The sequence below is a fragment of the Paroedura picta genome, chromosome 1, assembly GCF_049243985.1.
Source record: "Paroedura picta isolate Pp20150507F chromosome 1, Ppicta_v3.0, whole genome shotgun sequence".
Classification (NCBI taxonomy): domain Eukaryota; kingdom Metazoa; phylum Chordata; class Lepidosauria; order Squamata; family Gekkonidae; genus Paroedura; species Paroedura picta.
In genome coordinates this window covers 95405377-95628129 of record NC_135369.1, presented here as the reverse complement: position 1 = coordinate 95628129, position 222753 = coordinate 95405377, and the positions used below count along the sequence as shown (strand labels likewise).

General features: G+C 42.4%; 4 protein-coding genes across 12 annotated transcripts; 3 read left to right on the top strand and 1 right to left on the bottom strand.

Annotated features, from left to right (window-relative positions):
- Positions 1-22059: 22059 nt before the first annotated feature.
- Positions 22060-74600, top strand: SNX9 (sorting nexin 9). Of its 4 annotated transcripts, none has more exons than XM_077348762.1 (19): positions 22060-22379; positions 35001-35087; positions 36567-36641; positions 37436-37549; positions 44164-44208; positions 50103-50253; positions 51393-51543; positions 54405-54489; positions 55066-55191; positions 55384-55501; positions 57950-58080; positions 59099-59202; positions 60371-60474; positions 62011-62088; positions 67821-67897; positions 69047-69136; positions 70128-70242; positions 71256-71347; positions 72608-74600. In XM_077348762.1, exons 1-19 carry the CDS (start codon positions 22368-22370, stop codon positions 72653-72655), a joined length of 1803 nt encoding a protein of 600 aa, XP_077204877.1. In that variant the 5' UTR covers positions 22060-22367; the 3' UTR covers positions 72656-74600. The 4 variants fall into 4 exon arrangements, with proteins under 4 accessions (XP_077204877.1, XP_077204869.1, XP_077204884.1 ...); XM_077348754.1 differs by having other exon boundaries at positions 51390-51543; XM_077348769.1 differs by lacking the exon at positions 44164-44208 and having other exon boundaries at positions 22062-22379; positions 51390-51543.
- Positions 74601-88445: 13845 nt separating this feature from the next.
- On the top strand, positions 88446-163556 carry SYNJ2 (synaptojanin 2). 2 transcript variants are annotated; one of them, XM_077348736.1, is made up of 27 exons: positions 88446-89141; positions 96007-96093; positions 111354-111624; positions 113796-114021; positions 130361-130444; positions 130641-130702; positions 131204-131300; positions 132425-132597; positions 134423-134504; positions 134667-134816; positions 134901-135066; positions 136333-136524; positions 138725-138806; positions 141251-141391; positions 142325-142517; positions 144237-144395; positions 145185-145341; positions 147830-147947; positions 148301-148519; positions 149894-149972; positions 152354-152522; positions 153614-153766; positions 154793-154918; positions 156446-156558; positions 158144-158252; positions 160890-161092; positions 162091-163556. In XM_077348736.1, the coding sequence occupies exons 1-27, from the start codon at positions 89021-89023 to the stop codon at positions 162871-162873; spliced, it is 4515 nt and encodes a 1504-aa protein (XP_077204851.1). In that variant the 5' UTR covers positions 88446-89020; the 3' UTR covers positions 162874-163556. The 2 variants fall into 2 exon arrangements, with proteins under 2 accessions (XP_077204851.1, XP_077204860.1); XM_077348745.1 differs by having other exon boundaries at positions 88524-88802.
- A 5986-nt stretch (positions 163557-169542) lies between these two features.
- SERAC1 (serine active site containing 1) lies at positions 169543-203946 on the bottom strand. 5 transcript variants are annotated; one of them, XM_077348693.1, is made up of 18 exons: positions 203842-203946; positions 203279-203356; positions 201086-201177; positions 197731-197767; positions 194871-195007; positions 193832-193921; positions 192828-192959; positions 189666-189787; positions 186453-186581; positions 184838-184951; positions 183781-183943; positions 182493-182643; positions 179147-179288; positions 176375-176475; positions 174639-174736; positions 172826-173008; positions 172538-172681; positions 169543-171301 (listed from the first exon to the last, which is right to left on the bottom strand). In XM_077348693.1, the coding sequence occupies exons 1-18, from the start codon at positions 203847-203849 to the stop codon at positions 171165-171167; spliced, it is 2058 nt and encodes a 685-aa protein (XP_077204808.1). In that variant the 5' UTR covers positions 203850-203946; the 3' UTR covers positions 169543-171164. The 5 variants fall into 5 exon arrangements, with proteins under 5 accessions (XP_077204808.1, XP_077204814.1, XP_077204823.1 ...); XM_077348699.1 differs by lacking the exon at positions 193832-193921; XM_077348708.1 differs by lacking the exons at positions 197731-197767; positions 203842-203946 and having other exon boundaries at positions 203279-203359.
- Positions 203947-203974: 28 nt separating this feature from the next.
- GTF2H5 (general transcription factor IIH subunit 5) lies at positions 203975-215902 on the top strand. The gene is made up of 3 exons (XM_077348682.1): positions 203975-204104; positions 205289-205343; positions 210496-215902. Exons 2-3 carry the CDS (start codon positions 205309-205311, stop codon positions 210674-210676), a joined length of 216 nt encoding a protein of 71 aa, XP_077204797.1. The 5' UTR covers positions 203975-204104; positions 205289-205308; the 3' UTR covers positions 210677-215902.
- The last annotated feature ends 6851 nt before the right edge of the window (positions 215903-222753 follow it).

The following is a 222753-nucleotide window of genomic DNA, read 5'->3' as shown; positions in this document are numbered from 1 at the left end:
AATCTTTTAAATATCTTGAAAGTTCTTTATTGGCATGCTCTATAAACGATCTGCCTACAGATACATAGCTGTGTACAATTCTGTTTACAGAAGAAGTGTTGGTTCTTACATGCCGTTTTTCTCTGCCCGAAGGAGTCTCAAAGCAGCTTATAGTTGCCTTCCCTTTCCTCTCCCCACAGACACATTGTGAGGTAGGTGAGGCTGAGAAAGCCCCGATATTCCTGCTTGGTCAGAACAGTTTTCTCAGTGCTGTGGCGAGCCCAAGGTCACCAAGCTGGCTGCATGTGGGGGAGTGCAGAATCAAACCCGGATCACCAGATTAGAAATCCGCACTCCTAACCACTACACCAAGCTGGTAGGTAGGTATATTGTACAAAAATGAGTCTTTTAACAATCTTGTTCTCTACCCTCCCCGAACCATAGGATATTACACACAAACACATGAAACTGGCTTATTCTGTACCAGACCATTGGTTAATCAAGGACTGGCATCAGCTTTCTACAGTCTTAGTAGAGTATTTCACATCACCGCATACCTGATAATTTTAGCTAGACATGCCAAGAGATTGAACCTGGGACTTTCTCTATGACAAGCAGATGCTCTGCCACTGCGTCACAGCATCTCCATATAAATGTAATAAAAATCTAATTAAGCTAAAGAAAAGCAGGGTTGAGCGGAAATAGATATGAGGAAGTGGGTTAAGCTAGAGTTACTGTGAATGTGGAGAAGTCATCCATGGAACCAACAAAGACAACCAGTTTCTCAGAGAAGGAAAGTAGCTTGCGTGCAAGCAGGCGTTTTATGCAGGGTGCCAAGAAACCCATGCAAGGGAGATGGGCGCTAGGTGTACTATTAAAGGACAATTGTAACCTAGGACTAATCTGCTTTCCCCTAGAACTGTGTGCTTTATGTAATTTTTGTGTTTGTCAAAGAATATAGAAGGGAAGTGATGGGTTTATCCAGAGTGACGAAAAAGCTCAGGGGGGAACTTTCCCAGAATCCAAAACAATAACCTTTATTGCTCTACCAGGGTAGAATCAGAAATGTAAATGTGTCTTGATTACTGTGGATTACAGCAGTGTTCCCCAGCCCCCGGTCCGGCGACTGGTACCGGTCTGTGGATCAGTCGGTACTGGGCCGTGGCTCCTCCTTGTCCTTCTCCCTGGCTGCTGCCTCGGGGGCTGCCCTGCCACTCTGCCACTGGCTCACCTTTGGTGCTCTCCAACGGCTGCGCCTCCCTTTCTGCATGGCACTGCGCAGCTGCTGCTGGCAGTGCCCCCCAGTGGGCCGCGGGAAGTCAGGGACGCCGGCGGGAAAACAAGTGGAGCAGGGGCTGAGGAGGCGGCGACATCCCTCAGCAAAGGACTACCCCTCCCAACGGGCCTCAGTAAAATTGTCAAGCGTTGACCGGTCCCCGGTGATAAAAAGGTTGGGGACCACTGGATTACAGGATGGGAAACTGCTAGGGTAGAGCATGCTTTTAGTGATTGCTAATAGGGCTTTACAAGTATGACAGGGAAGGAGAGATTGTGATTTGATTAGATTAGTAGTACCTTACCTGAGATCCTATTGTCCCAAAGATATCTATCCCTGCTTTGCATGGGGAGAGGAGGCCATTAGTAAGTCTGATCCATCCTGTTTCACTAATCTAATCTGAAGAGTCCAGGAAAGGCCTGGAAACCTTGTGTCTGGCTGGCATCCATATTTTCTGCTTGGGAGCAGACTGTGTATAGATGCATTTGCCGTCTACTCCAAAATCCATTTCCGTTCTCATTAGCACAGGGTTTCCATGACATCAGTATCCATTAGATACCTTGATCAGAAATGGAAAATGAGAGCTAGAATCTTTTTGTCATATTATAGTCTCAAATACTGCCATATAGCTCAGTTGGCTGGGATTTGCCTGGGTTTTGGCTATCTTTTCTCAGGGCCATTTGAGCATTTAGAGAGAGGAAAGAAGACACCTACCTAGCTGATCTAACTGTTATCTACTGTAGTTCTCTCTGCTCAACTGCTGTTCTGGAGGCAAGCAGGGGAAGTGTACTCAAAGGAGTAGGAAGTCTCCCATTGAGCCAATCAGGACACTGGAGGATATAATTTGAAAATCAGGAAGTCTATGCTACATATGCATCTGATGTCCCCTGCAGATCATTCTTCATACCTTGCTCATTCATGAACACGGCAGATCTGGCATATTCCAACAGAGAGGAGGTAAGCTAACTACCATGTAACATCATGCTTAGCCCCATATCTACCATCAATCACAAGTTTTTTGGATGCAATAGAGAAGTTTCTTGTCTCACAAAGGTTCTGAATGCTGTGTCTCAGCTCAGAACAGTTGAAAAAGGGTAAACTCTTCTGCCTCACAAAGAAGGGGTCGTGTGCTACAAAACATTGCTTCATGGACCTCATGTGGATTTTGCATTTGTAGATCCATACCTATAAAGAAAAATACACATTATTTTATCCCGCCACTTCCACGAAGGCTCGTGGCGGCTAACAATAAGCATACCCCACCCATAAAACCCATAAAACAATTTAAAACAGTCAAAAACCAACCAATCAACCGTAAAACCCTCCAGCACTCAGCAGCAAAGCGACCCAATTCTAACCATATCCAGTGTTCAGCCAAGTTATTGAGTAAGGAACAAGCTCCTACCTTCCATCGCTCTAGCCAATGACAGAAGTCACAGCAATAAGAGCTCCTGCTTTGTTTCCTTCCAGTGCATACTAAACTATAAGAAAAATGTACAATATCTGGGCTGCCACACCCTTGCTAGCCAGAGCTATGCTTTTGCTCTTAAGAAACCCTGAGCTCAGGGGAAACAGCAGTCCGTGCCAACTCGTACACTCTGCCTGGATTTTCTGCTTCCTCTGGGACTTCAACTGGCTTTTGATATGTGATTTGAAGGGGAAACATATGCTCAATTGAGTTTTCCATTTAATTCATTTTTTCAGGCACCTGTAAATATCACTGACATTCTTTCTTCCCAGACCTGGAACTTGTGCTTCAACACTAATGGAGTAGATGGAAGAACCAAGTTTTGAAGGAGCAGCAGGAACAGAAGGACACAGCAGCTTGCTTTCTCTTCCTAACGAGATTTGTCTGAGGAGAAATCATTAGCAAATCATAGCCCAAGCAGATCAAAATATGTTTTCTCTGATCCTTCTCCCATTTTTTGGTGATGATTGCCAGGGAAAGACATAAAGCAACTGGTGGATAACAAAATAATTAATGGGCTTGTATTTCTGAATTAGTAAATCATTTTTATGATACACAAATCAGTACTTCTGAAATGTCAATTGCAGTATTCTAGGCTTCTGCTCCATAGTTGTGGGTGATGTGTTGTTGTGGGCAATGGTGAACCAGTTTGAGCAAAGGAAGGAATGAACAGGTGTGGAAATGCATCTGATTGATCCCATTCTCAAGCACAGTTCTGCAGCAGATATTTGGCATACATATCTGTTGCCAAAGATACATATATCTTTGGGATCCATTGAGATTCTGTTCTAAATTAAGGGTAGTAGTTTCTAGACCTGGGCTGACTAGAATTTCCTTAGTTCTAACAATCTTTGTTTTCTGAAGCTGAGCAGTCAACAACTGGTCAATTTTATTTGTCTAGATTTAAATGACATTACTACATACTTCTGCTTTAATGACTGCAGGAAAACTGGGTCACTTAAAGATTGCATTCAAGAAAACAGGAAATATTAGTCACTGTTTTGGATCTCACTGGGCCTTGCATAAATAACCTGCTCCTAAAAAAAGAGTTTTGATTTGGTTTGGGCAGTGAGGTTACTGGAACATGGACTGTTAGACTATTGTGATAAATCTGCATGTATATTTATTATTTTATTTATGCTTTGAGTTATATCCCGCCACTCCCACACAGTGGCTTGTGGCTGGTCACAATCTAAACATCATCATACAAAACCCCATAAAATCCTAAAATCCCAACCCTCATTAAAATTTGATTAAACCCATTCCAAGGGGTGAACAAATTCCCACCTCTACTCACAGACTCATTTAGGTTCAAGGTCAAGAAAGTAGCCCGCCAGGCATTTTTCCACCATTGTCAGGTGAGGCAGCTAGTGCCCTATCTGCCCTATGAGCACCTAGCCATGGTGATCCGTGAGACAATCACCCCCAGAATAGACTTCTGTAATTTGTTCTATGTGGGTCTGCCCTTGTCCCTGACCTGGAATCTTGTATGTTGCTTTTCTCTACCCGAAGGAGTCTCAAAGCGGTTTCGCTTTCCTCTCCCCACAACAGACACCCTGTGAGATGGGTGAGCTATACATCTAACAGCTATATATCTAACAACAAGAATAAAGTATGCTGTGTAAATAAGCAGCACATGCCGTCAATCTCCATTCCATATCAACAACTACATATTTCCAAAAACTAGTAATAATAGTGAAATTAAAGTCAGGGAATCAGGAGGATATGAGACCTTCTATCCCCAATGTAAACTCACAATGTTGTTTGAAAGGTCAGACTACATTGTGAACTCCCATGTGGATATGTAAATCAACATCCTTCCCACTTGGTGTTATTCAGGAAGACAGCTGAAGTACTAGTACTAGTACAGAGTGGTAGTAGCCCTGGTCACTGCTGTGGCTCCTGGTTTGTATAGCACTGGTTATAGCTATACAAATCCATTGACTTTTGGGTGACATCGTGTGGTAACGAGTGATGAGTAGGAGCCATTAGTTACTTCCTACAATTATTTAAGAGTGCTAGATCTTAAGTGCTCTCCCATTTAGCACACATCAGTTTAGCCTGTCACTTTCTCATTGGTAGTCTGCTCATGTCTGCCTTTAGATATTCACTTATAAAGGAGAGCATATAATCTTTAGGAAATAATTAAACTGCATTAGATCTGTCTCCAGTTTCTGCATTAGGTTATTTGGATCCATAATCAGATGTCCCATCACTTTGTTTCATTTAAAAAAATAGCCATAGGGCCATGATTTGTAACAGGATCAGGGCACTGGGATTAGTTCTTACTAACCTTGCACTAAGTTCCAATTGTTCCTCTCCTACATCGTTTCTCATGTTAGATGAATATGGAAAGACCTAGTTATAGATTTCCCATGAAACATGTTGTTTAGCTGGGTCATGAATGTTTGGCTAACAGTGCAAATCTGTGGAGTAAAGCATTAGGTGCTAACAAACCAGGGCAGAGTCTGCACTTACTTTGTTTATTCCGTTGTCAATCCTGTTGAATCCAGATCGCTTTGAACTCAGGTCTTCCTCTCCCCCCCCTCCCCATTGAAACAGGAAAGTCTTCTGCACATGGTTAGGGTAGTTCAGAAAGGGAGGGGGGAGCCAAGCCTCTTTCTTTCTTTTCTTGAAGGGGGGGAGAGGAGCCAAGCAGGGAGCCTCTTTATTTTCTTGGAGGGGGGGGGGGAGAGGATCGAAAAAGGCAGAGAAGGGAGAAAAAATCCAGGACCAACAGAAGTTGAGAGAAATTAGGGGCTTCTCCTTTAAGGCAAGCTTGTCACATGATCAGGTGTGACCTATCAGAGGTTCTCTACCATGGAGCTTGCTTTCCCAATCCGGATTTTAAAAATACTGAGCATTAAAAGCACTCTAAGATATCGCACAATAAAGGTAGGGTCACTCCGGATCAATCCCTCTTGCTGCAGAAGGAAAATTTAAATTGCCCAAAATCCAAACGGGAATCGCATTCTGTGTAGAGGGCAGGGACTGAATCAACCTGGGATTGGAATAAAAGATCCGTGCAGTTTACACCCAGGATGACTGTGCCCCTTGTTGCTGTCACCACTTCACAGTTTGTTAACTTTGCTAAAGGGTTCACTTTCTGAATCATGCACCTATCCTGTGTGGGAGTCACTGCTACAGTCTGTTGAACAAATGGGAATCCAGTACATGGATTCCACACTACATCAGGGTTGTGAGAAATAATGTGAGTGAGAGTATATGAATGTTCTCAACACTCATCTTTTCTTAGAGGAACAGGTTCTACTGCTTAGAGGGTATCATCTCCTCTTGGTGAGGCACCATCCTACATGGGCATGCTTTAAACATACAGTCCTCATTGCAACAATAGCATGTGAATGTTTGGAATTCTATGGCAGGGTATTTGGAAGAAGTTCTGGGAAGACAATTATTATTCATCTGATCTTGATCACCATTGTGTTGGAAGTTTGTTGTTTGTACAGGCTGTTTTTTCTTTACCAAAATTAGGTTTCACCAAGTCTCCATTTGATTGCTGCTTCTTCTAAAAATAAGGGAAGAGAGTGATGTAGCCTATGCAGTCAATATTTGAAATTGTGCCAGCATAGGAGATTTTATTGCAATCTTCTTGCCCAGCATAATTTGCGGATAAGATTTCACTGACAAACATATATACACAGAAGATTAGTAAGATGAAATGCATGTGTGAATAATCAGGTGTCCTTACAGTTCAGAGATATTTTTAGGGATAATTAAAAATACAGCAAAAGCTAAACTCTAACAGCAAACTGTCTCATAAGTGGTTCTCAGATAAATGATTCAGTAGCATGTATCCTGGAGGGGATGAGGCTGAGATATGAATTGTATAATTAAGAGTACATTTAACAGTAGGATGAATATTCATATGCAAAAACCAGGGGACCCTTTTTGAGTATAAGAAATAGTATGTCAGCTGCAATTCTGTTTGCCTCACAAAGGCTACATTTACTGAGTTTAGAAGTCTCTTGGTTTAGCAAGAAAGGAAACAATTTGACAGTAGGGTGAGATATGGGTAAGATAGACATAAGTAGTTTCATCATAAGGTTTTCCATTCTGGTCTAATTTACTGGTTGTTTCCGCAGGCTTTTTCCATGTACAATATAGCAAAGCAGAAATATTAAAAGAGTAATTTGTTCATCTTATTTATAGCCTGCCTTATCTCCATAGGCTTTAGGTGGGTAACACCTTACGTCAAAAAGGACATGGACAAAACTGAGGGGGTTCAGAGGACAGTTATGAGGATGATCTGGGGCCTGGGGACCAAGCCCTATGAGGAAAGGCTGGGGGACTTGGGAATGTTCAGGCTGGAGACGAGGAGGTTGGGAGGGGACATGATTAAGTATTTGAAACATTGTCATTAGACAAAGGCAGGGAGTGGTTCCTTTTGGCAGCAGGGGATAAGACCCACAGTAATGGGTTTAACTACATGTTGAAGGTACCAGCTAGATATCAGGAAAAACTTTCTACAGATTAGTTAAGCAGTGGAATAGGTTGCCTAAGAAGGTGCTGAGCTCCTCTTCATTGGCAGTATTTAAGCAGTAGCTGGACAGATACTTATGGATGCTTTAAAAAAAGGTAAAGGTATCCCCTGTGCAAGCACTGGGTCATGTCTGACCCTTGGGGTGACGCCCTCTAGCGTTTTCATGGCAGACTCAATACGGGGTGGTTTGCCAGTGCCTTCCCCAGTCATTACCGTTTATCCCCCAGCAAGCTGGGCACTCATTTTACCGACCTTGGAAGGATGGAAGGCTGAGTCAACCTTGAGCCGGCTGCTGGGATTGAACTCCCAACCTCATGAGCAGACAGCTTCTGACAGCATGTCGCTGCCTTACCACTCTGCGCCATAAGAGCCTGCTTTAGGCTGATCTATATGGCCCCTTCCAACTCTAGGATTCTATAACAAAGTGCAATTTTACAAAAAAACACGTACATAATATTCAATTCAGAAGATAAAACAATAATGGTAAAGGTATCCCCTGTGCAAGCACTGAGTCATGTCTGACCCTTGAGGTGATGCCCTCCAGCGTTTTCATGGCAGACTCAATGAGCCTTCGGGGAGGGTGGTATATAAATCTAAATAAATAAATAAATAAAATATGGGGTGGTTTGCCAGTGCCTTCCCCAGTCATTACCGTTTTACCCCCCCCCCCCCCAGCAAGCTGGGTACTCATTTTACCGACCTCGGAACAAGACACAGGTTTAAAACACAAATTGGCAAAAATACATGCTCCCCAAAATAAAACCACTTTACACACCTTCCTAAAAGTAGTAAGTGAAGGTGCCTTTTAACCCCATTCTGGTAAATTAGCTCAGAGGAATGCCACAGAAAAAGCCTATAGCTTGACTTTTGGTATAAGATGAAGTGTTCATGCACACGAAAGCTTATATTAAATTTTGTTGGTCTTAAAGGTGCCAGTGGACTCAAACTTTGCTCTTTTGCAGTACAGAAAATCCTAAAATAGAAAAGCTGCATTAGTAAATGCCCTGCGAGTGGGATGTGCAGTGATTCCCTGTATGTATTGAAAAAGTAAGTGATTTGTATGTCTCAGCCATGTAGGTTCTCAGAATTCTAGTGATCACTGCTTCGGACATCTTCTGTCCGATATTCAGACTGGGGAATGAGACACTGCACACTGGACAGGAAGTGAGGGAGGATGTTTTAATTAACCTCTGCCTCCCTGAGAAGCCAAAGGGAAAACCCATCCTTGCAGATGTCCTCCAATCCAGGTGGAGAAGTCACAGTTCTACCTCTTCACTTTTCATCCCTTTAAAATAATAAATAGCATTTGTGTAGTGCTTTCAAATGTTCATAGAAGCCTTGAAACAAACTTCAATACCCCCCAAAGTCTGTATGTTTAAAACGATAGTTCGTGTGAGGCAAACAGTTAACCCACATTTGAACATCACCAGGAACTGAAGCTTGTTTTTCGCATCAGGCCTCACCTCACATTCAAGGGTAGGAAGAAAGAAGAAGGGGATTATGAAGGCATGACAATTTAGCTTTTTGTGACATCAGAATGCAGTAATAATAGTTTTCTAATTGTTTTCACTGCCCTAACGTGTCAAGTTGACATTTACTCTGAACTATACAAAGGGCAATTCCGCACATTTTAAAAAATAGTGTTATGCCAGTGAAATGGCACAACGCTAAAAAATAACGTGCCTCTGGCCATTCCTCACCTTCAGGCTCTCTTGCTTTCCTCTGCCACCTTCTTGCGCTTCTTAGCCCTCTGCATGCCTGCTTGAAATGTTTTTTTTGGGGGGGGGGGACTTTAGAGAGGCATGCTTTGTGTTTAAACTAGGGGGGGGGGTTGCTTGGCTTGCTCCAGACAGTTTGCTTCAAAAAACAAAAAACAAAAAAACATCCCCGGGAGAAGGAAGAGGGAGGAGGGTGCGAGGGCGGACATGGGAGGCTACCGGTTTGCTGCTTGGATGCTGAATGTTGGTGACATCGTGTAAAACACCAAAAGTATGACATCTGCATAAGGTAAGCATTTGACTTTATTTCTTTATTTCTTGCTTGCAGAATGGCCCACACTTTTCCACATAATGCCCAGTGGCCATTCCAAAGTCCTGTTTCATGTAAGTCTAGCTTTTCCTGAGCTCAGCCCCATTTTTGTGGGTGATATTGTTCTCCAGTCACCACCCACACTTCAAATCTTTGTGGTGATTGTCAAAAGAGCTAAAGGCCAAGGCCCTATTTAAGGGTGATAGGTAGGGCAAGACAAAAAAGAAAGGGGGTAAAGTGAGAGCCCAGGTTGCAGTCCAAGAAGGGCAGGCGCTGGCTGCATTGGCCTTAATGGCTGATTCGGACATGAGTGGAGTGCCTCAGGGATCTGTCCTGGGCCTGTGTTGTTCAACATATTTTACCACCCTGAGATATATGGGAGGGCAGTATAAAAATCTAATAGATGGATGGAGGGATGGATTTGGATGAAGGAATAGAGGGGGTGCTTATTAAATTTGCAGATGATACTAAACTGGGAGGGGTAGCAAACATACCAGAGGACAGAATCAGGATACAGGATGATCTTGACAGGCTGGAACACTGGGCTAAAATGAATTAAATGAACTTCAATAGTGAAAAATGTAAAGTTCTGCATTTAGGTAGGAAAAATCAAATGCATCACTATACTAAGGGTGAGATTTGTCTTGGCAGGAGGAATTGCTTAATTCTTGTACTGGTGGATTTCTGGCAACAGTAATTTGCTGAACAATTAAAACCCCAATGCTGGCTAAGGCTTCACACTTCCCGGTGGGTGGGTAAACCAGAGGTCATCCTGACAGATCATATCTGTTCCAGCAATTGTGTCAGTTAGGGGTTAAATACTTGAAGACCTAAATCTTCTACCCCCAAACAAATGAAGTGAAGTGGTATAACCAGATCCTCCAAGGCAGGGGTAGTCAACCTGTGATCCTCCAGATGTTCATGGACTACAATTCTCATGGGAATTGTAGTCCATGAACATCTGGAGGGCCACAGATTGACTACCCCTTTTCAAGGCATGTTTGCAAAGCAGGAAGGGGAAACCTTAGCAGTAATCTCTATTGCTAGATCCCTTAATGTTTGCTCTTCAAGAAGTGCTGCAAGAATTAACTCATTCCAACTCATTGACAGGGACGGCTTTCCCCAGGGACCATTGGCAGTCTTGGTAGATGTCTGGGGCTGCTGGAATCCACTCCAAAATGTGGTGGAAAATTAGCAAACATCACAAAAGTAGCTCTAAATTGCCCAAACTTGGGCACAGCAACAACTTCAAGAGGCCCAGCAAGCTCAGAAACAGCAATGTGATAAAAAGACCTGAGCCCAAGATTTGCAGAAAGTTTCCTGCACTGGGACAGAAGAGAGTAATCCCCGAGTCAGGGGTTTCCTAGTCCCTATGGAAGGGATGGACCAATATGAATGGACTTCGGGTGGGCTAGGCCCAGGCCCAAACTAAATGGCTCAATGTAAATCTACTGAAGAAGTGGAAGGAAAAGGGATAATTATTTATAGTAGCAGAGGAAGTACCAGAGGACCATGGCATCCCCCACTGGAATTGGGGGAAGTCAGATTCCCAGATGGGTAAAGGTAAAGGTATCCCCTGTTCAAGCACTGGGTCATGTCTGACCCTTGGGGTGACACCCTCTAGCGTTTTCATGGCAGACTCAATACGGGGTGGTTTGCCAGTGCCTTCCCCAGTCATTACCGTTTACCCCCCAGCAGCAAGCTGGGTACTCATTTTACCGACCTCGGAAGGATGGAAGGCTGAGTCAACCTTGAGCCGGCTGCTGGGATCAAACTTCCAGCCTCATGGGCAGAGCGTCAGACTGCATGCCTGCTGCCTTATCAGCCTGTGCCACAAGAGGCTCTTTCCCAGAAGGGACATACCTTGTAAGCAGCAGAAGGGCTTGAGTGAGCAATTAGAGAGGCTATGAAGATTGCGTGCTCCGCTCCCTTTCCAGGTTGGATAGTTCTTCTGGATCATGCTACAAAAACTGAGCTTGGGAAGTTAGTTGGAGAGCCCCTCCATCCATTACCTCAAAAACCATAGTGACCCATGCAGAAGGAGATAGAAACAATGCTAATGGCCCAAGTCATGGAACTGTCAACCAGCCCAGGTGTCCCAATGTCTGACGGCTCTATCCGTATATACCTGGACTTCAGGGGTATTAACAATGTATCTCAACTTGACACATATTTGATTCCAAGAGTACCTCAGCTGTTGGAACAAGTGAATGAGACTCAATACTTAACAACTTTGAATATGGCCAAGGGATGCTCAATGGCAAGTTACATAAAGGTGCTACTGGACTCTGACTTTATTGTGCTACTTCAGACCAACACAGCTACTCATTTGAACAGATTCAAAATAGTGCAACTTCTATAATTCCCTCTAAGGGCTCAGAAATTATTGAAGTTTGCTTCATGTCAGCTTTTATTGGTTGCTGTTTTAGAAAACTGCTGATGTATTAATTTACTGAGTCTTAATTTATTTTAATTGTTTTAGTTGTGTTTGTGTGTGTGTGTATAAACAGAATAATTTATTACTTCATTTGATGTTGTTAGCCACTTCAGGCAAATTCTGGAGAGAACAAGATAGGAATCTTTTAAATAAACTTAATATGCACTAAGGATCCTTTATGGAAAGCAATGTTTCCTACACTTGAGCTACCTGAGGCACACATGTATATCTGAACTAAAAGTCAAAACATACTTAACTCATACCCACAGGTAACCCCCCCTCCCGCAATCTGTTTCTTTACAGATCATAGTTATGAGCGTGCATCTTGATGGTATGGAGGCAAGTCTACATAAGTGACATGCTTAGAAATAGCCTCCTTCATGAATGGATAAACCTGCTAAATCTCTGTGGTAGGCGTGATTAATCAATCCTGTCCCACAGATGGGGCAGTATCATTCCTTTTTAGATAAGGTTAATCGGAAGAGTGCAGAGATACCGTCTGTGCAAATTTATCACAGCACACAGTTAGGGAACCTACTGCTGGAGAGGAACAATAGTGACTGCCCACTTAGGGGTGATCACGGGGAACAAGTTAAGAGAGGAAGAAAAGGCTTTTGGAGCTGTAAAACTGACTTGATTAAATCACAACCCGGACATTATTTTGTCTAGACAGTTGGTAACCCTACACTAGTTCAGCTTTGGGGAAAACAAGAAAATATTGACAACTGGTCTGGGGCTGGAGAGAGGTGTGTGTAAATTTATTTTAAAAAAATGTTTCAGAAATGGTGGCTATTGAGAAAAAACAGGATGGTTTGCATGATTCCTCTACTACTTACATAGATAAATAAATTCACACACAAGTCTGCCACAAATTAAAACCAACTGTCTTAAAAGAAACATTTTAAGAACTTCTCTAGGAGTTGGGTGTGCTTCTTACTACCAGTGATGTCAACTAACTGTACACTCGCCAGTTCTGGCAGGACTGATCATGCTGCTGTGAGCTAAAATTGGCCTTTCCTAGGCACTATAGCTTGGAGCTAATCGAGGCCTGGTGTACACAGGAAGGTTCAAGAGTTTATTGTAAACTCAGTGAGATTTCCACAACAGATATTTTCTAGGCTGCCTTTCTGAGGGCAACATACTCAAGGAGATTTACAGATAAAACAGATGAAATTAAATATAATCATAAAAACATTGTAATCAGAGGAATTCACTATAAAAATCAATACATACAAATAAGCCGTGAGTAAAGCCAATATAAATAAGCCACCAGTGTAGAAAGCCCTTCTGGAACAAATTACTTTTTAATGGACATCAGAAATACTATAATGAAAAGGCTGAACAAAGGTCCTGGGGAAGAGAATCCCACAGAATGTCAAGAAGCATTCCTTTGAGAACACAGGTTCCTACAGCAAAGTACCTGCTGCTTGATTTCAGAGCTGAGCCAATACAGATGATCCATTCAACATTTCACACTACAGTCATTAAGGATTTTCAAGGTCAAAAACAGAATTAAACTGAGCCTGGAAACAAATAGAATCAAATGGAAGAGTATGTCCTTGATTAGCAAGTTCCACGTATTCTGGATACTTCATTCTAAACTATATTTAAAGGCAATCTCCTATGCAGCGGTCCCCAACCCCCGGTCCAGGGACCAGGACTGGTCCGTGGATCAGTTGGTACCGGGCCGCGGCTCCTCCTCATCCTTCTCCCTGGCTGCTGCCTTGAGGGCTGCCCTGCCACTCTGCTGCCGGCTCACCTTTGGTGTTCTTCAGCAGCTGCCATGGCTGGAGCTCCCCCTCAGCGTGGCATGGTGCAGCTGCTGCTGGCAGCACCCCCCAGCGGGCAGTGGGAAGTCAGGGGCGCTGGCAGGAAAGCAAGTGGAGTAGGGGCTCAGGCGGCGGTGGTGACATCCCTCAGCAAAAGACTACCACCCCCTGGACCTCAGTAAAATTGTCAAGTGTTGACTGGTCCCCGGTGATAAAAAGGTTGGGGACCACTGTCCTATAGAACATGTTTCAGTAATCCCACAAAGATGTTACTATGAAATGTGAGAAGGTAGCAAGGTCTGCTTCCTCTAGGAATGGCTGCGGTTGACATATCAATTTAATGTGGCACTCCATTACCTGCTTATCGAGGGACAGAGAGGGATTCAGGATAACATGTTTTTTTCCAGAGAGAGAGCAACACCATCTAGAAAAGGCAGCAAATCAGAATGATAGTAAAACTTACTAGATCACGGAAACTCCGTTGACTTTTGACAACTTTCTCCATGATGTTCTGATGGGTAAATTGGAGAACTGAAGATGGGATTTTCAGATAGTTAGGAGGATAGAAAGCTGGTTAGAAAACCACACCCAAAGAGTAGTTCTCAATGTTGTTTCATCAGATTGGAGGGAGGTGAGCAGTGAGGTGCCACTGTGTCCTGTACTTTTTGACATTTTATAAGTGATCTGGATGTGGGGGTGGAGGGACTCTTCTTTAATTTGCAGATGACACAAAAAGTGCAGAATTCTACATCTGGGTCACAAAAATAAGAAGCATCCATACTGGATGGGAGATACACTTCTGGGTACCAGTGTGTGTATGAGATCTTGAGGTACTTGTGGACTGTAAACTAAATATAAGCAGACATCGTGATGCAGCAGTAAAAAAGGTGAATGCAGGCTTGGGTTGTATCAACAGAGGCATCGCATCAAAATCCCAGGTCTGCTAACTAACTCATTGGTCAGATCACACTTGGAGTATTGTATGCAATTCTGGAGGCCTCACTTCAAAAAGGACATGGACATAATTGAGAGAGTACAGAGGAGTGTGATGAGATAATCCAGGGCCTGGGGACCAAGCTCTGATGACAGCAGACCTAGCCACAATGATCCATGCAATGGTTACCTCTAGACTAGACTGCTGTAACTCACTCTATGCAGAGCTACCCTATATCTGATCCAGATGCTCCAGCTGGTCCAAAATGACTTCTCACTGGAACCAGGCAAAGAGAACATATGCGTGTATACCATACATAGTATATTCTAATATTATCTCAAAAAATGTATAGTCAGTTCCCATTGCTTGTTAGTCCTAACCTAAGTTACTGCTGTTTTTCTTAAATTTACAAAAAAATGGAGAAAAAAAAGGAAACAGCTGGCTAGCAGAGTAATCATTAATCTATATAAAAACACAATCCATTCTTATCTTGAAATATACGTGCTCAATTCCCATCGCTTAAATTATAAAGAAAAAAAAGACAATCAACTAACCAAATAATTATTGATACATATGAAAGTATAGTTTGCCATCCACTTTTAACATACATATTCAGTTCCCATCACATATTAATCCTAATCTAGAAGTTATTACCATCTTAACAAAGTAATTGTTGATACATATGAGAGTATAATCTGTTATAAGAATATATTCTATTATTGTCTTAGGTAGTATAAAGTCAGTTCCCTTCATATATTGGCCCTGACCTAAGAGTTACTGCTGCTGTCTTTCCCACAGGAAGCCAAGTGGATGCTCCACTGTTCATCACATTCTTCAGGTGGTCGCAGAAAATGAAATTGTGTTCTTTTCCATGATATATCTGCTTGCAGGTCTCGAAGTATTTGTGTTTCTTGATCCACCCTACTCAGCAGTGTCACCTGATGGTTCCTGTATAGAGTATTTCTGGTCGCCTTTCTGTCAGGGCCAAAAAAGTCTCTTGCTTGATTCCGCCTTTGAATAGGCTCTGTATACTTTATCAATCTGGATCTCTTTCTCCTGTATGTAGTGTTCCAGGCTTTTCCCAAGTTCTTCTGGGACGTCTTTAATTTTAGTGCTCCTAGCTTGTGGTTCTGCTTCCAATGTTGTCTCCCACTTCTGTTGTCTGGCATCTGGATTTTGGTGTGTTGCCAGCTGATTTGTGTTTTCATCAGCTGTTTTCTTCAAACCGTCGATTCTATCTGAGAGCTCTTTCCTGGTATCTTGAATTTCATTTTCAATCTTTTTAACTGCTTTCAGTATCTCTAAGTTGCTTTTGTTTAACAAATAAAACATCTGTGCATTTGTTAGATTGACAGCCTGTAATCCGGGGAGATAAACTCCCTAAAGGATTGGAAACGGCCCCAAGAGTTCCCTAGGACTTCCTGGGTAGAAAGGTGAGGTGGGGTTTGCGTACCCCTCCTCTTTTCTGCCAATTGCTTCCACACTTGGCCCCTGTCAGGCTTCAGTGATTGCAATGCAATCCTCTCAGGACGACATCTTGGCCACACCTCAATTTCTCTCAACTTCTGTCGGTCCTGGATTTTTTCTCCCTTCTCTGCCTTTTTTGATCCTCTCCCCCCCCTTCAAGAAAAGAAAGAGGCATGGCTTCCCCCTCCCCTTCTGAACTACCCTAACCACGTGCAGAACACTTTCCTGTTTCAATCCCAATCTCTTTCTCCTGACTGTAACATGTACTGACCCAATCAATGTGAGACTTATTAGTGTAAGTAAAGACATTTAAGATGGATGGGTTTAGCAGAATGTGAAAGGCCTTGTAAACTGACCTTGCAGAAAGGCACAGGGAGCAGAAAGCCAAGCTACTGCTGCTGTTTACTGTACTTTGCCTTTCCTGAGCTCCTAGTGGCTACAGTGCAAGAGTGCAATCAAAATAAAATAAATCCAGATGCATACTGAATGCAACATGAAGCTGGCTTCAGGGACCTCAAGCTGACTTGGGCCCCAAGAATTGTGACACCCCTGTCTCCTATCTTAGTGGCCCTGTCAGCAATTGTCAGGAGGAGTATACCAGTTGTAGGTTGGTTGCCGGATGCATATGTTACCTTTCTCCTTCCATTGATGACTAGCTGTCTGGGGGATGGTCACATAGCAATGGGCTGTGGACTCACAATACTTCCCTTCTGGACTCATAGATGTTGTGGAGCATGCAGCAAACAATTATCATATTTGTCATAGCATCCTTTTCTAGGACCAAGGTTTTAAGGACCTTCCACCATTTCAACTGCCAAAACACCATTTCCACAGTGATTTTCCATTGGTTAAGGTTGCAATGCCTTTCCATGAGCATGCTAAGAGCAGGAAACAGGGTCATCAGCATGACTGCAGTGCATAAGCCTGGGCCCTGATAAGCACAGACTTCATAGAGACTATGCAGACCACTTCAGGGTGCCTGAAGATGAAGATCTTGAAATCAGTTTGACAGCCATGGGAAGATGGTTGTGTTGAGGATACAGCCAGGCACCCCAGCATGCCTGTCTGTGAACCAGCCGATGTTTGCTACAAGTAGAATGATCATCTGTATGCAATGAATGAAGCCAGAAGCCACCAGTCTGACCTTGTTAGCAAGGTGACTGGTGGGGGGGGGGGAGATTAACATGGGGAAAATCTGGGGGCAAGGGGATAAGGGGATAAATGCCATATCCCTTAGTGCATCCGTGCTTATTTAATTTGGACAATGCTCCTCAATCATACTTGTTTTTACTAAGAGAAACATTGGGAGCTCCCAGTGGTCCTAAACAAGAAGCCTCTGTAGTGGGTCTGCAGTAGCGACAGCATTGCCATCCGTGTGGCCACTCAGGTTGCATGCTTTATTTGCTGCAGTTTTAGGCCAGAACAAATCGAAATTATTTGTCTTTAAACTGCCCACAATATACTAGATTGCTACAGAAATCAAAGAACCAAGTGTCTTTCCATACCCTCATGGTTACAATCTAATAAGAGTGAAGAACAACTTGGTCTTAAAAGAGGCTTCAAGAAGTTTAGTATATCTTGTAATCATGGGGAGGGGGAGGAAATGACTTCTCTGGGATAATGTAACTCACAAATGCAGGATGCCATCCATCTTGTCAGAGCAAGTGACAGTCAATTTCCTTCATTGGTGTGTGAAAAGGAAATACATTTTTTTCCCTCTCTGGATTTTATTCCTTCCCTGACCTTCATTTGAAAAAAATTGTAACACAGGCTGTTTTGCAATCTGTCAGTTTCAAAGTCTGTAAGGCAAACAACCTCTGCAAATAATTAATCTGAAATTGAAAGTGCTATGGACAGTTCTACAGCTGAATCCTTATAAACGTTAATAAAATGTGGGCACAATCACAAAAACAGTTTGCATCTGAACCAGGCAAAATCCTTAGGGTGGAAACTGAGGTGGGCTTGGGGAGGGGAATGATGTCAACAGTCCACCATGCAAAGCAGCAATCTTCAGAGAAAATGATCTATGTGATTTAGAAATCACTTGTAACTTTGGGAGATCTCCAGGCACCACCAGGAGATTGCCAATCCTAGCATGACCAGATAATTTTTTTTCCAGGGTCGGAAATGCCTGCCTGGGCAAGGGAAAACTTGGAAAGATAGGAATCCTTGTGCAATCCTTGTACTGGATACAGGCCTTTATCTGGGAACTTGTAGTGGTTCTTGGCTAGGGATGCCAGCCTCCATGTGGGGCCTGGTGATTCCCTGGAATTATAGCTCACCTCCAGTTTACAGAGATCAGTTGCCCTGGAGAAAATGGCTGCCTTAGAGGGTAGACGCTATGGCATTGTATCCCATTGAGGTTCCTTTCCTCCCTAGGCTCCATCCCCATATCTCAGGAGTTCCCCAACCTGGATCTAGCAATTCTGTACCATCCCCTGCTGGGACCCTGATGCCAGGGAAGGGCCCTCTCCTCCCCACACCTCATCTCTAACTACACCTGAGCTTCCCAAGGGCTTACTCTGGCCTCAGGCACCTGGCCACCACTGGGCCAAAATTCCAGGCCATGATGACAGCCAGGAGTGAGGCCAGGGTTGGCCCCATTGCCACCCTTACTCCCCAGAGTTAAAACAAAACAACCGCCAGAAGACCCTTCCCCCAACCAAACGCATGGACTCATCTCGCTCAACTCCAGCTGCCATCAACGTACGGTGGCTGAGGAAAGGCTTTTCGGTGATTGGAATTGATAAATTAACTGGTTTAACATCATTTTGAAATGGAAATTGGAATGAACTATGGCAGAGATGGGTCCCTTTTGTTGGAAACTAAAATGATTACTGAACTGCTCTCAAGTGGAGGAGCACCTTTGTTTCTCCTTCATACTGTATGGTTTTATTATTAATTAATAATACACTCTGCAAAACTGGGGACATGTAAGACTTATCTGCAATTTTCAAAAAGCCAACATTAGCTGAGAGATCTCAGGTTCTCAGAATTAGAAATTAAATTTTCATTTTGAAAGTCAATTTCTGTCTGGGCTTTTTACAACAAAGAACTGAATATCACAGTTATTAATACAAACAAGTAGAGGTGCTAGGTGAGTTTATCAGTTAATTTAAATGCCTCTGTATAACTGCTGTCATTTTCAATCTGTACAAGAATATGCAAAAGAGCAATTCATTAAAACACAGGCCATAATTTAGGTCTTTTGCAAGCAGAATGGAATGTAATCAGACCTAGAAACACCTTCTTAGTTATGAAAGAGGAAGAGGCCTTGTTTTGTACTGTAACTGCCCTTGCTGATCAGCTAAATTTATACTGGGGAAACTTATTGCTTAGAAGAAAATACCATAAGCCTAAAGCTTCTTTCAGGGAAAGCTTTAAATAGAATTAAATGAGTAATTAGGACTCTGAAATGATGAATTCTTACCAATAAGGAAAGTGTTCATCATATCATAGATCCATCTACTCAGAGCTTAGTATAATAAGATCACAAAACAAAGATGGCACTTATTTATTTCACAGGGAAAAATCTGTAATTTAATTTCCAAGCAACATACAAACAGAGGACGGGGCTGCAAAAGATGAAAGTCCTGTGCTTTTCTCATATTAATCTGATGCCTCTAAAACTCTTGTATACCTCCTCTCCACAAAAAATGTACCTGAGTTGGCTTAGAATATAATAAAACCATTTGTAACAATAAATCTACTCTAAAATTAAATAATCCACATTACTATAAAAATTCAGCTAATAATCAGCAACGCAGACATCATTATTAAACCATAGTGAGAAAGATAAATAACAAATAAAGAGAAAAAATAATCAAAACAATCAGTAAAAAGCTAAGTGAATTTTTAAACAGTACTGGCATGGTGATGAAACATATTCAAAGATGATATCAGGCACAAGAAAGGAAGGTCATTCTGAAGCCAAAGGACCCTATTGTGTAATGACTACCCACCTGGCTTCTAAAGGCAGGAGAACACAAAGAACTTATGATGAGTGTAAAATTCTAGTGAGATCATATGGAGCAGATGATCCTAGGACTTTATACTTTAGGGCAGTGGTCCCCAACCTTTTTATCACCGGGGACCGGTCAATGCTGGAAAATATTACTGAGGCCCGGGGGGGGGAGGAGGTAGTCTTTTGCCGAAGGATGTTGCCACCGCCACCTGAGCCCCTGCTCCACTTGCTTTCCTGCCAGCCCCCCTGACTTCCCGCCGCCCACTGGGGGGTGCTGCCTGCAGCAGCTGCGCAGTGCCACGCCGAGGGGGTGCCCCAACCATGGTGGCTGTTGGAGAGCACCAAAGGTGAACCGGCTGCAGAGTGGCAGGGCAGCCCCCAAGGCAGCAGCTGGGAAGGAGGACGAGGAGGAGCCGCAGCCCGGTACCAACTGATCCACGGACCGGTGCCAGTCCCCGGACCGGGGGTTGGGGACCACTGCTTTAGGGCATTTCTACACAGTGGTCAAAATGACGAGACACCTGTGACCTACAATAGCTTGATATTAAATCATGCTATTTCTCCCCTCCACACTTCAAAGCCTTCTGGACGCATATTCCCCTTCACATATGCTGTGCAAACGGCAAACGAGAGAGTGACACACTATTTCACTCACTGCTCCTCAGCCTGTTAATTAACAGAGCCAACCAATTGGTAGTTTGTTGGTCTTGATCCCCTTTTTTTAAGCTGAGACTTATGTGTAGCAATGCAGATTCAATTCTATAAAAACACATTACTATGTTATTTAAAGCCTCCCCCCCCAAAAAAAATTGGCCAGCAAGTGGAGGGCATGGTGAGGGAGGGAGATCCCCTCCCCCCATCATTTAAAATGGCTGAAAGGCTCCTAGTGAGCTCCCAACCACCCCCCCTAGCCACCCCACCCATCGATCCAGGCAAATAAATGGGTGTTTCATACACACCATCAACCCTGCTCCACCTCCTTTGCTGAGCAGGAAATGGAGGGGGGAGGGCGGGACATTGCAGAGCTGACTATTGCACATTTCACCCTCCAAATATTCCTCCTGCTGGTTGTCCACCAATGGATCACGCTTTTTAGGGTAATGAATCCACTTTTTGGGATTCCCAATGCCGTGCTTTAAAATGGATTAGCAAGCCAGCTACTGCCCAGATGCTGGATGTAGGTGACGTCATGTGGAGGGGCTGGAATATGCTGCCTACATTTGGAAAAACATTGCACTGCATTTATCACAGGCAGAAATACCCTTAGATTTTCTTTCTCTTTCCCTGCTCTGTATCAGTCTGATTTTACTTAGCGGTGGTGGAAAGTGCCATCAAGTCACAGCTGACTTATGGCAAACCCATAAGGTTTTCAAGACAACAGAGTCTCAATGATGGTATGTCATTGCCTGCCTCTGTGTAGCAACCTTGGATGTCTTTGGTGGTTTCCCATTCAAATAATAGGATCTGACTAGATTAGGCCAGCCTGGGCCATCCAGATCAGGGTCTGATTTTTCTTAAACTAAAACTGTTCTATACAAATCTTTATATTTTTCTGTATAATAATAATTCATTATAAAAGACCATTTTGCAGTGATGCAAGCTTTCAATTTAGACAGAGCTCTTCAGTAAATACAACAAGCAAAAAAAACATTTAAATGTCAATATGGGTCTGGGTTGGTTCTGCGGACATAAAGCAGATATGTGTTGCTCCAATATGTTCTCTTGGAAACAGGGTGTTGATTCTAACTCTTTCTCAGGTTACTATACCATCTTCAATACTAGCACAAATGACCGAATTTATAAGGCTACTTTTGCACTCTGGCTGGAAAGGTCCAAGGGGTATGGCCCTATTCTGGTTTTAATCTTTCTTCAAGAGCAGGTCCTGGAAGGTGAATTTCTTACCAAATTTTTCTCTCAGGGTGCTTGAAGTAAGACGGGAGCAGCCACTTCCTTACCGGTTACTCGATAGTTGCTTGCGCTTAGCTTACTTTCTCCTCTGAGGAGAACAGTGAATAAATTAAAACTTAATGCTGTCAAAATTAAGACTGATGTTGTTTGCAAATAAGGTTGGTACAAGAATGGGAACCTTTGCCCGTTCTGCAAAGTACCCGCCTCGGGTACTCCGGGACGTCTCCTAGAGAGGAAACATCCCGTCCTTTTGCTTTCCTTGCCTGGGTTTCGGGACGCCCTCCTGGGTGAAACTCCGCCCCTGGATATGGGCGAGCGAACGAGGAAGAGGCAAAAGGAAAAGGAAGGCGGGGGAAGGAAGCGTGGGGGGTTGTGCAGCCCGGACTCTGCCTGGTTGTGGGTTCAGGAGCTGCCGTCCCGTCTTCTCACTGCCTGCCTGAGGCACGCGAAGGGGACAGGAAGGAGCGGCGGGAGGGAAGGAAGGACGGAGGGAGGGAAGGGGGAAAGGGAGCCACCGCCGCCGCCGCCAACCTCCTCCTCCTCCAGCCTCAGCGTCGCGGCCCAGTAGGAGGGACCCAGAGGAACCAGCCAGGGCCCATTCCCGGCTAGGGGGAGGCTCGCTGCCACAGCCCAGCCATGGCCACCAAGGTGAGGAGAAAGCGCCGCCGCCGCCCTCCTGCTCCACGGCGCCGCCGAGCCCCCTGTGCCCTGCCCGATACGGTCGTCTTCGGAGTCGGGGGGCGACGCCGGGCGGGGGTCGTTGAGGGACCTCCTCGCGCACGCATATGTGGGGGGCGCCTCGTTGTTTCGACTGGGGGGCGGCTGGTCGTTTTGGCGGGATTCCGCCCGCCCACCGGCTTCTTTTTAGGGGGGGTGGGGGGGTGGGTTTTCCATTGGTGACTCGAGAGAAGGCGTGTCGAGGGGGGGGAGTGTTTGAGGGATATTGTCACCCAGCGGAGACAGCTTTGTGTCTTCATGTTGTTGTGTTTTGTGTCCTCTCTTTCCCTTCATACAGGCAACACAGTGCGCTGGCTGTTAGTGATTTAGGCCTTAGCCACACTCCGTCTTTGGGCCAGCAAGTGGAGGAAAGGGCTGAAGATAATCTTGGAACTTTAAGCTTTTAGCTAAAGAGGCTCTTCCTACTTATTCGATGTTCATTAACTCCTGCTAAATGGCCAGTGGTATAATTGGGAGATCAAAGGTGGCGCTTCCTCCCCTTCTGCCACAAGTCGCCTTTCTGTGCGCTCCAGTTTCTCTTGTCACCCCTGCCCCAGACACTTGTTGGTTGCATGCATGTTTTCTACATAATAGTTCAGTGCAGTTTGCCTGTGCCTGTTTTATCTAGAACTTGGAAGCTGTTATCTAAGCTCTGGTACTGGATGGCACAAGGGTGGTAGTTTATATTGCATTTGGTATTCTGAAAAAATATCAGAAGGGACACTCAGATGTGGTGACAGGTATCTAACAAAATATAGTCGTTAAATGTTGTAATAAAACATTTTAAAAACGTTTTTATGGGGAGAGATCCCAAAGGAGCACCTGGGAGTAAGCACAATTACTGAGTAGGAACTTTAGAATATGGATGCTTTATATGCGTCTTATAGGGAAGGGTGGTTCATAAATCCCATAATAATAATAATAAAAAGAAAGTCAACAAAGCACTTGTTATTCTGTAAATACTTGTAGCTTGTAGTTACTTCATGATGCCCTTAGCCTTGATTCTGCGGCCAGTGATGAAAAACTGGTCACTTGTGGGTGTATTTTTAATACATTGTCTTTTTTCGTTTCTTTCATCTAACCACATACATTAGTTTGAATCACCAGTGTGTGTTTACAGCTAGTAGTTCCAGCCCACACATGACTGTACATTAAGCATGTGGCCTACCTGTTTTTAAAGGACATATTCATATGACTAATCAGTCAATTTTTAAGTGTGCCTTTTGAAATTACATTATAAAGGCATACTTTATGCTTGCTTTCAAGCATCTCATTGCTGCATAAATCAAGCTTACAAGTCTCCTTTTAAAGCTAAAGTTGAATTCTTAGATTTCTTTAGTCTTTAACAAATAGTCAGTTGATTGTTCTATGAAGTATCAGTTCATGATATCCCTATTGCCATTTATCACAAAGCACTATAACTTGCAAGAGTTTTATAATCCTTTTTGATTTGATTGTTATCCTGGTACATATTCCTCCAGTTTTATATATGAGTGACTGAAACGAAAAGGCGATGTGTCATTTAGGTTAATTAACTCATATTGTAGTTTAGATAGATGGGTCCTGAGTGGTTCCTACTTCTGTACTTCCATTTCAGTTGGTCAGGCAGAATGTTTTCTGTAATGTGACTCTTTCTGGTAGTGGTGTGATATACAACTTCAAAGAGGTCTTCAGTCAAGTTCTTTATAGTTTATCATTTATTTTCATGATTCAGCATTTCAGTAAGAAAAGGGAAATATGTCTTTGTTTCAAAATGATTACTCAAAATGCATAATTGCTGAATAGTACTCTTATCTCACTCATGACTATAGATAGCTTTTTCCCCTATGACATGTCTTTTTGTATATAAGAAGTAATAATGAAACTTCTTAAATATTCTGTTTATGATACAGGATTGAGGTTCCTTTGCTCTTTTCCACTTTTGTTATATGGAAATATTCTGTACTACATGGCTAGTTTGGAATGCACAAGTTTTGTATTTCAAAAACCAATATCCTTGTGGAAATTGGAGCAGTTTGAAGAGTACAGTCCAAACTTGGAAGTAGTTTTCTTTATATAAAAAAGCCAAGGTTGCATGTTGACCTGCAGTTAAGTGTTTTTTGTTTCTATTATATAAGTTGCATTTCATCCTATACATGCTTGAAGTGACATATAGAATGTACTGCAAAAACAGAACTAACAAGCCAAAAGTTATAAAGGCAGGAAAAGGTTTTGTAGGTGGGGGTATGCGTTTGATATGATTTATTGGGTGAATGGGTCTTAGACATGAGAGTGAAGATGAGAGCAGAAAAAAGATTTTGCTCAGTGTTGTGGACAGTGAACACATGCTTGATTGTGGTACTCAGCAGTTAAGGAAAATGAAGAACAAAGTGATGGAGAAATAAACAGTGGTGCAATGGGAAGAAAATGTTATTCCAAATGTTATTGCATGCTTTGCATTGAGCTTCCCTAGGGGGATCTGTGAAATACACTATTTTATATTCCACTGAACCCCCTGAGGAAGCTCAGTGAGAAACACAAGGATTACTAACATAGTGGTGGAAAGTGCTGTTAAATCACATCTGATTTTTGGCAGCCTTGTAGGATTATCAAGGCAAGAGACTTATAGAGGTGGTTTGCCATTCCCTGCCTCTGCGTCATGACCCAAATATTCCTTGGAAGTCTCCCATCCAAATACTTAGCCAGCCTAGCAACCCTGCTTAGCTTTCAAGATTTGTCAAGATCAGGCTAGAATGGGCCATGCAGGTCAGGGCTGGTTATTAACATATATTGGAATAAAATTTTCATCTCACTGCACCATTGTTTTTCTTTTCCTCTTTACTTATGTTGGATAGTTGCTGCTAGATCTGTGGAAAAGGCACAAAAAGTCTAGTTAGTTTAGAAAAGAAGCCAAAGTTTCAAAAGTTTGAGCCTTTATTTCACTTTATATGGGTTCAGTGCTTTTTGAGATTAGGATGACCTGTTCATCAAATATTTGATTTATTACACAAATAATGTGCATAGATAATTTCATTTAGCTTTTCATAGGTGTTTTGTGAAGGAACATCTTAATGCTTCCATTGATTAACAAGAATATAAACTGTTCTGTGGTAGCATATAAGTAGATAGCTATGTTACTCACATTTAGGAGCTTTCTAGTATTCACTTATTGGCAGCAACCTGTTTTGATGTGAAACAACATTTCTGAACTTTTTAAATACCATGATACACTGTGAATTTCTTTCTGCCATTCGTTATAAAGCTTCAAACTATGAAGTTTTCCACTTAAACAGCAAGAGAAGCATGGTCCAATTGTTGCTTATTTGGAATAGGCCACTGTGCTATAATAAAAGAAAATGAAGGGTCATTGTTTCAGTGCCAGAAAAAATGCGGCTTCCTTTGATAAACATCAAGCCTTGTGGCATCTTTTATTTAACTTTCCAGAGGCAAATGATAAATTGCTCTATCTACAAAATTGCACTGTGGTTGTTTTTGAAAAAGTTTTTGTGATATTAATAATAATATCTTTCCAGTTGGGAAATTAATGTGTAATAAAAGTTTCTTATTTTTTGCTTATTGTTTGCATTACTAATTATTAAATGTGAAATAATAGATTGCAGTTACCTAATTTGACCCTTGCATTTTTAAAACATTAACACTTTTTAGAAATAGCATTTTTATAAGCTGGTGTAAGCTCTTAAATCCATACATAAGCTGTGGCCTAAAAGATGGCATTCTCGACTTAAATAGTATATATTAGATGAACTAACAGTATTCCATATATTTACAAAAAAGATTTAAAATTCTTTGCATAACATTTAAATTACGTTTTCACCATCTTTCTTCAAAAGAGAGAGGCATATGTCACTGCCCATTCTAGCCTGCCACAGTGACCCTTTGAAGTAGGTTAATCTGTGTAACTGGCCTAAGGAAGCCAGAAATCCATTTACCATATTGTAGTTCCTACAAAACTTGCTAAAATCACATCGCCCTGCAATTAGTGATCTCAGCTCTCAACACTAACATTTAATAATTTTGTATTTAATGTAGTATAAATTAGTAAATGGAAAACGCTTTGTATGCTCAGTCAAATTTAAAGCATTGTTGTTATGGAAGTCCATGTTCTTATCACTCTATTGCTGGTGGGGGAGTAGAGCCTCAGTGACTGTGCTTTTTCTAAACTAATCCTGCAGGTTATATTGGAATTGACATTTGAACTTGGGTTTTCCAGTCCATACTCATGCATCATCTCTGTCATGATTACGTCACCTATTTTCTCATGAAACATTCTAATGATGTAATTAGAGTGCCATTAAGTCACAGCTGACTTATGGTGACTCTGTGGGGTTTTCAAAGCAAAAGACGTTCAGAGGAGCCCTGCCTCTGCATTGTGACCCTAGACTTCCTTGGTAGTCTCCCATCCAAATACTAGCCAGGGTCAACCCTGCTTAGCTTCTAATATATGACAAGTTCAGTTAGCCTGAACTATCCATGTCAGGGATTTGTTGTTATCCCCCCCCCCCATACATTTTTTCCCCACACATGAGAATTAGGCCTGATCCTAGCTTACAGCAAACAGTCCTTTGAAGATGTGCTTGTATGCACACTGAGAGGCAGGTGTATAAGAGGGAATTTATTTGGATTTTAAAGTTTGTCTAGTTCTTTTCCCTCTGCACCAGACAGCCGCCAACAAGTGACCCTTCTCCAGGGGACAAATCACTGGACATATGGCCCCCAGACAGAAGGGTGGGGAATGGATGCTTCGTTTGTATGATTAAGCCACCAACACTTTGGGGACTTTGCCGTGAAAGAGGCTTTGGTTATGACAATAGTTCAGCCTGTTTGAAGAGTCTGAGCCCTTTCTGAATCAGCAGCTAAGAAGCTGGCAAATAACTCACTCCAACACACAGGGCCCTCTCTGGAATCTGTCAGCTGGTGCCTGGTAACCCTGCCCATACTCATCCATTCACAAAACCAGCCCAGCAAAGAATAGCACCATGATGCATGCTGGTTAACTTTGACCCAGTGACCCGCTCTCTCATCCTTACCTTTCTGATAGTATTGTTTTTCTTATACAACTTTGTAGGATTTGTAGGATTGCCATCATGTTTCTTGCTCTGGTATTAGCAATACTGAGGGTCACAGAGAGGCACCATGCATTTAAAAAATATAACAAAAACACAATAGTATATTTAATGCACAAGTAATCTGAATGGAAATCAGGAGCACAAAAGTAGTTTTTATTGGCATGAAAGTGATAGTTTTGACCAACAAATCAATCACATTATGGGTATAAGAGGATCTACAATGTGCCTGCTAAGGACACCACTATAGAAGCTCCAGATCATGAAGGCAGAATGAGTCCCAACAGCTGAGGAATTCTATATTCCTGCTCCAAGTACAAGGAAAAGAGGAGTGGAATACCTTTACTGCCAATACTGTAAGCCATCTTATTTGCCATATTCCTTTAAAAGCAGTACAGTTGATAAGTTAAGCAGAGAAGCTTTCCCAAACTTAAGTTAATTACCTCTTTCCCTCAGTCTAAACTCCAATACTGGTTGTACTCTTTCCTTCTCCTTGTTTCATTGCATGCAGGCTACCTGGGATGCATCTGTGCAGCAGATCATAGTGAGCATGAACTGAGATTGCGAGCAGATAAAACCACTGCATGGAAGCAATTCCTATAGTTATAACAATAGTTACCTTGGTCCGCTTGTGCAAACTGCAGTGAAGATGGTGTGCTTGTTTTGATGGATGTACTGAGTTGCATGTTAGCTTCTTGATGAAAATAAATTATTTCTGCATTGCAGCAGTTGGAGAGCATCACACAGAGAAGATTTTTCTAATGTTGAGCCATTCTTTTTCAGTTTTTTTTTCTAAGCATGTAACTATTGTTACTGAGATTTTTCTAGTTAGTTTTAACTGATATTTTTTTAGTATTATGCTTGTTTGATGTTTGATTGTATGTGTTTTGTTGTAACATGCCAACCATAGAATCATAGAGTTGGAAGGGACCTCATGGGTTATCTAGTCCAACCCCCAGCACCATGCAGGACTCCCACAACCCCATTGCTCATCCACTGTAACCTGCCATCCCCTTGAGCCTTCACAGAATCAGCCTCTCTGTCAGATGGCTATCCAGCCTGTTTAAAAATTTCCAGAGATGGAGAACCCACCACCTCCCGAGGAAGCCTGTTCCACTGAGAAACCGCTATAACTGTCAGGAACTTCTTCCGGATGTTGAGACGGAACTTCTTTTTAATTAATTTCATCCCATTGGAACCAGCAGCAGGCCCTCATGTATCCACAGATGATAGCAAATGCAAAATAAATAAATAAGTAAAGGCTGCAGGCAGTTTACTAGGCCAAGGGACAGAGCCAAGTAGAGGCCTGCTGCTCTGGTGTCCCATAAGAGTTGAAGGCAGTGAGGAAAACAATAATAATTTCCTGCGACATAAGCACATGACTTTCATTACAATTCTGTTTTGTTTTAATCAGATGTTGGAATTACTGTAGTATTTTGGAAGCCAGCTTGCTGTAGTGGTTAAGAGCAATGGATTCTGGAGAGCTGGGTTTGAGTCTTCATATGGAGCCAACTGGGAACCTTGGGCCAGCCACAGTCCTGCTCTCTCAGCCCCACCTACATGACACAATGTCAGTTGAGGGAAGAGGAAGAGAAGGCGATTGTAAGCTGCATTGAGACTATCACATTTATGTCAGTAACACTATGGGGCATGAGGACCTCCCTTTCTTCTCCTCCCAGTATCTTGACATGGAAGATTCCTATCTGTCCATCAAGGAAGTATGATTAAAAATGTTCTAGGCTTCCTGGCTCCTGGGTCGAGTCACCCACTTTCCTCAGTTTGTTTCCTTTCTCATTAAGAAGAGCATGTTTTTGTGGGAGCTGCTCAGCAAGGTTTCTACAACTCAATGGAAGGCACCTAATACTCCTATTTTGATAATTTCATAACTACTCATTTTTGTGTACTACAGTTCCTCCTTTGGCCAACTCCTTGCCCCCCTTCTGAGGGCAGAGTGACTGAGGTAATGGACAATGCAGAGTACTTCAACAAAGCCTCAGATGGCTTCATTCCTAAGGAGGACAGGACCTCTTTGCCCCAAAACAGGAGGAAGGGACTTCTCCCTGGTGCGGTCAGGCAGAAGAGTGGTCAACAGTGGACAAGCAGAGGTGGCAAGAAGAGCATGCTGCACAATTCAGGTAGGAAGATCCCCTGTGCCAGTAAAGATAGCGTATACTTGGGCTCAGCACTCATGACCTCAGTGGAGCAGCCAGGGAAATGAGCATCAACGCAGAACAAGGTAGGGATGCCTCCTCTCCTTCTAAGAGATATCAGGTTGGTTTTGCCATGCAATGTTAGAGGAAGTCTGGTCCCTGTAACAGCAGGATGCACCTTCCCTATGAGGAAGCTGGAAAATATATCATTCAAAGTAATCTTCTTGATCGCATTCCCCAACCTTACATGTGGAAATGGGGAGGATTCCTCAGACAGGGGGCAGAGTGCAGGCCACTGTTGATGAAAGTAAAGGAACTATCTTATGGTTCTTATTCCATGGGCTGGTAACAGAGGCTGGACTCCCTTTCACCTTCTACAATTTGGGAAATTTAATCTGAGTGTGTGGTTGTGCCTTTCAAGTAGGGCAACAGAGTGTTGTATTTTCTGATTTGCATTCAGTGTTGTGCTTGTGTTTGTGAAACACTACTTCAGATATCTCTAGTAAAAGTTGATTGTGGCATTTTCTTTCTGGATGTACCGTGAAGTCCACATGATAATTCTCTTTCCATCGTTTCTCAGTTTTCATCATGTTGTTAGGCTTCAACTTATTATTTATTAACTTACATATTGCTGCGCTACTTTTGGAGCATAGTTTTAGTCTGTGAAATTGTAATGCTAACATTCTTGTGTTACCAGCATCATCATAATTTCCATAAATGGCTAGGAGAGTTGCTATAGTTCCTGGGCAAGGGCATTTTGCACGAAGGGAGTACGTCTGCTCTGGCCTTAATTGACACCGCAGATCTCTTCCTTTCAGTTTTTAAAGAAACTCCTGCGGTATAATCTAGGACAGATCAGAGCTTTTTAATTTTTCAAAGCTAAGAATTTCCTGCCTTGCAAATAAAGCAGTTTATAACTTAACAGTCAACATTCAATATTTGACAACTCAGTTTTTACTGCAGTGTGGGTCCATTTTTCTGCTGTGGGTGCAGTTGATGGTGGGAGGGACCCCTGGGCTCTGGTTGATGATTTGTTTCACTTGCCTTGGCCAGAAGCCTGGTGGAAGAGTTCCTTTTTGCAGGCCCTGCAGAATCACTTTAGGTCTGGTAGGGCCGTGATGTAATTTGGAAGTTCATTCCACCAGGTGGGAGCCAGTAGAGCGTAGTGCTCTTTGGGAAGCGTAGGTAGAAAGGCAGTTTCTCAAATACTCAGGGCCCAAACCGTGTATGAGCTTGAAGTAATTACCAGAACCTTAATCCTGATCCAGTAGTCAACTGGTAGCCAGTGCAGCTGTTGGAGTGTGGGCCAGATGTTGGCCCTCCAAGGTGTTCCTGTTAGAACCTTCTGATAACAGCAAAAAATGCACAAGTATAATTTATTTTTTGTAACTGAACTTCTCTACTGAGTTGAGTATACAAAGATACATCTGCATGTCATTCATTTCTGGTGCAAAAAAAATCTCACGGCTCTTTTAAATTTAGTATCCATTTATTTCTATCTGGACACAACTCCCCGTAAATGTACCAACTTTTCGTTATCATTATGACCGCATTTTCCTAATATCAGTTCTTAGGAGGAGATTGCACATAGCTTCAGTGAAATATTTCCTGATAACAGATTTCACAAATACTGATGTTGGCTCTTTGGAAGTCAACCCACTGTCTCCTTAGTTTGATTTTGCAGTGATATTTGGAAAGCCAATGCAGTCTGTCTAAGAAGTTTGATACAATCTTACATCAAAAGGAGGAACCCATTTTGGATGGCTTAAAAAGTATTCTTTAACTTCACTATGTTTGAAACATATCTTACAAAAGATGTTTTCAGTAACAAGCTGTTTCTTCCAGATAATATGGATTTATTTTCCACAATCAGTGAGAGATGTTACAAATTATGTAAACATATTCAGTTTGGGAGATTCCCCTCCCCCTTTGCAGGAGATTTGGCCAAGTGCAATAAAAGTTTTCTGAGGAGCTTTCTTTCTGCTCAGCAATTCTTTTTCCCAGAATGGCATCCTTGTTTGTCTGGAACATGCAAGCAGATTTCCTGACAGTGATCAGACCAGTCTTATAGGCTAGAAATGAATTTCTTGGCGCATTGTGTGTGCATATCCATACATATTTATATCTGTAACTTCTGTACCTTTGATATTCATTCATCCTTTTCATGAGTGCTAAAAATCCTGATAACCTAAATTGACTATTTAAAACTTGCAACTGAACTGTTCTTATCATGTATTGTACTGTTTGTGGCAGTTTGGATTTGAATTTGGCTAAACATTTGTTTACAAGTACAATATTTTCTGAGAGAAATTTGTAAACATACCTCATTGGAGTGAAATGTGCAAAAGCTGGGATACTGTTCAAATAAAAACAAAACAGGAATCCAGTGGTATGTTAAGGACTAACACCTGCTTGGTGTAATGGTTAGGAGTGCGGATTTCTAATCTGGTGAGCCAGGTTGGATTTCGCACTCCCCCACATGCAACCAGCTGGGTGACCTTGGGCTGGCCACAGCACTGATAAAGCTGTTCTGACTGAGCGGTAATATCAGGGCACTCTCAGCCTCACTTGCCTCACAGGGTGTCTGTTGTGGGGAGAGGAAAGGGAAGGCGACTGTAGGCTGCTTTGAGACTCCTTCGGGTAAAGAAAAGTGGCATATAAAAATAAACTCTCCTATTGTAGCATAAGTTGGTTCACAAATGTTTATGCTGAAATAAATTATTAGTACATTCTGCAGGATGCCTATTTGATTTTGTTGCTATGGACTAAGGCAGCTAGCCATCAGAAATCTTCTGGTATAGATTTAATGTAAAGTAGGAAGTTAGGGATGTGTGGGGTAAGTCATATTGAAGGAAAGGAGAAAATAACTGAAATATTGATGGAGAGAGGTCCCCGTAACTAGGTATGCTAGTTGTATATTCACATATTTCCAACACCTTTCAACTTATTGTAGGAAACCAATTTGGCTTTTCAAAATAGGTTATAAATTAGCAGCAAACAAAAATATGACTCACTATTCAGGTTATAATTTTCAAATATGTAAATTGAATGTCTTAGTGAAATTTCTATTGATGTTAATTCATACTGTACAGCTTAGTTACCATTGTGTGAAGTCCTAAGAGTTTTGTCCCTGTTATTTGCTTATGTGACTTAATTGGCCCACAGAGAAAGAAGAGATCTTGCCGGCTCCTTGGGACTTAAGCAGATTGTGGATCTGAGTGTGTTGTTCATTCTGAGTGTATCTGTTCTACTGTAGATTGACTTTATGCCAAACACTAAAGTACATCTTCCAAGCACAATTAGGCTTCATTGGCTTTTTACATCCATGCTCCTGAATCTTTAAGAGCAGCTGAGATGTAGAAATTTTGCAGGTGAACTTTTGCCATTGCATCATAAGTATGAGAAGCTTCACCTGTGAAATGATGGCCTTTCTGGTTGCATATAAAGGGTTAGGTGCACAGCTGGCAGTTTTAGCACATTAACTCAGTGGCCTGTGCACATACAACTGGCTCTAAGTACAACATGGCAGTGTACTTGTTTCCCATGCACTGTTAGACACTATATCTAAATGAAACTTTTATGTACAGAAATAGTTTGTATCTGTTTATTAGATGCTTCAACCAGCCATAGAACAGCTATTACTGTCATGTCCTATTTATGAGACTCTAGAGGCACATCTTTTCTTTTGTCCTCCGGTGATGGTTGTTGTTGTTTTTTACGTGAAATGGTAGCTAGGGTGAAGGAAATCTCTTCAGAACTTCATTTCATTTTACAAGTACAATTTGTTACCTAAACTTGTTTTTAAGGAAGACTGCTTGGATTTTGATTAAGAGAGATCTAAACATGCTGGAAATGTGGGCAAATGGGAACAAGATACAATTCAATAAAGAGAAGTGTAGAGTTCTACATTTGGGTCATAAAAATAAGACACATGCATACTGGATGGGAGATACATTTATGGGTAGCAGTGTGTGTGAATGAGATCTTGGGGTTCTTGTGGACTAAGCTAAATATGAGCAAACAGTGTGATGTAGCAGTAAAGAAGGCAAATGCAGTCTTGGGCTGTATCAACAGAGGCAGCACCTCAAAATCACAAGGTGTCATAGTCCCACTGTATACCACATTGGTCAGACGCCACCTAGAGTACTGTGTACAGTTCTGGGGGCCTCACTTCAAAAAGGATGTGGACAAAATTGAGAAAGTTCAGAAGAGAACAATGAGGATGATCTGGGGACCAAGGCCTATGAGGAAAGGCTGAGCAGTTTAGGAATGTTCAGCCTGGAGAAGTGAAGATTAAGAGGGGACATTGTTGCTGTCTTTAAATATTTGAAAGGTTATCACTTAGAGGAGGGCAGGGAGTGGTTCCTGTTGACAGCAGAGGATAATATCCACAATAATGGCTTTAAACTGCATGTAGAATGGTACTGGCTAGATATCAGGAAAAAAATGTTCACAGTCAGAGTAGTTTAGCAATGGAATAGACTGCCTAAGTAGGTGGTGAGCTCCCTCTCACTGGCAGTCTTTAAGCAGCAGCTGGACTTTGCATGGATGCTTTAGGCCAGTGGTCCCCAACCTTTTTATCACCGGGGAACACTCAACACTTGACAATTTTACTGAGGCCCGGTTGGGGGGGGGTAGTTTACTCCTCTACTCTCAACCACTGCCCTAACGCTCTCTGATCGCTATGGCAATGTTTAAACATCCCTTCAAAATAAGATACAGACACGCCACAACAATGAACATAAGGAACATTTTATTTTCATGGAAATTTTAACTCATGACAATGGCAAATCAATGGGAACCCTGAGCTTGTTTCTCTGCAACAAGATAGTCCCATCTGGGAGTGATGGGAGACAATGACATCCGAATTGTGTTGTAAAGGGGCGGGAGGGGGGGGAGTAGGCGTCCTTCGCGGCCCACCTCCAATTAGTTGACGGACCACATGTGGTCTGCAGCCCACAGGTTGGGGATCGCTACTTTAGGCTAATCCTGCATTGAGCAGGAGGTTGGACTAGATGGCCTGTGTGGCCCTTTCCAGATCTATGAGTCTTAAGTGATAACTGCTTTTAACTTTATAAGAAAATTTCAGGATAATAAGGACCAGTTCTTAAGAGCTGTTTCACTTCTGGATGTTATATAAAATATTGTTTAAATTGGATTTTCTAAATGCTGATCTGTATGGAATGTCACCAGTTCTTTTCTGTGATTTATCTCTGCTTATTTATTATCATATTTATTATCATATATTTTGAACTAGATTTCATGCTAATGTTCTACTATGGATTTTGAAGAACTAAACCCAGAGTGTTATCGCTAGTATTGTTTTTATATATTTACAGGCACGGGTTATATATGATTTTGCTGCTGAACCAGGAAACAATGAATTAACTGTTAGTGAAGGAGAAATCATCACAATTACCAATCCGGTAAGATTCATTTGGTGGGAATCAGGGTTCTGTGCACTAAAACGATTCCTACAATTTTGATGAAGAATAATAGTTGTTGCTGAAGTTGAAAGTCTTGATGTACTGGCTTGCACGTAAAAGGAAGCTGCAAAGATAGTTGATCATTTCAACATCTTCGTTTCTAGGGAAATGTATGTAATTCTGTAGGTCTTAGCTGATAATTGATCTGTTCCTCAAAGTTACTACTATATTTTGACAAGTTAAGATATAAAGAAGCATCAGTTTGGAACTTGTATCAATTAGGAACAAATGTTATTTAATTCACTAGGCCTTCTGAATGTGCATGAAATTTGATTGACAGAATTGTTTATTTTACCTCCTTATTGCCAGCCCTGAACATAGAACACCCATGAGCTGCACTCCACAAATGTAGGGAAGGAGAAATCCCCCCTCCAGTCCCTGCTTCCTCTTGCTGCCTCTTTCTTACACTTCCTGATGACTTTTGCCCTCACCCTCATTAAGCCTTCTCCTGCTGTCTTTGTTTCCTAGCTGTCACCACAACTGTCACTTGCTATCTCGCCTTTTCTTTTATTTATTAAGTTAAAACATTTCTGTCCTCTTTGTTTCTCCATAGACTCAACGGTGGTAAACAACATAATCACCTTCTTCCTTGCTCACTGCCACTATTGGCACCTCTGGTTTGTTTCCTTTCTCACTCCCTGCACTGCTGTCTGCCTTGCCCTTCCATTAACACCATTGCTGCCTCCATCACCTGTTTGTGGAGGTTGCTAAGTAACCCTCAAAATGGCAGCCAAGATCTTTCAGATTAGCATCAAAAGATCTCACTTTTTCCTCCTGTAAGCTTGCATTCAAAGCCCTATCAACTTTTTTCCCATTTAATTTTTTTCACAAAATTGGGAGTTCTCTCAGATTAACTGAACATCAACCCCCGCCCCCCCATCTGTACATGCTGTCAGAGTACAGAATTAGGGACATTGAAATTTGAAAAAAGAGTGTTCTGTGTGTTTAATGTTTTAATTACAGAATAGTCATAGTCTGCAATGACAAAGCATCTAAAATATAGAAGAATTTTATGAGTGTTTACTTGTAAATAATTCCTACAATGATAATGGGACTTATTCTCACATAAGCATGCACAGGTTTGTAGAATTAAATGCTTTAGACTTCATAGAGCTTGTATGGTATAGTGGATGCTGTATTAGACTTAAACAGGGAAGACCTTGGGTTAAATTCTCCGCAATGAAGTTTCTACTTGATGTATCTCTTTCTCTAGCTTCATGAGTCTGTTATCCCAATTTATTCTCATAGGTCCACGTATGTCATGCTTGGTTGTTTCAGGAAGGATGAAATAAAAAATGTGGTACTGATCACATAATAAGAACTACGTATATTAAGAAGAACAGAAAAACTATGTTTTTCTTAAGAATATAACTTGCAACTTTATAATTTAATTATATCTTTGTTTTCTTACTGTTATAGGATGTTGGTGGAGGTTGGCTAGAAGGGAAAAATAGCCAAGGAGATCGAGGACTAGTTCCAACAGATTATGTTGAAGTAAGATAATGACAAAACAGTATGCATACAGAAAGTAACTGCTATATATTTCATACAGAGGTGACTTTTTATTGTTGGATGCCTCATGTGCCATTTATTCTGTATTGTTTTTACATTTTTCCTTTCAATAAGGCCACAGTAGACTGAAAATTAACGCTTACTTTTATGCACAACCCCCCCAAAGGATATAAAAAAAATGAGTTTTGGTGCAGTTCTGTCTTAGGCATGGTGCTAGAGTGTGGAGGGAACTCAGAGGTGGTAATGGAACTGTTTCTATACCCATCATGAACCACCACCTGATAGCAGCTTGTTAGGCCACTGTAGGGAATGGGAGATCTGCTTCTACCCTTTCCTCTTAGAGCCTTGTTCACCAGTCTCATCTCCGCTCCCCCACCTAATCATATTTAAGAAATTATATTTATTCCTTGACTGAGCAAAGAAGGAAGGATGTAGAAGGTTAAAATAGGGCTCCCATTGTAATGTGACTTGCTGATTGTGTACATGCCATGGAAGAAGGGAAGGACACAAGGCTCTGGAAAGCTTAATGGGTCCTTCTGTACATGAGTTCTATACTAGTAGCAAGATTGGGTTGCACTCATAGAGTATAAATCACATGTTAAATGAAAAGGCCTCACTTTCGGAGGGTATTACAGTTTGTGTGAATTGTGCTACTTCACAAATATAACTACACTATCTGGGAACGTTATAATGTCTATCCACAGTTCAAAGTGTTATTCAGAGAAATTTATTTTGTTTTAGAAGAGTCTTTAAAAGATGCTTTTTTTTTTTTTTAGATTCTACATGAAGGTGCCAAAGATGGAATATCAGTAGCTGACCAAGCCTTTTTTGACCGTCTCTCCTCAACTACTGCACAGATTAACTCACAGGTTGCGAAAAGCAGTAGCCAAGTAGGAGTCTTTTTTATTTGATGTAGAGCATGTTTTTAATTCCTTAAGCATGGTGAATTGAATATTGTAGAATAAGCTCTTACCTTGTGTTAACAAACAAGGAACAAACAATTGCTGATGTTCTGTAATCCGTTGAATTATTTATTGTCCATAGTACATGATGGTGGAAATAGGCAGAGGACTGCTCCACTATCTCTAGAAGTTTTGTTATGTACAGTGGTCTGCTTAATCTTTTCTAATGTAACAGACTCTTCCCCCCCACACACACACATACACAACACATACAGCAGTTGGTGTGCACAAGCATGATGCGTTTGTGTATGCAGCTTACATTTAAACTGTTGACAGGCTTATCCTCCATGTATTTCTTAATCCGGTTAAAAAAATCCAAGCCTGTGGCTCTCACCATATCTTCTTGCAGTCAGTTCTATTTTATTTATGAGTAGGATTGCCATCTCCCAGAATTATGACTGAGCTCCACAGTCTAGAGAAGAATTACCCTGGAGAAAATGGCTGCTTTGGATGGTGACCACTATGGCATTATAACCCACCAAGCTCCTTCACCTCCACAAAGTCTTAGGGTGTATTGAATAAATGGCCAGTAACTTTGGTTGTCCAGGATTCTTATTCTACGAGAGGGAGGGAGAAAAATGCATTTACAGTCTCAATATCTAATTATATCAACTTCTCCCATTAGCTATCTTTTTTTCTAAACTAAAATGGCTCATTCTCTATAACCTTTCCTTTAACATGGTGTTCAGCTCCTTAGGTATTTTGATTATCTTTATTCATACCTTTTCTAGCTACCACATTCTGGAGATGAACTGTAATCATGATTCCGTATGGCATTTTTTTTTCTGTTTGGCCTTCTGTCATCCTTAATAATGTGGTGCCATCTGCAAGCTTGGTCACTTAACCTCCGTCTTGTAGATTATTTATGAATGACTTTAGTAGCACCAATGTCAGTATTGATCTTTGAGACTGTACCACTTACCTGCCTCCAATGCAGAAACTGTTGGTTTATTCCTGCTTTCTGCTTCCTGTTTTTTTAACTAGTTACTAATCCATAAGAGATTTTATTCTCTTATCCATGCTAATCTTCGTAAGGAATTTCTGGTAAGGGACTTTGTCAAAAACATTTTGGATTTTCCAAGTAAACGTACTTAGGATCTCCTCTAACTATATGTTTAACACTAAAAAAAGAATCAAAGCAATTGAGGCAGAACATTCCTTTAAAGATTTCCTGGTTGTTTGTGGGCATAGTGGTTAGTTCTAGATTTAATAGTGCTTTCTGTCAATTTATCTGAGATAGGTGCCGGGCTAGTAGATGTGTAATTTCCTTATTCCCACTCATTGTTTCTTTACAATTATTGTATGTCTGTATTTTCTAATTCAGTACTAAGGGCACACATTTTAATGACTTATTTTTGCTAGGTCAGCAATTGCACAATTGTTTTCTTAGGAACTCTGATATGTGCTATTCAGTGGTCATTTGACCTTAGAAAAACTTTTCTTGTCAGTACTTTTGAGTTGTTTCGTTAGATTCTCTTCCTGGAAAAAAACTGACTCAGAATTAGACAACTATTCAGCTTCAGTGAAGTACAGTGCAAATTATTTAGCTTTTTTGCAATATCTTTATCTTTCAGCAATCTTTTTCATCACTATCATCTTCTGATTGTGTCGTAGTTAAATTCTTCTTCTGATTTTTTTTTGCCATTTTTGCCATTGTGGTAATATCTATATACTATTAGCTACCCATGGCCACCATCTGTGAATCTCTGAATCCATGAGCCAATTGAGGCTAAATATATTTTTCTGTACATTTGGGGCACTCATGAGGTTTGCAGAAAAATCTGAAAGCAATAAATAAATGGGGTATTTTTTAAAATCCCTCAAAAAGTGAAGTGCATTTGTGCAGAGATTGCTCTTTCCTTACCTGTGTGGTAGAGCCTGGAATCTCATATATTCTAATAGTGAAGTTGGCCCAACCTGAAAATATTTTAATTTGGTGATTGGAGCTGTGAACAGAGAAGAGAGATCTTCCTACAAATCAGAAAAATGCCCCAGGTTTGCAGAAAAATCTGAAACCTTAAAAAAAATAACATGGGTGGAGGAGTTTAAATCCAGAATGATTAAATGAACACCTATAGCTTTACAAAACAGAAGCACTCAGTGGCAATTGCTAGACAACCACAGCATTCTTGGCTTAATTTCGGTCAATGAAAGGCAAGGAGAGGATGCAGGGCCCTTTTTAGGTCTGTTTTGATGTTTGAGGGAGGATTCATTGGGGCCAGGACTGGCAATAGTCAATGGATGACCTGTATGACTTATCTAGGCCTGTTTGCTGTTCTTCAATAGTAGTCACAGTATTAAAGACAGTGTGGTATAGTAGTTAGAGTCTGGAAGACCAAGGTTTAAATCATCAGTCTACCATAGAAGCACACTATGTTGTGACTATCACATGCTTTCAGCCTGACCCACTTCACAGAGTTACGAGGATCAAAAGGAGGAGAATTATGTAAGCTGCTTTGGTCTTCACTGTGGAGAAAGGGTATAAATGAAATAAGTATAGCTGAAGATGAGAGGCAGATAAAAGACAAGGTACGGAAAGGAGAGATGGTATAGAGATTACCAGGAGGAAAGAAAGTTTATTTTGAGTTGCTAAATAACCTGAAAGTCCTGGAGACCTTTTACTCCCTTCAAGTTTATTTTAACTATTCCCCTAATTTTTAACATTTTCTTTTTTTTTAATCAAATATGAATATATTGCACTTTCTGAGTAACTGTTGGTATTACATGTTGCTGTTGTTAAACTGTGGTCATTGTTTTGTAGATTGTTCAACAGCATTTACATCCCATATCACCATCATTCACTATTCAGTGTACATTGCTAGCTACAGATACTCTCCATGGTAAGCTGTTTGAAAGCACAAACGTTTTGTCTTAGAAAAATTGTCTTCATCCCCCCCCCCTTCAGATATGGGATTTAATAGATCAGACCCTCTAAGCCAGGGTTTCCTAACCAGGGGTCCATGAAAACTCCGAAGGGGGTCTGTGGCCTTTCTCCTCCTGCCGTAATAGATTCAGCCACAAGCTAGGGAACCGAGCACTTCCATTGCTTCTCCTTCCACCTTCCGAGCATGAGTGAATTCTCTCATGGTTTCTGTGCCAGGGAGTGGGCAAAGCCTGCGTGCCTACTCCTGTCTCAAACCACTTCCTGTCTCTCATCCCCTCAGTCCTCCTTGACCCTGCCTGTTAATGCAGGTGGTGAGGTCACTTCTGATGATATGTCCCTTCCAGGGCACATGGCAGGGGGGTGTGGCCAGTTGATATCACTTCCGGGACACCTTGAAGCCTGAAAAATTATTTCAAGGGCTCCTGTATGGTCAAAAGGTTCAAAAAGGGTGCTCTAAGTAGTAACCATGTGAATTCAGGTGAAGAGGGGTGCTAGACTAGGCCAGTGAGGAGTAGATTAAGAATGCTAGAGGCAAGAAACACCTTCTGTGCATTAGAAAGGTGGAGGGAGCCAGGAGTTATAACCATGGAGGAATCCTCTCTACTGTGGAGTGGTCTTGTTTTGCCATCCTTCTGCTCCTGTCAGTTTGTATATAGAGACCATGAGTTTGGCAATTTTGCTTTCTAGCCATGTACTCTAGTAGGATACCTTCCCAAAAACATCAGGTAACTATGGTATCCCTATATGGGTTTATAACACGTAGATGGGACTCTAGACTAAAGACTACTGTTTTAAAATGTGTGTCCAGACAATAATAGCATGGTTGGTCACCCATGATTACAACACTTTCTCCTTTGGCTGCTTCTAACTATTTTCTTTAAAATACCCTAAGAATCTTGGTCACAGGGGCAACAGTATATCCCCAGTATTGAATTATGAGATTATTTTTAGAGTAGTAATTCTGAACTTGAAGAGGTCTGTTTTTACAAATGTGATGGTGGAAAGCACTGCCATCTTGCAGCCATGACAAGAGACTGTAGTAGTTTGTCACTGTCTGTTGCTGGACTACCCAGAGCCAAAATTGGGCTAGCCTGGGTTGTCCAGATCATGGTTTTATAAATATACTAGATAAAAAGCTCATTTTATGTTAAAATAAAATGGGCGCTAGATAGCTTTCCCCCCCCCCCGGCGACTCACAAAGGCTGCAGCGTGGCCGGGGACGGGGTGGGACGGGTCGGCGATGCCACAGAAGCCTGCCTGCAGGACTCTCACGGACTGGGGCAGGCTGACGCGGGGCGGGGGGTTGAGTTTGTCCAGTGGGCCAACTTGTGTCTGCTGTCGCGGGTCGTGGACGGCCGGTGGATCACGTCCGGCTTCGAGGTGGGCAGGTATGTGGTGTGGCACTGCGGCGGGCGAGGCGCGGTCCTGGGGCGGCAGGTCAGGCGCAGCGGAGGTGGCGCAGCTGCTCTGCGGGGGTGTCCCCAGCCTAATGGCGGCAGGAAGGCATTCATTGGGGCTTTGGGGGCATCATCGAGGAGGTGAGAGTGACGGCGGCAGGGCATGGGGCTGTGGGCGGCAGGCTCCGGGGCGCGCTGCTGTGCAGCAGCGCAGCTTGGTGCCGTTGTAGTAGGCCACAGCACCCTTTTGGAGGCGCGAAGTCAGTGGCTGGGGCGGTGGCGAAGTCCGTTGGAAGTGGGGCATCGTGGGCAGGAGGCTTGGCGCGGTGGCGGCAGCGGGGAATTCCGAGGAAAGGTGGGCAAGCGGCCGGCAGGAAGTGGGGGGTGGGGATGGTAAGGGCGCGGGCGTGGGGTGGCGAGGATGTCCGTAGTGGATTGGGTTGGGAAGGGCGGGGGCCGTGGCGGGCGGGTGCGGAAGGTCGGGGTGGGGGTGGGAAGGGCTGGGGTGGTGATTGGAGCTCCGGCAGGTGGTGGGCGGAGGGGAAGTTCTTCCCCCAGAGGGCAGGGCCGTGGGGCAAGGCTCCTGCCCGGCACCCACCAGCCCTTACTGCTTTATTTAGTCCGCGGCGCCGCAGGCAGTTTAGATAACTTATCAAAATATCAACTTATCAAGATAGATAACTTATCAAAATATTTATCAAAGGAAGTTTAGTGGGCCCGACAAATTGCTTGTTTAAAAATAGTGATTCTGGTTGTGTGGATCAGCATGGCTGGCAGTATATAATGAATTGTATAATTAGAGTTTGTGTATAGCTAAGACTAGGATGGTAGTTTTTCTGCACAAAAATTGGTTTGTACTCCATGTGATGTCACAAACCTCCTCTTTACGGCTCATAACATCACGACTGTAGAAATGACTGTTTTTATGCCAACCAGACCTCTGTGTGGCTTGATGTATCAGTAAATTATAATTTCTGGCAAGAAACACTTGTGAAGGACCCTCTGTAGATATAGTTGAGCAAAACAGAACAGCTGAACTGAACTGTGTGAAGAATTAATAATTCAGATGAATTGGTCTTTATCATACTTTACAAAGGCCTGAATAACTGTATTGTCCCTTCTGGACCACAGGAGGAGGCCACTCTGTGAATGTTGCATGTTGGGTGTTTTGCTGCCTTGGCATTTTCTAAGTATATTGAATCGTCCAATTAATATATTTCTGGGACACCTCTGTCCTAGTTCTAATTGCAGATTAGAGGATAGATCATGCAAACATTTATTCTGAGGACTCTGGTGCACAGTCCTCTGGATTCCAAAATTCCCTTTATTTTATTACAATATTCAGTTTCCTCCTAAGTGGGAGCCCAGGGTGGCTTACAGCATCATTTTCCCATCCGCCATTTTATTCTAAAAACCATGCTGCTATCAATCTGAGAAAGTGAGCTTCCCAGTGAGCTTCCATGGTGGAGTGGGGATTTGAACCTGGATCTCCCAGATCCAACACAGTTAACCATTTCACTCTTATTTATTTTATTTATTTATTAGATTTTATACCGCCCTCCCATACGGCTCAGTGAGGTTTTATTCCCAATTTTCTCTTGCCAACAGTTAAAGCCCCTTCTATTCCTTAATCCTAAATTTTAAAATTTTTCTTTGCAAATGCACTTTCAGCATTCACCATATCACCTAGCCATCATTCTTTGCTATTCAGTGTTCCCCCCTTTATTGCCAACTACATATTGTTTATCCATACTTTGTATCTTGAATTAGATTTATTTCTATCCTTTTGCCTTCCTGATCCTTACTTTTCTTTGTATCCTCCCACCTGTTCTCATGTTGTACTATGTCAGCCCACAGCTGACTTCCTTTGTTGCCATCTTTTTGAGCTTTGGGTACCTTGCCAAGATACTCCTGCTATCATTTGAGTAAGCTATGGGGTTTTAGTCCCTGCCTTAATGAATTCTCTTTCCTTACAGAAAACTGACTGAACATTGTGTAGCTATTAAGAAATCCAGAATTGCTTGCTTGTCACCGTGTGTCATTCAGGTTCTGTTTCCTAGGCCTTAGACTACTTGACTAAGCCCTTAACTGAGCCCTTTTGCCTGTTCTGCTGCTCTCTATGGACTGAGCAGCTCTGCCAGTGACCTTTCTGTGAGATTAAGGCAGTCCAGTCAATCATTATCTGTGGCTACATGATCACCACCATAAAATCACTGGTTGTGTTATCCTGTGTAGATAATAATCTATATTGTATCTTTCAGCATGTTCAGACCTTCACAGCAACAAAGCCTTTTAACAGTCCAGAGGTCAGGAGCAAGATTTTTTTCTTTCCCTTCTTGGTGGCAGTGCACAAAGGTCTCCCACTGGCACTGGGAAACACTTTTGAGCTTGGCACTTGTGGGAGGGTAGTTTACTCGTTAATTGAGGGAAGTGCCCCGTTTTAATTTTTTATTTTATTTGTTACATTTATATACCACCCTCCCTTGCGGCGCAGGGCAGTTTACAATGAAATATTTGTGGTACCGCACAAAGAAAGAATCATAAATTCATAACAATTATAACACTAGAACTTACAACATTTTAAACTATAAATCTTTATAACTTTAAAACTCTTCAGTCGAGTGACTGTTACCTGTACAGCTGTTGTTCAGTTCTTTCTTGGAGTGTTTCTGGATTGGGAGTTGCACTGTGTCTGTGGGGTGCGGTTGGTGGTGGGAGGGGCCTCTGGGCTCTAGTTGGTGGTTGTTTCATTGGCCTTGACCAAAGGCTTGGTGGAAGAGTTCCATTTTACAAGCCCTGTGGAATTGTTTTAGTTCTCACAAGGGCCCTGGTCTCTTCAGGGAGCTCATTCCATCAATTGGGGGGACAAGTCCAAAAAAACTCTGGCTCTGTGCAAGGCCAGCTTGTTGGTGTTTGTAGAGTGTAGCACTCTTTAGGGGGCATAGGTGGAGATGCAGTCTCTCAGGTACTCAGGGCCCAGGCCATGTATGGCCTTGGAGGTGATTTTCAGAACCTTAAGCCTGATCTGATTTTCAACTGGTAACCATTGCAGCTGTTGGAGCGAAGGCCGGATGTGAGCCCTCCAAGATATTTCTGTAAGAACACTGTCTGCTGCATTCTGCACCAGTTGTAGCTTCCAGATAAGGGCAGGCCCACGTAGAGCAAGTTGCAGAAATCCAGCCTAGAGGTGACCGTTGCTTGGAGCACTGTGGCTAGGTGTTCTGGAGCCAGGCAGGGTTGCTAGTAGCTTAGCTTGGTGCAGCTGGAAGAATGCTCACCATGCTATTCTTGTGACCTGTTCCCCCACGGGGAGGGAGGTATCAAAGATTGTGCCCAGGTTCCTAGCATGCTACTAGTAGTTGCATCCCATCCAGGTAAGGCAGTTGCACTTTCTTTCCAGGTTCCTTCCTACCAAACCACAGGACTTCAGTCCCTCACGACTTCCAGGTATCCAACTAATGAGTCTGGGGGTGAATCAGGGTGGGCATCCCTCAGGAGGAAGGGCTGGTGCAAGGATTTTCAGAATTTGTAACAAGCTCTAAACTGTGTCTGTTTTCATGAAAGAGACATTGTGTAGCGATGCATCATAATTGGTTTTTTCACCTGTCTGAGTGTGAAAGGTGAACATTCTTTTCATGACTAGAAACTGAAACACAGTAATACAGAAGAAGCAGTGGTTTGACGTATATTTTAATTGATTTTATTTTTAGAATACTAATAGAGCAACAGAAATTTTCATTGTTAGATAGCAAACAATATTGGAGTAGATTGAGACTAGTTTTTGCATGGTGGGAAGCTCAAATTTCCGTTAATCCAAGCAGCTTTCATAACTGGGGTAGGACTGTGAGAGCACAGAAAAGTGCAAGGTTGCCTTTACCTTAATAAATGTTATAGAGATGAATACTAATGGGAAGAGTTATTGGACAAAAATATTTAAAAGTTTTCAAATACTGGCTGAGATCCAGAGCTTTGGCATGCCTAGTGGAATTTTTGATTGTAAACAGGATTCTCATTCCGGATTGTAAACTGCCTTTCATCTTCCAAAAGAACTACTGTATGTGCCGGTGTATAAAACGACTGGGCGTATAAGACGACCCCCCAACATTTCCACTCAAAATATAGAGTTTGTTACATTACATTACGGTACTATGGGCCACTATGGGCAGCTATGTTTATCCCAACTGAAGTCACCCGGCGTATAGGACGACCCCCCCACTTGGAGGCATGTTTTTCAGGGGGGGAAAGTAGTCTTATACACCAGCAAATACTGTATATCATGTGGCCAAAAAAAGTGTTTATGAAGACCCGTGGGTGTACCCAAATAGTTCTGTCCTATTTTGGATCCTGGACATAAGGAGTTAACAAACAGAAAATATGATAACCACTAGAAGTTAAGCCCACTGTACGCTAAATACAGTGGGCCCTAGGAGCCTCTACCCCCGTCCCCCTCACAGTTGTGTGCCTGGGCTCACCTGTTGGGCTGCTGCCGACAGAGCAGGAGGCATGCACAGAGGAGGAGGAGGAGGAGGAAACCCTGAGCAGGCGGCTTTGCGGAAGCTGGGAAAGGTCGATGGGGCACGCAGGCAACCTAGGGCCGGGCTCCTGGGCCGCAGACAACATGGATGGGCGCTTCCTCCCCCCTGATCATCCCCCCACCCCTACCTGTTTCCAGCATGCATTGCACGGGGATGCAATGCATGCTGGGGCTGGTAGTCCAGCCACCGCCGGAGCGCAGCAGGCGCTAGTGGAAAGCTGTGGCGAGATGGAGGAGCTTGAGTTGGCGATCCTCCAGGTTCCTATTGCGGCGGCTGCTTGCTGGTTGGGGAGGGCGGAGCGGGAGAACGTCGGAGGTCAGCGGGAACGGCTTCTGCCGGGTCGGGCGCTCCCCCGCCGCGGCGGGGGAGCGCCCTGCCGGCAGAAGCCGGGAGAAGGTGGGAGGAGGACGGGAGCGGCTTCTGCCGGGTCGGGCGCTCCCCCGCCGCTGCGGGGGAGCGCCCGGGCCGGCAGAAGCCTGGAGAAGGTGGGAGGAGGACGGGAGCGGCTTCTGCCGGTTCGGGCGCTCCCCCGCCGCTGCGGGGGAGCGCCCGGGCCGGCAGAAGCCTGGAGAAGGTGGGAGGAGGACGGGAGCGGCTTCTGCCGGGTCGGGCGCTCCCCCGCCGCTGCGGGGGAGCGCCCGGGCCGGCAGAAGCCTGGAGAAGGTGGGAGGAGGACGGGAGCGGCTTCTGCCGGTTCGGGCGCTCCCCCGCCGCTGCGGGGGAGCGCCCGGGCCGGCAGAAGCCTGGAGAAGGTGGGAGGAGGACGGGAGCGGCTTCTGCCGGGTCGGGCGCTCCCCCGCCGCTGCGGGGGAGCGCCCGGGCCGGCAGAAGCCTGGAGAAGGTGGGAGGAGGACGGGAGCGGCTTCTGCCGGGTCGGGCGCTCCCCCGCCGCTGCGGGGGAGCGCCCGGGCCGGCAGAAGCCTGGAGAAGGTCGGAGGCGTCTGGGGGTTCTGCGGGGCCGGGCGCTCCTTCGCTGCTGGCCCGTCCCTGTCCCCATCCAACTGCTGGGTGCGACTGCTGGGGACTGAAGCGACTGCTGGGGGCTCCCTCAGGCGGCGGCCTGACGCGGTGAGAGGCGCTTCGCGCCTCTCGCCGCGTCGGGCCGGGAGCAACTGTGAGCCGCGCTGCGCGCGGCTCACAGTTCCTGGGGCTGGGAATCGGAGGGACCAATCGGCAGGCGCTTCGCGCCTGCCGATTGGTCCCTCCGATTGTCTGTCATGAGGAAGGGTCCAATCTGGACCCTTCCTCATCCCGGACTCATCCCGCCCCAGAACCCCTTACTGTTTTATTTAGTCCGTGGCGCCCGCGGCGCCACGGGCGGTTTACAGATTTGCCCCCTGAGATTCCACCTGAGAATCCAGAAGAACATCCTGGCTGCACCTTTCCACTCTTTGTAGGCAAAATTGACCGTGCTCTTGAGATCTATTAGACTCTTTAAAATTCTCATCTACCCACATTCATACATTCATTCAGTGGTTGAATCACTGCTCCTAAATATGCTGAAATCAAAAATTCCTGTATAATGAATTACTGTACCAACAGCCGCATGTTTGTTTGTTTTAAATCCACTGAAGACAAAATGGATCTTGCAGAACTCAGGTTCAGTCCCATGGTGCAGAACAGGAGCAGACAGGAGCAGATTTCCCCCTTTTTGTTGTCATAAAGGAAAGCTATGAAGAGGGGGGAGGTCAAGTGTTTTTATTTTTCTGGCCAGGTCATATTTGGAATCCACATGCTTTACATTTTTCCCATTTGACTGAAGTTCTTTCCATTTGAGTCATAGTGATCCAGTTCTAAGTGGTATATTTGAGAGTACATTTTTCCAGTTCTGTTAACTGTTGTTGTTGCGAAGTCGTGTCCGACCCATCGCGAACCCATGGACAATGATCCTCCAGGCCTTCCTGTCCTCTACCATTCCCCGGAGTCCATTTAAGTTTGCACCGACTACTTCAGTGACTCCATACAGCCAACTCATTCTCTGTTGTCCCCTTCTTCTTTTGCCCTCAGTCACTCCCAGTATTAGGCTCATCTCCAGAGAGTCCTTCCTTCTCATGAGGTGGCCAAAATATTTGAGTTTCATCTTCAGGATCTGGCCTTCTAAGGGGCAGTCAGGGCTGATCTCCTCTAGGACTGACCGGTTCACCTTGCAGTCCAAGGGACTCGCAAGGGTCTTCTCCAGCACCAGAGTTCAAAAACCTCAATTCTTTGACGCTCGGCCATCCTTATAGTTCAACTTTCACAGCCATACATTGCAACTGGAAATACCATAGCCTTGACTAAACACACCTTTGTTGGCAGGGTGATGTCTCTGCTTTTTAGGATGCCGTCTAAATTTTCCATAGCTTTCCTCCCCAGGAGCAAGCGTCTTTTAATTTCTTTGCTGCAGTCCCCATCTGCAGTGATCTTGGAGCCCAGGAAAATAAAATCTGTCACTATCTCCATTCCCCATCTATTTTCCAGGAATTGAGAGGGCTGGATGCCATGATCTTCGTTTTCTTGATGTTGAGTTTCAAGCCAACTTTTGCACTCTCCTCCTTCACCCGCATCAACAGGCTCTTTAGTTCCTCTTCACTTTCTGATATTAGAATGGTATCATCTGCATATCTAAGGTTGTTGATATTTCTCTCAGCAATATTAATCTCAATTAGTGACTCCTCTATCCCCGCCTTTCTCATGATGTGTTCCGCATACAAGTTAAATAGGCAAGGCGACAGTATATAGCCTTGCCGAACTCCTCAGTGGTCACTCTCTGTTGTTTTAGTACAGTTGATGCTTAAGCCTTTTGAACCTATTTGTGGAGGAACTCATCCCATGAACACCAAATATCGTGCTTGGAATGAATTATGCACATAAAAATTCTGTAACTATTTAGGCGCTATTCATTTGGTCCTGCATTTGAATTGTTGGAAGGCAGATGTGTTTATAAATATCTGTTATATTCCATTTAACATAACTATGTTCAGTTACGTGTATAGATACATTGCATATTTTAACTTGCAAGTCTCTCCCTAGGCATATATTTTAAAATAATTTAGTCTGGTACCTTTTCAGTTAGAATATACTCTGCAACTGAGAGATATGTGCCCACTAGACGTAACCCTATATATATATTCGTACCTTAGGACTATAGTTGCTCTGTGTCTTTCCATCTTTAACAATGAAAGATATATTATTTCTAGCTTGGGTAGAACTCTGACATTTGGTATATGTGCAACATTTCACATTTTGTTAGCAGAAAAGTTTTTTAAACTGCTGCCTATCAAAACCTGGAATGTGACATCTACCTCATTGTAGTTAAGTATTGTGTGCTCTTGTGGCAGGGTGTTAATGTGGGAATTTTCCCCCTTAACAGAATTTAACCAAGCTCTGATCAACGGGGATGTATTTCTGTATTGGCAGCTGGGAAATATATCCTTTAACTCAGGGGTAGTCAACCTGCGGTTTTCCAGAAGTGCATTGACTACAATTCCCATGAGCCCCTGTGAGCATTTGCTGGCAGAGGCTCATGGAAATTGTAGTCCATGAACATCTGGAGGACCACAGATTGACTACCCCTGCTTTAACTGATCTGCAATTCTTCTTCCTCAGCTGGAACAGCGAACAGGTATATATGATGTCTAAAACTATGGGTGTTCTCTTCTTTCCCCACTCTCCTGATAACATAGGCTAGCAGTGCAAATGACCCCTGGTCAAACTGGGACAATGCAACAACTGGCGATGGCTGGGCAGTGAAACCTGAAACTAGGCCAAAAAACAGTTCTTCCAACAACTGGGATCCAGCAGCATTTGGTCATCCACAGGCTTATCAAGGTCCAGGTCAGCTAAATGTTTCTGTAACTGTTGAGAATGGAGGTGGAGGAACCAGTAGGACATAATTTAAGAAAATGAGTTTGATACATTTCATAATTCTGCTAAAATCACCAGTAGATTCTTAATTGACTGGCATTCTACCACCTCCGCCCAGCCAAACTACTAGTGCCCTACCTGGCCCCGGAACACCTAGCCACAGTGATCCATGCGACGGTCACCTCTAGACTGGACTCTTGTAACTCACTCTACGCAGGCCTGCCCTTAGCCATGACCTGGAAACTACAGGTGGTTCAAAATGCAGCGGCCAGGATCCTCACAGCAACACGGTGAAGGTCCCACATACGGCCCATTCTCCACCAACTGCAATGGTTGCCAGTTGAATTCTGGATCAGACTAAAGGTTCTGGTAATTACCAGTGTACCTGAGGGATCACCTGCACGTCTATGCCCCCAAAAGAGTTCTGCGCTCCACTGCCACTAACCAGCTAAGGATCCCTGGCCCTAAAGAAGTCCGCCTGGTCTCAATCAGGGCCAGAGCATTCTCTGTTCTGGCCCCCACCTCGTGGAATGAGTTCCCGGAGGAGATCAGGGCCCTGACAGAGCTTAAACAGTTCCGCAGGGCCTGCAAAAAGGAGCTCTTCCGCTGGGAATTTGGTTGAGACCAGATGTAATCAACAGCGACTAAAAGGCCCCTGCTCCCCCGCCCGCCCCCTCCTCAGAATTCCACCAATATGCTCTGGACCTGTTTGTATTGTTGCACTGTTGTATTGTCTATATTGTTTATACTGTTACATTGTTATATGGTTACAACCATTAGTTATTATTGTAAAGTTATTCACATGTTTATAGACTGTTTTATGTATTGTTGTTTGTTCTTATGTAAACCGCCCTGAGCCTCCAGGGAGGGCGGTATAGATATATAATAAATAAATAAATAAAATTACATTCCATTAGTAATGCACATTACATTTATAAAAGCCAGATATTCGCTGATGCGACCCTTATTTGTTTCTGCTTGTGTTTCTTCTCTGTCTTCAGGTAATACATCTGTGTGTGAATATTGTATTAGGGCATGGTTAGGGTCTATTGGATGCCTTCTGAAGTGTTTTTAAAATAATATACACAAAGTGCTTTCTCCTTTAGCAGCTGCTGATGATGATGACTGGGATGATGACTGGGATGACCCTAAGTCTACACCTGCTTCCTACCTTAGTTACAAAGACACAGAGACTTCAGACCCAGCAGGGCTTCAGCGTGGGAATAGTCGCGGAGCTGCTATGAAAATACCACTTAACAAGTAAAGCTCACAGCACTTGGTGGGGAGTGGGTGGCGAATAGAGATGGTGGAGGAAATTGTGAAAACAGTTTTGATTTGAATGGGAGACTGTTGTGGTCACAGTATATAGGCCCATAGTCCTATAAAGCAGTTGTCCCCAACCCCCGGTCTGTGGATCAGTCGGGACCGGTCCACGGATGCTCCTTGTCCAACTCCCCGACTGCTGCCTCGGGGGCTGCCCTGGCACTCTGTCTCCGATTCACCTTTTGTGCTCTCCAGTGGTCGCCATGGCTGGGGCTCCCCCTTGGCGTGGCACTGCACAGCTGCTGTTGGCAGCACCCCCCAGGGGGCGGCAGGAAGTCAGGGGCGCCAGCGGGAAAGCAAGCAGAGAAAGGGGCTCAGGCGGCGGCAGCGATGTCCCTTGGCAAAATATCTAGATGAGGGGGGTGGAGGGACTACTCATCAAGTTTGCAGATGACACTAAATTGGGAGGACTGGCAAATACTCCAGAAGATAGAGACAGAGTTCAACGAGATCTGAACACAATGGAAAAATGGGCAAATGAGAACAAGATGCAATTTAATAGAGATAAGTGTAAAGTTCTGCATCTGGGTCAGAAAAATGAAAAACATGCCTACTGGATGGGGGATACGCTTCTAGGTAACACTGTGTGTGAACGAGACCTTGGGGTACTTGTGAATTGTAAACTAAACATGAGGAGGCAGTGTGATGCAGCGGTAAAAAAGGCAAATGCCATTTTGGGCTGTATCAACAGGGGCATCACATCAAAATCACAAGATGTCATAGTCCCATTGTATGTGGCACTGGTCAGACCACACCTGGAGTACTGTGTGCAGTTCTGGAGGCCTCACTTCAAGAAGGACGTAGATAAAATTGAAAGGGTATAGAGGAGAGCGACGAGGATGATCTGGGGCCAAGGGACCAAGCACTAGCGACGAGGATGATCTGGGGCCAAGGGACTAAGCACTATGAACTTAGGTTGAGGGACTTGGGAATGTTCAGCCTGGAGAAAAGGAGGTTGAGAGGGGACATGATATCCCTCTTTAAGTATTTGAAAGGTTGTCATTTGGAAGAGGGCAGGATGCTGTTCCCGTTGGCTGCAGAGGAAAGGACATGCAGTAATGGGTTTAAACTGCAAGCACAACGATATAGGCTAGATATCTGGGAAAAAATGTTCACAGTCAGAGTAGTTCAGCAGTGGAATAGGCTGCCTAAGGAGGTGGTGAGCTCCCCCTCACTGGCAGTCTTCAAGCAAAGGTTGGATGCACACTTTTCTTGGATGCTTTGGGCTGATCCTGCGTTGAGCAGGGGGTTGGACTAGATGGCCTGTACGGCCCCTTCCAACTCTATGATTCTATGATTCTACCCTCCTCCCCCGGGCCTCAGTAAAATTGTCAAGCATTGACTAGTCCCCGGTGATAAAAAGGTTGGGGACCACTGAGCATGCAGTTGGTTTGTTATGAAAATAACAGCTATTCAGTTATCTTTTGGCAGAAGAAAAAAAGTAGATAAATGAGTCTTTCTTCCAAACTCCAGTCTAAAAAAATGAATTCCAAATGTACATGCACATGTAATCTCGGATGTGATAACTTCATCTTTTGCTTTGAAAAGCCTATGTGATTGTCATAATCTGATAGTACTTTGTGAACACAATTTTCCATGGGAAGAACACAAGCTAAAATTGGTATGCCTCTAGAATAATACTGGAGGCTATAGATCGTTTTAGTGGTTTCATTGTATAGCTTGCTAATATTTTTTCTGGTGGGCTTCTGTTAGGTGCTGGCTTTAAAAAAAGGAAAAAGACAGTGTGGGTAGAGAAATATGTGACCAGTTCAGCTTGCCCTGTGGTAACTTGCACATTTCTCTCCACCCCCCTTTTTCTTTTCGCTCCCAGCAACAGCCTTCATTAATCCAGTTATCCAGCACTGCACTAAGAGCTACTTTTTTAATTCTAGAAAGTCAAAATAATTTGCAGTGTGATCAAATGGTATATGTGGGTGCAGTAGTACAGTGGTCCCCAACCTTTCCGAGGCTGGGGACCGGCAGGGCATCGGGCCGCGCCCCCGCAGACCGCGCCCGTGCGGGCCGCGCCCGCGGGCCGTGCCCACGCCGCGCCCGCGAGCCGCGCCCGGGCCGCACCCGCGGATCGGGCCGCACCCGAGCCGCGCCCGCGGGCCGCGCCCGCGGGCCGCGCCCGCGGGCCGCGCCCGCAGGCCGCACCCGCGGATCGGGCCGAGCGGGCATGGCCCGCACAGGCGCGGCCCGGCCCGGCCCTGATTCCCTCTCCCCGCCTCCCGCAGTAAGAAGCTTCCCGGGCCGCAAGCTTGCGGCCTGGGAAGTTTTTTACTGCGGGGGGGGGCGGGGAGAGGGAGCCGCGGCCCGGTGCCATGGCCTTTGCGGCCCGGCAGCGGGCCGCGGCCCGCAGGTTGGGGACCACTGCAGTAGTAGACAGCAAGGCTTCTGAGATGATAATCCTCTTTGGTGAATGCAAAAGATGCATTAATAAGGGGTCTGGAATTTGACTGTGGCACAGACTTCAGGAAACTGTAGCTTTCAGTTTATCAACTGACAGAGGAGAATTCAGAGGCTTTTTGGATGATGTTATTGTGGCAGTTGGTACTAACTGTTCCTCTGCACTCTTTGTTCTGATTGGCTTAGTTTGTCCAATGAGAGCTGTAAGCGCAGTTTCATGTGTTGCTAATGTAAATGTTAGGCTGCAACTAGATCATTTTGGCATTATTAGCTTCATTATTGCTTCATTGAGCTTGTCAAACACTGTGCCTTTGAGATATGGCTGGCAGTTCTGAGGCTGATAGAGGTCCTCTGAAAAAAGGATTCAATCAATTTATCTTTTTGATCAGATTTCCTGGATTTGCAAAACCTGGAGTGGAACAGTATCTGTTGGCAAAGCAGCTAGTAAAACCCAAAGAGAAAATTCCTATAATTGTAAGTTGTATTTTTAAACGTTTGTAGTAGCTGCTTGAGACATTGGTATAGGTGCTTTAATAAAATTCACACTTGGGTTTTGTGGTAAACGCTTAGGGTAAGCACTGTTTGAATATAAGATCCACTGGGTCTTGTGCATGCCATGTAACCTGATCATTGGCTCAAATGGGGCCTGTGACATCTCAGTCAAACATATACTAGACACAATTAACACCTTTAACTGTGATCATGGCCAAAGGTCCTTACAGCACAATGGGGGCACTTTCAGTTTTATTTATTTTGCTTCCTCACTTGTCCCTTCTTTTGTCTTTTACCCTGGCTGTATGATATTCTGTCAGTTAAAATTAATTTACAGACTTTTAATTACAGTAGATTTATAAATGAAAATTAGTATCCACTAAGGATCCTAAATGCTATGAGTTCCATTTGGCTGCAAAGTCATGGGAAACTTGTCAGTTGTTGACACTTACAAATATTAATAATTTGCAGATTTGTATTAATCTAGGTAAGATATTATTTGTTTAACCCTTGTGTAGCATGTTTACAGTTCATAATTTTGTGTGTGTGTTTCCACAGATTGGAGATTATGGCCCAATGTGGGTTTATCCTACCTCTACGTTTGACTGTGTTGTGGCTGATCCAAAAAAAGGTTCTAAAATGTACGGTCTCAAGAGCTACATAGAGTATCAGCTTACATGTACAGTAAGTACATACTGAACTTTTGCCATCAGGTGATGTCTCAGATATTTTGTTTATTGACGCATAAACCTATGTGGATTAGAATAGATTTTATGAGAATCCATTGAACAATTAAATAGCTATAATATTGGTATCAGTCAGTAAATATATGTTAGAGAACTCATAAAGAAGATGTTTTTCTGCCTGTTTTTACAGAACACTAATCGATCAGTCAACCACAGATATAAACACTTTGACTGGCTATACGAGCGTCTTTTGATTAAGTTTGGATCAGCCATTCCAATTCCATCTCTTCCAGACAAACAAGTTACAGGTAATTATTGTTAAAGAATTTTTCTTGGAAGGTATAATCTAGCGGTTTTTTTTGTTAATTTGTGAATTAGTAAAAGAGGCCTTTTTGGAAATTATAATATTTAAAACATATTTGACACTTGCCATATTATTACCTTTTAATAACTTGGATTAGCAGGAGAGGGGTAAAAATTGAGATAAAAGAAACTTCAAAGTGTTATTGATTTGTTCAAAGTAAATTAATATAGTGCAGGCTTTTACTTTTTCTCTTATGGCACATTTCCTGAAAAGCAGGCATTTTAATATTTGTTTATAAATCATTGTGGTCATTAAGTAAAGGACAGAATTCAAGCTGATCTTTTCATTGATTTCATTGTGTATTTGGCTAGGCTTTTTAGTGTAATTGCTACCATTTTTTCAAGAATTGTGACACTGCAAGTTGGAACTGCTTTTTTTTTTTTAGTTTGAGTATAGCTCACCATATAATGTTCAAGCACTATGTTGTGGGAATTTTTAGACACTCTTACAGGGATAGAGACTGTTCTAATTAATTGGCACCTCTTTCCAATTGCTCCACCACACCACCCCCTCAAACCATGATCTTCTAAGCAGTCAGGCATGCAGCCAACCACATGGCTCTGTGTACTGCTAAAATTGCAACAGCGTCCTGTATGAGAAGAAAACTGAGCATTGATGCACATACTGGGATGAATGCCGAGGAAACTGAAAAGTGAGGAAGTGATTTGATTATTCCTCAGCTAGCTTCGGGTTTAGAATTCTATCAGTATTTTCTTTACAGACTTTATGAGCTTAGAAGAAAACAGGATGTGGATTAATGAACCTTTTGAGCATTATACATTGGTGATGAGAAAATGTAAAGAAAATTATATCTCCATGTTATGCTTGTTTAAAATTTAATGTCATTTCTCATATAATATGAAGAAATGTCTGTATTAGTAAAGTAGTATTTGCAAGGGGCTATTCAGCGCCTCAATACAACAATACTGCCTGGAGTGTTGCAAGTGTATCAAGCAAATGATTACAGGCAGCCACAGGAAATGGTTACAACAATATCGGTGAAAGAAAAAACTCTTTGGCATGGTTGGCAAAACCAAACAAAAAATTCGAAGGTGCATATAGAATTTGCCGACAAGGTTCCGGTATTGTATACTTTGTTTCACCTTCACTTTTCCACAGCATATTACATCTGAAAGGATATGAAATGTAAAAAATAAAGAAAATACTAAGTCACTATAACCTATAAAAGAATAACTCCCCGTGCATTTAATACCGTCCAAATACTTACCAGCACAGGCGAAAATTGTAGCTCTCGACTAGTATGGTAACCTGCATTGCATGGATCCAGTCTGTTGCATTAGGTGGATCCACAAGCCACCCTAGTAAAATACATCTTTGCTAATAGTCCCCAGATGGATGGAGTAAGAGTTAAGCGTAAACAGCTGAAGTCAATCACCTTAGCTTTGGCTGCAGTCAAGCTGTCAAACCAGTTGTCATTAGATCATCTGACAGTAGTCAAAATACAAGTTTTAGATCTTCTTTAACAGGTCTCCAAAAGCAAAAAGGTATAGCAAAATGAAATATTTATATCTAAGAAGCAGACATCACAGTAATATACCATTTACAAAAAAACAGCTTAAATCAATCTCTGCATTAAGTGCTTGGGGCAGCAAAGTTCCAAGATGATGAATTAAAGATGCTTTTTTACATAAAAGTAGTTTGGTCACATCTTGTCTTGATGGATACAATGTTGAGGTTGAAACATATAGATAATGAAAAACTTCAAGTCATCTGCTTTATGTCCTGCCTCTGAAGTGAGGAACGATTGGAAAACACCGGTCCAAAATTAGACATGGACATTTGGACTCTCTTCTTGACTTCAGCTGTTCATATCATATTGAGTCCAAGGGTCAAAGAAATGGGACATTTAATAACCACTCAGATTTTCAAAGTCTGGGACCACTCGAAAGAGCTGAAGTGTAGCATTAGAATTCATATAACACATTAAGCAGTTCAGAAACTACATAATTTTTCTCCTTAACAATAAGCCATACACAGCAATATAGACAGCAGTCCCTAATCATTTATCAAAGCAAGTTTGTAAAATTATTTTGTACAATGCAGTCCTATTACCTACAGAGAAAAGCCATTTTCTGAAGTTAAATTTAATTTTAAAGCATTCAGTAGTATGACTTTGTAAATTCATAAATGCACTTCTGTTCACTTTCAGATATTTTTGAAGCTAAACTTTTTGCAACTAAAGTAACTCCCAAAGATAGAAAAGATTACTGGTGATTGATACAGCATTATTGTAGAGCACCATGCTTGTGGCAGAAGATTATTTCCCAAATTAGTCTGTACATTAAAAAGCAGCTTTTATATTAAAATCATAACTATGTTTGTCTTGATTGGGAAAAATAGGTATTACATATGAAAACAACTTGTGTTGCAGGGCGTTTTGAGGAAGAATTCATTAAAATGCGTATGGAGAGGCTACAAGCTTGGATGACCAGGATGTGTCGTCATCCAGTTATTTCTGAAAGTGAAGTTTTTCAGCAGTTCCTTAATTTCCGTGATGAAAAGGTAAGCCAAATTAATTAATTTATTTTAAAATCCACATGGGCATTGTGGTGGAAATACAGAGTAATTTGGCAGTGTCTAGGAATAATTTAATTTTTTTCTACAAAAGAAGAGCTTTTTTTTTATACCCCACTTTTCATTACCTGAAGAAGTCCCAAAGCAGCTTCCTTTTCTCACAACAGACGCCCTGTGAGGTAGGTTGGGCTGAGAGAACTGCTCTACAAGAACAGCTCTAGTGGAAGCGTGACTAGCTCATGGTCACCCAGCTTGGCTACATGTAGAATCAAACCTGGTTCCTCAGAGTAGAGTCTAGTGCTCTTTAACCACCACACCACAATGGCTCTCCCACTATACCATGCTAGATTTTCATTCCAAATAGTAATACATACTCTACTTTATGAGCAGTCTTTGGTTGCATAGTTTAAAATAAGCATGGCATTAGTATTCCATCACCTTCATCTGCCTTGCAAAGGTTGAATTGTTGCTAGAAGAGCTTTCCTACCATGGTAAAACTAATTTGTTAAGACTGGAATGCAGATTGCAAAATAATGTATGTTGAGCTAATTGTGGAATAGATACTGCTGAGAGGACAAAATAGAGGATTGGAGAAACATGACTGCCTCCCTGAGGTTCTGGGGGGGGGGGGACATGATTAATATGCTGTAAGTGAACCAGTTGCAAGGCCTTGATCCAGATTGCTCCTTGAGGTGCTTCTGAGGACTTACAATCTTTTTTTCAACTTACATTCCCCAATATCTCTTCAGAATCCATTGTGAAATTTCAAAGGCAGCAGGTGTGCAACAAGGAACCTTCTGCCTGGGCAGCTTTTCCTTATGCCTGAAAAATGTCAAGTTAACTGCATGGTACTCTTCAGTCATGATTGATTGTTGATCTGCACAAAGATCTTTTTAATTTGCTGTACAAGCAAATTGGAAATTAACATGATGCTCAGAGTAGTAGATGTTAATAATTTCCTGCAAAAATATGTTTCCTTTGTTGTCATCCTTTATTTTTGTCCTAGGAATGGAAAACGGGTAAAAGGAAAGCAGAGAAAGATGAGATTGTTGGTGTTATGGTCTTTTCTACTATGGAACCAGAAGCTCCTGACTTGGATATGATAGAAATGTAAGGTGTTAGATTCTTCCCCTTCAATAATTGATTGCAAAAATGCTGTCACCTTTTGAAAAGGCATGAATGTTAAAATCATAGTCTTGCATAAATAGACATTTTAAGTTATATCCAAAGCCTCCTACACTACTTAATGAAATGTGTAGACATTGGAGAGTTACACTAGCAAGCTAGTTGCTGTAAAACTCAGCTGAGATACACTCAAACATAAGATCTTTTTTACAATTAAAAGGGGCTAGTGTAGGTGTAACACTGCTGACATATATTTGCACTTGCTGGACAGAGAAGTTGATTACCGGTTAAATATTTTTGGGCTTTCATCAATATTGCCTGAAATCTCTTAACTGTGGGTAAGATATCCAGGAGTTGTATACATGTTTGCCTACTTTGGTTCCTTTCTTTTCATTGAAATTCTCTTGTCATCTCCAGTAACTGGCCATTGTTAAGCATTATATTTGCTTAATGGATTTAATCAGGGTTAACACAGCTAGTCTCTTCTTTTCCAGAGGTTGCAAACCATTTTCAGAGTTTTATTTCCCAGTGGTCTGAGGCTGGCAGGGAGCATTCATGAGAGAGAAGAGAGGGGCTGGGGGAGATAGCATGAAGTTCTGCAGACAGTTCCTTTTCTCGCATCCATAATTTAAGCCAGCATTCTCTGTAAAAGTTCATTCAACAGTTCCATAGGTCTTCATGGCATGTAGGAATTCAAGTGATCAAACTTTATAATATGAGGCTATTAAAATTATTCTTAAATTTGAAGAATTACATTCTGCTGCTTTGCATCTATAAAGATTTGTTTCATTAAATACACCTTTCATTTAAAATTGAAATATGTGATTTTTCCCCCTTTTGCAATATGTGTATTAAATTCAAAGATGTTAGCTGGTTTTATGTTGAGATATATTGTAATTGACAAAACCATTTGAACTTAAGCCAGTGTGCTGTTGCACCACACCGTTAGATGTTTTGCCAAGACAGTTTTGCCAATATTCTAGCTGTAAAAGAAAAGTGAATTACACAGAGGAGGTGGTACAAATATATGGTCTGCTTCCTATTCTAGGAAATGGGCAAAAATCCTCCCAGTCACAGTTATAAAATAAAGCTCACCATAGGAGATGATGAAAATACATTGTCTGAAATTGTGATTATGATGATTATTATACAGTGAACAGAAATGCGATGCAGTTGGTAGGTTCACAAAAGCCATGGATGATGGCGTTAAGGAGCTGCTGACAGTTGGGCATGAACATTGGAAGCGTTGTACAGGACGTAAGTGTTCCAGTGAATCTTTCCATGTCTTTACCAATGGACTTGTAAAAATTAAAATAAAATCCATATCCTGATTTTTCTTTAACAAAAACATTCAATCACTCATGTACTTATGTTGATATAAAATCTAAAATTCCTAAATCCTGTTTAAATTACTTTTTGTTTGCTCTTCATAGATGTTTGTAAGTTCTGGTTCTGGCTATCTTCCCTTTGATGGGAGTTAATAACTGATGCGTTGTTGCTCTTTTGTCAAGATTCTTGAATGTGGCCCAGAGTGTCCCATGTGTTGTACTGAAAACACTGAGGCAAATGGTTGGTTCTGCCATTTGTGATAGAAAGGAGTTCACTTAAATTGAACTTCCCCTTACCCTAGCAGACCCCTTGATGTCACGAAAAGACTCTTTTTTTAGGTTTAGGAGTAGCAGAGTTCCAGAACAAAATACCATCCAAAACGGGGTGGGGGAACTGCTCTAAGAGGGGCAGGATCTCTATTTTGGGTGGCGAAATACTTCTATTTTCCTCCTTCTTGCTTCAAACTCCCATGCCCATGGTGTTTTGTTCAGGTGTCTTTTCTGCCAGAAAAGGCTCCTTGTGCTGTTGGAAAGCTGTGTGCTTACTGTCCACAGTTTCTCCACAACTGGTATTTTCAGCAAATATGGTCTCTGACACCAATAACAGATTCTGAGATTGTTTAACTGCTCTGTACAAATAAAATGCTATTCCTGAAGTCTAAATTAAGTGATCAAGGCCAATAAATCAATGCCGCTGAAATAAGAGTTAGGTATACCTAGGTAGAATATAAAGGTACTGAAGAGACAGAGAAAAGACATTTTTTTTGGAAGGAGCTTTGGCTCAGTGGTAGAATATGTGCCTTCTATGCAGAAGGTCCTAGGTTCGATCCCTAACATATTCAGCTGAAATGATCAAGCAGCAGTAGAGAGTACTGACTTTGATTAGATTAGATTTTTACAATAAGGCAGCTTCATGTGTGTTAAAGCAGTGGTCCCCAACCTTTTTATCACCGGGGACCACTCAACGCTTGACAATTTTTCTGAGGCCCAGTGGGGGGAGTAGTTTACTCCTCTACTCTCAACCACTGCCCTAACGCTCTCTGATCGCTATGGGAATGTTTAAGCATCCCTTCAAAATAAGATACAGACATGCCACAACAATGAACATAAGGAACATTTTATTTTCATGGAAATTTTAACTCATGATAATGACAAATCAATGGGAACCCTGAGCTTGTTTCTCTGCAACGAGATAGTCCCATCTGGGAGTGATGGGAGACAATGACACCCGAAGTGTGTTGTAAAGGGCCGGGGGGGGGATGAAGTAAAGGGCCGGGGGTGGGGGGGAGAAGGCGTCCTTCGTGGCCCACCTCCAATTAGTCGATGGACCACATGTGGTCCACGGCCCACAGGTTGGGGATCGCTATGTTAAAGGACTATAAGAATGAAAATACGACTCATATTTGCAGTCATTCACTGTATCATTGCTGGCTTTATATAAAGTTCAAACCTGTTTTTCTTTCAGCATTACCCAAGGAATATCAGAAAATAGGAAAAGCTTTACAGAGTTTAGCACTGGTCTTCAGTACCAGTGGTTATCAAGGTATTTTTGTTGTAGCATTTTGATTTTTTTCCTTCCAAAATGTCTTGTGACATGCTTCTAGTACTAGAACTTCATTAAATTGTGTGTGTGTGTGTGTGTGTACACACACCATTTGTACCAAGTCATCTGTGATCCTTCCCCAACACAGTTCAGTTTGCATTAAACATATATAGCTAGGCAAAAACATTAGAAATCTTAAAGAAGCAATGGTTTTAATTTTATGTCCACTTAGTTCTGACCTCCCTTTGCTTGGATCAAAATTTAATCATATGGCACTAACAGACTGGCTATTTTAGCCTGTTATTGGAGTCAGTCATAAACTTGTAACTATTTCTTTGTGTGTACATATCGTAGAAAATTCATTAATCAACTTATAGAAGAATTATTAGTAAAGCCATTTGTGTACGCAAAAGTATTGGTACTATCTACTGGGTTTGGTGTGGGTTTTGCCAGGAAAACTGCTCATACACAAACATACATATCATCACAAATGGTTGCATACCTCTCACCATTCCCAGAGACCCCAGATATCTAATCACCAGTGGCTTGAGCAAGGAAGAATCTTTCCTATGCTACCACCATGGCTGCAAATGCTCCCAAAGCCACTTTGGAGCCCGCAGGGGTTTGTGAGAGCATCTCAACACACCTTCCCTCTGTCCTGCTGCGTGGCTTCTAGAGTTGGAGCTGGTGGGGGTGGCAAGCTACGTTGATGGTTGGGAGGCCTGGTCTGCCTCCTCCAATCTCCACTTGCCCAGCTTGGGCTGTGGGACCTAAAGTTATATCCACCTCCATGTAAAACAATCCTACTCTTCGCCTTCCCATCTCCAGTGTGGGCTTGAAAGCTAGATCATGGTCTCATTGCTTCTGTTTTCCTGCCCCCTTTCCGGCTGAGGCTTCCTTCATAGCATGCTTAAAGGGTAGAGTGTGTGTGGAATCCTGAGGAAGAGCTGCAACTGGACCTGAGTGGCCCCAATCTAAGCTAGGTCCCCTTCAGTGTAATAGAGGCAGCCATGCAGGTGCTGCTCTGAAGGACAGGAGATGGAAGTTGAGACCAGCACCTCCATGACGCCCTCTGAAAAGAAAGGCTGCTCCAGCAGCTCCTCCACAGAAGCCCCTCAGGCCAGTTTTCTTATTAGAATCATAGAATCATAGAGTTGGAAGGGGCCATACAGGCCATCTAGTCTAACCCCCTGCTCAACGCAGGATCAACCCTAAGCATCCTAAAGCATCCAAGAAAAGTGTGTATCCAATCTTTGCTTGAAGACTGCCAGTGAGGGGGAGCTCACCACCACCGCCTATTCCACTGCTGAACTACTCTGACTGTGAAATTTTTTTTCCTGATATCTAGCCTATATCGTTGTACTTGAAGTTTAAACCCATTACTGCGTGTCCTCTCCTCTGCAGCCAACAGAAACAGCATCCTGCCCTCCTCCAAGTGACAACCTTTCAAATAAAGAGGGCTATCATGTCCCCTCTCAACCTCCTTTTCTCCAGGCTGAACATTCCCAAGTCCCTCAACCTATTTTCATAGGGCTTGGTCCCTTGGCCCCAGATCATCCTCGTCGCTCTCCTCTGTACCATTTCAATTTTATCTACATCCTTCTTGAAGTGAGGCCTCCAGAACTGCACACAGTACTCCAAGTGTGGTCTGACCAGTGCCGTATACAATCGGACTATGACATCTTGTGATTTTGATGTGATGCCTCTGTTGATACAGCCCAAAATGGCATTTGCCTTTTTTACCGCTGCATCACACTGCCTGCTCATGTTTAGTTTACAATCCACAAGTACCCCAAGGTCTCGTTCACACACAGTGTTACCTAGAAGCGTATCCCCCATCCAGTAGGCATGCTTTTCATTTTTCTGACACAGATGCAGAACTTTACACTTATCTTTATTAAATTGCATCTTGTTCTCATTGCCCATTACCCCGCTACTCACCTCTCTCCAGTCTGATGAAACACCATTGACAACAACTCTTTGAGTGCGGTTCTCTAACCAATTCCCTATCCACCTGACTATCTGAAAATCCAGATTGCAGTCCTTCAATTTATCCATCAGAACATCATGGGGAACCTTGTCAAAAGCTTTACTAAAATCCAAGTAAATGACATCAACCGAATTTCCCCGATCCAGCAAACCTGTTACTTGGTCAAAAAAGGAAACCAGGTTGGTCTGGCAGGACCTGTTGGAGACAAATCCATGCTGACTTCCTTGGATCACCAAATTGTCCTCCAGATGTTTGCAGATCGCTCCCTTTAATATCTGCTCCATTATCTTCCCCACAACAGAGGTCAGACTCACTGGTCTGTAGTTTCCCGGGTCATCCTTCCTCCCTTTTTTGAAGATCGGAATAACATTTGCTCTCTTCCAGTCCTCTGGGACATCTCCAGTCCTTAAAGAGGTTCCGAAGATGATGGACAAGGGCAGTGCAAGTTCTCTGGAAAGTTCTTTGAGTACTCTCCGGTGCATTTGATCCGGACCAGGGGATTTGAACTCATCCAGTGCAGCTAAATGCCTCTCGACAACCTCTCTATCCATGTTAACCTGCCACCCAGACACTGTCCTTTGGCTATGGCCATCTCTAGATGTGCCTAAACACTTTGACCTGTGGGAAAAAACAGATGTAAAATAGGCACTAAGCCTTTCTGCTTTCTCTGCATCTTCCATTAGTTTGTCCATCCGCACCCAACAGTGGGCCTATTGCCTCCTTTACTTTACGTTTGCTCCTCACATAACTGAAAAATCTTTTCTTGTTACAATGGGCTTCCCTGGCCAATCTTAGCTCACTCTCAGCTTTGGCCTTTCTTATGATTGATCTACAGTGTCTAGTAACCTGTAGGTACTCTTCTTTAGAGCTCTGTCCTTCCCTCCATTTCCTGAACATTTTCCTTTTCTTTCTTAGTTCCTCTTGAAGTTCTCTGTTCATCCAAATAGGCTTCTTAGAGCTCCTGCAGTGTTTTCGTCTTTCTGGGATAGTCATTGATTGAGCATGCAATAGCTCCTGTTTGAGTAGCGCCCACCCTTCACATGCTTCCTTCCCTTCCAGCATTCTCGTCCATGGTATGACACTCATCATGTCTCTGAGTTTATTAAAGTTTGCCCTACGAAAATCCAACATCCGCGTCTGGCTACAAGCTTCCTTGGCTCCCCATCTCAAAAGGAATTCTATGAGGACATGGTCACTTCCCCCTAGGGTCCCCACCTCCTTCACCTCATCCACCAACTCTTGCCTGTTGGTCAGTATTAAGTCCAGTATGGCTGAACCTCTTGTGGGTTCATCTACCATTTGATAAATGAAATTGTCAGCCAGGCAGGTCAGAAACTTGCATGACTGAGGACGCTTCACAGAGTTTGTTTCCCAGCACACATCTAGGAAATTGAAGTCACCCATGATGACAAGGTCCTGCCGCTTGGATATTTTCTCAAGCTGCTCACAAAGTGCAGCATCCACATCCTCTCATTGGTCAGGCGGTCGGTAGCAGACACCAACCACCACACTGTTTGTTTTCCCCTCTCTTATTTTCACCCAGATGCTTTCACTGTAGATATGCTCTCCTTCACTAGAATTTCCTGACAGGTAAGCTCTTTCCTCACATACAGTGCCACTCCTCCACCTCTTCGATCTATTCTGTTTTTTCTGAACAGTTCATATCCATCCACCATTACATTCCAGTCATGAGAATCATTCCACCAAGTTTCTGTGATGCCTACTTGATCATACCTTTCCATCAGCATGAGAAGTTCCAGCTCTTCCTTTTTATTGCCCGTGCTTCGGGCGTTAGTATAAAGACATCTGAATCCTTTTACTTTTGGTTCCCTATGAGCTGGCCTTGCCGGTTGGGCTGCCTCCGATCGTTTTCCTTCCATACGCTCCCTATGTTGATCGTCTCCTTCCCCTAGTGGCTTTAGTTTAAAGCTCTCCTGATGAATCTCCCCAGGTTCCTGCCAAACACATTCTTCCCCAGTTTCGATAAGTGCAGTCCATCAGGTGCTAGTAGGCCTTCCTCAAGAAAGCCTATCCCATGGTCCCAGAAACCAAATCTCTCCTGCCGGCACCAACTACGCAGCCAGTGATTCACCTCCATTATCTTCCTCTCCCGACGCATTCCTCTTCCCTTGACAGGCAAGATTGAAGAGAATACCACTTGTGCCCCCATTTGATTGAGCTTCCGCCCCAGATCTTGATAGTCTTTTTTAATAGGAGCAATGGTATTCAGGGACATGTCATTCATTCCCACATGGACCATCACAAATGGGTAGCGATCCGTAGATTTGAGGAGTTTGGGCAGCCGTTCTGAAACATCTTTAATTTTCGCCCCTGGCAAGCAACACACCTCTCGGGTTAGGGGGTCGGGCCCAGCCACATGGCGATCCATTCCTCTTAGCAGGGAGTCTCCAATTACCAGTACTCTCCTTTTTTTTCCTTCTCAACTCCATTTCCTTCTGTCCCCGTGGCCTCTTCCCTTTGTCTTGGACTTTGTTTTGGTACCTCTTCCCTTGTTGACCCTTGCACCTCCTCTGCAAGGGCCTGAAATCTATTCTGGAGCTCCAAAGGCCCCGAGAACTGTCTCGGTCTTTGCCGTTGAGTCTTTTTCCGAACTGTCTGCAGAGGCTCCCTATTGTGGTCAATCTCCTTATCCTCTTCAGGACTAGTTGTATTGTCTTTATTCCGAGTTGCAGGGCTCTGGTCTATGAACTCCTCCCCTTCCTTACTTTGGGTCAGAGTAATAATTCTGTTTTCTAATCCCCTAATCTTTTCCTCCAAAAGTCTTACCAGCTTACACTTGGGGCAGCTGTAGTCCATCTTGTCTTCTGGGAGGAAGGCAATCATGTAACACTCACTGCAGATGATGGGATGAGTGTCCTGGAGGTCCATTGTAATGTCTAGGCAGTGGAAGTACTAGGGAAATATAATCTACTGATATGATCTACTGATTCTAATTGCTCGGCCAAGAACCCCAAACTAAGAGCCACAGGCCAAGAGCCCTTTGTCTCTCGCGCCTCTGGCGAGGAGCAGCCCTTTTTAATCCTCCCAACAATTACCCATCAATCACCTCACCCAGGCAGCACAATAGCCTCACCTGGTCAGCAGCACCTCTCCCCAGTAGCTCTCTCCACAGGCTCTCAGTTGTCTGAGCTCTCCAGGTAAAGCCAGGGAAAGGGAATTGATGTTTCGTGGCTCGTCCCTTATCTTCACTCAGTTCAGTTGGCGGAACTTTGCTTGGGTGCAGGAGGGATGGATGTGGTGGCAGCTGGCCAGAGCCAGCACTGAGTCAAGGTGGAGAAGCTCCATATAGCAACAGCAGCATGGGTGGATAGAGCCCTGTTGGTGGGGAGAGGGCATCACTGTGTGGGAGAAAGGGCTTGTGGTGGGGAATGGGCTGCAGGGAGATGGTGAGTGCAAGAAGGTGAACCACGGAAGCAAGAGCTGCTATTGGCCCTGAGGGAGGGATATTCTACAGTTAGGAAAAAGGGAGTCTGGTTTCATCAGCAGTTGCTGGGCCCATCTCCCATACTGCCTTTTTCCTATTGGTGGAATATCATCCACTTAGGGCCAATCACCTCCTGTTTTAAGCAGTGAGTTGTTGGGATCCATAAGATGCTTTTTATTATATGCAAACAACAACAAAAAATAAAAATGTAGGTATTGAAGGAAACCCTATTATTAAACTTTTATTTAGAATCATTCATTTTAATTTTAAGAAATTGTGTTGAATTATTCTTTTTAGGAGAGTCTGACCTCAATGAAGCAATAACAGAGGCTGGAAAAACATATGAAGAAATTGCCAGCCTTGTGGCAGAACAGGTAACTGTTGTTATAATAAAGTGGCAGTAGTATGTGCGAAAAAGATCTAGGAGTCTTAGTAGACCATACATTCAGCAGTGTGACACAGTGGCTAAAAAGGCAAATGGGATTTTGGGCTGTATCAAATGGAGTATCGTGTCCAGATCACGGGTGGTGATGGTATCGCTTTGCTCTGGTTTGGCCTCACTTGGAGTACTGTGCTCAGTTTTGGGCACCCCAGTTGAAGAGGGATGTTGACAAACTGGAATGCGTCCAGAGGAGGGCAACAAAGATGGTGAGGGGTTTGGAGACCAAGACATATGAAGAAAGGTTGGGGGAGCTTGGTCTGTTTAGCCTAGAGAGGAGATGACTGAGAGGGGATCTGATAACCATTTTCAAGTATTTAAAAGGGTGGAGCAGAATTATTCTCTCTTGCCCCAGAGGATGGACCAGAAAGAAGGGGATGAAATTAATTAAAAAGAAATTCCATCTAAACATCCAGAAGAAGTTCCTGACAGAGTGGTTTCTCAGTGGAACAGGCTTCTTCGGGAGGTGGTGGGTTCTCCATCTTTGGAAATTTTTAAACAGGCTGGATAACCATCTGACGGAGAGGCTAATTCTGTAAAGGCAAAGGGGTGGCAGGTTAGAGTAGATGAGCAATTGGGATGTGAGTGTCCTGCATAGTGCAGGGGGTTGGACTAGATGACCCATGAGGTTCCTTCCAACTCTATTATTCTATGCTTCTATGATTCTGTGAAAATACTTGGAACGATTATAGGGCTGCTAAAAATTTAGCAGCCTATCACCCCAAGGCCATATGAACACAAGTAAACTGCATGCCAGTCTCTAGCTGTATGCAAAATTGTGTGTGTGTGAGAATGGGTACTGTCCACATAGTTCCCTATTCTAATCTCACAGCTGGAGCTGTAGTTTTGTAGCCATTTTCAGCAAAGCTGAGTCCCACTGTGATTGCAGTGGAAGATGGAGAGTGGGTGACAGATTCAGTTCTTTCTGTCATGTTCTCTTTTCCCTCTCGTCTCCACCAACCAGCTGATGAGCAGGGTAAACAATGACGTGCAAGCCTCACCCAATTGGAGCTAGTATGAAACAGCTTAATGAAATCTTTTTGTTCGTTCGTGTGTGTGTGTGTGTGTGCTGTTTTTTAATTAGCCAAAGAAAGATCTTCATTTTCTGATGGAGACCAATCATGAATATAAAGGATTTCTTGGCTGCTTCCCAGACATCATAGGTGCTCACAAGGTAAGGTGTTGAGGCTTTTGCTTTAAAGTAGTAGTGGTGTAAGAGATGAATGCTACATGTTGTTAAGTTAGATGCAGACTAAGCTTCAAAATCTTTTTTATAACCTTCTGTGATGTGATAAAGTGAAGTCTGGAGGCGGTTTTCACAAATTGAAACTAATCAATTTAAAGATGACTAGTTTCCCAAGTCATATCTTTAAATGTATTAGATACTAGGGTTGAGCATTTTAACTGGTCAAAAATAGAATATGTTTACTCAAATATTGGTCACACTATTAAATCTCTAATTAGAAGTACATGACTTGTGCAGATAGCTGATGTATCTTATTTGGATTCAAATGATAAATTGACAACATTTGACAGGCTGAAAGACCAAGACTGACTGGATAGTATCCTGAAGCAGTAGTAAAAAAGTCAGAAGGGCTGCACTTTTATATGTGGAGAGCCAGACACAGTACCTGTGCTATAAATATTTTTCAAAAAATTCAGGACCTGACCTCTGTGATCATCTCCTGAAGTCCTGCTTTCTGAGAGTAGGTGGATGGCAACCAGGGAAAGGGGACCTTCATAGTCATAGCACCAACACTCTGGATGTTTCCTCTAGAGACTCACTTGCCCCCCCCCCCCAAGACTCTTCTTTCATCTGCCATTCCATCCCTAACTCTTTAGGTTTAAATTGTTTATAAATGTTTTTGTATCTGTATTTTAACTTGCTTTTAATTCTGTGTTTTTGTTTGATGCTAGTGGTTTTAAGATAGGTTTTTATTATGTATTGTACTGTTAAGTATCTTGGTAGCCCTGATGGCACTAAGATGGAGCATAATCTTCGTAAATAAGTAAATAAATATGTAAAACTCTTCATTTGGATACATTTCAAGGCAACCTGCTGCAATTGTTGAAGGGTGAAGGGTGCTTGCTTTGTTTGTGCATGGAAGTGCCATAGGCATGTGAGCCTTTTCAGCAATGCTTTGTGTGGTATTTTGTCTTAACAGGGAGCCATAGAAAAAGTGAAAGAAAGTGATAAGCTAGTTGCTACCAGTAAAATTACACCACAGGACAAGCAAAATATGCTGAAACGCATAAGCACCATGTCTTTTGCGATGCAAGGTAAAGTTGTCGACTTTCAGTGGCCGCTGTTGGGAAAGAGAATTAGTAAGATTGCTGTAAGAAATTATACAAGTAATTTAAGGTGTGACAATGAGGACGATAGACATATTGAAGATATCAATAGTTGCTGGGTTTTCATCTAGAATATAATTAGAACGGCCCAAGTTAGTGGGGCAGGCAGGGCTGCCTATTTGTCCCTTTTTGTTCTGAGCTAAAGATCATGCTAAGCCACTCTGTATACGTAATATTGTTTTACTTTCATGGATACCACCTACTCTCAGAAAGATGTCATAGTCCCATTGTATACGGCACTGGTCAGATCACACCTGGAGTACTGTGTGCAGTTCTGGAGACCTCACTTCAAGAAGGACGTAGATAAAATTGAAAGGGTACAGAGGAGAGCGAAGAAGATGATCTGGGGCCAAGGGACCAAGCCCTATGAAGATAGGTTGAGGGACTTGGGAATGTTCAGCCTGGAGAAAAGGAGGTTGAGAGGGGATATGATAGCCCTCTTTAAGTATTTGAAAGGTTGTCACTTGGAGGAGGGCAGGATGCTGTTTCTGTTGGCTGCAGAGGAGAGGACACGCAGTAATGGGTTTAAACTACAAGTATAACGATATAGGCTGTAGTATTAAAACTGGATTTACTTTGGATATTCAGAACGGAATTTTGTGATCCCATGTTGTTCAGCTTCATACAACTGTCATTTGCCCACTACATGTATAAAGTAGATTTTGGGCTTCATTTTGGCTGCCGGAAAGCATATCAGTGTAGTACACTGTACCAAGCTTCTGTCAGAGACATACTATTTACCTCATCTCCACCTGAACCCCTAAAAAATTCCTGTGCCATGCAGTGCAATAGAGCAAAATAGGTATGGATTGGCAAGCACACCTCAGTCGCATATGAATTCTGATAGCACGTGAATCCTGTGTTTGGATTCCTAAGTAATAACTATTGATTCCTCATTGAAATCAAACTGCACTAATGCATGTCCTGGCTCTGATTTACAGCTGAGATGAATCACTTTCACAGTAACCGGATTTATGATTACAATAGCGTGATTCGCTTATATCTGGAGCAGCAGGCACAGTTCTATGAAACGGTAAGCCACCATCTATATGGGCCTATATGCCAGCCATTCAATGATTTATTCTTCTAACGAAACATCAGGGCACACATTATCCTTTGTGCTCAGATTTTATGTCACATGCTTGAAATGCTCCCCGCCCCAGAAAAGAGCGTGAACAGTCGGCTGTTAGAGACCACTGGGTTGAATGAACAGTAATAGAAACGAAAGAAGATGATGTGAACAGTAAAGGCTTGAACTTTGGCTGTGATTATTTCAGAAACAATTCCCAGTAAGCTATTAATATGTAGACTTGTGAAGAAATAGTTTTCTTTTGTATAAAATGCCACTTGGCACTACTAGTCTTTGCTGTGCTACGTACTTCACATGACAAGGCTACGCAGCTGCCACTTGCTTTTAGCCTGCGTTGCACAAAGAGTTGTACTTGGCAGGTCGATAGAAATTCTTTCAGTCCCTTTGGAAAAGAATAGCATTTGAGCTGTGTGCAGTTATTCCACATATTTATAATTTCATATTTACAATATCACATGTGTGTGTTTACCATGGAAGTAAAAAATGAATATACCATGTGGAGCTACACAGATGCAGATAAAAAGGCCCCCTGTGGAGCATTTACATTTTGTGTGTGTTTGTGTGTGTGCATGTAGGACTTCCTAAATTGCAAGAACCTAGAATAAATTTGGTTAGTGTTAAAGGGTACTTCTTGATTTCTGTTTTCCTTTGCATATATCTTCTCAGAGATCATAAGCAAAGCTTTAAAAATGAACCAGTGTGTGCATGGGTACAGAAATAAACAACTTGAAGGATAGTAATTAAGACTTCTAGCTGTGCTAGCAGTTGTAATTGGGCAGCTTTTCAGTGATGCATGTATAAAGGATTGCCATCTTAGTTGTAAAGCAATTATCTATGTGACTTCCACTGTAGCTGTGGGTCTAACTACTAGTTCATACATAAGCTACTTTTTGAAAAGCACTGTGAGCTGTGAAAATCACCGGTGGCCTCTTGTTGGAGAATATACAGAACAAGGTGACAGCCATTACAAGCATAAGCATAGACTTCACTTGAGGGAGTGAAAATATTTTATGAACACTAAATAAATAAATGTGGAAAATAAATTCTGAATGGCTGGACATCATCCAGTGTTTCCTTACATTTTCCATTTTTAAACATTTAAGTCATTAATTGTTTAGCATTCTTTCCTGTGCTGAAAACTGGGTGATTCTAATTGTGCAGTGTGGCTGTGTTTTTCAAGACTGGTATTTGTTTCTGTTTCAGATAGCAGAAAAGCTGAGGCAGGCACTCAGTCGTTTTCCAGTAATGTAAATACAGAAAAGAATAATGAAGAACAACTCCAAAGTGCTTTTCTGAAAAGGGGGGGAGGTGAATTTTTAAAAAAATCTTTGCCATCTTTGCCATCCAAAAAAGCCTTTGTAAAATATGAGATGCAAAAAAGTGAAAACTTCAGGTGTATACTTTGTTAGCCTAAATGCCTTGGATATTTATGTCTATTTTTATCTTGAATGCTTTCCCAAATTATCAGTTACCTAAGCAAAACTAAAAAGTTATTTACATATTAGGAATTGAAATCGTCAAGAGGTTTGTTGGAAAGGGCTACAAAGCTTCATATTCTCAAATGTTTCATTCATGGACCCCTGGATAGTCCTTAAGAAAAACAAAGATTCAGAATAGGAGACTAAATTCTGATCTCCTTATCCTGTAGCTTTGTGGCATCTCAGTAGATTGTTTTATTAAATATGTGGTATAAAGAGCAAAGATTTATCTCTTCTTTGGTATTGCTATGGTATAGTTTCTGTAATAACACTGCTGACACACACTTTCTCCAAATGTCTTTCAATATGCTGGGTTTTTTGTAACACAAATGCCTCAAACTTGAAGGCTAGAATATTTTCTTTCCTGGCTATAAGAAGAGAGTTTAACCTAGAGAAATCCAAACATATGGAAGATATTGTTCCATCTCTTCATGAACATGCACTTGTGCTGCTTCCAAATGGAAACCAGTTCTATGCATTTGAGAGTCTTTCTTCCCTTAATCTTCAACATGCACTATAGCATTAATGACCAGTTCCATCACATGATGGGAAATCCCCAAATCACTGCTGCCTTTTTGGTCCTCACATGATTGCATGATATGCAATCCTTTGCTTTTAATCCTAAAATAGCTAAGTCTACTTTTCAGAGGAAAACTGAAAACCGTCTTTCAGTTGTTGAACACAAAGTGAACTAGGGTTGTGTGCTTTGGCTGCCGAAGTAACATTGGATGCCAAAGCAGCCAGCACGGCAGCACCTGCATACGCCGACTGGCACACTGACACCACCCCTCCCCTCCTGTGTCGTGGTACTGGCTGCTTCGGGCTCGAATGGCTGCTTTGGCGGCCGAAACACACAACCCCAAGAACTGTGGAAGGGTGTAAAAACATCCGGGGGGGGGGGATGCTGACAATAGGCTTGTCATGGCCTGATCTATAGGAAAGTCAGCTAAATTGAACTGAAATAGGAGCATTGCCACAAATAGGACCTTAGTGCTAAATGCATTGTTTACTAGAATAAATTCATGTGAAGGAGAGCAAATATATTGTTTTACCCATCAGTCCATTCTAACTGATGGGTGCATTCTGCAAGTTCTGTTAATTTTTATGGCTCTGTCATTTATTTGTTGTAATATTTTAGGATAACAGAATCTGGATTTGCAGCGGTAATATGAAGTCCTAAAAAATACCGGCATTCCCAGAATGTAAATGTCATATGCATCAGAAGGGCTCTGTCATATTTTTTATATATGTCTACATGCTTTTCTTAATTTAGCCTGTCTTCCAAAATTCCGTAAAGTGTTACAATACAGCCATTGAAATATATGTACAAATTGTAAAGAATGTATAAATGTTTTCTGCCAAATGTAGTATGATCTATCTTGCATGTAGAAGCAATTTATGAAATTGTTGGAAAGTGTATTGTACATTTTAAAGCACTTTTTCACAGCACATTTTTTTCAGCATTTGTATATTCACTTTTTGTGTCAAAATCTTTGTAACTGGTTTTTCAAGGATCCCTTTTTACCAAAATTTGCATTAATCCCAATGCCCTTGAAGTTGCAGAATTAGCATCTGTAGCGGACAAACTATCTGGTAATTAAAAGGAGGTGTGGCTTCATTGTGGAAAAGCCATGTGTGTGGCAAGATCACTTAACAAGCAGATCTGTAACTTTACAGCAAATTAAGTCCTTAAATTGATAATAAATATTTATACTTAAGTGCTTTTATTTTGAAGGATCATACATTTATTTTCAGGTAAAGTTTGGTCTTTGCAAATATGTCTTGTTGTCTTATGTTGTCATTACTTTTTTAAGGAAAGAAAAAAGAACATTCTTTCAGAAAAAGGTTTATTGTCAATAATACCCAGTTCCAAGGAGCTCAGGTGTCACTACAAGCATTACAACTGTGAAAGCAGGAATGGCGCTAGGTTTAAATGGGTGAATGAGGAAAGTCCATTCAGTTGCTGAGGTTTAGCAAAACTAGGGAAAGCGGCTTCTGTCATTTCCTTGTTCTGTGGCAGAGCACAGTCCAGCCCATCGTTTTACACTATGGTTCTTCAAAAATTATAGAATTATGGGCACGTTGGAACAGTTTCATTCCAACAACTTGCCATGCGTAGGCACCTCTGTGCTTTGCATTCTAATAGCCACACTTCATGAAGGTTGAAGGTTGTATATGAATCCATCCTCAGTACTCTCATACAAGGACACATACTGAATTAATTGCATCTATTTTACATAAGCAACTAAAATTGCCCCAGAGCTGGAGATGGCAGGCTTTGAGGAGGGGGAGGCAGACCCTTGCTTTTCCTCTTCCCCAAAACAAGCTCCACGTCTGGGCAAGCTCTGGCCCGCCCAGCGGAGCAGGAAGGGATGGGACTAATGAGCGAAGCTTTGGCTGAAGCAATCGCTTTAGCCGAGCTTACACTGATCCAAGACTGGTTCTTCCGAAGCGCTCTAGATTTTTCTGTTAGTCCACATCCCTAATACAAGCAATCCTGCCAATCCACCCAGATCCAGCTATTGCTGGAGATCATTTGTCAGGGCAACCAGCACCATTTCCACCCCATGGCCAGGTGGCAAGCCTGACTGGAATGGATCCAAGGCTGAAGCTTCATCTACACAACTTAACATGTAATGTTAATATGTTTTGTTTCATCTATGACCACAACATGTATTATGATGGAAAGGACACGATGCATTTCATTGGAAATAGACATAACAAGCATATTCTGTATTAGATATATGTGAATCATGCCTTTTTGTCAAAGTGCTTAGATATCAAGATAAGAACTGAATGCAGTATCACGACTAATTTAATATTGCCACCATACATATGTTTTGTTTTGAATTTAATTGGCACAGAGAGACTATTTGTGTTTAGTAAGAATTGTTTCCCAACCACCAAGTTTAAATGACATATAGTTGATGCAAAGAAGTAATGAACACAAATATTGGTTGTTGAATATTAATCATTTCTGTGGTTTGGGAGGGTGACATACATCAATGACAGAATAAAGAAACTTGCATTTGTTATCTGCAGAGTCACAGCTAGAGGCATGCTAGGATCCCATTCTTCGTGTTCCATAGTAACCAGAGTTGGAACTTTGGCTCAGCTTCTCATCTGAAAGGGCATCTGCTGCAGCAGGTGCACACCCTTGAATACATTGCATGTAGTGTATTTGCTGAGGCTGAACCAGGATACTTTTTCAGTCAACTGGCTGAAGCTACTGAATTGTTAATTCTGATGCTGCAAAAGATGGTTGCTATCTGAGCCTGAGTGTGTGTGTTAACGGTGACCTATTTCTCACCCTCTTTAGTTGAAAGAATGAGAGTACACATTAAGAAAAGAATAAAAGTATTCCACATTCCAGAACAAATGCTTTCCCCCTAAAGAATCTATAAAAACAAATTCCCCAGTCATTCATAATTTTCTTTTATCTGCATGATGGTATTTCACATAAATTATTTTAAGATTAAGGAAGCAATACTAGTATGGGAGCAAAAAGCACAGAACATGATACTATCACTAAACAAATTGACCTTTCTCTGTTTCTGAATATACAGTGTCCTGCTGGCCACTAGTAAAATAAAAAAAATAGTAAAAGAAATTACTGGGATAATATACTTAGATAATTCACAAAAGCTTCTTGCATATTGCATTTTCTTAAAGACATGGTGTGAATATTACATTAAAATGTAATGTTCAGGCATGGAACTTAAACTGTGAAGACTACTGGGTTCCCCTTTGCCAGCTATAGTTTGATATTTGAGCTTGATCAACATGATTTAATCCAGGCGTAGTCAAACTGCGGCCCTCCAGATGTCCATGGACTACAATTCCCAGGAGCTTCTGGGAATTGTAGTCCATGGACATCTGGAGGGCCGCAGGTTGACTACCCCTGATTTAATAGATTCAGCTTGACCTTTAACCAATACTGTTTATCTTGTGCATAGATTATCATTGCCCCATAAATACTACTGTCAGTTGTGCTAGACCTTTGTATGTTTGATTGTATACAACAATGCTTTAAAAGTAAAAGCGGGACCTATATAGAATAAATATACTTATAAAGAAGGAAAACAAGTATGAGATCACCTACTGAAAATGGAAGCTGTAGGACATATTAATTCATGATTTGATTTGTATTATGTCCTTCTTGCACTAGCTGTCACAGGGCAGTGAACATCAGAAAGTGTGTAATATCAGAATAAAACAATACATAAACCTCATAAAACAAGCTAAAATTAATTTCAAAGTTAAGATATTATTGCCTGCTGCCAGTGTTTTTGGCCCTGGATAACTGGGCAACTAAGCCAAGAGGGATCAGGGAAGGGTGGGGAGGGGAGGGGGGATGAGAGAAGGGAGGCCTTGTTTGATGTATGGTTTTAATATATGGTTCTGGTTGGCCTCTATCATAGGCTTGGCAGAAGAGCTCTGTCTTGCAGAGCTTGGAAAGTTCCGACAGAGCCCTGATGTTTTTGGGGAGCTCATTCCACCAGGCAGCAGCCAGGGCCAAAAAGGCCCTGGCCCTGGTTGAGGCCAAAAGTATTTCTTTGGGGCCAGGGATCCTCAGTAGGTTGGTGATTGTAATTCCCTCTGGGGAAAGTATTCAGAAACATGGTCCCACAGATACACAGGGCTCAGACCTTGTAAGGTCTTAAAGGTGAGTACCAAAAACTTGAACCAGATCTGGAACTTAATTGTGTGGGTTTAAGCTGGAGTGGACATGAGAACCTGGCCACTTGGTTACAGCCAGAATAATTTTTGCTCAAGATTGGAAAAAAGAAACTTGTCTGAGTATTCAAAAGTGAATCAGAAAAATTATAGGAACTTTTGCTCAAAAATGCAGTAACTGCATTTAATTCAGAATGCAGAATTCATGAAATCTCTTCAGGATGCTCTTATTTAGCACAACTGAAAACAAAAAAATGAGAGGGGAAAATAAACTTAACCCAAATCAAACTTAATTAAGTACAAAAAAAGGTTAAGAAAATATAAATGTATAGGTCCAATAATGTTTCTGGTCAAATTAAAAAAATATTGACAATTGCATAAATATTAACAGATTAAAAACAGATATTGGCATTCCCAATATCCTCTTATCACTGACAATGTACAGTGACATGTAAAAGTAACAAATATTGATCCAACTGGGCTTCCTAACATTACAACAGGGCTCCTGCATAATAATACATCATAAAACAACCAAGATGAAGTGATTCTAAAAAATACCAAAGAAAAAGATATTGATGAAAAACCTCATTCTTGAGAGTACACAGCCTTGGTCACACACAAATTCCTATAGCAATGATTCAATTGTGTACTTTTCTCAGTTAACCAGAAGAATTAAGTACAGCCAACAGCCGAGACACAGGACAAGATGGCCCAAAGGAGGTGCAGTGCTCAACTGGCTGCACTCAAACCCATTCCAGAGCCAGGTGGCAAGAATAATTCTTTGCAGAATCCTAGCTAAAGCACAGTGCAGTTACATGAGTTCAACATCTGCCAGCAGGGCAACTAAGGCTGTTTACTTCTCAACCTACTTAAGGCTGTGGCTTGAGAAGGCTGCCTTGCTGGATCATGAGGTCCACTAGGTGGCAAGCCTGTGTTCTTGTTCCTGTTGATGTGCTCTAGCCTTGCTACCTAGACTTGAGGGCATTGCTGCTCAGGAGACCTGACTGGGCTGGCCTGCAGAGCTTAGGACATATATATATATACTATATGCCTGCTGTTTGTCTTCTATACCCCATCTCCAATGATTTGATGAGGATCTGGAAGACTATACTCAGCTGTGGAGTGGTACAGCACTTGAGAGATACAGGAGTGCCAGCTTGACTTTAGGTCAACCTCAGGTTCATAGGCCCTCCTGTTTACTTCTAAATATGACACAAACATCAGCTGATTCTGTCATTTGAGCCATCTGTAATGTAGGCTGATTAGTCATAGAACAAATTGCCTCTTATGCTGCATTCACACTAGTGTTCTTAGTGGATTAATTCATTCTTTTTTAAAATTTAATTCTGACCGCACAAAGACACGTGGGACCCGGCCAGCTACTGACCAGTTGCGCATCTAGCGTTCCTGGGGAAGGTAGTTGAAAGGGCAATGGCAGATCAGCTCCTGGCGTTCCTGGAGGAAACCTCAGTACTTGATCCATACCAGTCTGGCTTCCATCCTGGCCACGGGGTGGAGACGATGTTGGTCGCCATGACGGATTACCTCCGTTGCCAGCTGGATTGAGGTGGCTCTGCTGTGTTGGTTCTGTTAGATCCGTTGGCCACATCTGATGTGGTTGACCATGAACTGCTGAGCATGTCACCTCGCCAGGACAGAGATAAAGGGCACAGCCTTGCACTGGATATGCTCTTTCCTCCTAAACCGGATCCAGAGGGTAGCATTGGGGGATAGAATCATAGAATCATAGAGTTAGAAGGGGCCATACAGGCCATCTAGTCCAACCCCCTGCTCAATGCAGGATCAGCCCAAAGCATCCTAAAGCATGAGCTATCGAGTCCATTTAGGCTCCCTTGTGGAGTACCTCAGGGCTTGGTGATCTCCCCCACGGTTTTCAACATCTTTATGCACCCTCTGGTCCAGCTGGTGTGGAGCTACGGCTCTGGGTGTCACCAGTATGTGGATGACACCCAGCTGTATCTCCTGATGGACCGCCACCCAGACTCCCCTCCGGAAACATTTGCCAGATGTTTGGAAGCCGTGGCTGGGTGGCTTGAGCAGAGCTGCCAGAAACTCAACCTCACCAAAATGGATGTCCTGTGGTTTGGTAGTAAGGGGGCAGAACTCAGGAAGCATGCTTACCCACCTTGGCAGGGACGCAACTAGTCATCACGTCCCAAGCCAGGAATTTGGGGGTGATCTTAGACACCTCATTAACTTTGGAGGCTCAGGTCAAAAAAGTAGCTGGCCAGGCATTTTTCCATCTGTGCCAGGCTTGGCTACTAGTGCCTTACCTGTCACCTGAACACCTACCCACGGTGATCCACGCAAGAGTCACTTCCAGAATAGATTTCTGTAACTCGCTCTCTGGGTCGGACCCGGAAATTACAGCTGGTGCAAAATGCAGCTGCATTGGTTACCAATTGATACCCAGATCAGGTTCAAGGTTTTGGTAACCTTTAAGGCCCTGCATGGTCTGGGACCCACATACTTGAGGGACCACCTCACACCCTATGCCCCCTGCAGGGTCTTACACTCTGAGGGTACAAATTTGCTGGTCATACCTGGCCACTGGGAAGCGTGGCTGGCCTTGACCAGGGCCAAGGCCTTTTTGGTCCTGGCCCCCACCTGATGGAATGAGCTGCAGGACCTGCAGGATTTACCAGCTTTCCGCAGGGCTTGTAAAACGGAGTTCTTCTGCCAAGTTTATAGTTGAGGCCGGCACTTCAAGGGAAGAGCTGGACCCCCCAGGGCTACTCTTGGCGGTGAAGTGAGCATCTGGAGCATCTGCCCTCTGGGATATAAGTGGGTTATGTAGCTTAGTTCCTCTGCCACTTGGGGTTGTATTGGATTCTTCTTTAGGCTTTTGAACTTTTAATGTATTATGGGTTTTATTGGGGATTCTATTTGTAACCCGCTATGAGCCTTATGAGAGTGATGGGCTAGAAATCTAACAATAAGAACAACATTTTTAGCGATTATTTCAAATGCAAGGGCTGTCTGGTCATGTTTATTATTAGAACACTCTTATCAGCCCTTTGTGCTTTCTTTGGTATTTTTAATCAATACAGAATTCCAAGGTTTGATGAAGCTGAGTAAAATGGGACTGATACTAGCTGGTATCCCATAGCATGAACGTCTGGGCTCTACTCTGGATTATCTAGTTTTAAGTAGAAGGACTTTTTAACAATATAATTACACATTTTGTATTAAATTGCATTTCTATGTTTGTTGATCAGTATTTATTTATTCTTTCATTCATTCACCTTTATTGGCATACCAGACCTGTATTTAAATATATTGCATAGTTGCATAATATATTGCATAGGCTTTTGGGGGGAGTTATGTTTGCAGACTGTATACTCCACCCCTCTTTAGTATTGTATCCATGTGGTTTTCAAGCTGATGGCACATGGAAAACACACATATATCATTAATTACAAACAGGCCAGTCTGGAGAGTTTTTTTTAAAAAAATCTGGTTGTCCAATAACTCAACTCTAGCTGCCTAACTAAATATGGTTCAGCTAAAACTTGCTCATCTACACATAGTTTTGGGATGAAAAGAGCTGAGCTGTAAAACAGCTGCTAAAAATAGCTGTAATAGGAAAAGTTTCACACATCATTGTGGTGTCTGCTTCTGCTGAGACTCTACTCTTATAAGAAATGATTTTAAAAATTACAGATCTGAGAAAAGAACTAAGGTCTAAACAGGAGATTAATTTTTGCGGTTTGCCATAGAGTTGTAGCTTATTTACAGCAACCTCATGAGGCTTTCAAGACAAGAGACATTCAGAGGTGGTTTGCCATTGCTCGCCTTTGTGTAGTAACCTTAAATTTCCTTGATGATTTTCCATCCAAGTACTAAGCAGAGTTGACCAGGTTTCCTAGAGCTGACAAGAGCTAGCCCAGGTAAGGGGGGAGAAATCTTCCTGTGCTTGCAGGGAGCTCAAAGCAGTGTTTTAGCATCACAACTTTGTGAGATGAGTGACGATTGTTAGGGGATGCGGACTTCAGAAGGACATACACATAATCAGGGAACTACTAACTTACAAGGAAGTTCAAAACAAATGTCTCTACATTAAGGTGTCTCTACATTACTATGTCTCTACATTAAAGTGACCAGATGTCCCGCTTTTGGCGGGACAGTCCCGCCTTTGGGGGCATTTTCCCCATGTCCTGCGGCGTTTTCAAGATGTCCCACTGCGTTCTCGATTTAAAAAATTTTTTTTGTTAATTAAAAAAATTTTTTTTTAATTTTTCTTCTGCTCAGGCAGCCAGGAAGACAGGCCAGGCTCAGGAGGCCCCCACGCAGGCCCGGGCTCCAGGGCAGGGCTTGCATGGCGCCGCCATTCCCACCGGCTGGTGGCGGCCGTGGGGCCCTGGAGGGCAGTGGCAACGCCTCATGCATTAGGGGGAGGGCCCGACTACTGCTGCCGCCGCCGCGAGCAACCAGCTTGCTCTCGCTCCATCTCAGTGGCGCAGTAAGTCGGGGAGGGAGGAGGAGGGAGGGAGAGCCCGCCTGCTAGCGCCACCGCCGCTGCTGCCGCTGCCCTTCTGAGGCCAGTTGGGGGGAGGGGGGGAGGGGCCCGAGTGCTGCGGTGGCAGCGGCGCATCCTGCCATTTCTCCCCTGAAATCTGGTCACATTACTCTACATGAATGCACAGAGTATGGGAAACAAGCAGGAGGAACTACTAGTCCTAGTAGAGGAAGGGGACTATGACCTAATGAAGGGGACTATGACCTAATAGGAATCACAGAAACTTGGTGGGATAATACTCACAATTGGAGTACTAGAATTCAGGGGAACAATCTAATCAAAGGGGACAGACAAGTATATAAGGTGGGTAGCAATATATGTTAAGAATCTGTATATCTGTACTGTGTGCAGTTCTGGAGGCCTCACTTCAAGAAGGACGTAGATAAAATTGAAAGGGTACAGAGGAGAGCGACGAAGATGATCTGGGGCCAAGGGACCAAACCCTATGAAGATAGGTTGAGGGACTTGGGAATGTTCAGCCTGGAGAAAAGGAGGTTGAAATGGGACATGATAACCCTCTTTAAGTATTTGAAAGGTTGTCATTTGGAGGAGGGCAGGATTTCTGTTGGCTGCAGAGGAGAGGACACGCAGTAATGGGTTTAAACTACAAGTACAACGATAAAGTCTAGATATCAGGAAAAAATTTTTCACAGTCAGAGTAGTTCAGCAGTGGAATAGGCTGCCTAAGGAGGTGGTGGGCTCCCCCTCACTGGCAGTCTTCAAGCAAAGGTTGGATACACACTTTTCTTGGATGCTTTAAGATGCTTAGGGCTGATCCTGCGTTGAGCAGGGGGTTGGACTAGATGGCCTGTATGGCCCCTTCCAACTCTATGATTCTATGATTCTATGATACTTGTGAGGAAATACAGGTACCTAAGCATGAAAGTTCAGTTGAGTGTATTTTGTGGAGGTCTCCTATAGACCACCAAACCAGTCGGAGGTCACCAGTTTGGTGGTAGTTCTTCCTTAGGGAGGGCCCATCTAATCTTCCAACTGCCCTGACAGTCATATACCTGGTGGAAGAGCTCCGTCTTACAGGCCCTGCCAAACACCACAAACGTCTGCTGTGGACATAGTTTATCTGGATTTCAACAAAGCTTTTGACAAGGTTCTGTATGATGTTCTTGTTGACAAGTTGGTAAATTCGATATGGATCCTAATTCTGTCAGATGGATTGATAACTGGTTGACAGATCGTACCCAAAGGGTACTTGTTAATGGTTCAGCATCCTCTCAGAGAAGAGTGACAAGTAGAGTGCCCCAGGGATCTGTCCTGGGGCCTGTGTTGTTCAATATAAATTATTTGGATGAGGGAGTAGATGGGGTACTAATTAAATTTGCAGATGATACTACACTGGGATGGGTAGCAAACACAACAGAAGACAGAATCAGGATACATGAGGATCTTGATAGGCTCGAGAAGCAGGCTAAACTAAATAAAATGAAATTCCATAGGGACAAATGTAAAGTTCTGCATTTAGGTAGGAAAACTATATACACCAATATAGGATGGGGGAGACTTGTCTTGGCAGTAGTATGTACAAAAAGGATCTTAGTAGACCATACATTGAACATGAATCAGCAGTCTCACTTGGCTAAAAAGGCGAATGGGATTTTGGCCTGTATCATACGGAGTATCATGTCCAGACAGTGCTCTGCTCTGGTTCGGCCTTACTTGGAGTACTGTGTTCAGCTTTGGGCAACTTAGTTAAAGAGGGATGTAGATAAACGAGCGTGTCCAGACGAGGGCAACAAAGATGGTGAGGGGTTTGGAGACCAAGACTTATGAGGAAAGTTTGGGGAGCTTGGTCTGTTTAGCCTAGAGAAGAGATGACTGAGAGGGGATCTGATAACCATCCTCAAGTATTTAAAAGGCAGCCATATAGATGATGGAGCAGAGTTGTTCTCTCTTGTTCCAGAGGATGGACCAGAACCTATGGGATGAAATTAATTCAAAGGAAATTCTGTCTAAACATCACGGGGTCATAGAGTTCACTTTGGACACTAGGATAAAATAGGCTAGTTTCTGTTTAGAAAACCCACAAACCCAGGCTTCACTATCAGGACTTTATGATAGATTGCATGACTTTTCAAAGCAGCAGTTTCATGGGGAACACAAGGAGAGGAGTTCAGTTTGGAATTTTCAGCCTTGATATACTAGTCTGTCTGAGTTCCGGCTATGGGAACGGCAACCTTGAGCTGTGTCTGTGCTGCAGCGATTGGCTGATGTAGTTACAAGGAGAGTTACAAGGCCACCAAATGGGAGAAAAGACATCCCAACAACATTGCCAACCCCTGCTGCATTCCAGCGATGTTGCGGAGTGGCTCCTGGCATGGCTGGCTGGGCATACAGAAGGGAACATCACTCCTAGTGGCTCTCTTGCCATTCTGTCCAAGTGACTGAGGGGATCCCCTGCTCCCATATTCGCTGATGCTTTTTCCTGAAGGTGACACAGCCTACAACCGAGCCCAGCAACACCAACACACATGGTGATTAAGTGGCCAATTGGCTAGAGGCCCACATTTTCAGTGGCATAGCTGTTTACATCAGCACTCCACCAGTGTGCAACTGTAGTGCAGCTGTGCAACTGTGAGCACACACTGCAGCACTGCTTGTGACCTCTTCAAATGTAAATGCCCCTTATACTGGCGTAGTCCAGAATTATGCTGCCATAGGGGTCAGTCAGCTCCCTATTCTGAACACCCCCACCCCAGGAACACTCTGTAAATTTAGCGATGTAATTCTGTTTGTAGGAGCAAAGAGTGGGCATTAAAAGTGGATATGAGCATAATTCAGATAAATGTATCATACTGCCCACATTATGCATTATGTGATATGTGTAATGGGGATACACATGCATTTGCTTTCTGTCTTCTATATGTACAGCACCTCTAGTCAGTTAGCATTTGAACTAGTCCTAAATCTGTCCCATGAGCAATCAGGATGTGAGTGTCCTGCATAGTGCAGGGGGTTGGTACCCATGAGGTACCTTCCAACTCTATGATTCTAAGTCCCATACAATATAATACTAATGCTGTGCATACCCACATCTTTTCCCTTGTTTGAAAAAAAAAATCTGCTAGTAGACATGGATTGAGGAAAATTCCCATCCTGCTATTCTATATCTTAAAGTCTTTTGGTTTAGAACGAATAAACACACACTGCAGGCCACATGTGAAGCTGCCAAATTTTGGGTCCGATTACTGGCCTTACTAGCCAGTACTTATTCCAATTAGCAGCATCTCTTCAAGGCCTCAGGTATATCTCTCAGCACCTTTACAGGGAAATATATATATTCTCATAAGAGGTATGAGGGAGTGAATGTGGTGCCTTCTACCTGTCAAAAGTATTATGATTTGTGTTCTGTTTTCTTTTTATTATGGAATCCAAGTCAGCATATATGAGTTCCCAAGAAGTCTTCTACCCAGGGACCAACAACACAAAATCCTGCATGGCTTCAGCAAGCTTGCTCTATCACACGCCCTCTACTATGCCCTGAAAAGATGCACATTACACTATCACTCTTCCCCTGTTCTGCCTGTCATGTCTAGGTTGGACTTCTATAGTTCAGAGGCAGATATGACATATCTTGCTTGTTAGTGTGTGTCTGTGAACAGGCAAAGATAATAGTATTGTTTACAACTCACTGTAAGCAACATTTAAAACACCATTCAAACAGACCAAGCCCTCCTCCAGTAAGAACAGTTTCAAGAAAGTCGGAATGACAGAAGCAGAAAGGGTGGAACCTGCATCTTGGGAAATGTCTTGAAACCGCCCTGATCCACAAGGAAGCGTGGTATATAAATGTAACAAAATCTGGATTCTCCAGCCCTCCTGGACCACGTACTTCTCTGTTCACTCTTTTATTAATCCATTGCAGCTTGCTTTGAAACTTGCTTGGTCAGTGGGTACGTTGTTTTAAAGCTTAACTAAAATGCAAATTTTGTCAAGCAAGACTTTTTCTGTAATCATCTATTTAGCTCAACACATATTCTCAAATTCATAGTAATTTATGTAAGATACGAGAAACTAAGCCCGCTGTAGTGCGAATACAGCAGGCGCTAGGAAGGCGTCCTGGGGCCGGACCCGAGGCCTGGTGTAGTGGCCCGGGCGGTCGCGGCCTACCTGGGTCCGTGGGGCAAGCGGCTCTGGTGTCAGCAGCCGCGCAGCGAGCCGGAGAGGTTGTGGGTGTGTCCGGGTGGGGTGGCTGGTCGCGGCGGCCTGTTGCGGGGGCAGGTCTGCGGCTCCGTGAGGGCGTGGCGGCAGCGTGTGGCAACATGCGAGGCGTCGTGGGTGCGGCTGGATCGATGAAAGGAGCGTTGGTGGCAGCAGCAAGTGGCGGTGCGGCCTGCTCCCGGGCCGCTCCCGGCCGTGCGAGCCGGTTGCGAGGCAGGCTATTGCTGGGGACGGTGGCAAGCGGCGGCGCTGGGACGGCCGCGCTCGGGAGGCCCTCCGGGGCGCGGAGGCAGGCGGCGATAAGCGGCAGCAAAGGGCAGCGTGGAGGAGGCAAGTAGCGTGTCCGGGAGGCGAGTGGCGGCACGGGCCGCTCCTGGCCGTGCGGGCTGGCGGCGAGGCAGGCTATTGCTGGGGACAGCAGCATGCAGCCGCGCTGGGATGGGGGCGCTCGGGAGGCCCTCCGGGGCGCAGGGGCAGGCGCCAATCAGCGGCGGCAAAGGGCAGTCGCTGGGCGGGGAAGCAGTTTTCCCTGACTCCAGTGGTGTGGGGCGAGCCTCCTCCCTGGTGGCCATCCGGCCGCTCGGGAGGACTGCACAGTTGGAGGTGCGGCGTTCGGGAGACGGGCCAAGTGTCGAATATGGAGGCGCGCTTTGCGCGCCTCCCAATTTGACACTTGGCCCTGGAGTGCTGCTCCTCCGAGTTTTTATCCCGGAGAGAGCCCGCCCTAACTCCTCCCCACAAGCCCTTACTGCTTTATTTAGTCCACGGCGCCCATGGCGCCGCGGGTGGTTTAAAGATTTCTCTAACCACATGACATTCAAGGCTAGGTCACACTTAAGGGTAGGGCTGAGTAGTGTTCTGCAGGTTCTGTATGTGCGTTAGAGAAAGCAATATGGAGTTTGAAGGTAGTTTCTCCAGGCTGAATGTATACATAAACAGATGCTACAAAAGCATTAAAATCTTCATTGATCATTCAAAAGTAATATGTAGCAGCACAATCCTGAACAGAATTGTACCCCTAAGTCCACTGATTTAACTGATTTAGACAGGCTTATTTAAAATTGTACTGTAAAAACTACAGCACTGTCCTTGAAATTCTTCTCCATTTAGGGAAATACAGAGCACAAAGACCACACCTTTACAAACAGTTGTAGAATTGTTGGGTTCAAATGGGTAGCTGTGTTGGTCTGAAATAGCACAATAGAATCAGAGTCCAGTAGCACCTTTAAGCCCAACAAAGATTTATTCAGAGCGTGAGCTTTCGAGTGCGAGCACTCTTCCTCAGACTAAGAACTCCTTACATGACCATGGGAATATATAGTAAAAATTAATACTGTTACATTAGTAAACTGTGTCACACATCCAAATACAGCCAATGATAATTCTTTGCCAAAACAGCCAATCAATCGTTGGGGTGTGACAAAGGCAGAAGGAAATGGTATCACTGATGCCAGTGTTCCTGAGGGACAGATATGTATGTTTGTGTGTGATTCTATGAGACATATACAGAAAAGCATTTATTAAATCACTGCAATATAATTATGACAGCTTTGCTAAATGGGTACCTTTAACCAGTTTGATGAAGAAATGAAAGGCTATCATGGGAGATTCAGTTCTACTTAAGGGTTGTCATTTCAGACAGGGTTGCCAGAAGGCCTGGAAAAAAAATATATCCTGACCCTTTAACAGACGTTTAATATGTGGCAATGTGCAGTTTTAGATTTTCAGAGCAGAGAGGTAAATAACATGGCCCTTTCAATTCAAAATCACATACCTAAGACTTTCTAGAACCTTCTGAGCATATATGAGGCTTTTGCATGTGGCACTGCATCCACACAGAACCGTCATACGCATCACAAAAGTCAACACTAGATTAGAAAGGCAAAACAGCTGGTTAGACAACCGAAAACTGAGACAGGAAGTGAGAAGGAATGCGGGGGGCGGGGAGGAGATGGCCATTCTTGCTGATAGCCTGTCCAGCTGCCCTCTCTCCCCCCCCCCCCCCCGGCCTTTGAATCTTCCGTCTCCCTGTCGTGAACCTCACGATTTAGGCGCTCTCTAGCTGCACGCCTGCGTTGGGCGGCAGATAGCTTTTCTCTGGGGGAAGGTCTTGCAACGCCTTGAGGGAGCCAAGCGGGGTGGAGCCTGCCATCGTTCTCACCTGTCCCTCGCGCAGGAGGTGGAGACTTGGAGGAACTTGAACTCGGCCAGAAAGTTTACGCAGGAAGGAGGGGGATGCGGAGGGGGCCGGAGCCGTCTGCGGGAGACGGGGAGGGATTTTCCAACAAGGAAACAGAAAGTCCGGAAATCGATAAAGAAGTTGCACCGGGAGACATTTCCAAAGACTTTCGTCCTCCGGACCAATATTATTTCCCGTTCTGCTTTGAATTTTGGCACTAGGATTCGGAACAACCAGCAGCGGACTGACCTCATAAAATGCTAAGGAGCCGGCTGAGTACCGTCCTCTTCTTCCTTTCCACACGGGAGACAAACATCTGCAGTGGGGTGGGGAGCTAAATCAGACGAGGTTTGCTTTTCGGCGCCGTAACCCGGCCCTTCTCCAACTTTTTTTTGGGGGGGTGGGATGGGGAGGAGACTTGCTGCCCCCTTCTTCCTTTGAACCCAACTTCTGGCAGCTGGGGCGGAGCGTGTTCCCCTCACGGCCCAGCCTCTTTGAGTGCCTTAGAGCTTGGAGGGCGGGAGGCGCTGCTGAAAGACGTCTTTTCCTCATGGAGAGCAGCCTCCATGGCTCTGAGCAAAGGGCTGAGGCTGCTGTGGAAGCAGGAGCCCACGCCGAGCGCCCTGCTGGAAGCACGCGGCCGCCAAGATTGCCTCTTGTTGGAAGCCGGCACCGTAGCCACGCTCAGTAAGTGCCTCTTCTTCAGGGAGGGGAGGGAGATTCCGCCCGCACCTATCCGTGAGTAAGGATGCCTCAGAGGCACTTCGATTATTACTCTTGATGATGATGATGATAGGGGCGGCGTACTGGCCTATTGGTTCGACGGAAGTAATAAAAAGTGGCGGGAACTGCGCTCTTTTAATTGCACCACGTGGCACCAGTTTTTTTTAATTAAAAGTGACTGTAGGCCCCGCCTCCTTATTTCCCGTGAAGAACTCAACTGTAGTAAAAGTAACTTTGTGTGGTGGATCAGTTGCTGTCAGGATTCTCACAGTTTCATCTTTCTCCTCTGTTTTGGCAGACTTGATAGCACAGATTGGGTAATGATACGGGGTTGGTGGGCTCTATTCAACCTGGCAGATCAGACGTTGGCAGGTCTGTAGTGGAGAAAATCAGGCTACATTCAGCTACATTCTCCCGTGAACTTTGATTTGGTTAGGTGACCTTAGGAAGGCTTTATGCTTATATGGCTTGCTCAGTTGTCTCACTTTTAACCTGACCAGCATAAAGCTTCTGCATTCAAAGGCAGTATTCCTCAGAATATTACATGATAAGTCTGAGCTAAAGGTGGTTTTACAGGTTCATCCACCTGCTTCTCCTCCTATACATTTAACATAACATGTAACTGACATACAGGTCTAAATTGGAACACATGTAAGCCTGGTAAGGGATAATCCTCACCCATCATCACAAATGAAAATAAAAGGTTGTGCATTATAGGCCTGTTTCTTTTGGTCTCTACATGCGTATAATTGTTTTATGTTATGTCCAGAATATATGATAGGAGATTGGGGCTAATGAAGGCAGACACAGTATTGACTCTTTGTTTTTTTTTTCTGCATATGAATAAGATAAACCTCCAGAGTTTGTTGAGTACTTGCACAACTTGTTGTGAGTTCAAGGCCAGGTAGTCAAATTAGATTAACGGGTTAGAATCTCCTTTTTAAAAAGATGCTCCTGCCAGTTGCTTTTGAGGATCTATCAGGAGGGGTCTGTTCTCACATTCTTCTTCATTGTTTTAAATTGTTGCTATGCAAGAGGACAAAGGCAGGTTTGATGTCTGTACTTTTCTTTCTGTAATGATAAAACATGGAAGGAAAAGATGAAACTCATTCCTCCCCCCTCCAAATGTCAGGTAGCTTGCATTTTAGCTTTAAAAAACTGTAAGGGATCCTAATTATGGGTTTCCCAAATCACATCTGTTGTGACCTTTAAACATAGTAGATATACAGTTCCTTCTTTGAATTTCTGTGTTCATTGAATTAAGGGATCTCTTACTGCATTTAGTCTAAAGTAAACCAAATTTTATTCAGTGGAATGTAATCCCAGCAAAGTTTTCTTACAATTGAGCTCCTGAACTATTGTGGGGTGGGGGGCGATCACTCAGAAAGACAAACCAGGCTGAACTTCTCCAGGTTGAAAAGGCAGCCCATGGTAGCCTTGAACTCTGGAAACTAGAAGCATGAAGGCAAAGGGAGGAAGCAGGACCAAACATGTTTTGTTTACTTATTTAATTCATTTATGCATCACTTTGTGGGAACCCAAAGAGGCTTACAACATTCTCCCCTTCTACATCTTATTCTCCCAACAACTCTGTAAGGTTGGTTACTGGCCCAAGGTCACCCAGTAAGCTTCTCTGGCAAAATGATCCTGGGCCTAGTCTGACACTCTAACCACGGTACCATACTCCACTTCTGTGTCTCTAAGAAGGACACTCAAGGATGAAAGGTGTCTGTCAAAATTAAGACTAGCTATAGACTATAAATTGATTATTTACCACTTGAAATAGATAATTATGAAATCATTGCAAGGTGAACTATCTCCAGTTTAATAAGTTATTCATATTTGAACAACTTTTGTGTTGTACTTTATTTGAAGAAAAAAATAATCATTAACAATAACTATTTAAATTGTTTTATTTAACTAACATTATGTAGCATATATATTCTTGTATTTGTTTAAACATCCCTGAAGATCTCAAGATTTCTCCAATCTTCTAAAAAAATTTCACTGCTTACCCCTCCCTCCTCCCATTTAGCTCAACATCTCCTCCTTATCCAGACCTGCTCTACGCCAAACAATTCATTGAAATTCTTGAAACTTAGCACTTAAGAGATAAGGGGTTGATACTGTGTGCAAAGATTTGCAGAGGACCAAAATGAACTGAGGTCTCTTAACTCTGCATGTTTACTTTATAACATTTTTGCTGTGAAGATGAGGCGTGTCATCTCTGCAGACACAAATGCACAATTTTGAGAACTGTAAAACCAAGTATCTGTGATATTCTAAGTAGAAAAATTGCCCAAAATAATCCTGGAGAAACCTCTGGGAGAGCCTGACATTGTGAACTTACCAAAAGTTTTAAACATTGAAGAAGTAGTAGAGTTGAAGTACCCCACTTTTCACTACCTGAAGCAGCTTATGAATACCTTTCCCTTCCTTTCCCCAAAGCAAACACTATGTGAGGTAGGTGGGGCTGACAGAGCTCTAACAGCACTGCTCAGCAAGAACAGCCCTAAGAGAACTGTGACTGGCCCAAAGTCTTCCAGTCTCAAGCTGGCTGCCTATGGAAGAGTTGGGAAATCAAACCCACTTCTCCAGGTTTGAATCCACCGCTCTTAACCACTACACTACAAAGGTGTATTGCATGAATATACAGTTTCATGCTACATAATTAAAAAAACAGTCCATATTCCAGGATGAATAACCTTTGGACTATAATATGCCTTAAATAGAAAACTATCTTTAGACTGATTTTTTTAAAGTCAAAAAGCATTCTATTTAAAAATAACTTTTAAAAATCATTGTTTTTTATCCACCCTTGGAACAGCCATCCTCAGGCTAGTCATGCCCCTAGGAAGATGCTGGTGGTTAGGAATAGTGGTTGCTGCCACTTCCAGCCTTAACACCAGCCCTTTGCACTCAGGTACCCCAACAGACAGGTTGGAGAAGTTCTGACAGCTGTTGGGCTGTCAGCCGCCCTGTTGGCCTCTGCCTGTGCTGCACCAAGTCCTGAAGAACCTGTAATCAATAAAGCTGTGGCCTGATTCTTCCCAGCACAGTATGTCTGTGTCATCCTTCTTCCCCACCCTGGGTTGGTCCCCACTCCAGGCACAAAGGGCTGTGCCGTTAGATCCCAATTGTGACAGTCTGCACAGACACCAGTAGAAGAGAAGGTGACTCAATGAACTTTAATCTGACCCCATAAAAAGGCACATACTCACAGGGTGGAGAGAGACAGGGATTTAGGAAGGATTCAGGCAATAAGTTGCTCCTCCACATTTCTCACAATTTATTTGGGACAATGTGACTGTAAGGTAACGGTAGTGATATGTAATGGAAATTTGAGTTTAACTGCCTGGTCTTGGGATGAGATAGCTGCCAGCGCAGCAATTCACTGGCAGGAATGTTTCACACTTGGATGGAGACAGATGGGGCCAGCAGCAAGTGGTATGGTGGGAGCCATTGATCACTGACAGACAGTTTTATTTCTCCTATGTTTTTGTTAACTACAGCTGAATTCAAGGGGATTGGCTGTTTTGGCAAAGAATAATCCTATGGCTGTATCTGGATGTGTGACACAGTTTAGTAATTTAACAGAGTTATGTTTTGCTTTATATTGCCATTGTCATGGAAGTTCATAGTCTGAGGAAGAGTGCTCGCCCTCGAAAGCTCACACCTTAAATAAATCTTTGTTGGTCTTAAAGGTGCCACTGGAATCTGATTTTATTGTGCTCCTTCAGGAAGTGAGTCTCATATTCAGAAGACCATAGTTCTCAGGAGCATCATGCATTAGATTCAGTGTAACTATGCACACCAAAATTCTCAACATTAACTGTAATGATATATGACAGCTATAGATTTTTTAAAAAACTACGTGTTATTTTTCATTTCCACATGATCTTTCAAATATTCACTGAGCTCCCTTGTTGCTCTTTTCTAAGGCTTTAAGTAAGTGTATTAGGATAAAAAGATATAAACATATACCTAAAAGATATGTCCACTGTAGAAACTGACATGCTGCTTTTTGTACACTGGTTCAAGCAAAGGAATGTGCTCTGTGATTCCATCTTCTTTTCTCCTACAAGGCATGATTTACATAGCAAAGTTCACAAATAACTTGCATTCCTCAGACATTGACATTTCAAGTGTCAAGTCATTTGTTTTACTGTTTGCATTTTTTTTACTGGGATATCTTGCCATCTTTATTCCTTTTGCCTAATGAAATTGTAGAAGCCCCAATCAAGTAGTTTCAGTGTGTGTACAACATAGACACCTGTATAGACATGGAGCTCTAATTGGGGAGTGACCTTATTCTCAGAATTCTATGAGTCAATGAATCCTTTTGTCACAATGGGAATTCTCAATTGTAAACTTCCTGCCATTAGTTCTGCCTTGAAGCATTTTGGGTAATGCCTGTTTGCACTAATGTGTGTAAGTTTATAGCTTTGATGCACCATTGCACTTCCAAGGGCATCATTATTCTTTTGGTTTCTCCTATATGCATTTTGATTTGACCAGAAGACTTAATCTCTCTCTCTCACACACACACACACACCCTTCTGCTAGAGTAGTGCACTAGAACAGACTGTGTGTTCTTGTAAGAGAAGATTAATACTCCAATCCTATGCAAACTTATAAGTTTCACTAATGTTGTGACATTCTATAGCAGTGGTCCCCAACCTTTTTATCACCGGGGACCACTCAATGCCTTTTACTGAGGCCTGGTGTGTGTGGGGGGGGGTAGTTTACTCCTCTACTCTCAACCACTGCCCTAACGCTCTCTGATCGGTGTGGCACTGCACAGCTGCTGCTGGCAATGCCCCACAGTTGGCAGCAGGAAGTCAGGGGTGCCGGCAGGAAAGCAAGCGGAGCAGGGGCTTAGGCAGCGACGTCTCTCGGCAAAAGACTACTCCCCCCGGGCCTCAGTAAAATTGTCAAAGCATTGATTAGTCCCCAGTGATAAAAAGGTTGGGGACCACTGATAGAGAGGGATAATTTTATAGTGCCATGAGGTCCTTCAACAGATTTGCAGAATGGACAGGGGTGATTACATTTGTGTTGGGATGGTGAACAGATCTCTTGTACCACTTGTCGGAATCTCTGATACTAGTTTGTTGACCTCCTTGCCACTTACAGTGGTGGAGGAACAAAATGGAACAAGAGAAAGGAAAGAGGGAATCCCCCTATCCTACTGCATAAGATTCCACCTTTAGCATGCCATGAGTGAGTGCAGTTTTTTAGCCTTTATCTTAACTCCTGAAGGAACAGCATTCAATGAGACATTAGAACACAATTAGGCTTTATAAGTAAAATAAGGTTTACTTGCTCGTATTTACATAAACATATATAATGCTCACTGATCTGACCTTTTCTCAGATCAGGGATACAGAAACTCAGCAAGTTACAAGATAGTCTTTACATGCTGCTTGCAAAAAAGAGAATCTGCGACAGAGCACAGAAGCAATGTGACTGAGCACAAAAGGCTCAGCTTCTCTCCTATTGAAGAGAAGAAATGGGCGGTTCCCACCTGGAACAAAACCTTCTTGAGGTTCTCAGAGGCTAGACCAGTTCAAACTGGTTTCTTGGCAGAGTCTACAATTCTTGAGCTGCAGCCAGGCGTCTCTCTTGAGCTTATGACCAGGACCTTGCAGTGTAGAAACATCAGCCCTAATTAATTAATTAATTCATTCATTCATTCATTGGATTTATAACCCACAGCTCTTGAAAGTTGGCTCGTGACGGGTAACAGAAAAGAGAATCCATGCAATAAAATTCAATAAACCCCCCGTTAAAACCCCATCACAATACACAAAATTGTAATTGATGGCAAAAATCCCATGGCCCTCCTAAACAGGAAGGCCCTTCAGAGGGCAGCATGAGGGAAGTAAGATGTTCGGTACTAGATATTCAGGCATTAATGCCAAGGGAGACCCATATCTCCTGCTCTAGCACTAGCCCCAACCATAAACCTGGCGGAAGAGCTCTGTTTTGCAGGCCCTATGGAAAGCAGTAAGCTCTCCAAGGGCCCACAGCTCCTCCGGGAGCTCATTCTACCAGATAGGGCCCAGATTGTATTAACCTTTAATTTCCTGGATTTGATTCTCTGCTCTTCCACATGCAGCCAACTGAGTGACCTTGGGCCATCGGCAATTCTCTCAGAGCTCTCTCAGCCTTATCTACCACACAGGGTATCTGTTGTGGGGAAAGGAAGGATAGGTGCTTGCAAGCCACTTTGAGACTCCTTCCGGTAATAAGAAGCAGGGTACAAAAAACCAACTCTTCTTTATCCAGCAGGGCTCTTTTTATGTTCTTACCATTTATTCTTTGTCTTCATATGCATCTTGCCACATATTTAAGTTACCACTTATTTTGTTGTTAAAATAGTGACTTTCAGAATTTCAGAAAAAGTTCACACCTGAACTCCAAACATTTCTTAAACAAGACAGCATTACACCAGCCAACATCATACGCTGTTAGTAATATTTGATACCAGTTCAAGACCCACTAGAAATCTTATATCTACATAATGAGAAAACAGTTATAGTCCGAGATCATGTTACTGCAATAATCCTTGTGTAATGACCCTTTCCTTTTTTCCCTTCCAGATGTCATTGTCTCAGACATAGCTAACAATCTTCAAACCCAATTTTATACACTGTGATAGCCCTGGATTTTACCACCGTACCCAAGGATACCAGATGTCTTCCTTGGTTCTGGGTATAGTGAAAATTGGGAGTGCTGTAGCATTTTTTAAAGCCCGTTTCGTATACTTGGATAGTATTTTCCCCAAGTCTTGTTATTTATGCATTTTATTATATGATTTCCCCAGCTGCTGAAGAGAAAGAAGAAATTAAAGGGCAATATGAAAAGCTCATGGACGGGTATGGATGCTTAGGGCAGCTTCAGTTAAAATCTGGTAAGTATGTGGTTGAAAGAATATCATTGTTGGATATATAAATGATCTATGCATCCATCTTGCATAACTGAGAATATTTTCTGACTCATCATTTGTATATTGATTGTAAAAGTTGGAAATTTTGAGGTTTCATTGTAGTACAAGAAATTGTTCAGCAATAGAAGTTTTAAAGGTTTCTTTATTAAACTTTCCATTGTTTAATAATACCTTCTGAACTTGAAAACAAATTATATTTCTTTTAGAAATCCAGTGTTAATTGTACAAACTGTATTCCCAACCACAAACACCCTTCAGTGGGATTTGCTTCTCGTGAATGTGCTAAGAGAGCTCACTGTTGGGTCTCATTCCCCACACCTAGGAGTCTACTTCTCTGTTACTGGTTTTTATTTTATTTTTTGTATTTGTCAGGGAGATATTTCCAATCAGTGAAACCTCTCAAATTGTATCACTGGAGCAACAGGAAAAATGATATTCAACTGAACTTTGCCCTGACAAGTAGCTATTAAAAAGACAGCGGTAGGGCTGTCACTTTTATATGGATAAAGGCTCTGTACCTTTGACAGCTGCATACCAATGGAAACACAACAGGTGATGCTTTTTCTGCCCTGAAGGTGGGAGAAGCTGCACCTGTTTTATTATTGCCTGTCTTGCAGCTGTTAAAAGCCTGTAAAAATATGACAGCGCTAGTGAACGAACCCCTGTTTTCATGCTCAGCAGCACTAACTAATAGTATTTCCCCCGTTTTAATTCATTTTGAAATGGTTTTTCATTGTTAACTTCAATTACCAGTGTTCTCTAATTAGTTTTGATCACCTTCTGTTTTGAGTTTCTTGAACATAGAATTTCCAGTACCGCAAGCCACAGCTCCTTCCTTAGATTTCATATTGCAGCAATCTGTATGCACTAGGGTTGCTAAATCTTTGCTAGGATATGGCACCTTCAAGGTTACTGGAGCTGGGTACTGTCACTGCAGTTCCTTTCCTCTGTTCTTCCCCTTAAACCTCTACTCCTTACTACAGGCAATAGAGGAAGGCTGGGTGAGGAAGCCAGTGCCACCACTGAGTTAAATGGTTCAGAAGCTGCTTTGCCTTTTGGTCCTTTGGAGACATGAAATGTCTCTTTTGAAGACTTGGAAACTCTGATTTGGACACACTGAAAGTCACCTATTTAGAGGACATGGGGTTGATGCAATGTTTGGTGGACTTTATTACGGGCAACCGAGCAGAAGATTTTGTTTCTTCTATACAACAAGAGGAATGTTGGGGTCTCTAGTGGAAAACAAGCAAATATAGGTATTTATTTATAATCTGCATTTCTCACAGAGACTCAAAACAGATTACCTACAGTAAGAAAACAATCAATATGAGGCATATAATAAGAAAGGTACTAAGATTAAAATTGCAGAAATATAAATAAACACAGTGTATTTGACATAATACAAAGTGTAGTTACAACGTAGAAAAGTGGTATTACAGCACTATGAAACTTACAGCAAAAGAGATGATCCATCCTGTCCACAGTCCCTTTTTCATTTTAAAAAGCACCTTCTTGATTATGGTTAAGAGTTCTGAGTGTATACATCAGCCTATGGCTAGTACATATCATCATGGCTGCCTAGTGTTTTCAGAGTGTTTTGATTTTCATTGGTTAATTTCTTGATTGAAAAGGAGGTTGGCCCTTTTTAATTGTTGTATATTTCGTCCAGTACATAACCTCTGGCTGATTCTCTGTATATAACTTTGAGAGAATTTAGCTTACTACTTGCTTCTTTTTGCTCCAAGCGCCATTTATTTCACTGATTGAAAAAGTCTTTGAAATAAATAGGTTCTCTGGGAGAGCAGAAAGCCATAAGAGCAAACCAAGTTTGTTTGTTTGTTTTGGATGACTGATGATAAAGAATGAACATAGGATTGGCCATAATACTCTAAACCCACCACTCGGCAGAGAACCTTACGGAATATGTATTAGTCATAGTATATAGTCTAGACATGCTTAAATCCAAATATTTGTCCTTGCTAGCCTATAAAACAGTAAAAAATGGAGCACAAGTTAGCCAACAGGAGTTAATCAAGCAGGAAACATTATATAATTCAGAGCTGGAAAAAGTTAGTGTCATTTGTTTATCATACTAGCCTCTCACCACTGGAGACCAGCTGTTTGTGGTGGCTTGTAAATAGGTAGGTAATTGAACTCTTCAGTAACGGATGGACTGAACCTACAACTTTTAGTAGGAATGTTTCTCCTATTAGTGATTGTATTTAAACTAAACTGGCTTGCAAATGTTTAGGTAATAAATATTTTAATTATTTGGAGTCAGACAGTATTGAAAAAGTAGAAATATTAAAAGAACTGTGTGGGTTGCCCTTCTGTTTCTGCACACAATTCAAAGTGCTTTTTCAGACTTCAGACATAGATATCTCCTGAACCAGTCTGTCAACCCACTGAAATCTTCTGGAAAGGTTTATCTTTGTGCTGTTTTAATATGTTTGTAAGCCATTTTGAACAGGATCATAATATTTTAAATAATAAAAATAAAGAAGAAGAAGGGTTAGTTCTTACATGCCACTTTTTCTCTACCTGAAGGAGGCTCAAAGCGGCTTAAATCGCCTTCCCTTTCCTCTCCCCACAACAGACACACTGTGGGGTGGGTGAGGCTGAGAGAGCCCTGATATTACGGCTCGGTCAGAACAGCTTTATCAGTGCTGTGGCGAGCCCAAGGTCACCCACAGCTGGCTGCATGTGGGGGAGCGCAGAATTGAACCCGGCATGCCAGATTAGAAGTCCACACTCCTAACCACTACACCAAACTGGCCCTGAAGTAAACCTTCCTGATCCCTATTACAATACAATGATACAAGATTTTTCCAATTTTCTGTATTTGCACTAGAAGGCAGTTAGGTTTTGTGAAGTTGATCAACCAGGTTAATGTTTCTCAAAGGCCAAAGCATTCCCTTAGTCGGACAACTCAGTCAGAATGACTCACTAGGTCCCTGTATTTTCTTTTGTTAGGAGGGGCTGAAGCAGAACTAAGGGCAGTGTGTGTTCTTCTGAGCATTGCCTCCAATGTGCTACACATTAGTCACTACAGATTTTCAAGTTGAATTCTAATCTGTATTTATATTGGTGTATAACAGAGAGCATAGCAACAAGAATGCGTAACAAGTAAGATGCATCTAAATAGCCTGATTAGTGTAAATGTATAGAAATCACTTTGCAGGCAAAAGGTGAATTGAGTGTTTGTGGTATTTGTTTTAAATGTTCAGTTTAGGACAATTTCTGTAACAGTGTGTTATGGAATACATCTATGTCCATGGATGTGAATGTTCCTACAGTATATGGAACATTGATGGTGGTCACTGACCAAAGTCAGAGAAGACTTGATTCAAATAATGGTATAATATCTGAGGATGCCACCTGCTCTTTAACTAGTTTAGGATTTGGCTACAGAAAGAAGAAGGCATTTGTAACAAGGACCCTGAGAGAGTGAGAAATGCTGTAGTGATAACTTTACCCATAAAAAAGAATAAAGGATAATAGTAGGGCTAGTGAATGTGGGAAAGGCTTAATCGAGAAGTCTGTGCATCTCTGGGATAGTCTTCTCAGCCTAGTACGCAGACCTAGGATAAATACATGGATGCACACATTTTGAAATAATTTGCTTGTTTTAAATGTTTTGGTGTATTACATAAGCTATAACAATTACTCGGCAACTCCAGAACTTGAATCAAGAACCATATAGACTGTGATCATGAGCACTTACATATACACTAAATATTTTCAATCTACTTTCAATGCACTTTGCAACTGGATTTTACCGTGTGAAATGGCAAATGGTCACTAAAGTGGATTGAAATGGCCTTATTTATCATATTTACAGGGCCTCAGAGCTCAGTTCAGGAAATAGGGATACAAAACTTCTTGATTGGCGAAGTCTGGTGTAAATACCGGGGCCTGGTATTCTATTTTTGTTCAGGTATCCGAGCAGGATCTTCTGCTTTGGGTTCTCATTTCCTTAACTGAGTTCAGGGAAGATATTACAGGTCTAGCTGTTCCCCTATCCCTATCCCTCGCTTGTGGCACTGATCTTTGTCTGGATTTACCTACAGCAGTGTCCAACAGTGAATGGTAGGCAATTCCACCCCACTTTCTCTCTCAATAAGAGCTTCTACCACTAGTTTGCTGTTCAGTGGTGGAAAATAGTTGATTGTATATAACTAGACAGTTTCAGAAAGGGAACATTGAAGGAGTCTTCAGGACCTCCATATCCAGTAAAGCACATTGTACACCTGGACTGTAAGAGCCATTTTTACTGTCTTTAATGACAGGAATGTTGAAAATAGCACAACAGGTTGTATTGAAGTAGGGAGAAGACTAGTGAGCCTGTTTTTCATGAGGTGCCTATATCATGCTTCATGAAGCAGCCTCACAGAACAAGTTAGCAAGGTGAAAGGAAAAAACAAAACAAAACTAGACCCATGTCCCTTCTCTGAGCCCACTCAGCAAATCTGTGAGATTTGCCTCTACATTGGAAATTGTCTGAGTTGCTAGTGTCACTTGATCTTTGTGATTAAGCTTGCTGGCGGGTGAACGGTAATGACTGGGGAAGGCACTGACAAACCACCCCATATTGAGTCTGCCATGAAAACGCTAGAGGGGGTCACCCCAAGGGTCAGACATGACCCAGTGCTTGTACAGGGGATACCTTTACATAGAATATAGAATATCTTTGTCATACCTTGCTTTTATTCTGAGTTAGTTTGGTAGATGTTCTATAATATAGCACTTGTTGGTTAGTGTCTTTGAATCTGAGTAACTCTAGATTCAGATTGAAAATTCTTAAAGAAGATTACATATTTTGTTGGGAGGTTAAAAGTATTACTGAAAACTCTTTTCTAGTGTGAAAGCTCCTCCACGGACCTGTTGGCCTGTGACTCTGAAATGTAATTTAGCTTGAATTGAAAAAGATTTCAGTGTATGTTCAAAAAGTTTCCTTTTATTGGTTGCTTTTTACTCTCATAGCAGATGTTTAAACACATTAGTAGCCTTTCATTCTTCTTGCTTATTTGAATTATATTCTTACCTAAGAGATCTTATTTCTGTAAAACATGGCTGGACTTTTCAGAGATGTAAAAAAATAGTATTTTGAACAATGAGTATTATTCAATGCAACAGAATATTTAAAGCATTAAAAATATATATAGTAAAGAAAATGCAAAACTTTGCAAGAGTTTAAGTTGTGCGAATAGTGATCAAAGGGGCCCTCTGGAAAAAATCTTTGGGAACCATGTGATTTAGTTTTTGTTTCTTTTCTTACCCAACGTATCCAATTATCCATTATAAGAATGGGCCTTGCAAGACAGTAGTCAAAAGATCAGACGCTGTTGTCTCAAAATACTCAAATGACTGTATTTGCTAGAACTGTGCACTGTAGCTGCAGGTGAAGAATGTGATCCCCTAACTTTGTTTGCAGAATATGTGGTCTGGTATTGTCATTTTAAAGTGGCACTCTATATATGTGGGCTGGGCAGGTGCATGACGGGGTAGGGAGTGGGAAGGGAAGGGTTCCCCGGGTGGCTGTGTACACAGCTCTGCTTCTCAACCCTATCCTACACAATCACACCACTTCTGTTTCAGGGGTTTCACATGGTAAAAAAGTTGAGAAAGGCTGGTCTAAACCTTTACACTGCCTAGTGAAATTAAGAAGTCAGCATCCATAAATTCAGTTTAAATTCTGGGGGGGGGGGGGGGGAGACTGTGGAAGCCAGGAAGCTTTGAGGAAGTCTCTGCACTGGCACGAGAATGTGGGGTTAGCAGGTGAAGACATGGAGCACAAAGGCCCTTTCTTTATTGAAAACAAGCACTAATGGTTTAGAAGCTAAAGCAATTAAAAAGCAATAAAACAGTAAAAGCAATATCCAGACCCTCCTTGAAAATGAAAATAAATATGGACTGGGTGTATTTTTTAAAACATTGAATTTATTTTCCAGAATTACAAAAAATTAAAACCATATCCTTAAGCTAGAAATAAGAAATCCTGAATAAGCTCGAACTAGTTAATAGCAGTGGTGACCACTGTCAATTCACTTCTTCAACAGACTCATCATGGAATGTGACAGAATATAAAAGGTTAAATGATTAGAGATTGTCCTTTCATTATTTTGTCATGTTTATATTTTCTCTGTCTTTGGCTTGAAACATTTTACCTCAATGTGTTTCCATTGGAATTGTAAATTTCCCTTATGTTATGTAGGAGAAATTTATTCTAAATGACCAAAAACAACTGTTTGGGGTTTCTATTAATGCAATATGTTTTTCACAGTCATTTAAACAGCAATACCAGCTGCATTGATATACTTGCAAATTAGGAGATGCATAATGTGATTTGGATTATGGCATAAATATTCTAAATGAGATAACCAGTGGAGAGCTCAGAGTGCCTTCATTGTCTAGAATTAAATTTGCATTTTCTTCCCTTCCTCACAGATTTTTGCAGGCCCTTCTTTTAAAGATCTTCTCTGAATATTGTTTTCACCGCTTTAGTTTCCCTCTTCATTTCTATTCCAGCACTGATCATTTCCTGTGCTATTCTTCATAGGTTTGCAATCTACTCTGCAAAAAGCAGTACCATAGTTACTTCATAGTTATTTCAGCATGCTGACTGAAGTAGAAGGCTGTGGAAGAAGAGAAGGGCTACAGAGTGCTAGCCTACTGGTTTTTATAGCAGTTGACTGGCAAAGCAGAAAGTAGAAAAACTGATGGCAAAATAAAAGTTGATACTTTTCTTATCTTAGAACATAAGAGGACATGAGAGAAGCCATTCTGGATCAGGCCAATGGCCCAACCAGTCCAACACTCTGTGTCACACAGTGGGCCAAACCCAGGTGCCATCAGGAGGTCTAGCAGTGGGGCCAGAAGTCTAGAAGCCTTTTCACTCTTGCTCCCCAAGCACCAAGAAATGCAGAGCATTATTGTCCCAGATCAATCTATACCTTGTGGCTAAAGCCTGCTGTGAGACTGACCTGGAAATTGCAGCTGGTACATAATGCAGCTGCTAAGGTCCTCATTGGAATATCTTGGAGGGGTCACATTCAGCCAGCCCTAAGGCAACTGCATTAGCTGCCAGTTGTGTTTCAGATGAAGTTCAAGATTTTGGTATTGGCCTTCAAGGCCTTAAGTGCTCTGGGCCCTACATATCTGGTCATGTCAACTTGCTCTTCCCCTGCCAAAATGGCCAGTGGGCCTTGAGGGGTTGGGAAGGGAAGGGACCCTGGGTGAGCATGTATATAGCTGTGCTTCCCAATTTTATTCTACATGATCACTCCACTTCTAGGGTTTCTTGAAGCCTGAAGAATGTTTCAGGGGGTTCTCAACTGTAAAAAAAAAAAAAGTTGAGAAAGGCTGTTCTGCTATGAAAACCTAATTTATATTCACTCTCTGTTTTCTGTTAATTAACCAGTTTTTGATCCCATGATTGCTGAGTTTGCTTTGATGAGGAACTTTATCAAAAGCTTTCTGGAAGTCTACATGTTCAAAGAATTCCAAAAGTTTAGTAAGACAAAATTTTTCCCTTACAGAATCCATGCTGACTCTTCCTCAGTAGCCTTTGTCCTTCAATGTGCCTACTAATTCTGTCTTTAATAACGGATTCCACTAACTTACCTAGTATCAAGGTTAGACTTCCTAGCCTGTAATTTCCTGGGTCTCCTCTGGTACCTTTTAAAAGATGATGTTAGCCGCCTTCCAGTCCTTGGGAATGGAGGCAGGTTTTAGTGATAGATTGCATTCTTTTGTCAGGAGCTCCAGAAGTTCCCATTTGAGTTCTTTCAGAACCTGGGCCTGGTGATTTGTCTGTTTTTAATTCGTCCATTAGTCATAGGACCTCCTCTCTTATCACCTCAATCAGACTCAGGTCTTTCAACACCCCTCCTGAAATCTCCCATAGACCCATTATCCATGGGGATTTTAGCGCGCGTTCGGGGTGGAATGGCGGCGACTAAAATCACCGGCTGCAACCGGCCGCAGATTCGGTGCACGGCGCCGAAAAAGTTGCGTTAGCAGAACGCGGACGAAAGCGCAGCTTCCCGGGCGACCAGGGCGCAACCGGAGACGGCGCCGAGTTGACCGCGTGCATAATCGGGGAGGCCGGAGGGTCGGAAGCAGCGCGACCGCTCAAGCGGCTGCCGGAACGAATGGCGGCGCAGGCCGGGGGGAACCCAAGGGAACATGGAAAGGCGGCCGGAGAGCTCACAGTGGAGGGGGGCGAGGGGATCGCCGCGGCTAAGGATGGCAGAGAGGCCGGCCACCCACCTCCCACCCATTCCCAAACACACACCTCAACCACAAACGAGAATGGAGGCGAGGTCTCTAAGAAAATACCAAAACTTTATAAAACAGTGTGAATGAACAAAGGACAAATATACAATACAAAGCTTAAAGTAGGGGAAACAATATAAAGGGGAAACCTATGGGGCAGAGGAACTGGGGCAGCAAAGAAGGGGAGAGGCGAACTGGGAGTAAACTAAGGGGAAGGGGAAACATGCTCCCTCCCCCTCCGTGCCTGACAAACCCGGCAGGGCTACGCCTGCGCAGGCTGCTTCTGTCCTTCCTGGCCTCCGACTCCGACGCTCACCAACACAGCGGCGCGCTCGCCTCGCTTCCCCTTGGCTCCGCATCGATGCCTTGACACCCGCCGCTCCGGGTTTTGCCGCCGCCGCGCCCCATCCCGTGCATAACTGGTTTGCATCGCGTCTTCCCCCTCCGCGTTTTCCATGTGACCCGAAATCGTCTTTTCGGCGGCCATGCATAATGGGCCATAGTGAAGACAGAGGCAAAAAATGCATTCAGCTTCTCTGTCATTTCCATGTCATCGTTTAGCTACTTTTAACTACTTGAGCATCCAATGGCACCCCTGCCTCCCTGGCTGGTACTCTGCATCTAATGAACTTAAGGAAAAAATTATTTTTGGTCTTTATACTTTTTGCAATATGAGACTCCTGTGTGTAGTAAAAAGCAGGGTACAAAAAACAGTTTTTCTCTTCCTCACAGTCCCTTTTTGTTTGGCTGATCACTGACTTGCATTTTAGTTGCCAAAGCTTTTATTTACCTCCCTTGGATAAGCCTTCCTCTGTTTAAATGAATCCTTTTACTTGTTGCATTACATTGTTTGTTAACTATCTAGGCATTTTTTCATATCTATTGGTATCTTTTCTAACCTGCAGTATACATTGTATCTGAGCTTCCAGTAATGTAGTTTTAAATCATCTCGAAGCTTCTTGAATGGATTTGACTCTCCTTAGTTTCTTTCTCAAAAGCACTCTCATTTGTGAGAAGTTAACACTTTCTAAACTTAAATGTGGCTACATTGGTATTTTGGGGGCAATTTCCTGTGTATATAAATGCCAAATTTAATATCTTTATGGTCACTGTTCCCAACTGGTGCTATCATATTTACATCTCTCAGTAGGTCTTGAGTGTTACTTAGGATGAAGTCCAGGATCACCTCCCCCTGTAGGTTCTGTGACCTTTCCTCCATGGCACAATCATTGCAAGTATCTTGAAACCCAATCTATGTCTCCTCTTGAACACTTATTGACCCTATCAGTGCATGAATAGTTAAAATAATCTATTATGACAGTCATTTCATCTAGCTGCTTTCCTTAATTCTTTTGCTATTTTTAAATTATTCTCAAACCTTTGATCTGGTGAGCAATAACAAACATCCATAATTAAGAGAGCCAGTTTGGTGTAGTGGTTAGGAGTGCGGACTTCTAATCTGGTATGCCAGGTTCGATTCTGCGCTCCCCCACATGCAACCAGCTGGGTGACCTTGGGCTCGCCACGGCACTGATAAAACTGTTTTGACCGGGCAGTGATATCAGTGCTCTCTCAGCCTCACCCACCCCACAGGGTGTCTGTTGTGGGGAGAGGAATGGGAAGGCGACTGTAAGCCGCTTTGAGCCTCCTTCGGGTAGGGAAAAGCGGCATATAAGAACCAACTCTTCTTCTTCTTCTTCTCCTTCTTCTCCTTCTTCTCCTTCTCCTTCTTCTCCTTCTTCTCCTTCTCCCTTCTCCCTTCTCCCTTCTCCTTCTGTGCACTATTTCCACCCATAGTGTTTCTGTAAGCAAATCTGTTTTTCTTTACAGTTTTATTGGACTATACACCCTCTCTGAAATACAGGGCCACTACTACTGACCTTTTCTTCCCTATCCTTCTGATATAATTTATATCTGGGAATTACTGTATCCCAGTGAGTATCCCCTTCCCAACAAATTTGTGAAATGCTCACAATGTATATGTTCTCCTTTGACCCTAAGCCAGGCTTTTTGAACCAGGATTTTGTTAAACCCTAGGGTTTCTTGATAGCCCTGGAAGGGTTTCCCAAATGGGTGGGAATTAATTTTAAAATATTTTTAAAACATTTAGTGGGTGGTATGACCTTATATGGTCATACCATATATGGTCATGACTACCAAACCATCCCTTCCCAAAATGGCCAATATTGGGCCTGGACGAGGTGGGAAGGGGAGCGGCCCTTGGTGGGCATCTACACAGCTATGCTTCCTAACCATATTCTGCAGAGTTGTACCACTTCTGGGGTTTGTCAAAGTCTGAAGAATGTTTCAGGGGTTTCTCAAAGGATAAAAAGTTGAGAAAGGCTACACTAAGCATCCCAGCCTATTTAGACTATGTGTAATATCTGCTACCTTTGCACCATGCAGGCAAATCATCATGTGGTTGGTATATGGGTTTGTGATCCATCCATCTACATGCCTAAGGATCAAATCATCAAGAGCCCCTCTCTCTTAGACTACAGATGCCTGTTTGCCAGCTTTTTCATCATAGTGCCCCATTTGCACTCAGTGCAATACATTGGATATCCCCCTGCTGATATTCTACCTTTATAACTGCTTATTTATAAAGGTACTCACCCTTTTAGGGAGGAGTAGAGCTTAGTGCCATGGTTTATTGCTCTGCTGTTGAACTTTTACATCTGCTAAACTCACCTGTTTATTCCCTTGTTGCAGATACTTTGTCACTAGAGCTGGGCCTGTTACCTCACAGAGCTGGGGCCTAAATAAATGGCTTAGGTGAAACCTCCACACACCTGTGGAGCCAATCACACTGCTTGGGAGCTAACCAATAAAGGAGAATGTTAGCAAGCACATAACATGAGGTTCTATGACATAGGACAAGTAAAGGAGGGTTTTTATGAGAAATGTGATCCTGAATGTGCCTATGTGGGAAGGGAATCCTTCCCACTAAGACTGGCCATGCCTTCTTGACCTGCAGCTTGGCATGCATGAAAACGGAGGCAAGAGGAACAGTGCTTTTGCTCTCTGTTAATGTACACTGGAAACAGGCCCTTCCAAAAGATAGCAAATACTTGGTTTATAGGGATCCAGCAGATTGGCATGTATAATGCTCCTGAGGGTCATAATCCATACATTGAAGAACATCTTGCAAGAGAAGCTGTTTTCTCCCCTTAGAAGTGAAATTGACTAGACCACTGCTTAGGTTATATTGTCAACTCACATACAGTCTGCTGTGTTACCCATAAATAAACTTCCTGGCTACTATAACAGGTTTAATGTAATGTAATGTTTTGCCTCTCGTGCTTGGTTAAATAGTGTGAAAAAATTATAGGGGAACCTAGGGCCTCTTTGGTCAAACAAGAAATGACTGGACGTGGTCAAACAAGAAATGACAAGACTGAACATCGACATTTTAGGAATCAGTGAACTAAAATGGACAGGAATGGGTGAATTTAATTCAGATGACTATCAGGTATACTACTGTGGACAAGAATCTCGCAGAAGAAATGGAGTAGCCTTCATAATCAATAAGAGAGTAGGAAAAGCAGTCTTGGGATACAATCCCCAAAATGACAGAATGATCTCAGTTCGAATCCAAGGCAAGCCATTCAACATCACAGTGATCCAGGTCTATGCCCCAACCACTGCTGCTGAAGAGGATGAAGTTGATCAGTTCTATGAAGCCCTACAACACCTTCTAGAAGCAACGCCAAAAAATTATGTGCTTATCATCATGGGGGATTGGAATGCTAAAGTAGGAAGCCAAAAGATAACCGGGATAACAGGCAAGTTTGGCCTTGGAGTACAAAATGAAGCAGGGCACAGGCTGGTAGAATTTAGTCAAGAGAATACAATGGTCATAGCAAACACTCTTTTCCAACAACCCAAGAGACGACTCTACACATGGACATCACCAGACGGTCAACACAGAAATCAGATTGACTATGTGCTCTGCAGCCAAAGATGGAAAAGTTCTATCCAGTCAATAAAAACAAGACCAGGAGCTGATTGTGGTTCAGATCATGAGCTTCTTGTTGCAAAATTTAGGCTTAAATTGAAGAAAGTAGGGAAAAGCACTAGGCCACTCAGGTATGAACTAAATCATATCCCCGACGAATACACAGTAGAGGTGACAAATAGATTTAAGGAATTAGATCTGATAGACAGAGTGCCTGAAGAACTATGGACGGAGGTTCGCAACATTGTACAAGAGGTAGCAACTAAAACCATCCCAAAGAAAAAGAAATGCAAGAAATCAAAATGGCTGTCTGAGGAAGCTTTACAAATAGCTAAGGAGAGAAGGGAAGTGAAAGGCAAGGGAGAAAGAGAAAGATACACCCAATTGAATGCAGAATTCCAGAGAAAAGCTAGAAGAGATAAGAATGCCTTCTTAAATGAACAGTGCAAACAAATAGAAGAAAACAATAGAATGGGGAGGACCAGAGATCTTTTCAAGAAAATTGGAGATATGAAGAGAACGTTTCATGCAAAGTTGGGTATGATAAGGGACCAAAATGGTAGGGACCTCACAGAAGCAGAAGAGAATAAACAAAGGTGGCAAAATTATACAGAACAATTATACAAGAGCGAGCTTAACATCCCTGATGACCACAGTGGGGTAGTTACTGACCTGGAGCCAGACATCCTGGAATGTGAAGTCAAATGGGCCTTAGGAAGTCTGAGCAACAATAAAGCTAGTGGTGGTGACAGCATTCCAGTTGAACTATTCACAATCTTAAAGGACGATGCAGTAAAAGTGCTACACTCAATATGCCAGCAAATATGGAAAACTCAACAATGGCCACAGGATTGGAAAAGGTGAGTTTACATTCCAATCCCAAAGAAGGGCAATGCCAAAGAATGTTCAAACTACCGCACCATTGCACTAATTTCTCATGCTAGCAAAGTTATGCTCAAAATCCTACAAGCTAGGCTCCACCAATATGTGGACCAAGAACTTCCAGAAGTACAGGCAGGATTTCGAAGAGGCAGAGGAACTAGAGATCAAATTGCCAACATACGCTGGATCATGGAGAAAGCTAGGGAGTATCAGAAGAACGTCTACTTCTGCTTCATTGACTATGCTAAAGCCTTTGATTGTGTGGAGCACAACAAATTGTGGCAAGTTCTTAAAGAGATGGGAATACCAGAGCATCTTATTTGTCTCTTGAGAAATTTGTATGCAGGTTAAGAAGCAACAGTGAGAACTGAACATGGAATCACTGACTGGTTCAAAATTGAGAAAGGAGTTCGGCAAGGCTATATACTGTCGCCTTGCCTATTTAACTTGTATGCAGAGCACATCATGAGAAATGCGGGATTAGAGGAGTCACAAATTGGGATCAAGATTACAGGGAGAAATATCAACAACCTCAGATTTGCAGATGATACCACTCTAATGGCAGAAAGTGAAGAGGAACTAAAGAGCCTGTTGATGCGGGTGAAGGAGGAGAGTGCAAAAGTTGGCTTGAAACTCAACATCAAGAAAACAAAGATCTGACAAATTTTATTTTCCTGGGCTCCAAGATCACTGCAGATGGGGACTGCAGCAAAGAAATTAAAAGACGCTTGCTCCTGGGGAGGAAAGCTATGGCAGATCTAGACAGCATCCTAAAAAGCAGAGACATCACCCTGCCAACAAAAGTGCGTTTAGTCAAGGCTATGGTCTTCCCAGTTGCAATGTATGGCTGCGAAAGTTGGACCATAAGGAAGGCCGAGCGTCAAAGAATTGAGGCTTTTGAACTCTGGTGCTGGAGAAGACTCTTGCGAGTCCCTTGGACTGCAAGGCGAACAAACCGGTCAGTCCTAGAGGAGATCAACCCTGACTGCTCTTTAGAAGGCCAGATCCTGAAGATGAAACTCAAATACTTTGGCCACCTCATGAGAAGGAAGGACTCCCTGGAGAAGAGCCTAATGCTGGGAGCGATCAAGGGCAAAAGAAGAAGGGGACGACAGAGAATGAGGTGGCTGGATGGAGTCACTGAAGCAGTAGGTGCAAACTTAAATGGACTCCGGGGAATGATAGAGGACAGGAAGGCCTGGAGGATCATTGTCCATGGGGTCGCGATGGGTCGGACATGACTTCGCACATAACAACAACAACAAGGGCCTCTTTAACGAGGTGTGCTGTCTTTTTTTCCTTCTGGTTTATAGTGATAACTCCAAGGTTAGTTGTGGGCTGCTTAAGTTGTATCCAAGGACATATCTTGGGCAAAACAGCAGGTGCAGACACATTCTTACCGTTAATGTAGTAATGGGGGTAGGAAGGGGATTTTTGCTCCCCCATGTTGTGGTGGTTTTAAGTCTTTTAATGAGAGTTTTAAGACACTGTAACCCACCACGAGCCATTTGGGAGTGGTGGGAAATAAATTGAAATAATAATAATAATGTTCTAATTCACAGTATATCAAGATTTCTGAGATTTAGGAATTAAAGCACTATGGCAGCAGGCGTCATAGTAGCTAAAGTTTCAGACTGCAATCTTGGTGAACCATGCTGGGTGACCTCATGCCTGTCATGAACGTTCAGTCTAACCTACCTCACAGGGTTATTATGAGGATAAAATGGAAGAGAGAAGAATGTTGTAAGCCACTCTTGGTCCACACTGTGGAGAAAAGTGGGGTGTAAATGAAGTAAATATTACTGCTCCTACCCATGCATTCTAGTAGGTTAAATTCATAATTCTTTGAGATGAAAAACATTTATTGTCCCAACATAACTTTCTTTCTTGTCTACAGTGAGTATCATTCAGCTGCAGCGGTTCAGCTGTGTGGTACATGGACTTCACCCCCCACCACCACCATTTTTAGTAAACAAGTAACATTAACAAGGCCTTCTTTGTTGTTTTATGAAAGACAAAATGTAAATGGCTGCAAGAGACTTACTGGCTCCTTTTATAGTAGTAGTTTATACTCCTATGTAACTGTAACGTCCTTGTCACTTTCTAGGCAGCACCCCTCTGCGTTTTCTGGTCCTCGTGACAGGCTGTACATCAGTGGGGAAAATCCTTGATGGTGAAGTTTTCAAAATCACAGCAACAGAATTTTGCCCTCTCCAGGAAGGAACTAAGGAAGAGGATCGTGTTGTTGCCTTGAAGAAAATTCTGAATTCTGGAATGTTCTATTTCTCTTGGCCAAATGCAGGATCAAACTTTGATCTCACTGTCAGAGCTCAAAAACAGGGTGATAACAACTATGGAACTGGAAACTCATTCTTCTGGTTAGTAATGCATGTTTCATACTAGTTTTGGGCAATCTTAGCAATCAGCCCTAAATTCTGAATCCTTAGGTATTTCTGCCACTTGCGCAGGTCAGACATGAAGGTTGGTGATCCATCATAGAATCATAGAGTTGGAAAGGACCTCCAGGGTCATCTGGAGAGACAGAGCATAAATGGAGATCTGGCATTTGTGAAAGGGAACACATCATCATATTTATAAAGTGCAGGTGATAATCCCATGCATAAATGAGAGTAAGATCCAGATTCTCAGTAGGAAATGGGGTTTAGCTGCTTATTTATGTAACAATAACCAGAACTGTAAGGCTTGTTTCACATAGGGCCCAAGTGTATAGATTTTACATGTAGCTGAGTATGGGAGTATTTTCAGCCTCTCATGCATTCCCATGTTATAGATGGAACTTAAAATGTGAACAAGCATATGTGAGTTTGAGACTATGAATCAGGCTTATGTTAGACATTTATTACGAGAAAATTGAGACTTTGCAAAAAATTCTGACCATTTGTATATTATGATTGTGTGTTATTTTTTTTACTGAGAAGTCCAATACAGTTTATTTAAACTATCTTAAATAATAGATGTGAAATGGTGCATAATGTATGCAGTATACTTATATAACGTACTCAGCAGAGATACACCTGAAACTGCTGCTTTGGTGAATTATGCTCCTCTCTTTTAGTCCTCTGGAGATAAGTATCAGTTGCAAGGCAAAGTGAGAAATGATTGAACCAGGGCAGTGGTGCAGATCTTTGTTAATGTAAGCTGATGTAAATAATTTATTGAAGCAGTTTTCAAATGCTCTGACGTCAAGTTGCTTTGATAAAGCAGTTCTTTGACATTCAAATGGACAATGTTGTACTTTGGTGTTTTGAAGTGCTTTCAACTTGCTAAAAGCTTTTAAAGTTATTTATCTATTGTGCTCTTTCTATAATCAAAGGTGGGTTATAGAACCACTTATTTTTATGGAAAGCATCTTGATGATATTTAATAAAGATAATTTTTCTTAACTTTGTTATCCTACATTCAGTTGGAACTATTCATCAAAAATGTAAGTTCCACTGACTTCAGGGGCAGATTTAAATGCATATACAAATCTCCCTTGGAAATCAGTGGGGCACAATGTCATGGACAGCATGTACCATCAGCATCAAGATGTAACATAAAGGGACATACATTGTTTGCAAAAATAAGATCAGCACAGAATGCACTTTCCCAGAAAACCATAGGGTTGCATGTGAGGCTGTGATAGTATTTATTCTAAACTTGTATTTCCTTTATTCAAGAAGATAGGACTCAGTATAACGCTAAAATATTAAAAACAGACAAATCAGTTAATTAATATCACCAAATAATGTGGTTTTGAAGCAGAACACCTACATTCATGTGGGTACACAAAACTACGAATTACATTTTTGCAAATAGTAGTATTTCACATGGCCATTTTAATATGTTTAAAAATACAAATGATAATTATATTATTTATTTTATTTTTATAACCACCCCTCTTGGCATAGCCATCTTGGGGCACTTTACATCAATTTTGAGAAATAATCAGTGATTATTTGTTAATATGATCTCTGAAGAATAAAACTACTAATATAATTTGATATGCATAATTCGTATCCCACTATCCTGAACTCAACCTGCCAGCCAAATGCTGGTCACTAGGAGCTTGACAAACCTCATATTTTTTTTGCCTCCAGGGGACTGCAAAAACAGGGATTATCATTAACAAAATGGCTGTGGGTGGAATTTAGATGGGGATATCACCTTACACAGTTTCACTGCAGAATAAAGGTGTTAACTCATATCATTCCTGTAGAGAATTTTATTCTTGGATTTGTTTGCAAAAGGGGATTGCGTGACTGAGAACATTGGAATCTAAACTGTAAATGTTCAGGTTATGGCTCATGTTATTTAATCAAACTATTCAAAATTGTCTGCATGAGTTTCTCTTACCACAGAATAATCATTCCCAGAGTTTATCTTCTTGATATTGTTGGCTTTCTGGCAGGTTCTAGAAAAGCTGAAGTGAAAAGCAAGTCTGGAAAAATCCCAATATCTGTTTGATTAGGACTTAAGAAATTTAGAGTCTTTCTTAGGAGATTAATGTCTGGCATATGTAGTGAATGTGCATTGTTGAATCTTGCAGGAACCAGTTGTTGCATGTGCCCTTTAAACATTACCAGGTGAATTGCTCCGATTGGCTTTTAAAAGTAATCTGTGGTGTGGTGGACATTCGCACTGTTTATGCCTCTCACAAGAAGGCAAAAGCCTGTCTCGTCTCCCGGATCAGCTGTGAACGAGCCGGTGCCCGGTTTCACATACGTGGAGTAAATGATGATGGGCACGTGTCTAACTTTGTTGAGACGGAGCAGGTAAGTAGTTGAGATGGCTCCCATGTCTCTAAATAATGTATAGCTTTTAGTGCAGACTGAGAGGAGGAGGGCTATGCTTTCCAGTTGCAAGAGAAGAGGAAAAAGCCCTAGTAAGTGCTTTGAGGAAGTACTAACATCCCACAGCATATTCAGAAGTTTTGTCTCTTTTGGCTATTACAAATTTCTTCACAGTAGCAGACCCACAATTAATATCCTCACATATATCCCCCATAAGCATTTATTTAACAACTTTGTGTTTTCTGTGGGAGAAAGAATGATTTTCAGAATTAAATCCCATTGAAAAGGAATACAGAGTGATATGAGCTGAGTATTATTTACCCCTGGATGGATGATGCAAGCTGTGCCATGTATACCAGAATTTCCTACTGTATGTGCGGTAATCTAGACTTTGTGGTATGGTAGGTATGACTGGATGAGACTCTCTAAAATCCTGTCGCCAGCCATATAGAAAGCTATAACTACATCTATTTAGATAGATGGATGGATGATAGATAGATATTCCAACATATATTTTATAGCATTTATATTTAAACGTTTATAACGATATGGGGAAAGGCAATATATTTAAACTGCAAGGGTTTTTATTTGAAAAATTTCATCCCTCATTTTTATAGTTTTGTGCCCTTACTGTCTTTTGTGCTGTTCCTTCTGCTTTAGAAGAAGGCGAAATAATAGAGTTTTTTGTCATCAGGTATGTAATGTTTGTCATCATGATAAAAGAACTATAGCTGTTTCTCTGTGCCTAAGTTCTTAAATAAAAGGATAGAAAACAAGGACAAAAGTATAAATCCCATTCCCCGTCACATTCTTGAGTGACCAGAGTTGCTTTCTGGCTAACATTATTAATGATCCTGATTTTTATGAACAATCCTGATTTTTTTCTTACTTGGGAATACAGTTTCACTTTACAATGTACCTCAAAAGAAGAAACCGTGTTACTTGTCTTATTTCACTGATGATTTAAAACACTTTGTAGTTGCACAAGGCTACTCATATATCATGGGTAAATGGCAAGTAGTCGTTAAAAAAGAGGAATAGGAGCTCTTTAATTACCTACTCCAGGACATTTTTCAGTGTATTAATAGGACCAAAATGATGTCAGTGTGTTATCTTGCCATATTTCAAACTGTGTTCTATAAATTGTTTGCTCTTGGCACATTCATTCTGAGTCCCAATTGACAGAGCTGAGAATGTGATTGAGGAACCTATAAGAGCTGCCATTTGTAAGGACAACCTTTGCCAATTTCAATGAAATATTATTCATGGATATTTTGCCATCTTATGTCCAACTGTTTATTCATGGATTAGCTGTTTTTCTTATTGCTGATGCTTCTATTAACAGTTGAACAGTTCCACGGGTCCTGCAAAAAGGGGTTCCTCCACTAGGCATTTGGTTGAGGTTGATCTGAACCACCACTTGTCTGTTCATGGCTCCAGTATGTAGATTTAAGTATCCACAAAAGAGGCAGTGTTGAAAATTGTACATATTGATGGTCGATCTGGGAGAGAAAATTTCATTAGTTAGATTGTGATGCCACTGGAATCTCCTTAATTAAATAGGAAGGCACTAGGGACATGGAGGCATTGTGCCAAGAGCACCTTCATTGAGCTGAAAGGCTTTTAATAAATTTCTAAAATTTTCCAGTGCTTTAACAGATCAGTATCTCTAAGCTTCATGATGCCAGTGAGTATCTCTCTGAGACTGTCATAGTGCCATCATCACTGTAAGGCAATTAGACTGAGTGTCTCCAGTCTTGCCTGTTCTTCTGCCATTACATTTCTTTTATTCTGTACATGAACCGTTTCCTGGATTGGATACATTGGAAGATAGAAACTAGTCACAGAACCTGGAGGGGGGGGGAGTAGTAGAGGAAGTTCAACAAAATGGAGGATATGTAGTTGTCAGAGACCCACCACATTTTTGCAAGGATAATTTGATTCCCTTGTTCCCAACCTGGGATTCTGGAACAAATCTCCTTCTGATAATTTGACTCCATGGTGGGGAGGGTGGCAATTCTGGTCTGGAAGGCTTTCTTCTACAGGGCTTTCCTGGCACCATCGATCATTGGTGTGGAGTATGTTGGAGTGAAGTAGGGATCAGTGGAGAGCTTGGCTATCTGGGTGGTTTACCGACCGCCCAACACTCCTCCAGGTAGCCTGCTGAATCTCCTGGAGGCAGTGACGGCTTGGGCGCTACAGTAACCCAGTTTTTTAATTCTGGGGGACTTCAGCGTCCATGCCAATTTGCCCACCTCTGGCATAGGTTTGGACCTGATGCTGACCATGACAGCATTGGGGTTCTCACAGTTTGTTACTGGCTCTACCCATCAGGCCAGCCACACACTCGATTTGATCTTTGGTGCTAGGATGAAGGTGGAATGCATGACTGTTGACCTTGTCCCGTGGTCTGACCACAACGCCCTGAAGATCCAGCTTAGACTACCACCCCCTACCTGGGTGGGTGACAGGCATATTTTAGCCCGCCCACAGAAACTTCTAGATCCGATTGGATTCCTGAATGCTCTCTGGGATCCAATGCCTCCTGGCGACTCATTGGCCATGTTAGTGGAGAACTGGCAATCCCACTTAACTGCGGCCATTAACAAGATCACTCCCAAGCACCATCTCCACCCTCGCTTCAAGCTAGCTCCCTGGTATACTGGGGAGCTAAGGGAGAGGAAGAGGGATGTGAGACAGCTAGAGCGAGTATGGCAGAAAACTCACAGCAAACCAGCAGGAACATGCTTATGAGGGAATATGAGATGGCAGTTAGGGCAGCAAAATGCAAGTTTTACGCCACCTCTGTCGCATCCACAAACTTTCACCTGGCCAGTTAATTAGGGTAGTTCGATCTTTGATCCCCTTCCAGAAAAGGGTACCAAAATAGTAGATAATTGGTTCTTGGCTGTGAGGCATTAGCAAGCTTTTTTGCAGATAAAGTCTTGTTGCTCCGCCAGGACCTTCCCGCCACCTTTAATACAGAGAGGGAACTAGAGGCCTGCTGGCTGCTGAAGGAAGATGTGTCTGATGGTTTTAGACGGCTCTTGGGAACATATATGGACAAGTTGTTGGGGTCAGTAAGGGTGACCACCTACCCCCTTGATCCCTGTCTTGGTTACTCAAAATGAGTAAGCTGCCGACGCCTGTGCCTCCCCTCCCGATGCCTGTGCCTCCCCTCCCGGGCTGCGGCGCTGGCTGCTTCGGGTGCGAATGGCCGCTTCGGACGCCGAAGCACCCAACCCTAATGGGAAGTGCATCTACTCATCTTTGCGAGGTCTCAGCTTAATATCTCGCCCATGGCAAGGAATCTGAGAGTGATTCTGGATGCCTCTCTGTCAATGGAGGCACAGGTCACTGGAGTAGCATGCACAGCATTTTACTATCTTTGCCAAGCGTAGCTACTAATGTCCTACCTGTCCCCAGACTGTTTGGCCACAGTGATCCATGTGACGGTCACCTCTAGATTGGCATACGCCAATCAAGAAGGTGATGCAAAATGTGATTCTCAGTGACAAGCAAGAGTCCCCACTCCCATCTGACATTGCGGAGAGTAGTTAAGTCAGACTGCTTTGAAATTCAGAGGTGCAATCTCAAGCTTTTCATCTGAGCTTGGGAGCAGCTGAATAGTGGTAAGAGTTTGATATGTTGTTCTCCTTGTGTTATCCTTTAACACTTAGATCTTAACATCAGGAGACACCTATTGCTTTAAATTTATGACCCGGCCAGTTGCTAATTTTTAAACTGTCAGGTTGGTTGATACAAAAGTGCCTAGTTCCCTTGACAATAGGAATACTTCCTAAAAGGAATCCTCTTCATAGGAATTATTTCGATATTTAAATAACATCTATATAAAAAGATTGCTCTCTGTTGCCCAACATTATTTATAATTATACTCAATCAGATTGATTCCTAAAGCAGCTTTCAACTAAAACTCATCACAATTTACCTGGATATTTAACATACGATGGCTGGGAAATGAAACAGTATCTTCTGGAGGCAGGTTGGGGAAAGATGCATCATTACTGCAACTCTGAAAATGAGGAATAATTGGATGTTACATTTATATCGCTGCTGAATATTATGCTGACAAATAATGTTTCTATAGTTACTGACTTGAGGAAGGAGACAGGAAAGGATAACCAACATTTCTTTATTTTCATCATGGAAGGTTGCACATAAGCAACGCACTGCAGTGTGTGAACGCGTGTACAGTTTGGGACTGTGGCCGATGAAAGCCTACCCACCACCACCAGTACCAGTATACAGTGAAAGAAAACAGGCTGGTAGAACAGTTGCTGTCTATGTTTCCAGTGGCTGAGAAATAAATTCCCTTGTGGGGATATTTGTTTCTTAGTTTGGTAGAACAGCAGCTAGCATAGCTACGCATGGTAACTTTAGTTGCCAGAGGTGTTGATTGCATGGAATCCATTTCTATTGAAAACTGCCTTTTAACTAAATGCATTTTAATGGTTAGAAAAGCATAATCTAGAACTGGAAACATATCCCTAAAGAATATATCGTATATTAGATTGTTTTGATGAAGAAAGCAGCATGTGAAAACATTCTAGGAGTACTTGACATATGGTTTGCAGGTGGCGTGTAGTTTGCAAGGCATGTTACCATTTCTCAAACATTCTTCATAACACTGTGAGGATTGCAACATGTTTTTCCTCTTTTTTAGTTATGTTGCTAACCATCGTGTGCACAAAAACATGTGCAAGCATGATTACTTCAATGTGTGCCAATACTAAAATAAACTGCAAGTCAAAAAGACCATTTAAAAATAATTTTAAGACAATTTGGGAATTGTGGGTAAAACAAAGAAAAACTGGGCTTATGATTGTCAACGTTACTGGGCTTGGTTCTTATTTTCTGGTATAAAACAGCCAGAATACAATTAATATACTGCAGGGTCTGTTGCCAGATGGTAAGACCTCATACAGACAATAGTTCTTAATCAAGTTTCACAAAAGTTTATGTAAAGAGACCATGTGATCATAAAGTCCAACTTCCTTGGGTTTGAACTAAGAGAATTATGTGTGCTTTCTATCAGTGTCTTTCTTACCTGATTGAATTCATCTAAACACTTGCCTAACTCCTCTTTAAAACTTTCTTGATGGAGGTTCTAAATTGTCCTTGGCATTCTGTCCAAAATTACTTGCTAATGTTCAGCCTACATCTTTTTAGTGGCAGCTTGAGTTAATACTCCCATTATCCTGAGTGGGTCAGGAAGGCTCCCAGTCTCCCAGTTTTCCACAAATGGTGCAAAACGGAATTATTCAACTTGGCTTTTATCCACAGGCAGTAGGGAAGCACCATACAAAATGATTCACAAAGCTTTTTGGACAAATTATTAGGGACTGTGGTCTATAATACTTGGATAGTTTGCTGTAAACAAAATCCAACTGTTTAATTTTGTACTGTTTCATGTGACATATTCACACTTACATGTCACTTCTCTGGTAGGTTTTACAATCCAAATTCTATTTCTGTTTATTGAATATCCCATACTGTTAATTGTATTGACTCACTGTATAATCTCCCTTGAATCCCAAGGAGACAGGTGGACCACAAATAATTTAAATCATGCAGCTGATGGTATGACACAATTCTGTCATGAAAATCGATTTTGCATCATAAACATCTGTTTCAAACAGCATAAATATTGCCTATACACTTGGACCTCACCAAATGGACTACACGGGAACTAAATTGACTATATCTTATGCAGCTGATGATGGTCCAGTTCACTCTTTGCTGTCAAAACAAAACTCTGCAACATGAAGAGAACATCAGGGTTAAGGAAGTTCTATGTAAATAAAAGTTTGCTCACATTTGCATTGGAAGTGAAAAATTGATTTCAACTATTTGACACAATAGCAAAGATGCCTGATAAACTGTGGCAGGAAATCCAGTCAACTGTTGTTGAAACAGCATTTAAACACATACCGCACAGGAAGCCAGAAAAAAAGAACAAAAAGGCTCCCAGCTGAAACCTATAAGAATAGCCAAATGTAGAAAAGTAGCAAAAGCTGAAGGCAAAAGTGAGGAAGCAAGAAAATTAAATACAGATTTTCAAAGGTCAGCAAGAATTGACAGTGAAGCTCACTGGAATCAAATGCAAGCAGTTAGAAGATTACAAAAAAGGACACACCAGTAAAGAGATTCTGAATGCCATTTTCTGCTCTCAAAAGCTTTATCAGAGATAAACAAGGGAAGCAACTGATTGACCAACAGAGCATCAAGAACAGGTGGCAGGAATACACAGAAGAACTGTACATATGCAGGATGGAAGTTTAGCTCTTTTCAAAATGAAAAAGAAATCGAAATGGAACTTGAACCAGCCATTCTTTAGGAGGAAGTTGAAAACGCCTTGAGTCAGTTGCCAAACAACAAGGCCCCAGGCATTGACATCATACATATGGAACAAACATATGTTTGTTCATAAGGGAAAACAAACAGTGTGGTGGTTGGTGTCTGCTACCGACCACCTGACCAACGAGAGGATGTGGATGCTGCACTTTGTGAGCAGCTTGAGAAAATATCCAAGCGGCAGGACCTTGTCATCATGGGTGACTTCAATTTCCCAGATGTGTGCTGGGAAACAAAACAAACTGGGAAACAAAATAATGGAGGTGAATCACTGGCTGCGTAGTTGGTGCCGGCAGGAGAGATTTGGTTTCTGGGACCATGGGATAGGCTTTCTTGAGGAAGGCCTACTAGCACCTGATGGACTGCACTTATCGAAACTGGGGAAGAATGTGTTTGGCAGGAACCTGGGGAGATTCATCAGGAGAGCTTTAAACTAAAGCCACTAGGGGAAGGAGATGATCAACATAGGGAGTGTATGGAAGGAAAACGATCGGAGGCAGCCCAACCGGCAAGGCCAGCTCATAGGGAACCAAAAGTAAAAGGATTCAGATGTCTTTATACTAACGCCCGAAGCATGGGCAATAAAAAGGAAGAGCTGGAACTTCTCATGCTGACGGAAAGGTATGATCAAGTAGGCATCACAGAAACTTGGTGGAATGATTCTCATGACTGGAATGTAATGGTGGATGGATATGAACTGTTCAGAAAAAACAGAATAGATCGAAGAGGTGGAGGAGTGGCACTGTATGTGAGGAAAGGGCTTACCTGTCAGGAAATTCTAGTGAAGGAGAGCATATTTACAGTGAAAGCATCTGGGTGAAAATAAGAGAGGGGAAAACAAACAGTGTGGTGGTTGGTGTCTGCTACCGACCGCCTGACCAATGAGAGGATGTGGATGCTGCACTTTGTGAGCAGCTTGAGAAAATATCCAAGCGGCAGGACCTTGTCATCATGGGTGACTTCAATTTCCTAGATGTGTGCTGGGAAACAAACTCTGTGAAGCGTCCTCAGTCATGCAAGTTTCTGACCTGCCTGGCTGACAATTTCATTTATCAAATGGTAGATGAACCCACAAGAGGTTCAGCCATACTGGACTTAATACTGACCAACAGGCAAGAGTTGGTGGATGAGGTGAAGGAGGTGGTGACCCTAGGGGGAAGTGACCATGTCCTCATAGAATTCCTTTTGAGATGGGGAGCCAAGGAAGCTTGTAGCCAGACGCGGATGTTGGATTTTCGTAGGGCAAACTTTAATAAACTCAGAGACATGATGAGTGTCATACCATGGACGAGAATGCTGGAAGGGAAGGGAGCATGTGAAGGGTGGGCGCTACTCAAACAGGAGCTATTGCATGCTCAATCAATGACTATCCCAGAAAGACGAAAACACTGCAGGAGCTCTAAGAAGCCTATTTGGATGAACAGAGAACTTCAAGAGGAACTAAGAAAGAAAAGGAAAATGTTCAGGAAATGGAGGGAAGGACAGAGCTCTAAAGAAGAGTACCTACAGGTTACTAGGCACTGTAGATCAATCATCAGAAAGGCCAAAGCTGAGAGTGAGCCAAGATTGGCCAGGGAAGCCCATTGTAACAAGAAAAGATTTTTCAGTTATGTGAGGAGCAAACGTAAAGTAAAGGAGGCAATAGGCCCACTGTTGGGTGCGGATGGACAAACTAACGGAAGATGCAGAGAAAGCAGAAAGGCTTAGCGCCTATTTTACATCTGTTTTTTCCCACAGGTCAAAGTGTTTAGGCACATCTAGAGATGGCCATAGCCAAAGGACAGTGTCTGGGTGGCAGGTCAACATGGATAGAGAGGTTGTCGAGAGGCATTTAGCTGCACTGGATGAGTTCAAATCCCCTGGTCCAGTTGAAATGCACCCGAGAGTACTCAAAGAACTTTCCAGAGAACTTGCACTGCCCTTGTCCATCATCTTCGGAACCTCTTTAAGGACTGGAGATGTCCCAGAGGACTGGAAGAGAGCAAATGTTATTCCGATCTTCAAAAAAGGGAGGAAGGATGACCCGGGAAACTACAGACCAGTGAGTCTGACCTCTGTTGTGGGGAAGATAATGGAGCAGATATTAAAGGGAGCGATCTGCAAACATCTGGAGGACAATTTGGTGATCCAAGGAAGTCAGCATGGATTTGTCTCCAACAGGTTCTGCCAGACCAACCTGGTTTCCTTTTTTGACCAAGTAACAGGTTTGCTGGATCGGGGAAATTCGGTTGATGTCATTTACTTGGATTTTAGTAAAGCTTTTGACAAAGTTCCCCATGATGTTCTGATGGTTAAGTTGAAGGACTGCAATCTGGATTTTCAGATAGTTAGGTGGATAGGGAATTGGTTAGAGAACCGCACTCAAAGAGTTGTTGTCAATGGTGTTTCATCAGAGGTGAGTAGCGGGGTACCTCAGGGCTCGGTGCTCGGCCCGGTACTTTTTAACATATTTATTAATGATCTAGATGAGGGGGTGGAGGGACTACTCATCAAGTTTGCAGATGACACCAGTTCAACGAGATCTGAACACAATGGAAAAATGGGCAAATGAGAACAAGATGCAATTTAATAAAGATAAGTGTAACGTTCTGCATCTGGGTCAGAAAAATGAAAAGCATGCCTACTGGATGGGGGATACGCTTCTAGGTAGCACTGTGTGTGAACGAGACCTCGAGGTACTTGTGGACTGTAAACTAAACATGAGCAGGCAGTGTGATGCAGCGGTAAAAAAGGTAAATGCTATTTTGGGCTGTATCAACAGGGGCATCACATCAAAATCACAAGATGTCATAGTCCCATTGTATACGGCACTGGTCAGACCACACCTGGAGTACTGTGTGCAGTCCTGGAGGCCTCACTTCAAGAAGGACGTAGATAAAATTGAAAGGGTACAGAGGAGAGCGACGAAGATGATCTGGGTCCAAGGGACCAAGCCCTATGAAGATAGGTTGAGGGACTTGGGAATGTTCAGCCTGGATAAAAGGAGGTTGAGAGGGGACATGATAGCCTTCTTTAAGTATTTGAAAGGTTGTCACTTGGAGGAGGGCAGGATGCTGTTTCTGCTGGCTGCAGAGGAGAGGACACTCAGTAATGGGTTTAAACTTCAAGTACAACGATATAGGCTAGATATCAGGAAAAAGTTTTTCACAGTCAGAGTAGTTCAGCAGTGGAATAGGCTGCCTAAGGAGGTGGTGAGCTCCCCCTCACTGGAAGTGTTCAAGCAAAGGGTTGGATACACACTTTTCTTGGATGCTTTAGGATGCTTAGGGCTGATCCTGCGTTGAGCAGGGGGTTGGACTAGATGGCTTGTATCGCCCCTTCCAACTCTATGATTCTATGATTCTATAACTGCTGAGATGTGTACCAATCAAATTACACCTTTGTGACAGAAAATCCGGGAAACTAATAACTGTCCAGAAGAGTAGAAACAATGTGTTCATCACACTACCAAAAAATGCTTACTCAAAAATTTTTTCCAATTACCATAAAATAGCTCTCATTTCTCATGCTAGTAAGATCCTGCTCAAAATCATACAACAACACATAGCAACAACTATTGAAATAAAATTAACAGAAGTTCAAGCTGGTTTTTGATGGGGGCATAGCAAACCTGCACTGGATTTTGGGAAAGTCAACTGAATATCAGAAAGATGTCTACATATGCTTTATTGACTACAAAAAAACCTTTTGATTGTATGGATCACAATAAACTGTGGGAAACACTGCAAACTTTGGGGGTACCAGTGCATTTGATCAAACTGATCAAAATGTCATAATCCCGCTGAACAGGTCAAAGAATATATGGTTATATGGAATCAAAACTTTGGCTATAATATACAATTAAAGAAATGAGAAAACATGGAAATGAGGGATTAAATTTACACTTGGTATGGCTCTGAAAGAAAATTTCTTCAAGTTGATGTACAGATGGTATTTGACATTTGTGACTTTAAGTAAAATCCATAAGGGAATGACAATTATTTGCTGGAAGTGTAAAGAAATTCCAGGTACTTTTTTCCATCTTTGGTGGTCTTGTGGCAAAGCTGAAAAATTCTGGGTACAAATATATGATGGAATGCAGAATATTCTAAATCTAAGGGCCATTCCGCACTCGTCCAAAATAGCACAATGGTTACAAATTGAAATCGCTACTGTTTTGCTGATATGCACAACGCCGTTGACAATCTGCAACACTCCTGAAACTGATCCACAAAAAGCACTTCGTTGTAGAGCTTTCAGGGAAATCCCAAAAAGTGGATTCACCCTCCGGAAAGCGCTACACTCTTGCAACCAATCTGCAACACTAGCGGGAAATTTCTGTGCGTTACCATTGTTGCGGTTTCTGCAAAGTCCCACCCCCTAGCTCTCTCCTCTGATCTTCCGGCGAAGCGATTGCCATTTTTTTTTCTCCGAGCGAGCGGAGATCAACGCACTGGCAAGCCTTTGTTTACCCAGCGAGGCTTCCCTGGCTGCAGAGCTGTTTTAAGTCACCAAGAATGAAACAACACACAGCCCCGTTTGCTGGTTTATTTTCCCTTTATTTTTCACTGTATTTTCGGCTGAAAATTGCGCCCATGCCGGGGGGGGGGGTTAATTTTTTTTTTCACTCGGGGGGAGCGTGGCAACGATGAAACGGCAGCTCAGAAACCACCTGCTAGCTAGACGGGTCTCTCCATTGCAACGAATCAACACAGATTCGTTGCAACGTGTTTTTGGAAAGGGACTTTTTGGGATCATGATAACGGCCGCCCATTGGCTGCTTGACGGCCAGGGGCAGGACGAGCACGGCAATATCGCTTCCTGGCTAGCGATTTTTGCCGAGACCAGAAACCTGTGGGAAACTATAGAAACGCAACTGAATTCCACTACAAAGCCAGGTATGCATAACAACGAATTCCACAATTTAAAGTGGTGTTTTTTCGTCCTGCAACCAATTTGCCACATAGATCCTGGTGTGGAATGGCCTTAAGATTCCACTTTAAACCAGAGGTTTTCTTATTAGGATTAATGGAAGGACAATCAATATAGAATATTGTTCCAATATATGATAACAGCAGCAAGGATTGTTGTTTGCTAGGAAGTGGAAAGATCACAAATATCAACGCTAAAGGCCTGGCTACTTAAATTAAAGAGAACTTGATGAGATGACAAAATTTACTACCTTACTGAAAGAAAACTCAGAAGCCCTCTTTATACAAGATTGGAAGCTCCTATAGGAGCTTTTGTGACAGAGATACAAAAATGATTTACTAACTGAAGGCTTTGCCAGTTAAGTTTAAAAAGTTTAACAATATAATATAAATGTATTAAAGCACTGTATTACTAGAAGATGGAGGAGAAAATGGAAAATAATTATGGTATAATACTCTTGCAGAAAATGACTTTCACTGCTATTATTTTGTCTTGTGTTGTTGTTGTTTTTTGGGGGGGTTTCCAAGTTTTTTTTATTTTTATTAATTAAAATCTTTAATAAAAATAATTTTTAAAAAGAAGAGGAAGTTAAGATTACTCCTTAGAGTATGTTAAAGGTTGTCAGAGAAGGACAGTGGTTCCTGCAGGCAGCAGAGGATTGGAGTCACAGTAGTGGGTTTAAATTGCACGTAGAACAGTATGGTCTAGATATCAGGAAAAAATATTCAGTCAGAGTAGTTCATTGGTGGAATTGACTGCCTAAGGAGGTGGTGAAATCCCGTTTGTTGGCGGTCTTTAAGCAGCGGCTGGACAGATACTTATTCTAGATGCTTTAGGCTGATCCTGCATTGAGTAGGGGGTTGGACTAGATGGCCCCTTCCAACTCTATGAGTCTATAATTGTGGGGTGGGAAAAGCTGTACCTTATGAAATTGCCTTTCATACACCTCTTGGGAAGGTACAAGGGCCCAGTTGTATCTGGTCAACCAGTGAAATAGCAGACAGGAATATTTAATATGTGAACTTAGGAGGCAGCATGGAACGCAACTCAGCTGTGCTAGCAAAAATTTGGCCTCTGGCTAAAAAGCACCACCCCAAAATGCTAAGTTGGGAGCTGATCCAGTGCTGAGCTAAGCAGGCCTTTTGTCTGTTGAAATATGAAGGAAGATGTTTGAGGTAATAGAAGCTATTGAAAGTTACCCTCTTAATCCCCACCCAACATTTGTACACACATTTCCCTTGCCCACAGGGATTGTATTTATCCTGAGAGTTAAAACGGAACTCCCCTTCAGTGTGGCAGAAATCCCATTTGGTTTAGAATCAAGAGAGCCCAGGAGGAAAATCTCTTTTGCTTTCTTAGGAGACCAGTGGGTAATCAGAGATGAAGTAATAACTTGGCTGCTTATAATTCAGTGGAAAAAATTATTTCCATTTGCTTTATAATGTCATGCTGGCTCTGCTCTTTCATGAATAAATGGAACCCCAGGATTCTGGAAACCAAGGGAAAGCTTGCTGACCCTTTTACATTGCATTAGTTCTGACATTTCCCCCCCTCATTTATGAGAGAAAGAAACAATTAGCTTTATCTCCAGGCAGCTCTTTTATGTATAAATGGAATTTCTTTGTCTCCCACTGAGTTAGCCTTCTGGCATTTCAGCTTTGCTGTGAGTCATATTCTTCTTTTTTCCCTTTTTGGTGGGCCGACTCAGCTGTAGTGACTCATTCGCTGCAAAGACAAACAAAACAAGCCAGTCAGTCTTTCTTCTTCTTCTTTTTAAACTGAAGCCAGCAGTTAGCCTCTTAACTTATTTGGTCTGACCTCTTTACCAGAAAGACAAAACCAGCAGTAGGTAAAGCAGCAAAAACATAGTATGGTGGGGAGAATGACAGCCTACTACTCCTTTTGGTGCAGCAGATCCTTTGACAGAGACATTTAAAATGCCTCCCTATATGACCAGAAAGAATCCCTTGTCTGCATTCTGTCAGGTACTAAACAGGAGACAAGTTTTCTCCCTGGGATTTCCCCCCAGAGAAATGATAATTTTATACAGCTTTCTTTTCATCTTTTCCTTATGTAATTCTCCCCCCCCCTCCCTTATGATAGAAATGCAAGTTGCCTTTAGTCATCTGCATTCAGAAAAACTTGATCCAGAAAAATTGTTTTCTCAGCATTATGGTATACAGGTTATTCTACTATAAACCACTCTGAGTCTCTCAAGATATCTGAATAAATAAAGTAGTACTAATAGTAATAGTAGTAGTAGTTGTTGTCATCGTAAAGTGACTAGGATGTAGAAATCCAGGTTCAAATCCTAACTCTTGCCATGGAAGTTTGCTGGGTGACCTTTGGATGGTCATATACTCTCAAGTCTAATTTACCTCACAAGGTTGTTGTGAGGATAAAAATGGAGGAGAGAAGAATGAAAAAACATTGTCCTGACAGACACTCAGAGGGTATGTAGGACACATACCAGCTCTGGAGCGACTTTATCAGAGCCACCCTGCTGCCCTCCCTCCCAAACACACACAGAGACTTACTTCCCTACCCCCCTACCCCTCCTTACCTTCTCCTCTGCTGCTTCTTTGGCCCCTGCAGTTCGCGCAAGCAGCTGCCCAGGCCCCAGTGCATTCACTGCCTCGGCCCCCGTTGGTCATGCAGTGGCTGCCTAGGCCCCAGTGCCTGCATGGCCAGTGGCTGGGCCCTCCATCTTCTGGCACATTCATTGGTGGGACGACAGATGTCACGTCCATCTGCATTTCTGTTTGACAAGGAGCACCAGAACATATGTCCCACATCAATAAGCTGCTTTGGGTCCACATGGAGTGAAAGGCAGGATATAAAGTATTTTAAAAAAACCCACATGTATTTAAAAGTATTAAATGCACAAATCTATATTAGGTTTTTTAATTTTAGGATTCCTATAAAACACATTGGTGGCTTCAGTTAAGCCACTTGCCCCATCAAGGCTGGGCCAGAAACTGATACTCTACATCCTGTATGTGTAGCTCACTCATGATATAAACTGACTGACTGAGTTTATTGTTTAGTGTTTAGGGAGAAAAAAATTAAATAGATAACATTTGCAGGGTTTTATGATTTTATTCTATGTTTTTGGGGTTTTATCTACATATTTGCCCTAAGCTGCCCCAAAACCATTCTGGATTAGCTGCCAGGAAGAGCTGATTAGAGTAAAGATTAAGGTGACCAGATTTTAACGTTGGTAAAGCGAGACACCATTAACCGGGGGGGGGGGTTCTTGATTAAAAATTTGGTCTATATGGAGCAACGCAAAAATATTATTGTAATATATATAATTTTAATTTCAACATAAGTACAATTTGCCAGATGCCCCCAGATGTCCTCCAAAAGTGGGACAATCTGGTCATCTTAGTCGAGATGCATAAGTAACTGAGTGATAGCTAAGATTAGATTTAAGCAGTTGGTAAAACCTGTGAATTGCAGAGTATTAGTATATATTTAATAAGAAAGTTAACAAACAGAGATAAGAACTGAGTTGAGTCCAATGGCACCATTAAAACCAGCAAATTTTAATTCTGTCCATAAGCAAGAACTGAGTGATTTAGTGTGTGTAGTGAGATTAGAACCTGTTATCTCTGTTAAATCCTGGGAATTATGTTGTCCTGAGAATTGTAATAACTTGTAATTCAGCAGTTTCAACTATGCGTGTTAACTGTTATTAAATGTATGCTAATACTACCAACTGTTTTAATCCAAGCTTATCGGTACATATTGCTCAGTTACTTATGCATCTTGGCTCTAATTAGCACTGCCTAATTACCCCCCCCCCAAAAAAAATAATGTAATGGTTGAATTAGTCTTGGTGAAGTGTATCTGAAGAAGGATGCACACACATGAAAGCTTATACCCAGAACTCTGTTGGTATTAAAGATGCCACAGGACTCAAACTTTGTTCTGTTGTTTCAGACCTGCATGGCTACGCACCTGAATCTAGGCTGCACAGTTTTGTGTCTACCTTTTGTTTTCAGGATACAAGTGTTGGAGAACCATGCATTCTTTGTGTTTCAAATATATTTACAGTGATGGCGGTTGCAAAATAGGTTTTTCTACGTATGTTAACAAAATAAACCAAGAGAGGTTAGGCCCACGAGCAGAAAAGTGGGAAAGGAAGAGAAAGCAGGTAGACACTGTTATTAATCTCATCTCAACTCAACTCATCTCATATCAGTAGTAAACCTCAGATGTTATATCACAGAGCACTTTTGAAGTCCTAATGTGTGGTCGGTAGAGGGAATCTACCCGGCTGATTTTAACCATCACTTGTCACGAGCTGATGAAATCTCCAATATGAGGGCGTGTATGAACATGTGTATATAGTCCTGAGGAAGAGTTTCATTTGTAACCTTAGGTCCCTTTACCTGAATAGTCACACAAAAGAGGGATTTTCAAATGGTGAAGCTTCTCTTAAAAGGTAAAGGTATCCCCTGTGCAAGCACCGAGTCATGTCTGACCCTTGGGGTGACGCCCCCCAGCGTTTTCATGGCAGACTCAATACGGGGTGGTTTGCCAGTGCCTTCCCCAGTCATTACCATTTACCCCCCAGCAAGCTAGGTATTCATTTTACCGACCTCGGAAGGATGGAAGGCTGAGTCAACCTTGAGCCGGCTACTGGGATTGAACTCCCAGCCTCATGGGCAGAGCTTCAGACCACATGACTGCTGCCTTAACCACTCTGCGCCACAAGAGGCTCTATGAAGCTTTTCTTATCACAGTCTAAAGGGATTTGGAAAGGTAGACTTGAAGAAATTCCCTAATCTACATAATTTTACATATACAGATTTATAATGATTGGCCAGATTCAGTCTTATGAGAAGTGTCTTGTATGTTTTGCGTGCATAGCCATGCATTCAAGGATGCTTTACAATCAAGTAAAACTGATGTCTAATCTGACCTTTCAAACTATTAATGGGATTACAAAATTGGCAACTTATGGCACTAATAAATTGCATGAATTGCCTTAATAATATGACGATAAATATTTTTTTTGTTTTTGCAGACAATTTATTTGGACAATGATGTCTCTTCCTTTGTTCAAATCAGAGGTTCAGTTCCATTGTTCTGGGAGCAACCTGGACTTCAGGTATAAATAATATAAATCACTAAGGTCTTATTTGGTGTGTGTTCACTTGTCAATGTTAATTTAAATATTTCTGAGTCACACATATGGGCACTTGTGTGGTTACAAAATGATAATAAATGAATACTTTATATGAAAAAGGGAGACCTCTAGTGATCCATGATAAAGCATTGCTTCCTTTTTCTTATTATGTACGTAGGTTGGCTCCCATCATCTGAAACTTACAAGAGGGCTGGAAGCTAATGCCCCTGCTTTTGACAAGTAGGTTTAATAACAATGTTGCTGATTACTTAAATTTAAAAAAAAGCAAATGGGAGAGTGGGTGGAAGAACTGCCTTCTTTCAAGAGCATGTATTGATGTAAGGAGGGTATCTTGAACATTCCACATGCAGAGCATGACTGAAAGAGAACATTGGTTGTTCAGAATGGCCCAAACTAGCCATTCGCATTGGAGCTAAGCAAGGTTGGTGTTGGTTATTATTTGGGCAGGAGACCTCCACACTATGCAGAAGCAAGCAATGGCAAATCACCTCTTCCAGTTTCTTGCTTTGATTACCACATGAGGGGTCACTGTAAGTCAAATGTGACTTGATGGTACTTTCCATCGCCCCCAAGGTTGTTTCAGAAAGAGGTGTTGTGGGAGGGGGGTGTTCTTACAAGGTAACTACCAATCTTTATTGCATGCATTATTGGGGGAGGGGGGAAATTCTAATTTGTGTCTAACATTTATTAAACCAAAGCATCCTGTTGCTGCTTTTGCAGGCATATGATGCTTCTAAAGGAGCAGTATGGCAAGCAAGTGATTGTTAATCTGTTAAGAAGCAAAGGAGGAGAGGAAGTCCTCAACAGGGCTTTCAAGGTAAAAGCAAAGAGCAGCCATCATTTTTGCTGACTTCCTCTGTGCTCAGGAACCAACTTCTCATGAAAAGAACAAATCTCTTCATATCAGATTACAGGCCTGATAACGTAATCATGCTTCCTCTAATTAGGCTTCTTAAGAAACTGTGAAATTTTATACATAGGTCCAGACTTGTAGGAATGCCCTGTTCTTGTCCCATCTTCACAATTGTCACCACAGTGTCAGCAGTAAATACAATTTTGTAAGGAAGGATCCTTCTTTAGTAGTAGAGTAGAAGGCAGAGCTGGACTATACTCCATGGTGTTTTAAACATATTAAAACCAATTAGCAGTGTACTTCTGAATTTCTGCCCTTATTGGCAACAAAAATAAGAATTTTAGCATTGCTTCCCATTAAATATTTTCACAATTCCTATGTAATGTTAGCAAGCTGCAGAATTGTTACAATGCTTTGAACAGTAGTGGTAGTTTAATGTGATGCTCTCATCAAGTATGCTACCAAGTGCAGCTGACTGTAAACAGACACTGAAACGTGGGCAGTTACCAAAGGAACGCATCTGACAGCAGTAACGTAGCTGGGAAGCGTGCCTCTTACCCAGTTACTTATAGACCTTGCACAGCCTTTGCTAAAGTGTCTGCTTGAATTAATTTTGAAACTTGGCCATTTGAACTTTGAAAAAGGAGCCTGACAATACTATTGTCACAATAGCTTGCTGCAAGCATTGATTGTTCCTCTTCAAAGTTTCTGTACATGATTCATCTTGCTGTGCCAATTTGTCAGCTTTACAGGAATGATCTGCATCCACTTCCACACTCTCTTGACTGGCTTTACTTTGTAATCATTCTCTTATTTGAAAAAACAAGGTGGGGGGAAAGATTAAAGAGATTTACTTATTCCTTAAATTTCTATTCCGCTTTGTCTCAGATGACTCAGTGTGCATTACAACGATACAATCTAAAATCAGAATAAGACTGTCTATCCAACAAATCTATTTTCAGTGGATTTTCAGACTGGCTGCATTTAATCATAAATGTTTTGCTAGCAATTAATGGCATATTGCCACATATGTTTCTTCAGATAAAAGATGTAAGAGAATTTTTCTTTCTTTTCTTCCTTGCAATTAGAGGTTGCTATGGGCATCCTCTCATGCAGCAGACACACCTATGATTAATTTTGATTGCCACCAGTATGCAAAAGGTGGGAAAGCAGAGAAGCTGGCGAATTTGCTGGGGCCCCAACTAAGATTGCACTGGGAGGAAATGGGTGTTTTCACAAACAGAGAGAATGTGGCTCCCCGGTGAGTGTGGCAGTCCCTTTTTGTTGAACTTGTGCTTTGTTTTCCTGCATAAAGTTTCTTACATTCCAACCATATTGATGGATCATGGTTGTGCTGGTTTGTTTGCAAACCAGTCAGTACTTTGAGGATGTTTGAGATGGGAAATGTTCACTTTAACATGTGGGATGACTAATTGAAAATAATCAGTAATCTAAGGGTAGACAGAATGTTGTACTTGATCAAAAGACCTTGTTTAGATGGGTTGAACTTTAAACTCTTTCAGTAGTCCCAGGTAAGTCTCACCTTGCCCAAATGGCAGAATAATCTCTCTGTATGTGTATTTTTATGTACTCTAGTTATTACATACTCTAGTAATCACTGTAGTACTTTTGCAGCTTGAAGCTATGTGTGTTCAGTGTAAGTCATTCTTATTTTTATGGGACTCTTTCTTAAGAAAAGATGCACAGGATTGACTAACAACTGGGTTACTAAAATTGAATCCAATTTTAAGACCAACAAAGATTTGTTCAATGTCAAGGTTAGTAGCTTTTGAGTGCATGCACTCTTTCTCAGACAAAATGGAACAAGGATCAAGTTTCAGGACAAAATAACAAACTGAGCACCGCTTGTCACTTGTGGGCATGCCTCCATGCTTGGGTGGAGACGGATGGGGCAAGTAACTAGTCTCTTTTAATTATTTCTTTCCACAACTGGGAAAGTGTCTGCCATTAATTACTAACCTTCACTTTTTAATTTCTTCAATGTTTTTGTGAATTACAACTGAGCTCAAAAGGACTGATTAGCTGTTTTAGCAAAGAGTTATCATTAGACTGAGAAATTGTTTATGAAAGAGTGAATCTGAGTAGGTTTGTCAGTAGGCTTATTGAGTAAACATTATAAACCATATTGCATATTAAGAAGCATTATAGACGTTGGCCCCAATCCATCTTCAGGCAGCTTATTGTATAACATCAGATAGTACTGAATGAGAACACACACTCCATTGCATGCAGCCAGATCAGAGTCCCACACTGGATATGCACAGGCAGAAGGCTGGTTCTATGTGTCTGTTTGTGTTGCTAGACGGGGAAAAGGAAACTAACAAATTATGGGATTTTATGTGATTTTACTTTGATTTTATATTTTATTGTGAACTGCCATGAGACCTTCTGGCGAACGGAGGTATATAAATCCAATTATAAATAAACAAGAGCCTCTTGTGGCGCAGAGCGGTAAGGCAGCCGTCTGAAAGCTTTGCCCATGAGGCTGGGAGTTCAATCCCAGCAGCCGGCTCAAGGTTGACTCAGCCTTCCATCCTTCCGAGGTCGGTAAAATGAGTACCCAGCTTGCTGGGGGGTAAACGGTAATGACTGGGGAAGGCACTGGCAAACCACCCCGTATTGAGTCTGCCATGAAAACGCTAGAGGGCGTCACCCCAAGGGTCAGACATGACTCGGTGCTTGCACAGGGGATACCTTTACCTTTACCTTATAAATAAACAAACAAACAAACAATCCAGCCTTTACATATTTGTTTCTCTGCCTCTTTTATTCTTATTTATTTATTTATCTATTTATTTTAGATTTTTATATCGCCTTTCCATGTGGCTCTGGGCGGTTTACATATAACATCATATAACATATAATATGATTACATAGAACATTGCAACAAATATAACAAATATTTATATAACAATACATAACAAATGTAGCAATAAGAAATATAACAATCATAACATGTCAACCAGAACAAAAAACACCTCTGAACAGACAAGGAAAAAATTACTTCATTTGTGGGGTGATTTCTGAGACTTAGTGCTTTTATTTCTTTGATTTGGTTTTTGAAGTCTGCAGATGGGCACCTTGCGAACAAATTGTCTGGATTGTCTAGATCGAACAAATGCGGTTCAGTCTTTCATAGCACTTCAGGTGAGTGATCCATTTGATATTATGCATGAGCACCTTTTCATCATACCACATATTATGGGTCTTATGAGCTTATTACTTTGCCCCAAATGTCTAAATCGGGAGTTAGCAACAAGTTGTAAAGGGGGGTCTTTTCCTCCTTTGTCCTTTCTCGTTCTAATCCAGGTTCTGCTCACTCAGCTTGAGAGTCTGGGATTGAATTCCAAACCTATAGTGGAACGTTTTGCAGAATCTTATAAGGCAATGTGGACCCTTAATGGACACAACCTCAGTAGGGTTTTTACAGGCAGCCGTGCTTTGGAAGGAAAAGCAAAGGTAAAGGAGAATGTGAAACCCACTTATTTTCTGGAAGTTCTTTCTGCAGATGGAACTTTTAGTGATCGTCCTTTTGTTATACAGGTGGGGAAACTCAAGGATGGTGCGCGTTCAGTGTCACGGACTATCCAATCAAATTTTTTTGATGGTGTAAAACAGGAAGCCATTGATTTACTGCTTACTGGGGACTTTTACACTGATGAGTGTGCAGATAAAGAGAGGATGCTCATGGATAACAGTGCATTGTTGGGTAAGGAAGATGCAGAAGTTTGCATGCTGACAGTCCCAGAAGGATCTTTTTGCAAAACACTTTTAAGGGCAGTGTTATACACACAATCTAAATATATTTTGATGTCGTTCCAGAATGTTATATGCTTTTGTCTGTGCAGTTGGCCTTTATTCTTGAGCTTTGCAGTCAAAGTGCTCACACCCCCACCCTTTAAGTGGCACATGTTTTGTTATCCATGATTTTGTAGGCTTAGCAAGCATCTTCCTACTCATTTCTTGCCTGTCTGTCACAAGGAACACAATAAGATTAATGGAGTTTCAGCACTGTCTTTTTGCCTGTGCTGCGCCCGCCCCTGCTCAGAAGCTCATGGGTAGAACTGAACAATATGGGGAAAAGATGGATGCCGCTGAAAACAGAAGCCTGACCTGTCTCTTTCTCCCTTTCCCTGACATCAGTGAGCTTAGAAGAGTATAACTCTGTTTAGGATGGCACTACAAAGTCAAGTAAAAGAATATTGGAAGTTTCCACCCCCATTTCACTGACAAGTCACGAGTAAGGCTCCATGAAATGGAGCACAAGCAGGGCACTGTCAAGTGATATTGCATCACACGTTTGTCTGGGGAGGTAGAAGGAAAAGGCATTTAGTGGCCTCTGTATGTTCTCTGCAGCTCTGATTTGCTCCTTGGTGTTTGGAGCAGCAGCATTGTTGCTTCTAGCAGGGGCTTATCAGCACAACTGCCCACTAGGCACCTACAATTGATGTTCATCTTGGGTAAATTCAAGCCTTATTCTGGCCGACCATGATGGGAAACATTGGACCTCTCCTCTTCTCCCCTCTTCTGAGAATCACACACAAGATACTTATCCAATAGGACCCCCCCCCCCTTCCATAACACTAATTCTGTCACTGGAATCATCCATATACTTTGTATGATACAGGCTATGATTTTATAGGATAATGATCTTTCACAACACCTGCTCCCCCCACTCTCTCTTTCTCATAATATGCAACCAAATAAAACTGTCTATTCCGAGTTAGCAAAATTAATGAGCGTGGTATTCTCAGAAGCTGGCCACCACTCTGCATATATGCCTGCTCATGAATTGTGACCAGTGAGGGAAGATGTGTGACTTTAAAGGTCATATAAGTGAGTATGGGTTGCAGTGTAGTCTGGATTATTTTGCCCTGATTTCAACACATTATGATAATTTGGGGTCCACACACATGATTTATGTTGGTGCTTCTATTTCACGGCAGAAAATCTCCCTCCTCCTTTTCTCTCTCAGTGACACCCTGCATTTTGAAAGCCATGTCAGAGCGGCAGTTTGAATTCACAAACTTCAAGCGATTTCGTGTTGCTATGGGGACATGGAATGTAAATGGAGGCAAACAATTTAAGAGCCATATCCTTGGTACGAGTGAATTAACAGACTGGTTACTGGATTCCCCTAAGCTCTCTGGAGTTTCAGAATTTCAGGGTAAGGGAAAAGTACTGGATATGCACTATCCTTTATATGTTGTCATCGTCTTATATTCTAATAGTGAAGTCAGCCAAATCTTGGGTAATTAAATCTGGGGCCTGGAGCTGTGATTGCGCAAGACAGAAAAATGTGAAATCTAAAAAAAAAAAACAACTTTGAGTCCACTGGCACTTTTAAGAACAACAAAGTTTTATTCGATGTATAAGATTTCCTATGCATGCACACTTTGTCAGATAGGGGGAGGGAAAGAAGGAAGGAAAACTGAAGATGGGGCAGATAAAGGTAGGTAGGTGTGTGGACGGAAATGAGAGAAGGAAGCAGGAAAAGGGAAAATGGCTTTGGTAGCTTTCAGAAAAGGGAAGGAGGTTATAGTGAGCGGGGGGGGATGAGAAATGCCCCCCACAAGTTCTTGTGTGTCCCCCATTTGTGTGTGTATATATATGTGTGTGTGCATATTTCTCAACTGCTCAGACTGACTGACTCTAACACGGGGATATCAAAATTGTTAGCTGGAGGCACATCACCTAGAAACCTAATAATGTGCAACCTAATGTCCAAGACACTTATTCCTTTAAAAGTATGAAAATGAGCCATCTGTGTAGGTCTCACTTAAAATGATAGACCCCAATACCAGAATGATGATTAAAGTACTTCCACATGAAATAATCACTCCAGTCTTGTCCACCTACACTGGTCTCCAGTTTACTTCTGTACTCGATCCAGGGTGCTGGTATTGACCTTTAAAGTCCTGTATGGCCTGGGAATGATATACCTTAAAGACCACCTTCTCCCATTCAAACCTACCTGATCAATCCAGTCATTCTTGGAGTCCCTGCTTTGGTTGCCCCCACCAACTGAAGCTAGATGGGTGTTGACTTGAGAAATTGCCTTATGCACCATGGCACAAAAACTTTAGAACTCCTTCTCCAGGGAAATTCATCTCTCTTTCCATTGGTATCTTTTACCAGCAGCTGAAAAATGTTAATTTAATCTGGCATATCTCCAGTAATGGTTATCAGCCCTTCCTTCTAGTGTTAATTTATAGCATCAGAAACATAAAATTCAATCAAATATTTATATTGTTGGCTGTATTTTGTTTAAATATTTTAGTTATTATATGGTTTTAATTTAAACTTATATTTAACTGTATTTTAATGCCTAAGTGTTTTTATGTTCACCACCTTGTGGACCCTGATAGGGTGGGGAAAGTGGCATAATCTTTTAAACTAAATACAGAATGAACCAGAAAGTAAACAATTAGTACATGTACAGCTTTAAAGCATCCTGATTTATTGAAAGAAGGATATTTTTTACTTATAAAAGTCAAAATCTAAGCAACACATATTGTAATCCTAAGCAGTGCTACACCCTTCAGTGGGCTCAAAGGGACTGTAAACTCTGCTCATGAAAGCACTGAAGAATTGCTGTGTAATAGCAGGAAGTATTACAGACAAATCAAGCCAAATATTAATTGAGATAAAATGTAACTTGTTGTTGAATCATCCTGGAGAGGGAAAGAGAGGCTTCTAGTAATATTGAGAATTGCACAGAACTAGTATTCTGTAGTGGTTAGAATATCAGACTAGAACTGCGGTAATCCTTGTTCAAACCTTCACTCAGCCATTCATTGTGAGACTAGTTCAAGGTGACTTGCTCTAACCTAGTTGTGATAGTAACGTGGAAGAAGATAGAACCACAGATGCTGCCTTGAGCTCCTTGGAGGAAGGGTGGGAGAAAACAATAAATAAATAACTATTCCAAGATATGGGCTTCAGTATGCATGCACACTACTTTCAGATGCTTTGGAAAAAAACTGTGTGCCCATGAAAGCTTATACCTTGAATTAAAAAAAAAAGTTGAGTTTTGTTCTGCTGCTTCAGACTAATGTGGCGCCCACCTAAATAAATATCTTTGTTTGCAGAATGTAAGCAGTCACTGGTGGTCTTTAAGCAACAGCTGGACAGATACTTACACCATGGATGCTTTAGGCTGATCCTGCGTTGAGCAGGGGGCTGGACTAGATGCCCTGAATGGTCCCTTCAAACTTTATGATTCTAAGCTTTGTTTAACTTGTACATTTTATACATAGAACCAAACCATGAAGGTTGAAATAATTTTACCGCATTCTTGGTTTTATATTCATAAATGATTAGACAATGGATAAAATCAGTTGATATGTTGCCGTTTGTTCCCATAGATGACCATTGTCCTGCTGACATATTTGCTGTGGGATTTGAAGAGATGGTGGAATTGAATGCTGGAAATATTGTGAATGCAAGGTATGTCCAATTGAAGCTGCATCCTTGCCATAATCCACTGACACTGCTGTGTATAATTTGCCCAACAATGTATGAATAACAAACATTAAGATCTTTTCACACATGGATTCTCATCACACATTGACTTGTACACAGAATGAATTGTACATACGAACAGACCATCAGTGGTCAACTGCTGCATATGAAGTTTTCCCATCACCTACCATCACCAATTCAAACATGATATGTTTCAGCAGACATAGTTCGCATAGAGGGTTGAGAGTTCTCAAGTAATTATGATGTTCATTCCTGTGTGAGCCAGCCTAGTCTGGTAAAAAGTGGTGGTGGTGGTGGTGGTGGTGGTAGTTGGGGTGTTTCAAGTGCTGTGAATTACTGTGATTTCATAATTTGTAAGACTATATATGTGCACTGACGGAGTGAAATGAAAATTTTCTTTTTCTGGAATCTCTACTGGAATGTAAACAGTTATTGTCTAACAAGTATTGGGGAATATATAGGGATACTGGACCTGGAACTCATGTTTTGCTGGTGGGTTTGTAGAATTAACACTTGGGTATTCACTATTCAAACACTATTACTATGTTTCAATGTATATGGAGTGATGTTTTGTCTATATTGATTTGGATTGGGTCAGAAATGCAGTTGGTTCAAAGGCTTGGAGAGACAATGTCCTATCAATGACAGTTAATAATTAATTCTTTAAAAATCCTGTATAAGAATAATCAGTTTTCTTGGTATGGCCTATTTATTATATATTTATGTACAGTATTTATATGCATACCTTTCTCCCAAGCATCTCAGGACCGCAGGTGGGAAAACAATTTTACAACATGATCAATTTTATTAAAACAACAGATACAAAAAAACATTAAAATATTAAAAACAAGGACCAAAATAGGTATTATAATTTTGGTGTGTTTTAAATCCTGACAACTGCTGTGCTCATGGAAACACATTTGAAAGGAATATTCAAAGCAGGATTGGGGAGGAAGTCTTTACCTCTTTCCTTTCTTGCTGTTTTTCTTTCTCTCCTCCTCCCCCCAGTGTATTTGAAGTGGTTAACTTGTATCTGGAACCCTATGGGGTGGGGGAGAATCACTTGGGAGTGTTTTGAATTGGGAAAATGGCAGGAAAGGTAAACAGTGCCCTCTTCCTTTTCCTACTGATTCTCTGTTTTCATCTTCTATCAAAGCTAGGAGGGTGGTTTATTAACAAATAGGTCTAAGCTTTTAAAACATTGGCCCTAAATCAGGTAGTTATCTGGAATTAACAGTTTTTATGTAGGAAAATGTAATTCTGATAGATTGAGCTCAAAAAGCCTTACAGGTAACTAGATACATATTAATTAGGCTTAGTGAAGGGTTAGAATTGCTTTGCAAGCAAACCTTTGCATCTTTCTTCCTGGCTGGGAGAATGGCAGTTAACAGTGTCATCTTAAGCAGGTCTATTCAGAACCCTGCTTAGATCTATTCAGTGGGGCTTTACTCCCACTGTTAATGATCCAGTTTTTTGCCATTTTCTACAGATCTGGCAAATCCATTCCCCAATCTGGTGTTAACTGCAATGCAGTCTCTGCTAGCGTTTCCAGCCCAAGGTTCCTGACAAAATGGTGCTGTGCAATGCCGCATATCTGGAAATGCCATCACCATACTGTGTGATGCTCAAGGATTTCTCCAAAACTCACAAAAATTCTTAGAGCATCATATGATGTGACAATGTTGCTTCCCAGTTTCTAACTGGACTTGACATCACAGCATTACATGACACCATTCCCATCCATGTTCTTCCTGCCACTTTATTGAACATTGGGCGGGGGGGGGGCAGGGAGCCTTGCAGGGATTCTCCCACTGGCATTGTGCATCTGGCAGTCCTGGCAGCTGCCCATGTCATTGGATTTTTAAAACCTTTTTTCAGATGCACAGAAATTGCTTTTAAATTAGCAGTTCTCATGTCTCTGGGAGAATTCTAAGACCATCACTTGCAGTGTATATATCTTGGAAGCCTCAGATAGACCGTTTATGCACTGGGAACTTCACTGCCCCAGCTCCTGTGCAGGAGCACAAATTGGGGGCAGATGAGGTGCACCAGTCCAAATGCTCCCCCATGTGGGTACAGGAAGAGGTGGGGCAACCTGCCACGACTAAAATTCCAGCCTGCAGCCCGGCACGAAACCTCCAGTGCATAAACTGTCATAAACATGCAAAAGATAATGTTTCCACATTTTCATATATTTATTGCAATATTTACAATGTTTATATCTTCATGTAACACTGGTGTTTCCATAGCAAATGTAGTGGCATAACATGTGATGTGATCTCTGATTCTTTTCTGCAGCTTACCATCCACATAAATAACCCCACAAGTACTGCCTGCCTGCTGCTGTAGACACAGCTGAATTAAAACTTGGTGTTTTTTTGGGGGGGTGTTCATTGTATTTGTTGCAGCACAACTAATAGGAAGATGTGGGGAGAACAACTTCAGAAAGCTCTTTCCAGAACACATCGATACATCCTGTTGACATCGGCACAGCTTGTTGGTGTTTGCCTTTTGATCTTTGTACGACCTTATCATGTTCCCTTCATCAGGTATAATAGTGTTTCTGTATTTACAAATAGAATTATAGAATTAGAAGGTACCTTCATGGATGTCTAGTCCACCCCCCTGCAGAATGCAAGAACTCAAAACAACTACCCGCCCAACCACTGTGACCCCAAATCCCTGGTCAGTCTGGCCTGGAAGATATTTGTTTGTTTGTTTGTTTATTGGAGGCTCAAGGTGGTTTACATAAAATGTAGGAAACAATACAAGAAACAATCCATAACATTAATACTATTAACACTGATAATCGTAACAATGGTAACAGTGCAAACAGGTCCAGGAGCACAATGCATTGATGGATTTCTGGGAGGGGGAGGGAGCAGGGGCCCTGCAGGCTCTGCGGGACTGTTTTAGCTCCATCAGGGCCCTGATCTCCTCTGGAAGCTCATTCTACCAGGTGGGGGCCTGGAGAGAGAAATTGATGCCCTGGACATGACATTGGGAGCAAATATAGGCCATCTCCTGAAATTTAAACTTTTTCAGAATCATTAGAAATTTGATCTCGTTCAATGACAGAAATTAGAGGAATGTGAGTCCCTCCTGCGTGTGGAGCCTCGAAAGAAGATATGTTAGTAGCTCACATGTACTGTAACATCACATGCAGACACCATTCATCTACAATCCGTCATAGGGTGCAAAGCTATCAAACACAGATCTATTAATTTCCAATAATTATGCTTGGCGAATTGTTCCCTTATCATTAAATCCTGCTTGAATTATTCATTCCCCTGAGTGGTGCTCTTCTTACAAGGCCATTGCAATGAATTCCCTGCTGAACTTTCATTTCAGTATAGCTTCCTCACAATCATTCCCAGAGCACTGCACCAGGGGAGTCCTGCATATTTTGCAAGCCCAGCATTGATTTGCCTCTTTACATTCCTGTAAGGAGACTATTTTTGGTGTTCTCTCTTTCTGTCTAGAGATGTTGCAGTGGACACAGTGAAGACAGGAATGGGAGGGAAGGCTGGGAATAAAGGAGCCGTTGCCATCCGCTTCCAGATTCACAGCACCAGCTTATGCTTCATATGCAGTCACTTGACAGCCGGGCAGTCTCAGGTGAAAGAACGAAATGAGGACTATAAAGAGATCACACAAAAACTGAACTTCCCAATGGTAAGGCTTTTGAAAGGATTGTATGATGGCTGCAGAAACTTTGATTCGAGGTGTAATAGTTAACCTGAACTTTTCTTTGAAAAGGTTGCAGGAAGCTTTGTTGGTCCAGTCATGTAAGGACCAACTTGTACACAGTTCTGTGAGAGCTGGTCTAATAAGAATCATTGCCCAATTTTGATTTTTTTTCTCTTAAGGTCAACAAGACTAAACATTCTTTGATAGCAATATCTTTTTTTGAAGAAGAGTTTTTTTATACCCTACTTTTTACTACCTGAAGGGGTTTCAAAGCAGCTTACAATTGCCTTCCTCTCCCCTGGTCTTGCCTGTTGAAGGGAAATATTGGCCCTGGTCTTGTAAAGACATCATAGTATGACTATATACGCTATATTGGCTTTGTGACCTGGGACGCTCCTACCTACAAACTTTCTCCACCTGTATGGGCCTGTATTGCATCCCCAGTTGTCAGTGTGGGATTTTTTCGTTGTTCCATAACTTAGAACTCTAAGTACTGCTTCTGGCTGAGTGGGGTGTTTTTGCTGGCTGTTCCTTTTCTGTGGAATGTCTTCCCTTAGAAAGGCTGAGAAACATCCCAGCCATGCAGAGATCTCAGAAACACTGCAAACCAGAGTTTTTTCCAGTGTGTTCTTAATGACCTTTAGTTAAAGGCCACTTAGTTGATGGGTAGTAAGGAAGGCTGGTTTTTGTATTTTTCTTCTTTTCCCCCACTGTTTAAAATATGATGTGGCTTTAACGATGTTTTGAGCACCATAAATCAGAAATTAAAGAGGGATATAAATATATTTTAAATAAATAACATGTTTTAAATTTATGTCTGTTTTTGCAATGAAGTAATTTAATGAGAAGAAATGGCAGTGGTCTGGAAACAGGAGCTTGATGCTTGAGAATAGAGTGACCTTTGTTACAGCTGGCAGTATTTTTATGCATTCCTGCTAAAATTGTGTCCCTGCAGTGTTATGGAAGGTGCTTTTAACTTGCATGTATTCCTCTGCTTTTATATTAATAGTAGCACATATTTTTCCAGAAGACAATATCTATTAATTAATCTATTAACAGATTTATTAATCTATTAATTAAAATAGAATTTCCGTCTGCCCTTGAGTTATCTTGGATATATGAATCAATGATTATCTAAGGTCAGGAATTCCCAACCAGGTGTCCGTGGAACCCTGTGGGTCCATGGGAGCTCTGTAGGGGGTCCCTGACCTTTCCCCTCCTGTCTTAATAGACTCGGCCACAATCTAAGGAACACTGCTCACCTGTCCCTGAGTATGAGTGAGTTCTCATGGTTTCTATGCCTGAGAGGGGGTTGAGCCTGCATACCTACTCCTGCGTTAAACCACCTCCTGTCTCTCTCCCCACCCTGACCTCCTTGAGCCTGTCTATTAATGCAAGTGGTGATGTCACTTCTGGGGGTGTGGCTGGGAGGCATGGCCAGCTGACATCACTTCTGGGGTTCCTTAAAGCCTGCAAGGTTATTTAGGGGCTCTTCCAAAAGCAAAAGGTTGAAAAAGGCTGTGTTAGGTTACCACATCAGATAGTATTTCTAAATTAGATATAAAATGGTGGATTGTATTTATTTAATTAGTCTGTGCAGTCTGTTCTTGCACTGGATGATGAAATTTCAAGTAGTTCTCAAAGATACAATGAAGCCTATTGCTTAGCATGTGTCTGAAATGCAGTTCTGTCTCTTCTAAACAGGGAAGAAATATGTTTTCCCATGACTATGTATTCTGGTGTGGCGACTTTAACTATCGCATTGATCTGACTTATGAAGAAGTATTTTATTTTCTCAAGCGACAAGACTGGAAGACTCTCTTGGAATTTGATCAGTTGCAGCAGCAGAAATCCAGTGGGAAAGTAAGGGTAGTAGTGCTGTTTGCTGTTACTTTCAAACGGGCATGTGTCCAGAAGACCTCATTTAAATTGAAGGAATGTCTTTTCAGAACGAATAATCCAGATGCCCATGTGCACAAGTAGATGTTTGTTAGTGTTAAAATGTATAGCCAGTCTTTCTCTTGAAGTACAGCTCAGATCAGATTAATATGAATGAACACGATAAAATATAAGGAAACTTTAAAGGGTGCCTCTAACAGTCCTTTGCTTGAAAGCAAAAGCCACATTTTAAATATGGCATTTAAACATTAATTATTCATTTTTCAACCAATGCTACCTTGCCCTCCTGACAAATAGTACTGTGAAGATGGCTACCATAAAACCTAACCATAATCTAAAAATGGCAACATTAATGAAAACAGCACAAATGGTCCTGACTATCAGTCAACCAAATAACAGTAATAAAAGTGGCAGTGCAATATCCAAACAAGTAGAAAATGAACACCACACAATCTAACAACAAAAAGATTATAATCATCATCTATGAAAGCCAGTGAACACAGATTCAGCAGTAAAACGCAATAAAAGAAACTGAATCCCACCAACTCGTTGTGGCTTGTCTGTCTGAATAGCTCACAGAAGTTAAGTCTCAGCAAAAGCTGGCTGGCTGACGGCAACCTCAGGCACATGCAGTGTGTCATTAGTGGGCCAGGGCTGGTCTCTATGTTTTTATCCATTGCAAAGGTGTTCTAATAAGCAGAGTGAATTGCTGTCACTAGGACACGTTATCATTATTTTTTATTTGTTTCATAGATTTTTAAGGATTTTCATGAAGGAACTATTAATTTTGGTCCGACATATAAATATGATGTTGGTTCTGAAGCTTATGATACAAGTGATAAATGTAGAACACCAGCCTGGACTGACAGAGTACTTTGGTGGAGGAAGAAGCTTCCTAGTGATAAAACAGGTTGGTAAGATCTTTGTTTTTTCAATAGAACAAAACTATAAGTAATAACAATTCCAGGGGAAGAGAGATGTTTATTGGCTCAGTTCTGACCACTCGTGGGACCAGAAGTTGTGGATAGAACTAGCTATTATGCTTGACCTAAGGCTCAAATGGGGGACTCAAGGTAGAGTTCTAGATCCTCTCTGTTTATTCCATGTTCACTTCTATTATAAGTCATTGAGTTGTGCTTTTTGTATTTTGTATTGCTGGTTGCCGCAGACTGGAGTGGAGAAGCTGGGGGAATAACTGCTATGTGATTAAGCGTTACAAGAAGAGATGGGAGAACTGTTTTCAGGGGCAGTGTGTGCTAAGCATCATGGTTTGTTCTGCCCTGATTCTTTTGGTGATGAATAGTGCTGCTTTTGGAGAACCACTGTGAGGACCAGCCAACACATTGGCAGGGCTGATTGAGACCAAAGAAATGACAGTGAGAAATTTTATCTCCTCCTGTCCCAGATCTGGGACCTCACTCCAAATCCCCACCTGCTTTTACTGTTAAAGTATACTTTGGGAGCCTGATCAGAGACTCCCCAGTATTACATGCAGTTTGACTGTGCAGCCTTGAGTGGGAGAAACTGAAGTTCAACTCACCTAAGAAAGATCACATAGTAACCACAGGCTGATCACTAACTCTCAGCTGTTCTAGCTTCACAGAGTTGTTATGAAATGAATATGCTTCTCTGAGCTTCTTAGAGAAAGGGCAGGATGCTGATACTTGCCTGTTGTGGTGTTCATGTGCAAACTGTAAGGCTTTTGAGAGGGTTCCCCATGATGTTTCGAGTACTGGAGTACTGCAGACAGGATTTTCAGAGGTTAGGTGGATAGAGAACTGGTTAGAAAACCACACGCAAAGAGTAATTGTCTCAGCGGTATTTCATCAGAGTGGAGGGAGGTGAGCAGTGCCACATGGCTCGGTACTTGGTCCAGGACTTTTCAACATTTTTATCAGTGATCTGGATGAGGAGATGGAGATACTCCTCATTAAATTTGCAGATGACACCAAACTGGGAAGAGTAGCAAACATTCCATAAGATATAGAATTTAATGAGATCTGAACATTCTGGGAAAGTGGGCCAATGAGAACAAGATTCAATTCAATGATAAGTGCAGAGTTCTACATCTGGGTCACAAAAATGAGAAGCATGCATACTGGATGGGAGATACATTTCTGGGTAGCAGTGTGTGTGAATGAGATCTTGGGGTACTTGTGGACTGTAAGCTAGATATGAGCAGACAGGGTGATGTGGTGGTAAAGAAGGCTAATACAGTCTTGGGCTGTATCAACAGAGGCATCATACCAAAATGGCAAGATGTCATTGTCCCACTTTATACCACATTAGTCAAACTACACCTAAAGTACTCTGTGCAGTTCTGTCAGCCTCACTTCAAAAAGGACATGGACAAAATTGAGAGGGTGCAGTGGAGGGATGATCTGGGGCTTGGGACTGTTCAGCCTGGAGAAGAGAAGGTTGGAAAAAAGCATGATTGCTGTCTTTAAATATTTGCAAGGAAGAGGGCATGGTGCGGTTCCTGTTGGCAGCAGATGAAAGGACCCACAGCAATGGCTTTAAATTATGTGTAGAACAGTACTGGCTAGATATCGTCGGGAGGAATTTCACATTCAGATTTGTTCCGCAGTGGAAACGGCTGCCTGAGCAGGTGGTGAGCTCCCCCTCACAGGCAGTCTTAAAGCAGCAGCTGGACAGATACTTTTCAAGGATGCTTTAGGCAGATCCTGCATTGAGCAGAGGGTGGGACTACATGACCTGCATGGCCCCTTCCAACTATATGATTCTAAACTCCTCTGTGGCTACCAAAGTTGATTCATACAGGGTTCTGTCCCATCAAATTCACTATTATCATTAGCTCCATATACGCATCCTTACATATAGAGTTAACCTGATGTTTAAGCAAACTGAGCAGTCTCTGTTTACTCAAGGAGATTTGTGTGCAAATTGGAGCCTTGAGGGGTTTTGCATCACAGTGAGAGTCTAGAGATTCTAGCACGGGAATTATCCATCATTCTGTGTCTAATTGGCCTCAGAGTATTCTTCTTGTACTTGCACTAGATTTACTCATCTGTTTAAATAAGTGCCAGTTCAGCAACTCCTGTTCCCACTAATCTTGATTAAATAATCCACAGAAAGCCTGTTCTTACATTTGTTAACAGAATGGGAAAGCCCTCTCAGTTCCCCACAGGGAACCAATATTTGGAATAGTCCTGTTTGAATCGTTACATAAAACTACAGTCATTATTTTATCATAATTGCCTCACATTTTATTGCCTTAATAAGAGCATCATACATTATAAAACATACTAGTAGGTTGTGTTCTTCCTGACTTTTCAGCATCGCATTATGTAAGCCATTAGGCAAGCAAAATGAATGACACAATATTTTGCCTTGACTGTTATCGATTTTGAATCTAAACTTTATTTTTTTATATAAAGCTGGAGAGATCAGTCTGCTAGACACTGATTTTAATGCTGAAACCAAGATCAAGCCTATTTGGTCCCCTGGTGCCTTGATGTATTATGGAAGAGCTGAGCTCCAGGCAAGCGATCACAGGTAACATCATCTAAAGTGGAGCATGCTCTTTCTGAAGCAGTGGTGATGTTGTTATATTGGCTTATCCCCACCGTTTTCAGCATTGTTGCACCACAGCGGAGGATAGTATACCACCATAGCTTGCTGGTAGGACATCTGCTTTGGTTGTAGAAAGTTCCAACACAGAGCTTTCCAAACGAAGGAATGAAAATTATGTGGATCTGAGTGATTTTTAAATATCTCAAACAGTGCATGTAATTTTTAATGGCATGTCAGCATATTCTCCCCCTCACTTATTATAGATCTCCCCTACAACCATGACCATCTTGTCTCTTATCTCTCCTTGACAACATCTTTCTTTGCATGAAATGTAGGCCTGTTTTAGCTATTGTGGAAGTGGAAGTCCAAGAAGTTGACGCAGCTGCCCGAGAGCCTGTTTTCCATGAAGTATCTTCCTTCCAAGGACCTCTGGATGCCACCGTAGTGGTGACTTTGCTGACTCCATCCCCTGAGGAGAGAGATGAATTTCCTGAGGATTTGCGCACCGAACTTATGCAGATATTTGAGAGTTATGGCACTGTTGTGCTTGTTAGGTAAGGACTGAGATGGCCTAAGAGAGGTAGAAATGTCCTCTGAGCTGTTCATAAACTGGTCAGATTGCTCTGAAGTAGCACCCTGATGTAGAAAATCAAAGTGCCTGTCATTTTAAGAACGTACAAATATATCTTCTGTACTGAATATATTTATGAATTCTTAGTATTGAATGCATTTATCCCTAATCCAGATTTGGGCATTCAAAAACTCCCTTGTACAAAGCTCTGACAGGCTCAGATGCAATTTCACCCCATCTGTTGTATACATACAGATTTCTGTGGATGCCAGTAGTTCAATAATATCTAGATTCTTTTTGTAATTATAGTCATTTATCTTCTGTGCATCTGACATGCACAAGGCAACTAACTTGATTCCTCCCAGAATTCTTCCACCTCCAAGTTCTTTACTCATGAACTTGTCATCAGACTCTAGCTCAGTTCCATGTGTCATCAACACCAAACCTTAAAATGTGTTAAAGTGGAAATAATCTATGAATTGTTGCTAAGCTGTCCTTTACAACTTCATCCTAGATATTCTAAGCCCTTTTACAGTGCTTGCTTTGGCGTCCAGCAATCCTTGTATTCAGTTTAAGATACAGGCTAAACAACCACATTAGGATTTCAGCCTTCCTGTATTCTAAGAATGTGGGGAGATTCTATTGATGAAAGGCACAAGGAAATGCATTTTCATTTGTCATCTCTTTTTAAAAGCACAAGTGCTCCAAAAATATTGCTGAATTTTAAAGAGGTTACATAACTGGCATTTGCTTACATAAAACAGGGTATCTGAATTAGTGAGCATTGACTCATGAATGCTGCCACAAATTTTGTCAGTCTTTAAGGTGCTAGTGGACTCTTTTTTAATAAAACAGCTGGTCAGCAGATGGGAGGAAACTGAGGGTGGCTTTGAACATGATGCAAGTGATGGCAAACACTTGGGATACGTCTTTTGGTGCATTCTGTGGGTATCAGAGTAGTGAATTGAGCATCTTGCCATCAGTGATACATGTAAGCCGTATTCTCATATGGAATGCATGGTATGGTATGCATAGGGTCATGGAAGAAATGTGCTTGTTCCTAATTTGGTTGTTAACACAAGGAGCATTAAAAAAGAGGTCTGCTCTGTCATGCTTCTTCTCACAATTTCTGCGTAATGGCCAAATATGCTCTCCTTAAAGAAAGCATGCTGTGGTTATAATTTATTTCAATGCATCCTTTATTGAGACCACCACAGATAGCATAATTATTGATCCTGAATTATGATGAGAAACATGAATACCATCTGTCTAAAAACATTACAAGGCAATTATGCAATGTGCAAAGATATAGAAAATAATTGATTTACTATTTCTTCTTTGCCTCTGTTCTCATTAGGATCATTGGAGGTCAAATGCTGGTAACTTTTTCAGAAAGCAGGTCTGCTCTCCATGTTCTTGATGTAGATGGTGTCAAGGTAAAAAAATAAACCACTGTACTCATTTAGATACCAGAGTCATGGATAATGCTTAACATATTAGCCAGATTTTCATAGAAACTTTTCCTTTTACCATTCAAATTGATTTTACTGAATGCCCAATCTTTTCACAGTCATCATTCCAGATATAGAGATGACATTTCTTTGTACCTGAGCTTGTAGCTTTCTGGTTGACCAATATTTTTGTCCCAAAGTACATGTTACAATTAATTACATGCAGGGTTTGTCTGGGTTCTCCCTGAGTTGATTCTGATAATCCAGAACCAGGAGTGCCAACAGGCCAAGAAGAGCCTTCCGGGGAGGGGGCTGGGATGCTGAAAGCCTAGCTTGGAATGGTAAGTGTGGAGAACCAGGCTTGATTCCTCACTCCACCACATGCAAACAGCTGCGTGGCCTTGGGCTAGACACAGTCATGTGAGAGCTGTTCTCACAGAGCAGTTTCTCTCAGAGTTCTCGGCCTCACCCACCTCACAGAGTGTTTGTTGTGGGGAGAGGAAGGGAAGGCAGTTGTAAGCCATTTTGAGATGCCTTTGGGTAATGAAAAGTGGGATATAAAAACCAATTCTTCTTCTGTGCCACAGTCCTGATAAAAATCTGGGTACTTGGGGAAAAGTTCCCCTGCTCTTGATGGTGATTCAGGTCAAGGGAACTTAAATCAAAATATGTACTTTGGGCCTCAGTGTCAGCTGTATAGAGTTGATCCAAAAATTACCAGCTGATAGACATGACTGCTCAAAAACCCAAGGACTGCTGTGACAATTTAAAGGTTGATATGTTTATTGAGACTTGAGCATGAGCCTAATAAGCATGAGCCTATTTCACAGATCTTCATGCTGCAATAAGGAAATGAATCTTTAATGTGGTAAAGGTAAAGGTAAAGGTATCCCCTGTGCAAGCACCGAGTCATGTCTGACCCTTGGGGTGACGCCCTCCAGCGTTTTCATGGCAGACTCAATACGGGGTGGTTTGCCAGTGCCTTCCCCAGTCATTACCGTTTACCCCCCAGCAAGCTGGGTACTCATTTTACCAACCTCGGAAGGATGGAAGGCTGAGTCAACCTTGAGCTGGCTGCTGGGATTGAACTCCCAGCCTTATGGGCAAAGCTCTCAGACGGCTGCCTTACCACTCTGCGCCACAAGAGGCTCTAATGTGGTACAGAGAGCAAAAAGAGCAAGTTTTATAGAAGCTTCCAGTATACAACCCCCTTTCTTGAAAAGCCACAGCTAATGATCGGGGGAGTCTCCAGAAAACATTTCATGCAGCACAAGGAGCTGCAGCAGCAGGTATAATGGCTGAACTTTACACGCATAGACATATGCATGCTTGTATGAGCTTTTACTCTGCTTCACTCAATGAGGTGAATAAATTTAGTGGACTTCTCTGCAGTTGTGGAGACTATCTCTCAACCTTCTGCAGGAACTACAGGGGGCTGTTTGGAAGGCTGATTACAAAATCCAGCTAGATCAGGTTTTGCTGCTGAATCAGCCCCTCCCCACAGAATGTTCATCGGATTTATTCCTTATTAACACCTCCCCAAAACCAATTTTCTAAGTGCTCCTTAAAAGGCATCACAATTAGCCTTACAGAAGTCTCTTTTTAAGTGCCAGAATTTCTTCTCACAGAAAACATCCTAAGCACCAAAATAATTTCATAGAGACAGAAAATGTCCTGTAAGTGCTAATGAGCTTTTTGGATCACAATGACAAACTCTTATTTCAGTTAGTACTTAGAAATAATATTGTGTTTTAAGAAGCCATTTTGGCATTTAGAGGTGATTTTGGTTGGGGAAAGCAGCCTGAGTAGCCTTGAGTAACCCAGTCTTGATAGATCTTGGAAGCTATGAAGGGTTGGCCTTGGCTAGTACTTGTGTGGAAGACCATCAGTGCAGATAATGGTTGCTATGGAGAGACAAGCAGTTGCAAATTATCTCTGCTTATCTCTTGTTCTGAAAGCCCTGGGGTGGCTATGAGTCAGTTGTGACGTGACAGTATACATTTATTATTATTTTGACTGGAGAATGGGCAGCTGGGCTCCCCACACGTAGTACTGCTGTTCCGTCCAGTCTCGAACCCCTCATGGTTGCTTTTAAGGAAAAATTAAAATGAGTCTCCCACATTATGTGTATCCTTTAGATGCAGTTATGATATCTTAGCAATGGATTCAAAGCATGATAAATACTTAACTGCAGCACCAGGAAACCAAGTGTTCTAGTTACTCTCTATAGGGTATTTAATTGGTGGCTCTTTTATCTTTTTGCTGAACAGGTTGTCATCTTGCATTCTGTTGATCTCTGGACCTCATTTATGCAGAATAATGTGATTAACTAAGGGAAATGTAATACATTCTTTCTCATGATACAGATTAAAAACAAGACAGTGAAGATCTGGCCTAAAACCAAAGACTGGCTGAAGGGTCTTCAGGAGGAAATTGCTAGAAAACGAGACAGCATTGCTCCTATGTCACCCACCGCAAACTCCTGCCTACTAGAGGAAAATTTTGATTTCTCAAGTTTAGATTATGAATCAGAAGGTGTGTGTGTGTGTGTGTGTGTGTGTGTGTGTGTGCGACAAACTGTGGATTAACTTTCAGCTTTCAATTCCTGGTCAGGTGCTCCCTCTGTATTGTTCCCAAAATATCAATAAGATTTTATTATATTCCATAATTTTAAATTACTAAACTCTATATGGCTTCAGATTATATCATATGTATTTGAAACAAAGGCTTTACCCTGTACTTCCTATATTGGGACTTGCTGTCGTAGGCAGAGCCCATTAGGTACATAAATTAGGGTCCACTAACTAATTCAGTTCCTCATGTTGAACGGAAGCTGCTGGATTTTGGAAGGAGCTTTTTGAGCAGCATGGTGGGAAGGCAGAAGGAGGATGAGGGAAGCTCTGAAGCATGTGTGGGAGCTCTGTGCTTCACTGTTTTGTATATCAGATCCCAAGCAGCTGCTAATAGTTTTAGCTGTGCTCTTTTGGTAATATTAACTTAGGTTGAAGATGTCATAGTCCCATTGTATACGGCACTGGTCAGACCACACCTGGAGTACTGTGTGCAGTTCTGGAAGCCTCACTTCAAGAAGGACATAGATAAAATTGAAAGGGTACAGAGGAGAGTGACGAGGATGATCTGGGGCCAAGGGACCAAGCCCTATGAAGATAGGTTGAGGGACTTGGGAATGTTCAGCCTGGATAAAAGGAGGTTGAGAGGGGACATGATAGCCCTCTTTAAGTATTTGAAAGGTTGTCACTTGGAGGAGGGCAGGATGCTGTTCCCATTGGCTGCAGAGGAAAGGACACGCATGGGTTTAAACTACAAGTACAACGATATAGGCTAGATATCAGGAAAAAAAATTCACAGAGTAGTTCAGCAGTGGAATAGTCTGCCTAGGCTGCTGGTGAGCTCCCCCTCACTGGCAGTCTTCAAGCAAAGGTTGGATACACAGTTTTCTTGGATGCTTTGGGCTGATCCTGCGTTGAGCAGGGGGTTGGACTAGATGGCCTGTATGGCCCCTTCCAACTCTATGATTCTATGAAGGAATGTTTGTCAAAAGGAAAAAGATAAAGAATGTATTATTTGATTCCTGTCATACACCACTGTCATATCTTCTGGTTTAGGTGATATTCTAGATGATGAAGATGACTATTTAGACGACATTGCATTAGCAGTGGAAGATTTGCTGGTTGGGCCTGAATATTTGATGATGCCATCCATGGCCCATGCAAACAAATCTCCTCAGCTTGCTGGAAGAAAGCAGCAATCATACAAAGGTAAGCTTCATAGCTACTTAAAAAGAAAGCAGACACATTGAAGCTATAGCTATAACAATGGCCCATTCGCAGCACAGGCTTTTAGGATATATTTTGGTATACAAAACATCTCTATATAGAATGCATTAAGCCTAGATGTTCCATACGTACAAGTGTGTGTACCCTTGTATTCTATAAATTTATCTTATTAATAATCCCATTGTCTTGTTCTATATAAATAGTTGAAACATGCTCTTTGTCATTGTTGTCTACATGTAACACAAGGCTTTTGTTAATTTGTAATCACAATCTGACTTTTAACGTGCTTTGAAATCCATTTAAAAGTTCCAGCTTGATCATAGTTCATTTTTTATTTTTGGATTCATAGAATCACCCCTCTTGGCACAACCATCTCATCATAACATCTAACTCCAACCTTCATGTCTGGGAGCTGTACTGTAAACTTAACTGGCTAGTGGGCACACTGAAAATGCCCCGGTTTGCACTGTGTACTGCATGGCTTATGCAGAGGGCTTATACATAATTTCCTCAGTTTTTGTACCCTGGATTTTCCCTGTGATTGGTGGCATTCCCATATTAGGAATGACAGTGATCAATAACTGGAGATGAAAAGCTGGTGATTGACAGGAGAAAGTATCTTAATGTATGTCACTGAAAGCTGCAGTGTAGGATTGCCAACAAGGGGAAAGTGGAGATTTCCTGGAATTACAACTGATCTCCATATGCCAGAGAAGGAAATGGCTGCTTTGGAGGGTGGAGGATTTGGCATTATACCCCAAGGAGGTCCCTCCCTCCTTGAACCCCCCACTCTCCATGCCTCCTGCCAAATCTCCAGGAATGTCCTAACCTAAAGTTAGCGGCCGCATTGGAGAAGCTTCTTCTTGAGGCAAGCACATGCTTTTGTGACACATTGTATTCATTTCCTAGCTTCCTTTCTTTTGCTGATAAATTTCTAACTTTTGTGTTCTGCTTTTCATTCTGTCTTGTTTTCTCCTCCATTTGTAATTATTTTGTCATATTCCCTAGATGATGCTGACCTGGCTGAGCTAAAACAAGAGCTGGAAGGAAGTGGAGAATTTCGTCATCGTTCCCCAAGCAGGTCCTTTTCTGTCCCTGGTAGGCCACAGCCACCTCAACGACCACCTCCTCCAGGTGAGAGTCCATGTTTGGTATAACAATGGGTCACCAACTGAGGGTTGAGGAACTTCAGGAGATTTGGGAGGGGAGTGAACTAAGCAGGGATGTTATGCCATAGAGTTCATCCTCGTAAGGTACTACAAGCTCCAGGGGAATTGTAATTCTGGGAGACCTCCAGCCCCCACCAGGAGGCTGATCTCTCTATTTAATTTGCCTTCTCTGGTCTGAAAACCGATCTATGGGAGGCCTTTAGATTGTGGCTCCAAATACATTTACATATAAAGAGGCAGGACTATGTGAACTTAGAGTAAAAGTAATAAACATTTTGTGCTGAAAAAAGCTGGATTGTCTTCCTCTACAAATTTCAGGCACCGAGAATATTTACAGAATTTTCTTAGTGTATGATTCATTCTGCAACTTCTAGTCATGGGGGAGGAACAGAAGCCATGCACAGCACAGAAGCCTGAGCCCATTCAGCCATCTTTACAATTTCTGGAATGTTAGCAGGCATTGCCTACTGAAGCCTGTTTTTTCAGCAGTGAGGCCTAGATGCTTAAATCTTAGTTTCTCATGAGAGTGGCAACTGTACCCAGTGCTGCATTCTCTACTACTGTGGAATCCCAAAACAGACGTGGCCCTGAAAGTGTTCTGCCAAAGCCAGTGGGATTTCCATCTACATATATTTAGATAAGATGAAGCCATTAGTTAGGTAAACCCTCTTTGGTCTTGGCCATTTTGGACAGATGTAGGCTACAATCCTGTGTATGCTTCCCTGTGAACAAATTATGTTGAATTGTATAGAATTAACTTCTACGTAAACACACACAAGATCAGACTGCTAGTCACCTCTTTGGTTTTGGCATCAGTCATCTACCAATGGATTCTTACTTAGTCCATGATTTTATAACAGTGGCTACCATTCAGTGGAAAGATCCTGGCAACTGTTCTACAGTAGTTTGTCTACTTAGTTAAAATGTAATGAAGCTTTCCCGGGCATTTTTTTGGGGAAAACTGTATTTATTTAACTCATAAATGTACTCCGTTTAATCAAGTTAAAGGGCACATGTTTTTAAAAGCTCCCCCCCCCAGTTGACAGATAAGATTGCATAAATCCTCATGTCTCCACAATCACTTTAGGATTTAATACGTTGTGGGGGGGGGGGGAAATTCAGCAGTACTTAATCAACAGCATTTAGTGCAAATGTTTGAATAGTGTAAGTTGTGCACCCACAGACTAAGAAATAAGGTTGCTCACCTGTCATCCCACTTATGAGAAATAGTTGGGCACGCTAGCTGTGTTTCCCTCGCAGCCACCTGTACCAAATTCTGGTAAGCGGAGGGAGGCAGGGTTGGCAGAGGCAAAGCTGTATGGTGCAAGCAGGATGCTTTTTCCATTTGTCTGCTCTTATTGGAGTTCCCACCCTCCACCCCCATGCAGGTACCACAAAAGTTGGCAATGCTGCCATATCGGACTGTAAGACTCGCACTTTTATCGTACATACTTGCATGTGTGTGACAACAATTCCTTTTCTCCTCCTGCAGCTGGATTGTCTGTTAAAAAATCCACATCAGATGGTTCTATCAGTTCAGGAAGCTACTCCCTGTCTTCCATCTTGCACACAGCAAAGCTCCTTCCAGGGGCACCACAACAACCAGTGAGTAGTTCAGCATAAAGATGGCACAGACTTTAAATCCCATAAATAAATAAAATAAGTAAATAATCTTTCAGAGAATGTAAGTGAAAAAGTTAAGTGTGCCAAAATGTCACCCATACAAAGTTAGGTTTATATAACTCCTATAAATGGAAAAGATGTGCATAATGGCTGTTCCCTAGTCTCTCCCTCCTGAAAACTGTCTGCTGAAGGCTAGGAGATTCTCCTGAACCAAATGTCATGTGGGGGGGGGGGTTTGCAGGAAAAAGGCAAAATCACACCCTTGCTGTTGTCCAGGTAAAGCAACCTTAGCAGCTAGGTTTGCTTCCATTGTGTGGAACAGAGGGAAGCACACTTTCTCTGGAAGACAATGACTGAAGTACTATATATATAAATTATAAAATAACTAGTAATTAAGTCCACTGTAAAAATAATACAGCATGCGCTAGCCGTTCCCAACCACCCTAGCAGCGCTGCCCGGGTGGCTGGGAAGGGCTGGGCCCCCCTGAACACCCCCCCCCCAGGGTGAAGCCGTTCCCAGGCGGCCGGGAGCGCGATCGCCGCCTCTCCAAGCCAGCGATCACACTTCCCGGCGCCTGGGAAGGCTTTTTCCTCCCCCCCCCAGGCGAAAGACCTTCCCAGGGGCCGGGGAAGGCTTTTTCCTCCCTCTCCCCCAGGCGAAAGGCCTTCACAGGCGCCGGGGAAGGTGTGTCCCCCCCGGGCCAGGCTACGGGGGGCTGCGGGCCTACCTGCCCTCTTGGCAGCCAACAAAGGAATGGCCGCCGTGGGGCAAAGGTTTGGCCTGGTGGGGGGTTGGGCAGGTTAGGAGGCACTTCATGCCTCCCAACTGGTCCGTGCTGGGGCAAGGAGCCAATCAGCTTTGCGCCTCCCAATTGGGCCCTCTGCTTGTCAGTTCGGGGGAAGGGGCCAGTGGGCACCCTTCCTCATCCCGGACAAGGCCCGCCCTCAGGGCCCTTACAGCTTTATTTTATCCACTCCGCAGGAACGCTTAAAGATACTACTGGCACTACCCCAGAAAGGAAAACTATCCACAAGCAACTTTTTCACGTGCTAATTCTTAAAACATGGAAAGCAATGTTTATCATTCCTCTGTTTCATCGCTACCTGTGTCTAGCAATAAGCTACTTACCTTTCTTAAACCGATACTGCTGGTGATACTCTCAAAGTAGCGTATGAGAATATCAAAAACCAGACCCAAAACGTGTTCTAAAACTTATCCTCCAAGAATCATGATCAGTGCATGTAGAGAGAAATCAGTTGTCCCGCACCTAGAGGAAAAGTGTGCTCCTAAAGGCAGCTTTCATAATTTTTCGAATGGCAGGAGCCAGGTGACCAGACTTCTTTAGGCCTAGCGTTTCAGAAGTATGGAGCCACAGTAGAGAAGACTACAAACACAGATGCCACCTGAGAAGCCTTGGTTCATGATAAGTAGCAGAAAGCCTGTGGGAAATTAATCTTACTAATCTCTGTGTACCTTGCTTTTAGAGAGTGGCAGGACATTATGCTTGTTGTGTATTTTACTTTTGTTTGAGCTCACTTTCTGTTTTTCCTTTTTTATTCTTGTAAGCCAAAATCACGGACTGGAATTAGTAAGCCCTATAACGTCAAGCAGATCAAAACTACCACCCCGCAGGAGGCTGAGGAGGCAATTCGGTGCCTGATGCAAGCAAAAGGCGGTAAACTGAGCCGAACTTTCTGCTTAGAAATTTGACATCCGTTCCTAAGGGCAGCACACAGAACAAATGCCTCTTTCTCATCACCCTTTAATGTTGCTAATCTTGTGTCCTGCAAGCTAATGGGAAGCAAATCATCACATGGGAAGCAAATCATCAGATTATAGAACAGGAGTCCTTGTGTTTGTTTTATACTGAAATAGTTCACACAACTATGCCAAAGGGAGTTCATTGAAATAGCATTCTTAAATTATAGAAATAATAATAGTCTTAAGTGAAAACAGTTTCCTGTAACTAAATGGTCTGCTTTTTTGTGAAACTGATCTAAATGTACCTCTGTGACTTTTTCAAACTGTGGTCTACCAGTAGTTTGCAGTGTTTTCGATTGCAAGAAATGAGAATAATTCTTCATACATTTTGATGCATTTGGACTGTGTGTTGGGGGGCGGGGGTACTGTTTAGATTGTAGATTCTTTCCAGTCACTAAGGCAGTTGTAGGTTAATAAAAGTACTGCCATTCAGGGCCAGGTTTTATACTGCAGTTTACAATGATGAGTCCAGGCGGAAGTGTACAAGTCACTTACTACATGGTTCACTTGCCTTTAATGGGGAGTCTCTAGCTGCATATGACTGCCATCGCTCTGTGGAGCTTCTATATACAGAGGTAACTCCACAGCGTTAAATGGTTTGTATAAATTTGAAATTTGCCATTGACAGAGCTCTATAGGGATAGACCTGATCAGTGCTTGGATGGGAAACCGATAAGCACCATATATAAACCACTCATGAGTTTTCTGCGGGAACTTTCAACATTCCGCAGGGCCTGCAAGACGGAGCTCTTCCGCCAGGCTTTTGGTTGAGGCCGGGTAGCAATGAAGATCTGCCCCCCCTCACGAAGCGGCGGTTGCATATGTCAGCAGCTCCCCTCCACTTCCCTTTTAGTGGGGGTAGAGATCAGGTTACTTATTGAACCTTGCTGCCACTCTTGGCCGCTATAACTATGTTGTTAAGGATTAGTTGTGGGTTCATGCTTTTATGATATTGTTTTAATGGGATTCTTTTATGTAACCCGCCTCGAGCCTCCGGGGGGAGGCGGGATATTATTATTATTATTATTATTAATAATAATAATAATAAAAATAAAAATAATAATAAAAGAGAGCAACATGCATAACGTAACTAATGAATATAGCGAGTAGTTACCATCTGTCTGGAAGTGCCACTGTATGACAGCCTTTAAGGTGAGCTTCCAGGTGGCAGATATAAAGAAGTGTGGTGCTCTTTTGAAAGAAAAAGCAATCCACAGTAGTTATAGTACAAGAATCTCTGTTTTCCCATAGCCTCCAGGGTATTTGTCTTGTAGTGATAGCTGAGCTCCAAAAAGGTGGGTTGGAAGTAGTTAATTCACAGCCAGTCAGCTGCTAGGCTGCTGTGCCCAGGCCAAGCTGCAGAAGCCCAGATAAAACTCAAGACTTCTGAAAGAATCCAGGATGCTTTAGTTCTCTGACCTTCACATAAACAGCTAGCCTGGCTTAGTTACTTGATGGCTGAGAAGCTGGGTGCATATTGGACCACGCCAGAAGATCACACTTCCCATGGTCACTCACTGCTGGACAAGTGCAGAGAAAATAATGTCATAAGTAGCAAGAACCATAACTAGAGATGAATTGTCAAACAAGGAGTTGTGCCCCTGAAGCAGATGGGTTTTTTTATTTGTTTGTTTTGTTTTTATACTTCAATTTATATACCGTCACTCATGGCAATTGCCATCTCGTGGCGATGTCCATGAACTACAATGTCCATGGACTACAATTGTAGTTCATGGACATCTGGAAGGCTGCAGTTTGACTACCCCTGCTTTAGGAGGCTGAGTTTGCTGTGTTCCTCATCAGTACTGAGCCACAGTAGTAGGACTCACAAGGAGAGTAAGTCATTTGTATTGTCACCCTCGTTTTCAGGGCAAGGCTGATTTATTTTTTTCTATAGGAATCTAATGTTACATTTTGCCTCTTGACTCTTCTTGAAGAAAATGAGAGAAGGCAAATGTATTTTAGATTTTTTTTCCTGTTTGCTTAATTAGGATTTTAAAATCCTGTAGTATTTTTGTTGAAAAATCTTACCATTGATAGATATTTTTAGCCAAGATGGCACCTACCACCTTTAGTCACAAGAGATGGTAACATTGTTTAGAATGAGAGAATTTGAGAAACGATGCATATGCTAGATGGATTCCCAAAGGCAGGGGTCTTCAACCCCTGGTCCGCGGCCCGGTACCGGGCTGCTAAGGCCATGGTACCGGGCCGCCAGCGGCCGCACCTGCCTTCCCCCCCCCCGCAGCGAGAGGGGGGGAAGAGGCAGGCGCGGCCGCTGGTACGCCAGGGACGCAAACGCGCACACACGGAGCCGCCGCGCATGCGTGTTTGCGCCCCCTACTGGTGAAAACGCGCACGTGCGGCTGTTCTGCACATGCGTGTTAGCGCCACCTAGTGGTGAAACCGCGCATGCGTGACAACTGCGCGTGCACGTTTACGTGCAGCTGCTGTGGCCAGGCCGCCGGCTCTCTCCCACCCTCGGAGGCGGTCCCCGACTACAAGAAGGTTGGGGACCGCTACCCAAAGGCACTTCTTTTTTTCATTGCAGGGACACCAGAGGAAGCCCTGGCACTGGCTCCTGTACGAACACAGGTTGTCATGAAACCGGAAACCTTCCCCAGTGCTACAAAGTCAGCACCACTTCACAATCTGCAGTCAACCCCAGTGTTTGTTCCTCATAGGCCTCCACCCAAAGTTCCCATGGCTAAGAAGCCACTACCCTCGCAGAGGATGGGAGGGAAGCTTGGGCATGTAAGTTTCTCTTACTTAGCAGGATACCCGGAGTCCCTAAATATAGGCGATTAACATCCAGATGGCCTTTTCCCCCAACCTGCTTACGCAGTAGAAAGCTATCAGATAAATGTGAAATTTGCAGGCTGTTAATGCGACATTCTCACTGAGGTGAGTAATTCGGTATTGAGTCTTTTTCTCTTTTTAAGAGCTCTGAGTGCTACATTTGCTGTAGCAAGTATGTAGAAAGGGAGCAAAACCTTAATGCAAGAGAATGCACATCAGGCTTCTACTAAGGTTTATACAGCAGTTCCACATTATGTCAAACAAACTTTTCCTGTGGCAGCAGGTAATGGAACACTGAAGGGAGCTTCTTTTATTTTAAATCCCTGTTGTCTTTAAAAATATACCCCAGACTTCCATCTTTCCATTTGCATTTGCTTCAAAGAGGAGTTATGCAAGGAAATTCAACTTCTGTGCCAAGGAGATGCAAGTTTTGTGCTTGGGATTATGCAGACTAAGGGGATTTAAACTGCATGACTATGTTCTGAAACCATATTTGAATTTTTGTGGCACCTTCAAGGATTTTTTGCAGCAGGTGTTATGGGGGCTAGAAGAGAGATATGGATACACAAGGGAAACACGGGGGGGGGGGAGAGACATGGATCTAGGGAGCAGGCGTAAATAACTATGCAAAGCAAATGGTTCTGTTCTCAAAAGTTTAGAAAGCTTTTTGCACGTTTGAAACAGATCTTTTTACTACTGTAGCTTACAAATGTGCTTATCTTTGAAAAAAATGAAAGTGAAGGGTTTTTTTTTAAAGGAATCTCAAAGAATACTAAATTTGATGTGGCATGTGCAGAATGATAGGAGGCTAGCAACTCACACAATAACATGCTGACTGTATTTGGCCAGGCTTGAAGCAAATTTTCACTGTGAGTTTCTTGCTCATTTTCCTGTCCTTAGCAAGGTCCTCAGGGAATTAGCAGTTGACTGAGATTTTGTCATCTTGTTCTCAGCCCCACTCTCCAGAAGAGCCGTTGGAATGGTCTGAGGGTCCCTTCTCCTTCACGCTGCCACAATCCTGCCTTGAATCAAGACCCATTACCAGTCCTACAAGAGCAGCCCCTGTTCCTAAGCCGAGAACCATGTACCTGGGCAAAACTCCTGAGAGGAGGAGCAACGAAGGGCCGCCGGGCCTGCATCCATCAGAGGACAGTTCCCTTTTTCCTCCTCAGAATTCTACCTCTGCCCCGAGAGTTCCACCCAGAAGAAAAAAGTCTGCTCCCCCTGATTTTCACCTCCAGGTTCTCCAGAGCAGTGACAGCTTGTTCCTGAAGGGTTTAACATTCAATTCCAACAACAACAACAACCCGTCAGGATATGGTTCTGAAACACAGGATTCTAGCACCCTACCTCTTTGTCCCAATGAGTCATGCTTTCCTACAGCAGCCCTCATTGCCAGCTCAGTTGACAATGGTTCTAAGCTCTTGAGGCCAACTGCTTTGCAGCTGGATGCTGGCCTGCAGGCTCCTCTTCTCCTGAACAGCCAGCAGCCTGAGCAGCTCTCAAACCACGATTTTCTTACAGGAAGCCCCTGTGTGTTAAGCTTTGACGAAGACTTTGACCCTTATCAGTCAATAGCTTCACCACTGGCTATCAGCCCAACACATGCTCTAAAAGATCAGCAGCTCTCCAGTCCAACAGATTTTAGTCACTGGGTTAGATTTGGTGAGGATGGCAACAGCAATAATACATCTCAAGATCTCACTGAATTGCTTGCCTTCAAGCAAGAGACCTGAGTCACTGGCTCCAGTTTACAGCTTTGAGCCTAATCTTTTTTCTCTTCCTCTGCTTATCCTCCCCAGAACACAGGAAGGAACTGTTACTGGTACTCCCCAATTTCTTCTGAAGAAATATGGAAAATATGTAGGGGCTTAAGGATTCCCCCTTAATATTTGCATCTAAAATCTAATTATTTTTTAGCTCATTGTCTACCAGGTGTTCTCTATTAAATGATGTGATCACTTAATTACTTAACTGAAGGGGAAATGCAATGATCAGTTGTATTTTTATGTTTTTAAATTTGATTCTATTACAACCTTCATACTTGATAACTTCTGTGCTCTATGGGAAAGTCAGTTTTAATGGGCTTGGTCTGGTTACCATCTTTTATTTTACCAAGATCTGAAAAGGAGAGAAAATATTGGGCTGATGGACAGCAGCAGGTGAAAAGGTGGAGTTGATGGTGATGGTTCCTAAGATGCCACAATGAAGCTTGAGTAATGATGCAGCTAACAGGAAGAACATGGTGTTTTTGAAGACAAGGTCTGTCATAATGTATTAGTTGCAGAACTGAATCACTTTTAATGAAGTGCATAGTGATTCTTTCTGCTGGTCTTAATATTACAAAAGCCTATAGCACGTATTTTGAAGTATCCTTTTTATACTGAGATTGTAAATAATAAATTTCTTTTATAAGAAACAGGACGTGGATTATTTCTTTTAACATCATCACTAAAGAGGTCACAATTAGAAGTGTGCAAGAATATTTTATTATTTTGGGGGATTTGGGTATATTGGACCCCCAAAATAGCACTATTTGTTTCTCAGTATTCCCAAGTTCCAATACTGGTATGGTAATCAGGTTCAGTAATATTTGGGGATCCTGAATTTTGGAAGGTCCATTGTTGTTGTTGTTGTTGTTATGTGCGAAGTCGTGTCCGACCCATCGCGACCCCATGGACAATGATCCTCCAGGCCTTCCTGTCCTCTACCATTCCCCGGAGTCCATTCAAGTTTGCACCTACTGCTTCAGTGACTCCATCCAGCCACCTCATTTTCTGTTGTCCCCTTCTTCTTTTGCCCTCGATCTCTCCCAGCATTAGGCTCTTCTCCAGGGAGTCCTTCCTTCTCATGAGGTGGCCAAAATATTTGAGTTTCATCTTCAGGATCTGGCCTTCTAAAGAGGGCTGATCTCCTCTAGGACTGACTGGTTTGTTCGCCTTGCAGTCCAAGGGACTCGCAAGAGTCTTCTCCAGCACCAGAGTTCAAAAGCCTCAATTCTTTGACGCTCGGCCTTCCTTATGGTCCAACTTTCGCAGCCATACATTGCAACTGGGAAGACCATAGCCTTGACTAAACGCACTTTTGTTGGCAGGGTGATGTCTCTGCTTTTTAGGATGCTGTCTAGATTTGCCATAGCTTTCCTCCCCAGGAGCAAGCGTCTTTTAATTTCTTTGCTGCAGTCCCCATCTGCAGTGATCTTGGAGCCCAGGAAAATAAAATCTGTCACTATCTCCATTTCTTCCCCTTCTATTTGCCAGGAATTGAGAGGGTCGGATGCCATGATCTTTGTTTTCTTGATGTTGAGTTTCAAGCCAACTTTGGCACTCTCCTCCTTCACCCGCATCAACAGGCTCTTTAGTTCCTCTTCAGGTCCATTATCCCCTATTAAAGTTAATGACAAATCTGTCCAGAGGTATAGTCAATGGTCGGGGGTGGGGGGGGGGGGAAGGTTGGAGTAGAAACACCAAATTTGCTTCGTAGCTGTTGGGTTCTCCAGTGTGGTGTTGTGGTTGCAAGCGGTAGCTTCTAATCTGGCAAACTGGGTTTGATTCCTGCTCCCCTCACTTGCAGCCAGCTGGGTGACCTTGGCCTCATCACAGTTCTGTTAAAGCTGTTCTCACAGAGCAGTAACATCAGGGTTTTCTCAGCCCCACCTACTTCACAGGGTATCTGTTGTGGGGAGAGGAAGGGAAGGCGATTGTAAGCTGCTTTGAGACTTCTTGGGGCAGTCAGAAGCAGGTTTAAAAAACAGCTCATCTTCTCAAAAGAACCCCCACGTTTCAAAAATTCTATGAACACTCAAAGAAAGTGCCCCATCCTCCCTTGTTTCCAGTGGCAGGGAAATAGCAAGATGATATAAGCTCAGCAAGAGAATTTCTGCAGTAGAAAGTGAAGTGTGTGTGTGTGTGTGGGGGGGGGGCATTTCTGCAAAGCCAGTAGCAGAACCAGTGCCACTGTGACAATACCAAAACTCAACAGGACTAAAGTCAAATCTGAGAATCTCTGAAACAGAAACTGTTTGCAGGGGCGGAAGAAGGGGGCACATTTCTGCAAGGATGGAAGAACCAGTGTAACATTCTAGCAGCTAGCAGCAGAAACCGATGCCCCATGGTGGGAAATGTCACCCTTCCAAAACTGATTTCAAGCGCAGAATCGAGGGCATGGGGAATTGCAAGGAAAACAGTGCAATAGTGCCCCAGCAGCACAACCCAGTGTCAATGTGGCAGCAGTGCAAACGCAACATACCTACCCAATGTCACACCAGAAAATCCCAGTAGGTTTTGTTTTTCTTTAAGGCACAAGGGCAGTAGAGGCCTCAAAAGTGTGGGGTGTGCAGGCACTTTTGCTAGCCCACCTGAACTAAGGCCAGCCCAATGCACAGAAACCTAGTAATGTTTTGTTTTCCAAACCCAAAGAAAACTTGTACTCCATTATACGCCACGAGTCCTGTTGAGCTGTCCACCCTGATCCTAATCTCTCAGCAAGAGCACCACATACCAACCATTGCTGCCTCGGTGGGAGGAGCCTTAACCCAGGTGCTGCAGCTGCCCCTCTTCACCCCTCCTATTCTTGCCAAGAAGAACACTTGGTTTAAATTCAAACGCCTCCATCATGGTGCTTCTGCAGCTTCTGCTGGTTTCTGTTTGGCACACAAGTCTCACTATCCTACTGTACCCTGTCATCTCCATCAAGATGAAGAATAGTTTTTATGCTGCTATTTTAATTTTAGCATGCAATATTGGTCCGGAGAGGCTGGGGTCTTGGGGAGTGACTTTGAGCACATCAACATCACCCTGTGCTGCCAACTCGCACCAAGGGTCCTGTAGAGGTATTTTGGCGCAGGTGGATTCAGAATGGCAGTGGCCAATCCTGAGAGTGAATGGCCCTGTGACTTCTTTCTAGTCTCATTTTCATTTTGAGAAGAGCTTTTCGCCTCCAACCTCTCAGCACAGATTGAGAGAGGATGCAGGAACAACCATGTGCTCACTTCAGTCATCCACAGAGTCCAGGGCTGGGCAACCAAACAGTGCAACTTGACCTTCAGGAAAACCAGCTACTCAACTGTCTGGGAGAGCAAGAATCAGTGATGTGAACTGACATTGTCACCTGCATCAGAAAAAACTGTTCACTCAGGCTAAGGTTCATACAATAATGCAGAAAATGTGGGAGTTGAATTTTCCTATGAAGCCCGAATATATGCTACTAAATTTACTACCGCAATGCCTCCCAACACACACAAGAAGTTTATTCTTCTATATGACGACGGCGGCAAGATTAGTGCTGGCTAGAAAATGGAAAACGCATGAGCTACCGTCAATAGAAGACTGGCTGAGCAAATTGGCAGATCTCGCCAAGATGGCTAAATTGACATTAATGGTCAATGGAAAATCAGAAGAAGCCTTTCAGGAACAATGGGGTCCTTATCTGAACTATCTAAAAAAGCAAATCAGAGGGGAAAGGAGCGGGTTCTAATATGCTTAGATTCTAAACAATTGCTTCACTAATGTTTATTATATGTATCTATGCTATTTCTATCTTTTTTGGAAATATATATATATATATATATATATATAAAAAGAAAAAAACTGTTCACTCTGCAAACTCAACGGAAAGCACGCAAGGAACCTCTGGAGCCTGACCATGACAGAGAGATCCAGCCAGTTTGCCTCCTTCAAGGCCTTCTTGTTCAGTGGACCAGTGGCTCTGCAAGATACTCCCTCATGATTGCAGCTGCTAGGTGCTATCATGTGCTTACTGCTCCCAGAGGGGCCAAGTATCCACCTGATGGGTACCAACTCACAGGTCATCATCATAGCTGCTGTGGGGATGTTACCTAATGAGGGAAGTGGCAGAGGAACAGCAGCAGAGCTGCTTTTACTCCCCTCTTCTTCAGACCCTGATAAAGAGATTAAAATAAGAAAGTGAAAAGATGGGGGAAATACTTAAATATCAAAAAGACCAAGATTATGGCAACTACTGGCAGTAGCAACAAAGTCAGAAATTACAGCTGGTACAAAATGTAGCTGCAAGGATCCTCACTGGGACATCCAACATATTCAGCCTGTTTCTGGATCAAGTTTAAGGTATTGGTTTTAACTTTTAAGGTTATACACGGCCTGGGTCCTATCTATCTGCGGGACTGTTTATCTGTTTATGCCCCCTACAGAGCTCTTCGCTCTGTGGGCATGAATCTACTGGTTGTCTTGGGGCTCCGGGACATTCCCTTGGCCTCAACCCAGGCCAGGGCTAGGTTTTGACCCTGGCCCCAACCTGGTGGAATGAGCTCCCGGAAGAGCTAAGGGCCTTGTTGGAACTGTCATCTTTCCAGAGGGCCTGCAAGATGGAGCTCTTCTGCCAGGAATACAGTTGAGGCCAGGGCTGTGTCCCGGTGTTATCATCTGAGGACCTCCAACTGAGACCATCAGCTAGGCTGTCACTCCCAGTTTCTTGACCCACACGCTGAACGGAGGGGGAAGGTTGATTTTTATTGTTTGCCATCTTGTTTTTATTGTTAGCTATTATATTGTTATATTTTTAAGGGTATTGTTTGGGGATTTTATTGTGTTTTATTGACTACTGAAAACTGCTGCGAGACATTTGTGAGTGGCGGTATACAAATATAATTATAAATAAAGGGCCTAAGAACTTCTGCAGTCAGAGAGATGGTCAACAACTCTTCTTGGGTGAGCTGGCTCTCCTCTCACATGCTCCCAGTCTCAGAGATCAGGCCAGTCAGGGCTCTCTTTGGCTCCACTAAACACTCAAGCATGGCACACATGGAGTTCCAGTGACTGTGATCGCCCTGCAGCTCAGCATGGTCCATTGCCTAGTATAACTTTACCCACTGACACGCTGGACTGGAAAACCTTTTAATGAGCTTTCATTTTAGTTGCAGTGAAAAGAATTCAAAGGGGGAATGTGTCCAAAGCTCCTGTGCAAAGAATTAAGGATTACACAGGGTTTTATACATCTACTTCATGTCTACCACACAGGGCTGGATCAGATGCCTGGATGAATTCAATGCTACTTCAGTGTCATCTCCAGGACCACAACCTGAAAATCTCCTGGCCAACCCTGGAGCTCCTGGGTCAACACTCAGCAGGAATCAAACTCAAGATCAGCAGCTGAAGCCAAAGCCAGCACACACTCTCCAAGCCTCTCTTAGTAATGGAGTCTAGCTTAGCCAGGCCCTTTCTATTATGTTCTTTGCCCACACACAGAAGAATCTCAAGAACATATTCCCCCCAACCCAAAACCTGTTTCGCCAAATTGCCCCATTCCTTCCCTGCTCCCTCATGTCCCCTGTAAAAGTAGGGATGTTACTTTGTTGGACTTCACATTGAAGCCAACAACCAGCAATGCAACATCACTTGCAGAAGCACTGCAATGACTGGCCCTAGCTAAGGTGCTTTTGCCATTTGGCTGCAGAGATGCCTCTTCCCCCTCCCTCCGGTTGCCCTGGAATCTAGAGCAAAAGGTGGCAGAGAGCCCTAGAACTGAAAGCACTCACCAAATGTTGGGCAAGAACAGGTGATGATGATGTCATCTGTTCAGTTGTGTCCGACCCTAAAGTTTTCGCCACACATTTCTATCAATGACCACCTCTTTCAGTTGGTTTATGGTCATCCCTGTATTGGCTTTGATCGTGTTGAGCCTTGGGCGACCACATTTCCTTTTGCCGCTGCCCATGCCGAGGATTAATGATATCTCCAACGAGTTTGATCGCATGATGTGTCCAGAGTAAGTGAGCTTTAGCTGTAATATCTTGCCTTCTGATGACATAGTTTGCTCCTCTCTAAAACTATCTTGTTGGTAACTTTGGCTGTCCACGGTATTCGCAGCATCCATCTCCAACTCCATAATTCCAAAGCATCTATTCTCATCCTGTCTTCTTTCTTCAGAGTCCAGCTTTTGCATCCATAGCTTGTTATGGGGAAGACAATGGCATCAACTAGCCGGCACTTTGTATTAAGGCTTATATCCTTACTCTTCCATATTCGTTTCATGCTTAACATTGCGTTCTGGCCCAGTGTTATTTGCAATTTGATTTCACGGCTGCATCCACCATTTCAAGTGATCATAGGGCCAAGAAAGATGAAATCATCAATACATTCAATGTTCTCATTGTCAATCATGACTTTGGTACTACTGCCAGTAGTTGTCATGATCTTGGTCTTTTTGATATACATCCCTCTTTGGAAGAATTTTCATAGAGAAATGTTCTCCTGACTACTTTCACTCTTTCATTTCTTTGTCTGATGTTCAGCATCAGCACAAGTGAAAGGTAGGTTAGTAGAAATAATACTCTTGCCTCCTATTGAATAACTAACCCTTCTGTCTTCGAATAATCAAAGTATCACTGGATATTTGCAGCTGGATTTCAACATGAAATACAAATGGGCTAAAAAATGTTAAACAGTTTATTGCTAGTGCTAATATTGTCTGCAACAAAAGATAATTTAACAGCTTTATGGCAGCTTATTTGCATGATAATAAAATCATAGAAGGAAGGCCCATTTAAGTGGACTTATAAATGGCAAATAACAGTTGTTTTTATTACTCCATTTGAATAAGTGTAGTATCTTGCCTTTTCCATTATCGCCTAGAGGTGGCTGACTGGTGAGCAGCCTCATAAAAACAAAATCCTTCCAGTGGCACCCTCCCCCCTCTGTGGAATCTATTTCAGCTCATGTCACTCAGTTTTAACAATCAAAGTCGCACCAAGACACCCAATCCAATTCTATCGCTGTACAGTTTTATAAAACGAAGTGCAAGAAATACAGAGTACCCTTCTTAAAAAAGATTTTTACACTAACTTACACAATAACCATCAGGAAGGGGGGAGGACCAAATGTATACCTGTGCAGAACTTCGTAACCTTGTCTCATCGAGGCACACTAACCCAACCACAGCTGAGGTCTCGCTCACGTGACCATGACCAACACTTGCCAAATCACATTGCACATATTAATCCATTTTTAAGCCCTCTGTTGTTACCAAACAATTGTTACTGCATTTAGTAGTTCCTCCCACATTAAGACTTTTCCAGTTCCATATTGCACTGTTCAGCTCACTATTGCATAAATAGTATTACAATATAAACCAGAGTGGAGTTTGTAAACTTACATGCTTCACAGGGTTATGTGACAGTTTCATCAACTTTAGGCATAAATGTAACATTTTGAAACAAAGGAATACAGTAGCAAGTTACAGATAAACTTTTGTCCACAAAAAACTGTTAATTTTTTAAATTTCACTTTTGATATCTTTTGTGTTCCTGTTAAAACAGACTGGCTCAATGTAGATATTATGCAAACCAGGTCTAAGGAAACTATTATTTGGTGTAATGTCTGAACAGAAAAACCATGGTGTTCAGTCAGCCAGCTGTCCATGGAAAAAGGTTTATACTAACTTTGGTTTGACATGACATTAGATATAACAAACCAGAGTTCTGTTTTTTTGTTTTTCTTGAGGTCATAAAGACAAAAACATTTTTTTAACTATCATATCCTTAGTTGTTTGATTTGAAGCTGAAAACTTGTTTAGTACTATCCATAGCTTGAAGTGATGCCTGGAGCATAATTTTGGTCACATGCTCCATTCTAGTGTGTTAGATCCATACAGCGTATATGCGAGCGAAGTTTCATCCCATGCTCACCTTCAAACAACTACCTGTGGTTGGCAGAAATTGTTACAAGAAGAGCATGATGTTTCCTATTGGCCAGCTTATTGGCAAGTTTTAAAAGATTTTTTCCCCTCTACTACATTCCCAGGTAAGTAAACACAAGAGCATGGAAGACAAGAAAAAGCTACAATGACTTTCTCTTTGACATGTGTGGCACTGGGCATTGATGCATTTTCATTTTATAAGCATACTCCAAACACCTGCAGTTATGAGATGTTCAAGACTGAATAAAACCCATTTCTGTACCTCTGTACTCCTACAAGCACAGCTTCAGCACAGATGTCTGTGGGAATTACATGAGACATTGCAAAGAAATAAGCCAGGTGTTGTAGTAATTCATCAGTTTCTCAGCTCTTGTGTTAAAGTTTCTTGAATAAACTTCAGGGTGTGCTGGTAGAGGAATGAGTCCTTGTTCTTTGGCTTGCAGATATTCAGGTGGCTAACTTCTACTGGAATGAGTTCTCCTATGCCTAGATCTGAAAAATAAAAATGCAGCAACATTAAATACAAAGGAAACGAATCACACTGTGCATTAACACCCATCCTGTGATCTTGAGGGAGATGTGCAATCTACATTTGCTATCTGGAGTCCTGGATATGGTTAAAAAAAAAAAAAAAGGAGTCCTGGATATGGTAAAAAAACTGTGTTGGCCCAGTTAAGGGTTAAACACATCCCTTTATGTCCTGGCCGAAACATGCAACTGTGTTTCTGAGCCAGTTTTTAGGTTGTGCATGTCTGTAAGATATTTTCCGTAAAAATATAAAACGCTGGAACTTTTATAGTAAAGCAATCCATAACTTATGGATTAAAAGTTTACTGAGCAGACTAATATAGGAATTTTTAATGAGCAAGAAAGGAGGGAGTTAAGGTTGAGGGAGGGGGTCAAAGCAAAACAAAGCACCCAGCTCGGGACTGAATCCTTGCTACACCAGGTATTAATCAAAAAGTCAGCCATCTGAGGTAAGAGCATTTGTAAACTGGGTTCCAAAAACGATTATTTTGGTAGCAGTAACCAGGGTAGGCCAAGGTACTGGGTTTAAATTAAAGCCCCAAAACTCAAATAACACCACAGATGTATAATTAATAAAACAAATGTGCAAAAAGTGGACAAATATAAGAGCAGTGAAAAGCAAGGAAGAAAATAATAAAATCAAGGTAGCTACCCTAAAATTGTTAAACCAGGCTTTTTGGTTCTCTGACCCAGATGCTACCTGATCAAACTGAAACACAGAGCTCAGGTAAACTTTCAAAGTCCAGGAGCAGGTCCAGAAGGGTCTGACCCAAAGGAGGTACAAATTAGAAAACCAAGCAACTCCCTGCCCCCCCCCCCCCGTCACAACCCAGGATTCGCAAGTGCAAATCTCTCTCCTGGCCTCTTGTCTTGAAGCTCCTGGACCCTATGAACTCATCTGCTTGACTCCATCCTGTTTCTTCTCTTGACACTGCAAGTCATTGATTTTAGTCAGAGAGAACCTCTTTTAAAATTTTACTAGGCCTTAAGTCCTGAACTAAAGTTTTGAAAAGCCATGAAACATCTAGAGAGAAAGGCCAGTTTCCACGCCAGCCCCAAAGAGAGCCAATCAATTTTCCATCTGAAATTCTGGTTTTTCATAATATTTTCTCTGTCAGTTTTGGAGTGTTTATCCCACAGAACTCAGTTGGCTCTCTTGCTTCACCAGTTCATTTGTAAAGATTGTTGAGGGCATCCAACCTGCAGATTCCACTGGAACCACATGTAAGCTCAGCATTCTGCCAACTCGTGTTGGTAACGTTTCTGCAAAACTTAATACAGGAAGCTTCTTGTCCTTTGCAAATGAAAGAAAGTCATCATTCAGGGACTTAAGCGCAGGAGAATCTGCAGGAAAAAGAAAGTTAAAGACATATTATGATTATATAAGTTGTAATTATGCCACATAGCTTGGTAAAGGTTTCTATATATATATATGTTATATAGTTGTTATATATATATAACAACTAAATAACTGCCTAAAAGGTATACCTTTGCTGAGTTCCTTAACTTCCACAGAAGGAAACAACAGGAATCTAACATTTATTGAATATTCAGCCAACCGGGATCCATGATGAGGTACACTATAAAATACAATTCCTCGGGTGTTGTTTACAATGGAATCCATTTCAGGGTCCTTGGAAGCATCCAACAGCATCTTCTTGACTAGAAGACCTGATAAGAAATATATTTTTAAAATAAAGTTGAATTGATGCAAGAAAAATACTCAAAACAATGTAACCTCTTCCTTTGTCTATGAAATGTTCACTTAATTTTAAAAATAGCTATAGGATTAAAAATAGGATTATATTTGATCATGGAAGGTAGATTATACTATTGCTATTCTAACTTTTAATCTAAAAAGTTTTTTTCTTTTAACAAAATTCACTGCCTCAAAAGGCTTTTGTGTCCTAAAGGATTGGTCAAAATTAACACATGTACTTTTTGTCATTCTAACGAGAGAAAGGGGACATTAAGATGAAATGCTATCTGCTTTAAAATAAAATAATTTCTATCAATGATCAGAAAATGTGATACTATGTCTGCAAACATAAACAAGTAAAATAATTAAAAAATTAACAACCTATCCAATAAAACAAAATGGAGGGAAATCCAGCATCTAAAAAACCAAAGATTATCCCTTTCTTTCCCTGAGCTTTCATTAAATACCATGACAAATAAACCATCACTGGGAATACTTGGCCAGATATTACATCCGAAATGAAGAAGAGTTGGTTTTTATACCCTGGTTCTCACAGGGAATCAAAACTAGCTCTCCAGATTAGCGTCCACTGCTCTTAACTACTACATCTCTATGGAACCGAGAACAAAGAAGCAACTGTCCTTCATATGGAAAGCTTTAAAACCTAAGAGTGGCCAAAGTTGCCCAAGGTAGTTGAAAGAGGCAGCTAGTATGAAGGAAGTTGAGTATTACTCAAAATCTTGAGAATGATTTGATGAAAACAAAATGCAGTATGCTCTGATTGCCTTTCAACACTGAGAAGAGGTACCATAACAGAAAGGTACAAACAGGTAACCTTTTATAAAGAGACTGCTTGACTATGTTGGCTATCAGCTGCAGACTTGCAAATATAGGGTGGCATGGCGGATATGTGCAAAAACCACGGAGCAGCTGTTGCTTGTGTACTACTGATTGGCCACTATGAAAAACAGGACTCCTGATTAGATGGACATCTGGCCTCATCCAGTCAGGTTCTTCTGATGTCTTTATGCCAACACAGCCTTCCACAGGTGCAGACCAGGACTTCAGTCTCCCACTGAAAATTCTTCAAATGGCACAGCAAAAGCTCAGAGGTCAAGACCAGCATTCATTCAGAGGTCAAAAGTCAGCTTGGTGTAGTGGTTAGGAGTGCAGGCTTCTTATCTGGCGAGCCAGGTTTGAATCTGTACTCCCCCACATGCAGCCAGCTGGGTGACCTTGGGCTCCCCACGGCACTGATAAAACTCTTCTGACTGAGCAGTAATATCAGGGCTCTCTCAGCCTCACAGGATGTCTGTCATGGGGAGAGGAAAGGGAAGGTGACTGTAAGCCGCTTTGAGACTTTTCCAGGTAGAGAAAAGTGGCATATAAGAACTGACTCTTCTTCTTCGTTCATATGAACATCAGCTCATAATGCCTATGATGACTCTAATGAAACATATAATAATCAGTTTTCCATTGCAAATACATGGGTTTCACCTTAACCTCTTCAATACCAATTTAACAGTCCTGAAAATATTTGTTTTTTAAATAATAATAATAACAACTACTTATTCGAATTTTTAAAGGACTCAATGGACTTGCCCCCCATGCTGTGTGACATCCATATAAGAGGCCTGTCTCCAATACCAGCAGCTCGTAATTTCTTGAGAAGCTCAGAACTCCTGTAGGCAATCGACTCCCTGCAAGGAATGAGGGGAAAAGTAAGCAGAGGATAACAAATATAAGGAAAGCAAACTGGATTCTGAGGAATCCTGGGATTCTTGGAGGGAAAAAACAGTAACGGTGGACAAGCCTATATGAAAGGCAGCTTAAACCAACACAACTTGTTTTCCTTCTGCAGTATGCAGCCAGAAAGAAGTATCGGACATGTAAGAATCACAGAGTTGGAAGGCACCTCCAGGGTCATCTAGTCTCTCACACATTGTGCAATGGGACATGGGCCAGGGCCCAAAATTAACTAAACATTTCCCTAACACATATCCCAGAATCCTTTGCTCTGCACAAGGTTTCCAAGAAAGGTGCACAGGCTTTACTTGTCAATGTGCAAAGAATATTCTGAGGATGGAATGTTTCAGATCAGTGCAGTAAGTCTAATTAATGCTTAGGCAGCAATTACTTTGATGCAGTCCACTAATAATGTGTATCCGGATAGCAGCTAGCTGTTTGATATCCATTCTAGTTGGTATGGATACTAAAGTGATCCCACATGCACTCAAGCTGCTTACAACCCATTCCAGTCGATGAGAAGTAAGCCACAGGACAGCATGCAGGCCTGTAGTCACAGTTCACATACATAAAAATCTGCCTTTTCCCTGTTAAAACGTCAAGACAGTTTAGGAACTTGTTTCTTGTTTTACCACTCAACAAAGGTTCTACAAGTCATCACTGCAGATGACCTTCTTTAAAAGCCAGAATGCCTACAAATAGCTACAAACTTTTCTGTATTGCTCATGAATCTGTTCTCCTAAACTGAAGTCAACATGAGTCCAAACTAGAGCCCCATCCCGCCCAGAATTTACCATCTGAAGACAAACCGTTTCATAGTGCTTCATGGTAGAGAAAAGGGAACAGCCATAGCAGGTGGCAGAGCAATTGTTTGCATGCAAAAGAATGCAGACTGAAGACATGGCCACTGGTAATTTTTTTTTAAAATGGGGGAAAATACTCAGGAGGTAAGGCCAGAAAAAGTCCCCTTCTTCAGACTCTGGAGATCTGCTTCCATCCATCTAGAGCAATAAAGCAGTTTAAGTTCTGAAGGTTGGTACTGATCAATCCTGAGAATGCTCTCTTAAATTTCAGAACAAACAATGTGATTAATTTGCATATACAAAATGGTATTGTTTACAATATTTCTTAACTTTCATCTTGAAAGTCATCTGACAATATGAGATCCTTCACACAAAAAGAAATACAATTCAGATAGCTATTACTATTTATCATATGGCAGAGTTACCCACAGGAAGAATACTATAATAATAAAATATGAAACCAAATTGATACAATGGGTATGCAGACTGATTGGGCAATCCCCCACTCAACTGTAGCTGAGGAGAGTTCAAAAAGCTCCATCACATCTCCCTGGAAAGCATGATGCTCACATTCCTGCTAAAGAGAGGGAAAAGTTTGGCAGGCTGCAACATAACCACATTTGTGACCTGGTATTTTGCCCTGTTTAAACAACAGGTCTGCACAATGGCCAAAGCCCATTTGTATTCTATTCGCTATCTACTTTGTGTGGCAAGTCAAATGCCGTGGGCCTCTTGTTGGTGTTTATCAGGTTAATTTCCTCCTCAAGTTGTGCATTTTCTATTTGTTACCTGTAGCTCTCCACTGGACATTTTGCTTTCCAGTCACTCAGGTGGGTGTCATACTCCACAGATATAATTCTAAGCGTAGGACAGTCAGATGCTAACCATGTCTAAATGTAGAAGACATTAAAAAGGGGGGGGGGGAGTGAAGTTCCAGGCATTAAAATAAGGATTAGCAACTTATTTTCAAAGCAGATCCTGATTTAGAACAATAAAATACAGTTTCAGAACAAGTAGTTTTCAAACCGCCCTGAGCCTCCGGGGAGGGCGGTATAGAAGTATGATAATAAATAAATAAATAAACAAACAAACAAACTGATTCCTTCTAAAAGAATTTGCTGGACATTTGTCCCCAGCACTCAAGAGAAATCCAGTAATTCAGCATAAGCATGTGAGGTGCCTCAATTAAAGCTAAGACCAATGGGGGCATTTTCACTTCTCTGGGTTGTATCCCTGTTCTCTGTGTCTACCACTGAAGCAGAGCTGATATATCCTAGTCTGCTAGCATGACTCCGAATTTAGCAGGTGATGTTGTCCAGGACATAAATACAGTGGCTCCATTCAGACACATCAACAAATGCTTCCATGCTCTCATGTTCCTCCTTACATCTTCCCCTCTCTCCACACATGAAGCATGATTGAAAAGTTCCTGCTCTAGGATATCTTCAATCAATTTCCAATTTGCTGCACCATGTGAATGCAGGTGCCTGAGCAAACTGAAACATGTCTTCATCCCACAGAGACTCTAATCCAGCATTTGTAGGGAAGAAGAAAACTTATTTGCATAGGAACCTGCAACCAGACAACATGGCAAACTTAATCGGGAAATAACGTTTCCCACACCAGGAAGTTTTTTATCATACTCTGTGAATGGGAGGGAATGAGGTCAGGGAAGAAGCATGTAATTATGAAAATAGTCTATCTTCATACTCACCAGAGGTTCATTGAGACATGTGAATGAAGCTGGTGATGAACAGAATACCTGCTTTGTTGTACGACAGCTAAAAGTTACTAAAGCCCTGCTAGAAGAAATGTAGAAGAAAAACTGGGTTTTATATCCTGTGTCTCCCTACCTAAGGGAGTCTCACAGTGGGTTACAATTGCCTTCCCTTTCTCTCCCCACCAACAGACACCCAGTGAGGTAGGTGGGTCTGAGAGAAATGTGACTGGCCCTAGGTCACCCAGTTGGCTCACTCCACAAAGGAGAAGAAACCTGGCAAGACCTTTGCCTCATGTTCTCTGTATCTCTTTCCAAGAGTAGATTCAAATGAGTAGCCATGTTGGTCTGAAATAGCACAATAAAATCAGAGTCCAGTGGCATCTTTAAGACCAACAAAGATTCAAGGTGTGAGTTTTTGAGTGCAAGCACCCTTCGATCTTCTTACATGACAGGGAATATATAGCAAAAATCCAAGAGTGTGAGATTTCTTACAGCCAAAGCATGCAGACATTAATTTTAAACTCCTTTCCCCTACAGAACCAATTCCCATTGGTGGGCCTACCCATGGTTAATGGATGGATTATTGCACTGAGCTCTACTTTGGAAAGCTGCAGCTATATGGCTGATTAGGATCAGCTATTAGAAACATATGACCCCAATATGACAGCAATTACACTGGATACCAATCCACTCCTAAGACAAATTCAAGGTGTTTGTTTTTGATCTTTAAAGCCCTACATGTCTTGGGGACAAAGCACCTGAAAGACAAACTTTATCCACATGTTTCTGCCCAAGAATTCAAATCACAGAGAGAAGCTCTCCTGACTGTTCCATCAACCAAAGCTCATTTGATAGGTACATATCAAATGTGTGATGGCCTTTTCCATGGCAGCCCAACAATTATGGAACAGCTTTGCCATGGAGGTGTGCCTGGCCTTCACACTTTCCATCTTTGGAAAGCAGATGGAGGCAAGTTTTATTTAGAACCACAATTGATACGGTTATTAACAGTCCTAAATTCTGATTTTAAATGTTGGTTTATATGTACATGTATTCTGTTTTATGTATTTTACTACTTCGTGCCTCCCGATGAGTCCGGCCGCCGGCAAGGGAGCAACTGTTAAAGCCTGGTTTAACAATTTTAGGGTAGCTACCTTGATTTTATTATTTTCTTCCTTGCTTTTCACTGCTCTTATATTTGCCCACTTTTTGCACATTTGTTTTATTAATTATACATCTGTGGTGTTATTTGAGTTTTGGGGCTTTAATTTAAACCCAGTACCTTGGCCTACCCTGGTTACTGCTACCAAAATAATCGTTTTTGGAACCCAGTTTACAAATGCTCTTACCTCAGATGGCTGACTTTTTGATTAATACCTGGAGTGTGGACTTCTAATCTGGCATGCCAGGTTCATTTCTGCACTCCCCCACATGAAACCAGCTGGGTGACCTTGGGCTCACCACAGCACTGATAAAACTGCTCTGACTGGGCAGTGATATCAGGGCTCTCTCAGCCTCGCCTACCCCACAGGGTGTCTGTTGTGGGGAGAGGAATGGCAAGGTGACTGTAAACCGCTTTGAGCCTCCTTCGGGTAGGGAAAAGCGGCATATAAGAACCAACTCCTTCTTCTTCTTTTCATAAGAAGTTCAGAGCTTCACTGATGGGTATTATTCTATTTTTTTAATCCTCATAACAATCCTCTAAAGTAGGCTAGGCTAAAATACTTATTTTTATTGGGAAATGTAAATGCCGCCTCTCCAGAGACCAGTTTGAGGTGGCATGGTGACCTTCTAGATAAAGCACAAGTCCAGCTCATAACCATTTATGGTTGGCTCCACACCTTTGGCCAGCATTCACTATAGTCATCTTCTGCATCCAGTTCTTTCTCCTCTGCAGACTGCTCAATATCTTGCTGCCGCCAAGTTTTGAATGCTGCCCCCAAAAGACCATGAACGAAAAGGACATCAGCTTTGATGGGCTGACTGAGAATGAAGAGGAGTTATAAAAGAGAAAGATACAGATTATAAAATACATATTCAAAAATTGCCCTCTTAAATTTAAATCTTTATGCTAAATCAAACCACCAACCCATATTTTCTTCTTCATTGCTAAGTGTCTGTCACAATGCTGCGTTGACAGCTAAAGGCATAACTGGCAGAAACAGTGTTACAGTCTTGAACAGCCCAGCAACCACTTCTTTCTCTACCTAGTTTTCTGATCTCACTCCCTCACACTTCACAGGGAAGAGTTCCTACTGATCTTATGAAATGTCCTTATAGTTCCTTCTGTCATTAGCCCCTTCTTGCTTCAGCCCTGTCTCTCTAGTCATTTTCCTCACATCATCTACCCTCCAGGTTTCTCCTTCAGAACTTGTTCTGTACTCCACCATCAGTCTCCTAACCTCCAGTCATCCATTAGTCTTCCTGCATTGCAGAACTCTTTCCAGTGTTCTGACTGCTTCCATTTCTTTTTTTTTTAATTCCATCCATACTAACAACTTTATCTTCCTTGATAGAACCAGGACTGCATACTGTTTAATTCTCTGAGCAACTGAACATACAAGTTTAGCCAAACTGTGTCAAAGGCTTCATGACCACAAGGATACCACCATACAACTGGTGATGAGACTCACAACAAAAAGTTAGATTTTTTTCCTTGGTATTTTCTCATGTTTCTGTATTTTTTTTTTTCCTTTTTGAAATTACATTATGCAATCTGTATTCTGCAGTGGACAGTGTGATTTTTAAAGATTTTAAATAATTTGTGTTTTTCATTTAATGTTTTTTCCTTACAGACATATGATACATGATGCATGCACAAACACTAATCCTATATTATGTGCATTCATTTTCAGAAAGAACATTTAAAGAAAATGGTTACATTAAAAATGTTTACATTAAAATATTAAATGTTTACACAAATATTTTCCCATAAATATATTGTATTTATAAGTGACATTTTAGAATATTTGCTTGCTGTCTCTATGTTTGCAAGTACTTGTCTATTTTTTATTGTAGTACATTCTTTGGTTTGGTATATACTAAGTTCAGTGATAATGCTGATAACAGATTTCTCAATAGGAGTAAGTGGTAATTTATATTTACTATGGACTATTGTTCTTCCTTTTAATGATGTAGCTGATATTCCAGCCCAAGATACTACAATGCATTTTCTTCCATGCCATAATAACAGAAAAAATAATGTTTGTTTTTCCACACCTTTCTGGTGTGTCCAAACAGTATACTTAAGGGTGGGGGCTGTGTACATTGTATCACCAGGATTTCCTCATTTATTAGAACTTGTTCTGGTATAACTTCTGGTTTCATGGACAGACTAATACGTATTTTAGCTTCCTGATCTACTACTTTTATTTGTAGACAATTTATATATTCTTGGATTGGTAACCCTGTTTGTCGTTTGTTAATCCATGTGTATTTAAAATTGTATTTACTTCCAAAAGACCAAAATTACAATATTTTGGATGAAGATGTATTCTGAACACATGTTCACAAATGTTTTGAGTTTTTCCATAGCCGAGCTGTAATACTTCGATGATGAAATACACTGAAGTATGCAAATGTGTATCTTAGTTGTCAAAGCATCAGAATCTTGCTGCTGCTTCAATGGCCTTTCCCACTTTCCTCTGCCAAAAGTTCTCTTCTTCTTACAGTTTACAAATAAAGGTGATAGGTTTTATGTCCAATATTTTGCAGCCTCCTTCATATATATGGGCCTCTCCTCCTGATTCTTATACTTGATGGAATAAAACCAACACTGGATCACAAGACATTCTGTACTTCAGAATCTCACATTACTTCACAGATATGCCAACGTTTATTTATTTATTTTTGCCATGAAACATTCCCACTGTATACGACAGCCCATATTTTCAAAACACCACCAATGAAAATTAAAACCTGGAATTGTGATTTGAGATGTTCATCTATATACCTAAGATGTATACATAAGATTCAATCTATTTCCCCTAATTTCTAAATTTACTGATTCCCCCAGTTTTGTAGATAACTCCCATCTTTTCCTGGGTGACCCCCTTTTACAGAATTTTTTAAATCCACTTTGGTGGGGGTATTTAGAATAAGATCTCTAAATCAGTCATAATCTGGAATCCATCAAGTTTGACATTAAATAGTGCATTCCACACATACACTTCTGTTTAAACTGTTGCCCTCTCTCCCAATAGCAATGATGTGCCACAGAGGCCAGCAGGAAGAATGCAAGTTAGGTCTAGTCACAAGCTACTTATCTCGATAGGGCTTAAGCATGTGGCTAAGATTTTAATCCCATTAAACTAGGCTTAGTCACTCCTAAACTTTCTCTGGATTTGAGCCAGTGACTAAATTGACAGATTGTAGTGTCTGCCTCTACAGTACAAAATATTTTTATTCCAGTGTGTAGAGGAAATGCATGGTACAATGGACTAAGAAGATCAATGGAGCAACTGGACGGATGCACAGCCGCTTTCACTACAGATAATTCCTTTGAGGTATCTTACACATATGTAGGACTATCAGTTTCTCAACAGCTGACTAGCAGGTGAACATGTGATCAGACTACTTTGAAGGGAAGTGAGATCAAACCAAAGTTCCATCCGTGATGGTGAATCTGTGACTGTGAATTCACACCTACCAGTCTTCAAGTGAGGTAGGAAGGTACCTAATGGACCAACCTGGGAGAAAAGGATCAGCAAGGAAGCTCACCAGTGGGACAGTAGCGAAGAAATTGAAGCATTCACCTAGGCTCTGGATCAGGGCTAGGCTAACAAGCAGCCAGGAAATCAGGCCAGCCAAAGCTAGCATGGAGCCTTTGGTATAAAGGCAGGGGAAGGAGTCCTACAGCCTTCTAGGTGAAGAAGGCAATCTCAGCCCATGGGCAGAGCCATGAAAGGTGTTCTGTGTAGCAGAGGAAAAGGCCCAGCAGAGGAAGCAAAGCAGGATGTTATGTTTGGCCTGAAAGAGCCTTGTTACCTGACCTGTTCTGTGAATTAAAGACAGCTGCTACTGCACTTGGCAGCCACAGTTTGTTTACTGCAGCCAAGAACAAAGATAACAGACAAATCTTCACACATCCGAACACACTTGTCCAGCCTCTTTTGGCTCTCAATGTTCACAATGAGAAGCAGCCTGAGAGCAGTCTGGCAGGGAAAATATGAGCCTCTCCATCCTTACCTGCTCCGACATTGTGGATGTAGAAGATAAACTCCATCTGGATATTTCTCATGTATTGTTTCCCTGTCTAGGTTGGCCAAGGCTCTTGCTGCATGTGAGGAATCCATGATACGCTGAGACTTCATGATTTCAGCTAGTACTGAAACCCAACCTAGGGATGAATCAAATTAAGCACCTAATATGAAATGAAATATATATGAACTTGAAAACAAAACATGCTCCTGTATATTATGAGAGAAATACGCATACAGTACTTTATGAAGAGTCTTCTACTACAGTTCTAAGCTGGATGGATCACAGCTCTTTAGCACTTTGTTTTGCAAACTGGGCTCAGCTGCCAGGACTGATGTACTGAAGGAACACAATTATGCTTTTCATAGGCATGCATGGAGGAGTTGAGGGTATCAGGAAGAACAATTAGACTTGTCAGGGAAGTATTTTGGGAGAAGCCAAGTCTTTCCAAAAGAGACAGGGGTTGGAGCTAGCGCAAAATTTCCACTTGTGACAGAGAGGAAGCAGAAAAGTAAGAAAAAGACTTGCACTAAATCAAACTTCCTGTAATCCCACTAGCATTTTCACTTGTGCCAGATATTGTGCAACCAATTTCTGGGCACTATAATATACAGGAACAAATGTGCTAGGTGTTGCGCAAGCAGAAGGGAGAGAAGTCTGTGCATCACTGGACCCAAGCCAGGCTCTACCTGAAAGAGAACTGTGATTCACAGTCTGAGGTTACAATAATTTGAACTTATCCAAGAAAAAAACTAGTATATACCGGAGATTAGTTAATCCAAGCCTTTTCCCAAACATGCTACTTTTCTGTGTGGAGGGAGAATATTTTGTTTTTGATGAAGCAACATTCGGATAGAAGTGCTATTCCCAACTTGAAGTAGTACATTTTCAGGAAAATATACTTTACCTTTTCAGTTGGCTGACAGTATAAACTGGGCCAATCAGCAGTAAAAAGACTACTCTCCTCCAATTGGTAAACTGCCCTTGTCCATAGTAATTTCCATGCACTAAGATGTATTTACAATCCTAACAATTATTTCTTTTCAGCCACCTATTTACTCTATTTACACCTGGTGGAATATCTTAGCTCTTCTCAGAACGACACGCCTAGGAATGTTCGAATTTTAGCTTATTGAATAATGTGCAGACTAAAAGCCTTAAATGTCTGATTACAAACCCTAAAACATGATTTGAAGACAAGGCAGAGGACTCCCTATTCCTTACCATTATTCCCCCAATTGTATCAATAGCAGAAGCCAATAAGCTTTCCGATTACCTGCATGAAATATAGATGGATGAAGTCGTTCATCTAGTGCCATGTTTCCAATTATATGAATTATGCTCCTTTGTATTTTTGCAGAATCTTTACGAAGCTGGTATAATTTTTGTAGCAGTTGAAGCCCACCATTTGATTCAATTTTATCACAATGAGTAGGAATCTACAATTATACAAAAAGTACAGAAAATGTATAATGTGGCTACATCCAAACTGTTGAAGATCTACTGCAAAATTATACAAAACAAAAAAATGCAAGTTGGAATGAAACACACTCCAACAAATTCAAATTCTTAAACAGTACATAACATCCCTTTCCATCTTTCCATTGCTTGTATGTAATTTCAAGTACAGCTATAGCTGTTATGTATGTACATGCATGTACCAGATGAAGTCCTGCGTAGCTTGGGACTGGGGCATCTGAAGGACATGGTTTCTTTCTCCCATATGTTCCTGCTCAGGAATTATGATTGCAAGATGCCCTCCTGACCATCCCACCAACTAAAGATGCTCCTTTGGTGGGTACCTGAGAGAAGGCCTTTTCCAGGGCAGCCCCACCACTATGGAACAGTTTGGTCAGGAAGGTGTGGCAGGCTTTCTCATGGTCAATCTTCAGGAGGCAGCCAAAGATCGCTTTTTGATTTAGATATTATTACTGGTAGTCAAATTTGGAGTTTTTAAATTGTTACTTTTAAGGGGTTTAAAATTGTTGTTCTTGTAATGTTTTTGTAATGTTTTATTTATCTTGTAAGCCACCTTGAGTTCTGCAAGGGATAAAGGCAGCTAATAAATGTTTTAAACAATAAAATAAATAATTAAAAATAATTAATTAAATGCATGATTTCTGATTCACATCAGCTTATATTGGAATAGATTTTGTTTAAGTCTTTAAGGTACCAACCATCGGACTTCTGTTTTATTTATTCTGAATAGTCCATGAGTAGGTTTTATGTTCCATTCCAATTCATACTTTTAAGGTACAGACAATTTCTATAATGGTTTCTGTGGAGTGGAAATTTATTTGCAGAAGTTTAACACGAGTTATCTGTTGAGTTACCTTGGAATGTTGAACTAAAGCCTGCAAGCAAAAGAGTTCTACGGTGTCAGCAGGGGCCGCACTGAGACTTTCACAATAAGGCAGACCATTTCCACCAAAACACCATAAGCCCCCCTAGAAATAAACGAATCAGAAATCAATTTCAAAATATAGCCTTTAAAAAAAAAGAGTTAGACTTAATAGGTGTCATCCTAGAAACTCTGACAAGGGGAAATGGAGATGATCAGACTTGCACATCTACTCAGATGTGTTGCAACTGCCTATATCTTTCTGTTCACAAAAGTCAGAATTAGGTAGCAAGACACTTCTTTCCAACAGATAAAGAGAAAAGCATCACAGCAGCAGTGACTGGAGGAAGGGCTTTCTTATTCTTGCCAGGAAAAATGCCAGCAGCAACAATCAGATTCACAAAGGATTTAATTTCTATTATCAACAAAGGTTATGACCAAGTTACTGATCAGGATATTGACATGCAGAATGGGAGGTAACCTAATCTATGGCTGAAAAAAAATATAGAGACAATCTCCAATCTGAACATGTGTAGGTTTTTAGTGGATTTGGGAAGGGGGAGTGAGCCAAGGGTTCTCAAAATTAAACTTCCACTAAAATAGGCTTGCTAATCAGGACTTCCAAGAAGATTCCACAGCAACCTGACTTTCAAAAATGTCTCTTTAAAATTCAAACTACAGCCTTACTGGGCTTTTAAATACAGGACCTCTGAACTTCCAGCAGTTTGTTTTTTAATCATTCTTAGAACCATAGAGTTGGAAGGGGCCACACAGGCCATCATATTTCAGGTGATGGAATTAGCTGTAAAAGCTGGCCAATATAATAACATTCCATTTGCTGAAAGGTTTTGCCCTAGGTGGGTCTGGCAATATCAAAGATGTCAATCATAACAGGCTTTCCTGCCCTTCTATGGAGGCACAGGTCATGATCATAGCTCAAAAACATGATTCACTGACCTTTGCAGTACTAATGGTTATATCTGCTATTGGATACAGACACATTTGTAACATATAAAACTGTGCTGTATGTGAGGCTTGTGCCACTATGGATTGATCTCAGTTCAGAATTATATACTGAATTGCTTAAGTGGTGAGCTGACAAGAATGCTTCACAGATATAACAATTTTATATTGCTAGACTGTAATGCTATAAGCAATAATTAACTGATGGATTGAGGGTTCCCTTGTTCCAAAAATTACATTGCAGGGAAATATTAAAATACTCAAAATTGTTTAATTGTCTATTAAAAAAAATTAATCACTGACTTTTATATTTCACTATATCTACTTCAAGGAACAAGAATTTGTGTACAATAGAAAATGGTTACTTGAGGGAGAGAAATCCAAGGAGCTTGTACACTTGGAATTAAGCAAATATTTGATCAGAAACTAAATCTGCAAACCAACATCGCTCTTGCAGAATACAGCAGCCATAAGGCAGAAAAGGTTTTTAATATTCCCTCAGGTTATTTCAATAACAGGGCTCAGGAAATAAAGGTTTTTATTAAACATTCTGGCTTCTGCCTTCATCAGCAACTCAGAGCTTATGTGGCATGTTACACCTTATCATTTCATTTCTGACAATCCACTGAGATTTCAGGACACACCTTTTGTGCAGCAATGGTCTGACTGCTCTCCCTTAAAGCCAAAGATGTGAAATACTGTACACAGTTGTCAAAATCTGTCTGAGGTAAGGCTGCCAACAGCATTCGAAGTTCCTCTTCCAAACAGCACATCTGCAGTAAACAAAGACACTTCTATCAACATATCATCTGATACCAGAGAGCACAAAATCATGGAGAAAAACTGGACCATGTGAAAGAATAGATGCTACACAGTCGGGAGTGATGGACATCAAAAAGGCTTCAGTGGTGCTTTTGTGATGTGAACTGGCTAGCTGTCATTCATGACACTGATCTTGAGCAGTAGTGCCCTATGGGTGACATGACTCATGTGAAGCTTAGAGATTGCCTCCTTATGTCCTATCAGAATCTTATGAAGATGCACAGAATGGGTGCCTTAGTAACTTTACACTACAGCAAACATGCCTCTGAACTGAGCCTTGTAGTTTGAGGATGAACATTTCTTTAGATTTTCCTGTCAGCTGCTGGACCAGGGATTTGCCATATCTCCCCTTGGTACTCTCAGGTAAGCTCTGCTCCCCCTTGCCAGGAAAAAAAAAAGTCCTCACCCTGCAACTTTCTTAGCATTACTGGATTCAATATAATCCATGCTGCCCCTGCCAATCTAGAAGATTAGTCTGTTATATATAGTGATGCTGCCAAAGTCTGAACACAACAGTTAATAATCTGAATTTCCCCAGGCTGCAGTACTCATTTTTATTACTAGGCAAGCTCACTTGTCCTGAAAGTATTACGCTATTCACAGCTAAAAATAAAGTGGACTTCAGGCTTATGTACCACTTCTGTGCCCATGCAGTTGACGTTTATCAGACCAGGCAGCAGAGGCCAACAGTTACTGTTGTTAATTATTTCAGTCCGTTACTCAGATCTGTTTAAACCACAATACAGGCAGGACCAAAGAACTCAACCAGGTGACTCTGTTCATGATGAGCAGCTCATTTAAACTGGGTTTTCAGTTGCCAGATGTGCGATATTAGCATGACAAAATTAGGTAACCTTGATAGAGGGGGCTGCAAGTTTGAACAGGACCTTGATGCCCCCCACCCCCCACAATGCTTTAATATTCATGTTGAGGCAATCTGGTTAGGCTGTCCTAAGAATTTTAATGGCCAGCATTACAACTACTGCCCTATCATAGATTATACTGGACCCAACTCATGAAAAGGGATCACCTATCTAATAGCCATGCAGTAGTAACTGTGCCCTTGTTTAATGATACTTAAATTTGGGGGCAGGGTAATATACTTCCCCCAAATAGAGGAGCATCATATGTACATGTGCAAACAATGCTTCTCTGTTGGAACTACAGCTGGGGTTGTGAGGAGAAGCTGCCACCACTATGAACATGGAAAGGCTAAGGTGAGACTGGAGGAAACCAAACCTGGGGTCAAGTGGGCTGGGGTGGAGCCACTGCCATTTAGGTGGTGAAACTAGGGTTGGGTTGGACACGGGGGAGCCACCTTTGCTAAGGAGAAGCCACCTCTATGCTGCAGTTGGGATTGGAAGGGCTAGGTTGGGAGCCACACCATTGCCAAGGCAGTGAAGTTGGGTGGGATGGTGGGAGCTGCCTCCATTATCACTATAGCTAGGTTCAGGAGGGCTGGAGGGAGTTACTGCTGCTGTTAAGGCAACAAAGCTGGGGTCAGGTAGAATAGAGGAAAGTTGTCTCTGTTGTCACTATAGTTGGGATCAGAAGGGTTGTGGGAAGCTGTTGCTGTTTAGGTAGTGAGTCTGTAGTCAAGTGGGATGGGAGGAACTACCTCTGTGCAGCTGGGGTTAGGTGGGATGAGCGGAGCATCCTCTTACAATTTCTGTGGGTCCCTAACTATACCCAAATTTGCTTTTCTGCACTGTACAAATTTCTGGTGACGTGGCAAAAGGGGTTGGAGTAGACTTTGCCTTTGACCTGAACACATGGACTGATTGTTACCTAATGAAGGCATGTGTCATACCCACACTGGCTGCGCCATTGGAGCTGGCGCAAGGGGGCAATGGTCCAGTGGTGCCACGCAACCTGCTCCCAGTGCCACTGGGAGAAGGGGTTCTGGATTTACCTGATGAGGAGCAGCCTGGACACAGCCAGTGGGCCACCCAGCCATACTATGTCAACCCCCTGGATAAAGCAGTCACCAGTCCAGAAGACTCAGCAGAGAAGCAGCACAGGAAGGCTCTGGCCAAAGCTCTTGCGAGCCCTGATGGCAACATTGGAGGAGACTATCTACCCTGACAGTTGTCAGACAATCAGCACACTTGCAAGCTCACTGTCAGGGTAGATGGGGCCCAGCTGCGCCAGCTGCCTCGGATGATTAGAACCAGCTGCAAGCCAACTGGCTTCTGTCTATATTAGAAGGACCTTGAGACAAGGTCCTTTGTAGGGTCAATGCATGTGTTACCCTGCCTGTCTCCTGAGAATGCCTGTTCCGGTTCACCCACAGCAAAGCTCTGCTACTGTGGCTCTTGGCTCTTCAACCTCTGGCTTGCCTGACATTCCTGCTCTGGCTCTTCAACTCTTTGTCTTGGGTTCAACTTTGTTCCTGATTCCAGTTTGTGTTTTGCCTTTGTCCTGCTCTGATTTTGACTACATCTTGGTTTGACTTTGCTTCCTGCCCCACATTCCTGTGAACTCTGTTTCTCCCAGCTCCTGACCTCTCGGACCGGATTTTGGGGCAAGTTCTCTGCTCCAGCACAACCACCCAGCCGTGCAGGTGCAGGCCGGCAGGGCAGCACAGCATGGGTGGTTCTTGCAGGTGTAGTGGAGAGGTTAAAATGGTCTGCTCTTAGAAATTTGTGTAGTCAGCTGGTTAAAGGTGTGTGTCAAGACTCCATTTCTTTATTAACATTATTCAATATTTATATTAAACTTTTAAGTAAGACTATCTGAAAATCTGGGGTTCAGTGTCATTAACATGCACCTCACTCCTGTTCATTTCACACTTCATCTTGTTCTTGTTCACAGATCACAGCCCTGACCACCGACAACTCAAAAAACTGAATAACGACCATCTACAATTAAGCTCTGGTGCAGATAGATTTCAAAATGCCTGTCCACATGGTTGAGGATTCCAGCCAGCTATTATGTTATGGTAGCTGTCATGTCAGCTTTTGGGCTTCAAGGCTCAATACCTGTTCTCAAAAGAAGGTGTTGGCGAAAGAAAGTCTGAATTTTATTGTACTTACATTTTTTGACTTTGGTAAAGGAGGTGGTGGCAGGAAAAATCGCAGGTCAACATCTTTACATCGTGCTAAACCAATTGCAGTTCTCTGATCACTAGCCTGTGCAACAGCCCTATACTGATAATCTGTATAAAAACAAACATTGGAGGAGGACTCCTTTAAAAATTTGGTTTGTCTCAGCTTTGTAAGACTTCTACATAAAATACACATTGGCAACTAAAATATGGCTGAAGAGAACAAGGCAAGGAAAGGAAGAACCTTCCTAATCCTCAATCTGGAAATGGTGGTATGCCACACAGAATAAAAGAGATGGCAAATAGTTATGATATTTAAAAAAACACCCATTTTCCAGGACAAGAAAAGTGAGGGAAAAAATCCACCTGAAACACTAACAGTAAATTACAGTGTTTGCAAGGTACTTGATTAAATAGGAAAATTATGACTAGGATCTATTATGCATCTACATATTACTTCCAGTTTTTGCTGAAGTCGAGTTTGTGGGGCTTTACTTCAAATGCTGTATGTGTACTCTGCACTTAAAAATTATTAGAAGATTTTTGTACTGCCTATTCCAGCACCCAGCTCCAGGCAAATGGATACAAAGTAATATAGTAATATACAAAGTAATACACAAAGTAATATACAAAGTAAAATTTTAATTAAATTGAATAAAAAATTAAAACAGTTAAAACAGCAGTAAAACTACTTCTAATTAAACTATCAAAGTATTAAAATGTCCAGTGCTAGCAGTCTGATGTTTATAGCTCCTGCCATCTGGATCAAAATCAGACAGTGGTCTGGATCTCCCAGGTGGTGAATGGTGGGGGCCTGTTAAAAGTTTCATATTTCATCAGCCCCAACCAAAAGCCTGACGGAAGAGCTCTGTCTCACAGATCCTGCAGAACTGCGACATCTCCAACAGGGCCTGGATGTATTCCGGGAGCTCATTCCACCGGGTAGCGGACAAGATGGAGAATGTCCTGGCCATGGTTGAGGTAAGAGGTATCTCCTTCAGACGAGGAACCACAAGTTGGTTAGTATTAGCAGAGCGCAGTGCTCTTCTGGGGGGGGGGGGCATAGATAGAAAGGCAGTCCCTGTGGTGTGGTGTGGTTGGTCTCTCCTTATTGGTCATTTTGCACTGGGTGTATTTTTTAAAACAGGAACCAGTGATACTTCATGCTGTATTTACTTTTGCATTGCCATCTTAGCAGAATGTAAATGGTTCTTCCCCCTTCATTGGTGAACAAGTCTCAGTATTGATTTTTTGGGGTTTTCTTTAAAAGTGGCCATGAGTCTGGCAATATGAGTTTATCATTAGTCTTGGATTGTGGGGGAAAAGATTACAGGCATTTCTTTAGCTAAAGTCTCTAGCAACACTGAAGCATATGTAGCCAAAGAATTGCAGGGCAACGCTACCTCTAGCAAAACATCTTAAGCTTTCCCTGTCAATTATTTTTTCCCCCTCAGTAATCCAAAACTAGCAATAAACTCAAGTCACTTGACTCATCCTGTTTTTAAAACCCCCACAAAAATTTAAATGTAAGTAATAGAGAGGCTTGCACACAAATAAAGGGGGGAGGGAGGATGGCAGATGGTGCCTAATGGGAGAAACAACCTAAGTACAAGTGGTTGAGTAGCCTTTGATGGGCAGGAAAAAGGTGTCTGAGGGCATATGTATGCTTTTGAATTACCTTTGGTTAGAAGGATAAAAAGTGGCACAAAACCACTCTCAGAAAACCCGGGGAAACATTGACTACAAAGCAAACTGAGCGCTGAAGGGAGGAAAATAAAGGCAGAAAGGAAAAAAAAATATCCTGTTGGACATGCACAGTAAAAGTGAGGGAAAACAGCCTTGCATAAAAGGCCTAGAACTGAGCTGAATTTTTGTGAATTCTGGTAGTTCTGCCAAAATTTACATATTCAGTTAAAAAAAACCTTAAGCTGAAAAGTTAAGTGGTTTAAAAAATAATTCAGAGTCTCTGCGTTTGTGCGAAAGTCTATAAGGGTTGATCTGAAAGGCTTTTAAGGGAGTGTGCAAGTCCTCAGCTGACAAAGTTCAGAGCAGGGAAACTCTTGCACTTCGGAAGAAAACAAGCTGTGCAAACCCTGAGTTTGTCAGACCAAGTTTAGGGAAGCCTCAGTCTTCACCTTAACAGAATTAAAGCTTCAGCAGAATCCCTTGGTAAGCATACTCATCTGACTAACAGCAGGGATAAGAATGGGGCTAGGGCTGGAGGAACTTTTGAAGGAGCAGACTCTGCCTTGAGAGATGTGTGCACCAGTCAAAGAACAGCACCGTTCCCCAGTTTAGTACAGTGTTTCGAGTGTCAGGAAAAGATCCGTCAGGGCCAGATTTGAATCCTCACTCTGCTGTGGAAGCCTGCTGGATGATGCCCTTGTATCGGGCCACACACTCTCAGCCTCATCTATCTTTTATGACTGTTGTGAGGAGAACATGGAGGAGAAAGCAATGTAAAGTACCTCCAGATCCCACTGGGGAGAAAGACAAAGTATAATAGTAAATAAACTCAGCCTTTATGGATGTTTCAATGCTTCTTCCTATTATCAGGGACTTGGATAAAATTACAAGTGGACTGTTGAAAACATACCCCCCAAAAGTGCTGTCAACAATAATGAAAGCAAAAATATTATTGAAAAGATTTTCATTTCAACTCCTGAGTTATACTTTGTCCTAAGGAGGGTTGCACCCACAGCACCATCGGGTTTTTTTTAAGGTTTTAAGAAGACAAAGACCTACAGAAAGAAAGAAGAAACAAACAGAAAGGTGGAAATAAGGGGAAAGGCTCAGGAGACACAGTTCCACAGTTGGGCGCTTTAACTGCCGAGTCCAATAGCTCCTTAAAAACTAATAAAAATTGTGGCAAGGTACGAGTTTTCATGAATCAGATACTAGATATAAATATACACACAAATAAATTGAGCAAACACTGAAAAATATTCAGGTCTAATCTACCGGGAACCTCTTCTAGACCTACCATGTTGAAACTAATTTGCACCTGAGCTGCTCAGAGAGGATTGCACAGGAGAACATCTCTAAAGACTGTACTGCTACTCTGTTTCATCAGAGGATTATTTCTTTTCACCACAGAACATGTGAATTAGTGGTCACAACTAACACACAAGTAAATGCCCTGAAGCATTACCTCGCCAGAAATGATTGGATGCCAGATCCTGCACAGCTTGCATTCGAACCATTTTGTCTTCTGACTGGCTTCTTTTCAGAAGGAGCCACAGGGCACTCTCATACTCTTCTGCATCAAATGGACTGACAGAATCTTAAACAAAAAAAAACAAGCAAGCATCATATTCAAGTTATTACAGTGCATCTCTCTGGGCCTTTGCCTGTTTCCTTGTTTATCTATATGGCTCTTACTTGTGGCTCTTTACTTAGCTCTAAGAGCCTGCCAGCCAACCTATCACCCTCTCTGCTTATGAAACCATTCTGTCCTGATGAAAAAGAAGACATTAGGATCCAGAGCTAGTTTTTAAACTAGAGATCCACAGCTTCTTTGATTACATAGGCTATTGAGGCATCCTTAACACTATTTCACTCACTTATATATTTGGGAAACAGCTTCCTGGGAGGAGACTGTCCAGGGCCCTGTCCATCCAGGTCCACCCTGATTGGCCCTCCCTCTCCAGCTCCCACCCTCCCTCCTTGCCTGCTATAAGTCTCATGGCTGCGGCCTCCAAGGAGAGAGGTTGCGACAGGGCTTTGCAGCCCGCATGTATGCTCCTGCTGGCAGGGAGTTGGGGGGGGGGCGATTTTGCAGCCTCCCTGCAGGCTGCAAAGTCGGAGGGGGGCCTTTCCACTCCCTTTAGCCCGCTTTGTAGGCCAAAGGGAACTGCGGCCACCCTCTCACACCCTCCTGCCTGCCGCCCCTTTCAAAGCCCCTTTTTAAAACGGGCTTTGATACTAGTAGTTCCATAATCAGGTAATTAATTTGTTTTAGAGTAAAGAAGGCAGACAAAGTGGGCCATGGTTATGAAGCAAGGTAGCAAAAAGAATGTCTTTGCCATCTCTTATGCGAATTTCTCAGGATGTCTCACTAAACATTGCCATGAAGTGCTAGGTTGGGATGGATCTCTGTTCTAATCCAACTTGAAACATTTGTTCTTAAAACTGAAAATACTAAATAAAGCCTACCTTGAAAGGGCCATCGAAAAATTTTAGCATTTGTTTCTAGTATTTTCCTTGCTGCTCTGTGAAGTTCCTTTCTCACTTGATACGTAATCCCTATTAAAACATTGCACATTTAATTTCAGTCACATTATGCATGCTTTTAAGAGAACAAAGACCTACAGAAAGAAAGAGGAAACAAACAGAAAGGGGGAAAGGCTCAGGAGGTAGCTAAAGTAGGTTCCACATTGTAGGCTATGATCAAAGGGGAAAGTTCACTGCTTTAAAGGCATTGTAAAAAACCGTGCAGACTTTTTGCTGCACAAAGAACTACTATCTGTATCCTTTTTCATTCTTCAGCCTCACCTTTCCTATACAAATATATTTATTCTCCGGATTCTGACAGTGACCCTACCTGCCAGTCAGCAAAAGCACATTACTGCCAACAGTTTCGTTGAATGTTATATTCTCTGCTTACTGCTATTACTGTTGTTGTTATTGACATACTGCTATTGATACATAGCTATTATTATTATTATTATTGAAATAGTCACTGAGTTTGATGTATTGTTCTTGTTTACATTCTAAGTGAACTGCCCTGAGCCTTAGAGGAGGGTGGTATATAAATGTAATAAATAAATAACTAAATAATATTAACCATTAGTGGCTCTAATATTTTGGTAGAGCCACAAAGGGCGGAACAGTGTCTGGGATACATCCGGGTGTCCAGTCACCTCCTCCAGCTCATGGGCCAATCCGGGCACACCCAGATTGGCCCAGCCCATGGAGCACCTGTCCCCCGGAGCCGGCCACGAGGCGAGCTCACAACCAGGCACTCCCTGGCCAAGGAGGGGAGCAGACCGCACTGCCCTGCTCAGCCCGACACTCCGCCCACCCACCAGCTAATGCAGCTGACCAGCTGAACAGGTAGGGCGATAGCACGAACATCATGGGCTCCTCCTGCTAGCACCCGTTGCATCCCTGGATGCAATGGGCTTTAGGACTAGTAAATAAATAAAGCTTCATAGCTGCTTTTTCAATTGAATAAGTAATCCATCTATCTTACCCTGATATTCATCTGGATCCAAAGAAGCAGTTTGCAAATAAATGTAAGACTTCAGTTTTTCTTGCTGCACTACTTGGGTATCAAACGAGAGTAACTTCCTTAAAGTAAGAAGTTCGTATGCAGCAAAGACACAGCCACTATAAAAATAAAGATATTGGTGCAAACGTTATTACACAAATATGGAGCCTACTTTCTAGAAGTAAAAAATTAGACCCAAATATGTATATAGTTATCTGAGAACATCTGAAAAGGTTTGTTCTTAGAGCATAAGACAAATTAAATCAAATTTACGGGAAGGAAGATAAACTGGCTTAAGCTCCTATTATTAAGAATTTTTTTTTACTCAAGATCCTATTGTTAAGAGTGTTACACATTCAAAGGAAGATGTCTGTTATATTGTATTTTTTCATGATAGATCCAGTGTAAACTGCCCTGAGCCACAAGGGTGGTATATAAATATAATAAATAAATAAATGCCCTTACAGTACAATCCCAAGCAGAGTTATATCCCTCTTAGCCCATGGATAATCTTATACTGAGTTATACTTTCCTAACCCAACGGACTTGAGGGGGTGCAACTCTGTTTAGAATTGCATGGTTACTCATCATTAAAACTGTACATGGTTCTCTCACAAACATTTAGCATGCTAAATAACACTATTTTGGTTCTTGTTGCTTGTTTACTATATTTTCCCACTGATAGCAACAGCTCAGTGTGTGTTCTCTGAATCACAGCTTTGGCCAACACTTGAAGCTAATATTTTGACGGTCAAAAGCTGTTGATTGTCTCCTCTTTCAAGAGAAAAAATTAAATTATCAAATGTATTTCTAAATTATTTAATTTTTTTAACAAATCACTGGGTGCAAAAGCATACATAAATCCATTCATTTGCAATTTATGTCACAAATGTGAAATTATAGTACTTAGAATTTAATAAATGCAACCCATGGTAACTTTTTCTTTGAAAATAAATAATTTACTGGGTTAACTTGGGAATCAATACTGTTCAGGTTGACATGGTTTATTTAGTGATATAGACTAAGGGCCACATGCCACATCAATCACATTGGGAAAAAAAAGATTTAACCTTAAAGTACTTAGCAGCCAGCTGTCAACTACGTGCACTATAATGACAAAGCACTTTTACCATAAACAGTATCATGGCATCAGTTTTGAAAGCAAGGCAAACTGACACTCAGTTTGGGCAGAGCAAGGCAAAATAGAACTACTGCATGGAGGCTTTCCCTGTATTAAAGATGTAACTGCATAATTACGCACAGCCATGCACATGCTGAAGAGAGAAGAGACCAAATAAGCTGTATCCTAAAGATATTCCAGAGACCAGACTCTTGTAAAACTTATGAGTAAGAACTTCAGTTGCAGTGTGAACTTTGCCAGTGCAAAACCAGGGTATATGGCAAGTGTTTTTCAATACTCTGAGTTTACCCTTACATCTGAAAAGGTTTATTCTTAAGAGCATAAAACAGTGAGAATAAGCTGCCCTCAACAGAGCTTGCATTGCTTCATGAATCATTGTTCTAAGCATTCCTCCTGATTGAGATGAGAACACTCCACAGCAACAACTCATAGACCATCTATGCACTGGAGGTTTCATGCCAGGCTGCAGGCTGGAGTTTTAGATGTGGCAGGTTGCCCCACCTCTTCCTGCACTCACATGGGGAAGCATTTGGCCCGGTGCACCTCATCCGCCCACGATTTGTGTTCCTGCATGGAAGCTGGGGCAGTGAAGTTCCCAGTGCATAAACGGTCATACAGAAACACAACAGGCAACTTCTGCTGAAGGCCAGTCATTCTGTTGTATGATCCAGTCTGATTCACACAGGATAAATAAATTATAAACACATTATGTGTTTCCAAAGGAGGGTCAACTAGAAGAATCCGAGGCCAGAGCAGTGTACTCAGTAAACAGACAGCCAACACCACTTCTGTGAATGAATTCTTTGGAATCACACAAGTCTTTTATTTATTTAGGGCAGCACACTCACAGATCTTGCGCCACCCACTAATGTGCCTTGATACAGAGTTTTAAAATTACTAATATATATAAATTGCAATGTAAATTTTAAAATGTGGAAGAATAAATCCCTAGCCAGCAATGAAGACATGGAAGAATCAGCCACCAAAGCCTATCTCATTTCCCTTTCTCTGTTCCCAAAGCTGAGCATCAGGGCCTTTGGAAACAGCATCAGTTGCATGTAGCAACTAAACAGAGAGGCAAAGGAATAGTTGCAAGAATGGATGCATTTCTGTAACAGCACATGCCACATTACATCAACACTGTGCCACTGTCTTATGCTTGGATGGGCAACACGCAGCTTGTACACTCTAGAAATGACCTACTTTGATTTCCTTTTAAGAAGTTTGATGCTGGAAAGGTGAAAAAATTGCTAAAGGATTAGAAAGAAAGCAGAGAGCCAAAAAGGAGCTGTTTTAAATGTTTATGATTTCTAAAGAAACATATTTCTAGGAATGGTTCCTCTGCCTTACATCAGACACGGCTAGTTTCCAAATAATAAATGTAGAATTTAATATTCAATGCCATATCTCAAATATATATAGTCATATGTTTATGTATATTTCTAAAGTGGCCTTTGGTGCTGCGAAGAGGCAGAGACTTAAATGCTCTGAATGACAGTTGAAATACGAAGACCTCCCACATTTCCAGCGCATTCCTAAGTAAAATTACGTCCTCAGCTGAAAGAAGCCAGTGGGCTTACAGGAGTGGGCTTGTGGTTAGGAATGTGTTACAAAAAGCTCTTTGGCAGTATTTTTTTTTAAACATCACCAAACTTTACTTAATGATATAAACTACATTGACATTTACTAGGTAGGACTTACCCTAAAATAAGTGAGCCAGTTACCTTTGCAATTTTCCCTTAAAAATGAAAAGATCAGTGTTATATAAATTATGTTTGCAAAATGGCAAGTTTTAATATACAAAAAATAGTATTTCATAGAAATGATGATTTCAAAATAAATAGTACAGCATTAAAACTGCATTTTTAAATGTGAGGCTAAATTCCATCGAGCCTTAGAAAACATATAGCTGAGTATCATGATGTACCAATACAATCTCATGCATACTTGCTTGGAAATAACCCACTGAATTCAGTGGAACCTATTCTCAAAAAAACATGGATAAGATTGGGATGCAGATGACAGAAGCTCCTTTATTTTTCTATACATATAGGCTCCTCTCACTACCACATGATAATTTTAAACTCCCTTATCATTGCTATCCTATCTCCCAGTTTTAAAGGGGTTTCACCATTGTAAGCCATGTTCACTTAAACACCATTACTCAACACTGTTCTTCCAGGTGTTCATGATTCGACAGTATGTGACAGAATGGCCAGCTTGTCCATTACTTTTAGTGTTTTCAGCAGAGAATAATACTGAATGCCTTCAGGGACGAGGCTGCAAGAACATCTTATCGCACGCTTATGAGGGCAGATGAGATGGCAGTGAAAGTGGCAAAACGTGATTTTTTTGCCATGGGAATTGGACCCGCGAGACCCAACCAGTTGCGCACTTATCATTCCTGGGAAAAATAGTTGAAAGGGCAGCAGTGGGCCAGCTCCTGGCATTCCTGGAGGAAACTTCGTCGATCGATCCATATCAGTCTGGGTTTCGTCCTGGCCACGAGGTGGAGACGGTGCTGGTCGCCTTATTGGATGATCTCCATTGCCAGTTGGATCGAGGCAGGTCAGCCATGCTAGTTCTATTAGATCTGTCAGCTGCATTTGACGTGGTTGACCATTAACTGCTGGCTCACCACCTTGCCAGGACGGGGATACGGGGCACAGCCTTGCGCTGGATATGCTCCTTTCTCCATAACCAAATACAGAGGGTAGCAGTGGGGGATGAGTTGTTGCGCCCTTATTGGCTCCCTTGTAGGATCCCTCAGGGCGCGGTTATCTCCCCCATGCTTTTTTAACATCTTTATGCACCCTCTGGCCCAACTGGTGCGGAGGTTTGGGCTGGGTTGCCATCAGTGGGCTGATGACGCCCAGCTCTATCTCCTCATGGATGGCCGCCCGGACTCCCCTGCGGATCCATTCGCCAGATGCTTGGAAGCCGTTGCTGAATGGCTCGAGCAGAGATGCCTGAAACTCAACCCCTCCAAGATGGTCCTGTGGCTGGGGGGGAAGGGGTCAGACCAGGAAGCACGCTTACCCACCCTGGCAGGGACACAACTTAAGACCATGCCCCAGGCCAGGTATCTGTGAGTGATCATTGATGCCTCATTAACTCTGGAGGCACAGGTCAAACATGTAGCCAGCCAGGCATTTTTCCATCTTTGCCAGGCTCAAATACTAGCACCCTATATGTCCTCTGAACACCTGGCCACAGTGATCCATGCAACAGTCACCTCCAGAATAGATTTCTGTAACTTGCTCTCCGCTGGCCTGCCCTTGGGTTTGATCCGGAAATTACAACTGATCCAAAATGCAGCTGCTAGGGTCCTCACAGGAACGTCGTGGAGGGCCCATATCCAGCCTCTGCTGAGGCAGCTGCACTGGTTGCCAGTAGCCATCCGGTTCAAGGCTTTGGTTTTGACCTTTAAGGCCATACGCAGTTTGGGACCCGCATATCTGAGGGACCGACTGTCACCTTATGCCCCCCGCAGGGCCTTGCACTCTGCGGGTTCTAATCTATTGGGCATTCCCGACCCCAGGGAAGCACACCTAGCCTCAGCCAGGGCCAGGGCCTTTTCAGTCCTAGTCCCAACCTGGTGGAATGAGCTCCCGGAGGAGCTGTGGGAGCTTTCAGCATTCCACAACGATCATGGCCCGCTATAGAAGCGGAGGCTTGCGAGTTCCATCAGTCCCCTCCTCACCCTTCTCTCCCCCCCCCCCGATTGCTGGAGATGTTAGGGATGGGACAATGTTTCCGCCGTATCTTTATTTTATACTGTTGATATTGTTGTTTTTTATGGTTTTATGTCAAGGGTTTTAATGGGATTCTTTAGATTATATCTGACATTTGTAACCTGCCATGAGCCTTTGGAGAGTGATGGGAAATAAATCACAAAATAAATAAATAAAATAAAAATTCTAGTTAGTTTAGCATTCACCAATCATGGCTTGCGATTCACCACATTATTACATAATGCCTATAAAGAAATGACAAGGTTGCTAGAAGAAAACAGAAGGTTATTAAGATCAATGAAGCATTTCAACATATACAATAAAAATAATAATTCACATACACAAGTGGGTTGCAAGGAAATGCAGTCAGTAATAATCCTAACTGCATGAGTATATCTTGTTTCAACAGAAAAGAAAAATCACTGTGAAAATGGAACTATCTGAATGTGGTTAATAGGTCAACCACATACTGCCTTTCAAAATCTGTAAAGAAAAGTAAAGCAATATTTTTCCCCATTAAAGGAACATTTCCTTGCAACCTTGTAAAACGCTCCATCATGGGTATGTAGCATGAAGGTATGTCTCTGTTTCTAGCACCCAAATTGCTTGTCCTCTGACCAGCTGGAATGCCACCCACACTGAACAAAACTGCATATCATGCCTACAGGAAAAACTGGTCCCAATTGAGCAGAAAGTGCCTTCCTAATGTCCCTGTCATTGGGTTGCATCCTGCCATGCAATAGTGGAAAAGAAATTTTACTTAACACAGTTCTGTTCTGCAAGACATTAAACAAGAGCTACTGTAAGATATAGTACTGATTTTTCATTTCCAGTTAGTGTGGCTGGGTATAAAAATCATGAGGCTATTTGATGCTGCCATTACTGATCAACTGTGGGGTGTAATATGATTTAACTGAAATATGTAATTATGAAAGGTGAAGGTGTGTTGAAATGACTTGTGCAAGTGGAAATGCGAGAAATGCAGGTGCTACTTGCAAGGACTTCCTTGCATTCTACTCACACAAGAGGAAATGTTCCGTGTGATCGAGCCTTTGATATTTACAGTACTGAACTCCACAATGAGTGCTTGGGCACTGTTAATCCCAAACCTTTAAAATCCCTAAGAATCAGGAGACAGGGCATACACTAGGCAACTCTAGAGTGAGGTCAAAAAGCACCTTAAGCAAATATTACTTTAGACTATACTACTTAAAATGCAACATTTCTACACCAGTTAACAGGCCACTTGTTAATGATCTCTCCATGAAACAAATCAACAAAATAATAAATGGTTAGACAAGGAATCATAAAAGTACACTTACTGATATCTCTCCATGATTTGTCTGTATGGGCAGTTGACCGATAAGTTCCTATCTTTCTACAGCAAACCCCACAATAAGAAGCCAGTGACATTCTGTAGAAGCATAAAATAATCATTTATAGCACTGCTTTTAAACACTTTTCTCTTGCATGCCAGTCCCATAATCCAGCTGTTCAGGATTGCTCCAGACACTGCAAAGATAGTACACATTCAGAGGGTAGCCATGTTGGTCTACAGTTGAATGGCTAGATTCATGTCCAGTAGCACTTCAGGCATCAACAAGATATTTGAGCTTTTGAGAGTCCAAATTCCCTTTGTCAGATAGTATTCTTCAAGGAACATTTGAACTCTGTCATGGATGCCCCAGGATTCTATAGATCAGTGGTCCCCAACCCCCGGTCCGGAGACCGGGACCGGTCCGTGGATCAGTCGGTACCGGGCCGCAGCTCCTCCTTGTCCTCCTCGCCAACTGCTGCCTCAGGGGCTGCCCTGCTACTCTGCAGCTGGCTCACCTTTGGTGCTCTCCAGCGGCCGCCATGGCTGGAGCACCCCCTCAGCGTGGTGCTGCGCAGCTGCTGCTGGCAGCGCCCCCCAGTGGGCAGCGGGAAGTTAGGGGTGCCGTCAGGAAAGCAAGTGGAACAGGGGCTCAACAAAAAACTACCCCCCCCCCGGGCCTCAGTAAAATTATCAAGTGTTGACTGGTCCCCGGTGATAAAAAGGTTGGGGACCACTGCTATAGATCATTGTGACTTGAAATATAGTTTACATGGGTGGATCATAGCAAAACTACAGTTTCTTTTTGATAGCTTGAAGGAATTATGCTATTTCCAGAAAACTGATCCTGCAGAATTGGAGGCATTCTTACACCTAAGAATTAATCACAATTGGTGGAGTCTGCTGCTTGTGCTTCTACTGATCCTGAAACTCTCTTACGTTTTGACTGGAAAGCGGAAAAACCCACAGAGGTGACATGCAGATACAAGTATGTACAGACTCCTCTAGGAGTGGGCATTTGTCCATATGGAGGATCCTATCATACTGAATGTAGAGGCTGACTGGAAGAAAATAAGGCCAGGTGTAGCATATTGTATAGAGATGTATCAGGCAAATCACAGTGTATTTACATCTGAACTCAAAAAGCCTTTGATCGGTTCTCTCCTATCACAGAGTTTGGGAATCAAGGAGCTAGAATAGGTGACACGACTATTTGAAAGCCATTTTGTTTTTGGTAGCAGCACGATTTAAGAATAAGATAAAGAGCCTCTTGTGGCGCAGAGTGGTAAGGCAGCAGACATGCAGTCTGAAAGCTCTGCACATGAGACTGGGAGTTCAATCCCAGCAGCCGGCTCAAGGTTAACTCAGCCTTCCATCCTTCCCAGGTCGGTAAAATGAGTACCCAACTTGCTGGGGAGTAAACGGTAATGGCTGGGGAAGGCACTGGCAAACCACCCCGTATTGAGTCTGCCATGAAAACACTAGAGGGCATCACCCCAAGGGTCAGACATGACCCAGTGCTTGTACAGGGGATACCTTTACCTTTACTTTACAGAATTACAAAGCTGAAATTTCTCCCATCAAAAAGGATAAAGATTTGCTATTTCATGGCTGAATTGAGAAACAGCCATATTCACAGATCAGCAACCCTTTGTTTACTTCAATCCAGAATTTTTTACTTGCACAACTGAAATTTCTAAACCAGTTTATTTTGAGGCAGTTTATTTGACTGGGTTTACTTCAAGAATGCAATATATGCTCTTGATCCTATTAATGCTTTCTCGGAAGTCCTAAACTTAGTGGGACTTATACTAATTAGAACCCTTTGCCCATTTATCTGAGAGGAAGCCCCATTGGTATGGTGAAATTTATTCTTAAATGGAACTTTCTTCCAGATAAACACGCAAAGTGTTGTATACAAGTGGAAGAGAGCCATTTGTATACTCTAGCCAATGTTACAATTTTCCTATGAGTTAGATCAAGAAGGCTATCAGTTCTTCTCCAGCCGTCTTGCAGGTGTCAATGGAGCCTTCTTGCTCTTTGACCCTAACCTGTGTTCATTTTTCAGTCTTCTTAAAGAATGAGCCGATATTAATGTAGTAATAGAAGCAAAAATAAAAGGGTGTATGTATGCCAATAATGACAGTATCCTCCCTTGAAAATTCTGTTTCTTTAAGGCACCTGTGAATAAAATACTTACTCCAAGTGTGAAAACGCAGAGGGAGGACAGATGTGCGGAACAACTTTGCCCAAACTGATTCCAGTCCTTCTGGATTGGCTGCCAAAAAAAAAAAAAAATCAGGAGTAATTCAAGAATGTAGAAAAACCCACTGTAATGTATGTGTTGACTGATTGTAATTTCTTTTGGTGACTTGGACAAACGTATTCAGAAGCCAGATTTTTTACTCAGTTTAGAATGAATTCTTGTACGCAATCCATTCCCATGCCTGCTTCACAGACCTCAAATAATTCCAGAGTTTTAGAGACGTTAGTCAGCTCACTGAAAAAATAAGCATGAGAAGTCTAGCAATACCTTCTTAGCCCTTCAGATGACACCACGCATATTCAAAACGACAGCCTTGCCTCTGCAGTAAAGTATGCTCTGCAAATTATTAATCCCAGGCAGTAAGATCCAGACCACTATAACACTGACGTTACAGTGCTTGCATGTAACCTTCCACAGCACAACGACTTCTTTGACACAAACTTATTTTGGATTGACCTCCCCCCTACGGGCCACCCACCTCCTCCCCCTGCCCCTACCTGTCCATCTTTGGTCCCCGTCCCAGCTCTCAACGACGACACCGCCTCCACTCTGGCGCGACGCCAACCCCGCCAACTACCTCCCTATCCCCAACTACGCACGCGCGTCTCCCGGGCTTCAGCCAATCCGGTAGCGGAATAAACGGCGCGTGCCCTGTTGGAAGAGCTGCCTTGGCCTCGGCGTTCCGGCTGCGCCCGCTGCTTCCGGGGACTGGGGAAAAGCGGCGGAGCCTTTTCGTCGTCAAGGCGACGTCGTTCTTCAGGTGAAGGGGCCGGCTGGTGTCGCTCTCAGTTGGGGAGATTAACCTGTTGGGGCTTCTGGCGGTTTTCTTCCTCTCCCCCCGCCCCCCTCTTACCTTCCTCCCCAAATTACACGCAGCCTGCAGCGCCTTTTGCGCTAGTATAGGGAGCCTGATTTGTCATTGCAGCCTGAAGGATGAAAATAAATCAGGTCGATAAGACCTGGATTCCAGCCTTGTCAATATTCTTGTATTAGTTAGAGAAATGTATGTGTTAATACTCTCTCTTGAGCTGTTTTCTGTCTTGGCTTTTAGCAATGTGGCTGTTCAATTGTAGTCTTATATATCCAAAGCAACGAAGAGTCCCAGTGGCACCTTCATACCTTACAGCATATGCTTATGCACCTAAGTACACTTACCAGAGAGAAACATATTTCAGCTCATCCCATCATTATGCCCACATGGCGATCTTTATCCTGTAAGAGTACCCACAATGCTATGTATATTCAGCACTCAGTATGGTTCATGTGTATTATGTTCCAGTGTTTACAAACTCCTTATAAAAAGAAACCAGTATTATTATTACAGGGACATTTCGTGGGTCTGTGACTCACGGGGCAGTATTTGCTTTGCATGCAAAAAGCTCCAAGTTTGATAGCTGACCACTCCAGTTAGAGAATGCCATGACCATTCCTTTATACAAGCCATATTTCTTCATGAAGAGGGAACTGCTTTATACCAAATTTGACCATGAGCATCTAGATTGTTATGAGCCTCTTGTGGCGCAGAGTGGTAAGGCAGCCGTCTGAAAGCTTTGCCCATGAGGCTGGGAGTTCGATCCCAGCAGCCGGCTCAAGGTTGACTCAGCCTTCCATCCTTCCGAGGTCGGTAAAATGAGTACCCAGCTTGCTGGGGGGTAAATGGTAATGACTGGGGAAGGCACTGGCAAGCCACCCCGTATTGAGTCTGCCATGAAAACGCTGGAGGGTGTCACCCCAAAGGTCAGACATGACTCGATGCTTGCACAGGGGATACCTTTACCTTTACCTTTATCTAGATTGTTGTGTTGGGTATTGGCTCTCCAGGAGTTTGGGCTGAGGAAGGTCTTTACTGACACCTGTACTCAGAGCCACATTCACGCCTGCTAAAACTATGTTATGATTTGAAGGGTAAGTGTTTAATTTTTCTATCTCTCTTATGTATCTTAGGGCTTGATATTATTGCAAAGATGGTGAATGTCTTGAAAGGAATACTTATAGAATGGTAAGTAAAACTGCTTTCTTAAATGTGAAACATGCTTTATGTAACCTTCCCTGGTGCCCTCCAAGTGTTTTTAGAAAGCAAGTGTTTGGACAGGCCACTGGAAATTTGATTGGCCATGCAGATTTTTTAAAAAGCCAAACATTCATTTTGGTAATAAAGTACTATGTGACTAAAGATAATTTATGACAGCCATGTTGTGGCTGGCTTTGCCCATTACACTGTCAGAATTCCAAAGGTGACTGCAGGCCCAAGCAGGTTAGAGATCCCTTTTGTTGTTAGGTGCGAAGTCGTGTCCGACCCATCGCGATCCCATGGACAATGATCCTCCAGGCCTTCCTGTCCTCTACCATTCCTCAAAGTCCATTTAAGATTGCACCGACTGCTTCAGTGACTCCATCCAGCCACCTCATTCTCTGTTGTCCCCTTCTTCTTTTGCTTTCAATCACTCCCAGCATTAGGCTCTTCTCCAGGGAGTCCTTCTTTCTCATGAGGTGGCCAAAGTATTTGAGTTTCATCTTCAGGATCTGGCCTTCTAAGGAGCAGTCAGGGCTGATCTCCTCTAGGACTGACCGGTTTGTTTGCCTTTCAGTCCAAGGGACTCACAAGAGTCTTCTCCAGGACCAGAGTCGAAAAGCCTCAATTCTTTGACGGTTGGCCTTCCTTATGGTCCAACTTTCACAGCCATAGATTGCAACTGGGAATACCATAGTCTTGACTAAATGCACTTTTCTTGGCAGGGTGATGTCTCTGCTTTTTAGGATGCTGTCTAGATTTGCCATAGCTTTCCTCCCCAGGAGCAAGTGTCTTTTAATTTCTTTGCTGCAGTCCTCATCTGCAGTTCCTCTTCACTTTCTGCCATTAGAGTGGTATCATCTGTGTATCTGAGGTTGTTGATATTTCTCCCTGCAATCTTGATCCCAATTTGTGACTCCCCTAACCCCGCCTTTCTCATGATGTGCTCCGCATACAAGTTAAATAGGCAAGGCGACAATCTAGAGACCCCTAGAATAGGCCAAATGGTAGTTTTACTACTGTAGATAACAGAAAAGTTATCATAGGAGGTCAGAATCAAAGTTTTGATACTGTTGAGAGACAGAAGAAATGGTTGAAGACAGGAATTAAATGTTAAGTAGATGTCTTTGGGCAGCACAAGTCTTGGACTTGGATATCTGATTCTGCATACGGTTTGATGTATGATCTTGGCTGAGTATACTATGTCCTGGTTGAAAGGGATTAATGGCCAGGTTATATATATGTAACCTGAATTTTTTTGTCCTGGGAAGGAGGCCTAGATCTTGCACTACCAAACAGCCTATCAGACACATGGTATGAAAATATGAGGTGTCTTCAAAAAGTTTCTGCACTTTTATATTTTTGCTGGAAACACTGAGGGGAGGAAGAGGAGTAATTGGTCGTGTCTGAGAGTGTCCTGTGACTAGTCTGTCTGGCAAGCTGGCTGACTTTGCAGTTCAGTATAAGAGTTGTCACGCTGTAGTGATGGCTGTGAAACTTATAAATTCCACCAAAGAGGAACAGTGTTGTGTCAAGTGCTTTTGTGGGCAGAAGGTGTGCCTGGGGTGCAAATTCATCTCTGCATGTGTGCTCAGTCTGGAGATAAAGTTCTTTCTCATAGAATTGTCTATGAGTGGGTTGAAATGTTTGAAAATGGCTGTACTAGTGTAATGGATGCAGGGGGCTCTTGATGTCCACAAACAGCATATGACAAAACACTGTTCCTCTTTAGTGGAATTTATAAGTTTCACAGCCATCTTCACCACAACGTGACATCTAAACTGCAAGGTCAGCTAGCTTGCCAGACAGATAGTCACAGGACACTCTCAGACATGACCAATTACTCCTCCTCCTGTCCTCACTGTTTCCAGCGAAAATATAAAAGTGCAGAAACTTTTTGAAGACACCTTGTAATATAGAGGGAATGGGAAGTAGAGAAGTTCTAATTGTACTTTAAAGTGTAAGCTGCTTTAAGGATTTAAGATTAAAAAGTGAATATTGAAAGTATGTAAAATGACAATCATGTTTTCTGTAGCATAAATGAACTGTGTTACAGTATGCTATAATATTCCATTGTAACTTTATTCCATTTATTCCATAAATATAATCTGTTGGTATTTTGCATGCAAGATAACATTTTCATGGCATCTGATGTTCAGTTTAGAGGGTAGCTGCAGTAGAAGAGAGAATTCAGTTTCAATTTACACACCAGGCTTGGAGGGGGTTGAAAGGGGAGAGTCCCCAGTCAAAAATCCGTGTTGATTCATGCTTGTTGCATGTGGTAGCAACTGGAGTCCAAAGAGCAGCGGATGCCTGCCCCAGACCTGTTCCCAGCCAGCACAGTCAGCTGCTGGGCTGTTTCTGGCGGGTGGGGACAGGGGATGGAGTGCGATGTTACATCCAATGGGGGTGTCTAGTTGATGTCACTTCTTGTGACATGTGACTTCCAGGGGTGTGGCAGGGAGAAGTGGCATGCTGACATCACTTCCGGGGTTTCTAGAAGCCTGAAGAATGTTTCAGAGGTTTCTCAATGGTATGAAGGTTGAGAAAGCTTGTTACAGACCCACAAGATTTTCAGTGCAGACCCTTTTGAGAATCAGAATTACACAACTTTGACTCTTAAAAGCTTGATACCTTAAAAATTATGTTTGTCTCTAGGGTGCTTCTGGACTCAAACCTATTACTGAAAGTGAAAACAGTTTGTATTTGGGACCCAATTTAATAGGAAAAATTTCTCTATATATATACGAATCAGTTCAAGAAAAAAAGATAGTATTAGTGCTTGTTCTATGAAGTGGGAGACGTTTGTGGAACCACAACTTCTTTCCCAAACTATTCTTTCAGCTTTTCCAAAATCTGCTTAACAACTTTTCTGGTATTATCTGAACATCAATTACAAACAGGAATGATGTGCCACTAGGCTAAAATATAGCTGAATCCCTGTTTGCTGGTATAGCCTGAAGTAGTTGTATGTAATCTGCTATTTTCTTTTTTTCATAGTTGTTTGTACTCTCATAAGTTCTTCATGATTTGTTGATGGGATATCAGCAAAACTAGAATTCCTAACATCTCTGTATAGTGCTTTATTGGCCTAACTATATTTCTTATCAAATCAACCGAATGTATTTTAGTTTAGTTTTTTTTATCATTAAGAATTCATGCTGGCTAAGGATATTTTAAAGAGATCTAATAGTTTTCGCCTCACATGAAGCTAATCGACATTAAACACTGTGCCTCCATTCTGTTTTGGAAGTGTGAATCCCATTTTAATCTGTGGAGACAGTTAGAAGAAGAAGAGTTGTTTTTTATACCCTGCTTTTCTCTACCAGAAGGAATCTCAAAGCAGTTTACAATTGCCTTTCCTTCTTCTTCCAACAACAGGTACCCTGTGAGGTAGGCAGGGCTGAGAGAGCCTTGATGTTACTGCTTTGTGAGAGCAGCACTATCAGGGCAGTGATGAACCTAAAGTCACCCAGCTAACTGCATGTGGAGGAGCAGGGAATCAAACCTGGCTCACCAGATTAGAAGATGCTGCTCTTAACCAAGCTGGCTCTCTATGTAAATACAGCTTTGAGTTCTCTCTAAAACACCTGCCTCATGGCCACCCACAAAATTTTGAGAATTAAGTGCTGCAGGCATTATGATAATGTACAGAACTGCCTCCCAAAGAATATAAATGTGTGCCTGTTAAAGAGAGCAAAATTGGATAATGAAGAAAGTAAGAAAGTTGATTTGAAATATGGTGTTAGAGGAGAGTTTTACAGACATCACAGACTGCCAAAAGACGCATAAGTGGATTCTATATCATATCAAGCCTGTACTCTCCCTAGAACCTAAAATGACTAAACTGAGGATATTGTACTTTGGTCACATTATGAGAAGATATGAGTCACTGGAAAACATCATAATGCTAGGAAAGGCAGCAGGACAAGAGGAAGCCCCAACATGAGATGGATTGCCTCAAAGAAACTACAGCCCTGAGTTTGCATAGGGCATTTGGAATAGTACTGCCATAAGCTGGAAGTGACTTAATGGCATTTAACACATGCAAGGACAGCAACAGCAATGACAGGGTCTCCTCATCTGCCCAGCAACTCTATTTGTCTATTGCATTTCTGTGTCACCTTTCCTTGCTGCATAAAACGGTTTATAGTAAAATAGTAAGTGAAAGCTTTCTAGAAGAGCAGCACAGTAAGGTAAAGGTAAAGGTAAAGGTATCCCCCGTGCAAGCACTGGGTCATGTCTGACCCTTGGGGTGACGCCCTCCAGCGTTTTCAAGGCAGACTCAATACGGGGTGGTTTGCCAGTGCCTTCCCCAGTCATTACCGTTTACCCCCCAGCAAGCTGGGTACTCATTTTACCAACCTCGGAAGGATGGAAGGCTGAGTCAACCTTGACCCAGTTGCTGGGATTGAACTCCCAGCCTCATGGACAGAGCTTTCAGACTGCATGTCTGCTGCCTTACCACTCTGCGCCACAAGAGACTCTTATGAGCAGCACAGTAATCCTTAACATGCCCGCGGCGCCGCGGGCACCGCGGACTAAATAATTCGCTAAGCCCTCAGGCGGAGGGCTTTGTCCGTGATGAGGAAGGGGCCGGATTGGCCCCTTCCTCCTGACAGACCATCGGCCGGGCCAATTGGCAGGCGCAAAGTGCCTGCCGATTGGCCCGGCCGATTCCTAACCTGCCGCGGCTCGCAGTTGCTTCCTTGAGGGCGGCCTGATGCGTCGGGAGGCGCGAAGCGCCTCCGATGCGTCAGGCCGCCGGCAAGGGAGCCCCTGGCAGCCGCGCATTGCGCGGCTGCTGGGGCTTCAGCCCGCCCGCAAAGGGAACCCCTGGCAGCCGCGCTCTGCGCGGCTGCCAGGGGCTCCCTGCCCAACGGCCTGATGCTGCAAGAGGCGCAAAGCGCCTCTCGCAGCGTCAGCCCACTGACAAACGGAGCCCTGGCAGCCGCGCTCCGCGCGAATGCCAAGGGCTCCATGATCTAGCGCCCGCTGCATTTAGCTGCAGCGGGCTTGATTGCTAGTACATTAATATAACCAAATTCCATTAGAATCAGGGAGAAGCCAGGTTAAACAATGCAGTCTTAATTCACAGATGTCCTATGATGTGACCATAATTTTATTTGTATCATTGCAGTGACCCAGCAATGAAGCAGTTCCTGCTGTACTTGGATGAGTCCAATGCCCTGGGGAAGAAGTTTATCATACAAGACTTGGATGAAACACATGTCTTTGTGTTAGCTGAGATGGTTAACTGCCTTCAGGAAAAAGTGGGAGAGTTAATGGACCAAAACTCTTTCCCCATTACGCAAAAATAGACAGTGGAACTGGGATCATCTTCATCAAACTGGAGTCAGTAGATGTGCATTTTTCTGTCACTGGTGTGGAGAGATTTGCATAGACACAGTCACTGTAATAATTGAACTCTGTATTTAAATTAAATTTTCATGAATTGTTTCCAGGGTGGAAGGTACTGGCCATGTGTGTAAATGGCGCCTTTGATGGCAGCCAGTGGGCCCCAGGAGTGCAGTCCACAGTTCTCTTCAGATCCAACAAACAAGAGTTCTAGGCACTGGAATAAAACTGAAGTTAGCCTTTATTGAAGAAAATCAGGATACATCAAGAGAGATCATACACAAGCAAACACTGTCAAAAACAGTTTTGCCCCAGAAAGAACAATTATACCCTCACCTCCATGCCCCTCAGTCACCATAATTCTAGCGGGAATCTCCGTTCCCACAATAAGCCTGTTTGATCCTTAAAAGTGTGGAATTAGTGGATGGGCTGTCTAGGCAGTGGGCAGGTGTGAAGGCCAAACCAGAGGAAATGTTTACATTAAGACCCGGAAACAACCAGAGCATACTGTTTTGAGTTTGTTTTCTGTCAAGGGGGAAATTGCAGTTTTCTCTGTTACTCTTTTTTGTAGTTGTCTATTTGCATTTTCACATTTTGATTTAGTGTATAGTGCTGGCATAATAAAATACAATCACAGGACTACCTGCTAATTAATTGACAAACCCTGCAAATAAATTTTAAAAGCCCGACAAAAAGGTTCTAGTTTGAGTCCTTTCAGTACTTCCTTTAGTAAGCTGTTCCATAAGACAAGTAGCTATTTGTTTCAGAGTTTGGGGAAACGCTCCCTCAAACAAAGATGCTTAATTATCCTGGCCAATACCTTTTTTATAGCCTTTTAACCATGATGTGGCAAGAATTAATTTGCAAGTGGTAGCCTTCACAACTCCAGTCCAGTGGTCAGCATTGGTTAGGAAGAACAATTAAAATTATTTGAGTGCATAAGGGAGATGGTGGCTGATACAGGATCTGTGTCTGAACTGGCATCTCAGGCAGGCCAGATTAGATAACTTCAGCAGCAAAGAACCATGGAAGTGCATTGCAGAAATCCACATACGTTATGTTTCCTTTGCCTGAAGATCAATTCTAGAGGCTGAAGGATTACACATCATCCTGAAAAGCTTTATTGGACAAGATTCTGGTGATGCAATAATGGCAGTGGAGAAATCCTTTACTGCCACTCCATGTGGCCTGACTCCGATTGCATCCTCTGCCAATGTCACTCTAGCTGTGTCTCAATCAATTTAATATCTTTTAATGACAATATACCAAAGAACTAGTGATCTACAAAATGAGGAAAAACATCACCAAGGAACAATTTTGTCAGCTGTCCCCTAAAGTCCCTTCTCATTCCAGGTCACTAAGGAACAAACAGCACTACCATTCTGTCTCCCAAAGTCCTTCAGTTTCCAGGCTCTCTTGAGATTCTAGGTTAACTTCAGTGGCTTACCAGCATTGTAATAACCAAGCCAACCATGACTTAATTAGCTAATTATCTGATTGTGACACTGGTCAGTTCTGTTCCACCTACCATCTTCCTCACTACTTGGTGCAACAAAGTAAAGCAAGTGTGTGTGTGTTTGCATGTGTGCCCTGTCATGCATGTAGATCATAATATCCTTGGGACATCCCCATGGTTGCTATGAATATGGTCATATAAGGTGGTCTCGACATGGATTATGAAAATCCCCCAGAACATCAAATATGAGTTGTCCATCACTATTCCATATATCAACTTTGCTGGGGAGCAAGGCAGCCAGTACATCAGCACTATTCCTAATCCGTCTCTGGAACTCAGTAGTCAAGTATCTCATGGATAATGCCAGTGCTCCCTTTCTGCCACCCTATTTCTTAGAATGAAGGGCCAAATGTCCAAGCAGGGTAGCCTGTGACAGAATATGATTATTTGTCTCATTTATACAGTCTGACAGATCTATACTCCCCTTAACATTCCAGAAGAATGATTTTAATCTTAACAGACCTGACAGTAAACAGCATTAAGACTAGACTAGAGGTTGTAATAGAAGATGACACACCAACATCATGTAGATGAGGACAGAGATTAGAGAAAAAACACTCTTACTATCATACTGTGTGCCCATATGCTAAAGCCTTAATGGAAACGTCCCCCTAATGTCTGTAATATTGTATATATAACAATATGAATCATACATATTGGTCCCTTATCTTTTGCACGTCCCCATTTGTTGTAGTGGTTAAGAGTATCGGCTTCTAATCTGGCGAGCCATGTTTGATTCCCTGCTCCTCCACACGCAGCCAGTTGGGTGATCTAGGGTTAGTCACAGTCCTGGTAGTGCTGTTCTGACCGAGCAATCCTGTCAGAGCTCTCTTAAAACCTCCCTCAAAGTATATCTGTTGTGGGTAGAGGAAGGGAAGATGATTGTAAATGGCTTTGAGATTCCTTCTGGTAGTGAAAAGTGGGGTATAAAAAACCTCTTCTGTTTCATAATTTGTATCTGTTATTGTTACTGTTATGTTATTATTGTTACAGTTACGATGAATCCCCTTTGTTTTATATAAACTGCCCAGAGCCTTACAGGAAAGCAGTGTAGAACTAGAATAAATAAATAAATCTTCCTTCTTCCATTTTAGCATCTGAACCTCTTTGACCATTTACGCACTGGGAACTTCACTACCCCAGCTCCTATGCAGGAGCACATATCGGGAGCAGATGAGGCACAGCAGGCCAAATGCTCCCCCGTGTGGCTGCAGGAAGAGGTGGGGCAATCTGCCACGACTAAAACTACAGCCTGCAGCCCGGCATAAAACCTCCAGTGCATAAACGGTGTTTGTAAGGTAGATTAGTCTGATTTCATGAAGATTTTCAGAATAAGGAGTGGTTCAATTAATGTCATACACTTAAGCTAAATGATGGTTGATAATAGATAATCAACCACTTGAGCCCATGACCTTCTGTATGCAGTTAAGAGAAAATGTCTTTTACAGAATGGGGTTATCTGTCAGAGAATGCTGGATGGTGAGAAATACCTTGTATGATGTAAGGGTGTGTGTGTTTGGGCGGGGGGGGGGGAGAAGTGTTGGAGAAATACTGCTTCCATATTCTTTATATCCGTAGTATCCATCACCAATAACAACTGAATATTGGCAGGCGTGTGTAGTATTAACTGCTATGCGCTAAAGCAGGTAGATAGCTTGGCTTGGACAGAATAAAAACACCCAGTCAGTTTATTCAAACCTTTGTCAGAGCTGCTCAGTTCAAGGCTTTGCCTACCAGCTGCATGAATTTGCTGCCAAGCCAAAGAAGAACTCATAACAAGACAGTTTTGTTGTTCATGGTAGTTCGGATAAGACTCGGCTTTGATTTCACAAAGAAATTTGACCCTATTTGTATAGGCTAGTTAGTTCACTTGGCTCTGTGTGCACCCTTGTACTGCTTCTGTTGGGAAAAGCTGGTTTTATTTTACAGATGTGGCTAATTTCCAGCAGTTTTAGATCAATCAAAACGTATTTTCAAGGTGGTTTCATCATGATTGCTGTAGTCAGCCAAGAGCACCTTCTTGGTGGTGCACTCAATCCATCAAATAAGATCAGGCGCCAAGGCATGAAGGTTGGCAATCTCACTATCTGCTCCCTAGCTCTTGAAATCTCTTCCTTTAGGAGTCTGCTAGATCAGAGCTTGGGTATAATCCAAAAGCAGTCTAACTGATGCGAGATTTCAGAGGCTATATTAAGGTATTTTGCTGAGATTTGGGGGCTTTTTAGACTTTCTGAATGTTATGACAAGCTAGAAGTTAAATGAATGAACAGATACATTAATTGCCTAGGAGGCATAACTTCCCTCTTGTCTAGCTCACTGCAACACAATAACTAATAACACTAGATACCTTTGGGGTCTACCTCTGGCAGCTATATGTCCTGATTTACCAGAAGGGTACATTCTGACTCCGCTTCCCCGTGCCTTCTCCAAACACCTGAATATACTGTCTTTAGGGAGCTTAATAGTGTTTGTGCCACAGGCATATATGGAATATCCTAACAGTCCTGGGAGAGAAACAAGGAGGGAAGTAAACCAACATTTGTAATCTTGTAATATACTTCTTGCACCAGCTTCCTGTGAGCCAAATATCTCCCCATCAACATAAAAAACATGCTGTTTTGCTGAACAGATGTCATGGTAATAGTATAAATTAATGATTTTCAGAGTGTTTTTACTGTTTCTGTAATGTTTAAACCTTGTGCAGTAAGTCAACATTTTTCTCAATATACCTATGTGAAGCTAAGATTTCAACTGTATGTATGCACTCTTGTTTTGGGAGTAAATTGTATTGAACTATCTGGGGCTTACTCACTAGACCAGTGGTTCTCATCTACCTGATGGCGCAACTCCCTTTGGGTTGCTGAGGTTGCTGCCATGGTGGCGGCAGCAGTGCAGCAGTGGCCTCAGTGAAACAAAGGGGGGTCATAGGGTTCTGTGCTCCGGCGTGCTGGTGATCACAGAAGCCCGAGGCAGCCAGCAGAGGGGAGGGGAGGGGAGGTGCCAGCGTGTCAGCCAGCACCCCTCCACACTGTGGGGTGGCCACCTTGGACCTCTTCCGGAGTGGCTGGAGTGTGCCAGAGCACGCAACCCTCATGCCATTAGGAACATGGCCACGACCCCTGGGGAAAGGGTTGATTGACCCCCCTAGAGGTCACAACCCCCAAGTTGAGAACTGCTGTACTAGACAATGTTCATAAGATTTGGCTGCCCAATGCTTAAAACCACCTAGTTATTCTGGGGGTGGAGTGGCCATTTGAGGTAACAGTTCAAAGCTCCAGATCAGCTCTTCACTGGTATCTTTCCTCCCTCCAAAATTATTTTGGCAAAATATTTTTGACTCCTAAAATTCCAGGGGAGGATAAAATAAGAACATAAAATGTAGGAACACAGCAAGTGTCTTTCTTATTTATAGCTTATAATTTCATAAGGAAATTGTGTAATTGGTGCAGCAGAGATCGGGAGTTTGGATCCTAGTGCCAGCATCAGGGATGCATAATTATCATAGGCTAGCTTACAGGACCCAGCCTACTATTGGTTGTTGCCAGGGAGCTCCACTTAGGGCCAATCACAGGCTTTGGTGAGAACCTCCGGACTGTATATAAGTTTGAGTGGTTGGCTGTTGTTTTAGTTCAGTTGTGTACAATCAATAAACAGCTGGTGTTTTGGCACACAAGTGCCTGCTATTCAGTCCTGCTTTATTTCACTTTGAATCAAACATGTACAGAGTGGTCAGAAAAACAGTGAGAAATTATTCAAATATGAGCTCTTCTCAGCAAGTTCTACCATAAAAGTGCTGTTCTTCAACTTTACCACATTTTTGTCTTGCCCTATTTCTCAGGAAAAGGGTGCCAAACATATCCCCCTCCCCCCAAATTTATCTTCTCACCTTTGTAAGGTAAGAGGCTGCAAAAATTAGTAGTCTAGGGTCACCCACTGAACTTCATGGTTGTAGGAGAATTTGCACATAAGGTTGCCAACTCTAGTTTGGGAAATTTCTGGAGATTTTGGAGTGGAGCCTGAGGAAAGTGGGGTTGGGGGGGGGGGTGGAACAGCCAGAAAAGGGAAAGCCTACAGCCACTGAGAGAGGTCAAGGGCTCCTTCTGAGGCCCACAATGATATAAGGTGACAACAAGGATCAGCACTGGAGGGTCATTTAAAGCTGCAACAGAAAGGAGAGCTGAGAAAATCATACTCTGTGGGCAGAAATCATTCTCTCTGTGGGAACAGTCTGGTGGATTCAAGCTAGCACCTTGGCTTTTTCATAAATCTTTTCGCAGATAGAGCTGTAGCAGTGGTTCCCCCATGGAAATCACCCTATTGGCACCGCACCATTGGTGGTACTAGCAGATGACTTTGAGAGTTGCCATCTGACCAGAAAAAAACATCCTCACTTTCCCCATGTCTTTAACAGCAGATCTATTAAAATAATTGTGACATTTTTCATATCCTGAAGATAACTATTATCACCTTTCTCCACAAGAATTGCCTTACTTGATGGAAGCTGGAATATCAGTTAAACAAATTATTCCTTGACAAAGTCTAAAACTATTTGTCAGATTTCATCATAGCAAAAATAAAAAGGTAAGCCTGTAATATGCTTTTAATTATTATCCAATATTCGTATTATATAAAACAGATTCTGTGATACTTCTATAAACATATCCACATTGTTAATTAGAATTGGAAATGGATATTTTAGACTGGCTGATTATGAGGGCTGAAAGGCTTTCATCCAAGAGATCTTAAAGGCATCTAGAATGACATTTCTGATGTTTCAACAAAAAAAATGCACTGATTGTAATTAAAATCAGTATCCTTACCAGAATATTGGAGGACAGTCAGTATAAACCTTTTTTTTAACAACAGGGAATCACAACAGTGATAGATCAGTCGCTTGTTAATCATAGGTCAATTAATTAAAACTATAATTGTTAAACACATAGAACAACAAATCTAGTTAAAGAAAAAAACAGTATGGTTCTGAAAAGGGAAGACTTGCTTCACATTTCTAGAATTCTCTGGGAATGGAGGAAGCATGTAGACAGTGAACTTTACATACCTGGACTTCCCAAAAGCTTTTAATAAAGTCCTTGACCAAGTAAATTCGGCAATCACAAGATAATAGGATATTATTCAAAGTGTTAAAATCCAAAGCATATCTCAAGTGACATTCAAGTGTAAGTAATGGAGAAAAAAATACTGACCATACTTATGTGTGATTTGATCTGAACAAAGGATGCTGTGCATTTCATATTGAACATGTTCAACAGCTAATTGCGTGCTCAACTGTGATGATCATACATGAGCTGGTTACTGGGCCTGATCAATTTGCATAGAAAAATGGAACGCCTGCTGAACAGGTTTACATCAGGTGTTTGTTCCTCCCCACAAAAAAAAACACTGTGCATATGTCCAACGCTGCTGATCATATTACCAGCCATTAACGTTGCTAAGAAGTACTTAGACAAACATCAAACAGTAGGATTTTTTTTCTTTATAATCATTTTATCTGTCTATTTATTATATATTTCTATACCACTCTCCCTTTCAGCTCAGGGCGGTTTACATTATAACTCTCATATGTGGTAAAATACTATGAACATTCAATATGAAACTTATTTAACAGTGAACTTGTATAATTTTAATTGTCTATTGATATACTGGAGGGCAATCACTATTGCATTAATGGGAACTAGTATTCTAACAGTTTATTGCCATGAATTGCTAGTTTCTTTGAGTTCCTACTCTTAATTTTTAGAAAAGAATATGTTTCTAGCCCTTTTCATTGCAGAAATGTAAGGGATACTTAACTATGGATTGTTAGAAAACAGCCAGACAAGAGCTTGGTGGGGGAGGGGGGGAAACAACCTACTTTAAAAATTGTTTGTCATTGCCACAGTAAAGTAGGGAAGATTTCAGTCGGGCTATGTAAAAAGGCACACACACACAGCAATTGCTGTGGAGTGCACTGTTGGGATGGAATATGGTGAAACAATCTTCTAAACAGCCATGAATGGATTAACAAACAGAAAAACTCTCCAATGAAAAATCAGATCCTTGTTTAGTGAACAGGTCATCAGCCAACATCCCTAGTCTAAACTGGCTATGATTATCTAGGAAAGAGACTTAAGGAATCCTGGTGAATAGCTCATTGAAATATCATCCTACTGTGAGCAGTGGCAGTGAGAAAGACAAACTAATTGCTCGAAACTAATAGGGAAATGTCTATTTAAATCTATGGAGCAGCCACATTTTAGATAGCATGTACAGTTCGACTTGCCTTCTCTCAAAAAGGGTTACAAAGCACTGGAAAAGATACAAAAGAGAGCCACCATAATTATCAGGAGGTTTTGAAACACTATGGCCCATTATGCACGGGCCATAAGGCCCGCACTCGCGGCAGCAGCGCTTTGGTTAAAATCACCAAGAACGCACGCTGCTGCCACCGCAAGTGCAGGCACCTCCCGGCCCCGGGCTCCGGAAGACTCGTGTTAAGCGAACGTGGGATCTTCCAGAGCTTCCTGGGTAAGCCGTGGCTGTGGCGGCCCGGCACTGTGCATAATCGGCAGTCCCTTAAGGCAGTGGTCCCCAACCTTTTTATCACCGGGGACCACTCAACGCCTTTTACTGAGGTCCTGTGGGGGGGGGGTAGTTTATTCCTCTACTCTCAACCACTGCCCTAACGGTCTCTGATCGCTATGGTAATGTTTAAACATCCCTTCAAAATAAGATACAGACACGCCACAACAATGAACATAAGGAACATTTTATTTTCATGGAAATTTTAACTCATGACAATGACAAATCAATGGGAACCCTGAGCTTGTTTCTCTGCAACGAGATAGTCCCATCTGGGAGTGACGGGAGACAATAACATCCGAAGTGTGTTGTAAAGGGACGGGGGGGGGGGAGAAGGTGTCCTTCGGAGCCCACCTCCAATTAGTTGAAGGACCACATGTGGTCCGCGGCCCACAGGTTGGGGATCGCTATCTTAAGGGACACCGCTCGCCCCTGCGGGCTCCGTGGTGGCATGGAGCTGGCAGGGGCGACCCCCTGCCACCCCCCACTCCCCCCAGCCCCTCCCCACCTCCCCCGCCCGCGCCGCTGCACTTACCTCAGCCAGGCCTCCTAGCCCCGGCGTAAAGCGCGCACACGCTACGCTGGCATAACCCAGCATGCCCCGCACCCGTGCGTTCATGGTAAATGGCGGGGCATTGTGTCCCGTCGCAATGGCATGGCGCCAGCGCACGGAATCTGGTGACGTGCATAAAGGGCCTATCTCTGTTTGTAGCTAGTGCAACGTAGTGATCAGAGTATCTGACAAGGATTTGGAAAACCCAGGTTCAAACTCCTACTCTAACATTAATACGGATGCCACCCTCCAAGTGGAACCTGGATATCCCTAGAAATTACAGCTAATCTCAGAGTACAGAGATAAATTCTCCAGCAGAAAATAGATACTTTTATGGGTGGATTCGATGTCTCTGAGGTCTCTGTCCTCCCTAGGCTCCCTAGACTCTCCCAACCTAGATCTTGCAACCGTCTCCACTCCCCACCCCAATTGTCCTGCTTGTGACCAGGTGGGACCTGGCAATCCTATCCATGAAGTTTTCTGGGTGATTGTGGGCCTACTTCACAAAGTTGTTGGGAGGAGAGGAAAACAATGTTTACTGTCATGAGCTCTTTTGAGGAAAGGATAACAATGTACCAAATAATTAAAAAGGCAACAGGAAAGAGATTTATAAAATTATTATGAACTAGGAAAAGAGCCCATTGTAATTCAAATACAATGGGCGCTAGAATGGGAAGGGAAGGTCAGCAAGCAGAAAGGGCAGCAAGCAGAAAAGGAGCGAACCTTACCGGAGCCGTCGTTGAGGGCTGGCGGGCGGCGGCGGCAGGGCATCCTGGGCTGGCTGAAGGCAGCGGCGGCGGCGGCGGATAGCTGGCGGCGGCAGCGGCCATTTGCAGAGGTCGGCGATGTTCGGCGGCGGCCATTTTCGGCGGGAGCGGCTGGCTGACGGCAGCGGCGGCGGATATTTTCGGCCATTTTCGGCCATTTTCGGCCATTTTCTTCGTCGGCGGCTGGCTGGCTGGCTGCGGCTGGCTGGCGGGGGCAGCGGCTGGCTGGCGGTGGCGGCGGCCATGTGCGGCCATTTCCGGCGGCAGCGGCTGGCTGGCGGTGGCGGCGGCCATTTTCGGCAGCAGCGGGGGCTGGCTGTCGGCGGCGAGGGCTGGCTGTCAGCGGCAGCGGCTGGCTGGCGACGGCTGGCTGTCGGCTGGCTGTCGGCTGGCTGGCTGGCAGCGGCGGCGGCCATTTTGGGAGGTCCGTCGGAAGAACGGACGGGAGTCCCCGGCAGCCGCACGCTGGCCGGCCGCTGGGGGCTCCCTGGGTGGCCGGCCAGCGTTTAGCTGCCGGGGACTCAGTAGCCAGCGGCCTGACGCGGCGGGAGGCGCTTCGCGCCTCCGGCCGCGTCAGGCCGCCAGCCAAGGAGCAACTGCGAGCCGCGCTGTGCGCGGCTCGCAGTTGCTCCGGCAAGGAATTGGAGGGACCAATCGGCAGGCGCTTCGCGCCTGCCGATTGGTCCCTCCGATAGTCTGTCCGGGGGAAGGGGCCAATCGGCACCCTTCCTCATCCCGGACACAGCCCGCCTTCCAAGGGCTTACTGTTTTATTTAGTCCGTGGCGCCCGCGGCGCCACAGGCGGTGTACAGATGATATGGACTCACAGTGAAGTGAGCTATCATTACTAAGAATAACATTTATCATCCTGCTGTTCTAAAAGGTAGGGGCAGCTGAGTTTGATACAATAACCTGCTCAGGAAAAATAGTTCCATGAACTCCATATATATATATATATTCTCTGTTTCTTTCTTAAAGCAAAAATGGCTTTTTAAAATAGGAGCCCATAGCAGAAGTTCTTGCCTGTCCACGAGATATAGGTTATCCATATATCAACAACCTGGATCTAGAAAGCTACATTCCTGGAGCAGAATACATTGTGCAATGTTGCAGTTTGTGTCATTACTTGATCCACCATATCAGTTTAGATGACAAATTTGACTGTGAACATCAACAGTACACTGCTTGTGACAGTACCCTTTGCTTTCGCAGGAGGGCACTCACAAATCACTCCCATGAAAACAAAAAAAAACATGTGCTACTATGGATCTGATATCACACATATGCTGATGTACTCTGAGTTTCTCAGCCTTCTTGTGTCTGACTTGTGAGTAGACACACATATAAATGCTGACAGGATTTTTGTCAGGGAAATAATTATTGGGTGTGATCCAGTCAGTAGAAAGAATACTTTTCAGGAGACTGCTTACTTCAGCACCTGCATAAGCTGTAACACGATACCATTGTACATTTGACTTTTTATTCTGTCCAAATTTCAAAATAATCCAGGTTTAAAAAAAGAAAAGGACAGGATTAGTGAGATACTGATAAAACTGCTAGGACAGGTAAAAATGAAACTGGGATCATCCATGAAAGGGTACAGGAAGCAGCCACAAAGAATGATGATTCCACATTCAATCCCCAATTAGTAAATACTTCATTTTAATGCTTTTGAGAGACTGTAGTTAGCACTGTGTTTAAATGAGAAATACAGTTCAGATAAGGCATAAATTGACTGGACCAATTTAAGTTTTAAAAGGCATTAGTTTTAATTTTCTCATGGTTATATCCCACCCTTGCTCCACAGGGTTTAAGGCAGTGCATATGAGAGTGACCCATTTATATTTGCAACAACTGATTTAAATTTATTCCAGATTATGCTGTTACATGATATTGTGATATACAGAAAGGATCTGAGATCACATCAAAATACCATGACATGTCCTGGAGTATATGAACACAAGCATTCCTCATTCATAGAAACGAGAGAAAAATGTAGTTAATACAAAACTTAGTTTGTTGAGAACCTTTATGCAGCCTTTAGAAGACACCCTCCTTTTGTAGAAGGGTTCCCATCTTGACCATTAAAAATTGCATAATTTCTTTGGTTGATAAGAGTACCAAGATTTTGAGTTGAAATGGTTCAAGAAAATTAAGAAAATAAATGTGAAAGTGAAACATTTGTAGGTTTAGGCTATAAAATGTTCCTTTATTTGTTATGTTTTATTTAACTGAACTGAAATGGAAGTCACTGTTTATACCACTGGTATCAAATATTTACTGTAAAACCAGGATCCAGTCTTTGCTTAATCAGGTGTTGACTGACAACTTTGGACAAGTAATTGTTGGCTTACCCTCTGTTCCTCATCTGCACAGGAACCTTCCAGACAGGTTTTAGAGCATGTAAGAGATGTTGATTGATTGTTGCATATTTTATTCATTGAAATGCAACATTTTTACTTAATAAGAATGTCCCTATTCTAGATTCCAGAAAAATTCTCAGATGCCCTTTATTCCCAAGCACTTACTTGTACATTGGCAAGTTGAATATGTGTCTTAGGCATATGTTTTAGTGAGTTAAAGGTTTAGATGTATGGTTCTCAGGGAAATCCCTCTGGCCATGAG

Coding starts and splice junctions, on each gene's coding strand:
- GTF2H5 (XM_077348682.1), top strand. CDS start 205,309: ATGGTGAATGTCTTGAAAGGAATACTTATAGAATG. Junction 205,344..210,495: donor AAAGGAATACTTATAGAATG/GTAAGTAAAACT, acceptor GTATCATTGCAG/TGACCCAGCAATGAAGCAGT.
- SYNJ2 (XM_077348736.1), top strand. CDS start 89,021: ATGGCTCTGAGCAAAGGGCTGAGGCTGCTGTGGAAGCAGGAGCCCACG. Junction 131,301..132,424: donor TCCTCAACAGGGCTTTCAAG/GTAAAAGCAAAG, acceptor CCTTGCAATTAG/AGGTTGCTATGGGCATCCTC. Junction 144,396..145,184: donor AGCAGAAATCCAGTGGGAAA/GTAAGGGTAGTA, acceptor TTTGTTTCATAG/ATTTTTAAGGATTTTCATGA.
- SERAC1 (XM_077348693.1), bottom strand. Junction 197,768..201,085: donor CAAATCATGGAGAGATATCA/GTAAGTGTACTT, acceptor TTCATTTTTAAG/GGAAAATTGCAAAGGTAACT. Junction 184,952..186,452: donor AGACCATTGCTGCACAAAAG/GTGTGTCCTGAA, acceptor GTTTATTTCTAG/GGGGGCTTATGGTGTTTTGG.
- SNX9 (XM_077348754.1), top strand. Junction 37,550..44,163: donor TTGCGAAAAGCAGTAGCCAA/GTAGGAGTCTTT, acceptor TGTATCTTTCAG/CATGTTCAGACCTTCACAGC. Junction 58,081..59,098: donor TTAATTTCCGTGATGAAAAG/GTAAGCCAAATT, acceptor TTTTTGTCCTAG/GAATGGAAAACGGGTAAAAG.